Source organism: Eumetopias jubatus, unplaced genomic scaffold (assembly GCF_037043125.1).
Source record: "Eumetopias jubatus isolate StellerSeaLion01/CBP00866 unplaced genomic scaffold, mEumJub1_p1.0 scaffold_3, whole genome shotgun sequence".
Taxonomy (NCBI): Eukaryota; Metazoa; Chordata; class Mammalia; order Carnivora; family Otariidae; genus Eumetopias; species Eumetopias jubatus.
This window is the reverse complement of record NW_028274809.1, coordinates 130,803,707-131,038,813: the sequence shown is the minus strand read 5'-3', so window position 1 is coordinate 131,038,813 and position 235,107 is coordinate 130,803,707. Positions and strand designations below refer to the sequence as shown.

Sequence of the window (235,107 nt, the reverse complement as noted above, 5' to 3'; positions counted from 1 at the left end):
ATTGCTTTGTCAGAGATTTTTTTTGTTGCCATGGTACAATTTTCTTTTGGGAGTTCCATTTTGAGCAAAGGGCTAGGATTTTTGTTACCGTTTATTGAATGTCGGCTATGTGTTAACACCATGCTCAGCCCTTTATGGATGCCAAGAAGTATCTTTATTTTGCAGATGAGAAAGTGATGTCAAGAGGTTGAATAACTTGCCCAAGATCCTGCAGCTAGTTTTGGGTTAGGATTTAAAACAAGGTCTGACTCCAAAGTCCTTGCTCTTAAACATCATCGAGGTTTACTTGGGGCAGGTGGGAGGGGGTGGGGATAGAGCCCTCCCATTCCATTTTTGCCTTTCAGGTTCTGGAAGTGTGGGGACCCACTATAGTTTTTCATTGTGTCCAGGACTATGAGAGCACGCACACACATGTTCACACGCTCCCCACCCCTCATGGTCCTTGCACACGGCACATGTACTTCCTATATAATCCCCCACCCTCACATTCCCCCCCACACACCCCCAGCTCTGCTCACATCCCCTCCATATGTTCCCCTCACACACATCCTGTATAGGTATTAGCTGCATATAAATGTAAAACAGGGGTCACATTCTGCCTTTGTTTTGTTTTGTTTTGTTTTGTTTTTTTTAAGATTTTATTTATTTATTTGTCGGAGAGAGAGAGAAAGTGTGAGTGAGCAAAAAGCAGGGGGAGCGGAAGGCAGAAGGAGAAGCAGGCTCCTGGCGAGCAGGGAGCCCGATGCGGAACTCGAACCCAGGACCCTGGGATCATGACCTGAGCCAAAGGCAGATGCTTAATTGACTGAGCCACCCAGGCATCCCTGCCTTTGGTTTTGTAACCTGCTTTTTTTCATGAAACCGTATCATACTTGATATGAATTCTGGACAATTCACAGTTAATAAATTTTTTAGTAGTTTCTAATGACTCTATAACGTTAGCACTCATTTTTAACTCACTGAGGTTCATATTTTTTCCTTATAAGCTAAATACTTGCATTTTAACAAAAACTGGGAATGGAAACCTATCACAGCTCACCCACACCAGCCAGAATCTGAGTCGATGAAGTCACACCATGTAGACGCTTAGCCAGTGACCGTACATCTGATGAACAGTGAGTGGTGCAGAGACTGACCACAGGCTTGGACCCTGAGGGTTACCTGAGGGGTAGGCCCTACTTGTACAAGGACATTTTGTGAGCGCACTTCCTACCCTGTGCCAGAAACCCACACTTATTACTTCTTTTGGTTTCCAAGATTGCACTAAAAATGCAAATCTTTCCTGTCAACGTACAGCAAACTCTAAACCAGTGGTTCTCTCTGAAGATCATGGTTCTCTCACTCATTAGAAGCTCTTTTTTGAAACACACAGCCCACTGGCATTCCCCTAGGGCCATCCCCCTAGGGTGGGAATAGGGTGTGAGAGCTGATTCAGAATCTCTGGGGCTGTGCAGATGTGTTTGTTTGCTTGCCTGTTTGTTTTTAAATTGCGTGTTTTCCATCTTTTTAAAGATTTTATTTATTTGAGAGAGAGAGCACACATGAGTTGGGGGAGGGGCAGAGGGAGAGGGAGAAGCAGACTCCCTGCTGAGCAGGGAGCCCGAAGAGGGGCTCCATCCCAGACCCAGGGATCATGATCTGAGCCAAAGGCAGATGCTTAACCTACTGAGCCACCCAGGTGTCCTGTGCAGATGTGGTTTGAAAGCTCTCTGAGAGATTCAAATTACTACATCCCTCCTGCATTAAGCCTCATTAATTCTTTAGGATTGCGATAGGTCATTTAATATATCAGTTACTAAGGGCTGACTAAAGAAATCTCCTTTGAAGAGAAGTATTTTGGGGGGTGAATGGCATACATGAATCAGGGAAGGTCACAGCTCTCCTGGAATGTGACTGCTAAAGACGATATTCAAAACACAGTCATAGGGTGATAGAGTGAGATTTGTTTTTCTTCTGGGGAGGAGGGTAGCTGGAAGGGCCAGGCGGAGGAAATAGCAGACAACTCTCAGAGAGAGGGAGGCATCTGATCTCTTTAGATGCAGGCTTGGGTCACCTTGGATCACCGTAATCCCCAAAAAGATTTAAGCTAGCACAGATGACCCCTGCTGGTGCTTTTCCTGTTTTAGCAGCGTGTATGGTGTGTCATTGATCGGAGCGCCCTGGCAGGGTTCCCCAGGTGTCCCCGGCTTTGATTGCCCTTTAGATGCTGGGCCAATACAATCATATCGCACCCACTGGTCCCTAGGTGCATTTGGCTGTGCCTGACCTTGGAACAGGGATCCCTGGAGAGGTGATCTCTTTCCAAAGTCTTAAATGGGAAATGGTAGGGAAGGGGCAAGATCCTCCTTTGCTCTTGCTGTAATCCCTGCCCACCCCCAATCAGCGTCCCAGTCTCCCAGCGTCCCCCTGTCTCAGCCTGCCTTTCCCACAATCCCTTGCTACTAGAATAGGTAAGCCTTTACCCATTTTACCTTTCTCTTCCTGTCAGGACTTCATTACACAAAATCTGACTCTGATTTTCAAAGTCTTTGTTCTTACTGCTCTGATTTTGGGTATAATTAAATACTCTGGGCTCCAGATAAAAGATCCCGGCTCTTCTTCTGGAGTCTACTTTAACTCTGCCCCTAAGATTCAAAACAGGCTAGCCAGTTCCTAGAGATTTGTGCCTTTCATAGGCAAACTAAACAGTCCACAGCCCCTACCCCCAGCTGCCATCTTTATCTGTCTCCCACTCTCTGGGCTACTATCCAACTGCCCAGTCCCCCAAGTGCCAGGTACCAGACAACTAGGGAGAGCCCTATGCCCTAGACCCCATTGAAATTACTCAGATCGGCTAATCCTCAACCTGTTTACCCCACCTTGGCTGTTTCTGCTCGTGGAAACTACAAGAAAGGCTCTTGCCCACACTTTCTCTTGTTCCCTCTGCCTCATGACTGACCCTGGTGCCTCCTTGTGTGTGGCCCCTCTGGTGTAATACGTCAGCTCCCCTTGGAATCTGTGAGCATACTAAGCTTTCTTTTCAATGGCAATTGTTTTTTTTTTTTTGATTCTTTGGACTTGTCATATCTGAATAATAATAAAATTTACATTTAAAAAATACCAAGTCATGAACCTGGAGTTCTCATCTCCATAGAGAAAGTACTTCTCTCTAATTCACCTACATAGAGCAGACGCCTGTTGTTGTTGTTTTAAAGATTTATTTATTTATTTATTTGAGAAAGAGGGAGAGAGACAGAATGAGGAGAGGTGCAGAGGGCGAGGGAGAGAATTTCCAGCAGACTCCGTGTTGAGTGAGAAGCCTGATGTGGGGCTCGATCTCATGATTCTGAGATCATGACCTGAGCTGAAACCAAGAGTCAGATGCTCAACCGACTGAGCCACCCAGGCAGCTCAGGGCAAGCACCTGTTCTAATGTGCATAAAGTGTCTCTGAAGATAATATACTGTGTAGGTCATACCCACAGAAAACCGTATGTTTGGAAATTATAAACAAAACTTCTTTGAATCGGGCCACTGCTTTTGAGGCCTTGTCTGATGACACTTGAGTATCACCAGTGCCTCTTGACTTAGTGGTCTCTTTAGAATTCAAGCCAAATGGTGGTGAAGTGTGCAGGGAGATGGGACTCCTGCAGAACCGTGTCAGGCCACAGCCACTGTATGTTGTAATGCAGCCTATGTGTTTCAGACTCATTGTCTTCTGAATGGTTTCAACTCTGAGGAAATCCTGGGAAAATATTTGTACCTCTTTTTGCATACGCCCTTCTCCAAATTTTCTCCCCCTGTGAGTACCTTGCATCATCTCTGACCTGCCTCAACTTCCTTTGGATATTCTTACTCTGTCCCATTACCTTCTCTACCACCTTTAACCACTTTGCAATTTGTCACATTTAAATTTCTAGGATGAGATCTTAGCATCTTGAAATGCTTTGCAGTCTGTTAGGAGTAGGATTTTCAAAAATTGCTATCAATCTTCCTCTGCAGCAGCTTCCTGGCCTGGCTGCTGGATGTGTGTGGGGGGGAATCAGTACTTTGTGGGCTCAGATGGGCCCAACTCTGTTCCTGATGATTCCCCCCCCCCACCCCTGCCTCTTAGTCAGGTCTACGTCATTCTGGTTTGGGGACTTTTCCTTTAAATTGGGTGCCTCTGGGGTGACTGTGACATTATGACAGGGAGATCTTATCTCCCAGTTAATACCCAGGTGTGGCTGGATCATGAATCTTCCCTTCCTTGGTCCCCTTCCCTAACTTCCTGAAGGCCAGGCTTTCTCCGTAGCAGCTGGGAAATTTTCTAGCACACAGGCTCTTTTCTTTTCTTCTGTAATGAAGATGGATCGAGCCCCTCATTTCTGTAGCTGATCACAGCTTTTCTGCTATAACACGGCCATTTCCTCCCCCAACCTTCCACTCTAACTTCTCTTGTGTGTTTGGCCCTTTTCTTGGGATTATCCTTCAACAGCTATAGGGGGCTGTCTTTACCTTTCCTTCTGGTATTAAATAGTGGTGGCCACCTACTAAAAATCTGACCATATAATAAATCAAATGATTACTGACTTGAGTGAAGTTTGCATAAAGGTGACTGGTCTACCTTGTCAGGGAAGCTCCCCAGCAATGGATCCGATCAGTGGATTCATCCTGATTAGTAGGATTCATATCTGTAGTAAGGTCTAGACACCCTGCTCCCTGGGACAGAGCTACTCACCTAAATATATGGTTTCCTTTAAGTATACATTGCCCCTGGCAGGCCTGTGTTGGCACCTGCTACAACTGGCCAGTAAGCACTAAGATCCTGCAGGTAGATCCTGGCGAGGAGCCACAATATTTTGCCACTGGCATCAGAGAGGTACTGGGAGCACAGGTTCCATTCTAGAAGCCTGCAGGAGCTTAAGCTTCAGACTCAGATTGAAAGTAACAGACACTCATTGCAGACTACATGAATTCTTGGATTTTAGTGTAAATCAAAGTTGCAGAAGGAACCACAATAACTTGACCATGTTAACACATTTACATTTACATGGGCTTTATTTATATTAAACATGTGATATATTTCAAAGGAAAACAGTGGTAGTTACGCAACACAAGTGGCAGCAAGAATTATTTTAGACACGGATGGAAGACTGAATGGCTCCAAATTATTGGCATAATTGGTTTCCCAGGGATAAGCTTCAATAGCCAGCAAACATGAAGTACCCCAGTAAATAAACAACAACAACAAAAACTAGACCCTGTTCGGTTTTGAAGAATTCCCATGGGAAAATCACAAAGGCCATTAAGCTCTGCAAATAATTCCATTACACACAGATACGTCACTCAGTGGCTAGATAAATATAAATTTACTGAACGTTTTGGAGGGCTTTGGGGAAGGAAGCAGGAACTTAATACAATTATCAAACACACAACTCCTTGTCCAGGCTGAAGTTTTCTTTTAGAGACAAATGGGCTTAAAAATACCTTGCCAAAAACTTGAATTCCTGAAACCACAGAAAGAGACTAGGCTTTGTACTTCTTTTTTGTAATGGGCTCAATTTGGGCCCTTACAGAGATTATCTTTTATTCTTACCAGTAATTGCTTTTCTATATTTTAAGCGATTTGTATTACAATGCTCTTTATTATTAATGTTAGTTCTTAAAAATTCACATTTCTCTCTTTTCTTTCTTCTTTTCTAAGGCACAATACTGACAATTCTTATGCGATGGGACGATCCAAACTTTGGAAAAATAAGTATCTGTAGTAGAGATTCACTTAGAGTATTCAAGGAATCGTGCAATCAGCGTAGGCAACATCTGGCTCATAGTGAAAGGAACATTGTGCATTTAATAATTACAATTTAAAACACTTCAATGTTGTTAACATTTTAACAGTTGTTGTTTTTTTTTTTGCCATTTATTTCATTGCAAAGTATTCGATCATGCAAAACAACTTCATATATGTGATCTCTGGCCTTTTATTTTTGCTCAATTAAACCCTTAAAGGGATTTTGTGTGTGCGTCATAAATGTCAGTGTTGAACTTTCACTGGGAGAAAATCAAAGCACAGATTGTCATCACATTATTCAATATGATGTTTTTGATCTTTTGAAGGGAGTTCTCTCCATCATCCAAAAGCCTTAACATTTGATAAAGAAGGGACACTGCCCAAATGCTGCGCTCACTTCCTAGCTTTCAGATGAAGGAGAATGCTAATTACGTAGTGAAAATGGCAACGGTTTCCAAACTGAAAGGAAGCATTGCTGGAAGAATGATAAACAAATCTCAGAGGAAGAAAAATACCCTAGTCTGTGCCAGAGGGGAACCAAGGAAGGAAGAAAGAGAGGGAGGGAGGAAGGAAGGAAGGAAAGTAGAAGGAGACGTCATTGCTACAGCAGGGTTTTGGTTTTGGTTTTTTCTTCTGGTTGTTGTTGCTCTTAAGTAAAACACAATACTAAAAAAAAAAAAATACAAAGAGATAACAGGAAAAGGTAACAAATGTACTTGAAAGATAAGGAAGACAGCAGAACTGTTTAAAAGTCTGCCAATTCAATATTCTGATTTGTTTTCCCGATAAAATTAAAATCGTGAGCTCATATTGGTATAGTCTGTTTTATCAACTTCAGTTCTCTCTTGAGCTTTCTTTTATCTATAAAATTTCTGTATAATCCTTCCAGGGAAAATTGTAGGAAAATACAATGCACTTCTATTTTAGACTCTCTTATTAAAAGCAAAATAACTACCAAAATCTGTCTTCTGTTTTTAACGTCAAAGGATATGGCAACAAGGAGAAATAGACAGTGAGGGGAACTTTGAACCTATTGATAGTATTTTCTGAAAATTTTTATGTCATTACCAGGCCACACTAGAATCAATTCTAAGAAAAATGTTAAGGAAACATAGTAACCTTTGAACATTATAATGTCAAAGAAAATCCCACGATAGTATGTTTACACAAATGACCATTCTGTTGACCTTGAAAATCTCCACTGTATTTAAAACTGTATTAGGGTCATCTTTTTCTAGAAATGAGAACTTTGGTTGTCTTATGTGCACATGTGCCTGTGTGCAATGCCAGATAATAGTCGTATTTCTAATTCTCTGCCAAATGACACATTTCTAAGCCATGGCCATCAGACTGATTGAACACTTAAGCCCTACTGATCTTTTGCCCTACAGTTAGTAAAGACACCTGTTTTCTTCCTTTTGTTATTGCTCTTTTTTCTAGAAGAAACAAAAGAGTTTCAAAGAATCATAGCTCCCTTGTTTTCAAATGAATACAATTATGTAAATTCCAAATTTGTAAAACACTTGCATCTTTAAAAATTCTTTTTTCTTTTAAAGGACTAAATTGGTTTCTAAGTCAAAACTAAGTAGGTATTTTCAAAATAGTAGCAGAAATCAAATTTCCAACTTTAAAAATCTAAATGTCATTACATTTTGCTGTTATTGCTACTTTATCGTTTCTCAGTCTAGGACTATTTTAACCCTTAGCACTGATTTATACAAGGAGAGGCTCTGTGATTTTTACGCAGGCCCATTTCCATTTTCGAAGTTGACCTTGGAGCTGGTACCCTGGAAAAGACTTAAAGGTATGATGACTTGATAAAGAAGTGGTTTGCTGCTTATAGAACTAAATCCCTTTATCCTGAGCCTAGAGTTGGTCCTTCATATCACAAATGCTATGCAGTACCATGGCAGAGGAATTCTAGTTGACCTTCACTCATACCGTTCAAACACTGTGGATGCTTGTGGGAGGATGCACTTCAGGAGCTGTTGGGGATGTGAATGGAAGGGAACAAGAATTTATGTGCTATATCCCATCCTTGGAATAAAGTGGGCCTGTCTTCCATTAAGAGGAGAAGTATATGCCAGGCTACGCACATCCCTGTAATATACCCTTTCTGTGTAGATTTGTGAGGGCAATTCCATTAAATTATTGATCTGAAATAATTTGCCTTAGATCTGTGATCACAGTGATCCATAACATGGGGTTCTTTTAGATGAAAAAGAGTAGACTCCACTGTCCGTGCTCTGGAGAGAATTTTAAGTTGTGGTTCACAGACATGCCTGGCTTGTTCTTGGTCCAGGGCAGAACCCAATGCAAACGTTGATCACTCTTGTCTAAAGGAAGAGCCACATTTGATTAATAACCTGCCCGAGACCAGGGAGGACATCTTGGTTTCTATGTAGTCTCTCAAAGTGGCTAGTCCTAGGTGAGCATTTAGTAAATGTTAACAGAGGGAATGAATTTGGAAGAAATAAAACCATCATTAAAACGTAATTATGTATTGTAATGCTTCACAGTTCATATGCTGGGAGAGACGCTAAGGCTCCGTATATATTTTTGTGCTTTGGGTTCACTCTGCAATACAATTTCAATTATATAGTTTTAATTAGCGTCAGAAGCTACTGGGCATCTAAGGAGTTATTATAGCTCACATCCCATTGTCTATGGGAAGTTATTTTATGTAATTGTTCTGATAATACCAGCATAAATGTCTAAAAATAAAATATTGGGGAAAAGGGTCTGTTTTATTGAACAATAAAGCATTTTTGCCTGATTCCTTTTTCCACTAAAGAGTTTTTTTATGATTAATGTATATAAAATCACACATTAAATAAATAAAGAAAATGATGCCGAAATCCAAGCACTTTGTACTTAAGAAAGCTACACCTGCCTATTTCCCACAGACTCTGTTTTCAAGGGGAGGAAGAAAAGGAAGAGGAGAGAAAGGGAGAGAAAGAGAGAAGGAATGGGCAGAGAGGAAGAAACTTTCCTTTGTTAAGAAAGGATAGACATGTTCTGTATTTTATTAAGCCCTCCAATTCATATATGCCAGTCTCATTACAAAAACTAATTGTAGAGTGAAATTTGATATAAAATCAGTGTGGCCCAAAGGCTCCAAACAGACTTGTAACGATGCTTCACGGATTACTACATTCAGTGACAGAGATGCTCAAGATAGCATGAGAGTCAGGCTCTGAAGCATCCAAACTACTAAACGAACATGAAGTCAATTGCGAGTACTTGCTCTAACAGCCTAAGTGAATTGAACCCAGTGCTAAGTCATGAAAACTCCACACACTATTTGAAGCAGCTTAACTCATGCTCATTCCTAGACAAGTTATGAGGTAGCTAAAGAAGTAGCAAGGCATCTGTCAGAAGGCAAAGCAAAAGAAAAGGGGATAATTATGAAAGCATCAATGGTTTATTTGACAAATGAACTCCTGGGCTATACAGTACTTTATAGAAGTCCTCCGGGGGACCTTTGAGTTATAGCTGATATCCATTAATGCCCCAATGGAAGGAGACTCCAGTCTACCATATTCTTTGAAAGACTTTGAATGTGAAGTACAGAGCTGCCCAAAAGGAGAGAGGCGAGCATTGGACACTTTTTACCTCTCTCTCAGCACCAATGTAGATTCCTTTTTTTCAGTAAAGAGATGGCTGGTGCCCACGGACACCAGATAAGATCCATTCCACTAGAATGTCCAGTGTGGCCAGCCTAGGAACGCAAGTGAAAACATTTCAGGCAACACTTGAGGGTTAGTTAGCCCTTACACACAGTTCTTTTTCTCCTGACCCTAATTTTTGCTTGAAATACATTCACTAGCTTTTGGAAGATTGGTCATTAGACTACTGACATTTTCCTTCGCTTTCCAACTGAAATCTCTGCCATTTGGCAAGAGTATATTTTTTTCAGAAAGGCGATGGGAGCCTTGCCAAGCAAGCTCACTAAGTTTCTTGATTTTTAACACTGTAAGCAGTGTTACACGTTATTTTTTCAGATACTGAGAGGGACCTCGCTGCATCAGCTCACTGGACTGGAGATGTCAAAGAATGCTGCTTTCCTCCTGGATCAAAGAAGATGGCAACCTCCAAGGCCATCTCTGGAATGACAGTTGCAGAGGTTCCCATTTTTAGAACCAGAGGCTGATTAGAAGGCTAAGAAAATGTCCTATGGCCAATTTAAGTTCTGGACATTGGTTGTGTGATTATGCTACTCTGAGGGTTAACCTCATGTATCATCTGTCAGAATGTTCTTTAATTCCATAAAGTATATAGAAGAGGCACTTTGGTTAAACATATGATATTAATAAATACCACTTTCTCCCTCCACCACCTATAATGATATTTCTCATTATCATCGATGGGTTCAATACTGCAAATATCTAGGCTCAGTTCTTAGAGAACATTGTCTTATAAATGTGAATCTAACTCTATAGCATTTCTTCTTCATCATCAAAACGCCACCAACCCTCTCATTTCCCACAAATGTTGAGCACCAATAAGGTATACTATCAGGCAAGGACTCGACTATTCCTCACTATGTAACAGGAAAGTCTTTCTTCGACAATCTCTTCCAGACTTAACATATTCTTTGGTTTAATTTAAAGTTAAATAAGCAAATAAAACAAGGAGGCTCTGACGAGGATGAGAAACAATTCAAATCCAAGCTAGTGAGTTCCTTCCCTCTATCTTTCCTTCCATCCCCTCCCACGTAGTAGTAGAAAAGGTGAATGATGGGTTGAGCCACCCCTGGTCATAATTCCATGCTGTCTTCACCTATTCGAAAACTTGTCATAATAAACAGTGTGTTTATCATTCTTGCAGACTGCGCATTAAAACCTTTTTAGTAATAAACTGTTACACAATGAATAAACCATGTGATAATTGCACCTTCCAGATTCATACTCATATAACTATAATAGACTCCTCTTAAACTTCTGAGAGAGTCTGCAGCACCTTTGAATAGATTTGTCTCCACTGTGTAGAGAAAAATGCCTAAAATGAGAAGCCCATCGATGGCTGTGTGTACACGTGAATACATTGCTGCTGCCTCCTGGGCCAGAGGAAAGGCGTGGTCTGTGGTCTGCATGTGTTCTCTGATGCATGAAAGAGTAGACAGAATTCAAATCCAAGTTCATGAGTACAGTCAGGCCCTCTGAGCAGCTCCGGAACAGAAGGCCCCAATTCTCGGCCGTTGACAGAAGCATTTGGGTTCCTACCGTCTTTCCGAGGCACTTGAGGCAAAGGCTGAATCCCACCTGCTCCCCTCAAACCTCTGAGCTGTCGCCGTGGTGGCTCTGCGGGGGCGTCACGGGCTTGCTGCTGCCTGAGCCCTTCGGAGCGCCCTTCCTCCTGGCGCCCTTCTTGTTCCTGCACATCATCACTGCGATGGCAGCGAGGCAGACGGTGAGTAATCCCACCGCGGTGCCTCCGACCGCGGTGACCAGGCTGACGTCGTCGGAGCTGGGCCGGTTGAGCTCGCGGGGGAGGACGCCATCGGGAGGAACTCGCCCCTGGGGGCTCCGCTTCCTGTTGGTGCGCTGCAGGGCAATGTGCTGGATGTTTGTTCCCCGGTTGTTGTCAGCACCTATTTCCCACGCCGGCGGGGGTGGGCTCCTGATCTCCCTCTTCTTCCGGCCCTGGCTCATCGCGGGGGGCTTCCTCGGACTCACTACGGAGTGGTGCTGGTACTCGGTGCTTCTTTTGCCAATGCCTCGGTTGGCATTGTCTTTTGATCTGACTGTGTAGATCGCGTGTATGTACCATTCCCGGCCCAGGGCGACCTAGGGAACGCAACTCTATTTGTTAGAAAATTAAATACCACACCGACCTAATTCAGACTCCTGCAAGAGAAATTAGTGGCAGAGACAGTAACTGATAATTTACTTTAGTCTGCAGAATTAATACACTTCATATTTTTGCGTGGGTAGTATGTGCAAGGCTTTGTGTAAAGCACTCCAAAATATTTTGTGCAGCTCTTGGGGGAGTGTGTGCCGGTAAATATTTGGTTATCTGTGACTTGCCACAGAATGTCAGAGCTGTTACACGGTTTTAAATCATTCATTTAAAACATGGGTAAAGAAGGATGCACAGCAGTTACATAACTTGCCAATGTCACTCAACTAGCTTGTGGCCGAGGCAAGACTAGAACTCAGATCTTCTGACCCTCAGGACTCTCTTTCGGTTCGCCTGGCTGCATATTTACATATAAGACCATAGAAGGGGTCCGTTTTTCTGCTTTTTCTAGGGCCTCTGAGAAGAAGGGAATTTCTGATGGCTCTCTGAAGCCTTCCGGATTTAGAAGGGGCCTAATGCTTTGAGAATTAACAGCGAAAATAATTTAAAAAAATTATTCAGAGTAACAAATATGCTTCCTTAAGATTCCTTCTTTAGGATGAATACAGATATTGTGTCTGCAGCCCATCCTGTGTGGACAATTTTCAGGAAATTTCCTAAAAGGTGTACTTGCTCCCCCCCACCAAGGATTCACAGTGGGAACACATCTCTGAATCTTGTCTCATTTGTCTGCTCAGGGTTTAAGGTCGCCTGTGTCTCCTTCTACCGTCTGTCGCTCGGTTAGGATATTCTGTCTTGGTTTATAAAGTCTTTGAGAGTGGAGATTTATGAGCCGTGCCCGTTTCTTTTTCTGAATCCAGCAGTTCATACAAGATCAGTCTAATAAAGATGGTCATGAAAAGTCAACAGGAAGGAAGTTTTGAATAAGAAAAACAGAGTTTTGAAATGTCAGACTTAGATTTACATTCCGGGCTGAATAAAAGGGTCTTAATTACCTGTAGACTTAAAATAATATGAATGCACTAATAAAAATAGTACTAGCTAGGTTTTACAGAATGCTCACCTCGTGCTCACTATGGCCCTGTGTTGTTTACCTATATTACCTTATTCAGTGTTACTATTACTTATGCAATATTACAATCACTGCCCTTTAACAGAAGACACTGGATCATCCCACTTTTGAGTAATTTGCATGTGCTCCCAGAGCTGGTATAAGTAGCTTATTACTGGCCCACCTGAAAGAGTGGCGTTGAGTCGACTTTAAAGCCATCGGATCCAGGCTGATTCACTAAGAGAATAGCTTCAGGGTCATCTGCTGCTAGCTTGGCATTAAACAGGACATTTCCAAAACTGGTGGCTTGGGTCTCTGGCTGAGCTTTGTCCTTTAAGCAATAAAAGAAAATGAGGAGTCCTGTAGATAGTGCCAACTTTTGCAAGTACAGAATGGTTTCTTTAAGTTTGTGCAAGTACAGATTACCATAAAATGTCACCATTTCATTTCATTTGAAAAGACGCTATTGTTTTTAAATACCAGACAAAAACATTGAACTTTGATCATCTGTCTGGTTCATTGTTTGGGTCAAAGCACTTACCACAATTTTAAATCTATATAAGAGTGAAGGAGAGTCAGCTAAGCAGCCGTATTCTGCATTCGCGGGACTGTATTTGGGAACATAGCCGTCAGCTCCAGTGCACAGGAAAACCTTCTCAATGCTGCAGTAAAAGGAGTCACCCAGATTCTGGACAGGATCTACCATGACACGCCCATAAATGATGTCACCTGAAACAGAGATGTGGAAGGGTCATTTCTGTTACGCGGTAAGGTGCGTCCACGTGACACTGCATACCATGGTGACCATGATGCCCCTAGGGAGTACTGCCTTTTTTCCCTAATCTGCCGTCAAATGTTGGAAGACCTGCAGGATGTCACCCACTCCCAGGCCTCAGGGGAGACCACTTTGGGGACTGGACCACAAGTGACTGCAGATTTATTGACCCTCACATGCTCAGTCAAGGCTCGGCCTATACTTTAATATTCATAATTCCACTGTGGTTTAAAGTCTGCTTCATATAAATAAATTACTTGGCAGGGTGCAGACTAATAAAGTATATAAAAAAGAAAATATTGATAAAAAGCTGAGTTGGCTTTATTTGATTTTGAAGGAGAGTTTGCGGAAATTCCCTGGTAGTCAATCATCTATTTCACAACTATTACTGAACTCCCACCATGCATGTTAGGCATTTTGCTAGGTGCCAGGAACACGCCACTGAGCAGGACAGATATAACCCTCGCCCAGGAGGCATTTACAGTCTCAAGTAGCTGCAGAATTTGAGTATATGCACCTTGAAAGAAGATTCAAGAAAAAAACCTAGATTTGCTCCCAAAGTCACTTAGGTAAGTGAAATAGAGATTAATTTCCCCAGAAGAAAAACCATCCAGTAACTTATATCCAATTTCAGTGGCCCTACGTCACCCCTGCCAAAGTGGCAAAGACCCAGTAATATTCTCAAAAGCATACCAGACGTGATAATTTCCCCTCTCCAACATGATCCCAATAAAGCAAAGCACAGCAGATGCCGTGGCAAACAGAGCAGATGTCTCATTTGTGAAACGAATACCTTCTGCAAAGGCAACATCACTCTCTTGCCCAAATCCCATGGATCCGTCAGACAACCAGAGACTCTTCTTGGAGAGGAGGTACATCTGGGTGTTCAAGCTGAACTCAGCTGCCACCGGATCGCTGACCTAAAACCAAGTGTAAAAGCCCTTTTATGGTTTGTCGATTGCTCTGGTGGTGCACAAATACATTATTCACGGACACACACATGTGCTGTCCACGGACACGTGTAGATTCCTGAAGACTGCACTGCAATTACCAAACTAATGTAGGGAATTGTAACACTGGCCTTATCCTTCGTGAGAAGGCAAAACTGGCGAGGTGAAATGTTTTGACTGGGACTAAATAGCATTACTTGATTTCTTTTCCCTTGGTTTCACAGGGTGTTTTACGGGACTTGTACATATCACGCTCAATGCAAAACCAACACTTAGTCTTCGTCCTTGGACAAAAAGCACCATCATGTTTCTTTTACTATATAATGGAAATTAGGTACTCTGAGATGGCAAGAACTACAGGATATTTATTTTCCTTGAAGATCAAGAATGAGACAAAGACGTGCAGAAGAACTCTAGGGGAAAATCCTCAAATCTCCAAGGCAGCACACTCCAGGAGGAGACACGATCACATAGGAAAATAAATAACCCTTGCGTACTCTTAAACTCTGGATTTTATATCCTGAACCAACGACAGATAAAGGGCAGTTCTTTCCTCTGTCATTCTTCCCTTGCTTCCCTCCTGTCTGACTTCCTTTTCTCTCAGCATGCAAGAATTTAAGTCATAGTGTGAATTTCTTCCTTCCTTCCTTCCTTCCTTCCTCCCTCCCTCCCTCCCTTCCTTCCATTTTTTTACTGATACAAGTAAGCCACGACCTTAATAAAGTGGAATTGGAGAAGTCCAGGGAAAATAACTGCAAGAGATGCACCTGTTGGAACCGTATGTCGAGGTCAAAGGTGACAGGCTCTTGGGGGTTGCAGGTGACTGGCAGGCGGTACTCTTGATGCGATGGAGTGGTGCAAGGCAGGAGTTTCACCGTGTAAGTCCCCGAATAGTCACGTACCTTTAAGGAGAAGGGAGGACATTTATGTTTTTCATTTAAGAATCTGAGGTGTTGTCCCAGGCCGCGGAAAAGGAAAAGTAAGAGCCCAAGTCACTTACTGCAAAGTCAGACACAAAGCTCCATTGCTGCACCGGCTGGTGATAGGTCGGCTCACTCCTTACGAGGCGCAGGGAGAAGGTCAGGCCTGGATGATCAGCTGACACGATCATTGAGCTCGTGAAGGATGCTAGAAAAGTGCCAATAAGAATAATGGTAGAGTGGTTTTAAGAGTGCATGACAGCTTAGAGTTTTCAAAGCACCTGACTGTACATTGCTTTGCTTGCTTTTATTCTTAATACTAAGCCTTCAAAGCCCCAGTGTTGGTATAATCAGCCTCATTTCCACCCCCCACACCCCCCAGAGAATGTGGGCTGAGACTGATTATAGTGACTCTCCCAAGATCACACAGCTAGGATGTGTGATCCTTCTGATTCCTAATTCAGTGCTTTTTCCACTCTATGATTCTGTGAAAAGATAATTGTGTAGAAATGCTCAAATAGTTCAGGGCTACTTTCCAGGGAAGGCACAGCAGTGTAATAAAAGCTGATGTGAATGCATTTATTGTGCGCCAAAGCTATGAGCTGGCTTTAGTCTCTTAGCATCCACAGAGCTGGGCAAAACCAATTTCTAAACGGAATCTAATTTTAATTAGATTGCCTGCAATTGTGTCTAAACAAAGATTCAGTTTATTAGAAAGGTAGACATGTGCAAAGGACCTTTAAAGACCAAGAAATCCTTATTTTCCAGAACTGTCAAGTACTATAAAGCAAAATGATTCTTTTTGGGTCGGCAGTTCTTGTAGCTCGGCCTCATAAAAATACAATGAACCCTCTTTCTCTTCTGAATTTTGGCCCTATTCTCTCCTTGTTTAGAGCGCAAACCCAGAAAAAGGAAGGCGGGAGAAGACATCAAGTGAACTACGTTCCCCGCCCAATCTGACATTAGTTGGCAAATGGGCAAAATATGCAGAACCAATTTAGTGATATGGAGAGTCAAATAAAAAAACTATTTCTAATGAAATATCCTTTATATTTAAAAAAAGCCTGGACATTAGACTTGAGTGACTGCTTCCTTATTGCTATTCAAAGCACAGCGCCTCATAGTTAGTAAAATGACACAGCCAAGCTTTATTAAAGATAATTAGTTAACATGTCTGAAATATAAGTATCATAGCGCAGTACCCCTTCTGGCTCTATTATAAAGGTTTCTTACAGTATCTAGAAAAGAGTTGCGAACAGAGACGTGCTTGCTGAACAAACGACTTAAAATTCAACTTTTTACGCAGCAAGAAAGGAGGTGGAGAAGGGGATTGTGGTTGCTACGCTCTTTTATCTAAAGAAAACACCACTTAAAATGAACTCAGTGGAATTTTTGTTTAAATTTCATCACTTTGTATTTTCTCTAAAAGTCTACGTCGACAACAACCATTTTGTGGCTTCTGAGATGTAGCTGAACAATTATCAAGCCCTCCTGCGGATAAGTCACATGGACAATTCACTTGAAATTAAGGGTTTTGAAGCTCCTCAGGCAGCGTGGGGGATGGCAAATCTGTGTCCTGTGGTGCAGGGCGTGGCTCCTAGTGGCTAACAAGGCTTACCGGGATGCGATAGCACGAACAAACCGTGGAACTGAGCCTCTGTCTTGAAGTTCACCACCAAGCGCCCCTCTTCACCAATGCGCATACTTGTTGGGTAGAGAGAACCTACATGGGGATAGTGCACAAGAGTGGCGATATTGGTGACCAGGGGCTCCTTAAGTGCAGGATTTCTTCAGAATTTGAATTCGGATACCTCTCATCTTTAAGCATTCTAGCCAAAAGCTGTTATCAGAAGAATTCTGAGTGATAAGAGAAGCAGAAGTGTTTTGTTTGTTTTGCTCTGTTTTCTAACGAGAAAAGGTGTCAAGAAGGGAGGCAAAATAGAATCAGGTAACGTGAGTGAAGTCAATATGAAATAGAAATAGATTGAGGACAATAAGCCAAGATTTTTTTTTTCCCTTAAAAGCCTCAGTCTACATAAATGAAGCTGTAAATTGGGAGAGACACAGTAAAATTGTCACATTTTAAAGATTTGAACATGGAAGTGGGTTTGTGTTCTCCAGAATGATTCCAAATTTTATAGACTTAATAAAAACACTGGAGGTTTTCCAAAACTTTTAGCAGTTTGACCAAAGTTGGTTCCAGAGATAAGAAGGAACCATGAGATCCTTACGTAGAACTTGAGAACTGGATCCACAGTAAAATTTCCTTAAATATATATATTTTTAAGGCAAGGTATGTAACTAAAACATTGAAATATAAAATAATCTGGGATGATCACTCAGGGTGATCATATTGCCTTTCACATAGCTCTGAGGCAATCTTAATCTGTGTAAGATAGCAAATTTGGTGCACTGTCAATAGTACTTTCCTTCTGGCTAATAAAAAGGAATGCAGGCACAGTGCTCAGATAGGCATGGAACCCAAACAGTAGCATGTGCCTGAAAAGAAACAGTATTCATTTTACGGATAGGTAAATTAGCTTTATGCCTGTAGACTTTGAATTATTATTCTGATATAGAGATTGAAACAAAGTTTGGCAGATGCTTATGGACAAAGCTGTACTTACCACCACTGTTCCAAGACATTCTGCTAAAATATCACAGAATAATAAAATTTTAAAATAAAAGGAGTATTAGAAGTCTATTCTACCTTTGAGAAGAAACTGAGTGCCACAAAGGTTAAGCAGTATGTTCAAGATCACATAGCTAGTTAGTGGTGGAAGCCAGAACTAGAATCCAGGATCTATCTCATTTTCAGAAACAAACAAACAAAAAACATAAATTTTTCTCTTGGGTTCATTTCTTATTTTCAATTGGAACTTCCTCTATAGGTTTTCTAGAATTTAGGAAACACGTGGACTGTGTTGCATAACGCATACATGATGAATCACCTAAAATGGACTCTAAGGGTTAAATACCCATGAAATGGACATAATATATTTAACAGTCACATGTTATGCACAGTTTGAGGCACTGATATGGTTTTGTTAGTTCTCCCATGACAAAATGAAATAATTTTGAAATACTGATTATAAAAATAAAATCTATTGAAAGTCACTTCTATTATTTTTAGCTACGGTAAAAAAAAAAAAAATCCTAAGTAATTCAGATAGATGAGAACACTCGTTTCCAAATATATTAACCCACCTTGGAGTTCAGCTTCTGGTGGGCTGCCGATTCCATCATTCCACAAGATGGCAGTGTCATATACAAAAGTCAGACGGAGCTCCGACTTCAAGTCAAAATGTTGCCAGCCTCCCACCCCGACCGGAGAATGGAACACGTAGGAAACATACAGAGGCACTCGAAGGGTCACAAAGGACTGCACTAGATTTAAGACCTAAAACAATAAAATTATCTGTCAACATGATTCAGTGTTAACGAGAGGAATCTAACTTTGTACAAGCCACTTTCTCCTTTCACTCAACTAGAGATTTTGAGTGGCCCTTAAGGAAACAAAGTGACGGCATTTATACTATTGCCCCCTCACTTAATTTTGGAGAATTAACTAGTTGTTACCATTACCTTCCTTTGCAACAAAGGATATGCGGCAGCAAACGTGAAAGTAAATTGCATTATTTTGAGCATATTATACCTACACAGTCCTTTTGGTTTCATAACAGCATTATTAAGATATAATTTCCATGCCATATAATTCAGTTGATTAAAGTGGACAAACCAACAGTATTTAATGTATTCAGGGAGAGGTGTAACTTTGACCACAGTCAATTTTTGAACACTTTCATCACCTCCAAAGGAAATTCCAGACCCATTAGAAGTCATGCCTTCATTCCTTCCTCCTCCCTTCCCCTGGTGGCCACTAGGCTATTTTCTGTCTCTATGTATTTGCCAGTTTTGGAAATTCCATATACATGGGGTCTTACAGTATGTGGTCTTTTGTGACAGGCTTCTTTCACTTATGTTTTCAAGGTGCATCCATGTTGCTGCACATTTCAATACTTTTATTTCCGAATAGCATCCCATGGTATGGGATGCATGTTGAGTAATGACACGTAATACTTAATATGTTGCAAAATTAATTTTTAGTTGAAATGAAGTGACTTGCTTTGAATTTTATACTTTTCTTCTTCAGGTATTTTGTAGGAGAGTTAGGAGTAGTGGAAGATAAACTAATATTCATTTATTGAGCCCCTAGCTTCACAATAAAAGCTATTTAATATTTTTACTCTCCCCCATAATTATATTTATATGTATGTGTGGATGGTTGTATGTGTGGATGGATGGATGGATGGGTGGTTAGATGGATGGATGGATAGATAATGCATAGAAAAGGAAAAAGGAAAATTAAGGTTCAAAGAAATAAAGCAAATTTCTCACAGAATTGTTTAAGCTTTCTGAATGGCCCTGCCAGTATTAGAACCCAGCCTTTAGCCTGTGCTTTTCTACTCTATCACACGTCATCACATTACAAACAAAGCTGAGGGCAGTCCTAGGATCACCTAACCAACGTTATCATACTTAATTCTCAAAATAGCTCTGCAGAAGAGCTGGGCAAATATAATTATCTTCCACACAAGAGGAGATGGACTTAGGTCAGATCATACACATTAGAAGTTCCAGTTGGGCTTTCTAATACCATTCTAATTCTCTTTCCACATTGAGCTGGCAACAGAGATCATACACATGAGTTAGTGAATAATATAAAGAATGATAACAATATTGTATCACTTTGTCATAGAGTAAAAAAATAAACTCCTTAAATCACAAAAAAATGATGACCTGAATCTCCAACAAAAATATATAAAAAGGAAACCATCATCCAAGCAACTTATTTAATTCCTAGCTGTGTGGTAACTAGCACTCCCCATCATCTGCTAACACAGCCAGCAGAAGAGGGGCCTTGGAACGAAAAGTTCTTTGAGATAATATTTGTTAAGGGTCAATATTATTGCACTCAGTGAGAACTTGATCTTGCAGTGCAATTTTAACAGTGTAAAGAAGAGTGATCAAGTCAATGTATATGCCACTGGAAATTAAGATTAATATTTCATCCTGTGATTTTAATAAACCATCATCTTTTAAAAATTAGACTTTAGGAATGACTTTCCAATTAAACTGTCTGGGTGCTGATGATTTTTGCCAACATTATACTCTATCTATCAAATGTTACGGAGTGTGCTATTTTGGACAGAACTATTAACGTTCACTTCTTATGAATGAGTTACTTGGCACAAAGCTCCCTGACTAATTTTTATTTTCTTTCATTTGATTCTTGTGGCAACCTAGAGTTTGACCATTTCCGGACATGGAATCAGCATCTTATTGCATTTTCTTGTTCACCATGGCCAGGCCTTCTTTGTCTGCTTGGAACTTCTCTCTAGAGTAACTGGTGCCAATGCAACAATGTCAATCATCCAGGTCGCCTACCTGTTCATTCTTGCAAAATTGAAGAATGCAGTGCCATCAATCTAACTTCTGGATATCATCTTAGTGAGCAGTTAATTTTCTTTCACTCTGTATCACAGTACTTTTTAAGGGATTTGTTTATACTAAAAGAAATAGATGTTAAATCTGGTACACTGCTCTTAAAGCAACCATGATACGACACAGGAGTTTACATGTCCTTACAGACGTTTGAAGTGTCTTCAACAAAACCAAGCGAGCCTTTAAATTCCAAATTTAAAGGGAAAGCATAAAATGCGAGTTTTCTGGCAAAGGTAACACTGGTATAAATTTCTACTACTACTACTAAGTGGATAATAATGGGCAACAAGTATATATTTGGGGAGGTATTGGCAGCTAAAGACACAAAAGCAATTCTGCTGGGCTGTGTCAGATGGTAGGAGAAGGGAAGAATAGGGAGGAAAATGAATATGCTAAAAGAGAAATTATACATGGAATATTGCCTAAGGTGGGGACTAGTGTTGAGGTAAATCCCAGTGGAGTGAATTCTTCACTCACTGGGGCATCCAGCTTAAGCTATCCAAATTACATATTGCTTTATTGAAATAGGCAGTATATATATGCACTGTTTCTTATAGAAGTTGGCAGCATACACACGCACTAATGAAAACTATCTAGATTTACTTTGTTCCTTTGCAACTTTCATTTGAGCAAGGTTATACTCTACGTGTGTTGAACTTAAGCTGTGAAGAAGTCGATTAGCTTGCTCAAGATTATTCAGTACAATCAGTGCTAACACTCAAGTATGTAGACCAGAACTATTCAATAAAAATATGTGAGCCACACATGTAATTTAAAATTTTTCTAGCAGCCATACTTCAAAAAGTAAAGAGAAACATGTGAAACTAATTTTAAGAATAGTTACTTAATCCAATATATCGAACATATTACATTTTAATATGCAATCAGTATAAAGTAATTTTTGAGACTTTTTTTTTTTTTGCTACTAAGTCTTTGAAATCTGGTTTGTATTTTACAGGAACAACACATCTCAGTTTTGAACACTCAATAACCACACATGGCTAGTGCTTACCATATTGGGCAGCACTGATTAGACTCTTCTACCCAAGGTCTTTAATTGGACCACATAGGTTGAAAACAGTAATCATTTTAAAATATTTTATAATCCAATATCTACCCTCCTTTATGTGGGATATGTGGTTTGTGCTCACTTCAAAGATTGAAAATTGGACTAGAGCTGTTAGAATATTATCTGAGGGCTACCACTGAGGTGGATTTCCCACTGACTGAAATTTCTGTTGCTCCTCTTGTTTCCAGAAATATGTCTACATCATCAAGATGGTGGTGTTTGTGAATGTGTAAAGAAGGCTCATAAATCTCAATAGCTTGAAGTCTCAGTAAAGCATGGACTTAGCTACTCCGTGGAGAACACTGTTTAACAAGTTAGAATCCTTAGCCAAGGGATTAGCAGTAATAGCAGCCTACACATCCAGGAACACTTGGAAGAAAGAGACCTTGGCTTCTGTCCAATTACAAGCCTTTCTAAAGGCCTATGGGATCAGAGATGCACAAGGGAGACCCTGGAATGAGGTAGGGTCAATATTGGTCCACAAATTCTTTAATATTAAGAACAACTCTATGGGATATTTACAATAATAGAATTAGAAATTATCTAAATGACCAACAACAGAAGAATGGCTAAATAAGTTATGATGACACACAAGGTAAAATATTATGTAGCCATCAAAAGTCATGTATCTGTTTTCTTTGTCATGAGAAAATGCTCATAATGTTAAGTTAAAAAGCAGTATACAAGATGGCATAAATAACATTACACTGCTACTATTAAAAAATGTGTATGTACATTGGAAAACACTAGAAAATCTGTGCACAGTGATAGTGGAATAAGATTTTTTTTTTTTTTTACATTTTTTTAGTTTCCCAGCTTTCCACTGTGCTATCATTACTTAAAAAAACAAAGAAACCAGGGAGTTTGGGTGGCTCAGTCAGTTAAGCATCTGCTTTCAGCTCAGGTCATGATCTCAGGGTCCTGGGATGTCCTAGGATCGAGCCCTGTGTCAGGCTCCCTGTTCAGCAGGGAGTCTCTTCTTCCTCTCCATCTGCCTCTCCTCCCCACTTGTGTTCTCTCTGTCTCAAATAAATAAATAAATAAAATCTTAAAAAAAAACAAAGAAACCACATTATTAAAAAAAAAATAATTGACAAAGTTGACAAACTAAGAAGCAACATGCTCCAGGTAAGCTACACATTTTGGATCTTATTTCTTATAGAATGATTTACAGTAACATACATGTGTAAAAGAATAAATCCAAGTACTAAGCATAAAATACTGGGATGGAAAGAGATGACTTCTAAAGTATATTCGTGCCCTAAAGTTCCATGTTTCTAAATCCCAACACACAGTAACAAGGAAGAAAAATTATTCCTCAAACCAAGCAACTAGGAAAAAACACGTTTACTTTCCCAAAATCATGGAAAATCATGCCTTCTTATAAGTAAATTACAATTTGATGTTTTCAGTGCAAACTTACTTGGGGTTGCATTTCTGTAGCTTATTTATTCTCCTTGAAGGATGTTATCAGTTGGTGTTTACCCAACAAGGTAAGAGCTAAGATTCTGACCTCACAAGACCAATAGCCAGGCTCCTGAAAAGTGGAATGAATTGAGGGCGTTCATTTGTATAAGAAGTTGTTTTCAAGAGAAAAGTCGCCACCAAAAATATCCAATAGTTTTAAAAAACTTGGTTTAACTTTAATGATTATTTTGCAGCACAAGTGCTTTTTATTGTACACCAAAACAATTTAAATTTTGATTTACAGAACACTGTTTTGTCACACAAAACAATGGAGGAGTATCATTTTTTAATTGATCTCTATTTTTCTTTTCCTGCTATTCATCTGCTTTTATATTTTAGAAACTATTAAAAATGATGTTAGCATTGAAGATTAGAAAAGTCCGTGTTTCTTTTTCTCAGCAAATAAAATTCTTAACTTTTATAAGAATGAGGATTGACTCTTAGAACTCTGCTTTGTTGGGAGTGTAAGTTCTGTGTCTGGTGTCCTCACCAGGGGCCTGGGACAGTCCCTGGCACAGAGCAGGTGTTCAGTTCATATTTCTTTAATGCACGAAGAAGGTGCAATGAATATGGTGAGAAAAGCAGAAATACTCTTGATATCAGCTAAAGTTATAGCTGTAGTCAAACTGCATAGAACTTCATAAAACTTCCTTTGCTATGAATACAGAACTATCTTGGATATTTCAGATGATTCCTTCAGTTTGGTAACTCTGTCTTATAAGTTAAATAATCTGAATGTGGGAGGTTAGGGAAGGTAGAGAATCTTTCTCAGAGAGTGTTAGAAACAGCTTTTCAGTCACAAAGAGAAATGCAGGGACTTGCCAATGTTTTGTAGAAGTAGCTTTAGCCACTGAGAGCACACGAAGGAAAAAAAGTTCATCATGTTGTTTCTGGGGGAAGCAATTACCAGTGAGTAAAATTTGTTTGCACAGTGATCATCTTGATCTAAGGTGCCAAGTCTAGAAAAGACTAGAAGAGAGAAAGTCACATCTATTAAATACTTGGCTGGGGGCGTGCGTTCTTGGCAAAGGACAAACAGACTGGGGGCAGCACTGGCTTCCTTCGGGATCTGTGGTCCAGTGGAGTGGGCAACCCAATCACAAAGCTGCCAGGAAGACAACCCATATTGATGGTTTACCTTTACTCTTCCCCATTTTCCCATCCTAAATTCGGAAATGTGAAAGTTTGCAAAACTCTTACGAAACCCTAAAGCAGAATCTGTTCACCAAGTATTTAGTTTGTTTTCCTTCAGGTGTAGCCTCATGAAATATGTTTTCATTTCGATCTGATCTGCAGGTACTCAGCTGAGTCTGTGGACCCCTGTCATGAAGACACAGACTTGTATAATTTTATCAGCACGGGTGTAAGCGTAATCCGGCAGACATGTTCATGACCCGTTGGGCAGCATTAACTGTCCTGAGAATGACAGACAAGTTCATTTGCCTTTCCTGCAGTTGTATCTGGGACCAAATCCATTCCTCACCTTCACCCAATCAAATGACATTTAATTCACTCAATTAAATATCCAGATAAGAATCATGATGTGGTGAAGAGCACAGCCTTAAAAGCGAATTGAATTTGGGCACATTATTTGAGTTCTCTTTGCTTCAGCCTCCTCATCTCTAAAAGGGGCAGGGGGGGCTCATAGTTATTTCATAATGTTCTTGTGAGGACAGAATTTGTAGAAATATGTAAAGTATTTAGAAGAATGGAGGGCACACAGTACAACATTTAAATAATTGTTAGCTATTACTATTATAATCATTATTCTTGTCATTGGTACAATTAGGTATTTTCTCTTCTTCTCTAGAATCCAAAACTAATGGGGAACATTAAGGAAATGTCTGAAAGAATTATATTTCTTCCACTTTAACTTACATTTTCTTCCTCCTCGCCTTTATTTAAGTAATGTGTGTGTTGGGGGGAGGTGGGGATTTAGGAGAATATCAAGAGCTAGGGGAGAAGTAAAAGTTTAAGCCCAAGGAACCAAGTAGGGGAAAAGGAGATGACCATCTCTGAGCTCCACTCTAAGAATGAGCAAACACGTCTTATTAGACTGTATTAATGTTGAGTTCACACTGAGGCTTTTAAAATTTTATAACAAGCTCCTGAAATGTCAATGATTTACACTGAATCTGGTCATCTCTTTGTATGTTGATCATCGCGGTGATGCTATTAAATTTATTTGCAACAATGCAAAAGCAAAACATCAAGAGGGTAACACAAACTCGTTAAAAATTGGATGGGATAATGCTTATATTCCTAGTGTTATTGTAACAGGAGCCTTTCAGGCGGGTAAATCTTAACTGAAAAACCTGCAGTTGCTCGTTTTCACCTAATGGAGCAGAGCCCCTAGCAGCTCAGCCACAGAAGGGCAGTGACTTTCTGAGCTGGCAGCGGTAATGGGAAGGAGAAGTACTGAAGTTAAACAATTAAATAGAGGACAGTAATTTAAGAAAATATACATGCAGCAAAGTATCGTCAGTTTAGCTGAGCATTTTATGGTAAGATTTGGTCAGAGAGATGCACACATTAGAGGGACAGGATTTGTATTCAAAATGCCCTTGAGACACTGGGGGAGGGGGCAGATGTAACAGGATAGGACTTCCGAGGGCAAGTGCAGGGTTTTCGTTAAGACAAGGCTGTCTGGCTTGCAGATATAAAGATCAGAAAGTGCTGCCATTTTGCAGAGAAGATGGAAAACATTTTCAAGGGCGAAAACAGACTAGAGACTAGATGAGAGCCACAGAAAAGCCCCATGGTACAAAGTGAATGATAAGAAAGAACTAGAACCGAGACACCTGGGTGGCTCAGTCTGTTAAGCGTCTGCCTTCAGCTCAGGTCATGATCTCAGGGTCCTGGGATTCAAATTTAGGTCTGCATTTGCTGGATTCTAATAACCAAGCCCTTCCCACCATTCCACACTGTCTTCCTATTGCTGTTTGGGGATTTTTACTAATCCATGCAAATTTCTGAGTATTTTGCTGCTTTTAGAGAAGAAGGAGATAATGTCCCATTCCTTTGGAGTCCAGTAGTCCCCAGATGGAATGAATGGCTGCCCATTCTGCATCAGCACCAGCTGAACGTGTCAGGTCTCACAGCTCTGCCATGCGGTTAAACTGATACTCAGTTATCATCTCCCTTTCTTATGATACTACTTGTTTTATATTTTAACACCACAGGGATATAGCACTGACAAAATCGGCCTCACCCTGGTTAAATCTTGAAAGACCTGATATATCCTGGGTACCATTCAACACTCTTAATGTGTAAGCCAACCTATATGAACTCTTTGTTTAGTCCAGGTAGGACAGAGCATGGCTTTTAGTTCAAAGAGTCACTACACTTCTCAACTACACCCAACATATTTTAGATTCTCTATCATGACTGCTAATGGAGACCTTGCTTCCTTATCATTTTGACAACTTTGTTGATGATAATAGGGGTGGGGATTTTGTGTATGTGTGTGTTGTGTATTTTAGATGTAAATGTCTGTGTAGTATGAAGAGGAGTCAGTAACTCTAGAGGAGAAGTAACAATAAGCTTTTAATGAAAATATTTTTGACTATGTTAGTGATGGAGAAATGAAGCAGACTGGGAGGGAATGGGGAAGAAACTAGGGAGCAGAAAAGGGGGTAAAAGGAGAGAAAGATAGAAGGTGGAAGAAGAAGAAAAGGAGAGAGAAAAATTGGTCTGACTCTAAGGATTATAAATCCTCACTTTAGACGGTTTATGACATATAGAAGACATCTCTGTACATATACACAATAAATGATAATGTACACTTTGAAGAAAAATTAGTATTTAGATTTTTATAATACCAGAGTAGATTTGGAGTTTACGGCAACAATTATATAGTAACCTTTCGATACAAAGATGTTATGGGCCCACTGTTAAAAAAATGTGTCAAAATTTTGACACCTTCTTCCAGAAATAAACATGAATTTTCATACCACGCATGCCAGTTCCCTCCTGTGCCTAATGACCTTCACCACCAAGATGGAAGACTGGAGTTGGGATTTAGTCCACACCTGGATACCTGAACAAAACCGGCTGGTTTTCCTACCTGTCCATCGGTCCCGATGGTGCCTCCACAGTCAGTGAGAAGTTCTGACATGTCATAGTAGCTAACAAACTCCCACAAACAGGCCTCTAGGTTCAGGTTTCGATAGAAGCGTAATGTACTGGTGCCTCTGATAGATGAGCTGTACTGGTAGGGATGCGTCTCTCCAATTACTTCTGGATTTTTTGTAGCATCAGTTAAGAAACCATGGTGAGTCTTCACTTCAGTGTAATCCAGAAGGTTGGAGCACTGGTGGTTTCCAACTCTTGAGCCATCAGGACTGAGGGTGAGCTCAAAGTTGGAAAGCTCTTTAGTGGAGATCACAGGGAGCATTCCTGCAAGGAATTGTGATCATGTTGCCATCGTCACCAGCAAAGGATTTAGAACACTTATCATTTCTTTATCCTCAAGAAGACAAGTGTTATAAAATACTGTACAGCAGTGATTACTACCAACGTGGTGTCCCAGGGGTCCTCTGGCATTTTTCAGGAGATCTATGACATTAAAGTTAATTTCATAATGATTCTAAGACATTATTTGACTTTTCCACCATTATTCTCTCAGTACAGTGGAGTTTTTGAGAGTCATCATATATTGCCATAGATTGAATGCAGAGGTACATAAAAGAATTCAGCTGTCTTTTATGAAGCCAGACATTAAAGGTATTTTCAAAAATGTAAGAAAAACACAATTTTTTTGACTTATAAGTTATAGCTATTTTTCTTAAAAGTATGTTTTTCCTGTGAATATGTAATGGATTGGTTATTTTTAAATGAATGAAAAAGTAAGTATTTAATATTTCCTCAGTTTTAATTTTAAATCCAGTTCATATTTATAGATATAACTCATAAAAACTATAGGTCTTTGAGATCCTAAATAATTTGTAAGGATGTCCTGAGACTAAAATGTTTGAAAAATACCACTATACAGTGTAAGCTATGGTTTGGCAAACTTCCTGGCTAAAGGTCAAATGGTAAATATTTAGGACTTGTGGGCCATAAGGTCTGTGTCTCATGAAAGCTGCCACAGATGACATGCAAAATAATTCATATAACTGTGCAATAAGACTTTATCATGCACAATGGATTATGATTTTGTATAATTTTCGTGTTCCACGAAATCTTTTGTTTTTTTCTAAACATTTAAAAACGTAAAAACCATTTTTTAGCTTGCAAGATCATATGAAAGCAGGCAAGTAAGCTGGATTTGGCACAGAAGCCAGAGTTTGTTGAGCCCTGCCATGGGCAATGCAGCAAAAAGGACCACGAGAGAGGTGTTCTCCTGGAATATCTCCCTCCTCTTATTCTCAGATTCTCCCAGAGCAAAACCCTGGCCTCACAAAAGAACTGGTCAGCTTCTACCATGTTCTGGCAGAGCTGTGTCTATTGACTATGTCAGGCAATGCAAAGTCAGCTGTAGGAGTAGCATGAGGGACCAGTCTTTCTATTAGGATCTGTTGGTGGGTTCCCCTTTGGCCCTTTGCTGATGGGTCCCCCTTTGGCCCTTTGCACCTCTGAGTCACACCTCCAACATGAGTCTAGAGATAGGCTGGCCATATGTGAGACCCACATTATGCTGTAAAGAGGTGCAGATTCCTGTCCACCCACCTCCCACCAACACAAATTTGGGTTTGCAATAAGCAGAAAAAGCAGAATTATATCTTTTTTCTGAGAAAGATAAATTCTACCGTATCATTCCTAATACTGCCTCATGTTTCTTCTCGCTTAGCTACTTAAAATATAACTAACTACCAAGTCATAAAGTTAATATTAACAATTTAGGTATAGAGTCAATTGAGAAGAACAGAACTTGAAGATGTTTTCTGTACTTGGGGAAATGTCGACAGTGTGGATAAAGTTATCGACTCACAAATTCTGGCCACACTTTCCTATCTGGAGAAAATGAACACCATTTATAAATTGGATTTATAAAATTCCAGCTATGAAACAGCAAATACATGTTGAAGGTGCTCAATGAGATACTGAAATACTTTACTGGAAGTCCAAGTTCAAGAGTTTTAAAGACGCAGTCATACCATTTCATAAAAGCTAGCACATGGACCAAAGTTTTGTTCCATCGTGTTTGGACAATGTATTAAATTTATTTAATATTAAAGAAGGCTTAAGTTGTCAGACTTTAAAAAACAGGATGGAAAGAAAGCAGAATCACTTGAAAGAAACAGAAAGACTTGAAGGTGACATTGCAAAATGAACATCTTATCATCTGCGTGGAGATTTCAGGTATTCAGTGGCATAAACCAGGTAATGAGGAGCCCACACCACTCCCATGGATTTGCTTACCCAAGCCACCTACCATCTATGTGTGGCATCGTGACCGTGAGCTTGATGAGGTTTGTGTAGTCTGGGTCCTCGGGGCCCGTGTAGCGCAGCTTGGCTGAGAACGGCTCTGCCCCCACTGCCCCCGGCACCCGGGGCTGACACAGACCTCAGGGAAAAATGAACGTACTTATGCTCAAGGAACGTAATAGACAACGCTGAAAGAATATTTTTAAGCTAAGCACTATAATTTTTTTTTTTAAGATTTTATTTATTTGACAGAGAGAGACACAGCGAGAGAGGGAACACAAGCAGGGGGAGTGGGAGAGGGAGAAGCAGGCTTCCAGCCGAGCAGGGAGCCCGATGGGGGGCTCGATCCCAGGATCCTGGGATCACTACCCGAGCCGAAGGCAGACGCTTAACGACTGAGCCACCCAGGCGCCCCTGGGCACTATAGTTTTTTAAATAATAAAATTAAAACTTCTCTGTGGACTAAGGCATTGCTAAGAGCAGCTGTAAAAAAGCCAAAGACCCTGGCGTGAGAAGTAAGTGCAGCAGACAGTTTAGTAGCTACTTCTTTACATTTCAGGTAGTTTATAAAGTTTGAGAAATAACAGTTATTGTTCAATGTACTTTAATACGTGCTGGACATTCTAGGTTATAATCATATTTACAAAATCGTTCTAATATAAAATGTGGACAGATACAGTAAAAAAGGACTAAAAGCCAGCAGGAAAAAAGTTAACTGTGGTTTAATTAAGTGAATTGGATGCTTATTCTAGAATAATGTGCATGACTAGTCATAAAGTATCATTATTTATAACCAAATAAACTAAAAACGTGTTCATTTGTAAAACAAAAACTAAAGTCTCCTTAGAATCAGAGAACTATATACAGTAGAGTTTTCTCTCTATATGTAACTTCTTTCGGTATGTGTATCATAAATTTTAATTTATAATATACATACTGATACAAAACATACTGATACTGATATACCCATATACATATGGAAACACATGATAAGATTATTTTCTATCATCTATCTCTTAGTGATTCTCAAGCATTTTGACATGAAAATCTGCCCCCAATATTTCCTTTAAAAGAATTGTGATGAATTTTCATTTTAATATTATGAAAGGGACTAAGATGCTGGTTTATAATTTTAAGGGCACTAGGCAATATATAATCTCTTTTCTATTTGTACAAAACAAAGGAAATAGACAAGTATTTATTAGAATAGCGATAAAATCAGAGGCAGGCTCCAGCATCTGGGCTATTTTATTAATAGGGGGACTCATTTTAAGGCGTTGTTTAATTTTTTTTCCTTTTGGTACCAATGTAATAGTTTGGTCTTAATAACCATGTATTTTAATCTTAACAAAAGAGCATGTTTACTATATATGACATCAATAAATATTCATCCTGAGTATATGAAGGTGGTACATATAACCTTTCTTTATGCAACAAATATACTTCTGAACCACTGGATGCAGATAAAGTTTTAAAAATGGAATCTTAAAAACAGACTGTTATTTTTAAAATCTAACTTAAAAGTTCCCAGGCAGAGTTAAGGATGAGTTTATAAATTGGATTTTTTGTCTTTTCAGTGCTGCTCCAGCTACATTCTATTCTCCACCTGCCATGTGTCTGGGCCCCAGCCCCGGACACAACCTCCCTTATAATCACAAGCTGTGGCCACTTTGGATACCTTTCCACCTGCACTGACATTCCTCTGTCCCCGTCCCCAGCAAATTCCTACTGCTGCGACAACCAACTCATCACATAGGAGCCACATTGTCCAGATCTGACCTTTGCATACCATCCTGCTTCATCTCCTCTCCACTCTCCCTCTCACCTGCTTCCCCATTTCTCTGCTTGTAGTTTCCAGAATATTGCATGTTCTTCCATGCTTCTATGAGTCATTGCTCATGCTTTTGTTTTTCTCTGCTGTTTTCAACACTCCTGTTTCCTGACCCACTCAGGATAGAACTAGTCACATTCACTGTGCCTTGTCCAGACTAAAATTTATATGTGTCCTTAGCTTGAGTGTGAACTCATCGAGAACAAGAGTCTTGCTTCCTTTTTCTGAGTGCCAGCAGAAAGCATAGTCTGGCATATAATAGGTGATCAAAAAAAAATGTGGAATGAATAAATATTTATTTTCTAATAAATATTTTTGTGAAAGTGGATGTCATTTTTTAAGTACTTGATGAGTATTAAGGAATATATGGGGGCATTTGGGAGAACTAATAACCAGAGATCAGATATTGATAATATTCCATGGTATTTCAGTGGTCTTCATGTGAAAATGGCAGCGCATTACCTTCTTCTCTGCCGATGGTGACAATAGGGCTCATCAGCTCCAGGCCCTCATTGCCATTGGTATTCACAGCGCGGGCCGCACACTGCACCCTGGAGCCGGGCTGGAAGTATATGGAATCCAAGGTGATCATCTTGGATGATGTAAAAAAGGTGTCAAAGTCCACTTCTCTCATGGGGCTGGTGACGCCATCGGGGCCAGTGGGTGCGCTAATTAGCCATCGGTACCGGGTCAAGGTGTCGTTGATGTTCTCACTTGCACAAATAGAGCCTGTTTTGTCATAGTCTGAGTATTTAGGGTTGCAAGCCTACAGGAAACAAATAACTGTCAGGACCACAGTACAGAACAATGTGGAAGTTACGACTCTCAAGCTCTCTAGCCTAGTGCTTTCCCTGATGCTTTTTTCCATTGCTACATGCTATTCATGCAACCTTCACATTTCTTTTTTTTTTTTTTAAGATTTTATTTATTTATTTGAGAGAGAGAGAAGCAGCATGAGAGGGGAGAGGGTTAGAGGGAGAAGGAGGCTACCCGCTGAGCCGGGAGCCCGATGTGGGACTGGATCCCAGGATTTCGGGATCATGACCTGAGCCGAAGGCAGTCGCTTAACCAACTGAGCCACCCAGGCGCCCACAACCTTCACATTTCTATTCTAGTCCTAACAGTGTTCATGGACTCTGATTTCAAACAGCCCCCTGCACAGTTCCACTCTAACTTGATGTGTATAAACTTGTTATTCTCTGCATCATCTCAGGAATCTCCGAGATCCCAAATCATTCTTGTTTTTCTCCCTCCCTCCCTCCTTCCCTCTTCTCTCTCACCTTGCCCCCCAAGTAGGTCAGTGACCTTGGCTGATTCTTCTTTTGCAGTGTTCAAGTGGGTGCCTTCCTTCCCATTCCCAGCACCACCTCTCATCTCATTTGGGGTCTTGCTAGTCAAGGGACACACTGCTGCGAGGTGACACCCCCTCTTCTCACACCGTACTTCTGCCCAAGAACCCCCCTGCTACCCACCCCACCAATGAAGCCCAGTCTTTAACATCACATGTAAAGACCTCTATAACTTGGCACCAAATTATTATTTCTGCCTTGTTAATTCAGTAAATATTTATTATGTGCCTATTTGACATAGGTCATGATACCAAGGCTGTTGTTATATAAAAATAAATACCTCCCAGTTTTGCTCACAAGGAACTTAGAATTTAAAGTCAAGAAAAGGCAAGTACAAAAGTAGTAACAATATGCCATTTTTTAATACTATTCTTTAGATGTCACTTGTGTTGTAATCGCTTCTTCCTGGAACGGCCTCCCCTTGTCTAACTCTTATCTTCAACTGTTGAAATTCCACTTAAGCAGCCCAAGCCTCGCCTCACACATGGAGCTGCATCTCTAGCTGGCTGGTGACATTCTCATGGTAATGATCACATCTTGCCCTCTGGTAGAATGACTGATTCCTATATATTTTTCTCTTCTTTATTTTTAAGTTCCTTGAGTGCAGAGTTCAACCCTTATTTATTTTTCTATCAATGGCAGACCCTGAGATAACACGAGATAACACACTGTGTACACATCAGTTAATAAACCTCTGTTGGATAAGGAAGAAAAATGGGAGCTTTATTTGATTAATGTGATATTTTCATATCCAAAGTTCAAAGCTTATACCTTGTAGTATTCCCACTTTCCTTTCTTCATGGCAAAGTCAATGCTATATCGATTAACATCTATAATTATTTTAACTAGCTATTTTACAATTTTTCTCGATTTTGTCAATTTCCTACTCACTGTGATACAGACGACAGGATAGCCAGACATCGGTCCAGCACTATCTCTAGCTCTGGAAGTGTCATCATACATCAATAATGACACAATTTGAGGGACAGAAGGAAAAGTGACATCTGCCATGCTGTTCATTTCTTCTATATACACAATGGCTTTGGTCACCTACAAGGAAAAGATAATTATCTGTGATTATTGAAATATTTGGATCTAGGAGCTTCTATTGTATAGTATGATACACATGATGCTTGACAAGCCCCTGGCTTCATTACGATGAAAACTGTCACATGCAGAGCCCCAGCAGGGCGACAGGCCTTTTGTGGTTTGTTCTAGGTGACCCTGACAAACTTGGCCATGTCTTATGGCAGTTGGGGAGGGTACATGAGCCCAGGGCAGCCTGGGTTGGCCAGTGGCCCATGAGGTATTTGGGTTCTATTTTTTTTTTCTCCAAATTGTGATGATAGTGGCTGAATCTGTCTTGGGTTATGGCAGGGAAGATCCATGAAAAAGCCAGTTAGTTGCTAGGGAGAGGAATGCTGAGTGACAGGCTAAGAAAAAGCAGATCCTAGGGGTCATGTGATAGCATAGCCATGCTGACGGGGATGCCAGCGAAAATCAAGGCTCTCAATGAGCAGAGACCATTAAGGAGGGCACTTGATGTAATGAGCACTGGGTGTTATATGCAACTGATGAATCACTAAATTCTACTCCTGAAATGAATAATGCACTATATGTTAACTAAATTGGCTTTAAATACAAATTTAAAAAAAATAAATGAGCAGAGACCAGAAGCAAAGCCTGAAACCCAGGCAGAGTGAGACACTGAGTCACAGACAGGAGAGGAGTCTAGGAACATCTCTTGGTAAGGTGCCAAGACACTTTGCTGATAAATTTGTCTTAGCTCCTGAATAACCTTCTAATATCTTATATATCACAGTTTCCAAATCTGTATCTACTTGCATTTGTAAAAAGCTGTTATCACTTAAAGCAATTTGAATGAATCTCTGTTCCTTTCACCCCAGAGTTTAATACAGTGCTCTATAAAAATAACACTAAATCATTTTTAATGTCATCAAGACTTATAAAAAATATGTGTTAAAGGTTTTCTGCCCATACTTCTTGAATTTTAAATATGACTTAAAAAAAAAAGGTAAGCACTGTAGCAGGAATACCATCGAGTAGTAAAGATTACAAAATGATAAGAAATACTTAAGGGAAAAAAATCTCCCCAATTTGATCTCATACCAATAGTAAAACAAATAATAAAAGAACTAGAGTAAATTTAAGCATAGATATAATAAACACTGGTCTGTGCCTAAAATTATTTAGTTTTAAAAAATTATTTAATGTTTAAAGGTGAAAATTCTGTGGAAAATCTTTACCTTGAAGAAAATCTGGTTGATGACACAATATGAATTTAATAAGCACAGAACATCAGTATTAGGACCATAACATTTGGTCACTGAGGCTCTGGACATCAATTGATAAAGCTAGGACTAGCAGTGGGAATTTTGAGGGTTAGCAAACTGTGTTGTGGATTAAAATGTATGTTTTAATGAGCGGTAGCCCTGAATTCATAATCTCATCTTTGTGTCGAGATGATGCCTTCTCTCTGGAAATAAATCTCAAATTCAGTGGTTGCCAACTGATATGAGAAAACTAAGTGGGCTGATGTGGGGCTCAGTGACTCTAGTCCCTGAGTTTCTATACACATGATTTTTCAAAGAAAGAGTAATAGGAACAAAATTTATTTATGAGGTGAAAAAGGGATTATGCACATCAACTTTATAAAGGCTTGCACAAAATCCCAGTAGTCTATTGTACACTGTGTGATGCTTATATGTATTTTCCCCAATTAAAATGCTGGCCCTGAATTTTTTTTTTAAGATTTTATCATTCATTTGAGAGAGGGAGAGGGGAGCACAGAGGGAGAGGGAGAGGGAGAAGCAGACTCCCCGCTGAGCAGAGAGCCTGATGTGGGGCTTGATCCCAGGACCCTGAGATCATGATCTGAGCCGAAGGCAGATGCTTAACTGCCCAGGCACCCCAGCTGGCCCTGAATTTCTATCCATATCTTAGTACATACCTGCGTCTCTGCTACCATGTTCTCATCGGGTTTTAGGTGAACAGTGAAGGCCTCTCTCATCTCTCTGATCCCGTCGAAGATTACTTCAATGTTAACAATATGCTGGGTTTCTCCCTCCTTAAACTCAATTTCTACAAATGCAAAAATCACAGATTTAAGTCTTTTACATAGGAACACGTGAAATTTTTGTCAAGCTTTCTTGACAGTGACTCACAATGAGGAAAACATTGTACACTGTGGCCCAGTATATTTGTGTATGCACGCATGTGTGTGTGCATGTGTGCGTGTGTAGGTGTGTGTGTGAATAAAATGGAATCCTGAGTTTGAAAAACATCACTTATTTTTACTGTACACTTTGTATCTGAATATTTTCCATTCTATTCCATTTCATCTGAAGAAAATTCTAATCAGAAGCTACTAAATTAATTTGTTGACTGACAGTTCGAAAAAACACTAAGTTGTGGAACAGATCAATAGTTCTAATACTGAGGCATAACCAGATAAACCGGCCTCTAATTTCCAAAATTTCTGAATCTACAGGACACAGGTCAGGTGACTACAATTGGAGGTATTATGAAGTGTGAGAGGCATTTGCATTATGTATATATGGATAATTAAAGGTGGATATAAAATTGTTGAGCTTTTTAATATTATATCAAATTATATCTTAAAAAGACTTTTTTCTGTTGTTGATGTTAATCTTGGAAACTTAAAAAACTTTTTTTGGATGAATGTGGAATGCTATGCTTCCCTTAATCCTGTCTCTCCTCACTAAAAAAATTTGCTTCATTGTAATGAGAATTAAACTCAATTATGAAAATACCCTTTTTAAACGATTCATTTGAAAAGTCTTCAAACATTAAAAATTAATTGATTTTATTGAACTCAAGAGTCAGCAGCTGCCCATACCATGAGATTTGGATAAACTTTTTTGTTGGTTTTACTATACCTCTTGAGAAACTGGCTCAGGAGAAAAATTAAAAAAATATAATGCATAATTGTTCTAATTAGAGAAGATAGCAGATGTTGTTTCTGATGGAACTGAAGTTCAATCATTTTAATTCTCAGTTATAAATTCTTTAAAATGTGGCAGAAGAAAATGTGTCTCCAATGTGTTTTTCTTCTGCTACTTCTATTTTTTTGTCAATTATGAAAAAGACTTTTTTCTTTAAAATTGAGTAAGCCAGATTCCTCTTAAAAATGAGTTCTGGGGGCACCTGGGTGGCTCAGTCGTTAAGCGTCTGCCTTCAGCTCAGGTATAATTCTGGGGTCCTGGGATCGAGCCCCACATCAGGCTCCCTGTTCGGCGGGAGGCCTGCTTCTCCCTCTCCCTCTCCCCCTACTTGTGTTCCTTCTCTGGCTGTGTCTCTCTCTCTGTCAAATGAATAAATAAAATCTTTAAAAAAAAAATTAAAAAAAATAAAATGAGTTCTCTTTCTAGATATAGCCATTTTCCACATTAGGCTTCGTGTGTTCTTAGGGTCTATTAGTCTTAGATTTCTCATACCCAGAGAGAATTTAGGGTTCTTGTATCAGAGAATGAAAACAGCTGATCATTTCCAGCCCACCAATTTGTTCGGTCTGACCTGTGTGACATTTCATTAGAAAATTAGTTTCTAGGGCTACCTGGGTGGCTCAGTCAGTTAAGTGTCTGACTCTTGATTTTGGCTCAGGTCATGATCTCAGGGTCGTGAGACTGAGCCCAGTGCTGGGCTCTGCGCTAGGCATGAAGCCTGCTTACGATTCACTCTCTTCTCTGCCTCTCCTCCCCATTCGTGCACTCTCTCCCTCTTAAAAAAAATAAAAATAAAAACAAAAGAGTATTAGTTTCTAAAACCAAAAATATCTGGGGATTTCATTGGAAAACACAGTTTTTTTGTTTTTTTTTTTTAAAGTTCTTCTGTACTTTCCTGCCTGGCTAAAGGCAGCTGGCTCTGACAGTACAGGGTTTTCTCAGCAGTGAATGGACTTTCTGGTTCAGTAATGTTCCCATCTTGTCATTTTCCCCTCATATTTCCCTCATTCATTGCTTGTTTTAGCCCTGTAAGCATTCAAGTTTTATAACCCCCAGAATTACAGAAACCCAATTTCTAAGAAGTTAAAAGCTTAAGTATTTATTTTAAATATTTATTTATTTACTAAAGATTTAATTTATTTATTTATGTGAGAGAGAGAGAGAGAGCTAGAGCATGGGGGGTGTGGGGTAGGGTGACAAGGAGACACCCCACTGAGTGAGGAGCCCAACTCCGGGCTTGATCCCAGGACCCTGAGATCATGACCTGAGCCGAAACCAAGAGTCAGACGCTCAACGCTCAACGGACTGAGCCACCCCTTAAATATTTAAATTGTTGTTTTCTTACAGTATACATGCTAGATGATATATAATTAAGTTTCCTCAATTATTTTAGTCTTTATCTGTCATTTTAGATATTTTTAGCACAAAAAATATTTTAAGTTTTCTTCTATCTTTATTATTTCTGTTTATTTGTAAGGGACTGACCTCAATTTTGACCATAAGGGAGAAATTAGAATATGGGTCAGAAGAGATTAAATTTTTATCATGAGCATTATAAACAGCATGTTTACATTTATGGGATATAAGAGACAGGCTGATTTACTGTCATTTAACCTTTTCCTGACTTCATTGGTCAGTTTACCACAGAGGTATAATTTTTATTTGTGCTTCAGCAAAAAGAATTATTTTGTTTCTAAGAAAAACATTTTCTCTTAAAGGTCATATTATCCATCTTTAGAAGATGTTTCCTTCATGTAAAACCTGCTCTTGCTCATTATAGAAAGACTTGTTTTAGATTTTTCTAATTTAGTAGCTAATCAGTATTTTTTCCTCTCCTTTTGGGTTATATGTGATTTATTTCAAATATATTGTCATTCTCTGCATAGAGAATAATCTGAGGATAACTTTGAAGCTCTGCAGTAGTCAAACTTTTTACCGTAGATGCAAAGAAAACAAGTTCCTTTTTTTCTCTTGTCTCATCAACTTTATTACAAACTTAGTAAAACCTATCCATCACTTTCTAAACTTTGTTTTTCACAAGTCTCGAGATCAAGATGAATGCCTGAAGCTCTACGATCAAGAACTAAAGACTGTTGGTAGTAAGAAGTAGGAAACTAGACACAAAGTGAATAAGCAACTACATAATTTATAAACTTAACTTTACACATCAATTTACATCTATTCTGTCAGCAGATAATTCATAGAGCAAAGAACTGACTTGTATTAATTCCTCATAAAAATAAATGGTGAAATGGTCCAAAAATTTGAAGGAGGAGGGGGATGGATGAAAAGCACCTATAAGGAAATCCTAAAGGCCCAGAAAATTCATAGTCTTTTTGCGTGGCATTCCACCAGCCTTTTACTGACCTCCATTAACACAAAATTTTCTACCTTGAAGTTTTAGATCATTGGTGTTCCATAGACTAGAAAGCTATCTCAGCTACCATGTATATTTTGTGTACTAGTGTACTAGAATATTCTAGAATAGATATTATTTAGCATCCGATTACCATAATGAAGGTAAAACCTATTAAAAGTAAAAGTAGACTCAGAACAGAAGGTCATCTAGTCTACTCAAAATTTCCCTAAGTGCTCATGCATAAACCCCGTAAGTCAAAAAGGAAAATTCTGGAACTAAATTCTACTGCCATTATTTTTCTGATGGAGATTAATGTAAAGGAATATGCCTATTTTTATTTCAGTTGGATATTTCTCTTCTTTTTCTCAAGAGTGTGAGCATCACCCCCCTGGGGGCAGGCCCCAGGAACTCCCATACCTTCTGACACAGGGTGATAGTCTTTTCCAGAGGTGGCGGAGCCATCCTTGGTGTGGACTCTCACGATGGAAACCTTTGAAGTATCTCCTTGGCGAATCACTGGAATTTTTACAACCACTGACTGTCCCGGTTCTTTGGGTTCACTGACGCTGAATTTGGTTTCTCCAAATTTAATAACAGTCTCTAAAATTGTGGGAAACGTGGACAAATTAAAATGTAAAGGAAATGCTTTTTCTTCATGTCTAATGTCTCTTTCCATATGAGCGGAACTTAATTAGTATTACACTCATGGCTTCTCTCTGTCCCTTCACCCATCATTATTGGTGAGTGGGTTAGGAGAAACTGAGTGTGTATCATCCAGCTCCTTCTTTGGGAATCAACCAGCCCCAGAGAGCATGTACTCTTGGCAGCCTCTATGTGCCATAAGTCTTATAGGAGTGGGTCCCTGAGAGTGGGAGGGGAGGGAGATACTGCTGGCCCGGGGCTACTTCTACCCTACCGGAGGTATGAACATGTGGGATTTAGCATTAGATGTAAAGCACATTCTCCAACATCGACTTTATGTTTTATTTGGTTCCCCATTTATCTTAGTCTTTTTTCCTATTTCTCAACTGTTTTAAAACCCTTGTCAGAAAGAGGGGATTATTTTCTGAGCCACCTAAAGCGTTAACATAGATGGGTTTCAATTCCCAATTTACAGGCGAGGACAAGAAATAACTTACTATCGGCATCATCTTGGATCCTTATCAGAGTTTCATTTTGTTCCCCAACTGCAGCCCCAAAGGGGGAGTCACTTTGTGGGGTGCCAAGAACCAGGCGGAGCTCCTCTACTTCCTCAAAGAGTGTGTCGTCCATCAGCTCAAGGACACAAGGCTTTTCGGTCTCACCTGGAGCAATGATAATGACAGCACGTCAGTTCCATCCCATCATGACATCCCAATCACCTCCCAGGCCCCAAAGGACACCTGGGCTACTAGAATATAAGCACCACAGGGCATGGATGTTGTCTTTTTCCCTGCTGTACTGAGAGTGCAAAGAAGAGTATCCGATGTGTAATAAGCCTCCAATAAATATTTGCTGAATGGGGGCGCCTGGGTGGCTCAGTGGTTAAGTGTCTGCCTTCGGCTCAGGTCATGATCCCGGGGTCCTGGGATCGAGCCCCGCATCGGGCTCCCCGCTTTGCAGGAGGCCTGCTTCTCCCTCTCCCACTCCCCCTGCTTGTATTCCTTCTCTCGCTGTCTCTCTGTGTGTCAAATAAATAAAATCTTTAAAAAAAAATTTGCTGAATCAATGACTAAATGTTTGAACATACACAATGAGAGCCCCTATTTGTATAGGAAATTTCTTTCTCCAGTGTCTGTTTTTAAGTTCTGTAAGTCATCTTAGAAAACAAGGGATAAAGAACAAATACCAATTTTATGTATGAATTTCTAGCATTATGGTTAGGAAGCAAATTTATCCACCTTGTACAGGACAATCAGAGTTAATTTGACTACAGGATTAGTTTCTAGTACAATTACAGGATCACAGTGATAGAACATTTTAAGGCTCTGAATTCACATTAAAAGTGTGATCTCTATTTCCTTTCATTTCTCTCATTTGAACACTATCTCCCAGCATTGCAAAATCTACATATTTGTTATACCACCAAATTCGTTTTGAATAAACAATATAGCACATCACTGGAAATTAATTCATAAACTGATACAGACACCAAAAAGACCACCGATTCAATCTGTTACAATCTACTTCACCTTATTATCACATAGTGCACACAAAACCACATCATAAGCTTGTTGAGGTCAAGAAGGTGTCTTTTCCTGATATTTCTCATCAACAACTTGGCTTCCTCAAATGCCAAATAAAAATTTCAAGCTCCACCTTACCAGGGAGAAATGTGATGATGGAGCTACCAGTGTTTGGACGTTCCTCAAAGTCTGTCATCACCTGTGCAGAACCCTGCCGGGTGTAGCATCTCACTGAAGACCTGTAGTGAACGTCTCCACTCCTGTGGATCATTGCAACTATCTGCCCGTCATTTTCATTGCCAGTATATACTCGTTCTTTGAATTGCATCCTAGGCACTGCAAAGCAAACAAACATATGGATCAAGATGAACGGAAATTTCCTTAAGGAAAACGGCATTTCAGAAAGCAGGGTTTAGTGGAAAGAAGAATGGAACAGAAATGAAAATTGGATTCCAGTTTCCACCCAGCCACTTGACAATGTTTTGGCCTTAAGCAATCACTTAAATAAATTGTTTTGATTTTCTTATCTTTGAAATTCTGCTCTATTTCATGGAGTAGGCAGATGCAGCAAAATGCTAAAAAGTAGATAAAACCAGAGACTTTAAGATATCTGTTCTATATGTGTTGCTTAATCATGAGCTTTTCAGAATTTCTGAAATTTCTGAATAATTTCTGAATTATTTCCAAATAACCACTCAATATTGTGCACACAGTTAGAAGCATAGTTTACCCAGACCATGTTAGAAAAGTTGATAACGAATATAGTGTTGTGTTTTTTTTTTTTAAAGATTTTGTTTATTTATTCATGAGAGACAGAGAGAGAGAGAGAGGCAGAGGGAGAAGCAGGCTCCCAAGGAGCAGGGAGCCCGATGTGGGACTCGATCCCAGGACTCTTGGGATCCTGACCCGAGCCGAAGGCAGACGCCCAACCATCTGAGCCACCCAGGCGCCCAAATATAGTGTTTTATATATATATAATGTAAATATATATATAAAATATTTTTGACAACAAATATTATGTCTGTATTTAGGTGATACGGATGATGGGTAAATTAAATATAGGTCTCATTAACAATAGGTTACACTCTCCCAAGCAATGTCAAGATCACCATGGTTGAAAATTATTCAGAATTCCTTCTGAGGATGTGTCAGAGAGCCCTCCCATGTATCCAGCAGCTGCTTGTCTTACAACTATGTTTTTGGCATCTTATTAGGGAAATTTCAGGAGTGTCTGGGTCTAAGGAGATGACAGAAAAGTCTTGTGTTGAGAAGTAGAAAAAGCTCATTACATGTGGTTGGTTCCACCTATCTATGGTGAGGGAACTCTTCCCCCCCATTATTGTATTTTTATTTAAAAAAATTTTTTTTATTAACATATGATGTATTATTTTTCAGAGGTACAGGTCTGTGATTCATCAGTCTTACATAATTCACAGCGCTCACCATAGCACATACCCTCCCCAATGTCCATCACCCAGCCACCCCATCCCTCCCATCCCCCACCACTCCAGGAACCCTCAGTTTGTTTCCTGAGATTAAGAGTCTCTTATGGTTTGTCTCCCTCTCTGGTTTCGTCTTGTTTCATTTTTTCCCTCCCTTCCCTTATGATCCTCTGTCTTGTTTCTCAAATTGTGGTGAGGGAACTCTTGAGACACAATCAAGATATTGCTGGCAATCTCACTTTTTTTTTTAAATTTGAAAGGACTGCCTAATTTTATCAAAATGGTCAGAAGTAGAAATGAAGACGTGGTCAGACAGGGTATTGTTATGGGTTGAATTTCTTCCCCTCCAAATTCATAGGTTAAAGTCCTAACCCCAACAACCTGAAAATGTGACCTTGTTTGAGGCTATGGTCTTTATTGAGGCAATCAAGTAAAAATGAGGTCCTTAGAATGGGCCCTATCTTAATAGAACTGCTGTCTTTATAAATAGGGGAAATTTAGACACTGTGACACACACACAAGATATAAAGACACATAGGGACAAGATGGGTATCTACAAGCCAAAGACAAGGCATGGAACAGATCCTTCCCACGCAGCCCTCAGAAGGAACCAACCCTGCCGACACCTTGACTTTGGACTTCTAGACTCCAGCACTGTAAGACGAGAATTTCTGAGTCCATAGGACTTTGTTAGGGCAGCCCTAGCAAACTTATACACGCAGGTCATCATTTTACTTAATCTGTATATAAATAGCCTATGAATTTAATTATCATTGTAAATGAATAAACACTCACAATCTGAGACAGAATCATTTATGGACACTATGGCTTTGCTGGGCTCGCCGAGGGCAGCATTCATAGGCATACGAAGCACCAGTTCAAATTTCTCAATTCCCTCCAGCACCGGTTGCCCAAGGTCATCCAGGATGATAACACGAACAGTCTGCATGTTGACTCCAGGTGCAAAATCTAAATTCCGACTGATTCCCACATAGTCCGTTCCAGCTATACGCATAACAAAAGAATTATTCAGTTGGGGACTGACTAAACTAAACAAAATTATGAGAAGCAAATTATGTAGATCTATTTATGATTCTTTTTTAAAAAAATATAGAGACCAGTATAACATTACAGAAAAATACATTTAGTGAAATGCAAAGGATTAGTATCATATTGGTTTTCAAGATGGTAGAACAAAGGTCTACCATCTGAAACTTTATTTTATTTACATCTAGTGAGTTAGTTTCGCTTTAGTTATATAATCCCTCTATCTTTATTTTGGAATTCTTGAAGGGAGCTAATAAAAATCAGGTCTGAAAGAATCATCACATGAATCATATATGTGATCATCATCAATGACCTATAAAATATATACATTTAAATTTTGTTAACATCAGTTAAATATCTCTATTTATTTTCCAAAGCTACAAGAGAATATCCTATTTAGGTGTGTGTTTGCCTGTTGGCTAAAGAAACACATTTCAGATATAAGCTTTTGTCCCACACGATCCGCCCACACTCACCCCGGGCAAGGAGAGCAATCCTTTATTCTCAAAAACGTATTTGATTTTTGGCTTATTGTTTCAGACCATGGGATGCAAACCTAGAGTTGACACCTCCATTTATGTCTAAAGTAGTTACAAACAAAACTGTCTGTCAATTTTTAGGCCCCACATTCATAAAGACTGGGAGTGGGTGACAAGGGTTTGATATTATTGCTTTTGTGTTTTCATACCTTCTGTTCTTCTAACCCTCATTTTACATATATTCTCTTCACTTCTGAATACACATCTATGAGTGCCTCTGCCCTTAATTCATTTTTTAAAATCTCTATCTGTATCTCTTTGTGGTTCTTCTTGTATTTTTCTTTTCCTCTGCTTCTTCATCTCTGTTCTCACCTTTCTCTGATTTGAATTTTTCTTAAAAAATAACTAATTCGGGTGAATCAAATGCTTACTGGACACCTACTACATGCAAAGCATCATGCTGGTTCCACTACATGGTATGGCCCCCGTTTGCTCTGTGTGATAAGTATGCAATGGGCATATGATGTATGTGTGTGCGCACATAAGAAAGAAAGGGTGCATTATTGGCAATTTAGGAGAGAAAAAAAGGAAATTTTTAATCCTATGCTTACCCTAAACTTTATGATCAACTCTTCAGAGATGTAAATTCCAGAATAAAAGGCAAGTGCTTCCTGGCTAGGGTAGCTAATATAATGAAGTGTGGAAAAAGCCTTTGGCTCTGAAGTATTTATGGGGCCATCTGGTTAAAATGAAGAGGGAACCAAGTTGGAGATGCACATCTGCATGACACTTACAAGTCATTAGAATTCTGTGAGGGTGGCCAGCATGAACATTCTTGTGCATACCGATGCCATTATAGTCAGGTGTAGAGAACCAAATTCATGCAAGCACAGGCATTAGAATTTAGGGTCATTGACTTACATGTTTGCAACGTAATCTCCAATTTGTGGCTTTTCAATGTATTTTCTCACAGTAATACATAGAGCCTAGACTTACTTACGATATAATAATAATTTCAGAAAATAATTCCATTCATCCTGACCATTTTCACAAGCGTGAAGGTTTAGCTTTAAAGTATTTTGCGTCAAGGTGAGTTGAACCCAGGAGAACGATCAAAAGAGCTCCAGTAGGAAACCGCTCACCGTCAGCAGAGGGAGGATCCGTTTTCCGGGATCTGACTGTGACACTGGAAGACCTGGATAGGTCCGTGCCTGTTCTCCACACCCGCACCTCCACGTAGCCGGCGCTCTCATCCACAGGGTACTCGACGTCGCCGAAGTAGAAGACAGGTTCTGGGAAGAAGGAAACAGTGCCCTGGTGGTTAATTGTTTTCTTCCACATCAAGCCAGACTGATGGAATTCCAGAATAGAGTTAGCTTCCTTTTACTGTCTCCCTTCTATCATATTTTCTCCTTTCAGTAAGATAACGTCCTTTAATCTGTAGATTTATATAGTTTTCAGGTCAAAAGGTCTCTGCTGAAAAGCAAAAATACTTATGGTTAAGTGCTTCGTGGAACATTCTCGTCTTGAGGCTTGAGTTACTTTGTCCCCCATCTGTGGGATTATAAGTGGCTCTAAATGTACTTCCTATTCAGTTTAGCTGGTAAAATAGTCCCCCAAGGAAAACAAAACACACAGGCTGAAATGCAGTAAGTTTGGGCTGACTGCTCATTGTATCGTCACCTGGAGACTATTTGCATGACGACATCTTCTGATCCGTTACATTTGGCCTTAATCCAGCGTCATTGGGTCTATAATAACCACTGCAGAGTTAGTACCTATTGGCATAACTAGACTAAACATATATAATTGCCAGTCCTGAAGACTTTGAGGAGACCCGGACATGACTGTAGGTTACCTGTAGAGTTTTGGGGGTGCCTAATACCAACTGAGGTTCCACTAGAGAAATAAGCTCCTACCAAGGGATTTGTCTTAAACATGTATGAAAATGATGGGACTCAGTCATGAAGGTAGGACACATGCTTTGGAGACTCTGTTTTTCTCTGGTACTGGTGATGAATTGATCTAATCATTGTCACTCTGTCTGACTCCTCCTGTGACGGACAGTTTCCCTGGTGAGACAGCTGCCAAAAGTCACAGGGGTAGCAGTTAGCTGAATAAGGGGGGACACTGAGAGAGAATTTGTGGGCTGACTTATAAAAAACTTACTTTGAAATATTTATAGGCCATAAGAAAGTGCAGAAATAATATAGAGGGTATATTTTTACCCACTGTGAGTTTGTTTTATAACCAAACCTTGACAAAGATAAATTAATTTGAGAATAATAGCCCTTTGACTCGAGACTTTATAGTCATCTCTGTCTGGTTTCACAAGACTCAAAAGGACTGAGTCTCAAAGAGTCATACAGCTCATCAATGTTCTTCAAACACAAGACCCTTAAAGAGACGACCATCATATCTCAGAGCATCTAACTGAATTACTAAACACACAAAAATCAAGCAAAACCCTACAATCATGGCTTACAACCAAAGGCAATCCATTTTGCGCACTGTTTAAATTGAGCATAAATTCTTTATTTTTCTGACCCAAATAAATTACCTTTATTAAAACTAGAAAATTATGTTTTCTTTGTTTTTCCATATGGGGGGCATAATAAGAGGCATGCAGTTCCCCTGAACTCTTGAATAATACAAAACCGACCTTGGAAATTTTGTTTGCCTATTTTGGTTCACGAGGTGATAAATCTGCCCAGGGCATACTCCACCTCCTTCTCATCCTTTCAACTTGGATGGTATTAGGGCAAGTGAGTGTGTGTGTACAGATGAGGGTGTTAGCTTATTAACCTCAGTCAAGGCAGGCCTCAAATACATGCCAATAAATTCCTTACATTTCTCACACCTAAGTAGGGGGCAAAGGTGAAGACAGAACTCTGAAAATGCTTATTCTGACCAGATGGCCAAACCAGGCACATCTGTATGTTTTTTCAAAGGCTTTTAACATTATTATGGAGGCTTGATCATTGGCATCCAACGTGATCTCTCTCTTCACACTGCTGGCAAACTGTATCATTGTACAAGTTAAGTTTCTGAGTTATGGGAGAGAGCCATGAAGTGCGGTGAGGGGGAGAATCTATATAACAGCACCTCCTATCTTCCGATTTCCCTCCTCCTCACAGATATATATAGAAGTGGGACAGATTAAATCACGTAAGGGAATATGACTGTTAAACACCGAATGGGCTACATATCAGAGACAAACTGATGCAAAACATGTGTGTGTTTAGACTCATTTTGTCAACAGTGTGTCAGGAATTTTTATGTTATAGTTTAATGGGTAGTTCATATAAGGAAAAATTTAAAAAGTCCTATGTACTACTCTGAAAATTATGTCAGTCAGCATGAAGAGTAATGATAATAGTTACTATATTATAACATGAACTATGTGTCTGACATATATGCTTTATAGGCCTGTGTGGTTGTGGTTGTGTGTGTGTGATGTGTGTGGCAGAGAAGGGGAGAAAGAGAGAGAAAAAGAGAGAGAGATGAGAGGGTCTGGCACATGTGACAATGCAATAAATAATATGATTTATGTGAATTGATACAAACAGTATTATCATAATTGCTTATTGGATGGTATGTTGTTACCTCCAGCAGAAAGAAAGAGGGGAAATGGAAAAAAGTTTTAATCCTAAACCTCTCAATTTTACTACAGCAACCAAGAGAAGCATCGGAAAAGATATTTCCTTAAAATTAATTTGTTGAAAATCGGTAGATTTATGTGATTTTTCTCCCTCCTACGCTTCACTGATGACAACTAGAAAATCGATCTGTTAATCAGTTGTAATCATTACGGCGAATGTATAGAGTGATTAATATAAGCTTAAAACACACTTCAACCGTTTTTATAAGAAACAATTCTTGTTAACTGCCTAGTTTCTTAGGATATGAAATAAAAATAAGTGGCTAGACATGAGTACCTCTCTATCTTTTCAGTGTAGTTGAATGAGAACTGAAAAGAATCATTATTATCATTTCAATTTCTCAAAACCTTGTCAAAAATCTCTACAACTTTAATATTGTTTATAACTGTTACCATTTGGACAGAATCTCATGTAATATAAATGAGTTAAAAATCCTTCAAGCAGTGAATTGAGTTACAATCACTGAAGATAAATGGCAAGATGTTCCTGGAACATTTTAATGTGTAGGTAATAAGCAAGTAAAAGGAAGCAAAGGGTAAATACACCAAGACTGCCAACAGCTGAAGGATACCTATACAGAATCCAGAAGAATGGCTTGTTCTGGGAAATTACTCTAATTTATGAGCAAGATTTTCACTCCCCTTTCTTCGGCAACATGTTTGCTTGTTTTTGTCTAGGAGCTTGGCTTCTCTTTAAATTTCACTGCAGACCTTTACCTATTAGTTTTGTAGAGACCCACATTACAACTTTAAGTGCTTTAGAAAAAGCCTATTTATTCTGTAATCAGATCTCAAATAGGCACTGGGCTGTATAAGTTCATAGTCTTAATGAAGAACACAGTAGGTGGCTGATATTATGACCTGGAATGAGAGAAGAATCTAATAAAGTCATGTATCCTACAGCCTGCACCACAGAATACCATAAAATAGTTATTCCTCATCACTCCGGGACCCATTAATGATACTCTGGAATCCATGTTTATTCCCTCTGCAGAGGAAAGATAAGTTATACCCAAATAGTGTGTGTCTGAGCAGTGCAGTGCAAGGGAGCTTTTAATTTAGCCTAGTGAAACTTACAAGGGAAGCCACCCTATTCTCTGTATTCTTTGTGGTGTTACTCTTTTAAGTAGAGGGCACAGATGAAGCTATTGACTACAGAAAAGTCTATGTTAGCTCATTAAAAAATAACACGCTTGTAAAGAATTTACACGCTTAAAAAAAGGAACACACTTTTCCGGGGGGGGGGTACTTTCACCACAAACAGCAGGGATAGGATCCTGTCTGTTTCTTACAAATGTGGTTGATGAGGCTTGGCAAGCCAGATAAGACACCCACAACCAGGACAAAGGGAAAATAACTTACGTTTTTCCCCAGAGGGAAAAAGTAAACTTTTTTTTTGCTAAGTCTATGGTGTCTAGATTGATGCTTACAATTACATTGTGTCTCATGAGATGAAAGAAATAGGTGCCAGTAGTATTTGCTATCTGGAGCCAAATCTTATTTACTCACGCGTATAAGGACCATCAGTCAAGGAAGCTTTGTAGTTCTAACTAACACGTTTACTTAGAAAGGAACAAAAATGCAAGCTTTCATGCTGTCTTTTGGTTTAGTGCTGAAAATAATACGAAGAAACCTCCCTGAATTATTTCCAACTCAGGTCTCTGTTCTGAGCTCTGGACCTTGATAGCTAGCTGCCTCCTCAGCCCCGTGTGCCTCACAGCAAACTTCTTTCAAAGAAAGTCAGGAGAGTCACCTCCACTGCCTGCTCCTGGTTTCTCTTGGGCTCAAGGGCCACTTTCCTAGATTTGGCCAGCACACTTGCTGGGGGGGTAATCCCACCCCCACACACACCCACTTAACCAGGCTCTTAACCAAAAAGTTCATCCCTCAAAGAAAATTTCATCATGGTAATCCAGCTACAGAAAACCTGTCAGTGTTCCTCACCGTTCATAGATTGTTCGCCAACTCCTTAACATGGTTTACAAGACATTGGAGCCTCTGGTCTCAAGTTTACCTTTAGATCTCATTTTAGGCCCCCTTCTGCTCAATAGTCTAGGGTCTTGAATGTCTTAAAAGTGTTGCTTCCAGGCTTTGCTGTAGCACCCCCTTGGTTTTGCACACTTCTTTCCTCCTCCTCATGGGGGTAACCCCTGCTCCTTCCAGACTTCTGCTTAGAAGTAAGTTACTTGTGCTGGGAAGCACTCTGTCTTCCCCATCAAAGGCCCCACTCTCTCCACTGGTGGGGTCTCCAAGTTTTCTGAGGGGAAGAATTAAGCCTCTTTCATTCACTCTACTTAATGTAATGAATGCTTGGCAGTAGGTGCTCAATCAACATTTGTAGAGTGAAGGAACATCAATAAAATAGGATTTTTTTTTTCAGAACAAATGAATAAATACATCTTTGTGGTGGGTGAGTTAGAAGACTACACTCTTGGGACACCTGGGTGGCTCAGTTGGTTAAGTGTCCGACTTTTGATTTCGGCTCAGGTCAGGATCTCAAGGTCGTGGGACTGAACCCTACATTGGGCTCTGAGCTCAGAGGGGAGTCTACTTGAGATTCTTTCTCTCTCCCTCTGCCCCCCTCCCCCAACCTGGTCTGTCCCTCTCTCAAATAAATAAATAAATCTTCAAAGAAGAGTACATTCTTAGCATCAGGTAGTGGGAGTAAAGAAGCCTCTGAAGAAGGAGCAAGTGGTCATCCTTGTAGTAAAAGGACTTCGTAGGGCTGCCTTTTGGATCTGGAGGAAGTCCAAGGAGAAAGGGAACTGAATCACAGTGAACTCAAAGAAAGAAGGTTCTTTCTCTTTTTTAATCCTTTGCCTCCAGGGGATTCCAAGTTGGATGTGCATCGGAATCAACCAAGATCAGGGGCGCCTGGGTGGCTCAGTCTTTAACTCTGCCTTGGGCTCAGGTTGTGATCCCAGGGTTCTGGGATCGAGTCCCACATCAGGCTCCCTGCTCATTGGGGAAGCTGCTTCTCCCTCTGCCGCTCTCCCTGCTTGTACTCTCTCTCAAATAAATAAATAAAATCTTAAAAAGAAAACAAAAAAAAAGAATCACCCAAGATTTAAAAACTGATTGGATGCTAGGCCTCACCTCCAGTTTATGGAATTAGAATTTCCAGGGGGCGCTCCAGGCACCACTGTTTTTTGTTTTAATGAAAAAAATATGTATTTTTAAATTTTTATTGTTATGTTAATCACCATACATTACATCATTAGTTTTTGATGTACTGTTCCATGATTTATTGTTTCTGTATAACACCCAGTGCTCCACGCAGAACGTGCCCTCTTTAATACCCATCACCAGGCTAACCCATCCCCCCATCCCCTCCCCTCTAGAAGCCTCAGTTTGTTTTTCAGAGTCCATTGTCTCTCATGGTTCCTCTCCCCTCCGACTTACTCCCCTTCATTCTTCCCCTCCTGCTATCTTCTTCTTTAATGAAAAATATTTTTTATAGTAGTTTTCAGTTCACAGCAAAATTGAGCAGAAGGAAAAGAGATTTCCCATATACTCCTGGCCCCCTCCCACACTGCACCAGTGTTTTTTTTTTTTTTTTTAAGATTTTTATTTATTTGACAGAGAGAGACACAGCGAGAGAGGGAACACAAGCAGGGGGAACGGCAGACAGAGGGAGAAGCAGGCTCCCCGCTGAGCAGGGAGCCTGATGCGGGGCTCGATCACAGGCCCCTGGGATCATGACCTGAGCCGAAGGCAGACACTTAACGACTGAGCCACCCAGGCACCCTGCACCAGTGTTTTTAAAAGCCCTTACAGGTTTCAGCAATCTGTGTGTTTTAGCTCATTTCCGTGTCCTTAGCAAAAAATGACTACTTGTTGGATATCACACTAATTGTTTTGATTCAGTATCTTCATCCTCACCATCACCTTATGAGGTATGTACTATATTAATCTTGTTTTCACAGAGAAGGAAACTAAGGATTAAGGAGGTTAAGAGACTTGTCCAAAGTCACACATGAGGGAAACGATGGACACCCAGACAAAGCCCGAGCCCTTAACTGAACTAACTAACGTTAACTAAGGCACGAGAGGAGTCATAATACAAAAGGTTTTCAAGCACCAGGTGACAAATGGAAGTGCTGAATCACTATATTGTACACCTGAAACTAATGTAACATTGATGTCTGCTTAAAGGCAGTTTTGTGATTTTCTGTCTTACATTCTCTAATCTAGCAGCAATGATAGATTAAAAATTAAAGGTAATATGCCATTTCTTGGTAGCTTTGATGATTTTCCCCTTTATTGTTAATATACTTGATAAGGAAAGGAAGAGCTATGCTCCAAACAAGGTAAACATCTCTGTGAACTAAAAAGGTAAGACCATCATAGTGATGAGTGGAGCCAATGGTTGTGCTCATCTCTGAAGTCTGAAGACGGGCTGTAACTCAACATCTGAGTCACAGAAACCAAATGAAAACATAATTCAAAAGTGAGGGCAAAATATAGATATTTCTAGGCAACAAAGATAAAGAGGTTTTTAGTCATCTATAGACGCACACTGAGAAACTGCTAAAAGCACAGAAAAAATACATAAATTCAAAGGGAAGAACTGTATATACAAGAACCAATAAAATATGCTGGTAAATCCAACTAACTATTAACTACAGACATAAATAAGAATCATAGTTGATATTTTTCAGTAGCATTATTAACTAAAGTCCAAGTATGATTTAAAGCAAAATCATTAATAAAAAGGAACTCTCTATATAAAGAGTTCACCAAGTTTATGTAATAATCCTGAATTTGTATTGAAATATATAAAGCAAAAATTGACAAGATTACAGGAAAATATTGATTAATCTACAATTATAGTGGGGTTTTTTAATTGTACAATTCTCAGAAAATGATAGATGAGTCAGAACAATTTGTAGAAATACAAGAAAAATTGCAACATAATCTTTGCCTAATGTATGTATGAGTCTGTGCTCCCCAAAACAAAAGATTAGTATCCAAAATAAATTAAACCTCCCATGAATCTATTAAAAATGTCTTTTTTTTTTTTTTTGGAGTTAAGAGAGTGAGAGAGAGTGTGCATGCAAGCAGGGAGGGAGAGGAAGAGAGAGAATCTTAAGCAGGCTCCATGCCCTGCGCAGAGCCTGACGTGGGCTCGATCTCATGACCTGAATTGAAATAAACAGTTGGACACTTAGAACTGACTGAGCCACCCAGGCATCCCTATAGCAAAAATTCTAAAGCAAATGGAAATATTGCAGTTATATAAACATTCAAGTCTCAGAAGAGGAAACTTCCATTGTTGTATGTAAATAACCTTAAAACGATACATTATTTAATACTCATGCAAACTCAAAAAAATAATACTCACAAAATTTAATACGCACAAAACCTACATAGTTCAACAGGATGAGAAAACAGACATTGTCAGATGCTGCTGGTGGGAGTGCAAATAGATTATCCAGCATGACCCATCAATCCTACCTTTTGGTAAATATCCTACAGAAGTTCTGCACATGTATACTTAGAAACATTTACAAGTATGTTTAATGCAACATTATTTATACTTACAAAACAAGGATAAAACCCAAATCTTCATGAGTAAGAGAATGTATAATTAAAACTCATCTAAATGTAATGACTAAGTTGTATACCTGAAACTAATGTAACATTGTGTGTCAACCATACTAAAACAAAACAAAACTAAACTAAAAACAAAAAGCCACACTCATCTAAATGCATCAAAATAACAGATCTTGGAAACACTATGTTAATTAAAAAAAAAAAAGCAAGTTGCAATAGACACATAACCATTTCATGACCATTGCAGCTTTGGGGGACTATGGTAGTTGAATAATACCAGAGAGGACTTCCATTTCATGAAAAGTGTTTAATTCCTTTAAAAGATCTGAAGCAACTATGAAAAATGGTAACCATTAGTTTTAGATGGAGTGCATGTTATCCTGTATTATTTTTTACATTTTTGTAATAAAAAAAGTTTACATGATAGTTATAGAATGATGTGCATAAGGTAATTCATGTTATCAAAAGGTATGTATATATTGTCTTAAGATTTTATTTATTTATTTGAGAGACAGGGAGAGAGAGAGAGCACAAGCCGGGGGGTGGGGGCAGAGGGAAAGGGAGAAGCAGACTCTCCACTGAGCAGGGAGCTTGATGTGGGACTCGATCCCAGGACCCGGGGATCATGACCTGAGCTGAAGGCAGATGCTTAACCAACTGAGCCACCCAGGTGCCCTATATTGTTAATGCACAGAAAAACAGAACAGAATATATGTCAAGCTGCTAACTGGTTATTCCCTAGGGATGGCATTATGAGGAAATCTGACCTCCTTTGCTACACATTTCTAGCATACATTAATTACATACATACACTTAACTTTTTTTTCAAGTAGCATGTATTATTTTGTAAATAAGAAAAACCAGGGGGGAAAATATGATGAACTTTCTCCTATAAATAACATCTTCAAAAAATTAGTTTTAAATAATTTTGACTGGGCCTTTCCTTACTTTTCTTTCAAGAAATACTTTAAATACATAAACATACATTCTTAAGAATGACCTCATAGCTAGGCTTTAAAAAGCATTTTCAAAATTCTTGTTGGAAAATAAAGTTCAAATGTGTATTTAAGGGGAAAGCTTAGGAGTATGTATCAGTTTAAAGGCATGTTTTGACATTTCTTTTTCTTGCCAACTATAATTTTCTCAGAGAGCATAAAGAAAAGTCAGTACATGTCTAGAATGCTGATAATTTAAGGACTGAATCTTCCCAAGATTTCAGCTGAGAATATATGGTGAGCTTTTCTCCAAAAGGATAACGTTATCAGAGATTTTACTGTCAATCTAGCTTCACTCCAAAACTCTGATTTTGTCTTTTCCAGGGTCTATATAAGTTTAAAATAAAGTTTAAATGTTATGCTCATCAGAATTTTCCACCATCTAATAGCATTTGAAAGTCTTCCAGAATGTTCTTTATTCAACAAATACTGTTAAGCATCCTGCCTTCTAGGAGTGCGTTGTGGGTTTTTTTGTGTAACTTTTAATTTTTGTTTCTATCCTAAATGATTATCGCATAAACAGAGGAGAAGAAAAAACTGGTCATGACCCACTAATGGATTTCTCAACCCAATGGGATGCAATTTACAATTTCCTAAACATTACTCTTTATTTATGGCAAGGTTTCTCAAAGATGGTCACTTATCTGTATTGCAAGTCCCTGAGGCGTTTTTAAAAATGTAAATTCCTGGGGTCTCACATCAAATCAACAAAATCAAAATCTCAAAAGATTTACTGTCTCAGGTGAAGAGCCTGCACACTGGAGTCTGAGAATCGTGGCGGGGGGTGGCACGGGGGCACAGGGACTGCACCAGGTGCTATGGTGCAGAGGTTTTCCATGGGTTGTAGTGTGCTGAAGGCAGCAGGACGGCATCCCGAACAAGAAAAATGCTCTGTATTCAGGCTGAGCAGGTTTTGACAGCAGTGAAAAGGAAGGACATCTCTAAAGGATTAGAAGCAGCCAAGTCCTGAGCATGTGCAGTGTGGCTCAACTATATGGAGTTCTTGAGAGCGCAAAGATGAAGGCTGAAGTTGAGGTTACAACGAGTGGTGGCTGTGTGCGTTCTTGTATTCGATGCCAAGCACTATGGATAATGGGCAGTCATCGATTGTTTTTAAGCGAAAAGTGACACAATCAGGACTTGCTTTGCAAAAAGGGGACCCAGGATGATAAGAGGAAGGGCGAGATTAGAGGCTAGAAAAGGGTTACGGAACTACAATGGATGGAAGTGTTGGTGAGGTTTAAGATAGGGCCTGAAGGCGGGAAAATTGAGAATTCAGCTTCAAGAAGAGTCTCAAAAATAGAGTGGCAATGCTTTGTGATCAATTAAATGTGGCCAGCAATAAGAAGTGGATGAGTAGGGGGTATCCAGCTTTGTCAATGGGGCAGCTTTTTAACTGTAAAGGGCATCCATGTTGTCAATCGTAGTTGCTTTCACCAACCGATTGCTCTGCTCCGTAATCCTTCTCCCTGCTTTCATTTGCTATCTTTCTCAAGACTCTTGGATGATATGTTTCTTCAAAAACGATACGCGAGCATGCTGTATTTACATCTGTGGATCCTTCCTTTAGGGCAGATGAAGATTCCCAATTATTTGTGGTTAAGAAGCCAGAGGAGAGCATCCTCTAATTTTCACAGAGATAATATATTTAATTAAACCTAAAGGTACAAGTGCTTGGCTCGTCACAGGATCTCAATAAACATGAATCATTATTTTCATTATATTTTACAGATATTTTCTATTCATAGGTATATTGTCCCATCTAAAACCAAAAGTAATGATAAATATTAGACAATTACATGACAGGTATGTGAGAAAGGATATTTACTTACAGCACCTGTGTGATAGAAAAAGATGTTACAGCCACTCTGTGGAATACTATGTAGCCACTAAAAAGAATAAACAGGGTTTATGTGTGCTGGTATAAAAAGCTTTTCATGATATGCTGCTCTGTGAAACGAACATAGCATGAGGTAATATGTATAATATGATCATGTAGGAATAACAAATACTTATTTTCAGTGCGTCTGAGCTGTTCTAATACATGTATCTCATTTAAACCTCCTGACTACCCTTTGAAGTAGGTACTATTACCATCTCCACTTTACTGATGATGACTGCTAATCAAGTTCAGACATTTAAGATCAATAGCCAGTACATGAAAGGAAATCAGACCCTCTGCTTCTAGAATATGTGCTGGTTGCCACTTCACTATAGCAGTAATTACCTCTAATCAAAGTGATTGGATACATGTGTGCATCTAAGTGTGTATATAAAAAATCCACACATCGCACTCAAGTGACCTCAAAGAAGAGGTGTGGGTTTGGTGAGAGACATAACCAGACACTCCCCATTTAGCTGATGTACTTCTTTTTCGTATTCATGTAATACTTTTGTAATAAAAAGACTAATACTAAACGAGGGTTAACCTGCATAACATACCTCCTTTAAACATAGCTGCAAAATATTAAAGAAAAAAAGATTAATCAGAGAACAAAAAGTCTGTCCTCTCCTGTTAAAATCTTTAAGACATTTTTTTACTCTTAACAGTTTCTGGCATCTTTACCGACTTGCTGTGGTATTTCACAGTGTTGTGGATGAGTACACTCTCGAGGGAACTGAGCTCTTACTTCACCTTCAAAGAAACCATTATCTCTGAGTCCCAAGGCCCTGCAAAATTTGTCTTTCCTTTCTTCTATATACCCTACTCCCCATTGACAGCTGCCAAGCCAGTCCTGCCCCCAACACTGCTCACACTGCATGCGACACAGTATATTCAAATGACTCATGCACTCATTCGTGTCCTTCATTAGATCTTCCCAAAGGCAGAAACCGTGTATTGTTCATCTGTAAACTCGAAGGAGAAGCACGCAGCCCGGCATAGGAGGGGGTCATCAAAAAATGCGTGGAGACATAAGCGAGGAGGATTAACTGCTTCCAGAGTTTCTTATCCAAAGTAATCATTTTGGCTCCGAAGCTCCTCTTGTGAGGGAGAATACACCAATTAATATTATAGTTACTGTCACAGTAATATAACAAAATAATTGCCACATTTACTGAGTGTCTGCCTCTGCCAGTCACATGAGAATGCCTAGAATCGTATTTCTTCTTTCTCTGAACACAATTAAATACCTGGAGAGGTGAACATTTTTAGAGTATTTTCTTTAAAGATGTGTAATGAGAGTCTCCTTGAGTGACAACAGAGGAACACAATAGTCTATGTAAGAGAAAACTAGAATATTAGGCTCATTATTCTTCAGTTGTGATGATAAATTTCTTCATCAAAAAAATATATATATATCATCATAGGAGGGGAAGAAAATGAGGTATCACTTTAGGCTCAAACTCCCCATACCTTTAAAACTGTTACTGCTCCAAAAACCACCGATCAGAAGGCAAATGTGTACATTTTTATTCCTACTGACTAACGTGAACTTTACAAGCAAGATTTCAGAATCAATGGAGACTCTGACATCAGGGTGATTTATGTGGGAATCCCAACAGCTGAACGAAGAAAGATTATGACCAACATAATGTCAAACACAATCTGTGTGAGGTCTCAGGAATAAAAGCATGTGGTTGACACTTGAAAAATAAATAATCTTGACCACAGACTACTCAACAGTTGACACTTGGAACATGCCCGCAGGCGGCAAAGGAAGGGACTCCAGAATAAATAGCCAAAACGACTCCATTTCAAGCTGAGAGGAATGTGCTCCTTTATCGTAAGAATCCTTCCTTGTTCCTCCTTGTGAGTGCTGCACAGTAGAAGCTTTGCCTTTGCTCCATCACTTCTGGTGTAGTACATGAAAGGGGTCCCAAGAGTCTTCCATCCTTTTGTGTTTGGGTGGGGGAAAAACGCACAACTGTTCCACAGGCCATGGGTGCTAGTCTCTTTTTAGGCACTTCTGAAATGCCTGACATTGGCAAAGTCAGCCTCTTTGGTTCTTGGCTTTCTGGTCTACAATATGGGGATAATCCAGTTGGGTCTGTGTGAAGTCGTATCACCAAGCTTTCAGGTCTGTGCACATTCTTCTTGCCCTTCTTGGAGACTGGTGTTTTCCTTGTCAATATGATACTAGTTGGCAGCGTTTTCTCTCATTTAACATTCACGTAACCTGTTCATGCTCACTTCCTGCATTCTTTATTGAAGAGAAAATAGTTGCTTCCTCTCAAGGAAAAATAGTTAGAAGACCACTCTTGTCTCAGAAATGGTTTGCAAACTAAGGATAAACCCTAAACCAAGATGATAAAAATGTAGACATTATGATTTTTCATATGACTTCTTACATTCAGATAAAATGTACTCAGTAACATACAGGACCTCCTAAGATAGCACCTTGTTTAATCATTCGAACTTGTGTTTTGTTTTAATTTATAGAGAATCAAAAACTAATTTTTTAAAGAAGTAAAATTAAAAAATAAAGCCATAGGGGCGCCTGGGTGGCTCAGTTGGTTGAGCGTCCAACTCTTGATTTCAGCTCAGGTCATGATCTCAGGGTGATGAGATTGAGCCCTGCGTCGGGCTATGTGCTCAGTGGTGAGTCTGCTTAGGATTCTCTCTTTCCCTCTCCCTCTGCCCCTGCCCCTGCTTGTGCACACACACACACACTCTCTCAAAAATAAAATAAAATAAAGCCATATCACCTCCTAGGGTGTCTCTCCATACATCTTGAGTTGGGATTCAGGAACAGTTGTGGCTGAGATGTGTGATCTTAGTGGTTAAAGGGTAGCTCAGAAAGGAGGTCAGTAATGGAATTGGGCAGCTAAATAAATGGCTTATATAGGGAAACTTAAAAGCTAATTCAAGACCGTTAGTGTTCAGATAAATATAGTGTCACTAAGAAGCTGCTGAGCATCTATAATCTAACAGCTGAATAGAGACTGGAGTGGACAGAGTTGTCCAGGGGGCAATGGCAATGCCTCTTTTCAACCCTTAGGTGGGAAACCAACATTGGTTGGTTGAGAAGGACCTCAAAAATTCAAGTGAGCTAAAAGGTACCCATTTTGTTCTTAAAATGTACACATTTTGTTCTTGTTTTAGCATTTTGTAAAGACATGAAATGTTTTTTTTATTTTTGATAAACAGAGCTCTATTCTGTTTTGCCTTTTTTTCATATTAGAAAAAAATAGTAAGTAGCCCTGGTCAGCCTGCTATCTCTAGGCATTCATCCATTTATTTATCACATATTTATCGAACACCTATTACAGGCTAAGCACCATGATCCATGCTGGCCATACCAATGGAGACACAGCCCTTCTCTTTGAAGAGTTTCTGGTCCAGTAGTTGAAACAGAAAGTAAATACCCTATTGCACTGTTGTCTTGACAATAATAATGCTAACTAAACATACTGGTGTTCTAAGTACTTTACATACATTAACTTATTTATTCTTCATGACAGCCTTATGAGATAGGTGTTATCATGAGGAAACTGGGTCTTTTTTTAAAAAGATTTTATTAATTTATTTGACAGAGAGAGAGATAGCGAGAGCAGGAACACAAGCAGGAGGAGCAGAGGGAGAGGGAGAAGCAGGCTTCCCGCGGAGCAGGGAGCCCAATGTGGGGCTCCATCCCAGGACCCTGGCATCATGCCCTGAGCCGAAGGCAGATGCTTAATGACTGAGCCACCCAGGCGCCCCAGAAACTGGGTCTTGACAGGTGATGTATCTCCTAAGACAGAGCCAGGATTAGACACCAGGCAGTATGGCTTCCCAGGCATATAGTCTCCACACATGAAGCAATTCTAATTGCTTGAATTGTGCTACCTGATCTTGCTAATTATTGATGTTATAAATTGTATCTATCTCCTTGTTCATTCTTCCCAATTTAAGATTATCATAAATAATCTTTCCCTCAATACTACCACACCTTCGTTCACAGCCACAAACATCACTATTTGATCTGAAAGATTTTCCTTTCTTCCTTTCCCTTGCATAATAACTTTAAAAGACTATCCATTATCTTTAACTTTTTCAGCTCCCATTAACGTTGAAACTTATTGGTCATTGGCTTCATCTTCCAAAGCATCTGGAAACCCTCTCTCCAAGTTGACTGGTGCCCTCTTCTTTGCTAAATCCAACTGCATACTGCGAACCTGTGTTCTTTTCTCTCCCCGCAGAATGTAATGCTGTAGACCATACCTGTCTTCCTGAATCTCTTTATCCTTTTCCTTCTGTAATACCACTCTCCTCTGGTTATTCTCTCATCTCTCCCCTGTCCCTTAATTGTGGGTGTTTCCTTTTATAGGACAAAATAAGAAAATGGCCATTAAATGCTCAGCACATTACCTGCACATTGTAAGTGCCACGTGGTGCCTGTAAATCATTAATCTTATTAGCAGCTGGATTTTGTAGCACTGACACTAGACAGGAAAGCATGAGGAGGTGGAGTGGGAGGATGTCCCCAGCAGAAGCAGCAACACAGAGCTTCACACATCTGGGGACTGCATAGCACTTGGCATGTTTGGGACGCTGCCCGGGGTGAGGAGGTGGGGGAAGGAGAAAAACAAAGAAATGGCCAGGTCACACAGGACCTTGGGTGCCAAGCTAAGGGGCCTAGAAGTTGTCATGTGAGAGGTATAGTTTTTTTTTTTTTTTTTTTTTTGAGAGAGAGAGCGAGCGAGCCTGTGCATGCACATGAGTGGGGGAGACGGCAGAGCAAGAAGGAGAGAGAATCTTAAGAAGGCTCTGCACTGGGTGTGGGGCTCCATCTCACGACCCTGAGATCATGACCTGAGCAGAAATCAAGAGTCAGATGCTTAACCGACTGAGCCACTGGCGCCTCAAGGTGTGCTCAGTTTTAAGAAGTGTAGGGCCGTGATAAAATGAGTGTTTAGGGGGTGTGGAGGATGGATAGGCTGGGGGTGGGCAAACTGGAAGCAGGGAGACTAGTTAACAGCAGCTGGGCAAAGTATGAAGCTGGCTGGAAGAGGTGGTGGCAGTTCCGACGGCAAAGAGAGCAAGGATATAGTATTCAAAGATGTAAGAGAGGCAGGGGCGCCTGGGTGGCTCAGTCGTTAAGCATCTTCCTTCAGCTCAGGTCATGATCCCAGGGTCCTGGGATCCAGCCCCGCATCGGGCTCCCTGCTCCATGGGAAGCCTGCTTCTCCCTCTCCCACTCCCCCTGCTTGCGTTCCCTCTCTTGCTGTGTCTCTCTCTGTCAAATAAATAAAATCTTAAAAAAAAAGAGGTCTTCATCTAAAAAAAAAAAGATATAAAAGAGGCAGAATTAGGGATTTGGGGTGGGGAGTGAGAGAAAGGAGTCTAGCACTGGTAGAATTGCTTACCAAGATTAGGAATACAGGAGAAAAGCCAGGTTAGAGCAAGAACCACCTGTCCTACTTTGTTTTGTGTTTTCCCAATTTGCTTTGATTTCTTTCAGAAGTCAAGTCACTAGACCCATGATAACATACTTTCCCTTTACTGTTTAAAAAGAAAAAGAAGATCCATACATAAGTAAATTATTGGGTTTTCCATAATTGTAACACAAGGGTTTGATGGAGCTTCCCTCTACACAGAAATGTCAAGGGATGCAGTGTTTTGAACAAAGTAATGAAGCTCTCCTCAGAGACTTAATCAAACATCTCCTGCTGGTAGTTTATTTGTCCCCTCAGTACACTGAACTGGATCCATTTACACTGGTATTTAGACATACTGACATTTTAAAGAACTTCAAAAGATGCATTCTGGACCAGTGTCAGTTAAAACATGCTAGTTAGATTCGGTAGGAAGACAGAGATCCTCTGGAAAGTGCGTTTAAAATTGTGTCTCTTTCAACCCTGATGCATAGTGTAGATAGTATTTCATCAGTTCACTGAGCTGTACACCATGCACCCTCGGCCTACAAGGTGTAAAGCTCACACCTATACTATTTATAATCGTATCTTGTATGTATAGGATACCCCCTTGCAGCAGTGAGAATGCGAAGAACCCTTCTGGCTATGGCTTTTTCAAGCTCTCCCTGGCAATGAGTGTGCTCTTGAAAATCACCCCTCTAAATAGGTGTGATTCTAGAAGACGACGAGGAAGGAGAAGAAGGAGGAGGTGGAGGAGGAGAAAAGAATGAGCTTCTTGTTGGCATTTTGAGCACAGAGCTTTGCGTTGTGGTGTACTTCCTGGGAGTGTGACACAGACTGTTTGTGAAACACCCTCACAGAAATTGAAGCTGAGATATATCGCAACCCGGGTAGGTGTAAAAAGAGAGCTCTTTTTCTCTCACAATGCCTGTATTCTGACTATTCCGACTTTTTAAAAAAGTACTAGCTAATAAAGCTCTACCAACCATTTAATTTCTTTTCACAGGACTGTGTTTAAACTCGGCAACTGGTGATCTGGACTGTGACTTGGCCCATTCCGAACTGTGCAGTTGTCTTCACAATTGAGAGACTGTCACAGCTTAAGGAGACATGTGACAATGCACATCAATTTGTGAGCTGCCAACTCGCGTGACTCAGTCTTCGCAGTTCTTTGTGTGGAGGAGACTTGGCCTTTCTGGAACTGAGGCCACACTGGATGCTCCTTTGAAAACTTCCATTACATGGGGAGCCTGGTCTTACTGTTTGCCTTGTTGAATCTGTTTGCCCCTGTAGATTGGCCCCATCTTGTTCACTGCTGTGTCTTCAGTGCTTTGGAGAGTGCCCAGCGCTTAGTAAGGTGTAATAAATATGTGAAGTGAGGACAGGACAAATTTTAAGTGCTTCAAATGGCCTAAAGAAAAGAGGTATTTTTAGTTTTACTACATTTTATATTCCCAATATAGATTATTATTGTGATTATTTGATATAATAATGATATAGGTCACTAGTTTTATCAAATGATATTACCCATATTCTTTACCGGGCAATCTTGTATCTCTTTAGGTCAGTAGTAATAAGGTTCTCTATAGCATTTAAAGGAAGATTTAAGGCCAATTACAAGAAAGGTATGTATAGGATTTATAGGAATAATGGGAGAAAAAAGATCCAAATGTCTGCTTCAGTAAGACAGAATGAAGACCTGTTGCTTAGGGAATTCATAAAACCCATCTGAATCCTGTGAAAGGTAACATGTATCCATAGAGAGAAAGGAACGTGCACAGAGGACCTGGCCACCCAGTAGGGAGCCCTAATTCCAGGAGAACTGCTTCTGGGTGCTGGGAGGTTTTATAAAGAAGCAAACGAACAAGAGTCACATTTCTACACTGACCAACAAACCGGTAGATCAACAGTGTCAGAAAATAGTACACATATTCCAAATTTTTTTCCTTACTTTTTCCTTCTAATACCATAAAAGGAGATGCTGTTGTCCACTTAATAATGAAATTTATGAAGAGCATGTTTTCCACAACAGACCACAGGTACATACACCTTGTCTGGACTTAGTCAATGAATCATCATGCCTGTGTAAGTTCTTTGTATTTCACAGACTCTGGCCTCTCCTTACATCATGGGACGTGAGGGTCACAGCTTTGAAGTTCCTACTTCAGCTGAGTTGTAGCTTTGGGCTTATCGGCATTTTCTTTGTGTGTTACGATTTCAACAAGAGGAGGCACTAGACCTCTGTTTCTGGAGAATAATTTGCAATTTCTGATGCTAACAATTGCATTTATTAAGAGATCTTTTCTAATTACTCAACCTCTTATGTTTTTATTGTTTTTACTGTAATACTTTTAATAATTTTAACCTCACAAAAATCTGTAAGTCGAGTATGTGAGAAGTCACTTCTCAGATTTATGTGATTTTTAGCACTAAAATGGAATTCGTCTGTGACTGAGATCTCGAGGTTTCTACAAAGGTTTAGTGATCTACTTCCAGGGTTTTAGTGATAATAAATCAGCAATACAGATCCTTTGATGTCTACAAGATGGTATTACATGGCCAGTGCCCACTCTCCTGTGTGGAAAAGATGAGAGTCAGGCATTTAGTGTTACCATGAACAAGACAAAACAAACATGAGACGGCATTCACCCATAAGGATTTGACAAGAGAGCCCAAACCTTATCCTTCCAGAAGTGGGCAGATTGCTAAATGATGGGGAAAAATCAATGCTGCTCCTCGTCCAGTTAAAGTACCAGAAGGTACTACTATGCTTTCCTAATGATCCTCGGAATTCAAACTGGTAAAAGGTGAACCTGAATGGTTTATGTACAGAGTTCACGCCTAAAGCCTATAACTGTCAGCAATTTAATTATTCCAGGATTCTCGGGTGCTATATGCATATAAAAGTATATAGCTTGTTTCATCTTGTCAAGTTCTCTATTAGGATACCTCCTACTATCTTTGAGTAGAACAGCGTAGAATCAATCAGAAGCCAGCCTAGTGGTTAGTTCCATGGTCACTCTGGTCTTCCTAGCTCAATGCTTACCAGCTATGTGACCCTGAACAAGTTACCTAACCACTCACAAATGAGGACACTGAGGCATCATAAAACCTTGCCCGTAGTTTGTGTGTCCTTGCGTGAAACAACATAATTCAAGGAAAAGGCTTAGCACACCGAAGATGCTCATGTCAGTGATTATTATTTTATGACATATTTGATTATCTATGAAGCCCTAAGAAAGAAAGACAGGAGTTAATTTCATCTTGTCAACAGTATGGTCCTACTCAGTATCACAATCTTAACATCTTACAACCACCCTAGCCAATGACATGCCTGCAAACTTACACCCCATGAATGTGAGGGTTTATTTCTGGGTTGACTGGCCCTGCGTCCTGGCTCCGGTTCCCTGTGCTCACTTTGTTGGGGGCCACAAGGTCATTCTTCAGTGTAAACTATATAAAATGGTTAGCTGGTCTTCTAAAGAGCTCTGGAGCCTCTGTCTCTTCTGGTGGCGGTGGTGAATGCTTTCATGCGTCTAGCAGGAGAGATTCAGGTGGCTGCTTGCCAAGAGTGCATGCGCAGAGTGGAACAAAGCTCTCCGTGCCTTTCCCGCGGCGAGCAGTGCACCGTGTCAACAGTTTTCAGGAGGCGAAGGGAGTTCACAGAAGCAGAGCGGCAAGGTCCTTTAGAGCTCCTGACCGTAACCGGTTGAGTCAAATGTACTCCTATTGCTAAGGAATTGCCTTCGGACTCGAAGTAGGAACACAAGCAGCGGGAGTGGGAGAGGGAGAAGCAGGCTTCCCACGGAGCAGGGAGCCCAAGTGGGACTCGATCCCAGGACCCTGGGATCACGACCCGAGCTGTAGTCAGACGCTTAATGACTAAGCCACCCAGGCGCCCCTCGTTTGCCTTATTTTAATACGTGCCCTTGTATTTCAGCTACTGTGGAGTGGCTCCCTGTTTACAGCTAGCCTGCTGGGCGCTGGGGCCAGCCAGGTTCACAATTAGGCAGACAGGACCAGGAATAGGGACCCTGAGCGTCCTCCCAAAGGTCAAACCTGGGAAGTCTCAGTTCTCTGGACCCTCCTACTCAGATTTAGTGACTGACCCCCCTCATTCACATTCACAAATGCTCTTTTTCTTACCTTCTCCCACTCATGAGTTTCTTAATAATGAATTAAGCCTCTAATTTTGCACCCCCCTCCTGAAACCATTATAATTTCAAAAAATAGTACGAAGTAACTTTTTACCATAAAATGGCTTAAATTTAACTGAGAAATTGTATAAGATGAGGGAACTAAACCACACTATTTTAATGTTAGTTTTTTTTTTTTTTAAGATTTATTTATTTTAGAGGGGAGGAGGGGCAGAAAGAGAGAATCTTCAAGCAGACTCCCTGTGAATGTGGAGCCAGATACAGGGCTCGATCTCACAACCCTGTGATCATAACCTGAGCTGAAACCAAGAGTTGGACGCTTAACCAAATTGAGCCACCCAGATGCCCCGATGTTAAGTTATTTTAAAAAGAGGCAACATTTAAAACCAGTTAAAATGGCCTAAAAGTGTACTTATTGTTTGGCAACTCCAATAATGTGCTTTGTTTTGCATATTCCCACAATTTTCTTGCTATGTAACAAGTGATACTTAATGATTTATTTGCAATTAACAGCCCCCAAGTCTGTATATTAATATTTAGTAGATAAATATTCTAGTAACCTTTATTCTACTTTACACACTTAACTTACTGAAATATATTGGAAATTGTACTGCATAGTGATTTACCGTTTTACCTTCTCCTCTCTTTCTTGTGAATCCTACTGATTTCAATTGTCACATCAGGTGTGCAACTGTGTATGTAACACAAATCCCTAACTCCAGCTTGGTCAGTTCCATATTCATGGGGGCCTACTGCCCAGTTTCACTGGCGTGAAGCCATAGCTAACTTGAACTTGGTGTGTTTAAATAGAATTTCTCACCTTCTTCCAATCTCCTTTCCCTTGGCTGGTTCCCTCGCCTCCCATAATGAATGGTACCTCCCTTCTTTGAACCTGTCAAGCAGGTTTTTTAGAAACATATTTTTTAAATTCCCCTCCTCCCTCTTACCTGCATGAGATCCAAATCATAGCAGGTATTTTTAGCAATAGGTTGTTTCCTTGCCAGTCTCACTGTCTCACTCTACACTTTTGGTTCCAATCCTGTTCACTTCCACGGCTATCTAATTAATAACCTCCCAATACAGCTCTGATTATTGCACTCTCTTGTTCAAACACTTCCAGGAGCTCCCTACCCAATAAATTTGGAACTCCTTATCGCATTCAATGGCACCCACGATATGCTTTAATCTCTTTCTCAGACTCTACTGTTCATGATGCCCACCTTTCTTTTCTTTAGCTAGGTTTTTAAAGTGCCTCCATACAGATCATGTTTGGTCCTCACAAAAATTCTGAAAGGTAAGAAATTCAGGTGATAATATGCTCATGTTTCAAATGAGGAAAACAGACCCGAGAAGAAAAGTGGATCGGTCAAGACTCCTTTACTAGAGAATAGCAAAGTCTATCTATAGCCCAGGGCCAAGAGTTAACCCAAGGACTGGAGCACTCAACCTTTCTCAGAAAGGCAACCTGGCCCAACTAGATTGTCCACTGCTCCCAGAGCTCTGCCCTCCCAGAGCTCTGCCTATTCCACGTAATCTTGGAATACTTGGCTCTGTTCTCCATTTACCTAAATCCTTGCTGCCTGTGAAGCTCTCCTCTTTTCCTCCTCTGACTCACAAAGTGATCATGCAATTGCTTTTAATCCCACTCTGCCTTCTTAGTCTCCCTTTTACTGTCTCAAATTATGATTGAAATGAATGATTCTCATTTAACCTTCTATGCACTTAGTTTTTTTTCTCCCCAACAGACTGTACACGTTGTGAGATTCTGGCCTATGTCTTAAATGTCTCTGTAGCCTCCGCCTATTACTCTTCGTAAATGCACAACAAATATTTGCTGTGTGTGTGTATGATATGTGTGATTCTATTTTTTTTAGATGGCAGGATATTTCATACATTGTTTCATGTTATTGTTGTTTTCCAAGTGTAGAATATCTACATCATTATATCTAGAATCCTAGCCATACGGAAAACCTGGTATAATCTTTATCATACAGTGCACTCTGACAATACCTTTCACTCACTGAACATCCGTTGGCATTCACTAAATCCTTAGTTAGCGTCACCAACTATTTTAAATAGTCTGCTAATGGCTGCAATGAATTAATATTCTAAGCAGCTAGAGACTCATTTTCCCATACCTTGATTTTTAATATCGTTCTAACTCAAGCACACTAAGTCAGAATGTAACTTTGTTTTTTGTCAAGCTGTTACTAATTGAATTTGGCCATTCCTTCCAATGACTGGCCTGGCTTTGCTTAATTGGAGCTTACCCTAATGCAAATAATGGTATTAAAGAAGAAAAAAGATGGTGACCAGGTCTTTCAGCTCAGCACAAATGAATAAAACATATTTCACCCACACACCATACCACAATGTATTTTTCTAGTATTAGAAATGTTTTTCTTCTCTAAAGCAGTCCTACAGTTGAGAAAGCTTTTCTGATGTCAGTAAGCTTCTGAATGGCACTCAACTGAGTTACATTTACCATAGGGCTCACCATACCGCCTCTTAACGAGTCCCAGCGGCTGTTATCTAGAATGGTAATTTGTCCAGGATGGTTGAGGAAGCCAGCCACTTTAGCTAAAACCCCTGGGGGTTGTTGCACAAAAGCAGAAAATGGATTCAGTTTGAATGTTCCTTAATTAACTTCCACAGACGGACAGCAAAGATTAGTGAAATACTGTTAGCCCCGACTTAATACTCTTCCCAGTGAACAGAGGCCATAACCGTTACTGAAGTACTGAGGACTGAGGACAGTGATGGAGGACGTTTAAAGTCGCAGAAAATGACAGCATTATTCTTATGTCAGTGTGTGTGAAAGTCTCTTCCAAACACAATGAAGGCTTCAGCTGTTTCTTAAAGATTCAATACAGATTTGGCCAGGTGTGTTTCTGCACTTTGAGCCCCTGTTCTATTCTCATACACTGAGAGTGTGCACAGAGAAAACCCTTGGTTCTGGGTGAGATCTTCTGATACTGGGACCTGAAAAGAGTCACTTGTGGTCCAGGTCTTGATCTTCTCCTATGCAGGCACAGAAACAACATCTCTTCACTTCATTGAGGAATAATCTAGCTTTGGAGAATCAATTCACTTTTTAAAATTCCAATTACTCTGAGTTACAAAGTTACAAAGAATTTATTTCTTATTAGTCAGGGAATGGTTGGATATTTGTCATCTAGTGTACCCATTATCACAGAAATAGACATGCAATCAGAGCAAAGAGTGTTGGAAAGTCAGGAGGAATATTTCATCCAGATACGTAACAGGCTTGAACATTTTCCCTACTCCAATTACATGACTTTTAGTGATTGAAAGATTGGTTCTCCTCAGAAACAATACGTTTCCCCTCCCTACCAGTGTGGACCTATATTTATTCTTTTCTAGATTCTATGACAATTGCCTCCCTTCAGTTATGTCATTAGGTGTTACTTATATTTTAATTCCCTTGATGAGTTTCAGGATTCATTATAGCCTAGTGATGAAGCACATCAAATATGAGTGAAACAGACATAAATTTAGGACATATATCCAACACTTTACATCTGTGTGATCCTAAGCAATTTTCTTAGCCTGAGTCCAGTTTTTCCATCGGCCAAGGGTAGGAGAGACCTACCTATTCCTAGAGTGGTTTTGAGATTTAACTGGATAATTCATGTAAAGTTCTTGGTACACGATAAGTGTTCAGAAGGGACAACTGTTTGTATCGGTATTACTGCTCATGCGTGAAATTTGACTTTCTCCCCATTAAACCAGCATTCTTTCCTCTCTCCATGATGAAAGTTCTTCATGGCTAGCAGTATTGTTTTCATTTATAAACTATGTATGTGACAGGCAAAACACACTTATAAGATGTCAACTTCCAAAATGAAAAAAATGTAGGTAAAATTAGTATCTCCATTTTACTGATGGAGTATTAGAGACATGAATAAAATCTGACCAGACAGCTAGTAAGATGTGAAGTATTCCAACAAAGATGATAACAAAGCAAACTCCTCTTACATAAGCTTTGGGTTTCTCGTTCATATCATTTAAAAAAAATAAGTGAAATATTTACATGTTGAAAAAAAATCCCTCAAATAGACTTGTTAAAAATTTTGGACAAGCAAGAAAAATTAAGGTAATGACCTAGCTTGTTGCATGAGAGATAATACCAATTTATAATGCTTTACAGCAGTTAGACACAGAAATGTGTTTGATTCTTAGATTCTTCCTAGCATTTTCTTTACTGGGATTTCATACCCTTACAATGACTACCTTCCTCTTCATCATTTCGCATTGTATCCTTTGCATTCATGGAATGCACTCTGTCCTTTAAAATAAGAGAATTGAATAGAATATGCCCATATTATAAATCATATGAGGGCTACTTTTGCGTGTCCTCTAAAGCAATTATATATTCTCCCATGATTTTATGATTATCAATGGAGATAAAAGCAACAATGTCTCTAGTGTACAACTATGTCCGTCCTAATCTCCAGACCCATATCTCCATTCTCCTACTTCATGTCCAGCACTTTGAAACCATGCAGGCTCTTCAAACCAACATGTTCTAAATGAACTCATCGTTTCATCCCTAAACCCATCCTTTCCCTGTTCTCCCTAGCTTGGTGAACTGGACCACTGTTAACTCAACTGCCCTAGCTAGAAGCCCAAACATTATTCTTCAGACTTTCCTGTCCAGTTAATCACTACGTCATGCCCAACGTTGGACATCAGTGGAAGTTGAGTGATTCAATAAAAAACAAAGATTCCAAACCAAAGTGCTTTGCCCTAATGCAGGAAGATTAATGTCTTAAAGTAGCAAATACATACCCTAGAGACATTTTGATTCATGGAAAAAGGGAAAAGAAATTTTTGTTTCCATATTTCTCTTAATGATATTTGTGCAAAGAAGTATATGGTAGATGTATTAAGATGACTTTCAACAGCGAAACAGAAAGACCTCTTGTCAAGTGACAGCAATTAAGGTCAGCTATACTATGTTGGGGAGTACATAATGGATGTGGGAGATTCTACTTGGCTGAAGGAAACTAACTCTCTTACTTGAAGAGACTTTCTGGCTTTGAAAGTCAGGCAAACGGTAAGGATAAAGATTAGCCAAATGAAACAAACAGTGTTTTCTGTTGTCTATGTCTTTTGTACTTTTGCATTTATTCTTCTCTTTTCTCAACGCATAAGCTATTTCTTATTTTCCTTTTTTAAGGTTTTATTTTTTTTAAGTAATCTCTACACCCAATGTGGGGCTCTAACTCACAACCCCAAGATCAAGAGTCACATGCTGTTTCGACTGAGCCAGCCTGGTGCCCTATTAGGCACAAACTTATTTCTTGAGCTGGGAAGATTAAGACCCTTCTGCTCCTTTTTCTATTCCAAAAGTGGGATTATTTCATGGTAAATGAGTTTCCCTCAGAAAGAGTGGTCTAGGATAAACCCTCCTCCCTCTTTGCGGCAGGGAGCTGCCTGTTGGATTTCATTTTCCATACATTTATTATCTTTCTAGTTATTTAACAGTCTTGTCGCATGGGTTTCTTTGTTAAACAAGTTCAAATACTGAGATTAACATTGCAAAATATAAGCTTTTAAAAGCAAGACAAAACAAACAAAAAGGAAATACATTGATTACAATTGCTTCAATTCTTCTTCATGAAATTGGAAGAGTTTAATCATTTAATGGTAAATGGCATTGTAAAAGAAAACTGTACAGAGAAAAAAAATACCTAAGTGTGACTTTTGCCTTTTAAAAATATTAAATCAAGAAAGACAAATTGATGCAGCCAACTTGGAAACTTAATCACACTATAAAACCAAACATAAAAAAACATGCATGCTATAATTTTTTTACACTCTCATTTGTCTGTCACAGTTTGTGCCTGATGTTGGTCTGCCTGGTAGGAGGAATAATTTTCAATTAAATTAGTACTTACCATCATCTTTGTCAGGGATGATCTTAACCTGAGCCCCTGGGAACTCTGATCCAATCCTCCCACCCATGGGCATGCTCAGAAGGACATGGAATGTCTCCTCCTCTTCATACAAGGAGTCATCAATAACAATGATGCGACACATTTTCTCGCGCTCATCTTTGTCAAAGCGGATGACACTGGTGTGGTCCTCGGGCCTGGATATGTAATCTGAATAGGACAGCACTGATGTGGGCACAGTTCCGCCTGCCGTGCCTGGGGACAGAGAATCCGAATGGTGTTTATGTAGAACATGTTACAAGGGTGTTTCCAGAAATAATTATTTTCATATGCAACATCTTCGTGGTCAATTTGTATATCTGAACCTCCCTGGAAATTGCAATAGTGCCTACATACCGTTTTAGCATCATGAGTCCCCTTCGCAGTGGTCTCAAACATACAAAGAATATTACATTTCAAGTGTTTTCTTCTCTACTTCCTGCCACTGGTCTTTCAGAAGAACACAACATTACAAAATAATAGCTCCTACTATTCCAATGCTTACTGGGTGCAGGCAAAGTGCCAAGTGCTTTACATGCATTACCTGCTTAATCCTCTCAACACTCTATTGGGGGTTACACATTGGAGACTTACAGAGGTTAAACCACTTGCTCTGGGACCCAGAGCCCAAGGCGGACCCTGAAGGCTGTGTTTTAGACCACAATTCTTTATCGCCTTTCAACTCATATAAATACATTAATGGGAAATTTTCACTAATGTCTGCTCAGATATCAACTGCCTATATGACATTCTCTTGTACATTCTTAGAAAGTCTACCTGTTTCTTAGAAAGATACTTAGCATATTAATGAATATTATGTATTAATTTTAATTTTGTATTACATAAAATCACCTTTCAGAGGAGGATTACCTAATGCATAAAAGAAATATTTTGAAATTCAGAGTTTTAAACTACTTTGAAATTAGTTTCTTTTCCTTGGGTATGTATTTTTTTGTCCCCCCCACCCCCCCTTTTAAAAAAGAACCCTCTTCTACGTGATTGTGTTTGGGTGGGGGAAGGGGACTTCAATTTCTTGCACTCCAAACAGCTTTGAGTATTAGAGTAAGTAACCACACGAATCACATATGTTTTGATAAGTAACAGCAGTGCTTCCAGGCCCTCTCATCTCTAGTAATTGCTTTTTTTCTCCTCAGAGGTGTAATAGTGAAAGAAGACTTCTGGATAAATGCTTTTTTGTACTTTATGAAAACTGTAATAATAAAGCATATCCCTCAAGGCATAATGTTACGGTTCCAACATGTCAAAGAGGCTTACATATACATCTTTGGGGGGACAGTTCAGTTCTTTGGTAAATCGAGCTACCTTGTTGTGTATAACAGACCACCATCAGCTCCTGGCTCACGTCTCCACTTCTCCTGACGGGAATGAACAGCTCACCGACATCTTCTTCAACAGAGTATTCAGACTGGGGAATAAATACAGTTGACTCTAAGGAGAAAACACAATCGCAGCTACTATTATTTTTGTCTGAGCTTCTAACAATCCTAGGCAAATTAAAATTGCTCTAGCGATCAACATTTTCCCCCTTGCATATTCTTTTAGAATAACACAACGTGAGGGGAAAGAGAAGAGGGGAGCAATCATAAGTATAAAGCGTGCAGGTTCTGGGCCAGTGAATTCTTAACCTGGAGATAAAGCCCAACATTGCTTTTATCTCTAGTAATTGGTTTTTTTCCTCAATCAGTGCAGCTGACATACTTCCTTTAAATGCAACTTTGTTCTCTTGACACAGGTCACCACCTTCCAGTGGCGTAGTCGAATTTTAGAGGCAGAAGAGATGTCAAAGTCACCTTGTACTTTACAGATGAAGAAACTCAGGTGCAGAGAGTTGAACTTATTTGCCAAGGCCTCTTACTGGTTGAGTCAAAATGAAAATTCAGATCTTGTAAAATCTGCTCAAATTTACCTCAGATGTATTCCTTTTGAATGATTAATGCTTAAAAACATAATAACGCATTGTTCAATACTTGAATTTTTTTGTTTGTTTGCTTGTTTTTTAAATCGCAGCTCCTTTAGAATTCATGAATCTATTAGTTAGCTATAAGGAACATACCTGTGGTTTCCTTCCTCCCCTTGAGAAATAACAATAACACACAGTATACAACATTATATTTATAGAATAAGTCTCAGTGATTCATTTTTAAGGTAGTTGAAAGGCATGCTAAGTAATAAAAATGGCATAATTAAATTGGTGAAAAATATAGTTCAATGTAAAAATAGGTTGAATTCAGGAAAACATTTAGTTCAGTAAGTTGACATGATAACCCCCAAACAGATACTTTGGCGACTGGGAGTCTGTTTCACTGGAGTCTCGCATATGCATAGAAAATGCTTCATGGGGCGCCTGGGTGGCTCAGTTGGTTGGGCGGCTGCCTTCGGCTCTGGTCATGATCCTGGAGCCCTGGGATCGAGTCCCGCGTCGGGCTCCCTGCTCGGCAGGGAGTCTGCTTCTCCCTCTGACCCTCCTCCCTCTCATGCTCTCTATCATTCTCTCTCTCTCAATAAATAATAAAAATCTTTAAAAAAAAAAGAAGAAAATGCTTCATGGTTATTTTTCAAACAGTAAGCCACCCTGCTTTTGATGATTATAAAAGACCGTTGGAATAAGACATAGGCGCTCGGGGTCCATGTCCCATCCACTCCACCCTGCCCTGTGCCCCAGGAGCTGATGAATGTGAACCACATCAGAGGTTTCCCTTGTGCTCTGGCTTCCCGATGGGTCAGCCAAAGGGGAGCACAGGCAGGACATGGAGGTGAGGAGCAGAATGAGGTCTGCACCATTCATTCCCCTGGCTGCTTCCGGGTTCAGGGCTGGCTGCACCCCTTCCCCCAAGTAACAGTCATGGTGCCCACTGGACTCCCTAGCTTACTCTCTGGGCTCAGCTAACTTCTCCTTCCCTTGCCCTCAGGCCTAGAGGTGGTAAGGGTGCCTACTCTTACTAGCCTTTATCATGCCTGGTGGTCTCCCAGTCTTTGCCCTCAACTTTGTAAATAGTCATACTATTACATTCTTTTTAAATTACTTAAATTAATTTAAATTTAAATTATTACATTTAAAATATTGAGTATGTCATTTGTTTTCTTCTGAGATTCTGACTGATATATCAATGTAAAAAATGGTACCATTAAAAAAAGGTGGTTATAAGATTTTATAACTAATTATTCATTTATCAAACATTGATTGGGTGACTTGTACTTGCCAGACACTCCTACTAGGCAGAGGGGATATGGAAGTAAACAAAATCCCTGGTCTTAGGGAGTTTTCAGTCTAGTTGGGGGTGGGGGAGAAGAATAAAATAAACAAATACACAAGAATAGACGTCAGGAAGTAACAAGTTATATGAAGAGAATAGAGTGCGCTGAAGGGGACAGGGAGGGCTAGGGCAGGGTATGTGCCATAGTGGGCCTGTGTTATATAGCAATGTATCTCTGATAAAGTCACATTTGAGCTGAGATTGCAAGGTGGTAACCAGATGCCCTCTGTGAATAACTTACAGAAGAGAATTCCAGGCAAAGGAATGAACAAGCGAAAAGGGCCTCAGGCCAAGTCGTGCCAGGTGTGTATAAGGAATGGCCAGGAGGCCAATGTGGCTTCAGTAAACTGAGTAAGGAAGAGAGGGCAAGACATGGGACCAGAGAAGCAGCGATTGGGTGGGTGGTGGGAAGATCAGGTGACGCTTTCAAGATCACTGGGAGTACTTTGGGTTTAAGTCAGAGTAAAATACTGTGTAAATAATCGAAGATTACCCAATGGGATGAAAACACAGTGGCTATTCAAAGTTCCACATAGCAAAGGAGTCAGCCACCATCACTTGTCTTTGGCAGAGCCTCAAAGGCAGGCTGACGAGTTGGAGGAGATGGAAAGCTTTATAGGAGAAGAAAAGGAAGGCTGCAGCTGTGCCCTGACTAGAGGCTGTTGGTACAGGGAAGCTGTGGGCAGGCTGACTAGAAGTGGGGCATCCCATCTGACTAGTTATGGGAGCACATCTGGTTTCTCTGGTGGGTCTTAAATTGAAAATGAGGAGAAAAATTAGGGAAGCTGTCAGTTATTGATTAAATTTTGACCCCTTGAGGCTGATTGCTTCAGAGGCTGTGGTGTCGCTTCCCAGTTGCTGTCTGTTGTGGGTCTGAGTTGTATTTTAATATGTGGTCTGTCTGTTGCTTGTGTGTATGTCCATCCACCTCTCAATAGAAAAGCATGAAAGGCTTTGAATATGGGGGTGCTGTAACCTGACATATTTTAAGAACATTAAATATCCAAACTGAGATGTAAAATTAGCCAGTTGGGCATATAATCCTGGATTTCAGTGGACAGGGCCAGATGGGAGAGATAAAAGTGGGAGTTACTGGCACGCTGGCGTGTGTGAAGTCAGAGTCAGGATGAAATCATTTAGGGAGGGACTGTAGACAAACAAGACAATGGAGCCAGGGACTAGCCCGCAGGGCATTTAGAGGTCAGGGAGATAAAGGAAGACTGAGCAAAGGAGGCTGAGTGGGGTCCCAGTGATGAGAACAACCAAGGGAGTGTGGATACTGGAGGCCAAGTGCAAAAAGTGTTTTAAGAAGAAGGGACCGATGAAATGTTTCAAGTGCTGCTGACAAGTCAAGAAAGTCGAGAATAGGTCATTTGGGCAAAGGGAAGTCACTGGTTATCTTTACAAGAACTGTTTCAGTGGAGTCAGGGGACAAAAGCCTGAAGGAATGAATGGGAGGAGAGACACTGGAAGACAAAAGGCATAGACATTTCAAAAAGTTTGCTGTCAATGGAGTGACATCTAGAGAAATAACCTTGTTGATTTTTAAGATGAGTCTTTGTAAGGGCAAAATTACTCCTATTATGAAGTAGGATTTTACCAAACATAAAATTTCAACACAGAAATTATCATAACATTTCATTAGAAAAAATACACAAAGTGCCATGGAATATTCAAGTCAGGTATTCAATGAGTTCCAATGAGTTTCTTTATTAACTAATGGAAATTAAGTCCAGTATCACTTAGGTTTTGGCAGTCCTCAGGTCATTTACTCCAACAGCATTAGTATATATATTACACAAAGTTTTGTTTCTTTATTAAAGTTTGCTGTGGACTGAACGTGTCCCTCAAAATTTATACATGGAAGCCCTAACCCTCAGAGTGATGATATTTGGAGGTGGGGACTGTTGGGAAGAAATTAGGTTTAGATGAGGTCATGGGGGTGGGGTCCTCATTTTGGGATTAGTATCCTTAAAAGAATAGGGGCTCTCTCTCTCTTTCTCTCAGTCTCTCCACACACATGCACCAAAGAAAAGCCATGTGAGCATATTAGCAAGAAGGCAGCAGACCGCAAGCCTGAATCTGCCGGCACCTTGATCTTGACTTCCAGCCTCCAGAACAATGAGAAATAAATGTCTGTTGCTTATACCACCCAGTATGTTATATTTTGCTATAGCAGTCTGAGCTAAGACTGAGTTGATCATATGTAATACTTATTCTGTACTTCTAATCTATACTGGCCAACTTTTAAAAATAAGTTATTCATAAAAGTCCCACGTATGGCATTGTAACTGCATACCTTGAGTTCCTCCTACATGCTATGGCCCATGCAGGTTTGATTAAACAAGCCAGCACTGGTTGCTAGAGCCAGGATCTTTGAAGTATGAATAAAGATGAAAGTTAGGTGTCCAGAGCTTACCCTTAGCTCTGGAACCCACTCCTACACTTGGTCTGACAGAGGGTGAAGAGGTCCAGCACCACGTTTAGGTCTTCTGCTGACCAAACTTTGGGCAGAAATGGATGGTTTATGGGAGAAACGGGAAAAGGAGAGAGGAAGAAAAGCTTCCCTGGTAGATTTTTCTAGTTAACATCATTTTTCAACTTCACTTCATATTTATAGTAGATGCTCACAAGCTGACTGCCTCAAGCAAGCACAGCTTTTTAAGTGTAAAACCCCCCAGCGTGGCATCCTTAAAAATTATTAGCTAATACCAAAAAAATATTACCTAATACATATGGGGTTCTTACTGTTTGTGAAGACTTATTCTAAACCCCTCACATGTATCGGCTGGTTTTATACTGGCAACAAAGCTTTCATGTAAGAACTATTATGCCTGTCATTTTACCTCCGAGGACACGAGGCACACAGAGGTTACGGAACCAGTGGAAGGTTAGGCTGGTAGTGGCAATGCCCGTATTTGAACCCAAGAAGCCCATCTCGAAGACCAAGCCCATGACTGCTATCGTCTACTTCTAAAGGAAGAACATTCAGGGTAGCAGGCATCAGCACTCACACCAGAGACACACAGAAGGCTCAACTGAGATTATAAAAGACATAATTACTGCAAAAACAGAGCCGGCAGGGACCGCAGAGGCAGAACAAAGGAAGCTAAAAACAAGTATTTTGAGAATTCCTTTACAGATCCAACGTATTCATAGAATTCTATATATAAACTTATACATATAAAAGTATGAAAGTATTACATAAGGTATAAAATCTGTATGATATTCATATTAATCAAGTTATAGAAGTATTATGTGTTACATGTACAAATACATAATAATAGGTGTATGAATATAATACCTGCATTATGTAATATAACAGCATATCATATGTCAGATCCCAATGAGCCCATTAAGTGGAAGCTACAGTAGCCTCTGAGAAGGGGTTCATTGAGAGGCAAAACCAGGGTGGTTTTATACAAATAGTAAACCCTCTGCTAAGTAAACAGAGACACACACACAAAAATGACTTCAGGGTCAATCTCTCCAAACTTAACACTGGCTTTCCCAAGGGGTAGTCCTACAAGGGACTTTTCCTTCTTTAAATCTCTCAGAATTCCTGATGATGAACATGTGTTACTTTTAGATTTTCGGATTGGTTTCATTATTCTGTATTTTGAAAGATAAAGCCGAATAAAGTGAGTGCATTCTTTGTTAGTCAATGCAACTATACTGTAATGAGTGCTTTGGTCTGCAACTGCAGGTTTTATTTTTAGGTTTGACTGGGCTGTCACTTAGGCAAAAAAAAATGACTTCTGTTCTCAGAAATAAAGTAGTTGTAGTTATATTTGAAAGATAATGTTCATGCTGCCCTTTTCTCAGTTATCCCAAACAGATTAAAAAAAACAAAACAGATTCTACTAAAAACATGATAGAACAAAATATCTTCTAAAAATCTTTGTTATAATGGAACAGAGAAAGAAAATGCAGTGCATGGAGAAAGGCACTGAGTGTTCATCTTTGGAGAGTTTGGCACATTGAAAAACCAACCCCAAAGATATTCTGGGACCTCCTCGGGCTACCATGGTGCCCTTAGACTGGTCAACAAGTGGTACCGAGTATGGAGTCTGTCCCTGATGTGTTTAAACTTGGACAGCTCTCTTAATTTCCATGGTCTGTTTTTTTGTATCCCGAAACAGACATAGTGATTAATATAGGTTACTTTCACAGGGACTCAAAAGAGACACAAATGAGAATAATGAAAACATCTAAATCACATGATAGTAAGTATCACATGTTCACATCAGGATGCCATGAGATCCAAAAATCATCCTTTAGCACTATGCAGATGTGGGTTAAGAGTGAATCTTAAGGTAATCTTTGTTCCTATCATTAAATGTTTTCATTTTGTGAAGGCAGAAACTTTCACACAGTTTTACACCACGAAGATGGTTTTATTTTGCACCACCTTTTTTCATATCTACCTTTTGGTGCCAGAAATGTACAGATATGTGCTGTTACTTGAACAAGTATTTAGAATTGTCTGTCTCTCTTAAGACAATGACTTGTGCTTTACAGTAACAGAATTCAAAAAGACAAAAAGCTTTCCATTCTCAGAAAAAAAATAAATAAATAAAAAGAGAAGAAAAAAAGAAAAAGGTTTCCACACTCACCGAAATTGAATTTTTGCATGCTTATCATTTTGGTGTGATAAGCTGCAGGGAACTACCATTTCACTAATTCTGGATCTTCAATTTTGGCACACTCATCGGCTAGCCAGTGATCCCCCATGTCAACACTGACAATGGTAGAAAATTTTAAAAGTAATAACTAGTGTTTGTGTTTCATGTAATAGCCTATGTCATCTGAATTCTACCGCATGAAATGGGTTTGGTTCACTCAGCACACAAAAATTTTCCTTTCTTTGTATCCAATAAGATTAGGGTTCTTGAGGTATAATTTCTACTTTCCTGTAGAATGGTATGTTTATTCTCTACTATATATTATAGAGAATTAACCTAATCTGATCATACAAAAAATGATTACAGAGATCAAATATTTAACTCACTAGGTACATGGTCAATTTTGATATCATAAAGGTATCAGAAGAGCCCCTTTCAATCAGAAGTTTGCAGACACTTCAAGTGTACATACTAAATAATTGCATAAAATACTTACAGCCTCTAGACATCTATATGCTAGGTATCCATACTCAAATACCTATATTTGAGGTCATGTTCTCTTAATAAAGTATACATAAAACTCAATTTACCCCGGTTAGAAATTATTCAAGGTAAAAAAAGGAATGGGATCTTAATATAAAATAGGCTTTAGCTCTTACCTATTTTCCTCTTAACAGAAATAAAAATGTTTAATATTAATTAATATCTATATACTACTAAGAGTGAGAAAAGATGGTGTTATGTTTGACAGTTAGGGAACCTAATATATAGGAAATTAAGAATCTTCTTCCAGGTTAAGAGACCTCTCTGGGTGCTGATTGTTCCTTTATCACAGCACACAGCATTCTGTATTGTTAGCTGTGATCGTTTGGTGGAAATCACCTAAAGATACACTTTCAGAGTTAGTGTGCCTTCTTCAGTGTAGCTCCCTCATCTCCAGCTCTCAGCAGAATTCCTGGCATATAGTGAATGTTCAATAAACAGCTGTTGAACATAGATGCATTGTGCAAGAGCTGGAGTAGTCTTGATCATCTTCCTGGAACCCTTGTTTTGTTCACCTATACTAATATATTTTTTGGCTTGATATATAAAGGGAAAATTTAATAGAAGAAGAAGAGAAGGAATCCCTTTATTCCTGGTTTTGTTTGTTTTTTCATATACAAGAATAGGTGAAACAATGTTGCCATTGGCAAAGTGTGCCATTTAATTATGATTCTGGATATTATTTATTTTCAGTCATGTGGAATGACAGAAGATTGTAAAACTCAGGGAAAAGAGAAAGGCTTCGTAGGGGAAAAAAATCTCTCTCTATATTCAGACACTGGCTCCGGCACTTATTAGCAGAGAACTTTGGGGAAATAAATTCTTTGAGCCTCAGAGATCTCATTTGGAAATTGACATATAAATCACAGGTTTCGATGAGATATGATTGTGAAGCTCCTAACACAGTGTCGCGCTCACAGAGGATACTCAAATATGGTAGAGCTTGCTATTATGATTACTCTCTTACCCTTGGCCTATGGAATAATCCTTCTGGACTTCTCTGGGTTGGGTTAAAAAAGAGGGCAGGAGGAGTAACAGTGACCTGAAATTTCCTCGAAGCCCTTCTTGTCTTCCGGCAATCTGCTGTCTGCTCTTGATTCAGTCCAGCCTAGCTGCAGAGGATCTTTCCGCGAAAGCTAATTGTTACCACTCAGTGGGACCCCACAGAGGAGTGCCCATCCTCTCAGAGAAAGTGTTATTTTACCCATCTCTGCCAATACTAAAGACAACCAAATACAACAGCTTCCAAGTGGTCGATTTAGGCAGAGATTTAAGGTTGGCTCTATTTCTCAGGTTCCCCATCCAGAAAATGAGTTATATGCTTCACGCACTTTAAAAACCACTCCCAACTGGAATGTTCTACGTGCATTTGTAAAGGATGGAGATTGTGGAATCAGCTGAAACAAGGGAGGATAACAGTGATAGAGAATAAAGCAGTGAGGTAAAAATCATGACACCAAGAGTAGATTTTCCATGGGAGTGCCTCCAAGGCCACAAGCAGTTGGGGCAAAGATGGTGTGACAAAGAGAGGTTAACAGCTCTGCTTAGCTGTCTGTATTCTTCCTATTCTAATTTTCCTCTTTGTACCACAGATTTCAATGTGTGAGGAAATTGAATTTATTGATGTACCCAGTAAATGACTAAACCCATTTGTCTGGGAAGCTATTGATATCCACAGTCATGGCAGAATGGTGTGTCCTTCTGTGCTCCCATTGAGCTTTGTTGAGTAGAAGGAAAAGCCCTTTTCAGTCCTCCATTTTTTTTAGAGATTATTTATTTATTTAACAGAGAGAGACAGAGTGAGAGAGGGAACACAAGCAGGGGGAGTGGGAGAGGGAGAAGCAGGCTTCCCTGCAGAGCAGGGAGCCCGATGCGGGGCTCGATCCCAGGACCCTGAGATCATGACCTGAGCCGAACGCAGACGCTTAACGACTGAGCCACCCAGGCGCCCCTCAGGCCTCCATTTTAATGCAACAAACTATGTCTGTTCTCAACAAAATGTGGGCTTCTGAAGTCCCATCTGACAGTTGAGCTGTGCCTGAGTGGCCCCTCTCTGAGTGGCAGGGAAGGTACCAGCATGACAGCGAGATCTGCATGTGGCCAGCAGATGAGCTCCCTTCTATGCATGGCCACCCCAGGGGATCCAGGGATGAGAACTGGGGTACACTTGTTATCATTGGTGTCTGCCCTTTGAAGCAGGCTGCCTTCCTGCACAGAAGATGCACAAAGACAGAGTGACTGGATCCACTCTTTAGAATAGAGTCAATCTATTCGCAGCCAGGTCACAACATCGGGAGGCAGGAGCAATATTACAGAACATCCATATGGGCATTGCATAGTACCTGAGGTGAAACAAATAAGCACCTAAATGTATGTATTATCTCTGCAGTGGATATAGATACTCATGTATTGAATAAAACGAATAGTCATTTAAAATCTTTAATCACAACTATGTAACTTAAAAAATATAAATGGATACAGTATTATAAGAGTATAATTATGAAAATGTGAGAATTTAGGATGTATATATGTATACATTCATATATACGTGTGTGTGTGTGTAAAGTTTATGTTAGTAAGTTGTTTGTTTTGTTTTGTCATAAAACATGTGAAGAGTATTCTAAAATTTGTCAAATGTGGGGATACCCGGGTGGCTCAGTCGGTTAAGCCTCTGCCTTAGGCTCAGGTCATGATCCCAGAGTCCCAGGATCAAGCCCCGCATCGGGCTCCCTGCTCCGCGGGGAGTCTGCTTCTCCCTCTGTCCTTCACCCACTCATGCTCTCTCTCTCTCACTCTCGCTCTCTCTCAAATAAATAAAATCTTTTAAAAAAAAGAATAAATAAAAAAATAAAATTTGTCACATGTGAAATTGAGAGCATTCTATAAACAACAAGTAAAATGCCTAAAATGGTATATATGTCTACACCATAGGGAGGTAAAAGACAGTGAGTGAAGGAACGTATATAATGTGTTAAGTACATTGTCTGCCAATTGTGTTTGATGAATTTCCAATATCGTTAGCAGTAGCAGTTATGGATAAGTAAAGAAATGGGAAAAGTATGTATTTGCATGTGCTTATATAAACTAGCTAATAAGTGATGACCATTTCCAGACTAAAGTGAAGCAGAGTTGGATATTTCCTCTTCTTAGTCCCATAACACTGCACATACTTTGTTGTACCACATCACGTTCTATTGCGATCATTTACTTATAGGGCTCTCCTTCCCATTAGACCATATGAGCTTTGATAGAAAGAACTATATCCTATTATCTTTGCATCCCTAACACATAGTGATACCCAGCACAAGTATGAGCTGGATACATTTTTAATGCATGCAAAATAAAATCTCATTATCATGTCCTAGAAGTAATAAGCAGAGGGGGAGTTTACAGGCATAATGGTTCCTAAGGTTAGCCAATTTATATGTGAAGAGTTACAAGACAGTGTAGAAAAAAACAATTAATTTTGAAATGGTAGGGAAAGTGACCCTTTATGGGGCGGAGAAGGATTCTTTAATCTCTTAAAATGAAATCTAACAATATTATTTGTGATATTAGAAATAACACTCAGGCGCCTGGGTGGCTCAGATGGTTGAGCGTCTGCCTTCAGCTCAGGTCATGATCCCAGGGTCCTGGGATTGAGTCCCGCATCGGGCTCCCTGCTCCTTGGGAGCCTGCTTCTCCCTCTGCTTCTCTCTCTCTCTCTGTCTCTCATGAATAAATAAATAAAATCTTTAAAAAAAAAAAAAGAAATAACACTCATATTGTGCTTTGTTTTATAGAACTCTTTCATAAGAATGATGCAATATGAGAATCATTAATTTTTCTTATTTTGCACATTAGGAAACCAAGTCTTAATAAAACCTGTTTGATTTGATTAAGGTCATAAAACTAGAAATGGCGGAATTGGTAATCAAACTCAGATCTTGTAACTTTTAAGACCAATGGTCTCCAACAAGATGTGGAATATATCAAGCATTATGGGACACTTATCAGTTATCCTAGGGATGATCATGGCCTAGAATGACTAGGGCTGAACTTCATCTAGAAAATTCCATAACAACTTAGATGACCATTAAATGAAATGAAATTATGGCAAAGTTGTGTGTGTGTGTTGTGTGTATGCATTTTTTTATTTTTTATTTTTTTATTTTTTATTTTTTTATTATTATTTTTTTATTGAGAGAGAGAGAATGGTAGAGAGAGAGCATGAGAGGGAAGAAGGTCAGAGGGAGAAGCAGACTCCCTGCTGAGCAGGAAGCCCGATGCGGGACTCGATCCCAGGACTCCAGGATCATGACCAGAGCCGAAGGCAGTCGCTTAACCAACTGAGCCACCCAGGCACCCTGTATGCATTTTTTTTTAAAGATTTTTATTTATTTATTTGAAAGAGTGAGTGAGAGTGAGAGCACAAGTAGGGGGAGGAGCAGAGGGAAAGGGAGAAGCTTCCCGCAGAGCAGGGAGCCTGATGTGGGGCTGGATCCCAGGACTCTGGGTTCATGACCTGAGCGGAAGGCAGACACTTAACCAACTGAGCCACCCAGGCTGCCCCTTTATTTTGTTTTTAATATTCCTCTTATCAGACCTCTTATGGGTATAGAGTGTTACTCTGAGCTTATAAATAGGAAGGCTAAAATGAGTTTAAGTGTCTTTTTTTTTTTTTAAGATTTATTTATTTATTTATTTGCAAAAGAGAGAAAGAGAGAGAGAGATTGGGAGGAGAAGCAGAGGGAGAGAATTTTCAAGCAGACTCCTGGCTGAGCTCAGAGCCAGACATGGGGCTTGATCTCAAGACCCATGAGATCATGAGCCGAGCTGAAACCAAGAGTCTGATGCTCAACTGAATGAGCCACCCAGGCACCCCATGATTTTTAGTGTCTTATTTCTTAAAGTAAATTATGGCAATTATACCAATTGGCAAATAAAATATCAAGAAATGGCTTCTGGGGTCCCTGGCTGACTCAACTGGTAGAGCATGTGACTCTTGATTTCAGGGTCATGAGTTCAAGCCCCACATTGGGCTTAGAGCTTACTTAAGAAAGAAAAAAGTAAAGAAAGAAAGAGAGAAAGAAAGAAAGAAATGGCTTCGAACAAACTAACTGATGGTCCAGTTTATATGTATTAAAGTTGCCACAGCCTTGTTCAAAAGAGAGCTTTGTTATGCTAGCACTTACCCAAAACTCAGGACTAGAAGAAAATTTAGTTATTTATTCCTAGATAGTGCCGATAAAACTAAATGTAATTAAATGCCACTGTTCTTTAAAAGAATTATAAACATAACTGAACTCCATATTTAACTAAAATAGAGATGTTAGTTAAACAAACAGACCCAGAGCCCTGGTTCTCTTATGCGTTCTAATTATGTTCAGTCTTGTAACCCAGAGATTTCCACATGTCTCCATTTCATGTACTCTGTAGCTTGTATCTTCACAGAAAATTTAAGAGTTTTCTGACTGACAAAATAAAGTAGGCTGGCAGTTGAAAAGAAAGTCACGTCTGGCTTCTGACAGGATTTCAGCATTAGAAGAGTCTCTCCCACCTTTGTATAAATGCCAGGCCTCAAAAAGCCATTCAACCTCTCTCTCTCTCTCTCTTTTTTCCTGACTGCACTGAGACAAGCCAGCACTATAAAGGTATGGCAGGGGAGGGAATGGGTCAAATTACACACAATTGCAGTGAGACTCCCTTTTACCAACATCAGCCAAAGGTGTGCACTAACAACAAAGCATCACCTAAGAGGAGTTAAGAGCAATGATTCAAGACACAAGTCACTGAAGAGCAAGGTTAGGTTGGGTGGGTTTTACATAATGAATGTGGAAGCATATGGGCCAAATGCCAATTTTTGGCTCATAAATATATGCAGGAAACTTGAACAATGAAGTGTACCATGGGGAGCAAATTAATCCAAAAGTGGCCTAATTCTTAAACTATTTGTGTAAAGAAATTTTATAAAGACACTTAAAAGACTTTAAGAAATAATGAATTAATTCAAGAAAAAGGAGATGAACAATATTGTTTCTAAAGGAAGGAATTATAGTAAGAGAAAGAACATGTTGATAATCATATGTGCATTTGTAATTCATTTACTTGGAACAATACAGCTTCCCTTATTAATGAATTTATTAGTTTTTGGTTTCCCTCTCCCATCAGCATATCTGAGAATACTGAACCATGAGTCTAGAACATTTCCCCCATAGAAAGTCCAAAAATTGAATGTAAAACTTCCTTTATAAGGTATTTTGTCATTAAAAACCCAATAGCAACAATATAAACAAGTTGATGATAGCTCTTACCATCTCCTGGGTCAACAATCTCCACCGTGGTCACTGCAGGGAATTCCAGAGCAGCCAGCACGGGCTCTGAGAGAACCACCTGGAAGGTCTCCGACTGTTCGTGCTCCCCATCACTCATGATCCGCACTCTCCAGGTGGCCCTGATCTGGCCTGGGTTGAACTGCACTTGTTTCTGTGCTTTGCCCTTGAAGTCTTTGTCTTTTTCTGCAGTCCCATCTCTTGTGCCAATACCTTCACAAAAACATGGTATCATTTTCTTAGTTTCACTTTCAATTGGATTATTAAGGTTTTTCTTGTTAACTTTTTGTGTGTTACTTCATCCTGCATGTTACTAGATCCAGGTTTGATTCCACAAAATGGACGGTTGGGTATGGGTCCCACAGTGAAAGTGTTCTCCTGTAGGTGTTGGTTGGTTCATGATTCTGTTCTATTCTGACCTCATGATGGTTTTCCTGTATATTCCTTGAGCTATGTTTGTGTTAGATGGAACCTCTTATAAAGCAAGACCCAGTAAATTGATATTCATGTTGTGAATATTCTTAACTCCTACAAATTCATTCAGTCTAAAAACTCTTCACATTTGCTTCTGCATGTATTATATTGCACATGTTATATGATAAAAACATAAAAAAGTTCTCTAACTAGAAAATATAAACCAAAAAGAAACTCGTGAGTCAAGAATTCTTTGATAATCAAAGTTGTAAATGGTCAAGCATAATAAAGAATTACAATGTTCTCTACACATTTACTAGAATGAGGACCCTTAAAAGAATCTAATTCAGTGATTGTCAACAGGACCACATCCAGGTTTTTTCTGGTGGAATACTTCAGAATTCCATGAAACCATATGAACAGAACTGGAGAGCTAAATATATAAGGTTATTATGAGCAGTATGTTTGGCTTACTCTGATGGTTCACTCAAGGTCAACTGCAGTGAGCTGAGGAGGTTGAAGGATCTCTTGAGTCTTTCACTACATTACAAGAGGATCTTTACCATTACTATACCATGTACTCAAATCATAGATTATCTATAAATAGTCAACAGTCAACAAATCCAATGTCATAGAAAAATTATAAAATTGCAGTAGTGCTCATACCAGTATATATCCTTAAGTACTGAATCAGAAGCTCTTAGTGAGTTGAGTTAATAGAATAATTTTCAAATATATTTCTTTAAACATTGGCATTTTGAGAGAACTTGGTAGGAAAGACAGACTTAAAAAGGGAAAAATAAAATCTTGTGACTATTAGAATTAAAAGTCTGAAAAATAAAGTCTTTGTAACATTTCTTATTTAATTGAAACAATTTTCTTCTTAGAGAGTGGTGCTTATGTAAGATTAATGTGACTATTTCTTCATCTGAATACATTACTGTTAGTCTCGTCTTAAAATGAAGGTGAAAATATTTCATTAAAATATTTTCGTTTTATAGATCTCAGAAAAAATATAAATATTGCATTTTTTTCAATAGTAGGTAAAACATCTCTTTAATGTCAGGAGGAAAAAGGGTACAGAACTAGGAATCCCAGCACTACATATTTTGTTGAATGTTGCAGACTTCCTGTTGGCTCTCTGGTTCCTAGGGCACACAGACAGGTTGTCAACACCTCTTGGGTCCACCATGATTCACTGCCAAGGTGATGATGAAAGGAATCATTCTCTCTGAGGTTCCAGCACACATGCTGCTCATTGACCCATCTATCCCCAGTGGCATGGGCCAGCAAAGAATCTATTATTTGGTCTCTGATAACTACTGCCCACTTTTCTGTTTTGCTTTGTTTCACCAACAATGCATTATTTTCCTAGAGATTCAAAAGGCAGTTAAAAACAAAAAAGGAATGAGTACAATACAAGGAATGTCCACTAGTTCCAACTAGTCGTCCTTACTAAGTGATAATCAAGTTACCCAACCTAATAAAACACACTGTAATACCAAATCTCATTGTTGCTGCTAAAAACACATATAATTTTTTGGGTGGATTTTATAAAATATTCCCAGTTGAATGTTGGATGTAAATTATAAATAGGCAGTATTGTTGATTCTCCAAGAAAGAGGAATGGACTTCTATTTCTTTTTTTTTTTAAGATTTTATTTAGGGACACCTGGGTGGCTCAGTGGGTTAAGCATCTGCCTTCGGCTCAGGTCATGATCCCAGGGTCCTTGAATTGAGCCTCGCATCAGGCCCCTTGCTCAGCAGGGTGCCTGCTTCTCCCTCTGCCTGCCACTGCCCCAGCTAGTGCTCTCTCTCTCTCTCTCTCTCCCCATCTCTCTCTGATGAAAAAAAAAAAAAAACCAACAAACAAACCTTAAAAAAAGATTTTATGTACTTATTTGAGAGGGGAGAGAGAGAAAGAGAGAGAGAGAGAGAGCAAGAGCACAGGAGGGAGGGGCAGAGGGACAAGCAAACTCCCCGCTGAGCAGGGAGCCCGATGCGGGGCTCGGTCCCAAGACCCTGGGATCACAATCTGAGCTGAAGGCAGATGCTTAATCAACTGAAAAACTGTGTTTTGTGTTGTCTGTGTCTTTTGTACTTTTGCATTTATTCTCTTTTCTCAAGGCACAAGCTATTTTTTTTTCTTTTTTTAAGATGTTATTTTTTTAAGTAATCTCTACACTCAATATGGGGCTCAAACTCACAAACCCAAGATCAAGAGTCACACACTCTTCCAACTGAGCCATCCAGGCGCCCCTTTATTTTGTGGAAAAAAAAATTGTGGTCTTAAACTGTTGATATGCTTCTCAAACATGAGATAAAACTAAGAAGGACAGGTTATATTTTTAGAAAGTAAAATAAGACTTAGATGAAATACTAAACTTGCTTTGGATCAAAAATAAAGATTTCCTTTTTATAATTAACATGCAGTACCTATTCTGAGTGTAGTGCTAATCTATCTTGTTACTTAACAGTGTGATCCATGGATCAGCAGCATAAGAAACATCTGAGAGCTTGTTAGAAATGCAGAATTTCAGGCTCTACTCCAGACCCCCTGTATCAGAATCGACACTTTAGCAAGATCCAGGTAAATCTTATGTGCATTAAAATTTGAGGGTAGATAGACACACACTACTTTATATCTCCATAGGGCCCTTTATATAGGGGCGCATTTTAATAAACAATGAAGAAATGGCCCATAGACTGTGAAGAACACAGATTAGTCCACATTTTAATCTCATGTGGTAGATGAGACAAGTCAAGTACACACAATGCTCAACAAATGCTCTTTCTTGGAAATACAGATATTCAGCTGGTAAACCATATATATTATAAATAACATGATTAGATTGGGCAAAAAGAATTCTGGAAATCAAAAAGCTTACAAATTGGGCTTAAATATATGCTTTTATTTTTCAAAGAGAATTCATTATTAAACAAAACATATTACTTCGATTTACTAAGCGAAACCACAATTGCATCTTTTCCTCTGGCATACAAAAATGGCATGGAGGTCAAGCAAGCTACTTTTGGAATGAGAGAGCAGATTTCATTACCCTACCTCGACCACATAGCAGCAATGGGATCATAGGCAGGTTATGAACTTCCTCAGTTGTGGAGGATTTAAGAAGCAGCAGGGTGTGATATGTGATAGTTCAGAAAGTTAGCCCTGGGGCCAAATCTCGGCTCTGCCCCTTAGTAGCTCTGGGCATATGACAACTTTTCTGTTTCTTTAACCTGCATAATGGGGGCTATCATGACATTCCTTTTATGGGGTTGACTATGTAAGGTATTGGGAACTAGGGCTGGCACATCATAAGAACTCAATAAAATTTTAGCTATTATTGCCCGCTCATAGTCCATTATGTTACACGGTGTCTGGCACTCAGTAAGCGCTCTAGAAAATTAGGTTGAGTTAGTGAGTAACTAAGTTGTAAGGAGTAAAAGACAAAGGTGAAGTACCTAATGTGCTTAATGAAGTATCTATTTTTTAGTAAATGCTTGATAACCGGTAGCAATAAGACCTTTGAAATTCAAATACCTTTATAAAATGCACAGACATATTTAATTTATTAATGTGTTATATTGGTTATAAAATGAATCATCATCTCCGAGAAAACACCTATATAGATTTCATGTAATTCATGATTTACTAACTGTGCTCCTGAACGTAGTGATAGGCTGCCTTTAGGTATCATGCAAACTATCTAATTCTAAAAGTTCGTAAGTGAAAGTGGAGGTTTTAGGAAACAGGAACATGAAACACATTCACTGTAGAACTTCTTGGAGGCTACCCTCCTCTTTAATCTGACTTCCATTCTCTGTCCCAGCTTGAATGCTATTGACATCTTCAGTGATTGATGGGTGTGGGCCACACACGCAAGTCTTGCCAACTTCCTATCTCCCCAGGTTACTAAGTAACATGTGAGGTTAACCAAGTAGAGCTAAAGAACCTTTACACAATGGCTGGTGCTCATCTCAACACAGAGGAAATAACAGTTCGTGGAAAAAATAACGTCAGGAGAAAAAAAGGGCTCTTGTTTGACATTTTAGGATTCTGCTTTAAAAAAGAAAATGAAGGTGGGGCGCCTGGGTGGCTCAGTTGTTAAGCGTCTGCCTTCGGCTCAGGTCATGATCCCAGGGTCCTGGGATCCAGCTAGCTTTGGGTGCCCTGCTCGGCGGGAAGCCTGCTTCTCCCTCTCCCACTCCCCCTGCTTGTGTTCCCTCTCTCTCTCTCTCGCTGTCTCTCTCTGTCAAATAAAGAAAATCTTAAAAAAAAAAATGAAGAGAAGAATGTGAAAAGATAGTTTTAAAAATATCTTTCCACTAGTAACTTTCCCATGACTTTCAGTGGACTCTGTGTAAGTGAGTAAACTGAACATACCCACCAGGAATTCAGGCAAAATACAAACAGATGAAGGCATCCTTAAGAATTGCTAAGGTTCTCTGTTTTTTCATAATTATTTTCCCCCATATTTTCAAGCACAAAGAACACTGAAGGCTCATCACTCACTGACAATAAGTAAAACAGGATCAGATTCCTGATCTGCAGAGCACGCGTATGTGTGCAGAGAAAACATGTTTCTAAAGAGAGAGCAGTAAGAGCGTTCACAATGCTTTTGAGGGTTTGACACAGAGTGGAAATGACAGCTGAGAAGAGGTACATGTGAATAAAGATGGAAGCAGGGCTGTCCTGACTGCAGGAGGTCTGCAGGTGGATCAGCACCCCTTGAGCAAACTAACCTTAAGGGATCAGCAGAGCATAGTGTGAAAATCTCTCCTCTACAGTTAACTTTAAAAATAAGGGGTAATTAATATCCGGCATCCAAAGGTCAGAAGGAACAAGGTGGGGGGTGGGGACTGTGGCTGTGGCTCAAGTATGGTGTATGCTATGTGTGTATACGTGTGTGTACGTGGGTGAATAGGGATCTACTCTTTAAGGCTTTTGAATTTCACGGGCCAGTAGAATTTCAAATAATTGTTTTCCAGACTAACACAGGATTGCCCAGTTTTAATTTTTTTATTGCCAACATTTTCCTAGATTCCTACCTTAACTGCACTCTCAGTCAATGAAAGCTCCTTTACCTCGAGAAAATTCTATCAGCCTAGATGTCTATAAAACATATGGTACCAAAAATAATATATTGCTTGGGGTGCTATCATTTTTCATCAATATGCCAATTTTTTTGTGCCAACTGTATTATTGCTTAAAATTACCAATATACCTACTCTTCTCTATTTTGTGCCTGCATGAAATCGAATGTGAAAACTTGAATTGGGCTTGTAAAAAAGGCTTTATTCTTTGCTTTTGACTCTCCGTTTTATTTAAAAGTTACGTAAAGCAGCAGAAAATGACTAGTATTTAATATCTTACTGTTGGTCCTGAAGTCACAAAGTACATCTTTTATGTAGTGCTTTTATGTAAACTTTTCCTTACCGAGCAAAGCACTCCAGTGCAACAAATGGTAAATTACACCTCAACGCCTAATAGGTTACTGAATGGTTTTTCACTTACTTATTAAAGTGGCCCTCATACAGATTTTATACTGACATTTCTGCAGATTTTTATCTTATGGTTAAATTACAGATTAGCCTAAGCCTCTTCTAAGGGCTAGTGACATTTACAATTTTTTAACTTATGAGCGATTACTGCCATTTTTGTATGGTTATTTACAACAGAGAAAGATCATATGTAGGTAGAAGGTTTGGAGAGGTATGTTAATTGGTTACACATTTCCTATTTTTGCAGCCTTTTGTCTCTATGATTTAGCCTTGACATGAAACTCTTGGCATATTTCTTTAAATGTCAACATCTCCCTAAACTTTAAAACTAGAGCAGTAAACGGAACATATTTTAATCATTGTAAAATTATGAACTTTTGCTAGAAAAAAGGGGATTTTTTTGACAGAAGTGCAAATTAAACTTACTTATAAATGAAGTCTCTCCCAAGTAACCTCTACGTTTAAGAACGACATCTAGAAATTTGGAGTCCTCATTGATCAGGTAATATTCCTTTTCAAAGGAGATCCATGCCCAATTCAGACGAAAATGCTGCTTGGTTAATTTGTTTCCACCTGGAAAACAAAAATTTAAAGCCCTAAATCAGTGCTTTCTTGAATGAATGACCTTAAAAATTCCACAGATGACTTTACTGATGCAACATTAAGAATCGCTATAGTTACTTGGTTTGACACGCAACTCCAGAATACATACCCGGAGATATAGCTTACTGTTCAGCGACTGTCATACAAAAATACAACAGCTGATATAATCCTTCACAAAATCCCTTGATGTTTAGAAGGCAAAGTGGGTAGTGGGGAAGGAGCACACAACTACCAGAAGCGATTTCCTTTAAACACAATCAAGTATCCGAGTTGCAGGATGACCTACTTTCCACAAGGTGCCACCGGAGAGCAAGTTTTTCTATTAAAGAAGGCTGCAAGTCTCTCATTTGTGATGTTAAAAACACACTTCACCAATACCTTTTTCTGGTTCACCGAGCAACTGGGGGGAAGGCTTTAATTATAACCACTTAAGAAAAAACAAATATCCCTTCTCCGCCTCCCTTTCCCACTATACTCCACTCCACTCCGTAGAGCAAACAGCTCTTTTCATTGATTCCATTCTACTCTCGAGATAAGGCTCTCTCCTCCCACCTCCCCACCAAAATGGAGCTGGCTGCCTATGAGGAGAAACCGAGCTGTGTGTGATCTCTCTAATGTGAAAGCTGTGAGGCTAGGAAAATGAAAGGAGAAATGGTTATCAGCTGATCACTCTGCAGTATCCCTCCACTTCCTTTGATCTACACCAATTATTTCACAGTAAAGTGAGGTTTATAAACAAACGCACTGGTAATTTCTTTTAAGTCTTTCTGGAAAAGGGTGGGAAAAAGCCCAAATAACAAACACAGCTAGAGGCACCATTTTAATTCTAGTTTCTTCTCTTCTGAGTTCACATAGAGAGAGAGAGCTACCCTAGAAAAAAAAAATGAGACAGGAAAACACCAAAACATCAGAACTTTAATGGACTGAGGGCAAAAAAAAAAAAAAAAAAAAAAAATCTGCGCAAGGGGAAACGCAGTGAGTGAACAAGTCCACGAAAGAATGTTCATCTTGGCTAGAAATTTTTAAAAATAAAAGTCACAGCGACTTTGAGTTCTCAAATGACAAGTACCAAGGATGAATGAGAACACCCAGTGCAGCAGAATTATGTAGGGAAATTGGTTTTCTTGTTTATTGTTGTTTGAATTGTAAATTAGCACAAGCCTTTTAGGCAGCTACACGGCAACAGAGACAAAAAGATGTTGGTACCATTTGATCCTGTAAGTCCTTCTGTGGAAGGAATAATTACAAAATATATTTGTAAGGAATTCTTTGTTGCAATTATTTTCTATAATAGGCTCCCAAACCCAAAAAGTTTTTGAGCTTTTGTGGTACATCAATAAAATATTACCCAGTCATTAAACAATAAATGTGAAAATTTTGTTGGAATCCTTATTAAGACACTTCGAGACACAGAAACAAATGGTATTGATGCCATGAATGAAGTAGTTTGTAAAATGAGGCATTACAAATGTGGCGCTCCTCGGTGTGTTAAATTGACAGGATTATGGACTGTCCCATTTTAGTTCGTTTTTTAGATAGAAAACATAAATGGATGGAGAGCAGGAAGTTCACGCCACATTTTGTCCTTGGGAATTTTTTATGCCCACCATCTCCTAGACACCCGGGGCTGTTGTGGAGAGGAGAGGCCATGGCGGCGGGTCGCCTCAGCCCTGAAGTCCAAGGCCTACTTCATTTCCCATCTGCTGTCTGACTCGGAGCAAGTTTCTTCCCTACACCTCTGTTTCCTCATCTGGAGAGCCAAAGGACGGGGATATTAATTAACGCCTGCATCCGGAGCGCGAATCTAGTGAGATAAGCCAGGTGGGCACACAGTACAGGGCAGCGCGTGGAGGGCCGCGTCCCGCAAACGTCAGCTCGGCAGCTCGCTCCCCGGCCGCACTGCGCATGCCCAAATCCAGCCCACGTGCCCAGACTACCGGTGATCCGCCTGAGATCCGCCTGCACTGGGCTTGCCTGGTCTCCCCGCAGCTGCTGCGCGCATCAAGGCCGGCCATCCTTGCGATTTCCAGTGTCGTCTTGACCTACCCTGTCTTGTCCCCGTTGCTCTTTGCTCACTCTCCGATCCAGCCAGGAGCCTGCTGCTCCATGGATTTGCTAGCCTCACCCACTCCTCCTGTCACCTCTGTCGTCTGGCCTAAAATGACAGCACGTCATTCTTCTGCTCACATCTCCCACTCCTCACGGGCTCCCTCTACCACCTCCCTCATGAAGCCTCCTGCACAGACTCCAGCCCTCTCCTCTGGGTGTGATTCTGCCCCTGCTCACTTATTCATTACTTTGCAGTTTTGCGCATTAGTGGATATCCTCTCCTATTGCTTAACTGTACAGATTTACTAATTGTACTAAATTGTACTAAGTTTTGTTAGAGATTGAGAGTGGCCGTTCATTCTTTTACTAATGCCAACACTTCGTTTTACTGCCTTTAAAAATACCTTTTAAATTATCGTGTTTATGTCCTACTACTCCTTGGAACATTTCTTCCAGAAAGTAATAGACAAGAAAGACTAGAATAACATTTAATTAGCGGAATTAACACATAAGACGTTTCTAATTTCTCAACTAATTATTACATGAAAACATCTTTATGCCACACTTCTCATTTAGGCTGTGGCTCCATCAAGTCCTAGATGTTTCTTCAGACTTCTTGTCATGCATGCTAGGCCAAGCCATTGGTTGTCCATCCTAACATCTGCAGCCTCACAGCCTGATGCTGCTATAGGGGAACATCCAGTCACCCCAACTTCTCAGCGTTTTCCGAATAAGGTATGGGCTCTTGCGTGGGCTAGGTCTTCCGCCCCGAATGCCTTTAGCTTTTCTGCTGCTAGGTTAGCATGCTGTGTGTACTTCTCCACTCAGAGTAATTGTAATTATTATTATTTTTTTAGGATTTTATTTATTTAAGAGAGAACAAGAGCGAGAGAGAGCTTGAGCAGGGGGAGGGCAGAGGGAGAAGCAGATTCTCTGCTGAGCAGGGAGCCCCATGCCAGGCTCCATCCCAGGACTCTGGGATCACGACCTGAGGCCTGAGCTGATGGCAGACGCTTAACCGACTGAGCCACCCAGGCGCCCAGGAATTGTAATCCTTTATCCACATGCCTGTGTGTGCTTCATCTAACTGCCTGAGCTCCTCAGGACAGGTGTGGTCAACTTCATCCTAGTCGCCAAGTCCAAAGTAACGTGTGCTACACAAGGAGGACTGAAGAAACCTGCGGAGTAAGTATGATTTTTAGGAGTCGAGTGGCTACTTTGTGACTCTTGCTTGTTTCATTCCTTTTTTTCGTAACAGTTTTCAGCTTACACAAAGCACATAACTTCAGTTTTGACCTGAGACTAATAATGCCTGACCTCTTCAGTAACTCTTGTGGCTCAACAAATGAATTTTAGTTGATAGTTCTGGATACTTTATTGTTATCTCTTTCCCTTATATCCAAAAAGAGATCACTAAGCACACAGTTTCTCTAAATTTTGACACTTTTTAGGTCATTGTAAGATCTGACTCTATCCTTTCCTTGAGTATTCCAGAAAATATCACACCTCTAAGTATTACATGTTTTAGGAATATGGGAGTCCATGAGGCTTTCCCTTGACTATATAAAACAGCCCCAGTGCAAACTGCAGCAGGCTCTAGGCCCTTTCTTCGGATTCATTTTTCTCCACAGTGCTTTCTATAACCTCATACCCTATATAATAGGTTTACTTTTTTGTCTCTTCACTTGTCTCCCTCTTTCGCAACTCATGATCCAGGAGGGCAGGGAGTTCATTTTGCTTAACTGTTATAGAAATGCCTCCTCAGTGAATTAAGACACTCTACCATCTCTGTTGAAGGAAATTTAGTAGTGCTTCATTTCTCAGGCAATATAAATGTCCTACGTAAGTGTAACATAACTCTCTGGGTACTGGGTCTTTTGCTTGAAAAAAAAAGTAATTGTTTTTAATAATACCCTTTCTAAAATGTCCTGCATACTTCTATTCTTAAGCACTATGTGAAGGCTTTAAGTGATTACCTATGAATGTAAATCACTGGGATTTGTGTTTATCTAAATGATACCTGCAGGGGTTATTGATGACTCCAGGCCTTTTTAACCCTTCCCTTCCATTATGAAGTAGCTTGGATGGTTTTAGGAATAGCTAACTTCATCTCTACTTACAAATGTAATAAACATTTTTGGGTTGGTGCTTATATTCTAGAAGGATGAAGGTACCAGGTTACTGGTTAATCAAGGGTTTCGAGTGACACACAGCTGAACAAGTTTGCCAGGATTTCATATGTCCGCTGCTTTGAAATTTTCCTTGAAATAAAATTCACAGTACCGAGTAACTTTGCTTTGTGAGACCATGACATGCTCTAGGGTAATTGTTTGAGATGCTTAGCATTCACTCTAAATCTGGGCTTTTTAAGTACATATTTTGCTAGAGAATATGAAGTTAAGTGTATAAAACTTAATGATGAATAAATTAAATGCTACATCACCTCTGATTTAATATACATACAAATCCTACTGAGTTTTGGAATTTGTAAAATCTAAGGTACTATTTCTCATGCAGGAGCAGTACAGGGATCTGAGGGACTAAGCTGCAGTTTATTGCAATTCTTGTTATTAAAACTGACCTTGCACAATTGAACTCTGTATTTTATCTAAAGAATGAAAAGACATATTAATTATTCATTTATCACATGCCACGTAAACTCTTCTAGAACCTTGATGTGTGGGAATAATAAATGTTAATACTTTGAGTAACAATAGCTGCGGCTTACTGAATGTGAAATTAACTTAAGAAATTGACAAATTTTTACTTCAATTTCACTTATGCTATTATTTAATTTTATTTTTATTTCTTACTTTTAAAAATTATTTTATTACTTATTTTAGTTTCTAAAGCAGACTGTCATCTGTAGCACCAAGGAGCAAGTCTCAGCGTCTCACTGGAAACAAACTAAAGTCCCTAACTGTGTCATAAATCCATAGAACAGGTGCTTGACAGCTGATAACCACACTCTCATAGGCATTGTCCCCAAACCCTGACACTAAAGCCATTAAGGGTTTGATGAAAAGACCTCTTTTGAACTTCTCCAGCTGGTCTTTAGGATTCTTCATTTTCTTTTTCAATGGGAACACAAGAGTTTTTTTTTTTTTTTTTTTTTTAGAATAACAAAGAATCACAACCTTCAATTAGTCTTCCCTAGGAACACAGAGCTGCCCGGTTTCTCTAAAGACAAAGTACACATTTTCAATTCAAAACTAATGTCACACCTCTGACTTGTCTTGATGAGGGTAATTTCTGGGTGTCCATTTAGCTTTGACAATTTTTTTTCAAAGATGTTTTCACAAATATTTTTCTTGGAGAAAAGTTAGTTGCCGATAGAACATAATTCTATTTTAGATGTTTCTAGCTTGCTCACGTTTCATTTGCCCAGAATAAAGTTCAGACTGAAAGCTGAACTGGCAATCAACGATGCAGCCATTTTAAAAAGCTGAATATTGTCCTTTAAACCAGCAATAGAAATAGATATTTATATTAGAAAAGATTAAAGCAACAATATTACCTAATTTACTGGGAAAATTAGGTAATTTGAGTTTTCTTTAAATTTTTTATTGTTGTTAATCACCATACATCATTAGTTTTTGATGTAGTGTTCCATGATTCATTGTTTGTGCATAACGCCCAGTGCTCCACGCAGAACGTGCCCTCTTTAATACCCATCACCAGGCTAACCCATCCCCCCACCCCACTCCCCTCTAGAACCCTCAGTTTGTTTTTCAGAGTCCATCATCTCCCCCTTCAATTTACTCCCCTTCGAAGATTCTTCCCCTCCTGCTATCTTTTTTTTTCTTAACATATATTGCATTATTTGTTTCAGAGGTACAGATCTGTGAGTCAACAGTCTTGCACAATTCACAGCGCTCACCATAGCACATACGATAATTTGAGTTTTAAGCGTTCTTGTTCTCTTAGAAGGCAAGGAACATGGTTAACAACCCTGCAGCTTCCATCAACGTCTATGTTACTCATTATGGTGAAAATCAAAAACTAAAGCTAAAAGAAGGGATGTATTTCATTTTCATTTCTGTGCTAGAATGGTCTTTTTTTTTTTAAAGTTTATTTATTTATTTTACAGAGAGAGAACGTGAGCAGGGGCAGAGGGAGAGAAATCCCAAGGAGACTCCTCACTGAGTGTGGAGCCCCATGCAGGGCTCGATCTGATGACCCTGAGATCATGACCTGAGCTGAAAACACGAGTCAGAAGCTTAACTGTCTGTGCTGCCCAGGCACCCCTGGGATGATCTTTTAAACTTTGCTTTGCCTTAGAATCTTCCATACAACAAACTTTGAGAGCTCCTGGATTCCTGTCCTCTGGCCCTTCATCTGGTGGATTTCACAGTTTACTGAAAACCCTGGATGCAGAGCTGAAGTCAGCTTGGCTTTGAAACATCCCTCCCCTTGCCCCCGAGAGTGGACATTCAGAGATGGGAGATGGCATAAATACATAGATAAGTGTATAAGCTAAAGATTGACAAATGCTGTGGGAGTTCACAGAGTGAGGGATTGCTTTAACTTGAGGGCATCAAAGACAAATTCATAAAAGAGATAGTGTTTAAATGGGGCCTTAAGTACAGGGTAGTATTTGGACATTTACAGAGATGGGGAAAGGTGTTCCTGGAAGATTAAGTATAAGAACAGAGATAAGAAATCCAGTGAGAAGGAAACTTCAGGGAATTCAGTTTGGTAGGAGTTCAGGACATTTACTAAATATTCATTTCCTTCTCTTTTTTTTCTATAAAAATATAAATAGTAATAGTAAAGACAAAGAGGAAGGGATCAAGATGCTTTAAAATCTGCCCCAAGCATTGGGGTGGGGGGTGTGCATTCATCCTGCTGCAACCCTGTCCCCTAGAGATGAAGAATCTTGAAGGCTCCTGGGCCTTAGTATGACTGACAGAGCTCCTGAAGAACTGGGGCGGGGGGGAGACCCAGAAAAATTGTCAGTAAAGTATATACTTTCGTAGGCTACTTAATAATTCCAATGGTTGTTTTTGTTCAATAGTGACTTTTGATAATGGATGTATCATTTTCTTCCTTCAATCTCAACACCCACCCCCCACATGCCACCACGTTCCCACTGCCTTATGCATTCTGAAAAAGCATCAGCACAGAACACAGTGTCAGATTCACAGATGCAGAGACTAGATAGAGAAATGCATAGAAAGAGAAGTAGTGTGCCAAAGACCCAGAGAGAAATATGCGTAGCACATATGGACTGCAGGTGGTGTGGTCTTTTAGGCTATTCTCAGGAAAGGCTCCTATAAGCACATCTTTCAGAACCAAAACCATAAATGGAGCTGCGATAGCTTGGTCATTGTCACATGACCTGCAGGGAGTGGCACTGGGCATGGATTAGTTCACACTTTTCTGTAGGATTTAAGATAAGTTGCCAGATAAGGTGGAGGTAGGGATGGAGCTGACAAATAGATCAATGTTCACATTAGAAGCCAAGATCACAATTCACTTTCTTACATGGAGTTTTGCTCCTTAGGGACCTGATTTATATACCCATCATGGTACATGACAGTATTTGTACATGAGATTTCCAAAGAGTTGCATTCCTATTCATCCACTATACCAGAGGTTGATATACAGCTGATGCCCATTATTCCTGGATTCTGTATTTGCAGATTCGTCTACCCACTAAAATTTATGGGTGACCCCAAAGTCAGTACTCGCAGGGGTTTTGTGCTCATCTGTGGATACTTGCAGAGCAGCTTTGAAGAATCTGCCTCACCTGATGCTCTGCCTTCTTGTTTCGTACAGTACACTAGGGTCCTTTTCACAGTCTACTTAGTGCCAAACTTTCTGCATTTTTGTACTTTATGTTGGTGAGTCCATTGATTAAAATATCCCACAATCATAGAGCCAAAGTGCTGTTCAGTTTTCTTAAGCACAAGAAAGCTGTGACGTGTCCTATGGAGAAAATACATGTGTAACATAAGTTCTAGAGCTTGGCTGTGTGTTTAATGTCAACGAATCTACAACATATATCAAATAAGATACGTTTCAACAGAAACACATGTCAAACAAGGGTATGTATTGACCGGATAACAAAAGGTTGCGACCAGAAGCTTGTAGAGAGCCTTCCCCTGTGTTTCCCCAAGGAGCAATCGTTCAGTATTTGCAGCAATTTTATAGAACATGACTACTGCAAATAACAAGAATCAGTGTACTTACTCAAAACACGCTACAGTAAGTTAACCCTTTGGGACAAGACAAAACAGAGCACAAGGAGTGGAAAAGTGTTCTGCATCCACACACATTCCGCCTCCCTTTAGTCAACCCTTTCCCTAGTACAGAAGCAGGAGTGTGAACTGAAAGGAACCTTCACCGCCTTGTCGGATGGGAAGCGGTGGCCTCCCTCCCTGGACAGGACAGCATTAGTCTGCAGACACAGTGTGGCTCATGCGTAAAGGGTATACTGGCTCCCGCGGGGCTGCCGGCCATATTCTCAGAATATACAGAGAGAATTTACAAGATGATTTTTTTTTTTTTTTTAAGTAGGCTCCATGCCCAGCGTGGGGCTCTAACTCACAACCTCAAGATCAAAAGTCACATGCTTTCCAGACTGAGCCCGCCGGGTGCCCTGCTAATTTTTAACCTATAGGAAAACAGTACACACCAGATGAGTTCTGATGCAGAATACCTCCAAATCCTGCTAGAGAATCTTAGGATAATTACAGGGATCTCGGTTTAAGCCTATCCCCCATCTGGGATTCATGCCTATCTATGTTTGTTGGCAGAACTGGAGTAACAGACCCCATGGAAGCTGATTTTCTTGGGTTCTAAGGACCCTCTGGAGAGAGAGCTCATTGTTACAGACCTGGATGCGTCAGGCACAATAATGTACATCTCTACAAAGTCTTAAACATGAGAGCGAAGTAGAGAGTCAGAGTACAGAGTAAGGGTGTTACTCATCTCTAATTCATGCCCAGGCTCCTGAATGAACTTTTGGTTCCCATGAAACGAGTAAACCATGAGTGGAAATTTAAAGAGATACTTAATCTCTTTCATACCAGGTTCCAAGCAGCACTCTTTTGGACATCCTTTTCATTGGATACACAATAACGGAAAAGTTCGCCACTGGCTCCCACTCCTGGTGGCTCCTGGCGCCATAGGCAGGTCCCTGCTTTGGGGCAGCTGAACACAGCAACTGGGATTCCAGGCAGGGCTATGGTGACATTGTGGGGCTGCGCTTATCGTGGGGAACACCTATCCTTGAGCAGAAACATGGGCTTGACCAACCAGAATTGGCACAACATGGGCACTGATCAATCATAAGAGACCCTGGCCAAAAACAACTGGAACTCACTCTAGTACAGGTGTAAATGGGCTGAATGTCAGCTCTGCACTGGGGACCTCGAAAATGCATGAAGAGGAGGGCTGAACACAATGGGGCCATGGTCAGGGTCATTTTGGTAATATACACACACTATCTCAATGCATGTCCCAATAATAACCCTGCCAATGAGGCATTTCCACATTCTATGGAGGAGGAAAATACTATCAGGCTAAATTATTCGCTTTAATTTCTCAAGTATGTGATAGATCTGGGATTCACAGGCAGCCTGCTAGTATTCTTTCTATATTTCCTCTGAGTAACCAGATTACTTCATTTTGGTCTGTATTCTATTTACAGATAACTCTAGCTCAATTTTAATTTGCTCTAATTTAATTTATAAATGAGTGCTCTAGAACAGAAGCAAACCAGATGATCTGAGTGTGTTTTCCTCTACCAGCAGCAAACTTCATGCTAATGAGTAGTGAGGCTCACAAATGGTAAGAATCCAGTGGGAAAACAAAGGGTATAAAGGACACTTCCCAAACATTTGAGACTGAATCATAGAAAAATTAACACAAGCTAGGAGTGAGACCTCCTTGTTTTATGAATGAATATGGGGCCACAGCTAAAAGTCAGGGAAGCCGGAAGGAAAACCCTTCCAGACAGAATGAAGTGCCCCATCAGGCCACAGCTGGGTCAGAGTGGCAAGCCTAAGCCTGCAAACTCTCCCAGCTGCGTTCAGCGTGTCCCCCTCCCCCCAAAAGAAACCGAACGTACTTATTTTCAGCCCCTGTAACAAAAAGAAAAGAAAAAGAGGAGAACCATGAGTTTACATCTCCAGTTAACCTCAGGCTTAAAAAAAAATTTCCTTAATCTAAACTTGATTTAACCGTGCAGTACTTTGCTTTCTTAATTAGAAGTTTAAACCCCGTGGAATGAATGCCTTCACTGCTGGTATGCATGGCCAGGATGAGGAATTCAGGTGTACATCCACAGAAGACAAAGGACAAAGCAAACACATAATTGCAAGGTGAGCTCTCATTTACAGCATGCACGTTACTCGATGATCACGTGCTATCGAAATTAAAAGCTAACTTAGTCATCTCAGGGCTGTGCTCTGAGTGGCCAAGGAAACTTTGTTCTGAAAATGAAAGTGTAATGCTGTGTTTTAAACAAGAGCACAAACTATTTCAAGAAATGATCATGCAGGTGAACAACGCAAATATAAACTTCAAGCATTGTGGAGCAAGAATGAAACATGGATTGCATATTTGCATATTTTCTCCCTACCAAATTTTACCAAGATCCAGAAAGCTGTGATTTGAATAAGATCACCTAGCAGCCACTGGCAGAAGAGGAATAAATTCCTAGGGGTTTTCAGGTCTAGTTTAAAAAGTCTAGTGGACTTTTTATTTAACAAACTGTGATTTCAAATACTGTTGTTCTTCAACATAAGATCATAAAACTTGTGTGCTTAAAGTAGTATGAAATAATATCTACCTATTTATCTATCGATCTATTTTTAATTTGAGGGGGGACTTAATTATTTCTCTTTAAAGCAGCCCAGAAATAATTTTCATCCTATTTTCCCCATTAACAAATAGCATTTTAAATTTTTAAAAAGATTTATTTACTTTTTTTTTTGAGAGAGAGAGAAAGGGAGCAAGAGAGCAAGTGCACACACGAGGTGGGGGAGGGGCAGGGGGAGAGATCCCAAGCAGACACCTCGCTGAACGCTGAGTCCAACATGGGGCTCGATCTCACCACCCTGAGACCCCGACCTGAGCTGAAATCAGGAGTCGGTCGCTTAACCAACTGAGCCACCCAGGCACCCCAACAAATAGAATTAAAAAAAAAACCCAAACCCTATACTTTCATAGAAACAATAACTGCTTTATCAAAAGCTGAGTTAAGTTTTGTCAAGAAGATCCACACCCTCTCCTGCCTCTGGGGATAGGAAAAAAAATACAAAACAAAACACCTGGTGCAGCAAGACTTCTTGCATGCACTGCCTGGAGCAACAAATTATATAAATTTATTAGATCTCTGGCAACACATTCTTAAAATAAATTTAATAGCCTGAAGGTCTCTGTTCAAACCAGAGCCTAATTCCTTTTGTGGCGCCAGACATCTCCCCCCACCCCAAGAAACTCTATGGGGGAAATGAAAGCAGTGCTCCAAGCACCTCTCGGAGTAACCGGTTTAGCACCATTTAGTTAATTCCCTGTGAAGTCAGGTCGTTTTCTAATTCCTATTTGTATTACCGCGCCATGCACACTTCCATAACACAACAGCCATTGCAATTAACCAGGATTACAGCTGGAGCTATATTTTGGATTATCTTTTGAAAATGTGTTGTATCCACACTGAGACAAAAATAGAAAAGAGAATAAAACCCCAGAAGTGCCTTAATCTGTTTAAAAAAAGAAGACATCTTCTTTGACCTAAATTGTTTCTATTATTACCAAAATTTATTTAAATTTGGTAGCCGGGAAGGAGGGATTATGATGGAATGACAGCATCAGAGCTATTCTATGAATTGATATATGGTGAGTGAGTTTTCACTTAGAATCCTAGAATGTTAGAGCTGACTGAAAACACCTCAAAGACACTTTAGAATTAGCCTGTTGTTACTGTTTTTAAGCCTTGAGTCCAGACACACATTCATAGGTCTATTTGTGCTCAGCAGCAAAATCAGATTTGGAAGTTTTAGATTTCCAGACTTAAAATTTAAAAGAAAGGGCGCCTGGGTGGCTCAGTCGGTTAAGCGGCTGCCTTCGGCTCAGGTCATGATCCCAGGGTCCTGGGATAGAGTCCGGCATCGGGCTCCCTGCTCGGCGGAGAGCCTGCTTCTCCCTCTGCCTAGTGCTCTCCCTGCTTGTGCTCTCTCTCCCCCCTCCCTCTGTCAAATAAAAAAAAATTTTTTTTTAAAGAAAGATGTGGAATCACATCAGGTTTCCGGGTTATGGCTCCTTTGACAAATAGACAAGCCTCGTCTTTGAGGTCTGCCAAGGAAGGAAGGAGGGAAGGCGGAAGGGGAGAAAGTGGGGGGCGGGGGAGTGGTGCGGAATGAAGTAGAATACCATCAACGTCATATGTGTGTTCTGTCAGATTTTCTTTTCATTTCTTTCAGATTAATTTTACAAAGCTAGCTTTTGTACTTAACTTGTGTATTATTTAATTAGTCAAAACCTTTGGTGGCTGCCCTGATCCCTTTAAAATTATTCCAGGGCCACAAATACAGGTCTCTTTGGTGATTTTACTGTCTCTGATTAATATAAAAGCCATTGTTTTGCATATTTAGCTACTAAAGACAAAATGAAAGACACAATAAGTATAAAGACAAGTCGGTATGGTCTTAGAGCAGCAGACCTTGCAGGAAAAAGATTTAGCCAACATACAGCAATACAACAGTGTTTTGTTGTTTTTTAAAGATTTTATTTATTTATTTGACAGAGAAAGAGACACAGAGGGAGAGGGAACACAGTAGGGGGAGTGGGAGAGGGAGAAGCAGGCTTCCCGCGGCGCAGGGAGCCGGATGTGGGGCTCCATCCCAGGACCCTGGGATCATGACCCGAGCAGAAGGAAGATGCTTAACGACTGAGCCACCCAGGCGCCCCCAGTGTTTTGGGTTTTGTTTTGAACAGAGCTCACAGTACATGTTATGAAGTTCAAGGATGGTTCACACACAGTCCCCTCTGTAAGACCTAGATTCTAGTAAGGAGGCACACCAAATACCCTACATTAAGTTATAATACAAAATGTAAGGTAAACCCGTGAGCATGCAGGACCTGGGGCTCAGAGGAGGGAAGGGAGGGCGTTCAGTTGGGGAGACCACTACAGACGTGGCACAAGGGGTACCGTAGAGGGACATCGGAGGACAGTGCCCCTTTAAGGGAAAGGAATGACAAGAAAACAGGTACAGGAGGACAGCATGTGCGGCAAAGTCCAGCTTTGTGGGGTTGGCAGAAGCAAAGCGGGGGAGGAGGAAATAAACGGCAAAGTGAGGGAAAGGAAGGACACGGTCTAGAGAAAGATGTAATCTGAACTCTGCCTGAGAAATAGGAACTTGGGAGAATTATTCAAGGATTTAGATGAATAAAGACAGACTAGGAATCAAAGATACCATTCACTGGTACCCCACAAATATTTCCTCCTGAAATGGATTTTCTGCCAGTGGAAAAGAAAATTTGCATTATGACACAAATGAGTCTATAAATATTGCTGGAAGGAAAATAAAAAATGTTGTCCACAATAAAAGAGCAATCCTTAGAATATTACCCATGAACAAATCAAGTGGCTAACTAAAGATGCCCATCATAAGCAGCCAGTATCATGAATACTTGCGCTAGAAGACTGGACATAAACTTCTGCCACATCGAAGAACTCCTTCTTACTAAAATTCTTTTGGCAACTAACTTTGTATGGATGGAAGTCAAGAAAGAAGAAGGACGCTGTCTTCCACTGAATTTTAGCAAAGTTCTACAGTCTACACTTTCTATTAAGTATGTTTTAGAAAGACACGGGTGTCTTCTTAAAACTTTGAAAAACTTTATGTTTATTTAAAAAATAATTTACAACTTGGGTACTCTCGCTTTCAAACTAAAAGTAACTTTCTGGTTAGAAAAATTTTATGTGTTTAATGCACCACTCCAGTCTGCTTAAAGAAAATTACTTATACTGAGAGAAAAATATATTATTATAAAACAGAAGTCATTATTAGCAGCAATGATAAGGTATTCCAGTGATCCTTCAATGGCCATCTGGGTTAAAAACCTTGAAATAAACATCGTCAGCAAGCTTTATGAGTAACTTTTTTAACATACCAGGATGAGAAACTAAAACCTCTATTTAAAGGTCTTGCAATTTAAGCATTCTATATATTCAGGGCTTGGAAACTCAGGCCTTCTTTAAATATCCACAACATCTGAAATTATAACAATTTTTTAGTTCTGAAGAAAATGGTATGAAGGAAAATACTTTAAAAGCTCATTTATTTTGAGCAGTGGAAAGAAACAATGACTAGATTTCTTGGAGGAGTTTTGGACCTAAGTGTTTATTTGGTAAAAATCCAAATGCATACCACAGGTGAAAGTTTCTCTCTTTCTGTCTCAAGTTAAAAAAAAAATGAGGATCAATGTGACAGATTCTTTTAGACAAAGATAAACCATACAAGTCATAATATAGTCTAAACAAATAGCTCTCAGTGTGTGTGTTGGGGGGGCGGGCAATAAATGATTTTGCCCTGGTGAGGACATTGGGTGATGCTGGGAGATGGTTTTGGTTGTCATAATAAGGGCGAAGGAGGGGAAGCTATGGGCAAGTGGGTGGAGGCCACGGAGGTGGGAGCTGAACAATGCACTGAACAGCCAGATCTCACCCCCAAAATAAGAATTAGAATTATCTGGCCCAAAATGTTGATCATGCTATGGAGAAACTCTGGTCTAAACTTACCATATATATTATACAGACACATACAGCCTAACATAAACATATTATCTGACTTTCCTCTGTAAATTCCATGTTTTTTTATTAATTGATAAGACATGTAGTCAAATGATAGACCTGCTTCCTCTTGTTACATAAATATGCAGAACTTTTCAAAACCATCATGGATGTGGGAAAGTTACTACAACAAATTTTATGCTCTTATGGCAGGAAGTAGCTGAACCAGTAGTTTTCCCACACAGTCAAAATTTATGGCTAGTCCTCTGGGAGGTCAGGACTGAGGATTTTTAGAAATGCACCAAACTGGGACACCTGGGTGGCTCAGTCAGTTAGCATCTGACTTCGGCTCAGGTCATAATCTCAGGGTCCCGGGATTGAGCCCCAAGTAGAGTCCCACATCTAGCTCCCTGCTCAGTGGGGAATCTGCTTCTCCCTCTCCCTCTGTCCCTCTCCCCACTTGTGTTCTCTCTCTCTCTCTCTCAAATAAATAAATAAAATCTTAAAAAAAATGCACCAAACTATGTCAAAGTGATAATGTATGCATGATTTAGATTTTAGTATGAAATCAAACATGCAGGTAATGATTTCCATTCTAGAGATTTTCCTCAGATTAGGTTTTGCTAAAACACCTCTGAGCTGAGAGTATGATGTGGAAGGGCTTCCTGAGGTAGTTGTAGGAAGGCAGACGTGGACACTGAACACAGGACAGCTAGCTTTCCATGACTTTCCGGAGCTGAAAGGAGAAACGTTGCATATTCCAATTCCTGTGTGTGCTGGTGTGTGCACACACACCCTTACTTTTGCTTTTACAAAAGATGAAAATACTGTCTAAAAGATTCTCCAAAAATATCGAATGCATAGCCCTTTATGTGGTTTTCTCCTGTACAATTCAGGAAAGCATTTCCCAAAATATGTTTTTTCAAACCTTATTTCTCCTGCTGTTAATAGGTATTATGCTTAAAAAAAAATCACTCTGAGTCAACTAGGAGAGAAATGTCCTAGGATTAAGCTATGTATACAGAATTCTTTACTGACACACATTTTAGGGTCTTTCATATGGGAATGTGCACTAAGGCATATGGGAGGATAGAACATGTGGCATTTCCCAGTCTCAATTTCACCAGGGAACCCAGTTTGGAAGGGATCATGTGAGACTCTGTTCTACAGAACCTACTTTGGGACAAGTTGCTCTGGGTATAAACCATTTAAAATCCAGATATGAGCAGAGAGTCTTGCACAGTATCCATCATATCCAAGTAACAATTCTCAATTGTCCACATTTGACACCAAAAGTTGAAACTGCAACTTCATAATCTTGAGGAACAAAAGCAATAAAATTAAGGAGCTTTCCCCTTCTATCAGCTATACAAATTGTGGTTCAAGACTCTTCCATTTCCTAATTTAAATGGCAAAGTAAATATGGTAGCTTGTAGAGTGCCAACAAAAGTAAACTGAGTTCACATATACACAACTGACTACTGGTCTACTTATTCCCCAGAGATGATAGGTATTGTGGGAGACACACGCTTTGCTTTTTTTTGTAGCTTAACAGTATAGTGTCCCAGCCGTGTTTTTTAATTAGTCAAATGTGGGATCCAATATCACCAGAGACAAAGATTAGGATTTTGGCCAGTTCCAAAAAACACAGCTAAGATCACCAACCATGTACAACGACCATGTCAGCCTCCCATTTTGAGTTGGCTCTTACTCCCTGTGGATATTTGAACGCTATGATCTGCTCAACTCTGATAAGAGACTTAAAGGCTTACTAAAAAGAATGCTTCTGAAGCTATTAAAACAACTGGCACAGGAAGAACGGACTAAGCTGGGTTTTAGAAAGAGGATAATGCTGCAACAAAAACTTTAAGGCTGATAAACAGATAAAAAATCTGAAAGCACATTGTTCCCTAGTCTGCACTTCTTCCTCACTCTGATTATGAGAGTGGCAGGCAATAAATCCAACAGCTTTGTGCTCATCAATTTCAGAAGGAAGCAGAGAGACATCTTTGAGCCATCGACTCATATCTCAACTGGTTGCTGTACTGGTACTGACCAGTTCTACCGGAAAATACCTTTTATTCATTGAAGAACCAAATGAAGAGGGAAATTAATTAACTCCACTACTGGGTTATATATGTATGGAACTGTGCATATACTAGGTGCTCTGGAGACTTAGGGCAACGAATGAATACACACACACACACACGCACACACACACACACACACACATTTTGGGCCATCAAGAAACTGAAACTGAAAATCTTTCCAAGATAAAATTCACACAAACGGAAAACCAAACCATGAGTAGCTTTGGAAGAATAATAGGAAAATTATCCTTGAGGAAAATTATCCTTGAGGAGTATAGAAGCTTCTCAGAATGCTTTCTTAAGAGAGGAACATCTCGGGCGCCTGGGTGGCTCAGTTGGTTAGGTGACTGCCTTCGGCTCAGGTCATGATCCTGGAGTCCCAGGATCGAGTCCCACATCGGGCTCCCTGCTCAGCCGGGAGTCTGTTTCTCCCTCTGACCCTCTCCCCTCTCATGCTCTCTCTCTATCTCATTCTCTCTCTCAAATAAATCAATAAAATCTTTAAAAAAAAAAGAGAGGAACATCTCATAAATCTGTTAGTACCTTCCTGATAACAAAGGAAATGAAATGTGGGGAACACCATATTTCTTCCTTTTTTTACTGTCTTGTCTCAATAGGGGAGGGCACAGGGGAGATGAGGGATGGGACTCAAACAGGAAATACCTGACAGAGATTAGAGAAGCTGGACAAAATGGATTTGAACAAGGAAACCAGACCGAACTGCCCTAGCTTGTACTCTCAAGGTCTGAATTAAGATATTGGAACTAGTTTGGAAGGCTGCACCTGGCCAGTGTTTGGAATTCTGCCTAGCTTCCACCAAAGACCCAGGCTCAGCGGCCAAGTAGGCAAATTTTGCGTACCTCCTGTCCTGGTAAGCTCCTCTTCCACACCTTCAACTTGTTCTCTGGAGTGGTCACATCCCCTCTTTTGGTCACTTAAAGCCCTCACTCCTTGCCTGCTGCCCTTCCAGCTCGGCATTTTCCTTCTTTCCTCCTAACCTCAATGATAAACCCCTGTTCCTGAATATTGTCAGCTATAGGACAACTGGGTTAATTAGGTTTTTCAGCTCAAAATACACATAATTTTATCTTTGTAAGGTTTATTATAAATGAGGGGCTTCTTGACATTAAATTTTCTTCTCCTAAGAAGACATTTTTAAGCGTGGGCATTCCACTCATTGTTGCCTACTCTAGACCGTTATTCTTGGCTAATCTGCCAGGGTGTAAATGCATAAAAGTTGTATGACTGACAGATGAATGGATAGAAGATAGAAGATATATGCACACACACACATACACATATATATGGAATATATATGGAATATATACATGGAATATTACTCAGCCATCAAAAGAATAAAATTTTGCCATTGCAATGACGTGGATGGAACTAGAGGGTATTATGCTAAGCGAAATAAGTCAGTCAGAGAAAGACAAATACGGTATGATTTCACTCATATGTAGAATTTTAGAAACAAAACAGATGAACATAGGGGAAGGGAAGGGAAAATAAAATAAGATGAAACCAGAAAGGGAGGCAAACCATAAGAAACTCTTAGCTCTAGGAAATAAACAGGGTTGCTAGAGGAGAGGTAGGTTAGGGGATGGAGTAACTGGGTGATGGGCATTAAGGAGGGCACCTGATGTAATGAGCACTGGGTGTTATATGGAAGTGATGAGTCACTAAATTCTACCTCTGAAACTAATAAAAAAAATCATATGATTTTTTTTTTTATTAGTTTGAAGTTCACTTCATATGAAGTTCACTTCATCTAACTACCACCACCCACTGGCCTGCCCCCCCCCCCCTTTACCCATGCCATTTCTTAGAGAGAAGGTTTTGGCTAGAAAAATGATCTGAGTATTGTGAATATAAATGTGAGCACTTTGATATGTTATGGCAAAACCTGGATCAGAGCCTTATTGCTCCTTATAGCCAATATAGCTCGGCAGCATTACAACTCTTTCATCGGGAAGAGTCCGAAAGACACATATGGCAGCTTCAGCAGTGCTCAGGTTTCATTCCTAATTATGAACTTATTTATAGGCCTTATCAAAAAATCAAATAGTCTTGGGATGTTATGAAGAAAAAAGTCCAGATAACTCTGGACCTATTTTTAGAGTTCCTAGTTAGCATAAAATGGTTTAGAGGCTAAGTGAAGACAGGTGACTAGACATGAATGCAACTGTAAGAGTTCTAAAAAACAATATACCGCCAAACAAATATACCCTAAAAAACAATATACCTCAGTACATCTCGTAATGAGTATTCGTGCTGTCCTCAGTGAGGCAAGATTCCCTCATGTCTATGGCATAGGGATCACGAGAGTGAGAAATGGGACTGAATTCTTCATCATGAGGGATCATGAGGACTCGAACATGTGCGTTACCAGAATGTGAACTTGGCCCTGGGGCCAAAACAGAGGCTACCCTTGAGAAGCCAGGAAAAGAAGGAGGAGAAATGAGGTAGGCAAGCTCGTGCAGGCAGAAAATTTCCACTTTTGCCCTAACCCTGTTCTAAGAATATGGATAACACCCTAGCACTGACCTTGTCAGCTTCCTGGTTTCAATCTACGCCCATGATATATGGGATTGAGAAAAGAAAAACTCAGCTTGTCTACAGATAGGATTTGTATAAGGTGATCTGAGAAAACAGTGACTGGATTAGCATGCCAACCTAGACTTCTTAGGTCACAGAAGGGGGCGAATTAAGAGAAGTATTTTTCAATCTTAAATTTTTTCCCTTCTTAAGGATATTTTGGGAAAACCACAGAGGGTAGGTGGAAGTGAGCCTGGTGTTTTCAGGAAGCTGATGAAGCACCAAGCGTGACCTTTCTTTACAAGTAGTTGTACCAGAATGAAAAATAAAGAATAATCTTATGAAATGTTAGGGAATATACCCAAAGCTTTTAAGTATGGCATGGAAGTCCAAATAATTTATTTAAATGAAGTGTGTTTCAGGATTGGCTTTGCAGCCTAGATTGGAACTTTCTATGAAGATGTATCACAAAATATAAATAGCATGTTCAACAATGCTTTTTCTTTTAAGTTTTTATTTAAATTCTAGTTAGTTAACATATAGCGTAATAATGGTTTCAGGAGTAGAATTTAATGATTCATCACTTACAAAAACCGCCAGTGCTCATCACAACAATGCTTTTCTTTTTAAAATAAAAATATACTTTAAACAGAATTTAAAATAATTGAATCAGATTAAAACCTGGTTAATTTATGAATATTTACCCCCCAATCTTTCAGCTTCTATATACTATTTGTGTTCCTTATAGTTCCATTTTCTTTGCAGGCATCATCTTAAAATAGGATTATTGGGCCACTCTTCCTAACTAATACTTTAATGGCCATGAATTAATTTGCTTTAGAGAAAAAAAAGATGTAATCTGACTTCTAGTGAGTAATAAGTAATTCAGCCAACTTCCATGCCATGTTGGTTTATATAAAACTAAATATATAATGGTTGTGATTGTTTGGTACTGCATTAGGGCCTCTGAATAAAAGTACTATTGAAAATCTGCCTAACACCCGGATGAGGAAAGGGGCATTCCTTTTTAGTTAAAGAGCTGACTTCTTTTCCATAGAATTATTTCGGATTATTTTAAATTTGGTAAAGTTGGAGTCATTCAAAGAAAAACTAAGGTTTGCCACTCATCTGTAAGCTAGAGCAACAATATTTTAGATGCCTTTTTTCTGAATTTATGGATGTTAATAGTTTATATTCTTAACTGACCCTCTTTAAATTCAAAAATATCTTTGTGTTGGCTCTGTTCACTTTATCTTTTTTCTACCTCTCCCCATCTATTCCTGTAAGAATTAGGGGAATTTGCCTTTATATGTTTTGTTTCCAAAGTATTTCACTGACCTGCAGCAATATTTACCTGCAACTGTTTGTATCTATCTATCTATCTATCTATCTATCTATCTATCTATCTATCTATACACATTGCTCCCCATCTACTAGCCCATTTATTGTATAAGTAGTTATGAGTAGCTACAATGAATGAGGCACTGTGCTAGGTGCTGGGGACAAGGACATAAAAGGCGAGTTCATGATGTAGTAAGGGAAAAGACAAAGAAAGACATCTTTACTGTCCTGTTTGGTAAGGACAGAAATATTGGAGAGCAAAGGGTGCTACAGTGGTTGAGAGGGGGGACACACACAGGTTTGAAGACACCAGAACCAATGATGCACAGCTGTTATTCTGTTGCTTTGTAATAAAGTGATGCTTCATTGCTTACTGAGAGTTTAAGGCTTTCTGTACTTACACTACATAGCCCCCATTGTGCCAGTTGAATTTCTGGGCTTGTTTTAAAATAGATTTCTCTTTCTTCCACTATTGTAAATAGTTTGCTGTGACTTATGTTATCGATGCTTTACCTCTTTTATAGACTCTCTACCCCAATCCTAGGGTTATCCATGAAATCTGGGAGCCTGAAATAATGAGACAAATGAATGCAGGCTCTAAGTGAACCAAATGAGAGATGCCTTTTGCCACAATCAGTTTTTGGGGAAAAAGCATAGTGGTAAAGAACGTATCATCCAGAGTGATAAAAACTTGTGTGAAAAATTTACTCACGTATGCCAAATATAAAGTTGGCTGGAGCATCCTTGGATTGTAGGTTAAGTGTAGATTTGGACAAGAGGAGAACCCCCACCCGCCACATAGGGGCCTATCTGTGAGCAAGGTGCATGAACTTAATGGCATCAGTTTTGTTCATTAGTGGCTCATTTTGCTTACTTGCTCCTTCTTACCAGTGTTCTCTACATGTAAGTTTGTCAAGTGTGTTGAGGTTTATGCACGTGAAATATTACAGTATTTTCAGTCCTAGTTCAATGTCTAAGTTATCCTAGGAAACCTAGTTCAGACCTTGCTATTGCGCCATTTCTACCAACAACATAAATGCCTTTGCCCTGATGATTAGTTAACAGTGCGGTAATTTACAAGCGTTGGTCGTTGCCAATGTAGAGATCGGGGACCCAGTTAAGTCCTATTTTAAATCCTAAACTCAAAACTCATTTGAAGAACTACTGTAGTGTAGTAAAGAAAAAGGGTTGAGGTTCAGGGTTAGAAGATGAAACACAACTTACACATAGATACTTCTACCCTCTTTGGAAGCCCCTCAAAAATTATAATCCTAAAAACAAAAAATGGCATGATCCCTCAAGAACAAGAGAACACTGAATGCAATGCAATCACATTTGAAACCCGGAAAACACATGGACAAGTGTAATAGATTTTTTTAAGAGTAGAGAACATAAAAAATGAAATCAGCATTGAGAAAAGCCCAAAGACCTAATTTGTGTCTAAGGACCCTAAAAAGGCTTCTAAGTTGATGGTACCGTGAAGCCCCTCCCAGCTAGCCTGTTTTGTCCCCTGTGCCAAATTCACATTCTGGTACCCTTACTAGTCCACGTAATTGCTCTATATGAGGAATCTGATCCTATTTCTCAATTTCATGATCCCTGTACTGTACAGATTAGGGAATTCTGCTTCACAGAACACAGCAGAAATAGTCATTAGATTTACAAATGCATATTTTTTTGCAGAACTCTTATAGTTGTATTCATTTCTATTCATCTGTCCTAAATGGGTCTGTAAACCACTCGGGCTGAGTAGGGGCTCTAAACATAGGCTCAAACACAGGTAGAGATACTTAAAACCTGAACAGTTGGGTATCCCGTAAGGAAGAAATTTTCAAGACAAGAAAATGATGGTCTAATTGTTATTGTAATTAAAGTACTACTTTGGCTTATTTTAGTTCAACAATTCAAAGATACATTTTAGTGGTTTACTCACAGCGCATTCCAGCCGCTGATCAGCATGTACTTTTTAATTGTCAACATTTATTAGATGAACGGTAGGAAAAAATATCCAGAAAGACCTCAGTGCCTCCTTTACCTCCAGACAACATATCAGACGTCAGCTCTAGATTTACACACTTTGGCTTTGGAATATTTTTCACCGGTGTTGTGATTAAGATGATTCCTACTTTCACTTCCCCACAAAAATGCAAGCCTAGAGCAGGGGCTGCATAACCTTCCATGTGGATACTTTCCATGACTGATGAGCACAGCTGCTTCCATTCAGTGAGAAAATGAAAAGAATCCTTTCGAAAAGGTTAGGGGTCGGGGAGCCCACTAAGTGAAGAGGTAGTAAGGTAACAGCTATCTCTGATGTGTGACGTGCCCTAGGAAAAACTAAGAGCAAGTATGCGCAGTGCCTTAATTCACTTCTGACCAATGACTTCCCTGGAACAGTAGAGGTCCACACTTTTAGGTGTTCGCCACACACCGCCTTTGATGGACTCGAGCTGACTGTCCCTGTACGTGGATTTTTCAGAAAAATTCACTACGCTCCAAGTGTGTGGTAATTCCATGACTCACTTCAGGGCACAAAAGGTCTTCATTAGGGAGAAACTGCTTATTTGTAACTTGGAATCAATATTTCTTCCATGTTTTACAATGTGTTAAGAGAGCACCGGAGATTGCTGGCACTTACTCATGTTTTATTTCTGATTGTCCAGCCCTGCCTCTCCTCCCAGTGTGCGGAATCAGGCAGAAGCCTCACTTGTCTCTTTTGTGGCCATGCTGCCTTCTCTTAGGGCAGTGTGGGCTTTGGAAGAAACATGAGCTTTGGAGTTCACTATGCAGGAATCTGACTCCCAGCTCTGCCAATGACTACAAACCACTTGAGATATCTTATTAACGTCTCTGTGCCTCAGTCTCCTACCTTGTGACATGGACTAAATAATTTATAGGGTAAAGACTTGGAGTCTATGAGTATAAAGCTAAAATATATATTCTTTAATATTATTATAGAAGTGTGTGTGTGTGTGTGTGTGTGTGTGTGTGTGTGTGTGTGTGTGTGTTCATGACCTACATGTACGCAAGAGGGTTGCACTGCTGAACAGTGAAACTTTCCGGAGGAATTGTCTTCCTTATCACTATGAGGGCAGGCAAAGAGGTCAAGAGTTGCAAGTTCAATCCTCACTCCTATCTTCCTTTAAAACTAACCACTAATGATGGGGCAAGCTTCCAAATTCATGTCGCACATAAAAGTTTCCTAAAATCTTAAAAAAAGTTTTCTGAAACCTTGATATACAAGAACTCAGTTTTCTGAAATGATCACATACAACGATGTTTCTATGTGTGATTAAAATTTTAATTATTATATGTATTGGTGCCTACAGGGCCAATAACACTCTATGAAATTTTTCATCATGACAAGCACTGTAACAAAATCAGACCGAATACAGAATGATGCCTTTGTTTCCTAATGAGGAATAATGCCTGCAAATAGGATACTATAATTTCCGTTGTCTCTTTTGTTCTTGCAGGAAAGACTATAACACAGAGTAACATGATCATTAGATGCACCTACTGGCTCCAAATAATATCAACAATTCATATATTTTCAAGTTCATTTGAGAAGCCATAGCTCCTAACAGTGCACACATTGGTAAAACCCCAACTTAAACTGTGCATGTTTAAAATCTCACTTAGTTTACTTTGTTGCCATTCTTTAAAGTTTATAAATCAAAATTATATATATATATATTCTTAAAGATTTTATTATTTGAGAGAGAGAGAGAACATGCATAGGGCCAGGGGGAGTAGGAGGGAGGGGCAGAGGGAGAGGGAGAAGCAGACTCCCCGCTGAGCAGAGAGCCAGACAAGGGGCTTGATTCCAGGACCCCCAGATCGTGACCCGAGCCGAAGGCAGACACTTAACTGAGTCACCCAGGTGCCCCAAAATTATATATTTCTATAACTTGAAACTGAGTGCATAATGGAAATATTTTAAAACCATTTGTTCTCCATAGCTTATTATTTGAGAAACTTTATTTTACTACTTCCATTTTAACTAATTATTTATATAAGAATATACTAATTGGGATGTACTAATATTATAACTCAACTTAAAGTTTCCTTAGAGTTCATAAAACACAATGAAAAGTTTCTGTGAAGATACGGATTTTTTTGGCTTTGAACTGCCATAAAGACTCAAATAGTTAAACTATAAGAGTGGAAGGAACAGTTGAAGAACTCTGATCAGTCTTGGTATTTAAACAGAAACAAATGTAAGTCACTCTAAACCGAAGGATAAAATTGTGTAGGCATCAGCAGGCAATGTCCTCTGAATGCACTCAGACCTTATGTAAATTTGGGGTTCTGACACCAATATCACATTTTCTAAGCTAACAGAAAAGCAACTTGAAATTATATCATCATATAGTCCCAACTACTTTATCATTATCAAGTTCCAGCAATGCACTGCATCACCTAGTAAGACCTGGCATCCCTGCTCTTAGAGGCCCCAGGTAGGACCTCTTTGGGACTTAGATAGCATGAAGGCAATCCACATTAGCTTTGTAGGGGTGGGAGGGTGCGGGGGACATGTGCTAAAGGAGTGAATACAGGAGAGACGGTGAAAGAGTGAAGGAAGGGAGATGACAGGAGACTTCAGGGAGAAGTTGGGACTTTGGTTGAGTGTTGGGGAGAGGGATGATCAGAGGAGGGTGGGCTCAGGCTTCTAGAAAGAGCCCTTCTAGTATGAGCAAAGGAAGGCAACTATAAGTGGAACAAGTTTGCTTCATGAAGCATCAGGTTGAAACAGGCCAGGAATGCCATGCAGAGCGGGCTACGCCTAACTATTGCCTTATTTTTTCCCTTCCCATAAAAAATCAAAAAAGAGGATTCTACATAATGAATCCCAGTCTCCTTACCTTCCATTAACACCTTATCCACATCACAGTAAGCTTTCTGGTCCCACTAAAATTGGGTTGTGCAAGGTCACCAATCAAATCTAAGTTGTCAGGTTTTAGCACTTGTCTTCCTTTGTCTGTTCCCAGTATTTGCCAATTTAAAAAATCATATTGAATTATTTTTGAAACTCTCAATAACAAAATAGAGACAATAATTATTATTACAATTACCACTACTTCATAATTTCTATGCCTACTCATACTTTCTCCACCAACAGCAATTATTGTGCACTAACTATGGGCTAGACATTGACGACTTCTCTCTATATATGATATTACCTCATCCTCATTCATGTAAATACTATGAGATCGATACTTTAACCAAACCCATTTTCAAACCAAGCTGGTGCTTAGAGAAGTTAGATATCTTGCCTGGTATGATATAGCTAGTATTTTTAAACTGAAGTTCAAAACTGATGTGACTCTCTGGGTTTTTTTTCTGAGCTCTCTGGATGTCTCATTTGGTTCAAGCTCTTCACAAGCTTCTCTTTCTCAAGAGATTCCTTAGCTGCTCTGTTCTCCGGGGTTCTATGCTCATCAATCTGTTGGTCTTAGATTCCGTGCCTGACTGATCTTGATCCATTGTCAAGGCTCCCGCTCCTACTTGACTCCAATTACTTTGAAATCTGTTGACGCATCCAATCCACATTCATCAGTTCCAGAGCAAGATCATGTACTTTCCATTGCGTGTCTGCCTTGATGTCCCATAGGCACTTGGAACTCAAATATGTCCAAAGCTGAACTCAGTATTTTTTTCCACAAAGCGGCTTCTCCTGTTGTGTTCTATATTGTAGCAAAGAGTTCTTTCTTCCTCTCAGCTACCAAAACAAAACATGAGGAGTCGTACCAGCTTCTGTCATTCCCTCACTTCCATATCTAATGAGCCACCAAGTCCTAAACATCTCTGGAATCCATCCCTCTTTTTCTTTGCCATGGCAACTTTCTCATTTCAGCCCCACATCATCTTTCTGCAATAGCTTTCTACCTGAGCGATCTGTCCCTCACTTCACACTCTGCTATCTGCCATCCATCCTCCACTTAGTTCCCCAGTAATCTTCTCAACCTGCTAGTCTATATCACACCATTTCCATAGGAAAATCCCTTACTAGCTCCCTATTGCCTTGAGGATAAAGTCTAAAACCTTAGAACGTCACACAGGAACCTTAATCATTTGTCATCTCCTTATGGTCCAGACTCATTTCCGGGGTGCCCCTGTACCAACCATTCACTAAGTCACAACAAACTGCCTGCCTGCCCAGAAACATGATGTGTTCCACTATAAAGAATATTTAGTGAATGTCAATTATATACCGAACACTGATCTAAGCTGTTCCCTTCACTGCCATATTCTGCTTTCTTGGAAATTTCTTGGCCGTCACTTTGTTTTAGTTTACTATTAGTTCCCATTTTCAAATTATAGTTCAGACCTGGTATGTACTCCACAGATAAAAACAAAGGTTTCCTGTAGTTTTATGTATGACAGATCATCTCTAGCAACCTGCACTTTGCCATAGACATTCGAGGAAAATATACTATTGTTTTATTTTTTACCTTTAGATATGTGTTCGATCCTGTTTTTAATTGTTAAAAATCTGAATAATAAAATCATGTACATTCCTTCCACCTAGTATTAAAATAACAACTGCTCTGAGACCTTTTTGGGTTCTTAATCGTTCAAAAGCTAAATCTGTTCAGTATTTTATTCATTTACTCAACAGATCTTGAAAATGCACAGTGTGCAAGGGCTGTGTTAGGGGTAAAGGATGCACAGATGAAGGGGACATTGTTCCCGAGGGGAGATGGCCAGGAGCACCAACTACTAAAATACCCACATGTGGTACACACACGCGCACATGCGCACACACACCCAGGACTTTTGTGGCAAGGGGAGCAAATAGAAGTTTTTTTCACATGAGTCACTAATGGTTTTCAAAAGAAGACTATGCTAAAGACAAATCTTCAAAGACAAAGAAGGCTTAGATTAAAGAAGAGAGTATGGACATTTGAGCCAGAGAGACTACCAAATATGGAGGCCACTAAAACAAATAAAAAAGAAAGAAGGAAGCAGGAACAAAACTAACCAGTTCATATGTAAGCTACCTATCTGCGTATCTTCTGCTGAAAATTAACACCATCCATTGGTTAATGGGATTTCCATCAAAAGGAAATATGTTGGTTTTTAACGTCAATATAAATTTCTCTCCATGGTGATTTTCCACTATTTATTTAAACTAGGAATATCCAGTTATTCTAAGCTTTGTCTCCCTAATGGTTGAGGTTTAGCCAAGAATCTATGGGTCTGTTTGTCTCGTAAGCCACATGTTCGAAACAGGCTTCCTATATATCATGTTCCCTAACAATGGAGAGAGAAAACACACACTGTCTTAAGTAACATTTGGGCAAAGGATGTAAAAAATGGAAATATTTCATTGTAGAACATGAAAAAGATTTCATGTGTTGAAATAACATAAAATATTATAATAAATTATAAGTACCATTTTTTTTTTTTTTTTTTTTTGCTTTTCAAAAACAATGCCCACTGGCCCACTCTCTGGTTACAGAAAGCAGTTTTGAAGATGTACCAGTTAATAAAATCATGATTCTTCCAAAAAGGTGCCCTTCACATATCAGTCTCTCAACCAGTTTCCAGCCATCTGCTGTGGGGCCCATTTATTCCCTTTTGAGACAATTTCGTAGTGCCCTAAGGCCAGAAAACAGAAGCCAGTTAGAGCCACTTGCTAAAATCATTCTTAGAAATAGGTTACTTTCTGGTTAAAAATTATCTTTCAAGGCTTGAGATCTCTTGTATCATTAAGTGAACCTCCCAGGCAAAGGAAAGCTTGGCTGAATAACCAGTGCAGTGCGGTCTAGTCCCCAGTGCTTGCGGCTGGGGGCGGTTAGGATCCGCGGACGGGGCTTCAGGCAGCCAAGGGAGCCATGTTCTGCACCCCCCACCCCCGTTCTGCCATTGACGGCTTCTCTCCGTTCCCTGGAGAACGGAGGACTCCGATTTCCACACCAAGTCACAGCGCCTCTGTGACTGTGAGGGGGGTCAAAAGAATTACCCCACTCTCCTCTCCTCATCGCCGGGAAGCATTGGGTAGAGATGGCTGCCCAGGTGGGGAAGCAGGGAGAAGCAGTGGGGGTGACTGTCAGAGTACAGGTGCTCCGCTCCCCCCATGCTCACCTGAGCCGAGCAATGTTTCTGGTACTAGAAACTCAGCTTCTGGGTGTACTCTCAGAGCCCTTCCCTTCTCTGGTTAACGGAAACTGTTCTGGACTCCTCACAATTGTGTGTTAAGTTGTTTGGCAACAACTAAGCGTCCTAAGTAGTTCCTGAGTAAGCATTTTTTTTTAAAAGCTCTTTCTACAATTTCTTACTGTGATGACAAGTAATTACTGGTTTGATAAATGGATTTTTTTGTATACTAAGAATAAAAACTGAAAATGAAATGACAAAGGAATGGTTATCTCTTTCACAGATATAATCACAGAAAACCATCAAAGAGAGCAAGTTAATTCCTTCCTTTAATGAACTTTACTTTCAAACATACCATTACTGGGGGTATATGTTGCTGTCCTCAGTCTCCGCTTACCTACCTCGGACCATGTAATTTCTACACATTTATACTTTGGATTATAGGGATTAACGTCTTATACATAAGGATGAGTCGCAGTTTCTAATAACTATATATAGGGTGAAGATATTAGAATTCTTCATAAAAGGGAAAGTAGTGAGGCTAGGTTTTCTTAATACACTTCAACCAAAATGACCTATCACCACAGACTGAATGCAGAATCATATATGAGAATCCAGCTGTCTTCTCTGAAGCCAAACATTAAATAGATAGCTAAGAATGTATAGCGATGCCTCTCTTCTCACTAAAAAAAAATAGTTATTTTTGATAAAAATTAATGTTATGGGTTCATTATTGTTATATTTAAATGAGTTAATAATGAGTCCTTAAAAGTTTTCTCAGCTTAAATTATGGTACATATCAAAAGAGAAATTCCTAACAAAAGCTCTTTGGGGTACTTAAGACATTTTTCAGAATAAAAGAGGTTCTAGATCCAAGCTGTTATACAATATGTATAAACAATAATTTAATCACACAAGCTCCAGGATTAAGGAGAAATCTTTTAACTAGTTATATACATAAAAGACTTCATAGTGGCAAAAGACATACATTTCTTCCTACAATTTCATCTAGCCTCGCCTTTCTCATATTAGCCTATTCCTCTTGCCAGACTAAAATAATGCATGCTGGACACAGAAAGCTCAGTAAACATGTGATTATTGAAAAAAATATATACACACTCTTTTTTATAAATCAAAACCTCTCTAGGACAGATTAATTTTACTTGATTTGTTCCCTTGAAAACAGCTTTGTTATAAAACCATAAATGACTAATCACAAGGTGATCTAGTTAATTATGTAAATTATTGCTTTCTTTGCATTAACTTATACAATCTATTTATTAGGCTTCCTAAATATTTATTTAGATGAGTTATTTTTCTTGGATTGAGACTAGAAGACTCATTTTTATTATTAATTGAACATTAAATATAGTTCTATACCAGACATTTTGTCAAGTGCAGGTAGCTTATGCTTCCAGAAGAGAAACATCAGTGGTATTTTGTCCAACAATTTTTAAAACAGTAAAACAAAAGAAAGGGATTTGAACTGAAGAATGATATGCCTCTGGTTCAGTCACTGCTGTAGATACATACAGATTACAGATTCTTAAAAACTCCTTTGTTTTATGACAAGAAAAATCCTCTACTATGATGTTTTCCTAATGCATTCCATTAGTGTTTAAGAAATCATTTCCATGGGTGGGTCTCAACCAACGTTTTAACAAAAGGAATGGAATTTAAAAATGTCTGTTTATTGTAGATGCTGAGGAGAAGTAGGGTGTCATAAAATGTGCTGTGCTCTTTTTATTTCTGTTCTAGTACAGGCACACGTTTCTGTGTACTTGAGCTTCTCTGTGGCGCCCCCCCCCGCCCCCCCCCTGCCCCGCCGCCCCGGCCCTGCTGTCTTATCTGTGTGGAATCTGCCCATCCTCAGGAAAAAAAACCAAAAAAACAAAACACTGCCCTGGGACACCTGGGTGGCTCAGGTGGTTAAGCTTCAGCCTTCGGCTCAGGTCATGTTCCTGGAGTCCCAGAATCGAGTCTCAGTCGGGCTCCCTGCTCCTTCTGCCCCTCCCCCTGCTCTCTCTCTCTCTCTCTCTCAAATAAATAAGATTTTAAACAAAACAAACAAAAAACCACTGCCTTCAGAGTCCTCTCCAACAGAGGCTGTTTTGTGCTTAGTATCTACTCCCCACAATATGAGAAGGAGGTGCTGGTCTATTTCCTACTCCTCAGTGCCCCACGGAAGCTGGTGGTTCTACTGCCTTCCCTTCAACACCCTTTTCCTCTTTGGCTCCCACATTTTAGTCTAGACCTTGAGACATCTTGCTCTTTGCCGGATGATTGTAGTAGCTGTCCAGTTTTCCTCTCTGTCATCTGCTGCCAGCCTCCGTCTAAGTAACTCAAGATGCTTAACTGACTGAGCCACCCAAGCGTCCCCAACGTCATCAGTTCTATTGGCGAGCTTCAGTGATATTTCAGGACTGCAGAGCTAGAATTTGAACCCAGTTGGTCTGACTCCAGTGTCAGTGTTTCCCCTCCCCCGTATCCACACCACTTCCCAGCAGGAGCAGGTCATGGTGACCTTTGAATCACGGCATAGAGCTGAGCAGAAAGCCTTACACACCTCAAGAATAGACACTTGTTGAATTGACAGTATACTTGGAAAATAATGGCTTGGATAACTAAATCAGTTTATTAAGTGAAAATAAATCACATATTGTAAGGAATACACAGTACTGATGTTTTATTATTCATAGTAATTTCTGTTCAATTAGCAGCATCCATGGATTAGCAAAGCTTAATAAGGAAATTGGCAAAATCTGATAGGAAACACTAATGGTAAATCCTGATCTCTAGGTAGTCTTTATATTAAAAATCTAAGAACAAATAATATTTAAAATTTTCTACTTTAAAGGACTGCTGAGACATGAAATTTTGTCCAACTTAGTTATATTCTCTTAAGAAGATTTTAAGGAAGCTTAGACCTTAAGCACCTTTAATAGTACATGCTTCAAAATGAAAGGGGTAATGCATCTGTACATATTCCACATTTCTTTTGCAGTTACCAGTTTAACTGAATATAAAGTAACTGGTGGTATGAACCATTTTAACATTTCAAAACTCTCCATGACACATCTAAAGATGAAAATTCGGAATCATTTGCTTTATACTAGATATCAAATGCTGTTAATTCATGGAATCTCTTTTCGCAGAACATAAAGTTATGTGTGTATGTGTATATATATATTAAATGTGTATATGATATATAGAATAATATATACATATTACGTATATGTGTGTGTATATATATGTGTATGTATGTACATATCTTACGGACATGAACAATAGCTGCCTGACTGAGGTCAATTATTTGTAAATCACTCTGTTCTGGGCAGATATTTTATTTTGCACCAGTACTATCAGTAAGCTCCAGGAGGGCTGCCCTGTTGGTTTATTTCACAGTCGCTTCCCAGAGCCGTGAATGACAACAAAATAATGATGACATGTGGTTATTGAAGAGTTTTCTTCCCCTCTTGTGAGAATTCATAATCTGTAGGTTGAGCATTCTTTGGCTATTCCTTTTTACTTGTCCAGGACTATTCCGGTTTATATCAGTTGTCTTGGTTTCCAGTGTGGTTAGTGCCCTCTTTCTCCTCAAAAGTATCCTGGCTAGATAACAGATTACACAGTCCACCTGACTCCTTCAGACAATGACATAGAAGGTCCATGTGTCAAGCTAAGGCATTCAACAGAGGGCTTGCCGCTCGGGTACTTTTCACTGGCATCTTATAATTTCTGAGACACCCCATACCCCCTCCAGTAACACCTATATGTTGTCTTTAAAGCCAAATTATCTAAGAATAATTTTTAATCATTTACTTCATATGCTCTAGTCATGGTAATTTTCTTGATTTATTTATTTATTTAAAGATTTTATTTGACAGAGAGAGACACAGCAACAGAGGGAACACAAGCAGGGGGGAGCGGGAAAGGGAGGAGCAGGGAGCCCGACGTGGGGCTCGATCCCAGGACCCTAGGATCACGACCTGAGCGGAAGGCAGACGCCTAACGACTGAGCCACCCAGGTGCCCCAATTTTCTTGATTTAATACCTAGTTACTGAGTAAAATAAATCCGTTAGGCAGAAATTCTTTCTCAGTGGCTACATTTTCTAGAAGTTAATGTAGACTTCTCAAAGCCTTCTTGAGGCTTTTTTTTTTCTTGTCACCCTAATGGAGAGTACTTTAATATAAGATTTTGAATGGAGCCCTGTTTTAAAGAAATTGAAATTGAACACTAAGCTTTGAGTTTTGCATTTGAATTTAAATTCAGGAAGAAAAGTATGGGTTCTTTAGATTAGACAATATTCATAGGAGCATTAGCATTTCTCAGCAAAGACATATGTAAGAACTGTGGAAAAGAAAAACTTGAGAAAAATTGAGTTGCATAAGAATTTCATAGCCATTTTGGTGTATTTGAGGGAGGTTTTACACCTTAATTATTTTAAAGAGATTTTAAATAATCTCTGTATACAACGTGAGGCTTGAACACACAACCCTGCAAATCAAGAGTCTCAGGTTCTACTGACTGAGCTGGCCACGTACCCCCTACACTTTAAAACCTGAAGAAAAATTGTGTCTTTGAAACTTTTAAAATATACAAACACTGTAATATTTCTGGCTCTCTCATCTTACCTGAACTTATAAAATGAAGGTGAGAAGCCTTATCTAGATGACAAATCACAGTTCTGTAAAAGTGTTTTAGTCTTGTAAGGGAAGCTATGAACACGTTGCAAAACACATAGGTGCAAATAATGGGTTTGGGGGAGGGCGGGGAGTGAGGGTGAGCTGCCCAAGGAATAGGTCAAATATAATTCTTTTACTTTCTTCTTGCAACTCTTTCCAAGAAAGTGCCAAGTCTTAATGAGAATCTCCAGCAATCCAGCATTCCTTTCTCCCAGAATAAGATACTGATTTGCACTGATAGAAAAGCAAAAGCTCACAGGAATCCCTCCATTAAGCACGTTAAGTGCCTTGATTAATCACCTGCCCTGTACATATTCCATACAGTGAATTCTTACGTTCCATTTGCATTTTTACCACTGAATAAATAGTTAGCAGAGAGAATCCCTTTATAAGCAAAAAAGAATATCCTTTATAAATATCCTGTATCTGTTGAATGTATACAAATCCATCCCCCCCTTTTTAAAAGACAAATGAACCATAAACATACTGAGACAGTACAACAGAAAATTTAAAAATTCCAGTTATAGCAAAAACCTTTTTTACCTTGCACCTGGGACCAGGGCTGCTGTGAGATGTGTAGGGCAATGGAGTCTTGGCTTCCTTAACACTGGGCAAGGGCAGTGTCCTAAATCTCTTTCTAAATTCTTGGCCATCATGACTTTACTTGTCTTTATCACTCTTACATAACTATCCTAATAATTTGGGGGGGTAGAATTGCTCCTCATATTTTTATTCTCTTCATTTACATACTTCATAGACTTGTAAATTTATTCTGTTTCCTCTGTTTTATCACTTAACAAATCTGGATAAAACCATAGTTAGCCAACATAAGATACTTTATGCTTACTGCCAGACTGCAGATAGGACTGTCATGCCTCCTGATATTGCTAATTCATTATATGAAACACAATTTTAAATACTCTTATAATTATGCACCTTTGGAAAAAGATACTGACCATGGTTTGACCACAAACGTTAAACTTCTAGGGATGATAGAGCCCACATGTAATACTTATGCGGAGGTCTAAAGAAAGCCTCAGTCCACAGACCACACATACTGTATTTGTAGTGATGTATCACTCACAAGTGAGTATAGGGTCTTTAAAGAAGTACTCCTTTGGTACAGAAAATCGACTGAGAATTATTCCAAGTCCTTTCATAAGACTGAAGATGCTGGAGATATAAGTAGCCCAAATCCTAGTTTGATCACCAATTTAGTGATAATTAAAATAAAAATTTAAACATTACCATCCCATAGAGGCATCCCAAGTGTCCATCGATAGATGAATGGATAAAGAAGATATATATCTATATCTATATATATAAAATGGAATATTATTCAGCTAGAGAAGGGAACGAAATCTTGCCATTTGCAATAACATGGACGGAGCTAGAGAGTATAATGCTAAGTGAGATAAGTCAGTCAGAGAAAATCAAATACCCTATGATTTCACTAATGTGTGGAATTATAAAACAAAGCAAACAAGCAAAGGGAAAAGAAAAGAGAGACCGTCAAAGCAAGAAACAGACTCTTTAACTACAGAGAACACACTAATGGCTACCAGAGGGGAGGTGGGTGGAGGGAAATAGGTGATGGGAACTAAGGAATGCGCTTGTGATGAGTACCAGGTACGGAAGTGTTGAATCACTATATTGTACACCTGAAACTAATATCACACTGCATGCTAACTAACTGGAATTAAAGTAAAAATGTAAAAATTAAAATAAAAAAATAAAAGAGGGCAAACATAAAAAATAATAAAAATCACAATCCTGGTGATGTTGGAATAAGAAAAATTATATGCTACTATACTCCTGAAACTATGACAAATACACATTCTTTTTGGACAGTAATGCGTCAATACATTTCAAGGGTGACATACAAATTCTTGTTACCATCTCATAAATAAATCAGCAGAAGGAAAGTATCATATGCACAAAAAATTCATCATTCGGTCCCATAGTGTGCATTCATGAGCTATGTTCTTTGGAAGAACATATGCTAATTGGTGTGCTAATTGGTATTACCTGAAAAAGAAAACGTCTGTGATCAAATGAGTATGGGAAATTCTGAGTTAAAGTTTCATTTTCTTCAAGACTCTCAAACTCGTGTGACTCTTTGGGATGAGGATAAAGCAAGGAGCATTTTCTAAATATACCTATGAGACTCTTCATGGAGTATCTCATGAGCTGAGGGTTTTGGAGAACACATTCACAGAAAGGAGAGGGTGGAGAGTCTTTGTGGATGTTCCTTCTAAATCACAAAGCTTTTGTTCCCTGTTATGTGACCTTCTGAATAACCCAATGGAGACCATGAGAGCTCACGCTCATTGTACATTCACACCTGTAGTTAGTAATCCTGCTTGGTGAACATGGCAATCCTGCCAAAGACAAAAGGCGCCCTGGTCATTATCAGAGACTCAGAAAGCCACGAGGTAGAAAAAAAATAATGCATAATGTTCTGCATTATTTCTGGTATCATGTGCCCACCAGAGCAAAGCTTATCTGAGGATTCTAGTCCTGAACATACCATGAACTATTTATGTGAATCTAAGTATATCCTAAAACTCACTTTCTTCATCCAAGAAATGGGCCAAAGCTATGTCCAAAATATGTCTGTAAGGTTAAATATGACTTACCTGAAAGTTTTGGCAATGTTACTGTTGTAGAACTTCCTGTTCCTAAGCCATGCTCATATAATGAACTTGAATTAACTTGTAATTAAATGAAAGAAGAATATAATTACTTTTATAGTTTTGAATTGTTCTGTTTTTTCCATCATAAAATTACTTACTAAAATTATGAAATACTATTGGCAGAAGTAAAACAGGTCTGAAGAAAGCAAGATATTGAGACGCTCTGCAGTGCAGAAAGCAGGACGTGGCAATACTTATTACATACATGGTAATTGCTGCCTTTGTAATTTACTTGGTGTCCATTCATGCATTTATGCGCTAGATTTCATTGATGGCTTACTGTGTCAAGAGTTATTCAAGGTGCCAGGTAAAATGGTGACTAAACATGGTCCCTGTCCTCAGGTAGCCTGTAATATTTTATCTGTAAAAGAAAAGTTTTCAAATGCATTTGAACAGCAGAGTGTTGATCTGTATCTCTTAAAGCATTTAAAATAAATGCACAGAACAATACACTACCAAGAGAAGTTCTTTTAAAATTCCTTATATTGATGATATAATAAAGATTTCTATGTCTTAGACCCAAATCTAAAACCTAAATACCTATGATTTAGAGGTGCTTTTGGTGCAATGTAGATGAAAATTTCTGGGTGAGTACAACTGAAATTATATCTAAGGCATAAAAACCACCTCTAATAAGCTTTGGGGAATTAAAACAATACCTTCTTTGCACCTTAATTAAAGTCAGTCAAGAATCTTACTTTGTCAGACCTGACAATTACCACCTTTCATTTCAACTATTTTAATTAAAATACCCAGCAACTTGGCAGACGTTTTACTGATTAACTCAACTACCACTTAACTCTTTTAGAAACATCTATCAGATTCCAAATTAAGGTGTAGCAACAGCTGTAAGCTCATTATATGCATAATGGGTAAATATTTTTATTTCCTCCACCCACAATCATACGCCTATGGTAAAACATCATGTAAAAACTGTTTGGGGAATAAGATGGGGTAGGGGGAAGCAGCTGCAATTTCTCTGAGCTCCCTGTGACCATGATCTTGACTAGTGAAGAGAAAAAAACAATGAAAAGGAAAAAAATATTTTCCAATCTCTCTTTTGGATGCATTTTCCAGCATTTACTGAGGGCGTCTGAGATAGTGAATAGTTGTCAACCATTTAACAGCCCTCCACCCATCCCCCTGCCACCACACACGTGATAGATGTCATTTACAAATTCATACCTCCAAAGCTGTATTGACTATATTTTTGACGCTCTGGCATCTGGGGTCTTGCTGCTGATAGCGGAGAGATTGCCCCTTCCAATCAACCAACAAAGGTGAGCTGAGTCAAACTGAGAGGCAGAAAGACTCCAGGTCCTCATGAGGTCATATCGAATCACTCCTGAGGTCAGCCTCTCTAGGCTTTTTAATTACATGACCAAATACATTTAGTTTTGTCTTAAGGGAATTTCAGTTTTTTTTTTGTTTTGTTTTGTTTTTGATCACTTTCACCAGAAAGGGCCCTGGAAGACACAAGTGAGTGATGCTATCATAAAGATAATTTGTATGTTACATAAAAATCTGTACTGGGAGTTACTCACTTTTCCTGGGTCCTTGCCATGTATACAGGAGCATCCAAAAGGATGAATAATATTTGCTGGGTCTTCAAGAAGAAAATAATTATGACTGGAACCAAAGTCCCACAATTCTCCATAAGCAACCTGCCATGTTACAGATTTCTGGGAGAGCTTTTTCGTAGGAACTCTCTACTGTGGACTGAAGATTTGCACCCTTCCCCCATTCATATGTGGAAGTCCTAGCCCCTAGTGTGATGATATTTGGAGATGAGGCCTTTGAGAGGAGAGTGGGGTTAGATAAGGTCATGAGGGTGGGGCCCTCTTGATGGAATTGGTGGCTTTATCAGGGCAGGAAGAGAGATCTCTTTTGGTCTCTATGCACATGTGCTGAGGAGAGGACATGTGAGGACACAGTGAGAATCTGGCTATCTGCAATCCAAAAAGAGCGCTCTCACCAGCGACTGAAATGGTTGGCACCTTGTTCTTGGAGTTCCCACCAAAATTGTAAGAAAACAATTTTCTGCTGTTTACATAAAAACAAAACTAAACAAAACTAAACTGCTTCCTAACCACTGGTTGGTTAATCTTATGAATGATAATAAACACCTCTAAAGTTTGGGCTCTGGAATCTAGTACTCTACCTGTAGTGTGAATTCTGCCACATGTTGGCTATGGGGGCTTGGTTAAATTACTTTATCTTTCTGAATCTCTATGTCTTTAAACTATGAAATATTTTATCTTAGAAGGGTCTCATGAAAATGAACTGAGATAATGCATAAGGCTCATAGCAAACATTAAGCCAAGTTTGGTTCCCTACTATAAGCAGGGCTGACTTTCCCTCTGATGGTCATTCTTTCTTCCTGTACCTCCTACTACCATCCCCAACTAGTTCTAGATACAATATAACACAGAAGACAGAAGGAATAGCAAGCTAAGGGACAATCTTTGAGCCTAAATGCACTGCAGCACTAGATGCACTTACTGACTCAGCAGTACATAAATCCAAAAGAAACACAAGCCTAAGAAACACTGGAACTATGATAAACACAGTGTTAGCAGAGCAAATAAGAACATGGATTCCACTACTCTTGGCTTGCATACTGCCTCCACTACTTACTATATGACCTTAGACAAATTACTTAGTTGTACCTCAGTCTCCTCACCTGTAAAAATGGGGATAAATGATAGACTCAACTTTTAAGATAGTTGTGAGAATTAAGTGAGCTATTAACTACAAAGTGCTTGGAGCCATGCCTGGATTTCAGCCCTCTGGCAAATGATGTGAATGATTATTTTTTTCAATTCTCTCAGAGTGGCACATAGCAAGAACCACGGCAAATGCATGCTAAAGAAGTAAATTCATTTCATATAATGGATGCTTTCAGGCATTAGGGATTAATCCTCTCATGGAACCCAGTTGAGAAGAACCCAATACATAGATTTAGAAAGACCTCAATAAAGAGTAGTAGTTATTGAAATTCTATTTAGGACATAGTGAAGGTACAATTACATCACAACTCACACACAACAAGGACTCTAAAAATCCTTTCCACACATTTCTTAACCAAAAGTTTTCCTTCCCCATTCCTTACCCCAATTCACCAAAAGTTAACAATGGAAATTTTCTTTATGTAAGGAGGAGCAGGGGAAGGATTTCAAATACTCTCATAATTTAATTTAGTATTTTCAAATATTTCTTCTTTTATGTTTGACAAAATAAAAAAAAGTATGCATGTGTTGACAAGCTCTCCATAGTGCTTACTATGTGCCAGACAGACATGATAACTCATTTAAGATGAACAAACAAACTGACTGTGGCACCTCCCCCCCACCCCCAGGTATCTCCAGCTAGGTTTTAAATACTTCAAAGCTTAAAATTTCAATATTCAGCTAAAATTTTTTTTGCAAAAAAAATTTGTCAGAAATGACAAAAATAAAGCACTTGAAATCTTGTGTTTGATACTAACTCTGGGTCATTGATTGAATCTCTGAGGTCCTTTGAACAGGCAGTAGGATGGAAAAAAAAACTACCAGGTATAAACTCTGCTTAATTATCTTTATATCATCTTTTTAAAGCAGAGGTTCTCAAAATGTGCTTCCAATGCCAGTAGCATTGATATGGCCTGAGCCCCATCCTAGACCTACTGAATCACATACTCTGGGTATTGGGTCCATTAATCTGTGTTTTAACAAGCCCTCCAAGTTATTCTGATGCATGCTAAAATGTGAGAACCACTGCTCAAGCAATGTAGACTTAGCTTGGCCAATGAAATGAGCGTATAAAAAGAGGTCAGAATTTCAGGCTGGATTTTGAACCTACTTTTTCTAAATCAGTGTTTTGTAATCTTGGCTGCTTTCTATATATAATTATATATATATATATATATATGAACTAAAGAGATTACCTCTCTATATATCTGTATCAATCCTTGTGTCCAGCTTCAGACATTGATTCCTGGGCCTGCATTTTTAAAAACTCCCCAGGCGATTCTGATATCTGACAAGAACTGGTATTTTATTCTCTCTAAGCCATAGGTTATCTACAGGGAGGAAACTATTATCATCTTCAAACTATATTTTCAGGATTTAATCTTCTGGCACTAGAACCATAAGGAGATAATGAACCTGTATTTGTTCCACTAAAACGCAAGTGTAAATATTACTTAATTTACGTTACTTAGAAGACAGTTTGGCAAATTTTATCAAAATGATTGGATTCCTCAGTGCTAAATATTATGAAGAGCTAGACTAGCCTCAGAAATAAGAGTTAGGAAACAGTTAATACTTTTTTTCCCTGCAGCTTTGCAATTTGTGGATATTTTATTGCTTGAATATGCATAGCCTAGCCAACCACTCTTTTTCATAAAATATGTTATTAAACTGCCTTTTGGACAAGTATCGGCAGATGTCACCTTTGATATAGCCGTATTTGGCTTGGTACAGGTTACGGGACTGTTGCATAGGACAGATCAGCTTGCCACTGTCACACAACAAATGAAGCTCTTTGGCTGGTGTTGCTTCTCCCCACCCCAGGGGGCTTCCCCTGCTCTCCTTCTAGGGTGCTATCTTCGTCCAAGGCTGGTCCTTGTTTGGGGTTACTCTCTGTCACTCTTCCTGTCCCTACCCATGCCCTCCATGACTCCTTTTCTTCCGATGTTCTGTCAGTTTATTTCACTTTCCTCAAGGTCTGGGGACATCTGGACTTCATTTCAACATACGGTCAGCGAACAAGAATTTGTTTTTCTTCCGGACCTACCAAACACATGATGACTTTCCTAGTCCAGCACCTGTTTTCACGCAAGCCATGATCAGAGATATCTCCATCTACTTCTGCTTTGAACGATACCCTGACTGGACAGGATCCATGTTGAGGAGAGGAGTAATACATCTTAGAAATAGGACTCCTTCTTTTGGACCCCAAAGTTCTGGAGGCCCTAACATCTCCCTCCTCACCCCAGGGAGGTCAAGAGGCCCTATGTTGTCCAGATTCAGCCTTTCTCCCTCCCTTTTGAGTGGTTGCCCCTTCCTCGTTTCTTTAGGATCTGTCATTTTGCCTCAAAAAGTATTTGCAAAACACTTCTCAGCATCTTCAACTGGCAATTCAGTTCAACTGAGGATTTTAGTTTTCTGCCCCCTAGGCTCTGGGCTGGAAACCTATCCTTACCCTATTCTAGCTCAGGCTCAGAGATCCTGCCTGGGGCCAGGTACCTAATTTTATAGGGGTGTGAATCAGGTAACTTTTTTCTTTAATTTGTCTAGATCACTCTGGTCTGAATTTATAAATATAGACTTTCGTACATCCGTATCTACCCAGAATTAGAGACGCAATTAGAATCTGCGGAAGCATTTGTCAGTCCTATAACCTTAAGCAATGTGGCTTGCACAGGCTAAGAATTTAGCAAAATTTTGTCCAATTGAATTGACTACACTTAGTGTCAATCTCTGTAGATAAACTTCCTTCCCAATCATAGTTGGTGGTGGGCCATTTGATTTTCTTTAGAGTTAAACTGTCAAGTATCAACAAGATAGCCATAAATATGGATTAATAATACAGAAAATACATCAAAGAAAAGCTACGATGCTGTTTGTACATGCCATGTACGCCTAAGTAACGGGGAAATCCCACCACTAAGACTAGCTGTGGGCCCAATGATGTAATAGGCTAGAAAGAAAATTAGCATCATTACACTGTCCCTTTTAATGACCTTTTTTTATCCCTTTCCTTTACTTCCTGTGTACTCAGTAAGCTGCTGATAAATCTTCTCTTGAAGACCTCTTAGAAATTCTTGATGACTTTTGCATATGAACCTCAAAGAAACTAATTCTAACGATGCAATCTCAGGTATTATGGCAGGCAGTGGGTTAGATACTTTTGCATAGGAGGACGTATCTGTGACCCTCGATTTCCACCAACACGTGGACAAACCTGGACCTGACTCATCACTTGGCTCATAGGATGATTTTGGCAGGCAGAATAATGGTTCTCCAAAGAATCTACAACCTAATCCCCAGAATCTGTGAATATGTTAGTTTGTGTGACTAAGGGGAATTAAGATTGCTTATTAAGTTAAGGGTGCTCATGAGCTAGCTGTGAGATGGGGAGATTGTCGCGAAATATCGAGATGAGCCCAGTATCACCAGAAAGATCCTTTGAAGTGGAAGAGTGAGGCAGAAGGTCAGCATTAGAGAAATTTTTGAAGATGCTACATTTCTAGCTTTGAAGATGGAAGAAGGGACCATTAGCCAAGGGAGTGTAGGCAGCCTCTAAGAACTGGGAAAGGCAAGAAAACAAACACTTTCTCCTCTAGATCTTCCAGAGGAACATAACCCTGCCTACACTTTGATTTTAGCCTAGTCAGACCCATTTGAGAATTCTGACTTCCAAACCATAAGATAATAACTTTGTGTTGTTTTAGGTCACTAAGTTTGTGGCCATTTGTTATAGCAGCAATAGGAAATTAATATAATAACTTTGAGAACTTTACTTCAATTCTTTGAGTTTCACTTTCTTCCTAAGTACATGGAGATAACAGAAAACACGGATTGTTCTTATAATAATTCAATGAGTTAATTTGGGCAAATTTCTTGTCATATAGAAAGTATTCAATACATACTGTTCCCTCTCTCTTCTTTCATTCTGCTGGCCCACTACCAAATGGCCACCATAAATCTTGCAGTGGTGGCTACGTTAAGGGTATGTAATTAACAGATAATTGTCTAATAGGTTTTATAAAATTATCTCTTAAATGTATTAGTGTGATTTTTTATAGTGAAGGAAAGGGAGAGAAACTGGTAGAACAAGAACCATAAGCAAATATTACGGAAACTCTGTTTATGTACAGCTTATCACTGGAGGACGGAAAATGACTTCTGAGCTAGTAGTTGCTCTGAATAAGCATGCCAGGAATTCAAAGTTCAAAAGATCATTAAAACCCATACTTTCCTTCCATTAACACTAAGAGGGAAAAGGAATGCCAAAGGGGGTATTGGGCTCATCAACTCTTCAAAGCAATAAAAATGCAGCTTGATTCCACCTGTTAGCAGTGGAAGAGAGAATGTAGATGGATCTAAAAATATCTTTTCACCCTGGAACAGGGGTGCCATAATTAGTCATGTTAATTGCATTAAAGCCATTTAATAATTCATCTCTTAAAAATATAGACTTTTAAAAAGGTCTGCAATTATTCAGATAAATTGTGGCATATACTTATACAGTGGGATACAAAGCCATCATTAAAAACCATTGGAGATCTTTATTTGTTGTTCTAGAAAGATATGCAAAACATATGAAATGTGAAAGCCAAGATTCAGACTAGTATATGTTGAATGATGCCCCCCCCTTTTTTTGGTAAAACGTGATATGGAAAGATACACAGTTAAATGCCCATCATGATTTTCCCTGGTTAGTGAGATTATGATGATTTCTGTTATTTTTAGCTCTATATTCTGAATTCTCCCATAATGAATATGTATACTTGTGCAAAAAGAAAACCTTAAGTAAGTCCTATTGATGAAAACTCACTGTAATAGTCTTTCAGTTAGTAAAATGGAAATTTTTTAAGGAAAAGCTCTTAACTTGCTATATACTTATCAAGATAAGGATTTAGCAATCTTCCTCTGAAAGATCATTTTCTCAAGTGAAGCTTAAATCCCAGAAATTGAGAATTAATATCTAATCCAGTCTCACCCTATCTAATATTGTTTTAACACCCTTGACAATGGCCATTCAGTCTACTTGAATACTTCTATTGGCAGGAAGATTATTATGACACGACAGCTCTGGGTAATTTCAGGCAGCACATCACAGCTAGCCTAGCTAATATCTTTCTCTTCCTTCCACACTTTGGTTGTGGTTCCAAACTTAAGGAATTTAAAGTCATTGACAACAAAAGCTCTCTTTACCTGGGTGCACACCATTGGGGACAAATAAAAAGAGATTCTCATTAAAACTTGTGTGCATACACGTGTGTATGTGTGGTTGAGTGCATGCATGCAGACACGTGTTAGGAGGACAGGAAAGAGCAGATATGACTCCTGAGCCAATGAGGTGGAAGTAGGCGTGAGGAAAAGGGGAAGGGGAAGTAAGATACAAAAGAAGGCTTACAATGAAAATATACTGTGTTGATGTTCTGGAACCCCAAAGATGTTTCCTAATGGTTTTGCAGTATAGGAGTAGCTGGATGCAAGCTGATAAAATCTTTGCTTATGTATATATTTTTCTAAGTAAATTTTTAAAAAATCTGAGTATGGTTGACACACAATTTTACATTATTTTCAGGTGTATGACATAGTGATTCGACAAGTCTCTACATCACTCTATGCTCACCACAAGTAGAGCTACCATCTGTCACCATACAACATGATTACAATACCACTGACTACATTCTTCTCTCCCTTTGCTGTGCCTTTTATTCCCATGGCTTATTCATCCTGTAACTGGAAGTCTGTATCTCCCACTCCCTTTGACTCATTTTGCCCATCCCCCCTACCCCATTTCTTCTGGCAACCATCAGTTTGTTCTCTGTATTTATAGGTCTGATTCTGCTTTTTGTTTGTTTCTTCATTTGTTTTGATTTTTAGATTCCACATATAAGTGAAACCATATGGTATTTGTCTTTCTCAGTCTGAGTTACTTCACTTATGCATGATTTTTGATTGAAAATAGCAAAGCATATTGTACAAACTGCTAATAGAATGGATCACAGAAAAACAACAAAAGCTGGTAGTGCAGAAAAAAAGATAGTAGATTTATAATGGTCTCTGACACGAGCAAGAAAAGGAGGCTTCCAAATATTCAAATCATGTGGAAAACAAATGCTTTCTATTAAAAAAAAAACTTCGGGGCGCCTGGGTTGCTCAGTCATTAAGCGTCTGCCTTCGGCTCAGGTCATGATCCCAGGGTCCTGGGATCGAGCCCCGCATCGGGCTCCCTGCTTCGGTGGGAAGCCAGCTTCTCCCTCTCCCACTCCCCCCGCTTGTGTTCCCTTTCTCGCTGTCTCTCTCTCTGTCAAATAAATAAATAAAATCTTTAAACAAAAAACAACTTTGTCCATTAGAAGTAACTGTTGGCAGATTTAAAAAATATGATTAGGACCTAGAAACAAATCAGGGCTATTAGACTCTCCTGCCAAATCTTGTTGTCTAGAGGGTTATACTAAATTCTACGAGAGGAGACACCAGAGTGTCTCACCAGTGGGACTACTGACATTTTAGACCAGACAGTTCTTCGCTGTAGGAGGCTGTCCTGTGCATTGTAGGATGCTTAGCAGCATCTCTAGCTTCTCGGTCCACTAGATGCCCCCACCCCAATTTAGTAAGTCAAAAATGTTTCCAAATGCTGCCAAATACCCTCTCTGGGACAAAATCGCCCACAGTTGAGAATCATTGGTCTAAATAGGGGAAGAAGAGCTTGCTTTGAGATAGAGTGATCTGACAAGTTTCATAGAGATTGACATGAGTGGTCCTTTAAAGATAAGTAGAGCAGGGCTCCTGGATGGCTCAGTCAGTTAAGTGTCTGACTCTTGGTTTAGGCCCAGGTGATGATCTCAAGGTCATAAGATCGAGCCCCGCATGGGGCTCTGCGCTTAGCAGGGAGTCTGCTTGCGATTCACTCTCTCCCTCTCCCTCTGCCCCTCCCCTGCCCCTCTAAAATAAATAAATCTTTAAAGATAAGTAGAGAAACATGAAATTATACTTTAAAAGAGGTATAACATGAATAACTGTGTTGATTAGTGAAATTATAAGTAGGTGTAATGGTGAGAAATCCATTTGAGGGAGAATATAGGTAAACAGGAGAAGACAGAGAAAGAAGGGTTGGTTGGTTGGGGCCACAGAGTGGCTGACTGTAATTGCATAACATACAGCACAATCTAGTCAGTAGATAAAGGAAGAAAATTGAAGGGATTGTGCAGGTGAGTGACAAAAAAAATGATGCCAAGGAAAGGTACATCAATAATAGTAGTATACATCACGGATTCATTACATTCTATGTCCACCTTCCTTGTATCACATAGTCCCTGTAACACAGTTGAGAGACTGCCCCATCAACATTACATTCTCATTTTTAAAGATGGGAAAATAGAAGTTTAAGGGACTTGAAGCTTAACAAAGGCAAGCTTACCGGACTTGCCTTTTGTCATACTGGTAACACGTGGCAAAGCAGAGAGCTGGACCTAAGTTTCCGAGTCCAAATCCAGGATGAACTCCAAATCCCATTCAATTACAAATGCAGAGACTTCCTCTGTGAAGGATTTTGTTCAGAAGGAACTTGTAGGTAGGGAGACTGGAGAGGGGAAATGAATTAGAGACGAGTGGAATGATTCAGCGACTCCTAGTACTTGGGTGACACCCACGGGAGGCACAGAAAGGGTCCAAGAAGAGTGTGTGAATGAAAAGCAGCAGGTTATGAGGACTGGTTAGGGGGAGGATGGGGGGGAGGGAAGTTAAAAGACGTTCAGATGATTGAGAGGATAGACATACCATTAAAAGAAATGGGGACAACAGAAGAACAGCATCTGATAAAGCGCCCTAACTACTGTAAGAATTAAGTGCCGAATTCAGTTACCATGTGGAAGTAATTCAAAATATAATAAAATATTCCCAGCCCTTGTCATCTTATTGTTTAAGAGGACAACTTTGGAGCTAGTTGCAGGAAAAGTTACTAATTTACTAAAGTATAAAACTGGTTCCCAAATAGTATGAATATACAAGGATGCACTCGAGGTGTGTGTGTGTGTGTGTGTGTGTGTGTGTGTGTGTGTGTGTGTGTGTAACTGCCTGCCTCAAGTAACTGATGGGATAAAAACAGAAATGCATACAAAATGCTTTCTGAATTTTAACGAATAAAGGTACTACATGATCATTAAAATATTAAAAGGGGGTCTATATGGTATATATATATATTTTTTTTGAATTTATTTATTTGACAGAGAGAGAGAGACAGCGAGAGAGGGAACACAAGCAGGGGGAGCGGGAGAGGGAGAAGCAGGCTTCCCGCGGAGCAGGGAGCCCAATGTGGGGCTCGATCCCGGGACCCTGGGACCATGACCTAAGCCGAAGGCAGATGCTTAATGACTGAGCCACCAGGCACCCCTAGTCTATATGGTATATTATCCTTGGGGAAGAAATAAGAATATGGCAGAAACTGTATTAAACTACCCTTGTTGATTCAAAGGAGTTTTAATCGTGAATTCGGCTCTATCTATTACTTATAAAAACAAAACAAAACAAAAAATCTTGGGCCAGGTAACACAATCACCAGGGATTAAGCAACTACCTAACAAGTCAGAATCATGTTTTTCTAGAACATTGCAGAGGAGCCCTTAACCACAGCCAGTGTATATACCCTGTCTGCCCTACTGCTTCTGATTCCTAAATTCAGTTTCAGAAATTCACAAGGTAAGCCACTGTATTTACAACTGTTTGTGGTTACTGTCGATTATTTGTGAATAATAATAACAAAGTGTCGAATGTGCTTTTTTAATCCATGTTTTTTAACTACATGGATTCAGTTCACTTCAGTTTTTTATAGAAAAAACTGCTTTAAAAACTCTACAGTGATTTTTAATGTTTTAGTAAGTGGTAGGACTTTTTAAAACTATCTGCATATGAATATAATAAAATGGTGATTTGATCAACACATTAAAACTTTGGGAATTTTCTTTTTTTTTCTTCTTCTTTTTTTTTTTTTAGAGAGAGAGAGAATAGGGGTAAGGGGCAGAGGAAGAGAGAGAGAGAGAGAGAGAAAATCTTAGGCAGGCTCCATGCCCAGTGCATAGCCCAAAGCAGGGCTTGATCTCACAGCCAAAATCAAGAGTTGGACACTTAACGGACTGAGTCACCCAGGCACCCTGGGAATTTTCTCTTTTTTTTTTTTTTTTTAAAGATTTATTTATTCATGAGAGACAGACAGAGAGAGAGAAGCAGAGGGAGAAGCAGGCTCCCAAGGAGCAGGGAGCCCGATGCGGGACTCGATCCCAGGACCCTGGGATCATGACCTGAGCCGAAGGCAGACGCTTAACCATCTGAGCCACCCAGGCGCCCAGGGAATTTTCTCTTTAAAAGACAATCCTTTCTCTGAAATCTCAAAATCAAATGCTATATGGTATCTATAATTCTGAAGGCTGTAACAGATGGTCTTCACCACATTCATCACATACATTTGTACAGTGAATATTTAGTTAAGCAGGTAAAAATAGAGACTCAAAGATGGATATCTTTAAAAATGACTTATTTCTGGCATTTTCACATCATTTAGGAACATCATTTATTTAGAAAAATCTCCAATATAAAATGCTTTGATAATCCATTTCATCTCTTAGTGTTATTTTTCTCCCAAATTAAATGAAATAGATATCGGATGTCATTTAATTGGCCCGGTGCTTTTTTTATGAATGGTGACTTTTACCACATATAGACTTGAGGTGGGCTTGGACAGGGGGATGGGCGGGGAAAGGGCTGGTTGTTATCTCAGTTTGTTAAAGTCATGTAGCAGAAAGGGGATTGGAGTGAGTCTATTAAGGTAGGGTATAAACTCATTCCATTCTCAATGGTGTCTTAACATAAATCATAAGATCCAGCTCGCTTATTATAATAAGTAAGTCGAAGAAATTCCAGCATCTACAAATGCTGAAATGTCTAAAAGCTAGATCTCTCACCTAGAAACATATCCACAGGAAAAGAAACGCCATATTATAATAAGAAAGACAGAGTTTGATGTCACCATAAAATCTCTGCAAAGAATATTGGAAAAACATATGTTTGTATACACCTATGTGTGTCTGACAGATATTTAAAAATAAACACCAGCTTCCATTTATTTTACATTTTTTAAACTGATAAGACTATTCTATTTTTCTTTAGATTCCTCTTCTCACTTCTGAAATAATTCCACATACAACTTTAAGAGAAAGTAGAAACCAGTTATTTATGTTTAGCATTTATTCATGGCTTCACTCTGCAAATATTTATTGGCCTCCTACTAAGTACCATGTGGAGACTAAGCACTGGACAAGGAGATCCATACGAAGCAGCTCCTGCAGGGGAGAAGCTTGTATATAAACGACTGCAGCACAAAGTGGTACGTTCTGAGCTGATATACCAATTTCTAAGATGGAGAATGCCATCTGAACTGATTAATAGATAGACAGAAAGATTTAAAACTTTGCAGGATCAAGATTCAAACCCCCAAAGCCTCAAAGAGCTCATATTGTTAACCAACATATTACACTGCCTCTCACTGGTCCTAAAATATTAAGTTCCACTAACCTTGCACTCTAGCGAATAATTTCTGTAACTTTGTCTATAAATAGTGATATTGAATATATAAAAGTGTCCTGTATTTTTTAGTCTTAGAAATAATTTGGATGTCACTGATTAATTCAAAAAAATCTGGGAGTAGATTTAATACCATGAACAGTATCACTGATGTTAAGAGCAATTTTCTACCAATTGGAGTTACCAGACCTTTGGCAAGAACCAGTTTTCTGAGGCTAAGTCCTCAGAAAAGTTTGATCTCATGTCAAATCATGGTCCAGGAAGGGCATTTTTTAGTTTGTGGAAGCTGCTTTAAATAAAAGATGACATCAAAATAAAATACACTTAAATTATTAGTGATTTGGTGAGTAATCTGTACTATAATAATACACTTGTAAGCACTTTTATACATATATATTTTATACTACACAGTATATTAACAATCTTATACAGCATATTATTTATGCTGCCATGTCTATCACTTGGTAAACAATTTTATATATACTGTATATATATATGTACACATTCATATGTATTGTACATATACTGTATATGTATTTATGTGTATATATGTGTATATATAACTTTATATATATATCAATCAATTGGCATGACTTAAATTACTATGTAGATAATATGTGGGTCTATACATAAACATTTTGAATATCATCCCTGAATACAAATATGAGCAGTTATGATGTGGTCTATATATTATGCAGCCATCAAAAGGAATGAGATCTTGCCATTTGCAACGATGTGGATGGAACTGGAGGGTGTTATGCTGAGTGAAATAAGTCAATGAGAGAAAGACATGTATCATATGACCTCACGGATATGAGGAATTCTTAATCTCAGGAAACAAACTGAGGGTTGCTGGGAGTGGTGGGGGGTGGGAGGGATTGGGTGGCTGGATGATGGACATTGGGGAGGGTATGTGCTATGGTGAACGCTGTGAATTGTGCAAGACTGTTGAATCACAGATCTGTACCTCTGAAACAAATAATACATTATATGTTAAAAAAAAAGAAGAAGATAGCAAGAGGGGAAGCATGAAGGGGGGGAAATCGGAGGGGGAGATGAACCATGAGAGATGATGGACTCTGAAAAACTGAGGGTTCTAGAGGGGAGAGGGGTGGAGGAATGGGTTAGCCTGGTGATGGGTATTAAGGAGGGCATGCACTGCATGGAGCACTGGGTGTTATACGCAAACAATGAATCATGGAACACTACATCAAAAACTGATGATGTAATGTATGGTGATTAATATAACATAATAATAATAATAATAATAATAATAATAATAATAATAAAAAACACAGAGAAGGTGATGTCTGACCCTAAGTACAAGAGTAGAAGAAGTCAGGGAGAAACTGCTATCCAGACTGAGTCTCTTGCGGAGGCAGGAGGAAGGATATTCAGGAAGAAAGAGAAAAGGCAGGACACGTGAACTAGCCCAGCACGTGAGGAAACCCCGTGTAGGCGCCGCGGCCGGATAGATCCGTAGTGGCCAGTGTGTACATCAACAAGGGTCTGACTTTTATCTGGTGCTTAACAAGACACAATTTGCAAGTTGGAAAATAAAGATGGCATCAGATTTGCATGCTAGAAAGTCAACTGTGGCAGCAGAGGGGAAGACAGAAATTTTTTGTTTTTGTTTTGTTTGTTTTGTTTTTTTAAGACAATTTAAAAATCACATTTGTATTTTTAGGTAACTATAGAAATGGTATCCCTGGATCAGAAGGGAAAGTCGTGAGAGACAAAGAAATCCATTAGGAAAATCACATTAGGGAAAATGTATTCATTCACTCGATAATTAGTTCTTGAGCATCTATGTGTGCCAAGCACTGAGGATACATCAATGAAAAGCAAAGATAAGAATCCTGGCTCTCAAAGATACGGTATTATATTATAGTGGGGGAAATGGCTAACATTTATTTGGCACTTACTCTGTGCTGGTCCTTATATTTAAGCAGTTTTTATCTATTCAGTCATTTAAGACAAACCTCAACGTGGTTCTAACGGATCAACAGGGATTGAGTTAATGAAGGAATCTGATTCAACAGGAATTCAGGAAGCCGGTAAAATTAACTGGATTTAGTAACCGGATGGACATGCATGGTGGAACAAAATGACTCTTGAGCTTTAGGTAGCAAGGGTAATTTTTTGTTAAAGGTTAATAATAATTTCTGAAATGGTTATATGTACCCTACCTTTCTTAATTGTATAGCAAGGATGCAGTGCCCTTTATTTGGGGCTATTTCTACATAAAATGAAGTAAGAGAAGAATTATGGGAACACAGAATGTTTCTTTTCTGTCTCCTGCATTTCTGAAGTCTACTGACCAGTTTTACCACTTGATTTTCAATTTCTGAAGTGGCTCTCTTGAGCTAAGCTTGAGAACACTGTTTTCTGTGTTCTCAACTCACGCCTCTAACAGTCATATAAGTGGAGTTAAACGTAGCTGGGGGGAGCATTACCAAGATGAAATAATTAAACCTTTCTGAGCTGAGCTAACCAGCAGGAAAAAAAAAATGGAGAGCAAGTACTTCTGCTGTCTCAGCTTGGAAGAATGTAGTGAGAGCTCTCTTGAAACAAAAAGAGAGAGAATTGTGTCTTGGCTTCCTTCATCAAAAGCTACTACTGAGGGAGTTATTTTCCCAGCTTAGTTCAAAATTTACATGAAGAATAAAAAAATGGTGCTAAATTGAAAACCAAACACAGCGCTATAATTATTTTCCCTTCATCTTTTTCTTTTAATTTCTTGGTACCAATGATACTGATGCCCTTTGCAAAAAGTAAATCTTATGTTAAATGGTTCCTAGCCAGGACTGAATAATTCATTTTGGAAACTTCTACCGTAACAGCACTGGAAGAATTCTAAATGTAAACTTCTGAAGCTACATTGTTTCCTTTACATGGCATTTATTCCTGCAGTGAGAAATTACTTCTATACAGCTACTTGGCAATTGACTTTTTGGTTCTTACCGGCAGAACGAGATTCATAAATTGATAATTTCATTAAGTTTGCACTAACTGTTCTAAAACAGAATATTAGAGAAAATTATTTTTTTCTCATTTACACATTTTTGCTCTTAGGAAAATGCACATTAAGATAGCAATCTACACTTGTGAAGCAAAAACAAAGACACTTGTATTTATTTGTGTGCGTTGCTCACTCACTTACCACTTTTTCAAGAAATTAAGCCTCGCTAAATTTTATTTTTTCCTTACTTGCAATCAGGATTAGGTGTGACATTTGTCCCTTTGGACCTCACTGGATAATTACAGAAAGACACATGGCTTTAATACTTGTTTTATTTTATCAGTGTCTTTAGTTAGTTATGGCTCAGTGTATTAGAGTCGCAGTCGAAACTATCATCAGAGCCTCCCATTTGCTAAAACCCAGATGTTTGAGTGCTATTTTTTTTTTTAAATCAAAGCTGGTTACCCTATATAACTTACAAGTCTATAAAATTTACACTTCTAGCTATTAGAAAGAAATAAAACATATAAACTGAACTCAAGAGAGATAGTATTTTGTATTTCCGTTATTTGACCCCAGGGAAAACTCTTTATTATTAGCTTAATGAAAATTTTTGTGTAGCTCCTTGCTAATGGCAAAACGACTTTGGAAGCATTCTTAGCCTTTAAACTGAGCATTGCAGAAGCACTCCCCATTTCTCCACTTGCAGCCCTGTCTTATCCCATCTCTCCACCAAAAACAAAGTCAAATTTTCCAAACAGCTGTTGTGGGAAAGATAAGAGAGAGGAAGAAGAAAGCAAAGGAGAGAAGGAGAAAAGAGAGAGGGGGGAAATAAGCAAGAAATGAAAGAAAAATAGGAAGAAAAGCCCTGGAAAGCGTCCCAGAGGTAACCTCAAAAGCACATCAGCTACCTGCACAGTCATTCCTCAGAGGCAGGAAGTGTGCTGCATGAATGATCCCACTTCCATGAATTGTCTTACTTAACCTTCAAAAAGAACCTTATTAGCTAGAGGACGACTATTGGCCCACTTGGCAAATGAAACTGAGGCTAAGAAAGACTCAGTGACTGAACTCAGGGTCATGTCGCCGTTACTGCAAAGGACAGAAGCAATATTTGGCTGCGCTCCTAACTCCTCTGATGGATGGGAAGATAAGCAGGGTCAATAGGCTGGCCTTCCTGTATACGTATTTCAAAGTAAGGCATCTCATTAATTAATATGTTCAAAATGACCCCTTCATTTCCTCCCTGAAACTTTTTCTATGCGCCCCCCCCCCCCACAAGTCTCTTCCATCTCAATAAATAGCACCACCACTCTCTTCTGGCCAAGAAACCCAGAATTATGCTTATGTTCCCCTTTTCCCCCATAATCCAATCTGTCAATAAGTCCTATAGATTGAGACCCAAAAATTGTCATCTTCTTTCCATATCACATCTGTCTTGCAGCACCAGTCTCCTATTAGCCTCTCTCTTTCCCCCTTGTCGCTTCCCCTGAATCCTCTACGGCTGTTAAGAGTCATCTTCTCAAGACATAAATTAGGCCATGTCACTCCTTTGCTTTAATATGATTGGGGGAGGGGGTTCGCTTTGCCTTAGAACAAATTCTACATCACTGTGCTGGGTTATAAGATTCTCCGCCATCGGGCTCCAGTCTAGCCCTCCAGCATCACCTTGTGTGGCACTCTGCTTTGTTAAGCAGAGTTGATGCTCTTCCAGTCACTTGAACACACAGAACTCAGTGCCTTTTGCACGTGCTTTCTCCCCAGCTTGGAACATTTCTCTATCCCTTCTTCCTGTGGCAGCTTCATCTCATCCTAAGTCTAAGCTCAAATATCAGCCTTCAGAAGCTATGCCTGACAGCTGCATCTCTTTCTCGGATTTAATGATAACCTCCCTAATACTTCAAACATTGTATAAGTGTTTTATTTGTCTACTATTTTATCATCTGAGCCTATCAGAACCTCAGGTCAAAGATCACAACTGTTATGGTCATCATTGTTTTCCCAGAATCCAGTAGATGCCTGAAGTATAGTGGGTGCTCCCAAAATGCTTGTTGCATAATTTCCATAAATAAATGAATAGAAAACCTCTTTATAGCAAATAAGTTTTGCCAGAGAAACTCTAACCCTCCTCCTACATTATATTCTGATTCTCTTTGGATTGGCATAAGTTTTAGCAAATATAGAATCATACCAATTACGACTATGTACTAGACCACTGAATACCACCTTCTATTTCTCTCAGCCACCCAGAGCAAACTTAAAGAGAAAGGATGGGAATATCAGAGTTATGTAATATACACCACATATAAATATTTGATTTGAGATTATGGTATTTTAATCACCTATAAAAGATTTATTTAGTTTTAAAAGGCAACTATCATTGCTTTTCCGAGTAAAAATAGAATCATGCTAAGCCTCTAGAAACGTGATTAGTAAGGATTCATATTTACCAGAAGATTTAGCCATTTAAGAAAATTTCCCTCTAAATTAAAGCCAATAAATATAATTTTGGAATGAACCTAAAGAATAGTAACTGATAACATTTACTTTATACTTTTCTATTTAAAAGGCGTATCTTCTCTCATGGACACACAGTACAGGTACCTGCTAAAAGCAGGGCTCTGCTATGGAAAGACCTGGATGATTTGAACCATTCTAAACTGCTCGTTGAAAAAGAGAAAGGCTTACAAATGTTTAGCCATAGTAACCAACAGCCCTTCCCAGGACCTGTAGTCTAGTAGATCTTAGGCTTTCTCACAGATTAGAAATATTTGTCTCAGTGCCTGACATGACTTCACCATCTTATTATAATTCCCGAAGGCACTGGTATCTTTCCTTTGGTTCTCATGTCACTAGCAATTAATTTTATTGCCAAGAATGCTTGCTTTTTTCTCTAAGCTGTATATGTCTGTATAATTTTTAATGCTTGTCCTCAAACCTCGTTTTCCGACTTACTGCACTTATTTCTATTTTTCCAGGCTTTGCTCTCAATTCCAGCTAATTGTCAATAATGACTTTGCCTTAAACCCTGAGTTACTGGTCACTTTCATGCAAAAATCTGTGCTCCTTCTAACTAGAGCGAAGAGCTTCCCGTCTGCTTGCGTCTCAGTAGTCAGTCATCAAATATGGAATAAAAATCTGAAAGCCTTGTCCTTAACTGACATTTCATATAAAGAACTGACTGGGCAGCTTCTCCTATTATGTCAAGATGCTATTTATATCTTTCAAAAGCATATGAATTAAGGATCTTGGCAAAAGAAAAATTGGGCACCAAAAGACATAATCAAAGACAGAGGCAACAAATGACTGGCTTTGGACCAGATACGTTACAATGGCCAACACAGATATCATATCTGACGCCTCAGTTTTAATGCCAAACCAGGAGACGGCACTCTCTCCCGCCGTGAGCCCAAGTCACACGGGAGGTCAAATGAGGAAGCAGCAAACCAATTTTCACAATGGAGAAAAAAGTAGGGCTCCTCCTACTCAGTGTATCGAGCCAGATGGATGATCACATCTCCTCTTTCCTATGCCCATCAAAAAAAAGGTCTTGGATCTGATGCTGAGGGCTTGAAACTTAAACACATAAACAAGAATCTAATAAAAATTTATAGAATGACATTTTAACGGGGACTGAGGATACTTTCTTCTAGTAAGAGCATTCTACTTCTCTACCTGGCATTCCGTCTCTTATCACATGAGGCACAAAATAGGGGTAATTAAAAATACTTAAGGTAGTGGTGCTGACTTTAAAATTACACTGATTGATAGAAAATATCGATTACCCATTAAATTTTAAAGATGTACAATTGTTGATATAAGATACTGACAACTTTTCTTTTTTTTCCTGGAAAGAATTCTTTAAAGATAACGTGAGCTCCGAACTGGTGGTTACTGGGAATCTGAGAATCTCTTCGGTCTTCAGTGTATTTCACTGAAAGTTTTAAAGGAATTTTCACAGCAGTTGGTTTCATGTGTTTAAAAATGTGAAAGCTTTACTAAAAATTTTTCTTGATGCCACAGGGATTTAAATTAATGCTAGGATAAGAGAATGTTCTAAAGGAATGTCGAGGTCCACTGGCAATTGTTTCAAAAAAGCTTTCCTTGGAATATGATGTAATTGATCCTTATATAAAAAGGGAGCATCTTTTTCCCATTTATCTATCCATTCATTTTAATATTTGTTAAATATTTACCCTGTTTTCAACCCCGGGGAGGCGCTGTGGTACAAAGATTAACGACACTTTTTTTGATTTGAAGGAGTTCCTTCTCTACTAATAGAGGTCTTCACATTAGCAAATAACCAGAATACAACATTCTTGTAGAATAAGGGTAGGGACAGATGCACAAAGAGGGGCGTGGCTAACTTTATCATCACGATGTCAGGAGCAGCTCTGGAGAGGAAATGCCACTTGAGTCAGGTGACGAAGAGTGATGAAGTTCATCAGGGTTGAGGGCCGGACACAATGGGAACAGTGGTGTGAGACCAGCTTTCGAATCACAAGAGAGAGCTAGAAAATTTCCTTGGAAAGGAGACTAAAAAGGGACAGAAGCACTTTCCTGTTAGAATACTTTATAGGAAAATTACAGGGCTTTAAAGGCTGAGACAAAATCAGAGAATATGTTCAATTAGGAGCAGGATAAAAGAATGCACGCTTCTGTCTTCTGCTAAAATTGTGGAGCACTAGATCTGGAATTGGACTTCAAAGAGGCAATTATCAAATGGGGATGTTTTTTCCAGGTCTGTAGTATTTTTATATTGAGTTCCCCTCAGGAAGATAGGAAGGGTGAAACAAAAAGAAATGGAAGACGGTTCTGCTGAATCCGCAGGTGATGGCTACATGGCTCTTTAGGTGAAGCCAAGGATAACGAGAACACATTTCCCAACTTAGGGTTTGACCTTGTAAATCATAACTTATAAATTGTAACCATATAGTAGATCGCTGGCCCCAGAGTACCTAGATGGACGGCCTTTTGATATACTATTTTCATGTTCTTTACCAATATTCCAAAAATTATATTTCATTACTAAATGCTCATTTTAAGAATTACACTATGACAGACTCTGTAATTTAAAATTTTGAGAACTGCATAACATTTTAAGAACCGCCATTACTAAAAAGCGTTTTCTACGTTTATTGGGCATTGAGAATAATTTCCAGATTGCTCTTTGAATACATGGTGACATGAACATGGCTGTAAGTGTTTGCTTCCATTGAGCCATATCCTAAGTGGATTATTACATCTTGCAGGACTCCAACTACTTATTCACAGATTTTTCCAAAGCCTTTTCTCACTTTACAACTTCACACACATTATGGAAGTATACCTGTGTCATCAGGACTCATATAGTAAGTGTGTTTTTTTTTTAAGTTTCTTTGTAATTTAATTGATAAAACAAAAAATGGTACTGTAAGGTTGATTTGATTTGTGTTTATTCGAACTTTAGAAAGACTAAATATTTTTCCACGTGTATTTTTTAAAAAGAATTACAGTATGATATCAGAAAAGAATCCTATAAATTTGAGTACACGGTGGCCTTTAAAGAATTCTAAAATAAAAATTCACACTATATAAGAGACATAACTTTTTGCCTATGGAAAAATCCTCTTCGATTTCATTCTCACCATTAAATATTTTTAAAACCTTGGTCAGGAGAACCCAGAAAACATCGAGTTAACTCCCTGTTTTGCCTATCCTGAATAAGTATGGAAGTTACTGCTTGCAGAAAGAACCCTGGGATTCAGATTGGCCTCTTGTTGCCTGGTTACGAAATCTGAGGAAGGTCAATTACCTATTTCTGTGACTGTTTCCTCATCTGCCAAAAAGGAACAGTAATGTTTTTGTTTGTTTTTACTCAGCTGATAGGAATGCTATGAAGGCAAAACTGCACAAGTAATCATAAATCTTATATAAGGTTTAAGATCTAATTGAAAGAATCCCAAAATATAAGAATCTCTCTCCGTGTGTGTGTGTACATGTGTTATATCAACCAACACTTATTAAATCCAAACACAGTAGCACTCCCTGAAGTAAAATCCTGACATTGCCTATTCTTCTTCAGTCCTGCCATTTGGTAACAGCCCCAAGCTAAAAAGTGGTAACCTGTCCTAAGCACCATCCCGTTAGTGATGGGTGGTCCAAATCCATCACGACATCATAACAAGATTTCTGTGGCTAGCTAGTTTCTTATGATGATATAATTAAATCTGAAACAAGGGTTTTCAGCTCTTTGCTTTCCTAATTCTCTTCTTGACTCTTGAAAGTAAAAGTTATATTTACTTTTTTAGGTTATTCAAGGATTATGCTTGCTCCAGTAATTTCCTTAGTCACTGTCCTAAAAGCACTGTTTTTTTAAAGATTTCATCTATACATTTGACAGAGAGAGAGAGAGAGAGCACAAGCACACAAGCAGAGGGAGCAGCAGGCTCTCCACTGAGCAGGGAGCCTGATGTGGGGCTCAATCCCCAGGACCCTGGGATCATGACCTGAGCCGAAGGCAGATGCTTAACTGACTAAGCCACTCAGGCGCCCCTCTAAAAGCACTCTTGAGGACTTGAAGAAGGTGAATTTAATGGATTGGAAAGAGAATTGGAGTAGACAGTTCTTAATTTTAGGCCATGGTGCTGTAACTGGCTTCCCAGATGTGAAATACTGGAAGCATTTCATGTATTTCATGGAGATGGTTTATGGATATGCTTACTATCTTTGTATAAAAGAGATGATAATAAATCACTATGGCTGACTTTGGTAGCCAAACTCACTGGTCCAGAAGTCTGTCATCACCTATGCGGGAAGAGTAAGTTACCCTTGACAGAGGTCTGGATGTATTTGGAGAAGTCACCTGGCTTTTCTGAGACCTGGATCCCTCCAACTAAAAAACATGAATAATGTTTGTTCATAGGATTCAAGCACTTTCCATAATTCCTAAGACATACATATCTTTGAGAAGTGTCAAAACATATCATATATGTGTCTTCACAAACATGTATTCTGTCACATAAAATTTACAGCATTAAACGTGAAGATTTTGAAAATAAAAGCTCATATTATAATCTCTACAAAAAGATTTTTTTGGGTGTATTTTAAAAAAATTATTGGGGCACCTGGGTGGCTCAGTCCTTAAGCATCTGCTTTCGGCTCAGGTCATGATCCCAGGGTCCTGGGATCAAGCCCCGCATCGGCTCCCTGCTCAGTAGGGAGTCTGCTTCTCCCTCTCCCCCTTCCCCTTCTTGTGTCCCCTCTCTCACTGTGTCTCTGTCAAATAAATAAATAAAATCTTTAAAAACAAATTATTGACTGGGGGTGCCTGGGTGGCTCAGATGGTTAAGCGTCTGCCTTCGGCTCATGATCCCAGGGTCATTAGATCGAGCCCCGCATCGGGCTCCTGGCTCAGCGAGGAGCCTGCTTCTTTTTTTTTTATTTTAATTTTTATTGTTATGTTAATCACTATACATTACATCATTAGTTCTTGATGTAGTGTTCCATGATTCCTTGTTTGCGCATAACGCCCAGTGCTCCACGCAGAACGTGCCCTCTTTAATACCCATCACCAGGCTGAACCATCTCCCCACCCCTCTGAGGAGCCTGCTTCTCATTCTCCCTCTGCCTCTCTCCCTGCTCAGGCTCTCTCCTCTCTCTCTCTCTCTCTCTAACTCTATGTCTCAGATGAATAAATAAAATCTTTAAAAAAAAATTATTGACTGTATGAACGAGATATATATAATTGGATCAAAAAATCAAAACTCTTAGTTTAATATTTTTATAGAAAGGAAAGATAGCTTTATTTTTTCTCTTACCACAAATATTGCCAATATTTTTTTATTTCTGTATGGCAAAATACCTCATACTTCCAAGAGACATAATTTCATTCAAGATACTCTTCAAATAGTATTGCATTTCTCATTCAAATGTTAGAGTATTTTACAAGACAGTGCAAAAATCCTAAAAAACAATTTTGAAATACATACATGAATTTTTATTTTTTAATCTTGCAGGTTTCTTGAGTTTATTCTGCCAGAGGGAAGTTTTCTAATATCAGGTGAATTAAGATAGATTCTGTTCCATAGATAGTTGGCCAGAATCTGCCTGAGCCCCATAAGTAATGCCATGTCGGTGGCTAGAAGAAAGTTCAAGAACAATATCTCTGGAATGTTTCCCTTTCATGTGAAACTCCAGCTCTAAAAAAGCTCCTGAAAATGATGTATTTCCTATCTCCATAAACACAACCCCTAGACGCTCAGCCATATTTTCAGCAAATCCAAAAATAAACCCAGTTTCTTCAACTAGCCATCGCTCACTTAATATTTTGAAACACGATACAGCACAATGTTTTCTAAAGTTGAAGTATAAATCACAATTTTAAAGCACATGCTACCAGTCTCTCCAGCTAAGGAAAGAAATGGGCGGAATAACAGAGTGGTGCTGTGTCGGATTGAAAATGTAGTAACTGAGGGGAAAAAGCAAAATATTAAAAAAGTAAAAGCTATCATATCTTAGAATTGTAACTCTTTGATTTCAAGCTTTTTTGGGTAATATTAAAAAAAATCATACTTTTTTGCTACTGGGGTATATTCAGTCATTCTAGTGACAAACCTGGTGCCTCGAGCCAATAATTTAGTCTACAAATTTAGATCTACTACACAGATTTGAATTATTTCAGAGTTCCACTCTAAAGTTTACTGACAGTAGACTTTCCCATTTGAGCATCAAGATTCAATAAGCACATCATTCTTTAGAAATTGGCTTCCTTCTTAGAAATTGGTTTTATACAAAGATTCCTTTTATCAATACATAAAACATTGAACTATGATTTGGTTACTATAAAAATAAAGGCATCAAATTTATTAAATGTCCGGCCTTTAGGGAAAATCAAATAGTTGAACCGAAGTTAACATCCTTTTTTGCCTCTCCCGCACGCACCCAGCAGATGCCATTTTTCAGAGCTGTGATCACATTACGTCCGATGATATTTTAAACAAGTGCTATTTAATGCTTCACAAAATATGGAGGGTAAGCATGTCATCCTTTTGAGATAGATGACATAATAGTGTACTTTTTAAAAAAAGCATCATAAGAAAACAGATGACTGGATCTGAATCATTTCTTTTCTCCTTCCTTCATCTCTTATCCCCATACGCCCCCACTTCCTGTGTCCTGTTCACACGACACATGTACTTCCTGAGATTCTTTTGCTTCTCCTGAGAGCACGAGAGAACAGAGACATCTTTATGATGAATCTAGAAGTGGCCAGGTTTTCTCTCTGCCTACAGGATTAGGAAGAGAGCTGAACAGAGAGTGAGCAGCACTCAGGGCTTTGGGGGACAGTGACAATAACACTGCTTGGGAGACTCAGAGCACAGTATTCTTCAGACTTCACTGAGGAAAATTTTATTTTATCATTATTTTTTAAAGATTTTATTTATTTATTTGACAGAGAGAAAGAGAGAGGGAGAAAGCAAGCACAAGCAGGCAGGGGAGAGCAGGCTCCTCACTGAGAAAGGAGCCTGATGTGGGGCTTGATCCCAGGACCCTGAGATCATGACCTGAGCCAAAGACAGCCGCTTAATGGACTAAGCCACCCAGGCACCCCCACTGAGGAAAATTTTAGCTAGACTAAGTCACAAAATCCCCCAAACTAAGAAAATCATTAGACATACTGAAATTGGTAAGATAAAACACACATTTGCTTGGCACTGATTTCCTGGCGAATGCAATTATTCATCAGCATTAGTCCACACAGCACCCAAGTACAAATTAGCAAAAGGGACCCCCCCTTTTGGCAGACACCATGTGGGTAGGTGCATGGCTTGAGAGTGGAGCTGGGCTGGATTCCAACATCCTCTTGCCACCTCAAGCAGGCAGCATCGTGTAGAACGTATTAGGAACAACTGGACACGGGGATCCTATTTACATAGGTCTTTCTTTTTAGCACATTACAAATCCTAAGACAAAAATAATGTAACTGGAACATTTATCTATACTCATTGCAGAGTAGTACAGTGTCAGATTGAGAATGTAAGATTATCTATTGGCAAATGACAAATTCACTCAGTATAAATTCAGGTGAGCTGAAAAGGATACCTGATACAGATTCTTTGTAGTGAAGTCATCAAAGAACAACCAATAAAAGTCACTCTCCTTGTTTATACTAACAGGAGAGTGAATACTTACCACCATCTTCAACTGTAAAATGGAACATATCACTTGTGGCATTGGCCCCATCTTTTAAAACGTAGCATATTTTCATGTCATCAATGTCAGCTAGAAAATAACCCAAGAACAAGATGATTCATTACTAAGGTGAGATTGGTGACTCATTACTTATGGCAAATTCAACTGGCTCTTACTTCTCTGCAACCATGTTTAGGTTTCCTAATTCCAAGGGAAGCAGTGCTATATCTGATTTCTTCTATCTCTAAGCCCCTTGATTTCAGCTGTCCCACGGAAATCTGATCCCTCACCCAGATAGAGTGCAAGAGTTAGGCTATAATAATAGCAAGGTGTTGCCCCTCCCAGTGGTGTTTGCATGTTCATGCACTAAAGAAGTGACTGTCTAAATACGGAATGTCAGACTTCATGACAGGTGGAAAGGGAGATATTTTGAGGCATGAAAGATTTCCTGGCACTACCAAAAATCACGCTCTTTCCCTCCCTGGAGGGCGGCCCTCGGAGGAAAGAACTTCCCTGCCCTCCTCTGGCTAACTTTTCTTACCTCTTGCAATATATAACAGGTTGTTTTTAAGCTCTCCAGAGTTCGAATGAAAAAAATAATAAAAGGCATTTTAAATCCCAAAGACTGAAATAACAGTCATGACCCCAGAAAGCAATTAGCATAGAAAACATCTAATAAAAACCGAAACTTTTATTCATAGTGAAAAGTTATCCTGCCTCAGGAAGGCTCTTTCTTTTGCTTTCTGCCCTAACTCTCAAATATACCGGCATAGTTTGTTTTCAGTGATTGACTAACATACAACTTCAAAAATTTATTCACCCATTTTACTAGTTCCTCTCCTAAATTATGCAGCACAGACAACATAATAAACCAAGCATCATCCTGTTCTGTGATGCTCGCGCAATACGCTGTTATTGACCTGGGCCAGGCAGTAAGTAGTTATTTCCAAGGCTACTTAAAATCAAGATCACAGCTAAGGGTAGCTTCCACAGTGGCATGTAATGTTTATGTGTCTCAGGGGGACTCTATAGTTTTTCCATCTTCTAAGAGGTCTACCAAGTTTGTGCTATCAAGTCCACAAGCATCATATGTAAGAAAATGACTTTATGAAAGAATAAGCTCAAGTGATGTAAGGTACTGGCATCAACACTCCATGAATTTCTGTGACCCCATTTGACAGATGTGAAACGTACAAGCTCCCTTGCTCATACAGTTCTGAAAGGTGACTTGCTTACAACCCGACAGCCGAGGAGGGTAAAATTGATTTAATAGTTAAGGGTAGCTTCTTGTAAAAGGGGTACTAGGAGATGGAGCAAATTCAAGACATTTTATTCCCCCTTAGCATTTTATTTCTAACTCTGCTGTAATTTCCCCAATTTCTGCCTAGTTTTGTATCTTTCTGTGTGGCTACCTTTCCTAGAAGGCAGAAAACTTCTGGGATTGGTTTTTTTTTTTTTCCATCTTAACTTCCCAGAGTCCTTTGCTTAGGGTCTAATATTCAGTAACGGCTCAAATGTTTCTTAAAACGAAAGAGCCCAGAGGTCTGGTGGACCACACTTGGACTGCTACCTCCGCATGTGTGATGTTTCAACAGAGGTAAGGAGCGAAGCCCCTGCAAGGTCTTTACCTGTCTACTCCTACAACTCTGACCCCTTACAACCTTTTAATTCATCAGGAAGGAATGAAGTGAACTGTACCCTGAGGACACATCCTTAGCCTAAGGACAAAGTCCTCTGGTCATGTGGAAAGAGCTTTTTCCAAACTTCCCCATTTGCTCTTTAACTATGTAAGAAAATCTAAAGGCTCTACTATGAGAAAAGGAAAAATTCATTAGTACACCCAAGCTCTGCATAAATTACCACTTCAAAAGTGATTTTTTAAAAACTTTTTTTTAAAAGTGAACATGAATGCAATTAAGACATGCAGGTGTCAAATTTTCTGTCCATGTTAGGGCATGCAATATTGATTAGTTGGAACAAATCAAAACCCTTTTCATTTTCTTTATAACTCAGTTAATAATTCATGGTTCAAAAAAGGGACTAAAAAAGGTCTAAAAAAATCTCAAATAAGTAAAGACTTTGATCATAGTGCTGTTATTCTATAGGAAACTCTAAAGCTATCAAAAACATCATAAATTATATATAAACACTCACTTCTTAAGGCACACTAGTATTAGGAAGATCAAAACCTACTAGCAAAAAAATGTTATTTCCTTTCAGTAAACAACTAACAATTAACTGGATTTTCTTCTTTTTTTTAATTTTATTTTATTATGTTATGTTAATCACCATACATTACATCATTAGTTTTTGATGTAGTGTTCCATGATTCATTGTCTGCGTATAACACCCGGTGCTCCATTCAATATGTGCCCTCCTTAATACCCATCACCAGGCTAACCCATCCCCCCCACCCCCTCCCCTCTAGAACCCTCTGTTTCTCAGAGTCCATAGTCTCTCATGGTTTGTCTCCCCCTCCACTTCCCCCCCTTCATTTTTCCCTTCCTACTATCTTCTTCTTTTTTTTTAACATATAATGTATTATTTGTTTCAGAGGTACAGGTCTGTGATTCAAGTCTTAACACAATTCACAGTGCTCACCATAGCACATACCCTACCCAATGTCTATCACCCAGCCACCCCATCCCTCCCACCCCCACCACTCCAGCAACACTCAGTTTGTTTCCTGAGATTAAGAATTCCTCATATCAGTGAGGTCATATGATACATGTCTTACTCTGATTGACTTATTTCACTCAGCATAATACCCTCCAGTTCCATCCACATTGCTGCAAATGGCAAGGTTTTGGGGTTTTTTTTTGATGGCTGCATAATATTCCATTGTATATATATACCACATCTTTATCCATTCATCTGTCGATGGACATCTTGGCTCTTTCCATAGTTTGGCTATTGTGGACATTGCTGCTATAAACATTGGGGTGCATGTACCTCTTTGGATCACTACATTTGTATCTTTGGGGTAAATACCCAGTAGTGCAATTGCTGGGTCATAGGGTAGCTCTATTTTCAACTTTTTCTTCTAATTACTGATCATGCATTGGATTTATTTCAGTTCATGTATACAAACATTCCATGATTTTGTGTTTTCGTTTTAATTCTAAGTTCACTGACAAACCTGGCAACCACACCTTGGTTCAAACTCTTTGGGGGAAGTTTCTAAAAGTGATCTGTAATGTATCTCCCACAAGATATCACTGTGTACTTATTATAGAGAAAAAAGTCCAGGTCCTTGAGACAAGTGATGGAGACAGCAGGGGCACCCTGGCAAAGAGGCAACATTGAAATAATTTCTCTAATTTGTCTAATTCTACCTTGTTAAGTCTTCCTAATAATAAAATTGAATGAGGTTTAGAAATGAATGGATTTTCTTCTCCCAGGGACCAACTAGCAAATCGATTTGGGAATAACCTTCTTTGCCCACATATGCTAACTTGACTTAACCAGCGCACTGAAAATCCATCAAAATAGAGTTCAGCTTATCCCTTCGGGATAACAGAAACACAAAAACAAATACAAAGTTAGCATCGTCCTCACTCAAGGTACTGCTTTTATTTCCCTTCGAAGAGAGCAACACAGTAGCTGTATAATGGAGCATCTCCATTTTTACTCATCCATCTCGTCTTAAGAAATAACCACCCTGAACCAAACCGCAGCCTCAACTTGCTTAAATGAGTGCTCTGTGATGAACTACCAACAGCCTTCCCAAGCAGTGTTTGGGTTCTTATTGGAATGTGCTCATTTCTCTTATAATCTTAAAAATGTATCTTCACTTGTTATAATAAACTGACTATATTTACAAATGACCATAAAGAGTAATCATGGTGAGTCCTTATCAGTGAGAGAGAGAGAGAGACAGCCTCTTTCTGAAATAGCATAATTTAGGGTTCGATATTTAAGATATAATATTCCAACATTTTCAGCTGTTGGACCTGGTCCATAGAATTTTAAATTAAATAGTCTGCTTGTCTTCTTCCACAAATTCTTTAAAAAAAAAAATCCTTAAAGTCAGATTACTTTTTCAGGTCAGAGGACCAATGTGAAGTCACATTTTCTATCCTGTAATATATTCCTTTCATCCTCTTCACTTTCCATGAAAATAAACCAGTCTAAGATTGCATGGCATCTCTGTCCTCAGAAAGCCCTCACACACAAGTGTCCTGCTGGTCTGGCATGACACTTGGCACTCTGAGCTTTTCCTGTCCCAGCAGCCCCTAGAATATATTCAGGCTTTCAGCCAAGCATCAGGAGGTTGGAGTGCAAGGGCTATTTGCCAGCATCTAAAACAGAGAAGCAGTTCACTTTAACACTATACTTTGCGACATCCGTTTATTAAAGCATTTGTTAGAGCCCAACACTGTTGCGGGAAAAGAACACCCCCACTGGGATGCTCCAAGGGTAAACTTCATCTCCACTCACAGAGCCCACATAGGAGAGATCTAGTTTCCATCCTGACATGGTGAGATTTTCATGAAAGCCACCCGAAGCCCTCTGTAGTTAAGGTCGCACATTCTAGAGAACAGAGCCCTGCCTCCCAAGCCAGCATACTGAATGGGCTTCTCCTTTCAGTCACTGAGTAACTCTGCAGAGGTCATCTGCCCTTCCTGTCTCAGATTGTGTCCACACACAAAGAAAATTTAGGTTAGAAAAACGCTTTAGCTTCAAGAATGCAGATGCTAGAGGTGTTTGCCTAAGTCATAAAATATCAGAGAAGAATTATAAATCTACAAAGTAGGTATAAACACATTTTTTTCAATTACAAAGTTTCCAAGAACTGTAACAGGATTAGAACAATGCTCTCACAATTAATCAAAGTAATATAGATTTGAAGGCTCTATTTCAATGGTAGGTGAAAATAACAGCAAGAAGAATACAGAGAATGTAGATAGCACATCTTTCTCTAAGGTGCCCAAATGCTTCATGAGCAACCTGCAGCGTACCCAACAGGCCACTGTTGGGTACAGGGGTGGAGGACAGGGGTGGCAAAGAAAGCAGAACTAAAAAGCCTGCTTCATTCTTAATTCACCCAAGTCTAGTTCCTGCCTTGGCAGCATACCTTGCTGCTGTTGAAAGACACTCGTGCTTCTTCTTATGGCCGGGCACTGCAGTGGGACATACAGCAAGAGGCGAGCTCTTCTCCCAGAAAAGTGAGTCTCTGTATTGCCCCCCCATCTATTTCCCTTACCTTTTCTTCCCTTACATTCAAATTTGATCCCTTACTTACAAAGTTTTTGGGGATAGCCATACCCTCAGAAAATAAGACCTGCATTTTCCATTGGGTATAAGGAAAGAAAAGCATGCCATACCTTGCGTAAACTGAGTCACACTGTGGTTGCCTCTGTCCAGGTTGAGGAGATATCCGTGTTGAGGGGTCTCTGTCACAATAAACCTGAGAGAAAAATGTAGGCTGTCTCTGTCCTCCGCTTTCAATATTTTGCTTGTGATCATGAACCCCAAGTGACCAGTAGCCAGAGTGCGAAGTGTGGAGGCCCCTTTGTTCACGGCAATTTGGGGGACACTATCGTCAACAGCTGAGACCTGGATTTTCATCACTTGGGGTCTCCTTGTTTCAAATATTGTATCAGGGAAAACATAGAACTCTGTATGGGAACCATCAGTCACCGTGAAGGAGAAGCTGTCTTCACTCGACTCAGTGCCATCATGTCTGTAGCTGATTAAGTTTTCATTCAAGTCTTGCTTGGTAAAAACCGTGGTAGGTCTGGTATTGTTGAATAGGAGTTGGCCATGAACAGGCACCTGGGTGACAATGAACTTCAGAAGTTTGTCAGGAGTATCTCTGTCTTCGACAGTGAGTTCAAAGGGAGTGATCAGCTTGTTTTCACCCTCACTGACAACCAGGTTATGGATGGTGACCACTGGCTTTTTGTTATCCACATCACTAATGGAGATTCGGAATGTCCGAAAGACAGGGTTACGTCCATCGGTGACTTGAAACTCAAAGCTGTCCATCTTGACTTCATCATCAGCTGTGTGGATGTAGTAGATTTTGTTGCCAGCCAGTTGGAGCTGAGTGAAAGATGTGATGGATGCTCCAAGTTGATCTGTGCACTCTAAGTGACCTCTCATGGGAGCCCTGGTGATGGTAAAAACTAAGTTTTCATCAGGACTGTTCAAGTCACTGGTGCTTAGTAGGTCTGTTGTGAGGGTGACTTTGCCACCTTCTTTCAAGGATACTCCCTTGCTTATCACATCTGGGAAGACAATGTCAATGTTCCCAATGGAAACATAAAAGTAGCGATCTATGAGGGCATTTATTCCATCAGTCACATCAAATTTAATTAGGTCCCGAATGCCCTCTTGTCCAAAATGGACATACTGGATTAAGTTTCTGTCCACTTCATCCTGGGTGAAATTCATGCCCAGTGTGATATTTTCAAAGGCACCTGTAGGTTTTTGTCTCTGCAATAAGCCATGTCCTGGCCCATAACGAATAATATAAACCAAAGATTTGTCTTCAGAGTCCAAATCAGTTGCCATTAATATTTTGTTGTTGATAATTTTGGTTTCCCCAATTTCTATTTCTAGTCCATTATTGATAGTCATTCTGGGGGTTTCATCATCAACTGGGATAACTATAATGAGGACCATCCTTTCCACTGAGTGCTTACCATCCGTTAGTCTAATCACAAAACTGTCTTCCTGAGTCTCAGAGTCATCATGCTCATAAATAATGCTTGAACTCTCTAGGATCTGGTCCAAGGTGAAGCTTTCAACCAAAACTGTGCCATTTATCAGCTGGTTCATGATGTGACCGTGAGTAGGAAATTGGGTAATAGTGAAAGTTAGATCATCCGGGGGGATGTCAGCATCAGCAGCATTGAGAATGGGCGTATCGATCACCAGACTCATGCCTTCCATCACCATAAATTCTCTCATAAATATTTCCGGCTGTTCATCATTGGTGGGAATGATGACAATGGGGAAAAAATGTCTCTCTGAAAAGTTAATGCCATCAGAGCAACGAAATATAAATCGGTCTTCTACAGGTTCGACCCCTTTATGGACACTCTGGACATAGTTAATATGACTCTGCCTGAGGTCTTTCAGGGTAAAGGCACTTACGGCAATTCCTGCTCTTGATTTCTCAGAGCCTGGAGCTGGAGAAATGTTTTCAACATAACCGGAGGTAGGCTGAATAACTATGGTGCACAAGATGTCATCAGTTAGTGAATCAATATCTTCAGCACTTATATGTGTTGAGGTTATAACACTTTTATCACCTTCCACGACTATAAACTGTTCATCCACAGAAATTTCTGGAGCCTGGTTATCAACAGGGAGGATGGTTACCCACATGGTAACTCCTTGGATAGTATTGCCACCTATTACCCATTCTTGAGACATATCTGACAGACTCAGGTTAAATGAGTCCCCTCTGGGCAACAGGCCTATCTCACCACTAGTGTGGGCATAGACAGCAGAGCCCTCTAAGATATCCCTTTGGGTAAACTGCTCTGCTGGAACTCCATTGACCAGGATTTCTCCATATAAGGGTGGATCTTCCAAGATGAAAGTCAACATCAAATCATCAGTGTCCTCCTCAGTCCCCTTGATTATACTGGCAGTAATTTCAGTAGCTCCATTTTCTAGAACATCTAGATATGACCCCAGAGTGCCAGCAGGAAGGCTCAGCATGGGGACCTCATCATCCGCTGGCCGGACATTCACTCTGAGAGTGATGGGCACCACGTGGTGTCTGTCACTGACCTCCAAGGAACAGCTATCGGTGAGGGACTCATCTCCGTTATGGGCATAGGAAATCCGACCCTGTTTTATGTCTTCCAAGTAGAAGACCTCCCCTACATGCAGTACCTGTCCAGACACCCTCATGTGGCCATGTTTGGGTGCCTGCGTGAGAGTGAAAGAGATGTGCGTGATGTCAGTGTCTACATCATCCACACTCAACTCAGTCTCACTCAGGATGTGGTGTCCCTTCTCCTGAATGGTGAAACCCGTGTTGAGGATCTCAGGTGGCTGGTTGTCCACTGGCTGCAAGTAAAGGGTGAAGGTGCCCGGAGCCACATTCCCAGCTTGGTCCTCCACCTGGAACTGGAACTGGGCCACTCGGGCAGCCACTCCCAGTTCCTGCTGCGGGGGTCTGTAAGCAATTTTATGGTGGTTGATCTGGGCTTGGGTAAAATGGGCCACGACGACTGAGGGGCTGTCAGTCAGGACCAAGGTGCCCAGTGGTGCTGGCGAGCGGTTTTCATCTGTGTCCATGGGGGGCTGGGTCACTGTGTAACGCAGTTCTCGGTCATCTGTGTCCAGGTCAGTGTAGCGAAGCCACTTCCTCCTCAGCGGGGTGAGCTGGGATTCCTGCACCACCATCCGAAGGGGACAGCCGCTGCCCAGCTCTGGAGGGAGGCGATCCACAGGATGAATGCGTATCACAAACCTGTGTGGTCCCGATTGATTAGGGGGGTCATGGTTATCCTGCACTCGAAATGTGAACTGGTCCATCACTGGCCCGGGACTATGGGGCCCTGAGTGCCTGTAGAACAGCCTCCCCTCAGTTATGTCCTGCTGCCGCCACTCTGTCACCGTTTGCTCATAGAATGCTCCCTGTCTCCTCCAAGGGCCCCTGCTCAGTTCCTCCTCCTCCTCCTCCTCCTCACGGGGAGGATGAGTTTGGCGGAGAAGCAGATGCCCTACGGTTGAGGAGGGCGGCTCCAGCACAAAAAGCAGCAGAGAGTCATCTGAGTCAATGTCAGTTGCACTTAGAGCAAGCGGCAGGATGGGCGCCGTTTCACCTTCTGCCAGTGTTAGCCCCGTGTTAGCATTGAGGACTGGTGGTTGGTCATCCACAGGCACTAAGGTGATGGGGAACAGGAACTGCACCTGGTGCCTGCGTCCTCCATCCACCATTCGAAGGACAAGGTTGTCACTCAGTGAACCATCTTTGTCATCGTGATGGTAGACCACCTGGCCGGCTGCTAGCTCGGCCACCGTAAAGGTCTTAGGGGCAGCACTGCCATCGGTGGCACCCAGAAGGACAAGGTGACCGTGCCGGAGCCCAGCCACCACCTCCAGCTGCACTGCCTCCAGGTCATCCTCGTCGCTGATGACCAAGTTTTGTGGTCCGATGCCCGCAGGGCCTGTAAGGGGTCGGGACTGGCCCTCGTAAAGAATGAGACCGGTGTTCCGGGTGACCACGGGAGCCAGTGTGTTCATGGGCTTCACTACTACCATAAACGCAAAAGGGTCTGAGGCAGCTCCTTCCGGGTCCACTACCTCCAACTCCAGTTCAAAGAGACGTTCCTGGTCAGAGTCCTCAGACGGGGGCTGGTAGGCAATCTTCAAGAGCCGCAGGTCCCTCTGAGTGAAGGAGGAGAGGGGCAGGCTACGATCATCAGTACTTACTAGGTAGCCCTGGCCAGGCTGGAAAGGAGAGGTGAGGTTGAAGATCAACAGGTCAGGGGGCGACTCAGCATCCTCGGCGGCCAGCATGTCTGGGGTCAGGGCGGTGAGTACAAACTGGTCCACCTCCATCATCATCATGGCCACGAAACTGGGCTTGGGTGCGGTGTTCTCTGCCCCTCCTCGGATTCTCACCAGCACCTGGAAGTGCTCACGCTTCAAAGCAGGCCTCCCCACAGGCGAACCTCGAGAGCGCAGCTCCACCACCATGGGCACCCAATCCCTATTTGGTGACCGACTGGGGGCCGTGTGGCGGTAGCGCACGCCTAGCTCCTGGAAAGCCCTGCAGTCCATCAGGAGAGGCTCCTGGGCGCCCCCCTCGCTGGCTCCACCCGGAACCTGCGGGTAGTAAAGGAGTTCCCCGTAGCGAGGCAGCGCGCTCAGGCCGGACAGGATGCCCACGCGACACTCCTCGGTCTCGGGCTGGTAGGCGAACTCCAGGCTCCGCGCGTCCAGGGCATTGCTGGTCCCCAGCAGCTCCTCCACGACGAGGGGCAAGTTTCGAGTCACAACCTCCAGCTGGGTGAAGAGCACCTCCACCTCCAGCACCAAGGGTAGCACTGCTGCCCCTCCCGACGCGTCGTAGCGCAGCTGCAGCCGAATGCGATCCCGCGACGGGCTGCGCCCGCCCAGGTGCGAATAACGCACCTCTCCCGGGCCGAAGTCGCACCGGAAGCGCTTGGGACTCAGGCGGCCAGGCCTCTGGGCCAGCGCGTCGTTGTCTAGCACGGTCACCGCGCAGCGGTCCCCCGGCTGCACCTGCAGCACCAGGTCGTGCAGAGGATCCAACCAGACCTCGCGGCCGAAGGGCACCCGGAGCCCACGGTTCGCCAGCACTATGGCCTCCTCGGCGGGGACCCCTGCAGCCCCCGCGAGATCCGGGGACAGCAACGCCCGGCCAGGGGCAGCGGGCTGTGCCGGGACGCACCTTACCAGTGACAGGAGAAGCAGCAGCAGCAACACGAGGCGGGGCGGCAGCGCAGGTATCGGCTGAAAACTGGCGGAGTAGGACACCCCGCCGGCGCGGGAGGCGATCCCGGGGGTCCTGGCCACGTGCATGGTCCGGGTGTTAGAGTTCGGACAGGTCAGCCTGAGAGAGCGCAGTCAGTCCCCCGGCAGGGAGCAAGAGAGCCCTCCGGAAAGTGCCTGGAAACCCGTACTCTGTAGCTGCGGCTGGGCCAGGTTGGAAAGTTGCGCGGGCCGGGCCGGGCTGGCGCTGCTGCGGAGGCTGAGCCCCACTGGCCGTCCCGCTCCGCCGCCTGCCGCACACTGGCTGGGAGAACCGAGTCCCTCCACTCCTGCTTCCCAGGTCCCGGGACCTAGAGCTTTGAGGGAAACTCCTCCCCTAGCACCCCCCCAGTCCTCCCAGGAGGCCAATCGTTGGTCCCGGGAGGAGGCCCCGAGTCCAGGGTTGGGTAGTGATATCTGCCAATCAGCTCCTAGGGGCGGAGGCGGGGAAACCGTACGGAGGGGAGGAGATACAAGGCGCTACATGTTGTCCTGGAAGCCACTGGCGGTCTCGGGGTGCCCACCTTTGCTCACGTTTCGCTGTGGGATGCCAGGGTTGTGGTTCCAGCAGAGGGGTTGGGACATGCGGCTGGGCTTAAATCAGTTCTTCAGCTGCCTGGGATCCAGGATTACCCATTTTAGCTCCCATCCCCTTCGATTCGATGCAGTCTCGCGCGGGGGAGTGTGTGGTTATTGCTCACTGAAATTTGCAAACCGGAGAGGAAAGTTATTCGCAATGTCTCTTGTGTTTGACTCGAAACCCAGAGCAGTTTGGGAAGAAAGGCTGGGGCATATTTGCAAAAGAAGGACAACTAGAATTAAAAGTCAATGCTAGAGCAGGTTGCTCACACACACACACACACACACACACACACACACACACACACCCCACCCCACCCGGGGCCGCTGCCGTCTCCTCGTAAATTACAAGGGGCACAGTCCTTGGTGGTGAGTTTTAAACAAGCCCCTCCTTTGCAACCAAAGTTCAGAGTAAGAGTAAAAGGGAGGTGGGAGGGGGTCGGGAGGGACATTTGGAACGCGTGAGAAATGCACTCAGCCCGATCGCAATAGCGAGACTAGCCCCCCAAAATAAGATCTAGGGAATGTAGCCCCAGGCTCTCCCAAAGCAGCCGCTGTTCGGGTAGCTGTCGTTAGAAACGTTCCTGTTCTCTTTGCAGTAATTAGACCAAGTACAAACTAAACCTACTTGTCAGCATCACATTTCTTTGCATGCCAAGAGAATTGATAAATATCCGGAGGGCCAACGAAAATAGGTCAGCTCCCATTTCAGTGAGCCGGTTTTTAAGTCAGAGTTTGAGCTCTTCCTGCCCCCTTGTGTTTGTGCGGTTTGAGAAGTGTGCGATTTCCCCTTCTGCAAGGTTTCTAACAGCACCCACCTATTCGAAGAAAAAAGAAGAGACCTCACAGTTAAAACCCAGCCATTTCCAGATTCGTTTCTTGAGCAGTCTTTACTTACCCTGATCAAAATGTTTTCTTTTGGAGAATGTTGTTTTCTGTTCAGTAACACAAATCAGATTATTAGTCGGAATATAGAATTGGAATCAGGGTCATCCTGCACTTTTCCTGTTTAAAAATAGTTTAGATTTGGGAAAGAAAATAGTGTAAGACACTGCTGTGACATTTTCAATTTCAGTCAAAACTGAAGATCTAAAACGCATATGGAGGTACATTTCGGTAAGAAATACTTTATTAACCCTTCCAGGATGTTCCCCTGAGCTTCTCCAGTCCAGAATTTTGATCCCTGCCAGCACACTCACAGCTACTTTCCTGGTCACAGCCCAGCCTCTATATGGAGTATTGCTGGGAAGTGTCAGATTCTGCTCCAGGAAGGCCACTGAGCCATGTCTGTCCCTGGGAGTTAGAGATGGAAAATTCTGAAATCTTTTAAAAAGAAGCCAGACACACACAGAGAGAGAGATTAATTTAAAGGAGCCACTCATACCAGCAAACAAATGACATTTAGTTAATTGAATATTAATCGAACTAATTATTAATGCTTTGCACTTCGGGGGAGCTTTTAACTCCCACTTATGATTGATGAATACATTTCACAACTTAGTATAAAATGAGCATCCAGGAACCTAGAAGGGATGTGGCTGAAATTTTAAACATATGAGAAAACCCCCATCCAAGTCCACCGATTTCCAATTTACTTTGGTGTTATTATTTTATAGCTTCTTATAATGATTCATTATGGCAAACAGAATTCAAATTGCAGTGACAAGGGGAAATTTTACTCTTTCCCGTTCACAAATAGAACAAATGGAAAGATGCCAAATGAAATAGAACATCAGTTTCAGAATATGGTTCTTTATATATTATATTTCAAATTCTGGTTACATACTTTGAAACCTGTCAACTGGGAGCTGAGTGATTCTTATTCAGGCATTGTGACCCTGGGTCCACTCTGACCAGGACCAGACCAACAGCCTGACCCCTTGATGCTTCCCAGTGGCTCCAGGCTTTTCCTTTCTTCCTTTTAAAGTCCAACTCTGTTTGACTTGCAAGCGATGATAAGATCAGCATTTGAAGTATGGTAGCATGCCCAAAGGGCAGAGTTCAGTATTTTGTTTCACGGTAAGAATAGAGGTCCACAGTTATTTTTAAGTAGCCTAAGGAAATCAATAAACTATAATCTTTTTTTTACTTTTTAATTTAGACTGCCTTGAAGTGATGGAATGATTCTTACTCTTCTTTCTTTTTTTCTTTGGAGGAGGGGTAAGTGCCTTCATTATTTGTTGTTGTTTTTTTTAATCACATAGGAAGTAACACATACTGTGATTTGCTTAAATACATTTTGCATTCATAGTTATTGATAAAATAGTGAAATATTAAATTCTCATCTGCAAGCATTATTTATGATGATAATCTCTCTTTAGGATAAATACCTCAGTGTTAAAAGATTTCTATACCTAAGTGGCAAGGAAATATTATTTTATGGTCAGTAGTCTTAATATCATAAGGGATTAAATAAGCTGGCAAACTTGTAATTTTTTTAAATCTGAGCTTAATTATTCAGTGCTCCTTTCATTATCCTTGTAACACTGACTGTGCTTCCTCTGGGCAAAATATCTTTTTTAAATTCTTAAAGTTGCTTAGCATATGAAAAACATGCTAAAATGTCCCCTCAAATCAACTTAAAGCTGAAATTATTCATTGTTAAAACTCAAATGACCTCCGACCTAGGGTTAAGCACCAGAGAACCTATTTCCTAAAATAAAGAAGGTTATGTGATGAATTCAAGATACAAGCGAGATATTCAGGTGTAAACCGACTCTGGTTAAATTTACACCAGGTTAAATTTTGAATATAACGTTGTCATTCCAAAGTTTATTTCACTTTTCTTATATCACTCTCCTGGCCTGTAAGACCCCCTTAGAAAAGATGGCTTCAAGGACCCCTGTAGAGTGCTCCCAGATGAATGATTGAAGCATTATGCCAGGCACCTTTAAGAGCTCTCAATAGAATTGTAGTCTTTGATGGCTTCAAAATCATGGCTTGCCTGTAAACACCAAACTTGACTGATTGCAGAGCAACACTGAAGGGGAAACAGCCCTGGACTGATGGACCAAGACCTGGGTCCCCGCCTTGGCTCTGACATCCACTGACCCCCTCCTCCCCTCCAAGCCTGGATCTGCATGGGAGTTGGGCAAACCTGGGGAGTTGTACTATGGGGGCTTAAGATGCAGCTACCTCAGAGTGTGGGTCCCGGCCCCTGGCGGGCTGCTTTGGGTCCCTAGTGCCGGGGGCCTGGCGTGGGGTGAGGCGAGACTGCCCCATCGTAGCCGGGGCAGTCGTGGGTTCCTGGTCAGCTTCACATACCTCAGATGTTCTGTTTGCAATAAATGCCCTAGAGCCAAAACAAAAACAAAAACAAAAACAAAAACAATTCTCTCTCTTTTGCGACTGTAGTCTCCCTAGCTGTAAACCAAGGGACTCAGTCTTCTCAGACAAATTCTCTTTTGGGTCCCCTTTGGTTTTGGTGTTGGTGCTGTGAGACCAAATTTATGGATGACCTGCCATTTGGCTTCCTCAAGTTACTTTTTAGTTTACCGTGCTCCTTCTATCTGCAGTATTCTCCCGAACGGCCTGTGGGAATCAATCGGAAATTTAAGAGCCCTACTAAGCTTGCAGACCACTTGCTGGAACTTCCTCATTTCATGGGCATGGAAACAGAACCAAGGAGGTTAAGACCCAGGAGTGGAGCTGGAAAGGCAGAGAGATAACTGACTGACTGCAAGGTCAGTATCCATACCCTACCTTAAGCTCCAATTTAGCCTTTAAGGATGATGTCAAATACTTACTCCCCCATGGAAATTTTGTTTATCTACCCAACTTAGTATGAGCTGTGCGTCTTTTGACTTTCTCATACCACCTCCTCCCCTTTGCGCCAAATGCCTTTGCTTATATCTCTTATGAGATCCCTCTGACTGTATGTTGTGTTATAGTCGTCTGAGTTCTTGTTGTGCCCTTCACTGTTTTGAAAGCATCTTGAGCTCACAGCCTGCATGTACTCATCCTTTACCTTCATAAAGATCTTAATAAATATTCACTACATGATATTAGATCTCAATTTATCATTTCCCAAGCAATTTCGCTTGAAATAACTCAGCCAGATAATTCACAACAGCTTCGCAAGGTAACCAGGTATGTTATTCAGTTTTCTTAGTAGCAAGCGACAAACAGACTGGCTGAATTAAGCAAAAAGGAACTGAAAAAAATAGTGAATCGCTCACATCATTCCTGGAAAGGCAGCAACATAAGGCTCAGAAAAGTGAACATGAACCAAAAACCAAACCTTCCACTTGGTGATGGTCTGTGGGGACAGCACTGAGCCACTGTGAGACACTGAAGGCTGCAGGTGACACTCCCACTCTGGCCAACACTAGATGTGAGTCAGCAGCCTTAAAGCCACTTCCTCCGCTGCTCGTGGGCACAGATGTCACTGCAGCCCATGCCCAGAGATTTTTATGTCTCTGTCACTGCAAAATCAGAGGTCTGGGCAGGATTGGCTTATCCAAGCTTAAGTCATGGGCCCACACCCCAGCTGCCGAGGCATGGGGGAGTGTTTGTCTGGCCTTTTTGGCTTCCTGGGTTTGAGTGGCTCCCCTTCCCACTAAGATTCGTACCATGGGAACGTCTCATCTAGAAGAAAGAAGTTCACATTCCAGGGAGCCAAATACAGCCTACTCATCATAACGGGTTAAGTAGCAATCTTACCATTTTATGTTTGAGAAAACAGAGACATAGCAGGGATCCGTGACTTCTTTTCAGGTTCATACAGAAAAAAACAGAATTAGGGGCGCCTGGATGGCTCAGATGGTTAAGAATCTGCCTTCGGCTTGGGTCATGATCCCAGGGTCCTAGGATCGAGTCCTGCACCAGGCTCCCTGCTCAGTGGGAAGCCTGCTTTTGCCCCTACCCCAGCCCCTGCTCTCTGTTTCTCAAATGAATAAATAAAATCTTTTTTAAAAACCAGAATTAAATAAAGTAGATGAAATAAATTAAATGAACTAGAATCCAAGTAGTCTACTGTAGGCTGCTTTTCCTTTTACCCTCTGAAATAGGCCATTTTTCACTTTTAAAAACATTTGGCAAAACTTCTTAATTTTTTCTTCCTCAGAGAAAGGGTTTTTGAGAACTACAGAGTGGGGGAAGTGGTTCAGGACAGCCTTATCTTCCCACAGCCTGTGGTAATGGGGATTCCTGGATGTCCACACTGGGGAGCCTTGTGAAAATCTTTCTTGTTGAGGCAAGTCATAAATGGAGGAGGAAAGGGGAGAGACCAGCTCCCTGTGGCCGCAGAGGCCTGTGCTGAGCCAGCCAGAGAGCTCCCTGTGGCCTGAAGGTCAGCACAAAGCCCTGACTTGGCAGCCTTGAAAATAGTTTTCCCGAAGATTTGGCTTGTCGCTTGTTGAGATCTTTTAAGCCAGTGATTCTGGGGCATTAATATCCGTGGATTTTCCACTTGTAAGTTTTCAAACAAAACTCAGAATGAAGTGGAATTTAAACACAGTTGAAACAAGAGACCATGACTCAGCTGAACCAACAGGAACTAAAACAAAGAATAAGGGAAAAAGCTCTTCTCTTATTGGGATTTAAATTAAAAAAAAATTATGGCATGACTTCTGTATGTTTCTTATAGCAATCTTATTTTTTGACTCTTATTAATAGGCCTTCATGGAAATGCTCACCGTGTCCTTGGCTTATACCACGGGGGGACTTAACAAAAGGCCCTCTGATACAGAGTGCTATCTCACGTGAATTAAATTCTGTAAGACAGAAATGTAAGGGGTGAATTTAAATTAAAAAAAGATCTATCTAATTTTAATCTGAGGTGAATAGGGCATACACTTCTAGAGGGGAAAAAGCTCCTTCTTGAGTAGCTTTAATCAGAAACGATCACAGGTTTGTTTTCAGGAATTATTATTTAAGATGTATCAATTCTTGAGAATGATTCCCTTGATAGGTCACTTAAAAATTTCCACCAATATTCTCTTTTTTTTTTATTTATGAATCAATCTCCAAGACTCCATTTTCAGCAATTTTCTAGGTTCGACTGGAAAGATGGCTGCCTTGGGCGCCTGGGTGGCTCAGTTGGTTGGGCGACTGCCTTCGGCTCGGGTCATGGTCCTAGAGTCCCGGGATCGAATCCCGCATCGGGCTTCCTGCTTGGCGGGGAGTCTGCTTCTCCCTCTGACCCCCTTCCCTCTCGTGCTTTCTATCTCTCATTCTCTCTCTCTCAAATAAATAAATAAAATCTTTAAAAAAAAAAAAAGAAAGAAAGATGCCTGCCTTGTTCCCACCAATGCCATGCTCAGGATCTCAAGGAGTGTTCCTGAATTGCTCCCTGGAGGGCCAGTCCTGTTAGGTTTTGGCAGGGCCCCCAAATTCCAGTTCCCCATCCCCTACCTCCCTGTCTAGCATTTAACTTTCACCATCTAGATTAGAGGGTCATTTGGCTGCAACCAGAAATCCCCCAAAGACAGAAAGCCTGCTCCTCGTGGCGGAAGTCAGGTTTATCACTGAACAGCTGTAATTATTAGAAAGCCCATCCTTCTCTAAAGTTGAAAACTGCCTTCTTGTGATTTCCATCTGTTCTCTTCTCTGCATGAAATGGATTCTATCTATTCCTTCTTCCACATGACAGCTCTTCAGGTATTTGAGGGCAACCAACCTATCCCCATGATATTATCTTTTCTCAGGACTAAATATTGCTGCTTCGCTCAACTGTTCCTTATGACACATTCCCCACACCCCTTGCCATTTTGTTTGCTGTATCTCAGTGTCTCTTTTAAAAGGTGGCACCGAGACCGAAGCACAACAGCTTTCTTGGGATTGCATAACTGATAAGTGACAGGGCTGGGATTTGAACACCGATAGTATAGATCCAGTGACTGGCTTCCTCTGTACTGGACAATCCTATCTGGCAACACTGTGCCTCAATTATTTGTGGTTTAGAGATATTTTCAAGTAGAATAAGCTACATTGTCTTCTGAAACATATTGTGACACAGTAGAAGGAAATTAACTGGAAAGAGCCCCAGCTCCATTTTTATCTTTTAAATTCTCAAAAAACAAACAAGAGAACAGCAACAAAAATTTAAAAAGGAAGAGAAAAGAGCAAGAAGGCTAAGTTATGAAGGGTGTGTGTATATGTTGGAAAGGAGTTAGTTTATTGTTAGTATATTGATTTCCAGTGAGTGGATGATATTTTTGTTCCTTTGAAGTCATCATTGCAATTTCAAGAATTTGTCCTAGGAACTAATCCAAAGTTGAAATAAGCTCTATATAAATAAAGATGTTTATGGTAATATTATTGATTTTAAAAAGTCACAAAGAAAAATCAAGTGTCTAAAAGCAAATGGAAAGATTAAGGATAATCACGTATATTGATTCATTATATTAGTATGCATATTTTATAAATGATAATTATGTGAGCTAACACGGAAAATGTATAATATGAAATCTACATACTATGATCCCAAAATATGAAAGTAATACATGGACAAGAACTGAAGTAATATGCAAAACAGAAAATCATTGCTGTGTTCTCTTGTTGGGTTTGTGGATGGCACTTATTTTTGGTTACCATATTTGTTGAATTTATAACAAAGGAAATTTAAAAGTTAAATAGTTTATCCAGATTTGTTTTAAAAGCTACACCAAAATCTTTTGAAAGGTGAACCGAAGTCCCACTCTTGAACTGAATTTGTATAACAATTCAACACACTTAGGCCCGAATGCTTAAGATAAATATTGGTCATGCTATAAATTGTAATTCTTCCTCTCCCTTCTCTTAAGATATTGGCTTGCACCTTAATAGCAATTGTTATAATAATAAAAACAGCATATACAAAATGCTTTATCAATGTACTAGATTGTAAACATTGTTCCCAGAAAGGTATACATTTTCTTGCTATTATTAAATATCAGGTGGGCTACCCTACCACAATTATAGGCCTTTACACTTTAGGATAGTGAGTCACTTGTAACTGAAGGCACAAAATGAAACGTGGAAGGTACTGTTTCATAACCAATGTTAATGATCATATATCTTTACCCAATAAATATGAATAAAAGGTTTTCAATACAAAGCATATTCAAAGTAATGTTATTTATTGAGCTTAAAAATCTGAGAATATCAGGGAGCTTGGGTGGCTCAGTCAGTTAAGCGTCAGACCTTGATTTCAGCTCAGGGTTGTGAGATCGAGCCCCTTGATGGGCTCCACATGGGCATGGAGCCTGCTTGAGATTCTTTCTCTCCCTTTCCGTCTGCCCCCCCCCACCCTTGGTGCACACACACACATGTTCTCTCTTTAAAAAAATCTGAGAATATCATTTGTGTGGCTTACTAACTTCTACATAGAGTAATATTGGAAATAATTTGTAAACTGTTGATTCGGTTATTTAGTGATTTCTCAAGTTCAATACAAGAACATCTCTTTTATCTTAACTTTACACTTACTTCTTGTATATGAGACCTTAAAAATGTTGCTTGATTTCTGTTCTCAGTGTTCTTTGATTATTTAAAAAATAGTTTTTCACTGAACAAGATATATCACTGTAGCCTTATGGGAAGGATCAATATATTTATGTTACCTTTAAAAATAGGCTTTAAAGTATAATACCAATATCTGAGATTTAGAGTAAAAATTTCAGTCTTTCCCTGAAGAATCTATACTCAGTTGAATTAAGTGACTTAACTTACTTAATTAAATGTGTAAATGTAATGTGCACTATTTGATTTTTACATATAGTTAAAATTATATAATTAGATTTGTTATTGAAAATTTTGAACTCTTACTCAATTTAGCTTTGTCAAGATACATTATCACAGACAACCATCTGTATGCGCAAGAAGTTACAAAATGGATATAAGGCAGAATGTAGGACTTAGGATTCACTGAGAAGTCACTTCACACAATATGCCTTTTTATATATGAGCTAATGCTATTGAGTCCTAGGCTATGATTCTGTACATTCCTATCACCTTGAGCTCATTAACTCCATGTTCCGAGCAAACAAAAGAACACCAGGAAATCAATTTAGGTGAATATGTTTATTTAACATGTGCTGTTATTATTATTCATAATATTTTGGGTTGCTAGGTCTGGATGATTAGGGTGGCTACAGGAATAAGGAGAAAAAAGAAAGATTGGAACATTTGGAAGTAAGAATGTGTTCATCACAAGTAATTTGAGAAAATAACTTCTGATACTATGTGCAAGGCTAAGCAGAGGAGATTTGTAAGGATATAGGAAGGAGATCATTTCTCAATGAAAATATCAGTTATATACAACAAAATGTGTTCATCTCACTTGAAACGAGTGAATGTATTTTAACTTAATACTAAATCCAACACATTTTAAAAACTAACTTAACTTGAAACAAATTTTTCTAATTGTTAGTGGTGGGGGGTTGGTTGTTTTTTTAGAGATAGAGAGAACGCATGTGTGAGTGGGGGCGTAGGGACAGAGGGAGAGGGAGAATTTTAAGCAGGCTCCATGCTCAGTGTGAAGCCCAACGTGGGGCTCAATCTCATGACCCTGAGATCATGATCTGAGCCGAAATCAAGAGTTGGATGCTTAACTGACTGAGCCACCCAGGCATCCCAGTGTTTTTGTTTTCTTTTTGTAAAATGTGATCATATTCTTTCCTACTACTTATAAAAATATTCAGATTTCTCATGTTCTTTGTTTTACAACTTCAGAAAGCTAGAATAATAGGTGACTAGAAGAACAATAAAAGTGAACTCTACTGAAGCAATTTCTGGATTTCCTTAGAGTTTTCAAATTCATATTGCTTTGAACTTAATGTACCTGCTGTTTTCCATAACTTACACATGATTTTTATCATTGGCATTGATTTCCAGGAAAGAAAAAAAGTAGTTTTTTACTCCCCTTTCAACTAGTTTCTTTGAATTTTCTGACTTAGTGCATCAAAATCAGTATGTAGCATTAATAAGATCAGTAAGTATTCCTTATATACCTATTATTCATGATTTTGAGCTTAGAGATGGTGATTAAAACCTTGTCCTGACCTGTAAGGATAGGACATCAAATTGGATAGACCAGACTGGAATAATTAGAAGGAACCTAAGGGACATTGGAAGGGAAAGTAAGAATAGTATAAAACTGAATAAAGAATATTGCAAGGTGGATTAATGACTGTGTTCAGGGGGGAAAAAAGGTACTTCAGGTAGTTGAAGTAAGAAATAGGAAGGTTTTAATGAAGGATGTGGGCTTGAGTTGGAAATCAAAGGATGAGTTTGGATAACTGAAGAAAGAGAGGAGTGCCACAGGCCAAGGGAGTACATGATGGAAAGCTCAGAGCTTTGGTTAGACCTGCACCTGAGTAGTGATAGTCATGGGGAAAATAGGCTATTTGTTGGTATAAAGAAAAGTATTGATGAACATGCTGTGGTTGCTCAGGTTAGAGATTCACTAAAACAACAACAACCAAGTATTAAGATTTGAAAACTAAACTAGAAGTAGCTATTGGAGATTTTGTAAGTGATGCACGATTAAAGTAGTATTTTAGGAAGATGAGTCTGGCAGCTAGCTCTCTGCAGGGTGAAAAAGAATGTAGTGCCTAGGATATCATTGCAATGGAAAGACCAGTGTCACTGCAGAAATAAGGAGAAAGAGGAAAGGTTACCACGTTTGGAAGTAAAAATATGACCATAGCAGGTAATTTGAAGAAATAATCACTGAATGTTTACTGTATGCAAGGGACGACGCTGAGAACAGAAGGAAGCACAAGGAATAAGGAAGAGAGAAGAATTCAAGATAGCTGTCTGGTTTCTGACTGGAAGAGTGGAAGATAGATTTCACAAGGAACAGAAGAGGAACTGTTACAGCTCAAGCATGTGGGAAGACGTTAATGGGCCCAAAGAACAGAAACTCAACACGATCTAAGTAAGAGATTTTGCCCCAAGTTTTTTCCAAAAGAGCATGCATTAACATCCATGTGTACATAGCCACGTCTACCATATTAACCACATCTACCATCAAAGGAAAGGAAGCTATAATTATAAACACAAGGCTGGGAAGTTTCTTTGATCTGTTCCTGGTGTAAAACTGTTGTATTTAAAGATATTCATAATGGGCTCTGCTTATAGAGAGTGGTTGTAATGTCTCAAATTCCACTGGGCCTTTTTCTTCTAGTTCTTTGCACTATTATTTAGATTTTGAAATAATATAATTACAAAATTTCAAATGTGTACCTTGGGACTTAAATTCTACAAGTTACCTTCTTTTTTTTAATGTAGCCAAACCAATATTTTTTATCCTTAACTCTTTGAAAGTACACTGTATATAAACCTTTCTTTTTTTTTTTCCAAACTAATATTTTATGGCACACTCATGCTTATTCTTCCTAATGCCTCAAGATTCCTGCATGTTGATATCTGTCTGGCTATGTATTTGACTACAACTTTTCAATATGTGTGGATATTTTTTGTAAAAATATGCAATTAAGCTGAGTCTTAACTCAGAAAAAAAATATATATCTTTGGGTTCTGTGTTTTATCTAGAAATATATTGCTTTTATAGGTATGCTGATATGGGTATATGATATGGCAGAAGATTATCTTTTTTTTTACCTTAGGCCATGATGGAATATTTGACTTTAGCTGCTGACTATCTCTGTTCCCCAGAGCATGTGGCCCACAGTACTCACAATATTATTGTGTTTCCAGACAGGCTACTGTGGGTGCTTAAAAATATTATCTCAGATGCTGATTCTGCTTTGCTGGCCACTGACTGTAGGAGAGCTATTAAAAGAAAAATAGAAATACATATATATATATATATCACATATACAGAGAGAGACAAACATATATGTTATATGTAATTGAAATATTAAAAGTTTATAAAACATTCCTAGTTTTGAGAGAGTATTACAATGATGTCATCTGGGAGTTGATGTGACTGAAGGTAGTAGCATGTTACAACTATAAATATCAACATATTTCACAAGTGTTCCAGATAATATTAGATAGGGGAAAACCAGGCTATTAAAAGAACTAATTGATGCCTCCAAATGAAAGTAGATTCTAAATATGCTCTCTTTCTTGGAATATGTTGCCTGCCCCCCATACTGGTGATGTGAATAAAGAAGACAACTGTTGGAATATCAGAATCCATTTGACTCCTCCAATAGAACGCAATCAATTCCATTTCTAATATCGCTGCAATGACATATTAGATTTTAATAATATTAGAAAAATCTCAACAATTTTATGAGAAGTGGTGGCTCTGATTTATATAAGCTCTTAAGAACTAGCAACAAAAATCAGGCAATTTGAGGGAGGTATAGAAAATACAATGTTCCACTCTGCTGATGGTGTTCATCAACAGAGTCATACATTCATTACGTGTATAATGCTAAAGCTGGGGCAAGGATTCTGAGCTCTGTGCTTGCCTTCCACAAGCCAATTTAAATTACAGGGAGTGCCCAGGGCATAGTGACTTCATGAGACACTGAGCCCATCACAGTGCAGTTCTTCCTGGGATGGAGAATGGCAACCACAGCCCAACACAGAAGCATACATACACTTAGGGTAACAGGCTGACTTACCTTTCTCTGAACAATGGGAAGTAATACTTCTTTTGGGGGGGTTTGGGTGGGGCAGCATATTCTCCCCTTATTTATTTTTTTAATTTTATTTATTTTTGACAGAGAGAGAATGACAGAGAGAGAGAGAATGAGAGGGGTGAGGGTCAGAGAGAAGCAGACTCCCTGCTAAGCAGGGAGCCTGATGCGGAACTCGATCCCGGGACTCCAGGATCATGACCTGAGCCGAAGACAGTCGCTTAAACAACTGAGCCACCCAGGCGCCCCATATTCTCCCCTTACTAGAGGATGGTAGGACAGAACATGAGGGTTGAAGCAGACAGCATCTGGTTCATACTCAGGGAAGGTTTGTTGAATGAATATTGCATCAACGTTCTAGACGCTTAAGTCATGAAGACAAAACAAAAACAAAACCCTGTCCTAAGAAGCGTACCATTTAATTGGGGAAAAAAGACAGTCCGATAATGACAAAACAATGAGTAAATCCTCGAACAGAGCTATGTTCTGGATGCAATAGATGGGATAGAGGGAAGCTTCATCTCTGCCTGTGCGACAGCAAGCAGGAAGTTTTCACTGTGAAGATGGAAACTCAGAGCTGAGTCCTGAGCAAGGGATCGGTACGTGTCCGTCAAGTAGACAGGCTGGAAGGCATGTCATCTCTGAACCTGATGCCCCCATGGCTGATTCACTTACTTATGGCTGAAGCTCAACTTGACACGTGCCCTACTGAACCACTAATTGCAGAAATACCTTTGATCATGTTCTCAGTTTCCGCTTGGATACAATTGGTGTCCTCTGTCCCTCTCTCCCCTGCATTGACATTTTACTTTAAGCTTTGTTAGCCACGCTTTAATTTCCCGCTTAGCCCTGCTCAGATCCTGTCACCTGATGGCCCACTCTGAGTCCTATTTTTGACAATGGATATCTTTTTAACTTGCCCAGTTTTAAGAAAAAGAGAGCATGGTAATTGTCACTCCAGAAAACCTCCATGGTGACGGGTGCCTTCTGACTTGAGAAAACACAGTAATATTTAGGGGTAAATGTGTCACATTGACTTAGATGCATTTATGGATGCACTGAAAACAATTAACGGGTGCATATTTCTGTATTTGGGAAGAGCAAATTGTTGAGATAATTATTACTGGAGAGTCACCTGTGAATTCTTTCTTATAGAGTCCCTTGTCTTTACTTCACTATTTGGAATATCATTTAAAAACATCTGATAAGTGACTCTTCTTTGTCACATCCTGCTCTGTGCAAAAAGATGAAGTTACTTAATTGACCCTCACGTTTGCTTCTTGTGCTTGGTTAGTCATTCTCTCTTTTTTTTTTAAGATTTTATATATTTATTTGCGAGAGAGAATGAGAGAGAGAGCGAGCATGAGAGGGGGGAGGGTCAGAGGGAGAAGCAAACTCCCCATTGAGCAGAGAGCCCTATGTGGGACTCGATCCCGGGACTCCAGGATCATGACCTGAGCCGAAGGCAGTCGCTTAACCAACTGAGCCACCCAGGCACCCTTGCTTAGTCATTCTCAACCAAGGGTGATTTCTGTCCCCAGGGACAGAAAATATATATATATATATATATGTGTGTGTGTGTGTGTGTGTGTGTATATTATATATATATGTAAAAATATATGTATATATAAATATATGTGTATGTATATATAAATATATATATAATATATACACGTATATATTTGACAGAGAGAGAGAAAGTCCAGAAAATATCAGAAGTAAAGCTGTGACTTCAGTGAAACCGAAGAGCAGGCGATATTAAGAAAACAGAGACATCACCATCAGCGCAGGCATCAAGAGGGGAGAGAGGACAAGCAAAAGCTGGAGGACAGCATTCTTGCAGCTTGGGCAGCTTGACCCTTTGTGGGGGAGAAGTGACTGTTACTATAATTCTGCTTTACCCCATAGGCTGGCATAGCCGTAACACCATTTAACAATATTAGGCTTCTCGCCAACCCCCCCCTTTTTTTTTCAGCCAAGCTTTTCCTTGTATTTCTAAACAAAACAGTTTTTGATCTCCGAATGGGACTTGTTGTGGGGACCTTGTTATTTATTTTTTATGGCAGCCATGGACTCATTTCTGTGCAGTATTTACACCTACGGCAACTTTTTCAAGGTTGTTGACCCTTTCCCTGTAAAATGCTCAACTGCACATTCCCAGAGAAGTTTCCTTGCAGTTTCAGGGAGTTCGTGGATATAAATTTCCCATCTCCCCAGGCTCATCCACGGGAGTCCAGGAGTTTGTGGATCTTAGATTTAGAGCACCTGCTTTCTAGAAACTAAAAGAAAGACACACAGAAGGCTCGAGACTGAAGTTTCCACCTAGGGACCGAAGTGGAAACGGAGAGCAGTGATTGCGAGGGGCAGGAAGAGAATCTCAGATTGAATCCCTCTGCTGGATCGTAAAAGTCATCCCATCCTGTCTTGATTTGTTCTGATTCTGAAAGCTTTGAAGTTTAAAACTATTAAGGTAAGGTGGACCAACGTTAGAACAAAGATCCCTACTAAATAACCTTTGATTCTTCCCAAGCGAGCTCGGGAGGGGAGGTCCATTTGCCCCGTCACCCAGCTTCAGTGTGGCTTCAGCTACAGATGTAGAGGCTCAGATGGAAATGAAAAATAGGAAATGTTGTGTGAAAATAGCAGAATCTTCCTCCATGAGGCATATGTTGTTTCTGTCGCCCCACTCGTGTTAACCTTGGTATTTTCACTGATTGACTTCACGACCGCGGGCAAATGACTTAACTTCGGAGCTGTGGTCTATCCCACAAAATAGGAAAACCTTCCCTTTCCATCACCCGGTGGCTGGCACTGTGTGTCTGTCTTTGGTTTGAAGGCTGTAAGGATTCTGGTACGACTGCAGGCAAAATACCACTTGTACATATTTGACATAATTCGTTCTTAGGCAGATTTTATTATGCAAACACCGAAATGACACACCATCAAGTTTGAACTTGCAGAGGATGGTTCTTTTTCTCTCCACCCCTGCATGTCTCTTGCTACCTTTGTGAGGCAGAAGAAAAGCCGTGGTGACAGTCTGAAAAGCAGATACAAGTTTCTGAGGCAGACCACAGGCAGACGTACCACACCTTGTGTGGGATGTGGTAAATACTTACTGACTAATTTTGAGTTTGCAGCTAGGTAGCTAGGTCACAAGACCAGTTTTTGTTCCAGGCCCCAATCTTGAGTTTTGTGTCATTCATTCGCTCAGGCTCTGAATTAAAAGAAAACCAAGCCAAACTAAACAAAGCAAAGCAAATGGTCTCTGCCATAGACCTTATTATGACTTAGCCCAAGACAAGTGATGGAGGAGAAAATTGCAGATTTTATCAACATTATGGAAGAAATGCAAGATGGCCCCCGTAGTGTAATGTTTGGACTTTACTAAAAGTTCTCTCATTTGTGCTATGAAAAATGCAATGGCATCTAGAGATTTAACGACAGATTCTGTAATCCAAACATATGAGGAAAGAACTTTTTTTTTTTTTTTTTGTATTTTGCTTTCTTTACGTGATGACAGGATAGGAAGGTTTAGCTGCTGCTTTGGGACCTAACACCACAGGAGGAGTAGAGGTTCTGCATACATGGACTGCCCTGCACTAGCGGTCAGAGGGAGTAACATGGGAGTGAGACAGAGGGAGGCAGGGAGAAGATTTTAATATTTCAGAGGAGATATTGCAATTAAGTCAAGTAAGCGAAGGGTACAGAGAATAGGAAGATTTCAGGAAAAGGCATTAATGTGAAGGGGTTTGACAGAAATGAGGCAGTTAATTGTGCAAATTAAAGACCAGGAGAGTTAGTAATACTCTGTTTCTCACTTTTGGTTTCTGGGGACATGGCAGCACTACTTTGATCTGCAGGGAAGCGAGAGCATAAAAGCAAAGGTGGCAAGAATGGGAAGGTGCTTCTCTCCACTGAGCATGCTCAGTGAATTTTCATGATTCTGAATTTAACATGTCAAAGGCTCATTTGTTTATTTCAAGCCTTGTTCTTTCGTAGAAGGCATTAGGGAGTTGTGGGTATAAAAGAACTTTGATGTTCTGCCACATAACTCTATAATCTCTCATATTCCCAATTTTCTCATAATATGGATCTCAGCTAATTGTGAGAATTAAGGTAATGAGTATTACACCTGTGATGGAGAGTAGCCTAGGTAAGCGTTGGTCTCCCCATCTTTCTCCCTTTCTTGCTAAAGACTTCACTAATGTATTATGTAGTTAACCTAAGACTCACACTGCCATTGTATGTAGATGTGTTGTGTGTGTGTGTGTGTGCGTGCGCACGTGCCTACATTTCATAGCTTGAAACTCCCTAAGAGAGGATTTTTTTTTTTGTCAGTTTTTGGTCTGTTTGTGCCAAGAAAGTGCCTGACACATAATAAATGCTCAGTAAATGTTTGTTATTAAAGAGTTATGTTGTTTTATTAACAAATCCTTTAATTGACTTTATAATCTCCCGAATTAATACAAAGAAAAAAGCAAGCAAAACTAAACCCCGTTGGGATTGTTAGTGAGAAATACCCAAATAATCCCATCACCACCTGGAGCAGCTAAATCTTAATATATGGGAGAAGTTAAAACAGCATCCCTGACAGAATAGTGCTGAAAAATAGAGTCTATTCCTATTTATGTCACCCAAGTGTTACACAGATTGTAGGGAATTTCAGCATTTCTCTCAGAGAGGGAATAAAAGATTAGCATAAACAAATAAATGCACACGTGGCACATAAGGGGGGGTATGATACATAAGAAAGAAGACCACTGCCCAAGGGGTGTGGGGTAACATGAGAGGAAGAGATCAATTAGAGCCGATTCCTCCATCCTATCCTTGGACCAAGCATGTACCTGGGAAGAAGGGCAATAGCTTCTCAGAAATTGACTCTATTTGGGAGATTGGAAGTGTCTTGCATCTTTTGGAAAGCTTACTAGAAACCCAGTCACCTCCTCCTGACTCCAACCTCTACCCTCTACACACATGGAGGGCTGGAACATCCCAAAGGACCTTAACATTGTCTCTGTGCCCTGTAAGAAAACCTATATTCTGAATTACTTGGGAAGAAGGAAGGAAGAAATCTTGGGAGTAGAGACATCTTCTCGGGGCTGGGATCATTGGAACTAAGCTTTTGAATTGAGGAAAATGACATGAATGTCCTGCAGATCATAAGGCAGATGATCTTCTTTGTCCTTCTTGTTCATCTTTCTGTTCCTAAAACTCAGATAGTGTCAGACACACAGTGCTCAGAATTTTTGTGAACAAATACATCTTACCCTGTGGTCCGCACCCCTTTGAGTGAGGATGGGGGTGGGGGTTAGGTGCATCATCTTTCATGTCACTCACAGAAGCAAATGATGGAAAGCACCGTCATGCGCCTTAAAGCCCTCCAAAAAGGCAAGCTACATATGAATGTTAGAATTAATGCTTAGAGTGACAAAAAAAGTATTTTTTCCACATGTTCTCTTTGGGAGAAAAACTTTTCATCCAGTTTTTTTTTAAAGAGTTTATTTATTTATTTGAGAGAAAGTGAAGGTGTATGTGTGAGAGAGAGAGAGCGAGAGCACGAGCAGGGAAGAGGCAGAGGGAGAGGGAGAAGCAGACTCCAAGCTGAGCCGGGAGCCTGATCCCAGGACCCTGGGATCCTGACCTGGGCCAAAGGCAGACCCTTAACTGACTGAGCCACCAAGATGCTCCCCCATCCAGTTTTAAAGTGAAGACAAAATCGGTTCAGTAATAATTTCCAGAGAGGAAAAGGTTAAATTTTGTTCCCATCTAAATTTTTTCTCTGTTAGCTTTTGTTTTAATCTCAACTGTAAGAGTTACTGCCTGTAAACAGCTAGGGTCTTGCCCAGGTCTTCAGTTCAATGACTCATACAAACTCATGGTAAGAAGAGGATTTGGAACTGATTTTGTAATCAGCCCGCTTTCTTTGAGAAGCATGGTTAGCAGATAAAATATAGAGTATTTAGAAAAAAGGACAGTGGAAACTTCCGCCCCCATATTCTTCTTCTAAAGAAAATAGAAAGAAAAATACTACATGTCTATTTATTTAAAGCATATTTTCAGACGAGATCAGGCGCGTTCAGGGTGGTATGGCCGTAGACCTCAGAGCGCTTACCGAAGAGGTCAAAACACACGAGGCTATTTTGTTTTTTAATTTTTGTTCTCTAATCTATCCACTGATAAGGAGCAGAGCTCAGAATAAGATAGCAAGAGTTTCCAAATTTGCAAAGTCTAGATGAATCAAGATTTAAACAAAAGAGGGCAATTACTATGCTTTTTAGTGCACATTTTTTCCATTCTCTACCCCCATCCTCACCTGTTTCTCACAAAGGTAATAAAACGTGATTGAAGTTCAATCTCATTATCATCTTTAAAGTTCAAGGTAACTACAGACAGATTTTTGAGAGCCAAGGGAGTCTGGATCTTTGGATCATCCCTTTCTTCTTAAGGGTGTGTGCCTCGTAGCCAAAAAAGTCGACTTTTTTATCTCAAGTTTCAATTTAAATTCTACGTTCTGTGTGAGCACCAGATAGCTTGGGGGAAGAAAAATATCTGTTTTTTTTCTTCTGGTTTTCCAGGAACCAAAGAATGAGTATACGAAAAGAATGGTTTAAGGTGTTTTATATTCTTCTATATTGTCTTTCTTGTTTCCAACATAATCTATTTTTACATATTCATATCTGTTTCTGTATTCTTCATTTTGTTGTAGCATTATCATCCATGTGTGTGAAGGTGCAATATTATGGTGATTTCTTAATGTCTTACAAATACCAAAAATTACATAAAATACTCAATGTTTAAAAATAAATATTCAGTCCTTTTAAGCTTCTCTTTTGTCTCTAGCTCACCTAGCCTTTCAATAGCATTTGGATCAAACCAGTCACACTGTGATGTCATATCCACGGAGGCTTGGCACTGATACAAGCTTCAAGTTCAGCCGAAGCTGCCCACGCAGAAGAATTCAGTAATGGGTAGGTCTCAAGGCAGAAGTACGTATGTTGTTGGTCTCCTTCTAGTACTTTAGTTCACATTAAAGGTCATAAAGGGGTAGGGAAATTTCAGATTCAAATTTAACTCGACCCAAATTGGATATTAGGGCTTTCAGCCCATGGCTTCAGTGTCTTCAATTCCAGAGTGGGAAATGGACACACAATTAGGCATGAGCCCAAGCGTGTGGCCTGGGTACACACGGAAGGTATGTGTGTGTGTGTGTGTGTGTGTGTGTGTGTGTGTGTGTGTGTGTGTGTGTGTGGTGAGGGTTAGAGGAAACGGGGCAGGGGTGTGGACTGGAGGAGAAGGTGTCAGGTAAAGGCTCAGCATATGTTTAGGGCAGCAGGATTAATTATACTCTGCTGCTGCATGTTGGCGTGTCTAAGCCCATCGGAATGCAGACTGCCATGATGAGGACTGGCTCAGTATCGGAGCTGAGCAAAGCCTGAAAGTTCAATAAAGTTAATTCCTGCAGAAGAGAGGAGCTGGAGAAATTAGGCACTAACTAGTCCATCTTGGAAGCAACCCAGATCAGAACATATGAGCTGGCTGTGTGTGTCTCGGGATCCATGTGAAAATGCCCTTCTTCCATTCATCATGGGTTTTGATATCCTTCAATCCACTCCACACAGTCAAGCCATACATAAATATATAGGTATTGTTACTGTCTCAAGTGAATAAAAAACCTGATAGTCCATGAAATAGATCGATATTTGGTTCTATTTGTTTTGTGACAGAGTAAACAGCATAACATTTTCATCAAAATAGAAACTAAAAATCACGATACAGCATGAGTGCCAACTCATAGATGTTTATTGTTACCACATCAGCCTATGTCCCATGAATCATGAAGACTCCTGCCTTTATTTTGGGTGGAGGATGTTGCTATTTGTACCTTTTGATGCTCCTCACCAGATCCAGTACACCACAAAGAAAGCCAGTCTTTACTTTATGGCAGAGCCTTCTCACTGTCACATATTCCATTTTCTCCTCTTGGCCAGGTATAAAGAGCACATTGTGCAGCTCTCCTTGAAGTTCATTTGGTGATGGGTGACTGAGTTTGGCCTTGGGAAGTGGGCAGAGGTGAGATACGCAATTTCCACCCCTGGTGATAAGACCCCATGTGAGATCCTCCGCTTGACTTTCTCCCATGTGGGGAGATGAAAAGATGAAAGAAGCCTGCATTGCTGATCTGTTGCTTGGGGTACAGTTGTCCAGACCACATCTAACTCCTGTGTGATTAAGAAATTTACTTTTTGTGAAAAACCCCTGAGATTTTGGGGCTGGTTTATTTAGCCTATCCCAGAGGCAAGAATGATAATCTCACTTGTTATGGGGGCATTTGAAATTTACTGAGATACACGCTAAAGAAAAATCAATCAACGGCAGGGAAAGGGCAGTTAACACGTTATACTTTTGGATGAACTGGAAAACAAGGAATCTGAATCTTAAAACCAGGCTCAAATGACCTCATGTTGTTGAGTGAATTCTTTATTGCTGTATTACACATTGCCCCAAACTTAGTGCCTACAAACACTAAACATTTGCTATGTCCAGTTTCTGGGGTTCAGGAATCTGGGAGTGGCTCAGCTGGGTAATTGTAGCTCAGGATCTCAGATAAGATTACAATCAAATGTCAGTCAGGGCTCTAGTCATCTAAAGGAATTACCGAGGTTGGAGGATCCAGTAGCAAAAGAAGCTCGCTCACATGGCTGTTCACTGGAGGTCTGTTTCTCACCCAGGGAACTCTTGCTAGGACTGTTGACAGCATGGCAGCAGATTTCCCCCAGAGTGAGGGATCCCAAGGAGAAAGGCAAAAGCTACCGTGTCTTTTATACTTACTCTTGGAAGTGACATACCATATACAATACAATTTTGACTCTAACTTTGGTTATATTTCATGGCGAGCACAGCCTCCTACAAGGCTGCCCTCAACTTCAAACACTAGCTTCAAGCTCAGGGTTCCCAGACCACCTGCACTTTTGATCAACCAGCTACAAATTTGTGGGTTCTTACTATCCCCTCAGGCTCAGTAATTCGTTAGAATGACTCAGAACTCAGGAAGGCACTATATTTACAATTATTTTAAAGGATACAAATCAGAACCAGCCAAATGAAGAGTCTAAAAGGCAAGGTCTAGAAGGGTCTCAAGCACAAAGCTTCCATGTCTTCAGGATACATCACCCAGGGAGCTCACCCAGCTTCTATGATGTCCAGGGTTTTCGTTAAGGTTTTTTCCATGCGCTTGATTGACTGAACCATTGACCAGTGTATTAAATTCAATGTCAGCCTTCCATTTCCTCCCAGGAGATCTGATTGGTATCATGTGGCTCTAAGTCCCACCCCTATAGTCACGTGGTTGGTTTTTCTAGTGTGGCTGGTCCTCATTGTGAAACTATCGAGGGACCTTTCAAGAGTCAGCTCATTAGCATAAATCATGGTGTGGTCTGAGAGGTGCACTATGAGAAACAGACACTAACCCTAACTTTTTGTCCCAGGAACCAGGCATGAAGGCCAGGAAAATTCCTTATTATACAATATCATTCTTCTGCCATATTCTATTTCCATATAGACCATCCCTGATATAATTTTGGCACAAGCACCAAAAGTCAGGGATCATCGGGAACCACCTCAGAGGCTGCCCGCTGCACCTAATACAAACAAGATCAAAATATTAATATATTCTTACAAAATACTATTGAAATTATTAAAGTACTTTTACGTAGCAGGCAAACAACAAATAATTTGGGTGTGAACTGAAATATAGCAAGGAGAAATGTAATTTTTTTCTTTTGAAAAATGAATTATGTTTAATTGAAAATTATATCAATTGCACTTAGTTCACAGTTAGTAGTATTTAAGAAAGAACTAATGGAAGTATGAATTTGTATTGATGGGGTAAATTCTTTTTAATAATATTACATTGAATATAAATTAAGAAAAGAAGCTTTTAGTATGAAAGCTTTGTAATCTATCCTAAGATAAATGAGGAATGAACAAAGATCAAATAAAGAAAACCAGGATCTTTTATTTGGCACTCATTTTTAAATCAACATGTCTGCGTTAAGGGACATTCTTCTGCTTCGTGCAATCAATTTTCTTTCCTTTCTAATATGACATAGAAATTAATTTTAAGCACAATCTTTCCACTAAATTACAAAGTAAAAGGACTTAAGGAAAGTGTAAAAACAACCAGAATTAATCTTTAACTAAAGTTAAAATAGCAACTTGGTTATATGGCTCAATAATTAATGAATACAGTATATTTAAATAAATGTGTTATCTTTATTTCTTTAATCATAAATTTAAACCAAATGACTTTGGATGCTATCATACTTAGAAAATTTAACTAGGTATATTCTATTTGAAGATTAAGTTACAGATTGAATTTATTTTATTCCCAAATCTTAATATTTTTTGATCCTCTGAACTGAATCTTTTCCTCATTGAAGCTTAATGGTATAAGGCTTTGTTTCTTTCTGTTGACTCTTCTTTTGATAAGTGGCCTTTGAAAATGGCCTAAAGGACCAAAAGGGAGTATGCTCTCTTACAGGAGTTATTTCTTATCTTCATCCTTATTGATGAATTTTAGCAGAATTATTATAAAATTAAAACAACCCATTCTTTGCCTTTTTTCCTTTGTGCAATATAGCAAAATACACAAACACAATAGAAATCTCTCAAGAAATACAACTTTGGGATTTAGAGTTGCCTTTTGGGGGAGTTATTTTAAAACGTAAACTAGCTTATTTTTAAGTCATCTTGGATTAAATCTCAGCATTTGTCTGGCAGCACAAATGAAACATGCATAGAAGACATTCAGAGGCCAGTGGGGCTTGTAAGAATTATTTTATTTATATCCACGAGAAGACAAAGATCAAGGGCATTTGAAAATAAATCAAGCCAGCAGTGGAAGAACCAGACAATTATGACCTGATGACAAAAAAGGCAATTTCTTGCCTGGATATTCAGATACCAGATTATGAGTTCCCATGAAAAACAGGATTCACGTGTCAAAGCTTCTCAATTTAACTGTAAGCATTAAGCTGCACAGATTTAGTAGATTCTGAGATGCACCTCTCCAAGACTGCATTGCTAGAAAGATAAAGAGATTCTAGTCTGGTCCAAGAACTTAAAAATCTCTAGAAAATCTCTGTCTTTGATCAGTTTTCATTCTGATGAAATCTAGGAGTCTGTCCAGCAGATAGATCTGCTCACAATGCATGATAGCGTGAAGTGCAGTAGCACTCATGGGAAAGAGTTGAGCCCCAAAGCTACTTTAAAAGACATCCCATCTCCGGGCGAGAAAGCTATTTTCAGAACAGCAGATTAAATGATGGTATCTGGCCCAGGATTTGGACCATTTAAAAAAATCACTAAAAGCAGCAGTAACTATTTTTTGACCACTTACTTTATGTAAAGTTCTATGCTCTGCTTAATGAAGAAATAAAGAGACATCGAAGACACCATTTTACTTTCAAGGTGTCTAAACAGAGTGTAGAAGTTCGGTAGATGGGTAAAAATAATTAAACGTGAAGTGAACGACACTGGAAATTTTCCTGAGCTATGTACAGTTAGTATCTGAGTAAGCCCGTAGGCACAGGGATGTCTGGAGGAAAAGAAGAGAGTTCCCTGAATAAAGAGCGGGGGAAAGATGGTATTTACACCAGTTCCACTGGGACAGTGGAAACCTGAAGGTGGGTAGAGCCAGGAGCCTGAAAATGTAGGTTTGGGGGCAGAAGTGAAAGTACAGGAATTTAGTTCTTTTCACTTTAGATAAGAGGAAGTTCTCAAAGATGGGTCTTTCAGAAGCATTAATAAGTTGGCAACCTTCAGAATGAGCTGTAGATAGAGAAATGGACGTGCAGAGAGCAGGAGGCCACTGGAGTAATTTGAGACCAGAAGGATGTGAACTTTTACAGTGGCAATCATAAAATGAATCATATGAAATTATTGATAGTTGACTATTTTGGACCTACATAAGGAGAGATTTCCTACGGTTCAATAAAGTAAAGGATTGGCAAAATTCAACATTTGAACAAAATATGTGATGGTGACTGGAAGAAAGATGCTACCACAAACAGAAATAAGAAACCTAGAGCGAGAGGGGCACCTGGGTGGCTCATTTGGTTAAGTGTCTGCGTTTGGGTCAGGTCATGATTCCAGGGTCCTGGGAAGGAGCCCCTCCTTGGGCTCCCTGCTCAGCGGGAGTCTGCTCGTCACTCTCTGTCTGCCCCTCACCCCCACTCGTGCTCACTCTCTCTCAAATAAATAAATAAAATCTTTTTTTTTTTAAAGAAATAAATTTTGGGAAGGAAAGCCAATGGTATGCTTCCCCCTCCCCCCAAATGGCCGGGTTGAAAAGCCCAATTTTAAATATATTGTATTTGAGGTGACAAGAGGGAGATGTCCATTGGTAGTGGAATATGCAGAACTGGTTGGAACTCAGGGCAAAGTCGAGGATGAAAATGTGGTTTTAGAGATTCACCTTACAGGCCAGGGGAATGAATAGGATCTCTGAGGAAGGAAGGGTGGGTAACAAAAGAATAAGATCAAAGACGCATTTTTAAAAGTGAGGGGCAACTGGAGAAGGAGGGATCAGAAGTCAAAGGGGAAATGGTTTAGTGGGATTCCCCCACCATGTGCAGTGAGTACCAGTCGTTGGTTTTGAACTTAGAAGGTGATTCATAATTTGGGAGGAAGCCAGCTCAGCAGTGGAATGGGGATGAAGCCAGACTGTTTAGGAAAAGGGAGGCCATGGATAAAGGTGGTTGTAGCTTTCTATGACGGAGGGGACAGGCCCAACCTATAAATCTGGCTAGTTAGTAGAAGCAAAATTCAACTGTGCTCTGTGACCTCAGCCCCTCAGGAAGGAGAAGCAGTGATCTCTTAGAGTTCTGTGCATGTCTGGGCTTCTCTCTGGCACTCAGAATCATTTCCCTTGGAGCACTCCAGAATATAAATAGATGAAACTGTCTTAAAGAAGTTCCAGTTTACAGTTAAGAACCAGAGCCGCGTTTACCCTATTGGTGTTGATTGTGTTCTTGTGAATTCCCACCCTGATCTCAGCTGCTAGGCCTGAAGCATTCACATCCAGGTGCAGGGCGCCTGTGGAGGCAATTTGGACGGTGTGAGACTGCCAGGGCCCTCGGATCAGGAGTCGAGATAAACCTGATAGAAGCTGGCGCATACAGCTCGCAGAGCTCCTTCCTGTTCTCAGTTTTTGTTTAGCCCAAACACTCGGACCTGAGTCAAATGCCATCCATAGCAACCATCATGACTCAAAAAATGAGCTTATTCATTCCCATTTGTATTATTTCTCTGTGAGACATTCTCGTCATTTCAGTTCATGATTATTCCATCCATTTCTATCTCTCTCTCTCTCTCTCTCTCTCACACACACACACACACACACACACACACATAGATGTATTTACTGTTTGAGTTACTGAAAACTGTTTCAAGAACTGCATCAGCACCACGTGGAAATTGCAAAGAAAGCTTATCACAATCTGGACACTATGAAGATAATAGGGAAATTAACTGGATCACATTCACACTGCCATATCCAACTGTACATTGATTCCTGATTTCACTCACTGAAATATTTTTATTATGCTAAAGAACATTTTCCTGAATTGTTTCTTTTCCCTAACTTTGGTATGATTATGTCTGTAACTTTAGTATTAAACTAAACTTTTCATTTAGACCCAAAATGACTTTAGCATTACAGGAACGTAGTAGAGCGTTAACAGACATTTTCTCATAGTAGACATCACACAGAAATAGGACTCTATAGACTTTCCCTCTTTTATCATAAGTACCCATGGTGAGGCTTACGAATTAGAAGACCCTACTCTCTGCCTCCTGAGCCAGACCCTGATCCCTACTGTCGGGGAGATGTCTTAGAACAAGCTTGGACCTGAGCTGGCAGATGTGGATGGGAGACAGAAAGGTATTCTACTAAGTGCTTATATTAATTGCATTTTCTAATATAGGCTTACTTAATTTTCTTAACTTTAGGGATGGATGTTGAAGGTGAGGCATGAAGGAGATAGATTTAACATTTCCTTTTTCTTTTTAAAGTAGGCTTCGTGCCCAGTGTGGAGCCCAACTCAGGGCTTGAACTCCCAACCCTGAGATCGAGACCTGAGCTGAGATCAAGAGTCAGACGCTTAATTGGCTGAGCCATCCAGGTGCCCCTGACATTTTTCTTAACATAAAATAAAAGAGGTAAGAATAGGACATGGCATTTTACCATGAGTAACATCATTGGAATTTACTACTGAGAAGAGAAATTGTACAGAGTTCCATTATGGGTAAAACAACTGCTTTTAGGTTTTGTGTGTGTGTGTGTGTGTGTGTGTGTGTGTGTGTGTGTGTTTAAGGATTTTATTTATTTATTTGACAGAGAGAGACACAGCGAGAGAGGGAACACAAGCAGGGGGAGTGGGAGAGGGAGAAGCAGGCTTCCCGCCGAGCAGAGAGCCCGATGCGGGTGTCGATCCCAGGACCCTGGGATCATGACCTGAGCCGAAGGCAGACACTCAATGACTGAGCCACCCAGACGCCCCTGCTTTTAGGTTTTGAAGAGCTTGAAAGGCCTAGCGAAGGCACACCAGGATAAACAGAAGCCACTGAAGTCTATGTCATGATACGGAGAATACAATTTAAAATAAACTAACAGAAAAGGAACATAGTTTCTTCTACCTTTCATGGGGGGAATGTGTGGGTCAATAATCGTGATGGTGACCTTCAATCCACAAAATCGGCTGGGTGCCTACTGCATGCCCACTGCTGTTCTAGGCACTGGGAATACAACAGGAGAAAGTCCTTGACCTCATGGACTATAACATATATGCCCCTGTGTGCTAGGCACTGGGAACACAGAGAGGAATGTTTCTCAGCCTTAACATCACTCTCCCAGAGAAAGAGAGAGATACAAACACTCAAGTAAGTGCAAAAATACAATGTACTAAGTGGAGAAACTCTTACTCAGATAAGTCACTGGTGGGGCACCATTTATTTAAGAGTATTACAGAAAAACTGTTGTCTTAAATAAAGCTGGTGAAAAGTCTTCAGCTAAAATTCTGGATGCTCAGAAAATAGAGATGATACAGGACATTACATTTAACTTCTGTTGCTCTTTCAGCTTTGAGATTGGCAAAGCCCAGAGTATCGAGTGGCAAGGAAGTTGTTAGTACATCTAGGCAGGACTTCTGTTTATGCTTCCCAGCTGGATAGTGTTGGTTCAACCACTCTGAATCAATTCATTCTTTTCTTCATTTGTTCTGTGCTTAAAGATGCCCTCTAGGAAGAAGAAACAGAGAACTCAGTTTTATGGACCCCACTTGGTTACTGCAAGATTTTCCTGTCTTTGGTACGCATACCAAGTAAAAGGTATCTTTGAACAATAATGCTGTAACAAAGACAAGTTGTGTTGGTTGTATTGTACGTAACCAAAGTGCTAATTACTATCGGAAGAGAGGCTGATAAATTTCACCACCAGCCATTCTTCATTACCAACGCATATTCTTTGGGCCACATAAGCACCACCAGTCTTGTTAGCTAGACATAAACGTCTGCCTGAGTTTTATCAGTATGTATCAAAGAGGAGACCTAAGCATCATAAAATTCTTGCTCCGACCTTCCCTTCAGTGTACTTCAAACGATTCCTTTAAACAGTGTTTGATCTCTTCTTTTGGTAAAGAGCCATGCACCAAATAAAAATACAGAGATTCTAATTTCACAAAAGCCATGTGTAGCTATTACTTGGTCCTCACAATTATTTTAGTAAACAAAACATGGGTCTTGGTTACAAGAAACAGCTGCCACCTGAAAAGGAGGGGTGTGTTGCTGCTCTTTGCTCTTGGCATCAGATCAAGACTTCCGTTCTTTTCCCCAAACTTTCTTCATTGGATTAGAAGACAATGAGGAAAACCATGGCAGAAGAAATAATGATTTCTTCCATTACTTTACTGTTTTCTTGGTGTCCTGGTAGAAACAGAGGCTTCATTTGGCCAGTGTTCCCTTAGTTTGTTTTCTCTTTAAAAGAGAAAACATTTGGGATTTAAACATCAGCTCTCTTGGTCTTTATGTTGAATGGGCAAACATAGTGGTAGGCCAAACTCATGGTGCCTCAGCACACAGCCACACAGTGCACCCATCTATACCAGTAGTCATTGTTTTCTTTACCCCCCACTGCATGTGCAGTTGAGAATGTTACTGATGCAGAAGTAGTCGTAAGATTCAGCAGTCTTCTACTATGCTAGACATTGAAAGATTTGCCAGAAATGTAAAGTAATGCCAATTTTCTATTTGTTTTGTTTTAGAGAATGCGGTTATTTTTCATAAAAATATGTTTACTTATGTTAACATTAATGGGATTATTGCAGCTGGATAAATAAATTAATGAATTAATCAGTTAGTAAATACACCCTTTAAAAATTTCTCCAGTTTCGGGGCGCCTGGATGGCTCAGTCGGTTAAGCGACTGCCTTCGGCTCAGGTCATGATCCTGGAGTCCCGGGATCGAATCCCACATCGGGCTCCCTGCTCGGCGGGGAGTCTGCTTCTCCCTCTGACCCTCTTCCCTCTCGTGCTCTCTCTCTCTCATTCTCTCTCTCTCAAATAAATAAATAAAATCTTTAAAAGAAATAAAAAAAAATTTCTCCAGTTTCTAATACAGCAAATATAAAAAAGATACCATCTACACAGACAAAAGTTCTTTGACGTCCTCAATAAATACTAAGAACATTATCAAGAGCATGAAGGAGCCATGGAGGCAAAAAGCACAGAATTGTTTTCCTACATTATTATACAGGAATAAGCAGGAAAGAGATTTTGTTTTTTTAAGTGGTAACAATCAGGAAGGATCATCGTTGAGTGATATGTCGAGATTGTGTAAATGACTGAAACGTTGATTAGAATGTCATCCTGGCCTTTGTGTTGGGAGTTCCTGACATGTAGCTCAGGCATATTCAGATAATAGAGATATTAGTGTGTAATTCAGGAAAATAATTTAGGTGAGCCAGGGTAGCATTCTGTGATACTGTGGAAGTTGGAATCGGAGGGCTTGAGTTCGAATCCTCCCTCACCATAGCCCAGTTGTAGAATCACTGGGCACATTATTTAATTTCTTCATGTCTCAGTTCACCTGCAAAATAGAAATAAAAGTACTGTAACTTACTGCGTAGAGGAATGGTTATATGGATTGAATGAGATAAGAGATATAAAGCCATTAGAAGTGTGACAACGTCATAGTAACTATTCCTTAAATACTATCCATTATTCTGCTTCTTCCTATCCTATACCCTTTTCCACTTATCATGTTCCTCTGCAGGCTTTCAATATCTAATATTTTAGTTGATCACTTAATCGACAAAAATGACTCTCCCCCCTTTTTTTTTCTGCTGAAACATTTCTTCTCCCATCTACTCTAACTGGGCATGTAAATACACTGTAGGAAGTTTTTAGGATCTCAGTAACTAACACTTCAGACAAACAAAGCTGGAAATTTCCAACATTCCAATAAAACACCACCATGTCAACTATGCCAAAAGAAGCAACATCCGCACCAACTTAATAAGCAGAGAGACCATGCTTAATACTTAAATCCTTATTTTTGTTTCATGTTCATGGATCTTTATAGAGAGGTTAGGACCTTGAGACATTTTTCTTGGATTAGGGAGTTTTGGTGGGAAAAAATCCAGAATTTATAATACCAGAAGAGAACAATTCTTCAGCAGTGGCGAGGGTGGAAAGATTAACATAGCAAACAGGGATTTTGTAATGAAGGTTTTTTCATTTTAGGATTGACATTAAATTGGCTGGCTATGTGTTTGCCATTTTGCCGTCTTTTCTCTCAGTGTCCTTTTTACTCCTTTTGCACCTCCTCTCCCAGTGTCCTGGTGTTGACACAATCCAGCATCTCAATTGTAAGAAAAGAACACTTTGCCTTACTTTACCCCAGAGGAGTTGTAACAGGAGAGAAAATAATCAGATGAAGGATCTTTATGAAATTGACCTTTCAGCATCCCTCTTTCAATTTGTCTTGGTTCGTAGAATTTGCCCTCAATTTGTCTTGGTTCGTAGAATTTGCCCACAACTAACCTTTCATGCATAGAAAACTGCTCCTTCACAAGAACGAAGGAAGATTGAGATTTTGTGCATTATGGGAAGAACAGGTCTGACTTCAGAGATTCATGGTAAGATCTACAGCAGTTCATTCCATAAATAGGTTGCAGTCATACCTATTCAATCCCATCAAGACAAAAGGAGTCCTTAATAAAGCCAGCCAGCTGCACGGACGTGGTCAGCTAAATGTAGATGTAGACAGACATATGTAATTTATGCTATTAATATATTAGCAAAATGAGCCCAGATATATTTTATTTTTTTAAAGATTTATTTGTTTATTTTGGAGAGAAAGAAGTGGGGGAGGGGCAAAGGGAAGGAATCTTCAAGCAGACCTCCCATTGAGCACAGAGTCCAATGTGGGCTTGATCCAGTGACCCATGAGAGCATGACCTGAGCCAAAACCAAGAGTCAAGATACTTAACCAACTGAGCCACACAGGTGCCCCAAGCCCGGATACATGTTAAAAAATATTGCGTGCCCCAATCCATCATTCTCTCCAGCAAACATTTTCTTAGGCCTAAGTTTTCTCTCCCAGATTTCTGATCAGAAAAATAAGAGTGTATTCCAACATCATCTACAATGATATTATTAAATTTGAATTCTGGAGTGTCTGCTTTCTCACCTTAGATTTAACAGGAGTTTAGTTAGATTTCCTGCCGTCTAGTTGTTGAAAGAATGAGACCAAATGTGTGAGATTTATTATAAAACCTTTTTTCTAAGGATCCTAAAAATATTTCATTGTTGATTGATTATTCCACAGACTTACGGCTTTTAAAATTCCTTTTGCTTAAACTTTATTCCTTACTTTTATCTTTTATTTCCCAACTTTTAATTCACATCCCTCATTTGTTTCTTATTCTATTTTTTGGTGTATTTCTTTTTCTTTGTTCAACTCTCTGCCCTGTCTTCATATTCATTTTTTTATACTCCTAATTCTGTCATCTATTTTTATCCCCTAAATACAGGCCAAATTTTTTTTCTTTTCTTCTGATCTGTCCATTAGGAAAGTATTTAGTGCTAATTGCCTTAGATACAGAATTGCATTACAAAGGCAATTTAAAATGTTTTCCTCTATTTGAGAGAGAGGCATAGTTTAAGATTTGAGAAAATCATTGGAAATAGCTTCATTTGAGCGTCGGTAGAAGAACATTTCTTTCATAATATGAATAAAAGTGACTTTCAAATGTTCTAACATTTCTCAATAGTATAAATATTTGAATGCTGACATTCATTTTGTATTTGAGATGTTAATAAGCAAATAATCAAAACTTAATCATAAAGAATGTATATTCTTAGTAACTAATGAGTATTCAATAAATGTTTGAACTGAACTGAATTGTTTGTTGAAGTAAGAAAAGAAATTTCGCCTGCACAGTCCTCAAGTATCTCAGAGCTCTAGTTCAAGGTTCAAATGCAGACACTTAACCTCAAATGGAATGATTAATGGTTCTCATTGCATAAACAAATAAGCTAGGAATGCCGAACTATTTCTTTAGGTACTTGCCTTGAAACCTATGAAGGTCATGACCTCAAAGGCTCCACAAAAATTTTATTTGGTTATTGTTTATATGTTACACCAAATAAATTAAGGGACATTTTCTTGGTTATGACTTTCTGGTTATAAAATATTAAAATGCTTAAAATATTTGAATATATAGTTTTATTTCTCTGTTAATACAAAGCTCTCTGAAATGATTTTAAGTCCTTTTTTTTTTTTTTTTAATCTCCCTGGTCTCAGGACATTTTTTCTTTGGGATGCAGTTGTAGCAAGTTCTTTGTCACTAAAAATGAGGAGCAGAGATAAAAGTTTTTCTATAAAAACAGTAACATTATTGTTGGGTATGCATGCCTAGTATCAGAAAGGGTTCAGTCAGAGAAGCTGAACCAGTAGGAGGTATACATTAAGGTATTTGTTGTAAGAAATTGGCTTTGAGGGCGCCTGGGTGGCTCCGTCGTTAAGCGTCTGCCTTCGGCTCAGGTCATGATCCCAGGGTCCTGGAATTGAGCCCCGCATCGGGCTCCCTGCTCTGCGGGAAGTCTGCTTCTCCCTCTCCCACTCCTCCTGCTTGTGTTCCCTCTCTTGCTGTGTCTGTCAAATAAATAAAAAATCTTTGATTAAAAAAAAAAGAATTTGGCTTCGATAGTTGTGGGGGCTGGTTAGGTAGGTCCCACATCCATAGACCAGACAGTAGGGATTGGCGGACTGGACCTCTGGAGCTGAAGCTCTTGTTCACAGGTGAAATTTCTTCCTTATGGAAGCATCAGTTCTACTCGTAAAGACTTTCATCTGATGAATTGGGCACACCCAGATTATTTGGGATTATTTCCCTTACTCAAAGTCAGCTGATTATGAATTTATCACATCTATAAAATACCCTCACAGCAACAACTAGATTAATGTTTGATTAATTGGGGATTGTAGCCTAGCCAAAGGGACAGGTTAAAAGACCATTACACCTAGAAACATAACATTTACTTTTAATGACCTTCCCTTTATTGCCTTTAGTGTTTTCTGTCCTTTTGACTTTCTATAGTTCTATATTGTGTTGATTCAAAATAGTATGAGTTTTTTTCAGAAAGGCTTATCTTTCCCAAATAGGAACAGTCGTTGAGAGCCAGCTTGCTCGGCTCATAATACTGTATCCCAGCTGAGTAGCATGGTTCTTAACTTGGAATGTATCATTAAGTCTACTGATCTTTAAGTTCCATGAAGCACTTTTCCAGTAGAACTAAATATAGAAGCACTAACGTAAGAAAAGCAAAGTGAGTACAAAGATATACCTAAGCTTAATAAATTAACACTTCTCATGTTTTTATAAAGGTTCTTATGCATATATTTGAAGAGTAATTGTTGAAGGATTGCAGAGTTCTTGTCTCACAGAGTCAAAACAATGAATCTCGAAGAATGAATCTGGGGGCCACAAAAGTGTGAAGTGAAATGAAGACTTATTAAATAAAGGTGAGAATCGAAAGGAAAGAACAAAAAAATAAAAGCTCTCTAAAGTGAGAAAGTCCCCAAGGCTTGGTCTGACTTGCCGCTGAGAGCTTGTATGATCCGCCTTTTATAAGATTCTGATCAGGGAACTTGGTATGTTTCTTGTCAATATCATGGTGGATTTGTGAATATCATGTCTATATTTAGAACAAACAGGTGGATTTGTAACTATCATGAGAAAAAAACAGGTTGTTCTTGTAAGTATCATGTCCATTTCTCCACAGCTGGGATTTCTGACAACCTGGTTCCTGGCCCCCGGGGGGGAGCCTAGTCACTAGCCCCCTACATGTCTCTCCCTACCTCACCTTTCCTGTCCCTTACTCATATAGGAAGCATCTGGAGCTTATATTAGAAGTGGCCATCTAAAATCAGTCAGTCCTCAACATTTATTAAATATTTACAATGTATAGAAGTAGGCTCAAGACATTTGGGGTTTTACAGCCTAATGGGAAACACAGATCATATTAATTTGAAAGATAAATAAGGAATTTAAAGAGGCATGCAAGCAAGTCCAATACAGATTTCTTGTGTCAGTATGAGGTTATGTTTTCAATGTGGTAAAAGTTGAATACTCTAACACTAACTGATACAAACAGGATTTTTGTTTATTTATTTTCATCTATAAAATGTCATCTTAATAACCTTGGAAGGTATTTAAAAGAAGCATTATTGTATCTATTAGTGGTGAGAATCATCCAAGGGCAGAAGGTCAAAATAGTCACCCATGATCGATGTCAGCTAATCAGGACAAAAATCTCCACCAATAACATTTGTACCATAATTCACTAGATATTTGTGTAGACATTCTTACTCGGCAGTTACTCAATGGGTTCTACAGTCTATTTCAATTCATTTTTATTAAACAATTACTAATGACACGTATTTCACAAATTACACTTGGTTCCATCTTTGATTTCCCTCCATCACTCACCCTCACACACACACTCTCTCACACACACACACACGCATGTGCCATTTATACATGTTTCTTCCTCCATGTTTTCCACATGTCTTTCTGATATTTCCTGTATTTTCTTCCTTATTCAACATTCTGCTGAAATCTCATTTCTTCCATGAAGTATTTACTATAAAGTCTGTGCACAGCCTTGCTTTATTATTTGGGTTTTCTGTTTGGCATTAATTTTCATTTGGTTTTGTGCTTCATTTATAGAAATATAGTCATATGTATTCTTTTTCTGATAAATGTTTTTGGTGATGATGATGTTTTGATATCTATTCCCTACCAAAATTATTACTATATTTACAAGGAAACTTATTACAGAATTTAAACTACTAGCTTACTAGAATTTAAATTATGGATTGCCTGTGTATGTGTTTAAACACCATTCTCTTTGAGCAGAGGCTAGATTTCCTGTACACTTGGTATGGCAAGCTATAAAGACACCAATAATGATTGATACCAATTTTTATACCTGGAGAAAAGAAGGAACTTTCTGGGGTGACAGAAATACTTGATTTGTCTAGAGTGTGGTTTATACACATTTTGATGACAAAACTCATCAAACAGACATTTGGATTTTTGCATTTCAATACACATAAATTATACCTTAGTAAAAATTTATAAAGACTAACAAGTGGGATACCGGAAGAATTAAAATGAGAAGGGGGGAAATCTTATCCAAATGGGTATTACTGTTCCCAGCCTTGCCATGGACCAAATTTAGAGAAACACTGGAAAGGAATTTTTAGATTAAATTGATAGGGCTTCTCAGTCTCCCAGCTAGTTTTGTTTTGTTTTACTGTCAATGTTGCTTCACTCTTGTTAACAGCAATAACAAGAGGAACTCTCTGAGTAGAAGAGATGTATCCAGGATATGACAGAGGAATGAAAAGTGGGTCCCTTGGTTTTGATTTTAGATATATGTTTATTTCATAAACAATATTTTCCAGAAGTATGATATCTAGTTGGCTGCATATAAAATCTAGTAAAACAGACATTTAGAATGAGCAAGTATGTTTATAAAATATGATTTTCTTAAATTTGAAAATATTTTTGTTAACATGCAAAACTAGGGCAGAGAAATGTTTGCCAGGAACATTTATAGCTAGAAGACATCATTTATCTTTATCCCTCTGCCTAAAATACTTTCTTCTCACTTTTCCTTCTGTCAAACTCTTAATCATTCTTAAAGACACAGAAAATATCACTTTTTCTGTTAAGCATTCTAGATTTTCCCTGAGGTGACCATATTTTTGCTCTTCCCAAATACCCTCATCTTTCTCACAGAGCACATGTCATATTTTTATGGAATTATATTGGATCGCCTTTGCGTTTCCAATTAAACAGCAAATTTTCAAAGGTACACTGGATCTTGTTTACTTCTTGTATTACTACAGGTAATGTGCTCAGGACACAGCCGATGCTTTAAAATACTTCTTGAAGAAATGAATTTTTTAAATTGAAACGTACTAAGGATGATTTTTACACTCTTTCCATCAATCACCATTGACCAAAATAGAATGCCTCAAAATGATAACTTTTTTTGTGATAAAGGTTGATATAAAAGGGGAAAGCGGATGTTTGGCTCTTAGGTCACATTATAAAAAAGCTCTTGATTGATAATTCAGTTCAAACACATTTATTTTTCTTGGTAAAAATACACCCTCTAAAAATATGTCATCTTATTTCCTTGCCATCTTCCTCCCTCAACTCTGTGCTTGAAATCACCAAACTGAATTTAGCAGGCTCCCATTTTTTCTATGCTTGGCATGCCCTTTGCTTAGGAAACTCCCTTTAAGACTAAGCTCAAATGTCTTCTTTTTTTTTTTTTTATAAATCCTTACTAGTTCTCCCTAGCATACTTTTCTGCATTTCCCTCTAATATCCAGCAGTATTGGGGTGTATTTTTTTTAATTTTTAAAAAAAGATTTCATTTATTTATTTGAGAGAGGGAGAGAGAGACAGAGAGAAAGAGAGAGAAAGAGAGAGAGAGAGAGAGAGTGCACGAGCAGGGGGGAGGGGCAGAGGGAGAGGGAGAAGCCGACTCGTGGCTGATCCGGGAGGCTGAAGCAAGGCTCCATCTCAGGACCCTGGGATCATGATTGTAGCCAAAGGCAGATGCTTAACCAACTGAGCCACCCAGGCACCCTTTGGATGTATTTCTATTAAAACCTTGTCACTTTGTGTTTTTTTAATTATTGGTTACTATTATCAGATGGTGAGTATCTAAAACCCATTTATTAAGCTCAAAACCTATTTGTTAAGATTTGAAGAAAGGAGTCAATCCACCCATTTCAACACCCAGTGTGCAAACAAAATAATCAGGAGGTGAAATTTGTGGCAAGGTGAATTCCCTCTCAATCTATATGAGCTTTCAGAAAAAACAAAAGATAAAACTTGAATGTAATTATATAAACTAATCCTGATTGCTCTTTGGATTACAAGACCTTGTCCAATTTATTATTGTATCAGCCGGGACCAGCACAGTGCTTGACACATAGCACAAATCATTAAATCATTATTGAATAAATAAATAGATATATGGGGGTTTTATCTGAGATTCTTAAGGTTCACTTGTTTCATGATCTTTTTTAATACATTCCCACAATATACAAATGGGTGTAATGTCTATGTGACTCTCAGTTCTACTACTGGCCTGAAAATTTTATAAAGGCCAGAGCTATACTTAGCTCCACCACTTACAGATATTAATTAGCTATACTTTAAATATTGTCCAATGCTGACATCCTAGGCATTTACAGAATAGGTTTTTTGCTTTGGTATAAAAGAAAAAAAATTCTTACCTCTTTCATTCTAATAATGATTGAATTAATTTCAACGCATTACATGGTTAATAAGACATATTGAGGCAGGGATAGCAATACTTTGAATCAATTATCTTGATATTCACTTAATGAGATAAAGCATAATATTTATACATGTTATCTATAAATGTTTTAACATTTTAGAAGTTTTGAGTTAATTTAATTCATCTAGAAAAATGCAGGTATACAGCCCAGTATAGGGCTTAATAGATTCTTATGACTGAGTTAAAAAAGTAATTTCCTCGGGCCGCCTGGGTGGCTCAGTCGTTAAGCGTCTGCCTTCGGCTTAGGTCATGATCGCAGGGTCCTGGGGTCAAGTCCCACATTGGGGTCCCTACTCCGCGGGAAGCCTGCTTCTCCCCCTCCCACTCCCTCTGCTTGTGTTCCCTCTCTCGCTGTGTCTCTCTCTGTCAAATAAATAAATAAAATCTTTTTAAAAAAATAAATAAATAAAAAGTAATTTCCTCAGTGGCAAAAATTTACATTCAGAGTTGCAAAGAAGAGCCCCCAAAAACCAGAATCAAAAATGTTACCTTTATGTTGAACGCTTTGAGGTTTCCTCTAACGCAGTTGTCAGGAATGAGGGCTGTCTACACCTATTATAGCTCTACATGCTTTAAAATAATTTCTCTTTTCACTTCTGCTTTTAATTAACTTCGTTGGAAAGTTTTTATTCTGATTTTTCTTATCTAAGAAGGAAAGAGAGAATCATATGGTTATACCTTATTAGATCAGAAGGCAGAAATATGTCAAAGATAATTTAAAATATTCTCACCACAAAGCCTGGGATCTGTTGAAGTAATGAAATCTGTTAGATTTAAATAAATAAACTCATATAAAAAAGTGAATTTTAACTCTTATGAAAAATTCAAGCCACAGTTAGCTGCTTGATTCTGTGGATCTTGGATGCTGAGAGTAGAATCTAGGGCTTTGGGATGGTTTGGGATCATCTATTGTCAGGAACATAAACTCCCTTCAGGTGGAATAAAGTCATGTCCCCATTTTCTATAATACACACATTATTCTGCGTCGGTATTGTCTAATACAACTTTTTGTGATGATGGAAATATTCTATGCTGGAATGGTCTTTTATGATCACCAATAGTTACATGCGACTACTGAGCACTTGACATGCTGCTAGAATGACTGAGGAATGGAATATTTCACTTTACTTACTCTTTACTAATTTAAATTTAAGTAGCCACATGCGGTTAGTGGCTACCATATTGGACAAAGTAGCTCTAGGTAGCTTATTATTAAGGAAAACGTCTAGTGGATTCTGTAAAAATTAGTCCGTGCATCCACTAGAGGGTGGTAATAGCAAAAACCAGGCAACTAACTATATTTGCGCAAACAGATGATTCCTCAAATAGTACCCTCCTCCCTTCTACGGTCAAGAATAAAGGATTCAGAAAATATGAAAATTGCTATCACAACATAAAATGGGATTTCTTTTCACTTACTCAAACAAAGGATGGTTGGACCAACTGCAGGAAATTTATTAGAGTGTTTCTTCTTTAAAAGTGAGTGCCTTAAAATATTTCTAGTATGCGATTTGCTTTATAGTGATCAAAGACCTTCAGAAATAAAAAGTTACCATTCATGGAAATACCTTCAGAAATAAAAAGTTACCATTCATGGCAGTGGAGTGCCAGCTTGAAAGAACCCTTCTTTGTGGTACTGAATTTGCAATAGGTCTACCTATTATATATCAGTTGTCAGCTGTGATCGTTCAAGGTGACACATGAAAGTGACAGGTCCTTAAAAAAATAACTATTTCCTACTTTCTTGCCTTTGAGTATTTCATCTCTTTTTCATTCCATAAAAGATATAAGATGTGAAAACACCAAGGACTCCAAAAATAGTTACCTAGTTTCTGGTTAAAAGTCTTAGCAAACAATGAGGATTAGGTGATCAAGACCTTGGTTTTGGTGCCTAGATTAGCCAGTCAACTCAGAAGAAGAGGAAAACAAAAACCAAGAACTCTGTCTTGCAAATGTACTATTGATTAGGGTGTAGAGAGGATTTAGGGAAATGATTCCCACAGAACTGATGACACAACTTTCATATGCGGAAAAGAGCACTCCACAGTTCACGTGGAAAAGCGAGTAGTGGAAATGTTACCTGACATCAAGACAAAGATGTTCAATGATTCTTTATCACAAACTATACTTTTAATATTTTCAATCCTTATCAGTGCCTTTTTTTTAAGATTTTATTTATTTGAGAGAGAGAGAATGAGAGAGAGAGAGCACGAGAAGGAAAAGGGTCAGAGGGAGAAGCAGACTCCCTGCTGAGCAGGAAGCCCGATGTGGAACTCGATCCCGGGACTCCAGGATCATGACCTGAGCCGAAGGCAGTTGCTTAACCAACTGAGCCACCCAGGCGCCCCGAGATTTTACTTTTTTTTTAACACATGGTGATTAAGAATGCCAATAGCCCGTATTAAGCAACATCCCTTGTTCCTTTTCTCCTTTGTGCTCAAGTCTTTTTATGTATTTTCAAATCAGCCCTGCCTGGAATTCAGACAAATTCCCATCTATCTCTGAGATTGATTGTGATTGCTGGGCTGGAGTGCTGTCCTCTTGGTATCTGAGTATCTTATGCTGTCTCGGGCCCTCAAAAAAAACTTTAAGCATTAAAAAAATTAAAATAGAAATGACATAATTAAAAATTAAAATAATTCAATAAACATACAATGGAAAGTAAATCTTCCTTCCATTGCAAGTCAAATTTTCTTTTTAAAAGAGATGATTATCAGTTTCCTCCTATCCTCCAGAGATATTCTCTGCATACATTTATACCTCCATTCTTTTGTATTCAAATGAGAGCATACTACATGTACTATTTTGTACCTTAAGTTTTTAGATCCATTTATTTTGTACTTTAATGTACATAATTGAACTTTTATTTTAACCAATACTGTAAAAATAAATGGTTGTATAAGAAAATTAGTTTTACTAGGTATAAAACTAAAAAAAAATAGTGTCCCCTCTCTTTGTTATGATTGTCACTGCTCGGAGGCAGGAGTTCACAACTCACATAGCTGCTTCTTTGCTATTTCCCTTCGTATTTGTAAATATGTTTCTATTGGTATTTCCAGATTTTTCAGTTTCAAGTATCAATTAGGTAGTTTTGGAAAACTTGCTTAGCTGAAAAAGATGTTAATTATACTTTCCCACTTGAGTGATGATTTGATGTTTAGAAATAATCTGAGTTTTTATTATTTATTTATTTATTTATTTTAAAGATTTTATTGATTTATTTTGAGAGCGAGATCGCGAGCAGAGGGGAAGGGCAGAGGGAGAAGCAGGCTCCCCACTGAGCAGGGAGCCCGATGCGAGACTCGATCCCAGGACCCTGAGATCATGACCTGAGCCGAAGGCAGACGCTTAACCAACTGAACCACCCAGGCGCCCAATAATCTGAGTTTTTAAAGCATCGCTTCATTGTGTTCTAGTTTCCAAGTTGTTCAGAAGATGATGGCACTTTGATTCTTGATCTTTCAATTTTGATCATTTTTCCCCCCTCTCAGTAATTTTTATAATTATCTCTTTAGACACTGAGTCCTGGAATTTTTCTGTTGCTGTATTTCTATGTAGCTCTTCTATTGTCTGGGAAACTCAGTGGGACTTTTCCATCTGGAAACTCATGCCCAGCTCTGGGAGATCATGTCTCCTCTTTGGCATTTTTTTGTTCTCTGTCTCTCTGGAAGTCTCTTATTTTAATGCTGATTCATAATTTTCTTATGCAATTTGTATGTTTTTCTTTTTGATTTTCTGAAAAATTTCTTCAACTTTGTTTTCCAGTTCATTTTTAAAAATTTTCCATTTCTGCTATCTTATTTTCAAATTCCTTGAGTTCTTTAATCAGACTGCTCCTTTTTTTTTTTAAGATTTTATGTATTTATTTGACACAGAGAGACCCAGCGAGAGAGGGAACACAAGGAGGGAGAGTGGGAGGGGGAGAAGCAGAATCCCTGCCAAGCAGGGAGCCTGATGCGGGGCTCAATCCCAGGACCCCGGGATCATGACCTGAGCCAAAGGCAGACACTTAACAACTGAGCCACCCAGCCACCCCTAGACTGCTCCTTTTTAGAATAACATTCTATTTTTAGTTTAGTTCAGTATCTTTGAAGATCCTAATTCGAGTTTTGGGAAATTTTCTTCTGCTACTTGCATTTTCTCTGTTCTTTTCTGAGTTACTCCTTTGACTACTTTGGCCTTTGTCTTTCATGTTAGAAACTGACTGGAACTTGTGTGTGTGTGTGTGTGTGTGTGTGTGTGTGTGTGTGTGTGTGTTGGAAGGGTGTTCTCGCTGTAGGATGATCTGGTTGGGATATTTTGTTGGAGAAACTCTCAACAGTCGGGTCTGTGTGTCTTCTCTCTTGGTCTGAATGGTTTCCCCCGAAAGGGATTTTCTATTCTTTTTGGGAAGGATGAGTGTAAGCCCGCTAGTGTTTTTTCAGAGTTGACTGGAAAAACTGGTGGGCGATTTTCCTTTTCTTATGTAGGGTTTTCACTGCATCCTCAGTTTGCAGCTTCCACAGCTAAGTGCCTTGCCAGCAGGTCCTGATATCTGGCCTCACAATCCCCCTAACTCAGCCTTTCTGGAAGGCACCCCGCCTCAGTGGGCGAGGGGCAGTTGCTCCGATGGGTGGGATAAAGGGCAAGATCTGGGGAGCAAACTGCTACCAACGTGGACATTGAGCCCATCTTAGTTTTATTCTTCACTTCCCCCTTCCTTTTAGAGGCCTATGGTCCTTCCAGTTTTGGTGCTTTGTTGGGTTTCTGCTGCTCAGACGGCCTCGCTGCTGGCTTTTCTCTGCTGCCACTCTGGTCCTGGCTTCCTTGAGTCTGTGAAGTTAGTTACTATTTGTTCACCTGCTTTCCAGCTTCCAGAATTTGGCTGGTGCCACATCATCTCTTCTATTTGTCCCCGGGGATTTATGCTTTAGAAAAAAAACCCTTTGGGCACCTGGGTGGCTCAGATGGTTGGGTGTCTGCCTTCAGCTCAGGTCATGATCCCAGAGTCCTGGGATCGAGTCCGGCATCGGGCTCCCTGCTCCTTGGGAGCCTGCTTCTCCCTCTGCTTCTCTCTCTCTCTCTCTCTCTCCCCCTCTGTCTCTCATGAATAAATAAATAAAATCTTTAAAAAGAAAAAGAAAAAATCCCTTTATCATCATCTGAGTGCAGTTTCAGGAGAGAGTAGAGGAAAACACATGTGTTCAATCTACCATGTTTCTCTCCCACATTTTTCACAATCACTCGTTTAACCCTATGCATTAGCTTATCACCACTCCTGTGTGGGCTTTAACCATGTGGAGTCTGGGCCTCTGTCATTATTTTCTTTGCTCCCTACCTACGATTTTCTTCCGTCTGGCTCATCTTCTACATGCTCCTTGCTCGGGTGTTGTTTGGAATATGCTGCTCCTTTTAGAATGTCTGTGAGGGCTCCTAACTGATATAAAACTAAAATGCTACCTCATGAGCTCAAACCTGTATCATCCATCTTCTAGATGTTTTGGCTTGCCGTCAGTAAAAACCAAAAAAGACAAAACAGGATTATTAGTTGCTGTAGCTTAGGGGAAACCTTGTGGCCTCAGAAGGCACCTCCCTCCTCTTATGGCATATTCCAGATTGTGGTTATACTCAGCTGCAATGAACTGTGACTCTGTCACATAAATTGTGTTTACCTACCACTGAATGTCTCACCGAAACTGAGATCTATTTAAATACTTCGCTTAACTTAGCATTTTAGAAATCAGAGTTGCCGAATAAATTATTTCCATTAACTCTTTTTTATGACTTGAATAGAAATGAAGCGGATTTGGGCGCCTGGGTGGCTCAGATGGTTAAGCGTCTGCCTTCGGCTCAGGTCATGATCCCAGGGTCCTGGGATCGAGTCCCGCATCGGGCTCCCTGCTCCTTGGGAGCCTGCTTCTCCCTCGCTTCTCCCTCTCTCTCTCTCCCTCTCTCTCTCCTCCTCTGTCTCTCATGAATAAATAAAAAAAAAATCTTTAAAAAAAAAAAGAAATGAAGCGGATTTATTAATGACAAAGTGTTTTAAAGAAATAATTCAAATTTGGTTAACTGTTTAGATTATAAGATAATAACAGTTTTTTAGAGATTAGGAAATTCATATCAAATGTGAAATAACTATTTGTAGTTGTGATGACAGTTCAATAAACAGTGCATGGATTAAAGGCATCCCCACCCCCAACATACTCAAACCTTCCTCTGAGTACAGTATATTCAGAGGAGCAACATTTGCTAAAAATAAGCATTATTTTGATTGTGTCTGTGTTTTGCTGGATTTGAAATGACACTTAAACATCAATGTTAATATCAAATGTCTCATCATTCAACCTTGCCAGAATAGACACAAATATTATCTAGCAATTACCTCTTAGTAACCATTCTGAAAATGCATTTCCTGTATTACACATACCCTCAGTCTTCTCAGCCACAAACATTTCCCAATGTGCAGTTAAACTTTAATCCGCCTTTGTTGATAACATGCACTGATGGAGAGTGGGCCAACCTGTTCAACTCGTTCTTAATGACAGACCACTTAGAGCAGACCTTCAGCCAGACTTCGCTGGATGCACGTTGGCATGTTCTTCTTTCTATTCACTAGCTAACCACGCTTTACATGGCACTCATTTGAACAATAACGCCTCTTAGCAAAATCTGTGTTGTTATCTGTTGACATTTATCACAAATTTCAAAGTTTACCAAGAAAGTAATCTACCTATATATCCCTATACAACCTGCGCATTTGGATTTTATATACTTTCCAGAGCTTTATTTCAGCAATTACACTTTAGGAAAAAAATTTTTTTTTGCCTGACTACCATTTATTTCCCTGATATATCGCTATTTAATGGCCTTGGAAATTAGTAGGAAAAATCCTCCCTAACAAATGCTGAGAAAACAGCAATGGCAATGACAGCCACATAGAGCACATTGCCCCAGAACAAACACACATTACTTTGAAAACCTTGGTGACAGGTTCATCATAAATTGTTTCTTGCTCTGAACAAATTCTAAAGTGGCTTTTATCAAGATTTTCTAAACATTGATAATTTTTTCTCATTACTGATATATATATATTTAGAGAGAGAGAGTGTGTGTAAGTAGGGGAGAGGGGGCGGGGGAGGGGAGGGGGCAAATGGAGAGGGAGAGAGAGAACCTTAGGCAGGCTCCACGCTGAGTGCAGAGCCTGACTCAAGGCTCAATCTCATGACCCTGAGGTCATGACCTGAGCCAAAATCAAGAGTCCACTACTTAACAGAATGAGCCACCCAGGTGCCCCTTTCATTATTGATTTTCATACAAGAGTATGTTTAAATTTAAAATGAAATTGAGATAATTTATGTAATTTTAAAAGGTTCTATAGAACATGTCAAAACCTCCTTATGATGGTAATCTCTGAGAATAATGCCGAGATGTCCAAGAGACTTGCTAATGTCAGAACATGTGCACATCAGTGACTCAATGAAACAAAATATGACATACACTCTGCACAACTTTGTACCACATGGTGTCAGTCTCTAAGGGGACCCAACAAAGAGCTCCTTCCCCATCAAGGTTCTGCACAAATTAAGACCTAGGCATACGAGAAGAGTAAGGTTGACCTCATCACTGGGGGACAGCTTGCCCTAGGCTTGCTCTCAAGAGGAACAGGCAGGGCATGCTTGATTTATTTTTACTAAGTGTATCAATCTGATAAAACACTTGGAGCTGACTGAGTAATGGGGTGTAGAAAGCCCAGAAGTCCCCAGGTAAATTCCCTAAGAATTTTCATGGAAAATAAAGAGTGGGTGGAAAGTATTTTTCCCTAACACCTAGTGTTGTGGGTGCCAGGCTTTGCCCCACCATAATTATTTATAATTAGATCTACTACATGCTTATTGTTTTATATCTTTCTTACTGTTTTTTTCTTTCTATTTCTTTCTTTGTAGGGGACCAGCAAAGAGTCATCTACTTAGTATTTCTAAAAGCTTTGCCTCACATTTGGTAAGGGTTTGAAAATATTCTTATATTTCTGTGTTGGAGAGTAAAGGTGCTAAGCTCTCCCACGATAGTGTAAGATAGAGCCCTTTCCCACCCACTACAGAAAACTTGTAAACAATATTCATAGGTTCCAATACTTTCATCAGATTCTCTAAGGGGTATAAGATAACAAAATGTTACAGATCATTGTCCTCCAGGGAAAGCAGGGGAAAGCTATACCTTCTTGATACCTTGCTTGGTAAACCCAGACATTCTGTGTCTCTGGGGACAGACTGTGTGGGAGAGAGTAAAACCTTATTCTATTCCCCAGGTGATTTGCTCCTATTGTTTCAGAAGGGTCTTGGAATTATCCGGTCTTAATGCTACTCACCTCACATACCCAAAATGCCCTACACTGAAAACTGGGATAGATCTGCCTAATCCTGGTTGGAACTTGCCTGAGACTGATTTCCTATCTGGGGGAACTTCTCCAGGTTCTTAGCAACTTTCTGCTGAATCCTTATTTTATGGTGCTATCTCTTTGACTCCAAGCAGATCTTACAAATTTGGATTCTTCAATCTGAGATTGAGGGTTGGGATGGGATTACCTATAGATGAGACAATTTTGCGTGGGTGTTTATTCAACAAATACTTTTTGGGCATTTGCTATATGTCAGGCACTGTCCCAGTCCCTAGGGGCATTAAGATGAATAAGACATGAAGTTTACTTTCAGTTTGGGAAGTGGAGTGGGTTATAGATATTATCTAATTTTTCATGTTCTCATGTAGGGCCAAAGTAAAGTCCATCACATATTGCCAGTAAGTACAGAACCTGAAAGAAAGACAAGAAACAGAAAACTGGAACTTTTTTTTTAATTTTTAAATTAAAATTTTTTTTTTTAGATAGTGAGCGAGATAGAGTGGGGGAAGGGCAGAGAGAGGGAGAGAGAGAATCTCAAGCGGCTCCACACCTAGTGTGGAACCAAATGCAAGGCTCAATCTCACAACCCCTAAGACCATGAGCTGCGCCAAAATCAAGAGTGGGAGGTTTAATTGACTGGCCACCCAGGTGCCCCGAAAACTTGAACTTATTAAACACTTCAAAAATGAATTTATCTATGAGGTTGAAACATTGTTATCCATGTTTCTCTTTTTTTTTTTTTTGAAGATTTTATTTATTTATTTGACAGACACAGCGAGAGCAGGAACACAAGCAGTGGGAGTGGGAGAGGGAGAAACAGGCTTCCCGTGGAGCAGGGAGCCCGATGTGGGACTCGATCCCAGGACCCGGGGATCATGACCTGAGCCGAAGGCAGACGCTTAACGACTGAGCCACCCAGGCACCCAATCCATGTTTCTCTTAAATCAGAGTCTGAAAATCTTATTTCCCCTTGGGACAACCACCATACTAGTAAATGATTGACCTAAACTGAAGTAAATACCCCTTTACAGGTGTTGATACAGATGCTGTCTACTTTTGACAACAGCATGAACAAAACCGTGCCTCCTCTGCTTGTCATACCTTTGTTAAGCAAGGGGAACTCAAGAGGCCATAATACTCCCACCCTATTGCTTGGCATCCTTCAAAAGTTGGGACTGAAATCAGGCCCACCTAATTGATCCTCCTACCCCTCTTCATACAAAAATAAAACTGTTTTCTACTTCTTTAAGCCTTTTCCTTTTCTTTGATTTGTGATCATCTGGGACCTTAAACATTAGCAACCTTTAAGTCTCCATCACATCATTATGTCTCTCCCTTTGCACTTGTTAACCTTTCTATATCATGGGCTTTGGAATGTGTCAATGGTGTCTGTTAAGTGCAGGGAATAACGTTTCTTCCATACCACTCTTGAGCAAATAATGTTTGCCAGAAATAGTGCATGATGTCAGGGACATGTAGTGAACCAACCATAGTCCCTGTAGTTGTGGAACTTCACTTAGTGGAATAGACATTAAACACATAATGGCATAAGTAAACGGCAGTTGTAATAATCCCTATAAAGGAAACACACACACACACACACACACACGCACGCACGCACGCACGCACGCACATTACCATGAGAATGCAAAACTATGTGACCAAATTTAGATTGGGAAATCAGGCAAGGTCCTTGTGTAGAGATGATGTTTCAATTTTGATCTAAAGGATAGGAAGGCATCATCTGTCCTGACAGGGTAGTGTAACAGGAAACCTGCCTTTTGATGTACTTATGGAACTTATCTTTCTAGAAAGCCTAATACGAAAATATTGTTTCTGATGCAGACCTTCTTCAAAATTGCATGAAAGGAAAATTCTTAATCCTTAAAGTGATTCAAAGTGGTGACTTCAATTTAGGTGATAAAAAAAGGTGATAATAATAAATAGTAATCACTTGATTTTTGTTACCAAAATAACTTAATGCCACCTGCGGCTATTATTAACCTCACTGCAGAGTTGAGATGGCATCATGAACTAGGAACACAGCTCTCCCATAACACTGATGATGCTTAGTTTAAGACCAGTGTTACTTGTGGTGTTTATAACCTTTGCAGCATATGTGCCTTTGTCTTTGCCAGAAATATCTTTGCATTACACTCCATTGATGTAAAGTCTTTATATTTTAGGTGTGAAAATAAAACATGACAGGAAAATAAAACATTTCCTATTTTAACATCTGGTTATTTCTCCTGTATGAAATAATTCACAGCAATCTTAAAAAGTGAATAACAATGAGGCAGTTATCAGATATCTGAGGTTTTAAAGACAAAAGCACGCCACCTGGGGGTGGCTTCAGCTGAGTGTCAAAGATTTGGCATTTGGGGGTGCAAGCTAGAAAGCAAATAAGATGATTCTAGCATGCCAGAAAAAATAGGTGCAATGTGCCTCATGGATAAATTCTCAGCCCAAGTTCTGCTCTTTCTTGTTTTTCATTCAAAGGCCACTCAATGTCACCACATTCCCACTCTCTGGTTTACTTCTACCCTAAATTTCTGTCTTCTATATTCTCTATTCTCACTGTTTTCAATCACCTCCATGGCTTTGATGGCGGATCCCTTCATCTTGATTCTGATATTGTGAATTACTTGAATAATAAATGTGTTCCTCAGCAATAATGTGCGTGATACTATTTGTAGCATAGCATGTAATGATCAATGTCCTGAACAGAATAAATTAATTCAATTTGGGAAATTTTAATTCTGTTTTTGCAGTTTAGTGACATTTGGAAAATACAAATTTCCCATTTGAACTGTCGAACTAGGTATTGTATTCTAAAAACAACATTAACTTTACTAACTTTTAAAATATTCTAACAGTTAAAAGGCAATAAACTGTAGTTCTTAGTAACAATAGCTTTGGAATCAGGTGAACCTAGGTTCAAACAAATTTGGTAAGAATCTCTACCTTATTACTTTATCGTGATGACCAAATCATATAGAGTACGTGCAGACTTAGTATTGTACTAGGGCAAGGCTGTCCCCCATCATTTGTAGGGATTGGGCCAGGGGCACCTGGGTGGCTCAGTCAGTTGAACAGCCAACTCTTGGTTTTGGCTCAGGTCATGATTTCAGGGTTGTGAGGTGGAGCCCCACATCAGTCTGGCTCTGAGCTCAGTGGGGAGTCTGCTTGAGATTCTCTCCCTCTGCACCCAAGGCGCCCCCCACCCCCCACCGCTCTCTCTCAAAAATAAAATGAATAAATAAAATCTGTAGGGATTGGGCCAGAGGAAAAATGACGATGCATATCTGATATGTCTAAATATTTAAAAGTTAATAAATAACACTAACAATCTGTGAAATAAAAATTTGCCCTACCCTTCTGCCTTGAAAAATACATCTTCATAATGCCAATATTCAAAAATAGGTGTAAAGATGTGCTTTTCATATGGGCCAAAAGTTGGCAAAATATCAGGCAAATGAGTTTATTTGTCATTACATATCAGGAAGTTCTGCTGATGGGCCAATGAGATTTAGATGAACAATAAAATAAAGACCTATAAAGATTTATAATTATTATTTATTCTACAAAATTTACTTTTGGTGCTATTTTAGCAAAATCATTAATTATATTGTTGTACCCAAGATTTTCATGTAAATTGTGTTCTATTGTCAGCAACGATCTAAAGAGTAAAAATAAATAAATAAATTTCTAGCCAAAGGATATCTATCTATAGAATTTTTTTTCATAAAAATGTAAGTTTTGTTTAGGTTTTCAGAGAAGTTTTTTTTTCTTTTAAAAAAGCCAAACTTATCTTTTAAAATTCAAAGATACAAATTATAATTAATTAGTATCAAGTGTTTGAATCACAATCATTAAATATAACTAACCTTTTAAAATTTACTCTTTTGAATATGTAAGTACATCTTGTTAAAATTTTACAAAAGTAAAATTATTTGAAAGATTTTATTTATTTATTTGTCAGGGAGAGAAAGAGAGCACAAGCAGGGGGAACGGCAAGCAGAGGGAGAAGCAGGCTCCCCACTGAGCAAGGAGCCCGATACAGGACTTGATCCCAGGCCCCTGGGGTCATGATCTAAGTCAAAGGCACACACTTAACCAACTGAGCCACCCAGGCCCCAATTATTTGCTATTCTAGTGTTCAGTGCATGCAGATATCAACTTATAGAACAAGTGATGTGCTGGAGCATTGGTGTGTGTCTCTAGTGTGTTCAGCAATGCTATGTTGGCAGCTTGAAATAAGTCATGGTAGAAGTATCTAAACTATGAAAATCAGCCAACATGCAAATTGGGCTTTTCCCCCCCACCCCCCAAAAGCCAGTTGTTAAATATTTGCCAGCATACTACTGAATATTATGTTTCCCTTCGGAAAAGTATTTCAGAACTTTTCAGGTATTAAGTGAATCAATACTTCTAAGGGTTGAACATGATCAGGGGAGAACAGTATCTGAAGATGTGTCAACAATGGGATTCTTAGTTCTTTCAGGAGCATTTCCGTGGAAGGGTAAGGAAGAAAGGCAGACTGGTCTGTGTGAAGAGTAAGGGAAAGTGAGTGTAGTTCTGAGGTATAAAAAAAAAAAATAATCAAAACTGTAGCTACAGGGGAAGCAAATGGATGGGATGGTAAATGGAGGGTTGTTAATTCATTTAAGGTGAACTGTCACTGACAATATATATTCTTTTATATTGATCAGAGTCAAGTACTGGGGATATTTAAAAAACAAATGCTTATGGAAATCGACATCATAAAATTTTCTTATGGGAATAGCTTCCTACAGCATGAAAAAAAATTGTGTCACTTAGATCCAGGAAGATTTAGGAGATTGGGACTATATTCAGAATATTCATATAAAATTCAACATTGTTTCAACATATGAGGAATATTTTTATCCTAGTTGAAGTTGCTTAGCCCTTTGATTACACATTTGTGATGATATACATTAAAGAAATGGCTTTTGGAACTGATCTGTGTCAAACTGACAACCAGTGCTGTCTCTGCAGCCTGTAAAACAAAAGTAAAATCTAAGTTAATATCTTAGCAATAATGGAAAATCTTATTAAGTCATAATAATAAGATGACTGAAGTTCTAAAAGAAGTCATTAAAATGATGAAGATAGGAGGTAACATTATGGAGTCCTGCTATTGCCTGGAACTGTGACAAGTACATGTTTTATTTGATTTTCTTTCCAGAATATCATCTCCAAAGCCCTCTGAAGCAGGAACTGCTAATTCTTCCCACTTGATGATTCGGAGAACTGAAGTAACTTGACTAGGTTCATGGAGAGGGAATTTGGATTCCAGAAATCTTACTGGTTCCAGATGGTTCAAAAAGCAGATCCGGGCTCTTCTTTTCCAGATCAAGGAATTGGCTATGATAATTTCCCCCGGATATAGATCACAAGGTCCTTGAGCTTAGACATAGATTCTTTTCTCATTTTTTTTATCCCTGTCACTTAGCAGCATAGTGTCTGTACACAGCATTTGCTTGACAAACATAAACTGTACTGAATAGTTAGTTCAGTGACAGGAACTGCCTCATTTTTTCCTTTATTTTCAAATGAAAATAGAGGAATTATACTGCATTAAATATTAGCAGCAAAATCAACATTGGAAAAATCTGAATGAAGTTCTAAGTCTTCAAGAATGTTGTTATTACTGTAGCCTACCTGGAAACTTTGCCTAAAATCTGAGTACCCCCGCCCCCATCATTCCTGTCTAAATATTCCTGACTTCTTGCAAAACTGCATTACTAGAGGCTTATCATCGCAAATGTAATCCCTTGGCAAATGAGATTAAAAAACAAAAACAAAACAGAACACAAAACTACACATTACCTGAAATCAAAGACAGAAAGGTGATCACAATGAGTTTGAAAGGAAGAATACTGCTGATACAGTGTCTCTGAAATCACTCACATATTAATGGCATCGGGGCATCTGTGTGTATTAATTTCCAATATGACTTCTCCTGTTAAGTGAAGAAAATATTATATCTGGTCCAGCATATTTTCTATGAGTAAAATGACTCCAAGTTAAAAAAAATATCTGTGGTGAATGAATAGGAAATATAAAGAGAGAAGTCACGTTGGACAGGCTCCATTTGTTCAGTTTAGTTTGGTATTTACTCCTGAAGGCAAAAGGAATTTCAGTTATGATTTAGAATGCCATGTACCCATGTTACAACAGGAAGACTTGGAGCTTCTCAGATACCTGCAGAATTCAGATAGTGCCCATGAAACCTACAAAGGCAGTCTGGGAGGAAGTCAGGGAAATTGGGATTTGTGCAAATTGTTTTAAGAGCCAGGTATGTATTAGGCTCACTAACATAAGATTTTTCATTTCATTTAATAGTATACTATAGAGCGCATAGATTTAACTGTTGGGAGACATATGGGTGGTCATTTTGGTTGCAAGGATCAGTGAATCTCTCTGGTTAATACAAGGAAGGGTCTAATAGTTCTTAGGAATTGAAGGGAAAAGAAAACCGTAAAAGACTCTTAGCAACAATTTCTATATCATCTCTCCATTCTACCTTTGACAATGACCTGGCTCTTAGGCTCTGCATTTCCTGGGTCATCTTGTCACTTTCTTCTCAGCTGTCAGATCAAATAAATCATTCTCTACCCTGTCCATATTTCTCCATCTATAGCTTCTACTTATTAATAATTCAGCTCATTCATAATCACTCTATGACTTACAACTTCTTTTTCTTCATCATCTTTTAGTTTGTCTGCCAGTTACTAAATTCTTCTTATATGTCTCGATTCAAATTTCCAAGAAGGAATAATCCCATTGACCTAGTTCTTTCTTATTTGGGCTGAGTTTTTTTTAACTCAGGTTACTTCATTACTTATCTTTAAGTCATATGCCCAACCCTGCCCCAATCGGTTAGGACCACGAAATGGTGTTAAAACAATTCAATGGAAAAAAATAGTCTCTTCAACAAAAGGTGCTAAGAGAACTGGATATCCACAAAAGAATGACATTGGACCCTTACCTCACACCATATACAAAGATTAACTAAAAATGGACTATAGATATAAAGGTAAGAGCTGAAACTATAAAACTATTAGGAGAAAACATAGATATAAATTTTTGTAACCTTGGAGGAAGCAATGATTTCTTAGATAATGACACCTGAAGTATCAGCCAAAACAACATCATCAATATTAAAGTCTTTGCACTTCAGAGGGTACCATCAAGAAAGTGAAAAGACAACCCACAGAATGGGAGAAAAATCTTGCAAATCAATATCTGATAATGACTTGTATCCAGAATATATAAAGAACTCAGTGAAAAGATGCTCAATGTTATTAGCTGCCAGAGAAATGTAAATCAAAATCACGATGAGACACTACTTTATATTCACTAGGATGGCTATAATAACAAAAAGGATAGAGAATAATCAGTATTGATCCAGTATTGGTGACAATGTAGAGATATTGGAGTCTCACCCACTGCTGGTGGAAGTATAATATGATGCAATCCCTTTAGAAAACAGTTTGGCAGTTCTACAAAAGGTTAAACATTAAGTTACAATGTGGTGCAGTAATACTCCTTCTAGGTATATACCCAAGAGACATGAAAACACATGTCTACACAAAAACTTACATGTTAGGTGTTTATAGCAGCTTTATTCATATTAGCCAAAAGCTGGAAACAATTGAAATGCCCATCAACTGATAAATGGAGACCAATAAGGGATGGTATATAATGAAATGACATATAATGAAATATTTTCAGTAATAAAAATAATGTACCGACACATGCTACAACACGGATGAACCTTAAAAACATTATGCTAAGTGAAAGAAGCTGGTCACCAAGAACTGCGTATTATATAGTCCCGTTTATATGAAATGTCCTAAAGAGATATCCAATCTATAGAGACCAAAAGTAGATTAATGGTTGGGTAGGCTTGGGGGAGATGGGAGGGGTATTGAGAGTGACAACTGAAGGGTGTGGTGTTTCTTTATGGAGTAATGAGAGTGTTCTAGATTTGATTGTGGTGATGGCTGCACAACTCTATGAACATAGTGAATGCCACTGAATTATACATATTGAATGGGTGAATTGTATGGTATGTTTATTGTATCTCAATTAAGCTGTTTTTAAAAAAGATTTTATTTATTTATTAGAGAGAGAGAGAATGAGAGACAGAGCAGGGGAGAAGGACAGATGGAGAGGGAGGAGCAGACTCCCCATTGAGTGTGGAGCCTGACTTTGGGCTCCATCCCAGGGACCTGAAGTCATGACCTGAGCCTAAGGAAGGTAGACACTTAACTGATGGAGCCACCCAGGCAACCCCTAAACTTTTTTTTTTTAAAGTTCTGTTACTGTAAGACTGATGAATCACAGACCTGTACCCCTGAAACAAATAATACATTATATGTTAATAAAAAAAAAGTTCTCTTCCACCCTGGTTGCTATCACAAAGTCACCCAAGCTAGGAACTTGAAAGGCATCTTCAATTCTTTCCTGATCCATCCTTCACTTTCACTTAGACTACATTTATTCATTTTCCAAGTTTTTTACATTCAACCACCTTAATATCTCTAAATCTTTCCTTTTTACCCAGCTTCTATACCCACTGCTTGAATTCAAGCTGTAACCCTTTATTTCCTGGATTGCTGCCTTCTCCTCCCGTCTTTTCCCTTTGTCCCTAATATGGGCCCCCTCCATGTTACTACCATGACAATCTCTGCCTGTAGTAACCACTCAGTATGACATCAATGGCTCCTTATAGCTATGGGGATAAATTTCATGATCCCTTGGCTTAGCATGCATAGCTCTTTATGAAGTGATAATGCCCATCTCTACTTCTCCAAGTTAACCCCTCTCTCTAGTGATCCATATGAAACTACTTGTAACATTTTGAACTTACCATTTGGTTTTAAATCTGCAGGTCCTAGCACATTTACAGTGTCACTGTGTCTCTGTTGAAGAATAGGTAAAATACATGAGAATTAGAGATGTGAATATTACTATGTTCATACATTGGAAATTCTCCTTTTATAAGTAGTAATTTAATATCTTGAGTCTTTAGGCTCTAGCCCCCAAAAGAACCAAAGCAAACATCGTGGGGGCTGAGTATTTTTTCCATTTTAGTGTGTCATCAGGAGACAGGTATATACTGGCGTGGGGTGTGGGGATGAAAAGGAAAGGGGTTCTTGAGAGAAAGAAGCCAAGCAGGAGTAACAGTTCTCATGGATGGAAATGGGACAGTATTTGCCACCCAGAAGCTGTGTCTTCTTCGAGTGTTGAACAGAGCCAAGCACATTATCAATGCTTTGGAAGAGACAAATTATTACTCATGTTAAATGAGTAAATGAGTAAATGAGATTTTTTTTTTGAGAGAAGAATTTGGTAAATTTATTAACTTTTCTCTGCTTTGATACTTCAATTCATTGGATAAGTTTTTTTATAAATTTTTTTTATTTTTATGTTAATCACCATACATTACATCATTAGTTTTTGATGTAGTGTTCCATGATTCATTGTTTGTGCATAACACCCAGTGCTCCACGCAGAACGTACCCTTTTTAATACCCATCGCCAGGCTAACCCATCCCCCCACCCCCTCCCCTCTAGAACCCTCAGTTTGTTTTTCAGAGTCCATCGTCTCTAATGGTTCGTCTCCCCCTCCGATTTACTCCCCTTCATTCTTCCCCTCCTGCTATCTTCTTCTATTTTTTTTTCTTAACATATATTGCATTATTTGTTTTAGAGGTACAGGTCTGTGATTCAACAGTCTTGCACAATTCACAGCGCTCACCATAGCACATACCCTCCCCAATGTCTATCACCCATCCACCCCATCCCTCCCACCCCCCACCACTCCAGCAACCCTCAGTTTGTTTCCTGAGATTAAGAATTCCTCATATCAGTGAGGTCATATGATACATGTCTTTCTCTGATTGACTTATTTCACTCAGCATAGCACCCTCCAGTTCCATCCACGTCATTGCAAATGGCAAGATCTCATTCCTTTTGATGGCTGCATAATATTCCATTGTGTATATATAAAAACATCTTCTTTATCCATTCATCTGTCGATGGACATCTTGGCTCTTTCCACAGTTTGCTGCTATAAACATTGGGGTGCAAGCACCCCTTCAGATCCCTACATTTGTATCTTTGTGGTAAATACCCAGTAGTGCAATTGCTGTATCATATGGTAGCTCTATATTCAACTTTTTGAGGAACCTCCATACTGTTTTCCAGAGTGGTTGCACCAGCTTGCATTCCCACCAACAGTGTAGGAGGGCTCCCCTTTCTCCGCATCCCCACCAACATCTGTCGTTTCCTGCCTTGTTAATTTTAGCCATTCTGACTGGTGTGAGGTGGTATCTCATTGAGGTTTTGATTTGGATTTCCTTGATGCCGAGCGATGTTGAACACTTTTTCATGTGTCTGTTGGCCATTTGGATGTCTTCTTTGGAAAAATGTCTGTTCATGTCTTCTGCCCATTTCTTGATTGGATTATTTGTTCTTTGGGTGCTGAGTTTGAAAAGTTCTTTATAGATTTTGGATCCTAGCCCTTTATCTTTTATGTCATTTGCAAATATCTTCTCCCATTCTGTTGGTTGTCTTTTGGTTTTGTGGACTGTTTCTTTTGCTGTGCAAAAGCTTTTTATCTTGATGAAATCCCTATAGTTCATTTTTGCCCTGGCTTCCCTTGCCTTTGGCAATGTTTCTAGGGAGAAGTTGCTGCGGCTGAGGTCGAAGAGGTTGCTGCCTGTGTTCTCCTTTAGGATTTTAATGGACTCCTGTCTCACATTTAGGTCTTTCAACCATTTGGAGTCTGTTTTTATGTGTGGTGTAAGGAAATGGTCCAGTTTCATTCTTCTGCATGTGGCTGTCCAATTTTCCCAACACCATTTGTTGAAGAGACTGTCTTTTTTCCATTGGACATTCTTTCCTGCTTTGTCAAAGATGAGTTGACCATAGAGCTGAGGGTCCATTTCTGGGCTCTCTATTCTGTTCCATTGATCTGTGTGTCTGTTTTTGTGCCAGTACCATACTGTCTTGAGGATGACAGCTTTGTAATAGAGCTGGAAGTCCGGAATTGTGATGCTGCCAGCTTTGCTTTTCTTTTTCAACATTCCTCTGGCTATTCGGGGTCTCTTCTGGTTCCATACAAATTTTAGGATTATTTGTTCCATTTCTTTGAAAAAGGTGGATGGTATTTTGATGGGGATTGCATTGAATGTGTAGATTGCTCTAGGTAGCATTGACATCTTCACAATGTTTGTTCTTCCAATCCATGAGCATGGAACGTTTTTCCATTTCTTTGTGTTTTCCTTAATTTCTTTCATGAGTATTTTATAGTTTTCTGAGTACAGATCCTTTGCCTCTTTGGTTAGATTGATTCCTAGGTATCTTATGGTTTTTGGGTGCAATTGTAAATGGGATCGACTCCTTGATTTGTCTCTCTTCTGTCTTGTTGTTGGTGTATAGGAATGCCACTGATTTCTGTGCATTGATTTTCTATCCTGCCACTTTACTGAATTCCTGTATGAGTTCTAGCAGTTTTCAATGGGTTTTCCACATGCAGTTTCATATCATCTGCAAAGAGTGAGAGTTTGACTTCCTCTTTGCCGATTTGGATGCCTTTGATTTCCTTTTGTTGTCTGATTGCTGTGGCTAGGACTTCTAATATTATATTAAATAGCAGTGGTGATAGTGGACATCCCTGCGCGTTCTTGACCTTAGGGGGGAAAGGTCTCAGGTTTTCTCCATTGAGAATGATATTTGCTGTGGGTTTTTCATAGATGGCTTTTATGATATTGAGGTATGTACCCTCTATCCCTATACTCTGAAGAGTTTTGATCAAGAAAGGATGCTGTACTTTGTCAAATGCTTTTTCTGCATCTATTGAGAGGATCATATGATTCTTGTTCTTTCTTTTGTTAATATATTGTATCACATTGATTGATTTGCAGATGTTGAACCAAACTTGCAGCCCAGGGATAAATCCCACTTGGTCATGGTGAATAATCCTTTTAATGTACTGTTGGATCCTATTGGCTAGTATTTTGGTGAGAATTTTTGCATCCATGTTCATCAAGGATATTGGTCTGTCATTCTCCTTTTTGACGGGGTCTTTGTCTGGTTTTGGGATCAAGGTCATGGTGGCCTCATAAAATGAGTTTGGAAGTTTTCCTTCCATTTCTATTTTTTGGAACAGTTTCAGGAGAATAGGTAATAATTCTTCTTTAAATGTTTGGTAGAATTCCCCTGGGAAGCCATCTGGCCCTGGGCTTTTGTTTGTTGGGAGATTTTTGATGACTGCTTCAATTTCCTTCGTGGTTATAGGTCTGTTCAGGTTTTCTATTTCTTCCTGGTTCAATTTTGGTAGTGGATACATCTCTAGGAATGCACCCATTTCTTCCAGGTTATCTAATTTGCGGCATAGAGTTGCTCATAATATGTTCTTAGAATTGTATGTATTTCTTTGGTGTTGGTTGTGATCTCTCCTCTTGCATTCATGATTTTGTTGATTTGGGTCATTTCTCTTTTCTTTTTGCAAAGTCTGGCCAGGGGTTTATCATTCTTGTGAATTCTTTCAAAGAACCAGCTTCTACGTTCGTTGATCTGTTCTACTGTTCTTTTGGTTTCTATTTCATTGATTTCTGCTCTGATCTTTATTATTTCTCTTCTCCTGCTGGGTTTAGGCTTTATTTGCTGTTCTTTCTCCAGCTCCTTTAGGTGTAGGGTTAGGTTGTGTATTTGAGACCTTTCTTGTTTCTTTATGAAGGCTTGTATTGCTATATACTTTCCTCTTAGGACTGCCTTCGCTGCAACCCAAAGATTTTGAACAGTTGTGTTTTCATTTTCATTGGTTTCCATGAATTTTTTTAATTCTTCTTTAATTTCCTGGTTGACCCATTCATTCTTTAGTAGGATGCTCTTTAGCCTCCATGTATTTTGAGTTCTTTCCGACTTTCCTCTTGTGATTGAGTTCTAGTTTCAAAGCATTGTGGTCTGAAAATATGCAGGGAATAATCCCAGTCTTTTGGTACCGGTTGAGACCTGATTTGTGACCTAGGATGTGATCTATTCTGGAGAATGTTCCATGGGCACTAGAGAAGAATGTGTATTCCGTTTCTTTCAGATGGAATGTTCTGAAAATATCTGTGAAGTCCATTTGGTCCAGTGTGTCATTTAAAGTCTTTATTTCCTTGCTGATCTTTGCTTAGATGATCTGTCCATTTCAGTCAGGGAGGTGTTAAAGTCCCCCAGTATTATTGTATTGTTGTCAATGTGTTTCTTTGCTTTTGTTATTAATTGCTTTATATAATTGGTTGCTCCCATATTAGGGGCATAGATATTTATAATTGTTAGATTTTCTTGTTGGATAGACCTTTAAGTAGGATCTACTGTCCTTCCTCATCTCTTATTACAGTCTTTGTTTTAAAATCTAATTTGTCTGATATAAGGATTGCCACCCCAGCTTTCTTTTGGTGTCACTAGCATGGTAAATGGTTTTCCACCCCCTCACTTTCAATCTGGGGGTGTCCTTGGGTCTAAAATGAGTCTCTTGCAGACAGCATATTGATGGGTCTTGTTTTTAATCCATCCAATCTGATCCAATCCAATGGTTCATTGATTTTGCTTTGTTCTCTTTGGGTATAATAATGACTAACCCTTGTGTGGGTCTGGGGGTGACCTATTCTGGTTAGACCATAAAGATTTTTACTGGTGTTTGATAAATAGATGTTCAGATGACTGCAATATCAAGATGGACAATACTCCAAGCACAGTTTTTAACCCCCTTTTACCAACTGAATAAGTTTGAGCTGCTCCTTGATGAACCCAAAATTACATTTTCGTATTGTCAAACCAATCAGAAGCAACCACATTAATGATTATTTCAGAAGTATCCTCTAAATATTTCTATGCGTCAAAAGTCAGTTTAATGTAAACAAATGATTGTCAGATATTTCTTGCTTTTAATGAGGGGCAGACAGTCACAGATTGATAATGACCCACTCTATTTATGTACTTAATTATGTACTTAATCTTTGAAGACATAGAACACTCTAAGATTCAGAGACATCCTGCAAGAAGATTACTCTTTGGATAGACAGAAATGAGATACAGGAAACTATTTATTAGACAGATGAATAGGAGAACATGTTATTCCCAGCAACTCAATTGCATTTTTCTTCTAATTCTCAGAAATTGAGACAAAAGGTGATCTTTCTGCACATTGCCCAAAAGGTCAATAAATAGGGATTCTTTTGTAGGAGAAAGGAGATGAATTTTAGAGCCTAGGCCTTCCCACCCTATTCTTTTCTGCCCTCAGCATTAATACATAACACACTTGAGCAACTGTCTTTCTTTCAATGGAAGTGTCTTCACATGTCTAAAAAAAGAATCACCCTGAGACACTGAGACTCTATAATTAGGACTGACATGTTAACAGCAAATACCATGTAATTTCTGTTTCTATCACATGGGAGTAAGGCTTTTTCAAGAACATTCCCAAATGTTTATGTTATCCTTGCGCTCTCAGCATGAAGATACACACAGGTACACACACACGTGGACTCTCTTTGTGACACACATCGCTTGGGCCCTCACACACACACACACACACACACACACACACACACACATAATTCTTTGGGTATGAAGTAATATTTCTTAAAGCCATTATTTCAAAGAGCTGTCTTCCCTGCCTTTCTCCAAAAGTTTTGCAAAAACATGGCATCAGCAAAAAATCTTGACCTTTTGATCCTTTTGAAAAAGTACACTCTTAAAAAATTATGATGGCTTATTCCATTCCCATCATTCAGAACTACTGAATACATTTGAATACGTTGAATATGAAATTGTGGAAAATGAGTAGGACATCTACCTATTTTTTAAATTTAAAATTTAAAACATTTTCAATACTCTCATTCTTGGACTCTTATGCCTTTTAAATTTTTTATTAGACATGGAAATAATTAGCTTGAGAAAATCCTTTTTTATCCTTATTCTCAGCAGGGAGTCAATGGATTAAAAAAATGAAATCTTAAAAAACTGGTCAGTCCAACATAAAAATAAGGGCTGCTTTAATACTGTGTGAAACTGGTACTTCCAGATTCCATCTACATAGATAAGTTGCAAAGCAATGAACCAACTGACTAAAAAAAAAAAATGATCTGATTCGGTTCCAACAACCGAAACTTGTCCTACTCACATAATCTTAAATTAATGCTGAATTTTTACCCTTTTTTACTTTTATGCTCCTTTTAAAAATGAGCCTGTAAATATGAATAGTTTTTAACCTCTTCTTTTCTCTCTCACGAATGTCATAATTGTGAAATCAGCGTAGTTTTTCTCATATTTCAAAATACTTTCAAAATTATCATCTCTGTGTGCCACTTTCTACAGAGAGAGATCAAAGTAACAATGTGTATCAGCGACCCCCATTCAGCCACCCTCCCTCTGTCTATCCAACACTGATGATATACCATGCACTGCTGTGTGCTGGGGATAAGAACAAATCTGAGACAGTGCTTGCTGGAGGCCTAACATAAACACAGTCCCACATAATGCTATTTCTAACTGGGCACAGGCCTACGGATAAAGTATCACACAGCCCAGAATTACAAAGCATTCTCATCATTATCACCACATTCAAATTTATTTTTGTCTTTTATTGCTCATGTCACTATCTGACATAGTATTTATATAAACATCTTTACTGTCTTTTACCCCCAATAAAATTTTACTTCCTTGAGAGTGAAATGAAATCCCTTTATAACTGCTATAGCCCTAGTATCTGGAGGAATGCTTGTCATACAGTGGTTTGCCAACAAATATTTGTTGAATGAACAAACAAATGAATTCACGAACATATGGATGGATGAATGAATGAATGAATGAATGAATGAAGAGGTTTGCCATCAGGTACTGACGTTTTCATACTGGAGCGGTGAGGCAGTGGAGGTATGTGAGCTGTTGTGTTTTGAATGGCAAGCAAGCATTCGTCAGGTGGGCAAATGAGAAAATATCCTAGGCAGAGGGAGGAGAAGGTGCAGGTTTCCTGGAGTAAGGGGAATCGGCTGTGTTTGGGAACTGAGAGTCACATTTAGTTTAGCTAAAACTACTTCTGAAGGAAAGGGTGTATCAGAAAATGACTTGGTTATATTACAGTAGGAAAAAAAAAGAGAAAATGAATGAATTTAGGCATTTATGGATAATGTAATGTGTGGAGGTGACTATTTCATTAAGTTTATTAAGCTCCTGGAGATAGGGTTGGTCATAATTTTTACATAATATGTTGTAATATTATTGCTATTTGTTCTTATTCTATTCTTTTTTTCTCCTTGTGGTATAATTTTTTAGATTCTGTATCAATTCCTTTATCGTTAGAGGAAGTTAAATCCTTTTATCAGAGGAACTAATGATCCAACAAAAGCTATGTGTGGTTTTCAGATCTCTGAAAGAGGTTTATTATTCAGAGAGCAGAAACACATTTGTGCATCGTTATTTATTTCATCAATCTTTACGTGCCAGGTATTGTTCTAGACCAAGAGTCCATAAGCTTTTTCTGTAGAGTTTAGGCTTTATGGTCTCTGCCCTACTTTCCTGACCCAGTCATGGTAGGGTGAAGCGGCCATGGGCAACACATAAATAGGTGAATGTGATGGTGTCCAATAATATTTATTACGGACACAGAAATTTGATTCGTATATTGTCCTGTGTTGTGTGTCATTCTTCTTTTGATCTTGTCCGACCATCTGAAAACGTAAAACCTTTTCTTAGCTCATAAGCCACACAAAAACAGGTGGTGCAAATTTGGCGGTTGGCCCTAGTTTGCCAGTCTCTTGTCTAGACGCTAGGGATACAGCCAAAGGAAAAAATGTCTCTTCTCACACAAAGCTTACATTTTAGTTCACAATAAGCAAAGATGGTTAATGAGTGCTATGAAAAAGTCAAACAGAGTAGGGAGCATTGGGATGGATAAGGGTGTGTGTAAGCCAGAGGATGTGTGTGTGTGTGTTGTTATTTCTTTTTCTTTTTTTAATTATTATGTTATGTTAGTCACCATACAGTACATCCTTATGTGTGTGTTATTTCAAATAATGTAACTAGGGAAGATTTCTCCGACAAGGCGGCACTTGGCCTGAACGTAACGAGGGAGTGAGCTGCGTGGTTGCAGGAGGGGAGAGGGGCTCAAGAAGGGAGGACAGTAGGGTGTAGCCCCGAGGCAGGAGCATGCTTCCAACGTTCTGAAACTGAAGACAGCAGCAGTGCAGATGCAGGAGAGTATGTGAGCCATAGAGCAGCTGACAGCCGGAGACATGAAGCCAGCATCCACACACGGACGCAAGACCAAAGACAAGGACACAGGAAGAGCCCTTCTCTCCCTGAGTCCAGTCATCTCTGAAGCCGGGGCTTCACTATGAGCCACAAAGCGCCTTTAGTCCTGAAGCCAGTTTGAGTTTAGTTTCTTTGCAAATAAAGGCCTGATATTATATCTCGAAACATCTAAAAACCAGAAATTCCTAAAGATGTGTATACGCTATTTGACAGCTGACATTTCTAAATATTTCTGAAGCTCCCACCCACAGGCGTGAACTCTGAGGCTCATTTCTCTGCTTTAACTTCTCTCTGCCAGCCATAGGATTCACTAATCTCATGTTACAACACAAAGAAATCTGGAAAAGGAGAGGGGTAATGAGTAAACCTACTGCGGACACATATGAGGAGATGAATGAAAAAAATGGACAAATAAATGAATGAATCCTTACATTAATAAAAAGGTACTACTCATTCATAAGGAAAGCAGTATTATTATTGTCTTCTCTTAGGAAATCACTCACGAACATACTCTAAGGCTCTCTTAATTAACTTAGAAACACTAGTCAACACTTCTTATGTACACATATGTCTACAGTAACATATCATCGCATCTGGCCCACTGCCGATCCATAATGACTAGTAACAGGACCAGCAGGGTGACAGAATACAGGAGAAGGAACTCAATGTAGTTAAAACATATATTCCTGTCACAATCATTATTTTATTTTTTAAAAATTGTTGTACAATATGCACAACATAAAAGATACTATTTGAAATGTACAATTCAGGGACATTAAGTACATCTACACTATTGTGCAACCATCACGATCATCTTCAGAACTGTTTGCCCCTTCTCAACCTAGAACTCTGTACCCGTTAAACACTGACTCTTCTCCCCTCAGCCCGCAGCTCCTGGTACCCATCATTCTCTTTCTGTGTCTATGACTTGACAACTCTAGGTACCTCATACAAGTAGAATCATACAGTATCACAATGGGCTAATTTTGCTTAGCACAATGTCCTCAAGGTTCACTTATGTAGTAGCTTGTCTCAGAATTTCCTCCCTTTTGAAGGTGGAATAATATTCCATTGCATGTACAGCCCGCTTCTTGTTAATCCATTCATCCGTCGATGGACACTTGGGTTGTCTCCATCCAATAATGCTGCTATGGACACGGGTGTACAAACATCTATTGAATTCTTGCTATTAATTCTTTGAGTGTATGCCCAGAAGTGGAATTGCTACATCCTATGGAAATTCTAGCTTTAATTTTTTCTCAAAATTATTTTTATATCCTCTTCTTTTCATTTTTTGGTGTATATTTTCTTCTAATCCATTAGCATGAAACCTTGAATCTAATGAAACAATACCTCAGTCATTTTAAGGGAATGATTTTAGGAAGTGAATATCAAAAATAATTCCTGTTGGCAATTAGCAAATCTGTTGCAAAGTATACATAATCCACTTGTTTCATTCAAAAAACCCTAATTATAGCTAGTCATGGAAGCAAAACTTCATCCTGCTAAGAATCTCTAAATGTGATGTAACCCTTCTTGGAACCTTGAACTGAAACAGAAAAAAAAAAAAATCAGACCACCCAAGATAAATAGAGTAACATTCCATTATTGAAAGGGATGTTAGTAGATTTTTTTTTTTTTTTTTGCGGGAGGGATCCTTATTAAGGCTAGAACTGGTTTTCAGCTGACAATACAGTTTCCTCTGAGCCTAGAGCCTCATTGGATAATGTAAGTCTTCCTTTGGATTCATGCACACATAAAGTGGTGATAATAATAATTATTATAAATGCAAGCTACGATGTTGATCGCTTGCTATGTGCCCGTTACTATGATAAACATTCCACATTACTGTACGAAACACAACAGATCTGCAAAGGAGCTTTTTACAATTATCATTGGGGCAGAGTCTCCTGCTCTCCACTGATATTCTTCCCTCTTAAATGACAGCAGCTCTGTGTTTTAGCTGGACATGGGTCTGCCTGGTCAGCATGCTTTTCCAAGCATTGCTTACAGTGCCATTAGGCTAATACAATATGAACAGAAGTGATGTGTGTGACTTCTGAGTCATGCCCTTCAGAAGGTGTGTGCACTTACTTCCCTGGCCTTGGGGAGAACTGGAACAGCCTCCTTGAACCCAGGAAAACTATGTGTTAAGGAGGGTGGAGCCTCTACCCAGTCAGTGAACTCTGGACTGTTTCATAAGAGCAATACACTTGTAACTTTTTTAAAGCATTGTACTTTAGGGGTTCTGTTTTAGTACTTAGGCTTTAAACTTAACAATATAATTTCTTTGATAGATGAGGGATTGTTAGTTAAACTTGCTTACCTCCCTCAACCATGTTTGGAACACTGGAGCTCTGAGGGCAAAGCCCAACTATGAATAGCTATGCCATACTGTTTCCCATCCTGGGAACATTATAGGCACTGTCCTCAGGGTTCCTCTCCCATCTCAATTTCTACAAAACAAGTGCATGGGCTTGTTGCGTACATTAAGGCAGTGGGAGAAACAAGGCGCATCTGGTAGGGAGGAGTTATGTCTGGCATATAACACAGCCCGTATTTAAGAATTGCAGACAAGACTCTAAAATCAGCAGTGCATGGCCAGGGAAATGAGTTAAGGGCCATAGCTATTAGGTTTTAATCTGCCAGGGTCCGTAACTCTTCTGCTTATAGCACCTGCATGCTTAAAATTCTTCCTTGTCTCCCTGTTGTTCTCATGGTGCAGATCCAAAATTCCTTAGCTTGCTATACAATGCCTGCCTAATCTCTTTCTACTTTATATCTCTAGCCTCATCATCTCTCCAGCCTGTGTGCGTCCCATGGCTCAAGAGCAGTGAATTATTTTTCCTTGAATATACAGTGTTTTCACAGTTTTACATTACTGTGTCTGTGAGGGGTCTTTTCTGACTCTCCCAGGCTTAGTTAAGAACTACTTTTATGTGCTGCAAGGTATCATCCACATATTTATAGTATAGCACTTGTGCTTTGTGGCAAAGGACTATGAGCTTTCTGAGGGTAGAAAGTTAAATTTTAATTGCAGAGCTCAAGCGAGGGCTTGGCATGGTTAGATACTCAATGGAAGTCTGTTGGATAAAAGAATGAGGCATTATGTTAAGGTATGGCTAGTAGATTGAAACCAAACTTAAAATAAGTATAGCTTATTATACAATCCATATTAGAGATGATAAAATAATTATTGTATTCTTTTATTATTTTACATTTGTACATATTGAAATGTATTAGCACTTTCTTACCTCACTAAATGTTTAGATCAGTGCCTGCCAGTAAAATGATTCTGTCATGCAGAAAAAATCATTTGACCAGTGATGAGAAAATACATTATTTGTTTCTGGATATTGTCATTCACTAGGATAAAAACAGAGCAAAACAAAAACACCGTGGATGAATTTCAATATATGAAGAAAGCCACTATTTATGGCCTTTAGAGTTTTTATTTGATTATTTGGGTGTTACTATAAAAATTTTGAGTCATTCTGGATTCTCTTCTAAAATTTTTCTCATTTCTATAAAACACTTGACAATAAGAGCAACGTATGAAATACTAATCAACGATACCTGTGAAATAAATTGTTGGAAGCTATTCACTGGAACCCTCTTTAAGGAATAAGAGGCACTGGTAATTAATGGTATTAATTAGGATTAATTAGCTTGAAATGAAGAGAGTTGAAATTCTTTCTTTTTTTTAAGATTTTATTTATTTATTTGAGAGAGAGACAGAAAGGGAAAGAGAGAGAGAGGGAGAGAGATCATGAGCAGGGATGAGGGGCAGAGGGAAAGGGAGAAGCAGGTTTCCCCGCTGGACACAGTGCCCGATGCGGGGCTCAATCCCAGGACCCTGGGATCATGACCTGAGCCGAAGGCAGACGCTTAACTGACTGAGCCACCCAGGCGCCCCGGGAGTTGAAATTCTTGATCCAACAAAGTCATCTTTTCAGGACGCACTTTCTATTTTAAAAAGAGATTGATAAAAGTTGCTATATCCCAGCTTCTATGCCTCCCTGGTCTTTCCTGTCATTAGTGCTGTCCAGGTCTTAAAGTATAGGGATTTAAATTTCTCTTAATGCCAGAAGCAGTGAACATTGGGGGGCCTCGTGAGCAGCCTGTGTACGGCACTGTTGAATAAGGAGACTCTGCCTTAGAGCGCTGGTGGGGAGAAATGGACCTTGTGACTTTTTGTGGCGGGACTGACTCTAAGACTCTGACTTTGGATAAAGATAGAAACTGAGCATTTTATTTTTATGAGTCTCACTACCTTTCTCATGAAGGAGTAAGAATCAGAGATCTCTTTGGAAGAGTAGCTAATAAAATTTGATATAATTAAATTTTCAAAATGTAACAATAAATATGAACATTAGAGTAACTTGACTATTAACACAACCATCTAATTTTTTTTTGAAAGGCAACTTTTTCCAACACATGTTATGAAAAATTTCAAAAACATACGGTAAAGTTGAAAGAATTTTATAGAAGACGTCTACGTCTACCCCTAGGTAGACTGTTGATCATTTTATTATATTTGCCATACCATCTTACTGAGGCATTTTAAAATCCATGCAGGCATCAGTATACTTTTCCATAAATGTTTTGGCATGCAAATTATTAATTAGAGCTGAATGTAAAATTTACATAAAAGACAAAGTATAATCTTAAGTATACATTTGCTGAGTACTGATAAGTGCATACATTTTTGCAACCGAAGCTCTAATCAAGGTATAGAACATTATCAGTACTTTAGAAAGTTTCTTCATGCCCCTTTCCAGTCAGTCCTGCCACCAGGTCCTCCAGAAGCAACTGTTCTTCGGATTTTTTTTCCACTAGAGATTAGTTTTGCCCATTCTGGAACTTCATATAAATATAATCATATGAAATGTACATTTTGAGTTTGGCTTCATTTATCCCTCAATATTTTGGTGATTCACCAATGTCGTCGTCCTGTGTTCGTA

The 235,107-nt window shown here is 39.5% G+C and overlaps 1 protein-coding gene across 1 annotated transcript; it reads right to left on the bottom strand.

Annotated features, from left to right (window-relative positions):
• Window positions 1-11,024: 11,024 nt before the first annotated feature.
• Window positions 11,025-166,412, bottom strand: FREM2 (FRAS1 related extracellular matrix 2). Its single transcript, XM_028107332.2, has 24 exons — window positions 161,222-166,412; window positions 155,895-155,984; window positions 93,042-93,188; window positions 86,679-86,909; window positions 73,266-73,391; window positions 71,907-72,158; window positions 45,460-45,609; window positions 43,587-43,796; window positions 41,488-41,685; window positions 40,324-40,488; window positions 39,602-39,784; window positions 35,811-35,941; window positions 33,731-33,889; window positions 31,953-32,256; window positions 29,667-29,798; window positions 27,357-27,688; window positions 18,457-18,649; window positions 16,868-16,972; window positions 15,330-15,457; window positions 15,097-15,231; window positions 14,173-14,299; window positions 13,146-13,333; window positions 12,789-12,935; window positions 11,025-11,540 (listed from the first exon to the last, which is right to left on the bottom strand). The coding sequence occupies exons 1-24, from the start codon at window positions 166,410-166,412 to the stop codon at window positions 11,025-11,027; spliced, it is 9,540 nt and encodes a 3,179-aa protein (XP_027963133.2).
• Between the last annotated feature and the right edge of the window lie 68,695 nt (window positions 166,413-235,107).

What these genes read in the sequence shown, in the direction of transcription:
- FREM2 (XM_028107332.2), bottom strand. Translation starts at nt 166,412, where the DNA reads ATGCACGTGGCCAGGACCCCCGGGATCGCCTCCCGCGCCGGCGGGGTG. An exon ending in CATCATCACATTTCTCCCTG is followed by an intron (nt 40,489 to 41,487) that starts GTAAGGTGGAGC and finishes TCATTGCTCCAG; the next exon opens with GTGAGACCGAAAAGCCTTGT. An exon ending in ACATGGTAGCAGAGACGCAG is followed by an intron (nt 33,890 to 35,810) that starts GTATGTACTAAG and finishes TTTTCCTTGTAG; the next exon opens with GTGACCAAAGCCATTGTGTA.